This window comes from Schistocerca americana, chromosome 5 (genome assembly GCF_021461395.2).
Source record: "Schistocerca americana isolate TAMUIC-IGC-003095 chromosome 5, iqSchAmer2.1, whole genome shotgun sequence".
Taxonomy (NCBI): Eukaryota; Metazoa; Arthropoda; class Insecta; order Orthoptera; family Acrididae; genus Schistocerca; species Schistocerca americana.
In genome coordinates, this window is record NC_060123.1 from 65,711,832 (window position 1) to 66,000,189 (window position 288,358).

General features: G+C 44.9%; 1 protein-coding gene across 1 annotated transcript; it reads right to left on the minus strand.

Moving 5' to 3' along the window:
• Positions 1-1,820: 1,820 nt before the first annotated feature.
• On the minus strand, positions 1,821-157,017 carry LOC124616206 (mucin-19-like). Its single transcript, XM_047144510.1, has 7 exons — positions 156,955-157,017; positions 149,241-149,471; positions 69,739-69,986; positions 39,819-40,816; positions 25,516-30,038; positions 19,752-20,528; positions 1,821-3,213 (listed from the first exon to the last, which is right to left on the minus strand). The coding sequence occupies exons 1-7, from the start codon at positions 157,015-157,017 to the stop codon at positions 2,233-2,235; spliced, it is 7,821 nt and encodes a 2,606-aa protein (XP_047000466.1). The 3' UTR covers positions 1,821-2,232.
• Between the last annotated feature and the right edge of the window lie 131,341 nt (positions 157,018-288,358).

Consider the following 288,358-nt stretch of genomic DNA (forward strand, 5'->3'; position numbering starts at 1 on the left):
AGTTTCCACCATCATCACCCGATTTAACGCCGTTACATTTCTTTCTGTGGAAGGCGTGCACGCTGGTTGCCATGAGAGAGGCAATCGTGACTGCCTGTGTATCCATTTCAATGGCAGCCGTAACAAACGTGTGTCGGTCTGTTCCGCAGCGTTGCAGACGCTGTATTGCTGTCGATAGAGAACATTCTGAATATCCTCAACAGTAAAACATCATCAGTAATAATGTGACCATCTGTGTAACTTAAAAAATCATGGTTTTTGTTATTTTTTGGAGTTATTTAAGTTCAAGCAGTGTAAATCTCTCTGGGGGGGGGGGCACCTTATATTACAGAAATAGTGAAAGAGAAACCGTACTGCTTATACCCGCCGTGAATAGTAACGCACGATAACATAGTGAGTCTCTTCGAGTTTTCTATACAGCAGCATAAGGATCGGAATGGTTATTGTCAAAAACACGTCTTTAGTGACAAGCAACCATATTTTTTGATTGGTACAGTGGATAGACACTATATATGAATCTGCTGCGCAGAAAATTGTAGCACTGTTGTGCAGCAGGTGCACGACTTATCAAATGTTAATTTGTTCTGTGCAATCTCAATTTACATTGAATGACTCCTGTTTTCGTCTTGGAGTAGACACGTAAATTTGGGTATATAGTGAAACTGGCTCATCCCACCGCTAAAGCTCTTCATTTGCATCTCGGTATTTATGAACAACATGACACTTAGAAACGACTGATTGGTCGTGGTGTGGACAATGATCAGCAGTTCGTGACGTGGTCTCGACTCTCATCTGACGTAACTCGTGCACTTTTTTCGTTGGCTATGTGAAATGTACAATTTTTTTTAATCTTTGTTGGACTCTAGACGTTATTCAATTAAGGACTGTTAATGAAGAACGCAACCAGACAAAAACAGGTGTTAAGAAGCTTTGTTTTACCGCCGTGATGGGTTTCGGGGCGTTATGCCTATCTTCAGATGCCTACACTTGTTTTATTGCTGAATCAGAAGGAGCACACTGTCTGCTCCTGTACTGCATTTGAAGTTATTACTCCACTTCATTAGCCGTGTGGGATGAGAAATATCCGAATGTACTCGTACATGTAATTGGAAACATATAAAGTGCCTCAGGTATGGACTGAGTAGAAATTTTAACCAGAAACAACCCCATTATGATTTGAAAAATACGCTTATACCCGTTTTCAAATGTTTTAGACAATAGATGATTTGACATTTAATGACATGTGTATTATAATTAGTGCATGCTCTTTGCATTCGAATACAAATTGAATGTTTTAATAATTGCTTTGAGTACACTTTGCGTCAAGGGTGAACCGAAGCTCCAAGCTGGTGTCCCCCCCACCCCCTCACCGACCGCCAGAAACCAAAACTTCGCCAACAGAACTCGCATCGTGGCCAGCTAAACAGACTGATGTATCAGTTCAGATCAGCTTGAAGAAAGCCAGAATGTGTAATGCATACTGGCCAGTAGCAAGTGTACCCAGAGCCATCTGTCATACAGTCTGAAAACTATTTCGTCATTCACCACGAGACTAACGTGAGTAACCCCCACGTCCCCCTTAGCTCAACACCTCGCCGTTCTATCTCAGGGCCTAAGGACGGCCATGTTTTACGCGTTTAAAGCAGCTTTGGTACATGGTTGGTCACAGATAACCTCGCTGTCGTGTGCTCAAAGCTGAAACTACGTCTGTAGTCGTATTGCTTACCATCCAGGCGCGTACGTATCAAAAATTAGTGTGTGCTATATTGTAACTGCGTTTTAGGGACTGCTGAGGAACTGTGAGTATGCTGACGCCACAATAAAATTTCTTCACCTCGTGTATTTCATTTACTTTTTACAACATTACAATTTGTTACAGGTGACTGCAATGATGATAATAAAAAGCAGCATGAGCATATTAGTTACTCTGCCAAGCAATTTACTTGTAAAAGATGACTGGTGGCGCGTCTTTGTACAAATGTACTTGTGGAATGTGCTTTGTACGAATAACGGTCGAGTACAGTAAATGTTGATAATTATTCATTCTGAAAATCAGAATTAAATATTTTTTTTTACAAATTAAATATTCAGTCAGTTGAAAAAAAGGCAGTATATAAATAACGTGTGGACACAGTCAGCACTGGAGGCACAACACGACACTCGTTCGGTCACACACACACACACACACACAGTCTCGAGACAAGGAGCGCCGCACAGCGGCGTGGTGGCGGCTCACCGCCTGACGAGCCGCTCTTGCGGCTCCGCCGTCCTCGTCTTGATGCACCTCCCCCGGTAGCAGATCTCGGTCTCGTGCGAGACCTTGGTGGAGGTCCGGAGGACCTTGGCGGGCTGCGGCGCGGCCGCCTCCTGCACTTCGTTCTCCCGATCCCCCTCCTCCGCCGGGAAGTCCTCCAGGGAGACTCCGCGCAGGTTGTGGTCGGTGAGCGCCAGGCTGGACAGCGGCACGCCGCGGTTCCAGACGCCCTCCGTGGTGTTCGCGCCCTTCGCCTCCGACTCTATTGTCGTGTACTGCTCGGTCGTTGCACCCTCTGACGGCAGAGTCTCTCTGGTCCAGTCGCTCGCGTCAGTCGACTCACTCGGTACTCGTGTCTCCGCAACAGCTCTGTCGTCTGCCTTGTGACTCTCCTCGCCCGAGGCTCCGCCTATCGAAACTGTCGGTACCGGCGTGTCTGTGCTGACAGCCTCTTCTGTGGCGTCCGTCGGCGGTGGTTGCGTCGAAGACTGCGGCGGCAGTACGGAAGCGGGCCTCTCTGTCACCTCTTCGCCGCTCGCGACCTCCGCTCCCGATGTCTCTGCGCTGTCGTCCAAACGCTCCGACGAAGACGCACCTTCTCCTGTTGAAGTACGGCCGTCAGGTTGCGACGTGTCGGCGACATCCCACAGGTAGACGGGTGCCAGAGTCTCACCGCCAGCTGGAACTTCTGCCGGCTCTTCTGCGAGTGGCCTTTCTTCGTCGTACCACGACGGTTCGGTCACAATAACCGCAGGACTGTGTCTCGTGTTCGCATCTGGAGCGTCCGCGATGGTCACGATCTCGCCAGAGCTCAGAATTACGTTAAGATTCGGCGACTTCTCGTTGACTGTCGCAATCATATTGGCAACTGTAGCCACATTCTGCGACTCGGCCGTCTCGAAAATGTCTTGAGGTCGTTTCTTCGCTCGCACTCGCACCCAAGCTCCTCGCCGGTTGCCCTGTGAAAAGAAACATTCCTCTTAGATAGTGCAGTGGCATAATGTAGAGTAGTGCGTGAAAAATAGTCACGCATGTGCCCAGACGGAGCAGCAGTGGAAGGCACACCGGTATCGGCGGGGGCTCCGGCCTCAGCCACCACTGTGCAGCAGACGACACCTGCTGTTCAACAACTGACGCCTAGCACAAACACACATCTCGTGTCACTTCGAAACTACAGCTAGCGACTCTGCAAATGGTTGTATTAAGGGGACCACACCGTGGTTCAGGTCGAAAAAAAAAATCGATTTTCGGTTTTCATCGTATTTAGATAGATTAAGGTTTTATTTAAGCACTCTGAAAAGGATTTTGCTGGTAAACTTTTTTTCGAGCATTTAAAAAGCACTTTCCTTCCACGTGTGTTTATATGCTACGCCCACTTTTCTGCATATATTTTAGATCTTTATATCTTTTACATTGCACGTTAGGGATATTTTTTTTTTTTTACTCCAGAGTGTGTTGGCTATCCTTGGAATGCAACGGTCGGTATTCTTTTCTTTCTGCTGTTTGTAAGCAACACGCTTTCAGACAGGCGGTTAGTTTTGTACAAGTGTGACTGCGAGTAGTTGTTATAGAAAACTTGCAGGTATACTATGCGCAGACAATTAGGAGAAATAAAGAAAATCTGGAGGCAATGGAGAGAGATGCTCGGGCCATATTCTTCCATAGGTCCTCTACTGATGATAAGCCGTGTCATGGATTGTGTCCATCAGGAGAAAATTCGTGGTGCAAATAGAATAGGGCTCAGGCAACTGGAGAATCTTATTCTCACCAGCATTCTCTTCCTGCTGCTGTTATAAACCTATTTTCAGAGACTTGACTAGTCCTGACCTCCTAAGGAAATGTCCACATGGACAGACACAAAACTCAAATGAATGTTTCAACAGCATAATATGGAACCGCCTTCCTAAAACTGTATTTGCATGCATGCATACAATGAAACTAGGAGTTCATCATGCTGTTATTACATTCAATTGTGGTAATACTGGAAAGTGATGGATACTGAAAAAGCTGGGAATTAATCCTGGTGAAAATATGATCACTGGGCTGCAACATTGCGACAAAATGAGGATAGCCGATGCAGACAGGTCTGCATCTAATATGGCCAAGAAAGCAAGACAAACATCCAGGAAGGTGAAAAAGAAGCTGGAAGACCTGCTAGAGGCCAAAGAAGAGCCATCATATGCAGCAGGACAGTTTCAATTAACTGTAAGTAACAAATTTCAAAAGTTTCTTCTTTAAAGTCAATTTCCCGCAAACCAAAATTTTCAGTACATATGCCCCATTATATCGGAGACTATCATAGATAAATGAAATTTTCAGAGTGTCTGCAGAACATAAAAAGCCACCTCTGGTACCACATTCATTAATATTCCCCCATTAGGAAATTCACAAAAAAACATATTCTGCAGAAAAAACTTAATGTTTTGTTGATAAATTTAAAAAAGTATTTCTTAAAAACTATAAAATGGATAAAGTAGATTTTAGTACAGTTGACTATTAGCATCATGTAACACACAGTAAAAATATTAAGGTCCTGCATCAAACAGTTGTTTCATAAATGGGTCAAACACTTGCATAATTAACATGGGTTAGATAGGCAGGGTGTGGTCCCCTTAACAGGTTATGTCAGTATGACAAATAATTGGTTAAATACAGATGTGTAAAGTCTATAGTTTTTCACTAGGGTACCGAAAAAGAAATAGTCGCATAAACAAAGGATTAACTGGAGGTAAACAAGGTCAACCCTAGGCTGCCAGGAGGAAACCTCATGTCAGAAAAATGTAGAAAAAATTTAGCATAGGAGACAATGTCACTTACAACAACAGTGAAAATGTAAAATTAAATACAGTGATCACATGGAAATTATGTGTCAGTCTCCTGACAACTTGTTAGGCAATACCCTGTAAGGTTGCATGTATTTAGGCGAGCTAGTCGGGCACGCATCACTGTTACGAGATAAGACGAACTTCTTGTTCGGCTGAACCTAGCGGGAACAGGTCTCAGGTCATGCCGCAGCTATTCCGGCTTCCACATTGGTGACGATACGACCGACCCCAGGTACAAAGACTAGCAGCAAAGCAACAGATGTCGGTAAGTCACACTACAGGGAATTTCGGCGATGGACAGTCGCTTAAGAGGACAGACAACGCTCCAAGAAACGGTGCAGTGTGAGACAGTCTTAAATTTGGCCAAGTTACCACTTTCTGAACTTCGACAATAAGTCACAGTTACATATTAAAGCGAATCTGAATGCATATGCAATCTCACAAAAATTAAGCACATCCAATGACACAACATGTCAGTAGCTTTAAAACAACCGAAGTTAACATTTCACAGTAAGTAAACATTTAAGCAATGAATTCTGAATTAACAACTTTTAAGTGCCTCATGCGATTTCAACAAACGATATATCGGATGATAGGATTGCACTATAGCTATCATCCCTGAAAGCTATGTATCTGTCTCTATTTCATTTATTGATTTACACCGTCTTTTATCTCTCTTTCATTATGCAGATGTTTGTCAGAACATTGTTTCCGCCACAGTTACACAGTAAAGAACACAGCGTCCACACTTTATGTTGTCATACTGCAGTAGTTATTTAATAAACAGTTTACTACTTTGCAGTAGCATTATTTATATGTTGATTGCAAGTGCTATTAAGAAACTGAGCTAAATTATTTTTCTTCTCCTCCTTTTACGTGTCCCAGAAGTATGTGTGACACTGCAGCACAATTTCACTGTGCAGCTGGCAAGGACAGTAAACAGGGGACATGTCTATACCAGGGCATTAAGTCTATGCGAATTTCATTCCGTTTACTCAGTTGGTGACTACGTCTCACAAAGGGCGTATGAACAACATACGCAGATGTCAGAATTTAGGAGCGGACGTGTAGTTGGACTCATAGAAGCCATTTGGGGTAATGAACGAATCTGTCGACATTTGAATAAGGGCGATGCTACTATTCGACGAACACGGCGTCAAGAACCGAAGTGGTCGACCTAGAACGACGACATACGCGAGGATCGGACAATAGTCAGAGAGGCATTTCGAAATCCTCATTATATCGATCTGACGTCCAACTGGTGCTTCGGTGACCGAAAGAACCATTAATAGGCGGCTCACAGAAAGGGGGCAGAGCTTACGGCGCCCCTTGCACCAGCTACTATTGACCTCTGTATGCCAACAAACAACGTTTTCAGTGGTGTTGGCCGCATTCGACCTGGAATCTGACTGAAGTAGAATTGTCGTCAGTGGCGAGTATCGCTTTGGACTGAATCCGATGATCAGTGAAGACGTGTCTGGAGACGCCTCGAACAGCGATGGAGTACAAACCTGACTGTCGCCTGCCATACCGCCAGCCACCCAGTAATTGTCTGGCGCGCCATTTATTTTCATAGCAGGACCCCTTTGGTTATTATCCGCAGCACACTCATAGCACAGCGGTACGTCGATGATATTCTACGTCCCATTTTGTTGCCTTTCGTGGCAAACCGTCTTGGTCTTACATTTCAACAAAATGATGCCTGCCGGCATACGGTGAGAGTTTCTACTGCTTATCTTCGTGCTTGGCAAACCATATCTTGGCCAGCAAAGTCGCCGGATTTCTCCACAATTGAGAAGATTTGGAGCATTATGGGTAGGGCCCTCCAACCATCTCGGGATTTTGACGATCTGATGCGCCAATTGGACAGAATCATCCACAGTATCCCTCACGAGGACATCCAACAAATCTGTCAGTCAATACCAAGCCAAATAACTTCTTGCAAAAGGGTCAGAGGCGGACCAACGCATGACTTGCTCAATTAATAAAGCTATTCCTCTTGAATAAATCGTCCAGTTTTTCTGAAATTGTACATCACATCTACTGATTCCTGTACCATTCAGATATTTCCTTTGTGGTGCTCTTTTTTTTTTACTTTAGAATGTACTTGCAACAGTGTCCCCTCCTTCATCCTCTTTATTGTGCGCCTTGAATAGTTAGCAGTTCCCAAAACCCTTTAAAGCTCAGTTTTTAATGCAATTACCTCTTCCTTGTTTGCCTCTTCCGACATAAATGTAATGATGTTCCATATAATCACCCGTGTCTGATTAAGAGAACTGTCCCTGCACTTGTTAGATGCCAAGACTGTGAAGCCTTGCTGCTCAGCGAAGAGAAGGCAATGAGAATGGCAGTGAGCGACAGGCAACGAGCCTGGCGCTCATTCAGAACAAGGTGGACTCGGCCCGTGGTCAGAACGAAAATGAGTTTCTGCACCGCAACTGCCACCTTATTTTGTGTAAGCTCTGTTGATTGACACAATGGATTGGAACAAACCGACTTTGTCCAGTTGTCAGTACAGTACTGCAAAAAAAAAAAAAAACTCTTGTGTGCTCACAGTCTCATCATTTAGTGATAGTGAGTAGTAGAACAATGTTCATACTACCCCACTCACCATTGTTGCCAAATTTATTCAAGATGGCGGTGATAGATGTCATGGCGGGAATTCAAATTTTGGTGGGAAAAAGGTCAGTTGGGCTACCTCCACTAATTTAAGTCATCAGACCAGCACCTCTTCCTAGGAATTGGCTGGGAAAGGACTCAGCCTGTACTGGGTAGGATGGACATAAGTCTTTTCAGTCTTTAAACAATTCGAGGCAGTACCACCATCTAGTGTGTCCACCCTGAGGTCCAGAGTCCAACTGGCCTAATACACAGACCACCACCAGAGGGTGCCATCGCCCCTCCCATGATGTAATCCAAGATGGCGGTCTGGAGGAGAAAAATGGCAGGAAAATAACTCAAATGTTCTGGGCTGCTGGAACTACACTCCTGGAAATGGAAAAAAGAACACATTGACACCGGTGTGTCAGACCCACCATACTAGCTTCGGACACTGCGAGAGGGCTGTACAAGCAATGATCACACGCACGGCACAGCGGACACACCAGGAACCGCGGTGTTGGCCGTCGAATGGCGCTAGCTGCGCAGCATTTGTGCACCGCCGCCGTCAGTGTCAGCCAGTTTGCCGTGGCATACGGAGCTCCATCGCAGTCTTTAACACTGGTAGCATGCCGCGACAGCGTGGACGTGAACCATATGTGCAGGCGACGGACTTTGAGCGAGGGCGTATAGTGGGCATGCGGGAGGCCGGGTGGACGTACTGGCGAATTGCTCAACATGTGGGGCGTGAGGTCTCCACAGTACATCGATGTTGTCGCCAGTGGTCGGCGGAAGGTGCACGTGCCCGTCGACCTGGGACCGGACCGCAGCGACGCACGGATGCATGCCAAGACCGTAGGATCCTACGCAGTGCCGTAGGGGACCGCACCGCCACTTCCCAGCAAATTAGGGACACTGTTGCTCCTGGGGTATCGGCGAGGACCATTCGCAACCGCCTCCATGAAGCTGGGCTACGGTCCCGCACACCGTTAGGCCGTCTTCCGCTCACGCCCCAACATCGTGCAGCCCGCCTCCAGTGGTGTCGCGACAGGCGTGAATGGAGGGACGAATGGAGACGTGTCGTCTTCAGCGATGAGAGTCGCTTCTGCCTTGGTGCCAATGATGGTCGTATGCGTGTTTGGCGCCGTGCAGGTGAGCGCCACAATCAGGACTGCATACGACCGAGGCACACAGGGCCAACACCCGGCATCATGGTGTGGGGAGCGATCTCCTACACTGGCCGTACACCACTGGTGATCGTCGAGGGGACACTGAATAGTGCACGGTACATCCAAACAGTCATCGAACCCATCGTTCTACCATTCCTAGACCGGCAAGGGAACTTGCTGTTCCAACAGGACAATGCACGTCCGCATGTATCCCGTGCCACCCAACGTGCTCTAGAAGGTGTAAGTCAACTACCCTGGCCAGCAAGATCTCCGGATCTGTCTCCCATTGAGCATGTTTGGGACTGGATGAAGCGTCGTCTCACGCGGTCTGCACGTCCAGCACGAACGCTGGTCCAACTGAGGCGCCAGGTGGAAATGGCATGGCAAGCCGTTCCACAGGACTACATCCAGCATCTCTACGATCGTCTCCATGGGAGAATAGCAGCCTGCATTGCTGCGAAAGGTGGATATACACTGTATTAGTGCCGACATTGTGCATGCTCTGTTGCCTGTGTCTATGTGCCTGTGGTTCTGTCAGTGTGATCATGTGATGTATCTGACCCCAGGAATGTGTCAATAAAGTTTCCCCTTCCTGGGACAATGAATTCACGGTGTTCTTATTTCAATTTCCAGGAGTGTATTTAGGAATGGATTTGACATAGTATATTTATTGCACTGATACAAAATACTCACCCTGCCATGCTTGAGGTCACAGTAAATAGTCTACAGACCTGCAAAATACTCATAAATAATGCAGTACACTGATGTGCAGAGACGCTAACAACTCGTAAATTACCGGAATAATGCAGTACACAGCGTACAGTCGTGCAAACTACTCGTAGATCACCGGAATAATTCAGTACACTGATGTACAGACACGTAAACAACTCATAAATTGTCAAATTGCGGACGCCAAATTTCAATGTTGGCATCAATTAAAATGGAGTCAGGCTGCAAATCCAGAATGAATCTTTCACTCTGCAGTGGACTGTATGCTGTTTGGGAAGCTTCCTGGCAGATTAAAACAGTGTACTGGACAGCGACACGAATTCGGAAGTTTACTATCACAAGCAGTGCTATTACCGACCGATCTACTCAGGGACTGAACCTGAATGGACCGATTGCTAAGAATATTGTCTGCAAAAGGAAAGGTCCATTAGAATTTGGACATAAATTAATGTAATTTTTGCTTGATTACTTCATCTCTGTTATAAAGAATACAATCTTTGTCAATCAAGTTATTAAATCGCTGGTGCGAATCTGTATCCTAACGCTCCAATCTCTCAGGGCTTTATTAATTGTGTTGATACACATTCTCTTGTCTGAACATGCTAGCTAGAGGTACGGAATTTAGACTGCCCTCGTAACTGCACATATTTTCTATATTATTGGTTGTACTATCGACTCAGGGCTTGTTAAATAACAACTGCACGACGATGAATAATTATTAATAAATGATGTAAATTAACAAGTCCTCAATTATTTACATATTATCAGTTTGAAGCTATTGCTGCTAATCCCTTAATTAAGATTTTGTAACAGATTATTCATTGTAATGTCCAGTAACATGATCGACATACACTGCAGCGGGAAAGGTATTGTATATCCTAGAATGCCAGCAGTAATTCTGTAAGAGCGGATCTGCGACTTAACTCCGGAACAGCAAGTAGTGGTTGTCCAACTAACAAGATTTTTAAACAGTTAGTGTGGCTATAAAATACCGTTTTTATTCATTAAAAAATAATAGAACAGTCGACAGGACACCACAAACGTTCCAGAGCAGAATCGGGGTCAGACATACATTTTTATTTTTACAGGAAATTTGAAGCTGAAAATCGTTCTGGAACTGAAGGAGGAGACCAAGGAAATGAGCGATTAAGACTGACTATGCTTTAACAAGTGCTTTAGATTAACGACGGATACAGAGCAAACCACTACACAAACTCGCTAAAGTCAATACAGCGGTCTAAGAGCCGCCACTAGACTGAGCACTCTGTGAATCAGCTTTGTATCTGGTACTTGGGCACACACACTTATCTAGTGACCAGCAAGACTACAGCCAGGGGTGGGCAGAGGAATGTTCTTTTACGACTATCAGGGACATTTAGTTTCACATTAGTGCAAGAACTCTGTGTGCTGTTAGGAACGTACCCGATAAATATAATATATGGGACTTCTGAGCGCTGGGTGTACACCAAAAAGTACCAGATTTGGCACAACTTTAAAATATAGAAATGTCTTGATCGAACAGTTCTTTATTAGGCGTCACACGTTTCAAAATTTCAAAATCAGACTGAAGCAATAGAATAAACGGTACAAGGAAATTAACGACAGAAAATATATACGTAGCAACATAAGTATGCTTCTTAGGAATTTCAATTAATATCGTACTTTCATTTAAATCAAACTGTAGCAAAAACTCACAAAAGCGAGCTTATAGACTGCTTACAATACAGATCTCATCTCATATAGGCATATTTGACAGTGCCATTGTCTATTCGAACTAGTGCCAAAGTGATATCATTAATTTCCTTGTACACTTTATTCCACAGCTTCAGTCTGATAGTGAAATTTTGAAGCGCGTAACGTTCAATAAAGAATTGTGCGGTCAAGACCTTTCTGTATTTCAAAGTTGTGCCAAATCTGAATCGTCGACCGCCGGATGTTTTTCACCATTAAGAAATTTAACAGTGTTTACTGGAGAACGCACTGAAAAAACTGCCATCATAAGAGCTGGCTGATGATTACGTGTGACTGGGAGCAACAGGGAAGTGATATGGGAGACCGGGTCTACTCGTTTTTTTTAGCCACCATCAGGGAAGGCCAACCGACAACAGCAAGGCACCATACAGGCAAAGAAGTCCATACAAGGCACCGTGTAGAAATGTGGGGCGTACGCATCCTGTCTACAGGATTGACGAATCATAAGCCCCACCCATTGCTTCTGGGAATGAATGTAATTAAAACGTATCTCTAAATAAGAACGTGGCGCTAACTGTGACTCTATCAGGTCAAGCACGTTAATGTAAACTAGTCTAGAAAGCAATATACTGAAATACTAAAACGTGACTTTTTGTCACGACAGAATAGAAAATGATTTTGAAAAGGGCGAGACACTTTTCTCAGCACGTGGGGTGAAAGGGGAGGGGGGGATGCAGTCGGCCACGTTCCCGGCGCGTTACCATTTGTTAGCAGTGGAGTGGTGGGCACCTCGTGATCGCGAGTACACTGTCAACGTGTAGTTCTTAACGTGCACGTACGTCGTGATTTTCGCACCCATTTTCACATTAATTGGAAACGTCCGGTGCCGTCTGCTTGTGCGATTAAAAAGTGTTTTATGAACTGTGAAGAGACTTAGCGACGGTAAAGAGGCCTGGGCAGGCAAAGGCAGTGCGTACTCCTGAAAACATCAATTGTGTGAGAGTTGCAATCGAAAGAAGCTCACGTGACTCAGTTCGCCAGCACTTGCTATTTCCAGTAGGACGCTTAGACAGATTTTGCACAGCGATCTACACTATCATCCTTACTACATCCAAACTGTTCGGGTTCTTACAGAAATAGATTACGTGAATGGAAGCCGGCTCTGTGAAGAAGTGTTGAATTTAATTGATGGAGACGAAGACTTTGTAACTAATTTATGGATGAGTGACAGGGTCCACTTCTATTTGTCCAGTTTTTTCAACAAGTAGACTTTTTGTTTAGGAGATACGTGGATCCCAAACTACAGCATCAGCAACCTCTCATGTCACAAAAGTCACTACGTGGCGTGCTATGTCTTCATCAGGGATAATAAGGCTCACTTTTTTGAAGATGATCTGGGCAACATCGTGACAGTGACCTCAAAGTAATACGCATACACGTTGGAAAACTCTTTTACTCCATAACCTCTTCAACATGAAATCTAACAGGAGACATTTTTCAACGAGGTGATGCGTCATCCTACACGGGAAGAGTAAGCATGAATGTTGTTAATAATTAATTTCCGAATCACGTGAACTCTCGAAATGGGGATATGTCATTGCCTCACCTTTTAACAAGTGTGATTTTTTCTTTCAACAACGTGCGACTTTTTGTTGCGTGGTTATCTCAAGAGTAAAGTGTCTCAGGATAACCCGCCACAAACAGATGAAGCACTGAAAGAACGCATCCGTCAGGGGGTGGTTCAAATCCCGCTGTAAATGCTACGGAATATGGTGAATAAATTTAAGGCTCGCCTGGAAGACTGTCTGCACCTAAATGGACGCAATCATGCTCGAGTTACTTTTAAACCTTAGTTAGATTTGCTTAAGTTCTTAAATTTTTTAATGTAATTGGCAAAAATAAAATTTGGAAAAACTGATTGAATTATTTTTACAACCTCTCAAAATCGCTTTTTATCTGCCACACCGAGTATTTAAGCAATTTCCTCATTATTTTCTTGTCGAATATGAGTTTTTTTCTGTCATTACAGTCTTTGGATTGGTTTGATGCGCCCCGCCACGAATTCCTCTCCTATACCAACCTCTCCGAGTAGCACTTGCAACCTACGTCCTCAACTATTTGCTGGAGGTATTCCAATCTCTGACTTTCTCTACAATTCTTTCCCTCTACAGCTCCCTCTAGTACCATGAAATAATTCCCAGATATCTTAATAGATGTCCTATCATCTTCTCCTTTCTCTTTGCCAGTGCCTCCCACATAATCCTTTCCTCTCCAATTCTGCGCAGAACCTCCTCATTCCTTACTCCATCAATCTACCTAATTTTCAACATTCGCCTGTACCACCACATCACAAATGGTTCGATTCTCTTCTGTTCCGGATTTCCAACAGTCCATGTTTCACTACCGTACAATACCGTATGTGAGTAGTGACATCCAAAAGAAACGTGGCTGCAGTACAGGGGAATCAATGAGGATATGGAGAAGAAATTGATTGGTCAGAGGAAGAGCGAGAAATAATGGGGTAAGATTGTCGATTGAGACGGAATGAAGACTATGGGAATAGAAAGGAATGAGAAAAGCATAGATAGTCCATAGTGTGATAGAGATACTAATACACTGTTGAACCTAAAAGAGACATCTGGGATATAGCAAGAGGGAAGCTACGCCGATGATAACAGATGAAGCTTTAATATCCTCTTCAATTCAGAGTGGTGTTGGATAAAGCGAAGGCTACAGGATACACTGTTCCACATTCACTGTTCCCCTAAGTCCCGTAATTGCAAACTTCTTTATGGAGAAATTCGAAGAACAGGCCTTAGGTACTGCCAGCAAAAAAACCAAATGTTTGGTTCCGATGCGTGGATGACACGTTTGTGCTGTGCAGACATGGTAGGGAGGAACTAAGGCGGTTCCACGAACGTCTGAACAGTATAAACACGAGAATTCAGTTTACAATGGAGGAGGAGGTAGACGGCATATTACATTTCCTCGATGTGCTTGTTTTTAGAAACGAAAATGGTACTTTGGGCCACTCAGTATACCGCGAACCCACGCACACGGACCGTTATTTGCACCGGGATTCGAACCAACACCCACAACAGAAGCGGGGTGTTATCAAGACGTTAGCGGACAGAGCTAGAAACATTTGTGAACCTGGGTTGCTCGACGCTGAGATGGAACATCTGCACAATGCACTAATGAAGAACGGATATTCGTCCGCCGAAATAAAACGTGCGTTGAGGCAGCCACGCAGAAATCATACTGACGTACAGGCTACTGCAAAATCTAAGGTTTTCCTGCCGTTTGTTAAAAATGTAACGGAAAGAACAGGGAGGATCTTGACGAAGCGGAATATTACCGTAATTTACAAGCCCACCAGGAAGATACAGGAATACCGTAAGCCTGCCAAGGACGCTCGCAAACCATTGGAAAAAGCTGGAGTGTATAGGATCCCATGCAGCTGTGGTGATGTTTATGTGGGTACCACCAAAAGAACGGTTTCTAAACGTTTGGAAGAGCACAAGGGAAATTGTAGAAGAGGAGAAATGGAACGATCAGCTGTTGCGGAGCATGCTTTCCAGCCAGGAAACCACAACATTCGTTTCGAGGAGACGCAAGTACTAGCGGCCACAAGCGGATATTACGAAAGGCTCTACAGGGAGGCAATCGAAATCGCTTAACACCCAAATAATTTCAACCGAAAGGAGGAGGGCGTGAAATTAAACGGTATATTGACGCCGGTGTTAAAGAAGGTGTGTACCACCCGTCTACTACCGGGTGATGGCAACGGCGATCGACAGCGACGGACAGCGGCCAATTGCACTGACGTTTTCAAAACACGTGACGTCACGCCGCGGCGTGGGAGCGCGCGGACACGGAATTTAGCGGCAGTCAGTAGCGAGCCAGTGGGTGTGTTGGACCTTCCATCGAGCTACGGACCCCCTTGAAGATGTCTCCTGCAGTCGGAGACGAAACGTTGGGGATCGACACAGAATTCATCAACCGACCACGGCATAACAGCCCGGATAATTATAATGGACATAGTTCAGTGTGCCACCCCCGTCCCCCCTTTCCTGCCTACATTCTATCGACTCACTGTTGCTGTACAGTCTTGCGTAGATGGGAATAAAAGTGGCTGAACATGACAGGCAACAAGCCGCGCCTCGTGAAGTCCCAGCTAGGCCACGGTGTATCTCCTTCCAGTCACGCGCTTGGGATGAGGCCCCTGTGACTCGTCTTCGCATACGATACAGCCCCATGACGCGTGGCTTCTCGCTAAGGCTGGAGGACCCTCCAGTGTCTGGCGCTTGTGGCCTACAGATCACAGTGCGCCACGTTTAAGTTGACTGTGTTTTATATTCAGACAAGAGGGCAGCAGCCAACTTACTTACAGATTTGCCCTCTATTTTAACTGACAATGGCACCACTATGGTACAGTTTTTAAAGTTGTCTCCAGTGTCCAACTTGTTCCCTAAAATTTTAGGGACGAATTTTTGATGTGTTATCAGTGTGGCTGGTTAATCCACATTTTCTGTAAGTGACCAGCCAGATACATATTTCCGTGTCATTATTTCAGCTTTCCTCTTGTATTGCTTGTGTGTTAATTGAAATTTTCAAAACATCTGACGCTACTTATGCTATCTTAAGGGATGTGAGGTCGTGGTGCACTCTGAGGGGCGACAGTGTTTGTGAGGTTGGGAGAGTAATTATGTAAGACTTACTCTAACTTGTTTCACACAGAGGTGGCAAAAGTCATGAACTATCTCACAATATTGTGTTGGGCCTCATTTTGCCGGGAATGGAAATGGAAATGAGCATATGGCATCGTTGGCCGGGAGGCCTCATTCGGGGAAGTTCGGCTGCCAAGTGCATGTCTTATTTCATTCGACGCCACATTGGACGACTTGCGCGCTGGTGATGAGGATGAAGTGATGATGAGGACAACAAAACACCCAGTCCACGAGCGGAGAAAATCTCCAACCCAGCCGGGAATCGAACCCAGGCCTGATTGCGTGGGAGGCGAGCACGTTACCATCCAGCGAAGCAGGAGGACATTTTGCCCATTGCAGTGCAGCAACTCAACGCGGCATGGACTAAAAAAGTCGTTGGAAGTCCGCTGCAGAAATATTGAGCCATGCTGCCTCTTTAGACGTCCACGACTGCGAAAGTGTTGCTAGTCCAGGATTTTGTGGATGAACTGACCTCTCGATTGTACCAGATGAATGTTCGATGGGATTCACGTCGGGCGATCTGGGTGGCCAAATCATTTGCTCGAATTGTCCAAAATGTTCTGATATGGTGCATTGTCATGCATACAAAGTCCATTGTTGTTTGGAAACATACAGTCCACGAATGGCTGCAAATGGTCTCCAAGTAGCCGAACATAACTATTTCCAGTCAATGACCGGTTCAAGAAGACTCTGTCCATTCCATGCAAACACAGACCACACCATTATGGAGGCGCCACTAGCCTGCACAGTGCCTTGTTGGCAACTTGGGTCCATGGCGTCGTGGGGTCTGAGTCACAGTCGAACCCTATCATCAGCTCTTACTACCTTAAATGGGGAGTCATCGGAGCACACCACGGTTTACCAGACATCTAGGGTCTAACCGATATAGTCACGAGACCAGGAGAGGCGATGTCGTACTGTTAGCAAAGGTATTCGCGTCGATCGTCTGCTGCCACAGTCCCCAACGCCAGTTTTCGCTGCGCCGTCCTAACTCATACGTTCATCGTACGTTCCACATTGATTTCTGCGATTATTTCAAGCAGTGTCGCATTTCTGTTTGGACTGAAATTCTATGGAAACGCCGCTGCTTTCAGTCGTGAAGCGAAGGCCGTCAGTCACAGCGTTGCCCATGGTGAGGGATAATGCCCAAAATTTGGTATTCTCGGCATCCTTTGTAAGGTGGCAACGGCCTTGCACCTTACATGAGTCCATTTAACATGACACTTCAGGTTTTATTGGAGTAATACTCTAAATTACGGAGTAGGAAATCTATGTGGAAACGCATCGGCACGCGAGAATTCCGCGATTTTGTAATTATAAGATTTTGCGGAAAGGCAGTACGCGAGACAGAGCTCGGCTACGTCCCCGCCTAGCCGCCGAAGGCCACAACCTGACGGTATGAATGGTGAACTGGGGGATTTCTGTAATCCGTTTAGAGAGGCCACAGTGGCCGCCGGCCTCTGAGGGGCGCGCGGCTGCAGGTGTTCAAGTGTTTACCAAAAATAGAGCAGTGGATAGCTGGACGGACTTTCCTGTGCGTGCTCTCGCCTGTGTCCCACTAATTTTACACCTTCGAGTAACTCAAGCGGGACAGGCCAGGCGTTCCGAATAACAAAACTTTCGATACAAGAGTCTGTGTTTGCTACAACGGGGAATCTTGCTGGGAATATCTCGAGTGGTCTCTTGGGAGAAAACTTCCAGTAAACATAATATTGCCCACAGCTGTGGTTCTTCCCAGCCGGCGTGGGCGGAGTCTACTTGTGAAATTTTGTAGAAATAAAAGAATTGTGGAAAAGAGTTCTATTCGCAGTCCTTACATTGGTCGGCACTGACAAACTGGGTATTTTGAGAGCTTCTGGTGATTCGCTCGGTAAAAGTTAAGGTGGGAAAACAGAGGTCAAGAGCAACCTTGCTTGACTCTCGGTAGCGGTCTTCTGTTCTGGGCTCTCGTACTGAAAGGAGGTTAGCCAAGTCGTCTCCCCTCTTGGTCTTTCGTTCTGAGAGGACGTTAGCCACGCCAGCTGATTGCTGACGGAAACATTGTTGCAATTAGAGAAGATTACGGACAGCAGTCTGTTGTTCGTAACTGTAGGAGTGTACTTTCCGAGACGCCACACGCCGACCGCACGCCCGCGCCGTCGTTGTCGGACACCGCCGCTACAACAGGAATATTACGGTGAGATCGCTCCCACTTCGGCCTGTGTTAGGTGTAACGTTAAATAGTTGGACCATGTGCAATTGCTGTTTCCACAGAGGTTTCACGGTATTTTCTGGTGTAGTGGTTCTTCGTATATAAGTTATAAGAGATTGTGTTTTGGAGCGATGTTAACACAGTTTACTGCCAATGCCAGTTAAGAGGATAATTTGTAAATTGTTCATTGTGTTTTATTCAGCATTGATGTGAAGGTTATAATGAAATGATTGTGATTCAGTAGAGCCTTTACTTTCAGTAGTTGATCCTGAATTCACCCTTTTGCTTTATTTTATTTTTGTGTATGTTTTTGATGTCATTGAACACCCTAAGTGTTCGTGATCGTTCTTGTTTGGAAGTAAAAATAGGTATGATTTATCGCCGACACGACCACCGCAGATTAATTAGGGGTGACAGGGCCACATTTCAATCTAGCGTTATCCATTTTTGCATACAGTTCCACTCCCAATTTCTCTGTCAGTTGTTTGTCAGGGGCGAACACACGGAAAAATCGGACAAGCAACGGGTGGGGTGTTACAACTTTTGGCACTGTGGATCTCAGAATATTGAATTCCCTAACTGTTTCCGAAATGGAATGACCCGTGCGTCTAGCTCCAACTACCATTCCGCGTTCAAAGACTGTTAATTGCCGTCGAGCGGCAATGATCACGTCGGAAACCTTTTCATATGAATCACGTGAGTACAAATGACAGCTCCTCCAATGAACTGTCCTTTTAGACTGCAGCGCCTGTGTACGTGCATATCGCTATCCCATGACCGTGCTACTTCAGTGTATGTCTTTCAAGCGTTTTAGCCACAGTCGTTTCTGCTAATTTTGGGAAGAGCACTGATAACCTCGATCTTGAGTGCCCATAAGGTGTCGCTGCCTCCCCCCCCCCCCCTGCGCTACCGGCACACACACACACACACACACACACACACACACACACAAACACACTCACACTCACTCTCTAAGGTACCTATGAGAGGTGGAGGAGACGTACCCGACTTTCCTGAGTACAAATGACAGCTCCTCCAATGAACTGCCCTTTTAGACTGCAGCGCCTGTATACGTGCATATCACTATCCCATGACTGCGCCACATCAGTGTATGTCTTTTAACCGTTTTAACCACAGTCGTTTCTGCTAATTTTGGGAAGGACACTGATAACCTCGACCTTGAGTGCCCATAAGGTGTCGCTGCCCCCCCCCCCCTTTCCCCTACCGGCACACACACCCACCCACACACACACACACACACACACACACACTCTCTCTCTCTCTCTCTCTCTCTCTCTCTCTCTCTCTCTCTCTCTCTCTCTCTGTAAGGTTGGGGTTGTTTTGGGGGAAGAGACCAAACAGCGAGGTCATCGGTCTCATCGGATTAGGGAAGGATGGGGAAGGAAGTCGGCCGTGCCCTTTGAAAGGAACCATCCCAGCATTTGCCTGGAGCGATTTAGGGAAATCACGGAAAACCTAAATCAGGAAGGCCGGACGCGGGATTGAACCGTCGTCCTCCCGAATGTGTCTCTAAGGTACCTACAAGAGGTGGAAGAGACGTACCCGCCTGTGCGTGGAGGCGGCGCTCGCTGCCGGGCTCTGCGATGTGGGTGTCGTTGTGGGGGTGGACGTGGAGGCGGACGTGTGTGTGACGTCAGAATCCGCCGCTGTCGCCTGGGTGGCCGTCGTGCCATTCTGCTGCACCGGCACCTCCTCTGTGCTGGCAGCGTGACCCTGGGGCTCCGCACTAGAGCCGGCCGCGTGCAAGCCCGCGGTGGTGCCGTTTGCCGGCGGGTCCGCGCTAGGGGTCCGCGTGCTACCCTCGCCGGCGTGAGGCTCCGTGGTGGGGCCGGGTGAAGGCTGCGCGCCTGCCTCGTCCTCGGCGTGCGGTGGGCGGCGGGTGCGCTGCCGGAGGCGCTGCTGCGGGCGGTGCACCGCGTTGACGGGGAAGCTGGGCGCCCACTGGCTCTCGGCGCCGCCGTCCTCCAGCTCCTGGGCGAAGGTGGCGCGGCCGCGGCCCACGGCCGCCAGCGGCTGGCTGTAGTCGGGCGCGGACGGCCGGAAGGCGGCCGCCTCCAGCAGCTGCTGCTGGTGCTCCTGGTAGTCCAGAGGCGCGTCCACCGCGTCCGACAGCGGCGGCAGCTGCTGCTGCGGTTGCTGCTGCGGCTGCTGCTTGTCCTGCGACTCCTCCTGCAGGTACTGCTGCGGCTGTTGCGGCTGGCGGCCGCGCTGCGCCAGCGCGTCTCCCGCCGAGGACGCGGCGGCAAAGCTGGGAGCCGGAGACGCCGCCGACGCCGCCGAGCCCACGGGGCGCCGGCGCGACGCCGACCACGAGGGCGCCTGCCGGACAAACAGCACGCGTAGCGCATCTTCTGTTTTCCGACGACACTTACCAGCTAAAGCTACACTACTGGCCATTAAAATTGCTACACCACGAACATGACGTGCTACAGACGCGAAATTTAACCGACAGGAAGAAGATGCTCTGATATGCAAATGATTAGCTTTCCACAGCATTCACACAAGGCTGGCGCCGGTGGCGACACCTACAACGTGCTCACATACGGAAAGTTTCCAACCGATTTTTCATACACAAACAGCAATTGACCGGCATTGCCTGGTGAAACGTTGTTTTCATGCCTCGTGTAAGGAGGAGAAATACGTACCATCACGTTTCCGACTTTGAAGGAGGTCAGATTCTAGCCTATCGCGATTGCGGTTTACCGTACCGCGACATTGCTGCTCGCGTTGGTCGAGATCGAATGACTGTTAGCAGAATATGGAATCGGTGGGTTCAGGAGGGTAACACGGAACACTGTGCTCGATCCCAACGGCCTCGTATCACCATCAGTCGAGATGACAGGCATCTTATCCGCATGGCTGTAACGGATCGTGCAGCCACGTCTCGATCCCTGAGTCAACAGATGGGGACATTTGCAAGACAACAACCGTCTGCACGAACAGTTCGACGACGTTTCCAGCAGCTTGGCCTATCAGCTTGGAGACCCTGGCTGTGGCTACCCTTGACGCTGCAACAGAGACAGGAGCGCCTGCGATGGTGTACTCAACGACGATCCTGGGTGCACGAATGGCAAAACGTTTTTTTCTTTTTTTTTGGAATAATCAAGGTTCTGTTCACAGTATCATGATGGTCGCATCCGTGTTTGGCAAAATCGTGGTGAACGCACATTGGAAGCGTGTTTTCGTCATCGCCATACTGGCGTATCACCCGGCGTGATGGTATGGGGTGCCATTGGTTACACGTCTCGGTCACCTCTTGTTCGCATTGACGGCACTTTGAACAGTGGACGTTACATCTCACTGTTACGACCTGTGGCTCTACTCTTCATTCGATCCATGTGAAACCCCACATTTGAGCAGGATAATGCACGACCGCATGTTGCAGGTCCTGTACGGGCCTTTCTGGATACAGAAAATGTTCGACTGCTGCCCTGGCCAGCACATTCTCCAATCTCTCACCAACTGAAAACGTCTGGTCGATGGTGGCCGAGCAACTGGCTCGTCACAATACGCCAGTCACTACTCTTGATGTACTGTGGTATCGTATTGAAGCTGCATGGGCGGCTGTACCTGTACACGCCATCCAAGCTCTGTTTGACTCAATGCCCAGGCGTATCAAGGCCGTTATTATGGCCAGAGATGGTTGTTCTGGGTACTGATTTCTCAGGATCTATGCATCCAAATTGCGTGAAAACGTAATCACATGTCAGTTCTAGTATAATATATTTGTTCAATGAATACCCGTTTATCATCTGCATTTATTCTTGGTGTAGTAATTTTAATGGCCAGTAGGTTACAAGAGTCGAACACAAATAAAGAGAAACAGCGAATAATGCACGCTCCGACATACCATGTGTAGAAGTATGAAACCGGAATTTGGTTGCAGTAATTACACGTCTGTTGTTTGAAATTGATAAAGAATATTTTATTCGAAATAACCTACATTGCTATTTACACACTTCTCCCACCTCTCCGGCAGACTATGAATGCCACGCCAAAACAACAGTTCTTCTTTTGAAACCAACCACTCAACGAGCCATTTTCATACGAACTGAAGCGTTGTTCAGCGGGGTTGTGTTCCAGTGTCGCAAATAAATGATAATCGGACGGAGCCAAATCTGGAGAATAAATCGCATGCCCTAGTATTTCCCAACTGAACGCCTCGATCGTTTCCCTGACCCATTTGCTATGTATGATGGGGTGTTATCATGGAGCAATATGACTTTGTCTTGCCTTTTTCCGTATTCCGGCCGTAATACTCGCATTACATGGATAATTTTCTGTTGGTAGCGATCAGTGTTAACGGTTTCACCAGGTTTTAGCAGCTCATAATAGATGACACACTTCTGATCCCACCAAACACAGAGCATTGTCTTCTTTCCAAAGCGATTTGGTCTTGCAGTGGATGTCGATGGTTTGTCTGGATTCACCTGTGTTTTACGACGCTTAGGATCAATTTTCATCACCTGTCACTATTCGATGGAGAAACGACTTTCCTTTGCATGTGGCATGCAGCATTTTACATGTAGCCTTTCGATTTGCTTGCTGTCTCTCTTTCAGTTCATGCGGAACCCGTTTTCCCACTTTCTGCGCCTATCCCGTAGCTTCCAACCGAAGAGAATCCGCTTTCTGCGTCACATTCAGTTGTTCTTCGAGTTCCTGTTGACTCTGAGTATCATGTTAATCCAATAAGGCCTTCAGTGTGTTTTTTTCGAACTTTTTCGGTGATTTCCCGCACTCGTCGTTTCTCTCGTAGAAATCACTAGTTTTGAATGTTTTGAACAACTCGTAATATTGTGTTTTCCCAAGAGCATGTTCGCCGAAAGCGTCGACAAGCATTCGATGCCATTCCGCAGCAGTTATCTTGAAATGATAACAGAAAATCAGTGCAGTCCGTAGGGCACAAAACTCGACATGTTTACGGGTTTGAAACAGACACCGATGTATGGAACTTGGGTTACTGTGTGTTGACATTCGTCGTCAGCCGTCACAGGAAGCAGATGGCGCTGCAGACGCGGTCTCACGGGCTCTACACTGACGGCTAGCACCATGTACATGGAAATTCAGGTTCCATACTACTACAACTGGTAAATGCAGATTCTACCCAACCCTGCAGGTTACGCTGTTATATTTGACCTGGAACAGCGCTGTTGCAAGTGTTAGTTGTGGCCGGAACACTGTTGTGTGTAGTTGTGAGTACATTGTGTCGGAGCTAAGTGAACCCGAACACGAGAAAAGTGTTGGAGGTTGTATGGTGGGTTCTCCCTTAGCCGAAGCGTTTGGTGTTTCAAGAGGCACCATATCGAAGATTTATACCTCATGCAGGATGAGACAAAAAACGTCATCTACTAACGGGGAGAAGACGGCAAGTGCCAGAACCATGGCGGGTAGTTTTAATAATTAGTGCGGGGTTCGTGGCAGGAGAAAGCTTTTGATAGGCGATCTGTAAAAACTCGGGGATAATGTGAATAACTACGACTCACATAACAGATAACGATCCTGAATATTGCCCTGAATGCATATGCGCTTCAGCAGTTACTTCTAATCAGGCAAATATGAAGCAAGTAGACAATTTTAAGGCGTGTCCCTCACCATAGTTTACGTCAGTTTACATGGCAGTGTGAGGGCAACCTTTATATTATGCTGAATCGTAGATTAATTTTTTAGTTTGTTACACTTTTTTATTTCAAATTTTGGTAATGAAAATCTTAGTATCGTGCACTGAAACAATTCGGATTTTTAAAATTTCTATTATTGAAAGCTTTCGCAAAAATGTATGGTGAACTCCCCCAGGACATAAACACTGGCAATTCAGCGGTAACTCGTATTAAGTGCACCAAGTTTGCAGCAAACAGTGTTAAGTACCAGTGACTTATTTTAAGAAGAAAATTTGATATGAAATTTACGATTTTAAAAATATGTCGTTGTTCTAGAAATATTAAAAACAATGACATACGCAGTCAAAAGAATCATAAAGGATGCGATGGGTAAAATATTGTGAGTACCGCTCAAAAAGTATTCTACATTTACATCTACATGATTACTCTGCAATTCACATTTAAGTGCTTGGCACCGGGTTCATCGAACCACAATCATACTATCTCCCTACCAATCCACTCCCGAACAGCGCGCGCGAAAAACGAACACCTAAACCTTTCTGTTCGAGCTCTGATTTCTCTTATTTTATTTTGATGATCATTCCTACTTATGTAGGTTGGGCTCAACAAATTATTTTCGCATTCGGAAGAGAAAGTTGGTCACTGAAATTTCGTAAATAGATCTCGCCGCGACGAAAAACGTCTTTGCTGTAATGACTTCCATCCCAATTCGCGTATCATATCTGCCACAATCTAACCCTATTACTTGATAATACAAAACGAGCTGGCCTTTTCAGCACCCTTTCGATGTCCTCCGTCAATCCCACCTGGTAAGGATCCCACACCGCGCAGCAATATTCTAACAGAGGTCGGACGAGTGTAGTGTAAGCTGTCTCTTTAGTGGACTTGTTGCATCTTCTAAGTGTCCTGCCAATGAAACGCAACCTTTGGCTCGCCTTCCCCACAATATTATCTATGTGGTCTTTCCAACTGAAGTTGTTCGTAATTTTTACACCCAGGTACGTAGTTGAATTGACAGCCTTGAGAATTGTACTATTTATCGAGTAATCGAATTCCAACGGATTTCTTTTGGAACTTATGTGGATCACCTCACACTTTTCGTTATTTAGCGTCAACTGCCACCTGCCACACCACACAGCAATCTTTTCTAAATCGCTTTGCAACTGATACTGGTCTTCGGATGACCTTACTAGACGGTAAATTACAGCATCATCTGCGAACAACCTAAGAGAACTGCTCAGATTGTCACCCAGGTCATTTATATAGATCAGGACGCTTCCGTGGGGAACACCTGATATCACTTCAGTTTTACTCGATGATTTGCCGTCTATTACTACGAACTGCGACCTTCCTGACAGGGAATCTCGAATCCAGTCGCACAACTGAGACGATACCCCATCGGCCCGCAGCTCGGTTAGAAGTCGCTTGTAAGGAACGGAGTCAAAAGCTTTCCGGAAATCTAGAAGTACGGAATCAACTTGAGATCCCTTGTCGATAGCGGCCATTACTTCGTGCGAATAAAGAGCTAGCTGCGTTGTACAAGAACGATGTTTTCTGAAACCATGCTGATTACGTATCAATAGATCGTTCCCTTCGAGGTGATTCGTAATGTTTGAATACAGTATATGCTCCAAAACCCTACTGCAAACCGACGTCAATGATACAGGTCTGTAGTTCGATGGACTGACCTCGTAGGCGTCGGTGGCCTCCTCGGTGGTGGTGAGGTGGTGGACGGAGTGTGGCGTGGTGGGGCGGCGGATGCGGCCTCTCACGCTGGTGATCTTGACGGGCTGCACGGGCCGCCTGGTGGGGCGCACGGTGTAGACGCGGTCCGGCTGCGGCGCAGCCGTCGTGGTGGTCTGGCGCCGCGACGCCGCCCCCCGGCCGGGCTGCCTAGAGCGCGGCCGCTGCCTCGGCACGTCGTCGCCGTCCCGGTAGAGCGCCGCCCTGCCGGCCGACACCAGGGGCTGGTGCGCCGCGCCCCCGCGGTACGGCTGCCCGATCGTTTCGATGGGCCGGATGAAGCCGTAGTCCTCGTCCTCGTCGTCCTCCGGGAGGGGCGGCGGGGGCGGGGGCGGGGGTGTGGTAGTGGTGGTCGGTGGCCTGGTGGCCACCGGCGGCTGGTACGTGGTCCTGGGGCTCGCCTCCGGCTGGTACGTCGGCTGTGTGGCTCTCGCCGGGAACGCGGAGGGGTAGTTTTCGGGCTCCGAAGGTGTCTGCGTGCGCGCCCTGGCACGCGTACGACCGCGCGTTCGACTCCTCACGCGCGTCGGTCGGAAATCGTCTTCCGACAGCGGTGCCGGAGGCGTCGTCGTGGTCGTCGTAGTGGTCGTGGTCGTGGTCGTGCTGGTCGAGCTGGCTTCTGGCGCGCTCGTCGCGTCGTACTGCAGTGGGCCGTCTTGGCCGAACTGCGCTCGGCTGTACGGGTCGTACTGACCGTCTGCCGCGTCACTGTACAGTGGTGACTGATGCGGTTGCGCGCCGGCTGAGTTGTCGTCGTAGGAAATCAACGGGAATGAGTCCAGCTGCTGCTGCTGTGGCTGCTGCTGCTGTCTGCCCCTGCCCCGCTGCACCGCTGAGTATTTGGGAAACTGGTCCTGCCCCGCTGGTGGCTCCTCAATAGACGGAAGTACTACGCCTTGTTGGCTGCTCACATTGTCATATTGCACTTGGCCTTGCCCTGCCACCTGCTGCTGCTGCAGCGTAGCAGACTCTGTGGTGCTGTATCCCGACGGAGAGTACAGAGGGCTGGACGGCGTCTGCTCTTGGGGCTGGTAAGCCGAGCTCTGGCCATCCTGTTGTGAGTACGTCTGTTTCTCAGTACCCTGGTACGTGTCGGCTGGCTGGTACTCTGACAGCCTGCTACCTACTGACGGACTGATGGAGGTTTCGGAGCTGGGTTCGTACGCAAATGAAGGAGAGGTTGCTACAGGACGCTCTGTGGGGATGATGATGCTCTCGGTTGAAGTTTGGTACTGAACAGGGGCTCCCGAGTATCGGTCTTCCCCAGCAGATGCAGAGGCGACAGCTCTGCTCGGCACATTTTCCGGTTCCACTGACCTGGACGTTGTCGTACGCCGCTGAGTATCTGAAGTTCTAGAAAATTCCTGATAGTCTCCTTGCTGCACCTGGAACCTGCTGTTGCCTCGCCCTCGAAAGCGCTGGTTTCGATTCGAACCCCCTCTTCTGGAAGAGCTGTCAGATGTAGATGGTCTCTGCTGCTGGAAATTACCTGTTTCTTCTCCTCTGTCCCCATTCCTGCCGGAAGATGCAGAGCGCGGCGTAGAGTACTGCTGCCGCTCTGGCTGATAGCTGATGGTATTAGCAGGTGCGCCAACCACTGGTGCATCGGGCTGAGGTGATGGGCTCGCCCCTATCCCACCTGTACTGTAGAAGGCGTCACTGCCTTGGGATGCCTGAACTCCACCCTGTGGCTGGGGAGGCGCAAAGTCCAGGGGGTTCAGGATACCTCCCTGTGGTTGCTTCTGTGGCAGCTCTTGTGCCGAACTGGAGCCTTGTGGCTGATACGCATCCACCAGAGAAGGCTGCTGTGGCAGCGAAAGAGATGAGTACGGATCGAGCTGTGGCTGCTGACTGCCAGACACGTATGTGGGGTACTCTGTCGTGGTAGTCGTAGTCGACGTTGTGGTTGTGGTGGATTGGTAACCGTTGCGTCCCCTGTGGTTTGGGCGGCGTCCACGTGATGACTGTGTCCTTCGTGGGGCGAACGTAGTGGTGGTCGTCGTCGCTGACTCCCGCTGCTGGGTGCTGCCGAAGCCGTTGTTGTAAGTGGCCGTGTTCTGCCTCTGGCGAGTGCGGAACTGTCCTCTCCTGGATGGGGCCGCTGTTGGGGCAGGTGTCGTAGTCGTCGTCGTAGTCGTCGTTGTCGAAGTGGTAGTCGTGGATGTTGGCTCTTCTGCTACGAACGGTAGCTGTGGCTGTGTCAGCAGCGGCTGTTGGAGTCCTTGTCCGCCGATGTCGTAGGTCTGCTGAGGCTGCAGACTGCCTCCATTGACTGAGAAGTATGACTGCTGCTGCTGCACACCACTTTGCTGTTGCTGACGATTATAGTCATCTTTGTAGAGCTGCTGCTCTTGCAGAAGTCCAGAGTTGGCAGAGTGTTCGCCCACTGACTGTGCTACCGATTGGGGCTGAGGTGACGAAGATTCTACTGGGAAGCGGCCACCAGAGACTTGTTGGCCTCTCTGCCTGTCGAACTGGTCATTTTGAACAAAGTACTGTGAATCGACGTTAGCGTCGGCTGTGTTGGGTGCGTTCGATCTGACGCCACCTGTCTGAGTGAAAGTCTGTGCAACTGGGAAGCGAGCAGTTTCAGGAGGTGCCTCGTCTCGAGGGAAATAGCGTTGCCCGTCTTCTGGAGGAAGTGACTGCAATTGTGGCTGAGCATTTATTGTTGTAGACTCCTGTTGTGCCTGCCCCCTAACAGAGAATTGTTCGTTTTCTGGGGCAACAAACTGGGGAAAGTCATTCGTCTGGAAGCGACCCCTCTGACCAGAAGACCGGCCTGTCGAGCTAACGGGGCGGCTCGTACTGGAGATCTGACCGGAGTGGCGATCGGACTGTGGCACGAGGTACAGTGGCGCCTCTTCTGCCTGCGACTGGCCTCTAGCGGCAGCAGACCTCGGACTAGATGCGACGGCAGGGCGTGCCGTTGATGGTGCCGCAGGTCCCAGTCCCGCACTGGGCTGGTACGCCTCTACTGGCTGGTACTGCTGTCCGTCCTGGGTGAACTGTTGCTGCTGGACACCAGACTGCGTGAGGGGCTGTTGCGTGCTGATCGCAAACTCGTCGTTAGTACTATCTCGATACGCGTTCTGTGACGGTCTCTGGCCTTGTCGGCCTCTCTGCACGACGTATTGGTCTCTCGGTGTCTGGTACTGTTGTCTGAGGTCGGCAACAGGTGCCGCAGTTACGGTCGTCGACGGCTGCTGTTGTACGGGCTGGCTCGTCACGGCCGAAGCCGGGAAATGTCCTTGCGCAGTGAGCTGTCTGAGCTGCGCGTCGTTAACGCCGCGGTCCGCATCCGACTGGCTGTCACGCGACTGCGTCCTCTGCTGCTGTCGGTACGGTACCCTGGTAGAAACTGCGGCCGGTTCCGGGGTCGACACGAACGTCGGCGGTCGGGTGACGGGCTGCTGCGGTGCGGGCGAAGGGCTGGTCTGCACGACCGAGAACTGGTTTTGCCCCCGGACCTGACCGGCCTGCTGCTGCGGCTGCTGGTAGGGGCTCCCCTTCTCGGCTTCGTCCTCCTCGTCCTCGTACTCGAGCTCGTCCGAGTATTCCACTTCTTCGCCGGACAGCTGGGAGGACTGCGCCGAGCCGGGTTGTTGCTGTTGCGGTGGCGGTCGGTACTGTTGCGGCGAGGCGGTCGTGGATTTCTGGACGAATCTACCTCCCGACTGGTCGGCAGCCGGCAGCCTGCCCCGCTGGAACACCGGCTGGACGTCGAGGAGAGGCGCGACAGTGGTGGAGACGAACTGTCTGCCCCCCGCAGAGGAGCCCGGGCCGCTGCCGCGCAGGGGGATGGAGGGCACCAGCAGCACGTTGCTCTGCTGCTGAGGCTGCTGCTGCTGCTGCTGCTGGGGTCGCTGCTGCGGCTGCGCCAGCGAGTTGACGAGCGCCGGCAGCTGCGGGCTGATGGGCGGCAGCTCGGCGGGCAGGCTGTAGCCCTGCGACAGCTGGCGCTTCGCCTCGCCGGCCGCGGCGTCCGGCCGGCCCGGGCTCAGCTCGTTGGCGACCACGACGGAGCCGACGTGCGGCGCGGGGAACGGGATCTTGGAGTAGCCCTGCGGCGGCTTGAAGCTCAGCGGCGCCACGAAGAAGGGCGGCCGCTCGTCCACCACTTTGCGCTCCACGCGGTTCGACTCGAGCGCCGACAGGTAGGGCAGCTCGAACTTGGCGTAGCCGTCGGGCGGGCTGAGCGTCGACGGCCCCACGAAGACCCGCGGCGCGTGCGGGCCCGCCTCCTCCAGCACGGCGATGGTCTGCGCGTGCCGCAGCGCCGCCACCACGTCCGCCAGCCGCACGTCGTGCCGCCCCGAGGACGCCGACGCCGCGCCGTCCATGAAGACCGACAGCGGCGGCTGGTGCGGCGCCGGCTTCGCCGTGCTCGTTGTCGTCGTCGTCGTCGTCGTCGTCGAACTGCTCGCCTGCTGCCGGAAGCGGGCCTCCTCTCGCTGCTGCGCCGCACCTGCAAGACGACAAAGGGTTCTCATTTATTTACCAGCTAATTACTCAGCATTACAAACATTGACATATGCCTTTTTTGGACAAAATCCACAATCAATGACTCTACAACAAATCTGACATGATTATGCTTTTCTAGATTGCATATCTTTGTAAAATTGTGACTGGTTTCGGATTCACAGAGCGTCTTCAGGTCTCGGTATGACACCGAGCGAGGTGGCGCAGTGGTTAGCACACTGGACTCGCATTCGGGAGAACGACGGTTCAATCCCGCGTCCGGCCATCCTGATTTAGGTTTTCCGTGATTTCCCTAAATCACTCCAGGCAAATGCCGGGATGGTTCCTTTGAAAGGGCACGGCCGACTTCCTTCCCTAATCCGATGAGACCGATGACCTTGCTGTTGGGTCTCTTCCCCCAAACAATCCAATCCAATCCAATCTCAGTGTGACGGTTGCAAAAGTAACCTGTCGGTACCGTATCTATATGCAAATATACATTTTGCGTCGTAGAACAATATATTGTTGTACGATGTAGTACGTAATGTTCCCCGACAGCGATGGCATCTTTGAGCAGGGTAAATGTCCGAGCAACAAGGCCAGGATCGTGCTACAGTGGTTTGAGAGCCGTGATAGTGAACCCAGGTTGATGTCTTGGCTACTAACTTCGCCTCATCTCAACCGAGTGAAACACATCTGGGACGCTACAGGACCCGAGCTCCGCACTCACGGACCACCAGCCCGTAATGTACGGGAATTACGTGGCATCTGGTGCACTATACGTTCCAAGTGTACCAAGGACTTACCGAATCGCTGCTGTATTTCGTTCCATAGGTGGAGGAACACGTTATAATTTAATTTCAGGAGAAATTAAATTTTGAAATTTCTATGATGTCCAAGACTCTTACGTTGTAAGCAGAATGATTATGTGATGCGCAAGTATTTTTCTGCTTCCTTTTGCTGCTTTAAACAAATTACGGGATTCTGTAGGTCATATCAGTAATGATGAATAATTCTATAAATCATATCGGTAAACACAAAGATTACTGCTTCGAAGCCTGTGCTCGCAGAAAAAACATATCGACTCATGAGTGAATCGAAACACACATACACTGCCAGAAAAAATGTGGTACACCCTTCTAGAGATTTCCAATTCACTTACGATTTATTAATGCAACAATTCATCTGTGCTACATGAAATGATTGCATGTACAGATGAACACTACAAACGGTTCTCAAGTACCAGGTATCGACCACGCTGAAACACCCATATTACAACGTGGTGTAGCCTCTACGGGCGGCATTCCAGGCGCTGACTCTGGTTGGTTGGTTTTTGAGGAAGGAGACCAGACAGCGAGGTCATCGGTCTCATCGGATTGGATTAGGGAGGGACGGGGAAGGAAGTCGGCCGTGCCCTTTCAGAGGAACCATCCCGGCATTTGCTTGGAGCGATTTAGGGAAATCACGGAAAACCCAAATCAGGATGGCCAGACGCGGGACTGAACCGTCGTCCTCCCGAATGCGAGTCCAGTGGCTGACTCTGGCATCCAGTCGATCGTACAGATGGCGACTACTGTCTTGAGATACGTTATACCGCGTCTGCTCGACCTGTTCACGTAGTTCTGTAAGAGATGTTGGTTGCCGAGTCGCACGAGTCACTTCTCGTCCCACCACATCCCTCATGTGATCGACTGGAGACAAGTCTGGAGGTCGTGCTGGCCAGGTAATTTACTGCACGTCTCACAAAGCACGTTGAGTTTCATGGGCAGTATGCGGGCGAGCATTATCCTGTTGGAACAACACATCACCTTCCTGTTGCAAGAACGGCAAGAGAACGGAACTACCAAATTGTGCCCGTACCGAGCGATGGTTAGCGTCCTCTTTACAAACACAAAGGTGAACTAGAGCTATAGCTTATCGCACCCCAGAGCATAAGGCCTGGGGTGGGGTTAGTGTGCCATGGACAAATGAGACAGCATTCAGCAAGTCTGCATTGTACGTGCAAACGACCATCACTTGAGTGCAGACAGGATCTGCATTCATCGCGAAGACCACGGCGCGCCATTCCACCTTCAAAGTGATCCTCTGACGCCACCTGTCGAGGCGTGCACATCGATACTGTGGCGTGAGTGGTACATGGGCTAGAGGTGTGCGTGCCCGTACTCCCACTGCTCATAACCGGTTCGCAGCAGTTCGTGTTGACACATGTGGGCTCACAAGCCCTCTTGTCTGTGCTGTGGTAGCTGTACAATCTGCCACTGCTGGCCTTACATTACGACGAAACTGGCGGGCTCTTTGCTCTGTGGACGTCCAGAACCTCGGCTATGTGTGTGACGATGTTCACGAGGCCACTGATACCAGCATCGTTGCACAACTGACGCAGTACGTCCAATTTGTGTGGCTATTGTCAGAAAGGACCATTCCGCCACTCGGAAGATTAGAATTTGATCCCTTTCAAACCCCCTCAGTTGGCTGTAGGAAGCACGAATGCGTCTCTGTGACACAGTTGTCTACTTGCTTCACACGTTTGCACCACGCTGAGCCTTCTGTTTTTTTTTTTCTTTTTTTCTTTATTGTCATTTTGCACTTCATACAAGGTGGGCTGGCAGCGGAAAATTTTACTCCGCTCTTCAGCCACAAGCAGTACAATAAAAGAGAAAACCAATGAAGACAGAAAAGTAACATAATGGCGGTTAAAAAACAGTAGATACAATAATTAAAAAACATGAAGCCGTTCACACTCGACGAAAAACAAGAAAACTGTCGGCACTGTGCACAAACACTGATGATTTGGATGACACACGCGGAAGAGGGAGCGTGGGCGGCGAAAAACACTGAATCACAAACACGACGGCATGCACATGAAAAACTGATGGCGATGAACTCCAACGCGCGAATGTCCACTTAACATGTGCGAGTCCGGGGACCTGCCAAGAGGGGAAGAAGGTGGTGGGGGAGGGAGAGGGGAGAGCAGAGATGCCAATGGCAGAGTAGATGGGGGGAGGAGTGAAGGTATGGGGGATAGGGGGAGCCTGGGGGAGGAGGGGGGAGGAAGGGAGGAGGGAGGTAAAGGAGAGAGGGTGCCCTGAGGAAAAAACACAGGAAATGGGAGAGGAGGATCAAAGTTGATAGGAGGGGTAGATGGAGGGGAGGAAGGCATCATCAGGGAGGGGGAGCTGGTGGAAGCCACCTTGGGAGAGGGTAAGGAGAGTGGAGAGATGGAGAGCAGGTGAGCAGGTGGGATGTGGAAATACAGGCGTGGCAGCGGACGGAGGTGGGAGAGGATGGGAGAGACCAGCGGGTGAGGGCGATCTAGTTTACGGGAGGTGTAGAGGATCCATATCTGTTCGAGGAAAAGGAGGAGGTAGGGGAACGGGATAAGGTCGTGCAGAATCCCCGTGGGGGAGGGGAGACGGATGCGATAAGCGAGGTGAAGAGCATGGCGTTTGAGGATTTGAAGGGATTTGTAAAAGGTAGGAGGGGCGGAGATCCAGGCAGGGTAGGCGTAGCAGAGGATAGGGTGGATGAGGGATTTGTAGGTGTGGAAGATGGTGGAGGGGTCCAGACCCCATGTACAGCCTGAAAGGAGCTTGAGGAGATGGAGTCAGGAGTGTGCCTTGGCTTGGATCGTCCAGAGATGGGGGGTCCAGGAGAGGCGACGGTCAGGGGTGAGAGCCTTCTGGCTGCCAGCATTCCCTTTTAAAGGGTAGACAAGTGTGCTGTTCTGGTAGCTATGCCACCCCTCTAACTGTTGGCTAACGTTGTTGAAACCATTATCAGTACATCTACTGTCCCCTAGGTGGCATATGCCGTCATCGGATCAAAATCGATGTCGTTCAGGAGTACTAATTTATTTATTTATTTTTTTGCGGCGACGTATTTTTTACAATACAGAATTGTTAAGTAGCGTGTTACTGATCTTGAGTTCAAACGGTGGCTCATAAGACAACCAGTAACGTACACAACTTAACATTTCTATCAGATGCGGCATCGCTATCTTGACTACAGCGGCGATACCCCGTGGTACCGACTTGACAAGCCACTAGATGAGTTACGATCCACGAACGCTTTTTTCAACCTCGATACCTTATACTGAATTTTTGTGTAAATGGTGTTGGACAGCTCTGACATATTTCGAGAACTTCGTGATATGTAATTACACAGCTGTGCTTGATTCTTTATTAAAACAACCGGTTCGAGTAAGTACATAGAACCATCTTCGTGTTATAAAAGAAAACAAGTTAACTGAGAGACCTTTCTAATAACGTCCAGCAATATCAGAGTAAGTGCAAACCAAGAAACCTGATGAAGCTGCTGATAATTCATAATCTACAGTATCCAACTACAGTACCAATATTCCTCTAACACTGCTTATTAATCATGAAAATATAATACTGACAGGAAATAGCTCTTAATGAAGATTCTAGTGCAGTGTTGCATTCATATATCGTGATGTGTTTGAAGTACACTGAATTTTTGGAAAGGGGTTTAAGCTGTACCATCCCCACTTAATATCCAGACCTCCTCAGTGGTACTGCAACCAGATATGCCCAGCTCCTTCGAAAGCACCCCTGAGTTACCTGAACCACTCTGGAATAGTTCTGACCGCGTGAGATGATGCAGTGATAACACTCTGGATTTGCATTTGAGAGTACAACGGCTCAAATCCCAGTATGGACGTCCATATTTACCTGTTTCCTTGGGGTCGTTTAAAGTTAATGTTAGGATGCTTCCTTTGAAAAGCTTGTACTCCGTCCCTAAAGACGTAACAATTAATGCAGAGTAATGAAATTTCGGGAATACGTTTGTTTAGGTAATACATGGAAGTGATTGACATTGCAAGATCACAGGTTAATGTAAGCGCGAAATAAGCCATTGCAAATGCGAAATGTTGGTACGTTAATAACCGCTATTTCCGTCAGAATGTCGAATGCAAGCATGCAAATGTGCAAGCATTGTGTTGTACAGGTGGCGAACGTCAATTTGTGGAACGGAGTTCCATGTCTGTTACACATGGTCGGTCAATAGAGGGACGGTTAATGCGACCTACCAGTTTAATAAATCATGGTTGCAAAATACTAACACAAATTTTTTACATAAGTATTGAAAAACTGGTAGAAGCTGATCTCGGGCAACACCAGATTGGATTCCTGAGAAATGTAGGAACACTCGAGGCAATACTGAGTCTGCAACATCTCTTAGAAGCCAGGTTAAGGGAAGTTAAACCTACGTTTATAGCATTTTTAGACTTAGAGAAAGCTTTTGACGATGTTGGCTGGAATAACTTCTTTGAAATTCTGAAAACAGCAGGGGTAAAATACAGGGAGCGAAAGGCTTTTTGCAAATTATATAGGAACGTGGCGTCACTTATAAGAGTTGAGGGCCATGAAAGGGAAACGATGGTTGAGAAGGAAGTGGACAGAGTTGTAGATTGTCTCCAATGTTATTCAATCTGAACACTGAGCAGGCAGTAAAGGAAGCCAAAGAAAAATATTGAAAAGGAATTGAAGTTCAGGTAGAAGAAATAAAAAATTTGAGTTTTGTCGATGGCATTGTAAGTCTGTCAGATACAGGAAGGGACTTGGGAGAGCAGCTGAACGGAATGGACAATGTCTTGAAGGGAGGATATAAGATTAACATCAACAAAGGCAACACAAGGATAATGGAATGTAGTCGAATTAAATCAAGTGATGATAAGGAAATTAGATTAAGAAACGAAACACTTAAAGCACTAGATGAGTTTTGCTATTTGGGCAGCAAAATAACTGCTGATGACCAAAGCAGAGAAGATATAAAAAATGTAAACTGGCGATGGTAAAAAAAGAATTTTTGAAAAACAGAAATTTTTTAACATCGAATATACATTTTATTGTTAGGAAATCGTTTCTGAAGGTATTTGGCTAGAGTGTAGCCTTGTATAGTAATGAAACGTGTGCAGTAAACAGTTCAGACAAGGAGAGACTAGAAGCTTTAGGAACGTGGTGCTACAGAAGAATGATGAAAATTACATGGGTAGGTCGCCTAGCTAATGAGGTGGTACTGAACAGAACTGAAAAGGAAAGAAATGTATGCCACAACTTGGCTAAAAGGAGGGATTTGTTATTGGGAAACGATCTGAGACATCAATGGATCACCAGTTAGCATTGGAGGGATGTCTGAGAAATAAAAATTATAGCGGGAAACCAACAGATAAATACAGTAAGCAGCTACAGAAGGATGTAAGCTGCAGCAGTTATTCGGAGATGAAGAGGCTTGCACAGTATAGAGTAGCTTGGAGCATCAAGGCGCAGTTTTCGGACTGAAGACCACAAGAACAACATGTTGCGTATTACGCGCCTAAAGCATTTCCGAAATACTATTCAGGACTATTATTGCTAATGCCTACGGCCTTCCCGTCAGATCACCGAAGTTAAGCGCTGTCGGGCTGGGCTAGCACTTGGATGGGTGACCATCCGGTCTGCCGAGCGCTGTTGGCAAGCGGGGTGCTCTCAGCTCTTGTGAGGCGAACTGTGGAGCTACTTGATTGAGAAGTAGCGGCTCTGGTCTCTGAAACTTACATACGGCCGGGAGAGCGGTGTGCTGACCACATGCCCCTCCATATCCGCATCCAGTGACGCCTGTGGGCTGAGGATGACACGGCGGCCTGTCGGTACCGTTGGGCCTTCATGGCCTGTTCGGGAGGAGTTTTTTATAATTGCTGATTGTGTCGAACAAAACGGCTGCTCTACAACTCTAAGTATTACGAAGGCACTTCGAACGATTTACTGAAATTAATGCAACATACAGAAACCAGATGGCAGTTGTAAGAGTCGAGGGCCATGAAAGGGAAGCAGTAGTTGGAAATGGGGTGAGACAGGGTTATAGCCTGACTCCAATGTTATTCAATCTGTATATTGAGCGAGCAGTACAGGAAGCAAAAGAAAAATTCGGAGTAGGAATTAAAATCCATGGAGAAGAAATAAAAACTTTGAGGTTTGTCGATGACATTGTAATTCTGTCAGAGACAGCAATGGACCTGGAAGAGCAGTTGAACGGAATGGATAGTGTCTTGAAAGGAGGATATAAGATGAACATGAACAAAAGCAAAACGAGTTTAATGGAATGTAGTCGAATTAAATCAGGTGATGCTGAGAGAATTGGATTAGGAAATGAGACACTTACGGTAGTAGATGAGTTTTGCTATTTGGGGAGCAAAATGACTGATGATGGTCAAAGTAGAGAGGTTATAAAATGTAGACTGGCTATGCAAAGGAAAGCGTTTCTGAAGAAGTGAAATTTGTTAATATCGAGTATCGATTTAAGTGTGAGAAAGCCTTTAAGAGAATAGAAGCTTTCGAAATATGGTGCTACAGAAGAATGCTGAAGATAAGATGGGTAGATCGCGTAACTAATGAGGTGGTACTTCATAGAATTGGGGAGAAGAGGAATTTTGTGGCACAACTTGCCTAGAAGAAGGGATCGGTTGGTAGGATATATTCTGAGGCATCAAGGGATCACCAATTTCGTATTGGAGGGCGGTGTGGAGGGTAAAAATCGCAGAGGGAGACCGAGAGATGAATACACTAAGTAGATTCAGAAGGATGTAAGTTGCAGTAGTACTTGAAGAAGCTTGCGCAGGATAGAGTAGCATGGAGGGCTGCATCAAACCAGTCTCAGGACTGAACACCACAACAACAACGAAGACAATATCTCAAGAAAGAGTCCTTAACCCCAGTTCTTCCAGCAGAAGGACTGGAGAGATCATTTTAACATGTCATACAGATTACTCCATGTGGAGAAGCAAATAATACGTGTCTAATTCAATTGTTCAGTGGAGTTTCTGGTTCATAGCACTATGACTCAAAAGAAGAGACAAACACACAGTGGTAAGCCAAAACATTATGACCGCTGCCACTGCGACGTTGGATGGTAACAAAAGTATGTAGGCGGAGCAGACACGAACGGGGGATTACCCTAGCAAAGATATGGGCTGCAAATGGGGAAATCCATTGAGATAAGCGACTTTGACAAACGGCAGATTATTTTTACGAAGAGCCTGTGAACGAATATCTCGAAAACGGCGAAGTTGGTCGAAAGTTCACTTGCTAACACCGAGGAAGAGGTAGAAGGACAGTGAAACTACCACTAGTAGCTAAATGGTTGGACGTACACGACTGTGCACAGAACTTGGGCTTCTGAGGCTTGTCTGGTTTGTAAATTAGGATAGATGATGATCTGCGACACCACCGCTCAAAGAGCGCAATGCTGGTGCACGCACAAGTGCTTCGGAGCACACCGTTCCTCGCACATTGTTGAACGAGGAGCTCCGCAACAAATCACAACTATGTGCTCACATGAAACTTCCTGGCAGATTAGAACTGTGTGCCGGACCGTGACCCGAACTGCCTTTCGCGGGAAGCAGAAGTGAAGCTGTGAGGACGGGGCTTAAGTTGTGCTTGGGTAGCTCAGTTGGTAGAGCACTTGCCCGCGAAAGGCAAAGGTCCCGAGTTTGAGTCTCGGTCCGGCACACAGTTTTAATCTGCCAGAAGTTTGATATCAGCGCACATTCCGCTGCAGAGTGAAAGTCTCATTATGTGTTCACATGTTGACCCAACGACAAAATCAGTTACGATTGCAGTTGGCACAGGACCATCGGGGTTCGACCGTCGATTATTGGAAACGTGTCGGCTGTTCGGGTGAACCACATTTTTGTGACACCAGGTCGCCGGTTGTGTCCACAAACGCCGTCAATGAGGTGAGAGGCGGCTCGAAACGTGCAGCGCGCCACGGCTGGAGGCTGGTAGGAGCAGAATTACGCTACGGGAGACATTCTCCTGCGCTTGCAAGAGACCTGTGGTAGTAATCGAAGACACGCTGACACCTGCAAATCACCTGCATCTCTTCATGCTTATGTCTTCCTCGACAGCCACGTCATCTTTCAGCAGTATAACTGTCCGCGTCTCTGAGCTAGAACTGTACTACAGTAGTTTGAGAAGCATTATAGTGAACTCACGTTGATGTCTCGGCGACCAAATTCGCCTGATGTAAATCCTGTGGAACCCATATGGGTCGTTATAGGGCACCATCACCGCGTACGCAAATCAACGGCCCGTTATTTACGCGAACTACATGACTTTTGCGTAAACATCTAATGCCACATGCCTCCACAAACCTACCAACAAACTCTCGGATCCCTGATACGCAGAATCATTGATGTATTTCGTTCCACACACAGGCAAAATGTTCAAATGTGTGTGAAATCTTATGGGACTTAACTGCTAATGTCATCAGTCCCTAAGCCTACACAATACTTAACCTAAATTATCCTAAGGACAAACACACACGCCCATGCCCGAGTGAGGACTCGAACCTCCACCGGGATCAGCCTCACAGTCCATGACTGCAGCGCCCCAGACCGCTCGGGTAATCCCGCGCCGCCCACACACAGGCAAAGAGGTGGTTATAATGTTTTGGCTCATCCGTGTAGCCGGCCTGAGTGGGTGAGCGGTTCTAGGCGCTTCAGTCTGGAACCGCGCTACCACTACAGTCGCAGGTTCGAATCCTGCCTTGGGCATGGATGTGTGTGATGTCCTTAGGTTAATTAGGTTTAAGTAGTTCTAAGTTCTAGGGGACATGACCTCAGATGTTAAGCCCCATAGTGCTCAGAGCCATTTGAACCATTTGAACCACCCATGTAAGAATTTGGTGAAGACTGTGGAGGGGCATCTGAATGGATTCTGAGGTTAAAACATTTTGAAGTTTTGCAATAGACTGACAATATTACTTCATGTGTCGAGGGCAGGCTCACCTTCTTGGCGCGTGCGTGGGGCTTGCTCGAACCTGTGCGCCTGCTGTCGCTGCTCTGTCTGCAAGAACTGCTGCTGGTTGTTGAGCTGCTGCTGCTGATGCTGCTGCTGCTGCTGGTGCTGCTGCTGCCTAGATACCGCCTGCTGAGGCTTCACGTACTGCTGCTGGAAGTCAGACTGCTGGTGTTTGGAGCCCGCCAGTTGGGACTTGAGATACTGCTGCTGGAGATCGGTTTGCTGCTGCCTCGGTCCCAGCTGCTGCGACCTCACGTATTGTTGCTGGGTGTCTGCCTGCTGTCGTCCAGATCCGGGCTGCTGGGACCTCGAGTACTGCTGTTGGGTGTCAGTCTGCTGACGCGCAGATCCCGCCTGTTGGGATCTGACGTACTGTTGTTGGGGCTCGGCGGTCTGCTGTCCGCCGTTCCCTTGCTGGAACCTCACGTACTGCTGTTGGACGTCGGTCGGCTGCCGCCCGGATCCGGTCTGCTGCGGCCTCACGTACTGCTGCTGAGCCTCCGCTTGCAGCTGTGGGGCAGCTGCCTGTTGGGCTCTCGAGTACTGCTGTCTCTGCGGGGTCTCGAGTGGTCGCTGCTGGGGGGCCGGCTGCTGGGGCTTGACGTACTGCTGCTGTGGGGCGGGGGTCGGCTGCTGAGGCCTCAGGTACTGCTGCTGTTGTTGCTGTTGCTGCTGCTGCTGCAATTCTGGCTGTCTGAGCCTGGGCCCCGGCTGCTGCTGGCCCCTGGAGAACAGCTGTTGCTGCTGAGGGTCCGGCAGCCTCTGCTGCTGCTGCGGCTGCGGCTGGGGGGGCTGGGGGGGCTGGGGCAGGCGGCCATGTTCCTGCAGCGTCTGCACGGGCACGTACAGCAGCTGCACCTCTTCCTCCTCGTGCAGCTGCTGCTGCTGTTGCTGCCGTGGGGGCGGAGGCGGCGGTGGCGGCAGGAACTGCAGTGGCGCCGTCCTCAGGAGCGCCTCCTCCTGGCTGCTCACCGCCGGGACGAACCTGCAACACGACGCCCAACACCTGTTGTCGCATCACAGCGATACTGCACTGCGGATTTCTTACTGCCTGGTCGAAGCTTGACATTAATCGGCAGCTTTTATGTTATTATACCAGCACTGGAAAATTCGTTACCTTCCTTTGCAAAATGTTTAAATGTGTATGAAATCTTATGGGACTGAACTGCTAAGGTCATCAGTCCCTAAGCTTACACACTACTTAACGTAAATTATCCTAAGGAAAAACACACACACCCACGCCCGAGAGAGGACTCAAACCTCCGCCGGGACCAGCCGCACAGTCTATGACTGCAGCGCCTCAGACCGCACGGCTAATCCAGCGCGGCCTTCCTTTGCACTAATGCATCAACAATTGTACTGCATAAGAGACTGTACAGGGATAAGTATAGAGTTGTCACCTTGAAAAAATAAACTTTTTAACGTGATGTTTAAAGCTTTCCTGGCGTACTGATTGTTCCATAAAAACACGGTAGAACTGCCGGATATAAGTAACGTCCTGCCACGGTATTTCGGCGCAGAGTCTTCCAGCCATCTTCAGGTGAGTACTACTACAGTGGCACTCACCTGAAGATGGCCAGAAGACTCTGCGCCGAAATATCGTGGCAGGACGTTACTGATATCCGGCAGTTATCCCGTGTTTTTATGGAACAAACTTTTTTATGGTCGGAACTCTGTTGCAGAAACAACAACGAAAATGCGTGCCAAATTTAAACGAAAGCAAAATCCCCAGTATTAGCGATCTCTTACAGAAACTCGAAATTTAGCGCGAGCTTCAATACGGGATGTTTATAAAAGTTTCCACAATGAAACTTTTACTCGAAACCTGACAGAAAATCCTAAGAGACTCTGGGCGTGTGCAAAGTATGCTAGCGGCAATACATAATCCGTGCTTTCTATGCGCGATAGCAATGGAAATACTACACATGATAGTGGTGCTAAAGCAGAACTACTAAACACAGCCTTCCGAAATTCCTTCACCAAAGAAGAAGTAAATATTCCAGAATTCGAATCAAGAACAGCTGCCTACATGGGTAACTTAGAAGCAGATATCCTCGGAGTAGTGAAGCAACTAAATCACTTAATTTAAGCAGGTTTTCTAGTCCAGACTGCATACCAGTCCTTTCAGAGAATGCTAATGCATTAGCTCCATACTTAACAATCATATACAGCCGCTCGCTCGACGACAGATCCGCACCGAAAGACTGGAAAGTTGCACAGGTCACACCAGTATTCAAGAAAGGTAACATGAGTAATCCACGAAATTACGTCCATTTGCAGCAAGATTTTGGAACATACATTGTGTTCGAACATTATAAATTACCTCGAAGGGAACGGTTTATTGACACACACAGTCAGCACGGATTTAGAAAACATCGTTCTTGTGAAACACAACTAGCTCTTTACTCACATGAATTGTCCAGTGCTATTGCAAGCGATTTCAAATTGATTCCGTATTTCTAGATTTCCAGAAGGCTTTTGACACGGTACCTCACAAGCAGCTTGTAATAAAATTGCTTGTTATTGAATATCATCGCAGTTGTGCAACTGGGTTCGTTATTTCCTGTCAGAGAGCTAACAGTTCGTAGTAAGTGACAGAAAGTCATCGACTAAAACAAAAGTGATTTCTAGCGCTTCTCAGGGTAGCGTTGTAGGTCCTCTTCTGTTCCTAATCTAGATGAACGATTAAGGAGACAATCTGAGCAGCCGTCTTGAGTTGTTTGCAGATGATGCTTTAGTTTCTCGTCTAGTAAAGGCACCAGAAGATCAAAACAAATTGCATGACGATTTAGAAGAGATATCTGTAAGATGCGGAATTGGCAGTGGACCTAAAATAACGAAAAGTATGAGGTCATCCACATGAGTGCTTAAAGGAATCTGTTAAATTTCGGTTACACGATAAATCAATCAAACCTAAAAACGTAAATTCAACTACATATCTAAGAATTACAATTACGAACAACTCACATTTGAAAGAACACACAGAAAATGTTGTGGGGAAGACTAATCACAGACTGCGTTTTATTAGCAGAACATTTACGAAATGTAACAGATACACAGAAGAGATGCCTTCACTACTCTTTTTCGTCCTCTTTCGGAGTATTGCTGCGCGGTGTGGGTTCCTAACCAGATAGGATTAACGGAGTACATCGAGAAAGTTCAAAGAAGAGCAGCGCGTTTTGTGTTATCGAGAAACAGGAGAGAGAGAGACATGATAGAGGACTTGGAGTGGACATCATTAACACAAAGGCGTTTCTTGTTGCGACGGGTTCTTCTCACGAAATTTCAATCACCAACTTTCTCAACCGAATGCGGAAATATTTTGTTGACACCAGCCTGCATTGGGGGGAAAAGATCATCATAACAAAATAAGGGAAATCAGAGCTCGCACGGAAAGATATAGATGTTCGTTTTTCCGCGCGCTGTTCGAGAGTGGAATAATAGAGGACTACTGTGAAGGTGGTTTGATGAACCCTCTACCAGGCAATTTTGCGTGATTTGTGGGGTATCCATGAAGATGTAGATGTAGACGTAGATGTAGATGCAAGGTAGTGTCTGTAGTTCTGGTACACACAGAAATCTCCGCACCGTAGTACCGTAGGACACAACTACACTCCTGGAAATGGAAAAAAGAACACATTGACACCGGTGTGTCAGACCCACCATACTTGCTCCGGACACTGCGAGAGGGCTGTACAAGCAATGATCACACGCACGGCACAGCGGACACACCAGGAACCGCGGTGTTGGCCGTCGAATGGCGCTAGCTGCGCAGCATTTGTGCACCGCCGCCGTCAGTGTCAGCCAGTTTGCCGTGGCATACGGAGCTCCATCGCAGTCTTTAACACTGGTAGCATGCCGCGACACCGTGGACGTGAACCGTATGTGCAGTTGACGGACTTTGAGCGAGGGCGTATAGTGGGCATGCGGGAGGCCGGGTGGACGTACCGCCGAATTGCTCAACACGTGGGGCGTGAGGTCTCCACAGTACATCGATGTTGTCGCCAGTGGTCGGCGGAAGGTGCACGTGCCCGTCGACCTGGGACCGGACCGCAGCGACGCACGGATGCACGCCAAGACCGTAGGATCCTACGCAGTGCCGTAGGGGACCGCACCGCCACTTCCCAGCAAATTAGGGACACTGTTGCTCCTGGGGTATCGGCGAGGACCATTCGCAACCGTCTCCATGAAGCTGGGCTACGGTCCCGCACACCGTTAGGCCGTCTTCCGCTCACGCCCCAACATCGTGCAGCCCGCCTCCAGTTGTGTCGCGACAGGCGTGAATGGAGGGACGAATGGAGACGCGTCGTCTTCAGCGATGAGAGTCGCTTCTGCCTTGGTGCCAATGATGGTCGTATGCGTGATTGGCGCCGTGCAGGTGAGCGCCACAATCAGGACTGCATACGACCGAGGCACACAGGGCCAACACCCGGCATCATGGTGTGGGGAGCGATCTCCTACACTGGCCGTACACCACTGGTGATCGTCGAGGGGACACTGAATAGTGCACGGTACATCCAAACCGTCATCGAACCCATCGTTCTACCAATCCTAGACCGGCAAGGGAACTTGCTGTTCCAACAGGACAATGCACGTCCGCGTGTATCCCGTGACACCCAACGTGCTCTAGAAGGTGGAAGTCAACTACCCTGGCCAGCAAGATCTCCGGATCTGTCCCCCATTGAGCATGTTTGGGACTGGATGAAGCGTCGTCTCACGCGGTCTGCACGTCCAGCACGAACGCTGGTCCAACTGAGGCGCCAGGTGGAAATGGCATGGCAAGCCGTTCCAGAGGACTACATCCAGCATCTCTACGATCGTCTCCATGGGAGAATAGCAGCCTGCATTGCTGCGAAAGGTGGATGTACACTGTACTAGTGCCGACATTGTGCATGCTCTGTTGCCTGTGTCTATGTGCCTGTGGTTCTGTCAGTGTGATCATGTGATGTATCTGACCCCAGGAATGTGTCAATAAAGTTTCCCCTTCCTGGGACACTGAATTCACGGTGTTCTTATTTCAATTTCCAGGAGTGTAGATGAGTCGAAAGAAAAGGAGGCAGCCCATTGATAAACTGGATAGTTCTGCGCTTGAGCACTTTAAGGGAAACAACGCTGCGACAATCCGTGCTGTGTTGGCGGTAGTGTGCCGCAACAATGGGCCACAACGTGACACGGCGCAGACGCTTTCAGTGTGATCAAAGAAACTCCGAAGGACCGTCTCTCCGTGCAGAAACGGAAACCGCAAGAGCAGTGGAGGCCTTGGGGCTCCAAGACCCGTGTATCACAACAGTAAAAGCAGCGAAAATCAGGTGTGGATCATCTATCAACGTCTTCCACATTCTGAACGTGACACAGACCGCCGCCTGCTGGATTCTGCTATTGCTCACACCTAGTGAAAACGCCCAAGACAGCAGCGGGAATGTTGCAGCTGCGGTCAGGCCAATCCGGATGATGTCTTTAGCTGCCTATTCTCTGTGATATACGAGAGGCTACCTGTAGCGCCACGACCTCGGGACAAAGGACCGAAGCGAGCAGTGGAAAGTTTATGGTTTAATACCACCGAGAAGGAGACTCTACATCTACATCTACATTTATACTCCGCAAGCCACCCAACGGTGTGTGGCGGTAGTGTGCCGCAACAATGGGCCACAACGTGAGACGGCGCAGACGCTTTCAGTGTGATCAAAGAAACTCCGAATGACGAAGGACGAAGTGGCGGACCTTCTCTCCGTGCAGAAACGGAAACCGCAAGAGCAGTGGAGGCCTTGGGGCTCCAAGACCCGTGTATCACAATCGAGGCAACAGTAAAAGCAGCGAAAATCAGGTGTGGATCAATTCCCAACCACCATCGGGCAAAGTGATGCTGTTTATCTGGGGTTGCCATGGTGTGGTGCTAACAGTTTCGCCAGGAGCAAACCATCACAGGAGAACACAACCGAATTCTCCTGACGAGTTATGAGGGACTGCCAAGACGAAGCGTCATGGAAAGCTATTCAACATGGTGTTACTGCTCCACCACAACGTTCCGCGTCCATTTGCACAGGTACTGGTTACACGTTCTGCTTTTTAGACTGTCAAATTTTGTCTATCCCCCTACTCCCCCCCCCCGCCCCCCTGTGTTATCCTGACCTGACACGTAGTGACCACTTCCTATTTCGTCAGATTGCGTGGCAGGGATTTCCAAAACGACCAGCAGGTGATTTTCGAGATGGAACGTTTTCTTAATAGCCAAATGCAGACTTATACAACAGAGATCTTCACCAAGTCATCGATCGCTGGTAAAATTGTACTGAATTGAAGAACGGATATGTAGAGGACGATTGGCACCGTCACCAAGTTTCTGGGTCGGATCTCAATTTTTTTAATGTGATAATTACAACTTTATGACTATCCCTCGTACAGTGGACAAAAGATGGTGTCTGTGAGTAGTATTATGTTCTCGTTGTCCTACTGTGTTCGCGTATGGAATGGTGGTATAGTTACTGACCGAATACCCTCATACACATCTAATCATTCCATCTTTTCTCGGTGGAAACACTAGAAATACTGCGCAGCTACTGGGGTGGGGAAAAATACTGAAACACGAAAACCCCAACACACTATCATGCCTAACACAGTGTGGGAAAACCGTTGGGATTCAAAACAGCGTCTAGTGGTCTCGGAAAGGATAAATACGGCTCCTGCATGGTTTTCAAGGGAATCTTATACGATTTTTCCTGCAAATAGTGATGGAGATGGATAGCAATCGCGCACCCTTCTCTCCAAAGCACAACACAAAGGCTCAATAATGTTGAGATCTGGTGACTTGGGACCAGAGGAGATGCGACAATTCATCCTGGTGCTGACGAAACCAGTCCTGCTGTGTGAACAGGGGCCTTGTCGTCTTGGAACACAGCATCACTAATTGGGAACAAATACTGTACCGTGGAACGCACCTGATCAGTGAGAGTAGCCACACAACCATCATTGCCGGATGCAGCCAGGTTGTGGTGCATAGCAAAAGCTAAGAAGAGGCCCTAGGTTTGCTTTACGCCTCAAAGTTTAGGATATAAAATAAAAAAAGATTTACGATTTTATAAGGGCAAATTTAGAGACAACACTAGTCAAATCAATATATCTCAGCCAAATCACACACTCTAAATTCATTAATGTGAGGTCGTTTGACATACTTGCCTCACGATGTTTCTTAACTTATTTTTAATGCACTTTAATGTTGAAAAATAAAGTTCCCCATTGCGGCTGGTGCTCATCAAAGACTATTAAAAGCGTAAAAATACACTACTGGCCATTAAAATTCCTACACCAATAAGAAATGCAGATGATAAACGGGTATTCATTGGACAAATATATTATACTAGAACTGATATGCGATTACATTTTGACGCAATTTGGGTGCATAGATTCTGAGAAATCAGTACCCAGAACAACCACCTGTGGCCGTAATAACGGCCTTGATACGCCTGGGCATTGAGTCAAACAAAGCTTGGATGGCGTGTACAGGTACAGCTGCCCATGCAGCTTCAACACGATACCACAGTTCACCAAGAGTAGTGACTGGCGAATTGTGACGAGCCAGTTGCTCGGCCACCATTCACCAGACGTTTTCAATTGATAAGAGATCTGGAGAATGTGCTGGCCAGGGCAGTAGTCGAACATTTTCTGTATCCAGAAAGGCCCGTGCAAGACCTGCAACATGCGGTCGTGCACTATCCTGCTGAAATGTAGGGTTTCACAGGCATCGAATGAAGGTTAGAGCCACGGGTCGTAACACATCTGAAATGTAACGTCCACTGTTCAAAGTGCTGTCAATGCGAACAAGAGGTGACCGAGACGTGTAACCAATGGCACCCCATACCATCACGCCGGGTGATACGCCAGTATGGCGATGACGAATACACGCTTCCAATGTGCGTTCACCACGATGTCGCCAAACACGGATGCGACCATCATGATGCCGTAAACAGAACCTGGATTCATCCGAAAAAATGTCGGTTTGCCATTCGTGCACCCAGGTTCGTCATTGAGTATACCATTGCAGGCGCTCCTGTCTGTGATGCAACGTCAAGGGTAACAGGAGCCACGGTCTCCGAGCTGATAGTCCGTGCTCTTGCACACGTCGTCGAACTGTTCGTGCAGATGGTTGTTGTCTTGCGAACGTCCCCATCTGTTGACTCAGGGATCGAGACGCGGCTGCAGGATCCTTACAGCCATGAGAATAAGATGCCTGTCATCTCGACTGCTAGTGATACGACGCCGTTGGGATCTAGCACGGAGTTCCGTATTACCCTCCTGAACCCACCTATTCCATATTCTGCTAACAGTCATTGGATCTCGACCAACGCGAGCAGCAATGTCGCGATACGATAAACCGCAATCGCGGCAGGCTACAATCCGACCTTTATCAAAGTCGGAAACGTGATGGTACGCATTTCTCCTCCTTACACGAGGCATCACAACAACGTTTCACCAGGCAACGCCGGTCAACTGCTGTTTGTGTATGAGAAATCGGTTGGAAACTTTCCTCATGTCAGCACGTCGTAGGTGTCACCACCGGCGCCAACCTTGTCTGAATGCTCTGAAAAGGTAATCATTTGCATATCACAGCATCTTCTTCCTGTCGGTTTAATTTCGCGTCTGTAGCACGTCATATTCGTGATGTAGCAATTTTAATGGCCAGTAGTGTACTTCTACACTTGGGAAACACGATTCTAATGATTTTTTCATTAAAACTTTGTAAAACTGCAGTTCCAGGGGCTTGTGCTTTTTGCTGTGAATAGCAGCATTCATACCTGTTTTGAGCAGCTCAACTGCACGTGTTCGTCACCTAGGCTTTCTTCCAAATCAAGTTAGGCTCTGGCGATAATAATTGGAGTTGCTTTCAACAGCTCTTCTGCTGTTAAAATTGCCGAAGTATTTCAAATACGCTTGTCACTTCATGGTGTTCTTCCATACGTTCAGCTAATGCAGACAGCACATTACCAGTTATGACAATAAGCATCTGAATTTCGAAATGTAGTCAAGATGTTTGATTTTATCCATCTTCATCGAGTGCAGTAAAGGCGCTTAAATGATCTTACTTCGTATTTCGCTGGCGTCGTCTCGAAATCTGTGGCTTTATTCTGCTCAGCCGGTCAGCACTTTGACTTTTGCCTCAGTATTTGAAAATGTGAACCACATTGGTGGACGTACTCGTGTAACGATTTATAATGGGTGGATTTCGTTACAACTGGTTGTCATTATTCCCGTTTCGAACTAAACCATCTTCAAAAGTAGTCAGCCTTTGACAGTGTTACTAGATATGTCATTCAAAACATGTTTGACAGCGGTAAGCTACATACAATTGCCTTCGAAACATCTTCTCGGGCCGACCACCCATTGTCCGACAATCTTTTCAAATTCGGTGTTTCTGAACTAGTTTCTTTCAAAGCCTTCAAAAAACGACCCCTTCGATAGGTAGAAGCGGAAAAAAATACAGAGGCTTTCAATAAGACCGAAGAAAAGGGATGTTTCTGCACAGCATTCTGCAGCGCATTTGCAACCAAATTTAATGAATGCTCAAAACAAGAGATGTATTCTGGGTATTTATTTATCTCCTTGTTCGTGCTTCTAAGCCGCTGTACTTCCCACTCACGTTGGTAGCATTGTCATAGTTTGGCCCACTACGGTATTTAATGTCAATGACATTCCTGTTTAAAGAAATTTAGTGAGCTTTGGTCAAGTTGTACACATTATACAACAGTCCACCAACTAGACAGCAAACCCTCATTCCAGACGGCTCGTATCAAAAGGGCTGTAATAAAAGTAAATACTCTGTAGAAGGAATGAAAGCCTATAATAGTAGTCTTACTAAAATTAATATAGATTCCATTAATTGCTTTGTATTGGTAATATATAGAACCCTGTTCTAATTGGACAGGTTGTTACTACTAGCTCGGAAAACATTAAGGAATTCCCCCATAAGATTCTCGCTGGTGTCAACTAATCAACAAATGTACGGTGTGGCCAACGCTCACTTTTAGAAATGAGCTAAAATGTTACTACTCATTGTAGATTTGGACACCTCCGTCCTTCCATTGGACTTCAGTTTCACAATTCATTGACAGGGAACAGAAACTTTAAATTCCTTAAAGCGTTTATCAATGATTCTGCCACCAGTTGTAGTATTTACTAGGCGACTAGTTTCTAACCTTACAGGTTCATTTTCAAGCCTGGTCTACTGAGGTGTACTGACTTGATGGATCCTTTTTCTTTTACACCCATGCGTGAGGCCCGTAGCATTTGCTAACTCTTGCTACGCAGCTAATCCGGCACTGATAGTCCTTGGTAGTAATGCGGCCTTACAGAATACAGAATCTACATCTACATCTACATCCATACCCAGCAAGCCACCTGACGGTGTGTGGCGGAGGGTACTTTGAGTACCTCTATCGGTTCTCCCTTCTATTCCAGTCTCGTATTGTTCGTGGAAAGAAGGATTGTCGGTATGCCTCTGTGTGGGCTCTATTCTCTCTGATTTTATCCTCATGGTCTCTTCGTGAGATATACGCAGGAGGGAGCAATATACTGCTTGACTCCTCGTTGATGGTATGTTCTCGAAACTTCAACAAAAGCCTGTACCGAGCTACTGAGCGTTTCTCCTGCAAAATCTTCCACTGGAGTTTATCTATCATCTCCGTAACGCTTTCGCGATTACTAAATGATCCTGTAACGAAGCGCGCTGCTCTCCGTTGTATCTTCTCTACCTCTTCTATCAACCCTATCTGGTACGGATCCCACACTGCTGAGCAATATTCAAGCAGTGGGCAAACAAGTGCACTGTAACCTACTTCCTCTGTTTTCTATTTGGTACGGATCCCACCCTGCTGAGCAATATTCAAGCAGTGGGCGAACAAGTGTACTGTAACCTACTTCGTTTGTTTTCGGATTCCATTTCCTTAGGATTTTTCCAATGAATCTCAGTCTGGCATCTGCTTTACCGGCGATCAACTTTTTATGATCATTCCATTTTAAATCACTCCTAATGCCTACTCCCAGATAATTTATGCAATTAACTGCTTCCAGTTGCTGACCTGCTATATTGTAGCTAAATGATAAAGGATCTTTCTTTCTATGTATTCGCAGCACATTAGACTTGTCTACATTGAGATTCAATTGCCATTCCCTGCACCATGCGTCAATTCGTTGCAGATCCTCCTGCATGCCAGTCTAGAAACATATTATAAGCCTCGAAAATAAACTTGGAGGCAATGGAACAGCTCAAGCAGTAATCTTAAATGGACCTATATTCTTCCGAGGCTGCAAGGTTAATTTTACTCTGGATGTCGCTACTGGAAATTCTGGTAGTGGTTGGTTTATCCTAGCCATTGTTCGTTGTGAAAACGCCTCCCTTCGTGGACTGGAATCCTTCGCCGATCGAGATGTTATCGCCTACAAGCCGCTGGACCTGATGGGATACCAGTTCGATTTTATACAGAGTACGCGAAGGAACTTGTCCCCCTTCTTGTAGCGGTGTACCGTAGGTCTCTAGAAGAGCGTAGCGTTCCAAAGGATTGGAAAAGGGCACAGGTCATCCCAGTTTACAAGAAGGGACGTCGAACAGATGTGCAGAACTACAGACCTATATCCCAAACGTCGATCAGTTGTAGAATTTTGAAATACGTATTATGTTCGAGTACAGTGATTTTTCTGGAGACTAGAAATCTACTCTTTAGGAATCAGCATGGGTTTCGAAAAAGACGACCGTGTGAAACCCAGTTCTCGCTATTCATCCACGAGACTCAGAGGGCCATAGACACGGATTCCCAAGTAGATGCCGTGTTTCTTGACTTCCGCAAGGCGTTCGATACAGTTCCCCACCGTCGTTTAATGAACAAAGTAAGAGCATATGGACTATCAGACCTATTGTGTGATTGGATTGAAGAGTTCCTAGACAACAGAACGCAGCATGTCACTCTCAATGGAGAGAAGTCTTCCGAAGTAAGAGTGATTTCAGGTGTGCCCCGGGGGAGTGTCTTAGGACCGTTGCTATTCACAATATACATAAATGACCTTGTGGATAACATCGGAAGTTCACTTAGGCTTTTTGTGGATGATGCTGTAGTATATCGAGAGGTTGTAACAATGGAAAATTGTACTGAAATGCAGGAAGATCTGCAACGAATTGACGCATGGTGCAGGGAATAACCGTGAGACTCATGTAGTATGACTATATGGCTGCCCAAATCATTACTGACACGCCCCCCCCCCCCCCCTCATGTTTCACTCTTCGGACATAAACTCGGCCAGAAGTTGAAACCAGCGTGAAACAAGGGTCATCAGACCAAATGACTTTCTTCCACTGTTTGACAGTCCAGGTTTTATAGCTTCGTGACGTGTGTTTTGGAATTCCAACCCGTGCCGCAATTCCCTGCTTGTGGAGCTGGTGTTGGTAGGGTTCGTGAGTGCGACATTCAGTTCTGCAGTGACTTACTGCATCTGCCGTCCTCTTGGTTTTGGTCACAATCCTCTTCAGTGGCCGTGTCCCGACCACTCAACACACTCTTTCGTCCGCGTTTGATCTAGCGAATGACGTTTCTCCGCTTACCCTGTGTGTGCTATAGATATTCAATATGGTGCCTCCTGAAATACCAAACACTTCGACCACCTTGGTTACGGAAGCACCGACCATACGACCCAGATTCGAAGACATTTAGCTCCGACATAATGCACTCACAACTACACAGAACGCTGTTCTGGCCACGACTGAAATTTGCAGAGCATTGAGGGCATTGTGTACAGGTACCGTTCGTGGCCAAATACAACAGCGCAACCAGCAGGCTTGGCATTTATGTTCAAGCATGCATCTCTCGCGCTGTTTCAGTATCTTTGTCCAACCTCTGTACTTTGAACAGTCTTCTACAAATTCAACAAAACTTGAATTCGTGGAACAACGTCGCGATTCTTTCGACAGTTTTCATTTAATCTTGCTAAACATCTCTACAATACTTTCACGTAACCTTTAACGATGTTGGCAACTATATCTTCCTATACCGGGCCCCCGAATGCTGGAGTAGTAAAATGGTTGAAATCACTCTGAGCACTATGCGACTTAACTTCTGAGGTCATCAGTCGCCTAGAACTTAGAACTAATTAAACCTAACTAACCTAAGGACATCACACACATCCATGCCCGAGGCAGGATTCGAACCTGCGACCGTAGCGGTCGCTCGGCTCCAGACTGTAGCTGGAGCAGTACTCTAGCGCTGGTGGAATTAGAATAGCGTTCACAGTTACCCTAACACACGCACTGCACTTAACCAGAAATCACTCAACAAGGTTTCCATTCGTCTTTCCTACACATCTTGTTAAAACAAAACACTTATAATACAAAGCATAGGATGTCTACATCTACATACCGTACTTCCCCCTCCCCCCCCCCCTCCCTACCTATTCTCTGTTACATTCTCGAATGGTCTGTGGGGAGAATAACTGCCAGTAAACTTCGGTATGACCTCTAATGTCTCTGAATTTCTCGTCGTTTTTGTTTCAGGAGACGTGTGTGGAAGGAAGTAATATGTTTTCCGACTCTTTTCGGACCCATTTTTTTGTACTGACGACAGTAAACCTCTTTGTGACGCACAATGTCTCTCAGAAAAATATAGCACGTCAGTTCCAAAAACTTTTTGCGATAAAGTAATAAACTTAAAATGTCTAGATATTTATTTTCGAAATTACTACGACAGTGTCTGTGTTGTGAAGAAGAACGATGTAATGTTCTTTCGAACACGCGTGCATTTCCGAAGGCGACAGTAGTCGTTATTAAACACACGAAATTTCACGCAGTTGCGAACACGAACAACCAGCAGCTGTATAAGGGAATGACTGCAATGAAGATTTGTGCCGGAGCAGAACTCGAACCCGTTCCCGCTTTACTCGAGCAGTCGCCTCAACCCCTTTGGCTATCCGGGCACGACTCACGGCCACCCCCGAACCTCAGTATGTCGCCGTTCCTGCGTCACAGCCTGTACTCGTTCACACGTTACGTAATTCCCGTGCGGTGACGGGCATGCATGCGTGTCCGAAGGAACACTCCATCGTTCTTCGTAACAACACAGGCACTGCAATGTCGTATTTACCTACCGATACCAGGTAGCAACTTTCAGCTAAAATGTCCTTCCCTATACGGGAATTACATAATGTGTGTACGATTACAAGTTGTGACGCAGGAGTGACGTCATATGTAAGAGTAGATTGGAAAGAGAGACGACTGACACAGAATATATATTTACAACAGAAAGTAAGGATAAGGATACGAAACGAAATGTCAGAAGGAAGCACAATTGAACGAGGTGTCAGACGAGGTTGTTGCCTTTCCCCACTGTTGTTTAACGTATACCTTGAAGAGATTATTACGAAAGGCTTAGCTGAGAAAAGAGGAATATGTACTGCTGGAAAGAGAATAGAATGTATAAGATTTGCTGATGACATGGTATTACTGGCAGAAAGTGAGCGGACAGTGAATAACATGTTGAAAGATCTGAATGAAGCTTGTGTGGAATATTGGATGCAAATAAACACAGCAAAAACAAAGAGTATGGTCATCAGTACAAGACGCAGACTGTCCAATATTAAAATAGGACACTCTACCATTAGCCAAGTAAGTGCATTGAAATATCTTGGAAGCACGATGACTGAAGACTTGAGATGTCACCAGAAGGTGAAAACTCGAATTGCCGTAGCGAAGGAGACATTCAACAGAAAGAGGAGACTCTTATGTGGCAAATTAGATAAAGGACTAAGGAAAAGGCTTGCAAAATGTTTTGTCTGGAGTGTGGCACTATATGGGGCAGAAACATGGACGCTGAGACGAGAGGATGAAAAAAGATTAGAAGCATTTGAGATGTGGATGTGGAGGAGAATGGAGAGAATAAGCTGGATGGAAAGAGCGAGTAATGAAAGAATATTTATTGGAAAGGGTTGGTGAGAGAAGATGTGTGCTGAAGGTTGTAAGAGAAAGGAAAAAGAACTGGTTGGGACATTCATTGAGAAGGGAGCGCTTGCTAACAGATGCTTTGGATGGATTGGTTTGTGAGAGAAGACTGAGAGGAAGAAGGAGATACAAGATGATAGACGACATAAAGAGAAGCGGAAATTATGCAGACCTGAAGAGGATGGCAGAAGACCGGACAGCCTGGAGAACTACCATGTGAAAACCTGCCTCTTGGCAGAATACTGATGATGATTATGTACGATTACAAGTTGTGACGCACGAGTGATGTCATATGTAAGTTTGGGTCTGGCCGTGAGTTGTGCACGGGTAACGAAAGCGGTTAAAGAGAGCGCTCGTATAAAGCGGGAAATTCGGGCTCGAATCCAGGTACGGCATAAATTTTCATTGCAGTCATTCCCTTATACAGCTGCTGGTTGTTCGTATTCGCAACTGCGAATACATTTCATATATTCGAAACTACTGTTTCTGTTACTCATTTCAAGCTTGAGTACGTATTGTAAATGTTGAGCGTTTGTATTGCCAGAAAATGGTGTGTGTTGAAGCAGTTTCCACAGAATTTAACAATACTGACACAGTGCATGTGCAGAAATGCCTTAGCTTTAAAACGTACAACGCAAGTGACGCTGAGTCGCAACCCCTGACACATAGACTATCCTTCAACTACGGAAGGTGACCGGTACTGCATATACGCTAGGCGAAGCTCGTATGTATTCCAGCGGCCCTCTCCAATCGACTACCTTGCATGTCACTCGTCACATGGAGCCAATAGTACGGAGCTGTAGCATAATTCCGTGCTAGCAGCCAACAGTACGAAACTGTAATATCCCACTACGCAAGCAGCCAGTAGCACGTAGCTGTAGCATTACTCCATACCAGCGGGCAGTATCACTCCGCACTAGTACCCAATAGCATGGAGCTAATGTCGTATCACTCTGCGCTATTATATGAGTCACGGACTGCGCTCTAGCCACGGGTGTGTCGTCCGGCGGAGAGTTATCCAGCAGCGAGAGTCTTCGAGTGTGTCCACAGTAGCCGCTACAGCTCCGGCCTCACAGTGCATCGAACTGAAGAGGAACTGACACTCTTCGACAATATTTACGGCAGAACAGAGACTGCACTGTGTAATTGTAGTTAGCACTGTTACGGACTTCAACGCTATTGAAGTTCAGTGTTTGTGTTCTTTAATAAAAAAGTGTCTTTGGAACTTGCACTGTATCATTTCAGTTGTTACGTTTTTAGAATGTGTTCCTGATATGAATTTGGGTATAGCGCACCAATTACACTGACATCGGTGCCATCTAAGAGTCTGTTGTCGATATCCTATGTGGCAGCAGGAACATTATCATTAACACTCCGTCTTTCTTAGTTGAAATTTGGTGACCGATCACACAATCCTCTTAACAATCTGTCTCTATTTTCCCGGTCTTCTGCATCTCGGAGTACCTGGTCCCTTGTCTGATGCCTCTTCTCCTTTATCTTTTCCCTTAGACTTTTCCTTGGATGATCATCTTTTCCAAGTTACCCTCCTGCCGTCGATTTACGTGTTCAGTCAACTGCAGGATTCGCTGGAAACGAATACTGGACGACCTCTTCTCCGCCATGAGTTCTTGAAGGGTTGATCTGTTGGTCCATTTGTCCATCCATGATAGTCGCAGCAACCTCCTACACGGTCAAATCTCAAAAGCATCATTCCTTTTACGGTCCGCTTCAGATATTCTCCATGTTTCAACGCCATAAAGGTGAAACTGGGAAAACCAGAGATTTGAGCACTCTCAGTTTAGCATGTCTGGTTATGGCTCGATATTTCCTAATCACTGTCATCTTCAATGCAACATCACAACCCTGTGTAGAACCGATAAGGTGTTGCTTACGAAGGAAAGCTTGTTGAATTGCAGCTTCGAGCAGGATCAGGTTATCGAGAGTGGAGCGACACCTCCTGAACCCACCCACAATGGGAGCGACTGAGTAGGTACTTGGTTTACAGAACCCACACCAGGCGCCGATTGGTCATACGCTCCAGTGTCTTTCCTACGCAGCTTGTCAGGCTAATACTACGATAACCACCGCGGTCCGTCCGATCGTTCCCTGGTTTTAAAATTGGGATTAAAATAGGTTCTTTCCACGAGTTGGGAAAGTCGCCCGTAATCGAAATTTTATTGAAGAGCTGAAGGAGGACTTCCTTCGACCGTCGATCCAACTGTTGCAACATGCTGTAAGTTATCAGTTCGTTTTCAGGATTCGTATCACAAGCACATGACAATGCAGAATCGAGCTCCCACAACGAGAAAGGCTGGTTGTATTCTTCCATGTTGGTGGAACAGAAATCAAGATCAGCCTTCTCCTGTGCCTCCCGTTAGCGACGGAACGAGGGATCCTGGCTAGAATCTCCTGTGATGGATTTATATGATTCAGCCATTGTCTGAGCTATACCCCTAACCGATGTTACAAGAGACCCCTGTATTCGTACAGCTGCTATTGGCGGTCGAGAGTTGTGCCTTGAGATCCTCCTGATGGTTTCCCATACTTTTCTTGCGGATGTGGACTTCTTGATGGAGTTCAGGAGCTCTTGCCGACTCCTCTGCTTACTCTCCCGAATTATTCTCCTCTCCTTTGCACGCGCCATTCGAAAGTTAGCGAGATTCTCATCTGTAGGGCATCGATTGAATCTGCCCTCCTGTGCCTGATTGCAAAATGACACTCATCTTTTCACCAGTTGACAGGTCGCCTCCTGGGCACATCCACAGTCTTTGGGATGGATTCATCACCGGCATGGTGAATCACAGCTGTAATGTGATCCACTCAGTCCTGGACACCTTCACATTGCTCAAAAACAGCTAACTGCTTGTAAAGCATCCAGTTAGTCTTCTTGAATGACCATCTCGGTGGCTTTCTTTTAGGATCTGCTCCATCATGCGGATGGATCCAGATACGGAAATGGTCGCTACCATGAAGGTCATCGTCCACTGGCCACTGAGCAGTGTCCCCAAGAGCAGGCGAGCAGAAGGAGGGGTCTATGGCTGTAGACGAACCCGTAGCGGTACTAGAATGTGTGGATTGACCCATGTTCAGCAGTGTAAGATCTGTTGTTTGTGGCATATCCTCAAGTACCCGACACTTGGGGCATGTGGTGTTAGAATCCCATAGTGCACTGTGTACGTTGAACTCCCCCCAAAAAGAAGGGTCGAGGTAGTTCATCAAGAAGATGAGTGAGCACCCCACTATCAAGAGGCTCGTGGGATGGTAAATACACAGCACACACTGTGATATCAACATTGACCACTGTCCGAACAGCAACCAGTTGTAGTGTTGTTGTTAAGGGAATAGGTGAGGAGTGAATAGTGTCCTTTACGAACACTGCAACACCACCTTTTGCCCTGTCACCAGCAAGGACGTCGTTTCTATAAAGGTGATAGCCTCCAAGTATGCATGTGACAGTCTCTTTAAAATGAGTCTCTTGAAGGCAGAGGCAGAACGGTCTGTCCTGTACAAGGAGTCTCAGTTCCACCAGACGAGTCCTGTATCAATTGGTATTCCATTGAAGTATGGGAGCCATTGCATCAATGTGGTCTTGATTTACCCCTGTCTTTGCGCCAAGGTGGTGAGGCGCTTGTAGAGCGAGGTGGGGTTTTACGGCTGACTGAGTCTGGTGATGAGACATCAAAATCCATGATGACATGCCAGAATGACGTCTGGTGGCGCCCGGGTCAGCTTTCGACCCGAATGTTGGGATCCTTTCCCTGCTCCCATTCTCAGCAAGGATGAGGGGGAAAGGGGGCGGTGATAACCACTTTTCTTTGAAGAAACTTGGCGTTGAGGGGCACCCTGCTTTTGGGGTGCCTTCGGGCTGTGCACTGAGGAAGCATTGCTGGACTCTTTTGTCGTAGCTGTCTGGATCACTATGTCTTTCACTTTACTTTGCCACATACAGGTGCAAGTTCAGATGCTAAAGGTGGATAGTGGAACACTGGACGTCGTCTGAATCGAAGCGCCCACCTTAGTAACAGGTTTCTGCACCAACGAAACAAGAAAAGGCAAATACAGGGGTTTCATCGCCTGGTAGTCCTTTTTGGCTTCCGCGTAGGGGATCTGCGTGGTCGCTTTGATTTCCTGACTTTTGCGTTCCTCTACAAAAACAGGGCAGTCTCGGCTCCAGGCTGGGTGGCTTCTAGAGCAGTTAATACAGATTGCTGGAGATGGACAGTCTGTCCCAGCTTCAGGGGCTGCCTTTCCACACTTCGCCTCTTCAACTCAGCGTTGTATGGGTAAAACGCTGACATTCGAAGCACTGCGTAGGGTTAGGTACATAGGGCTGAACCCTATGTCAGAGGAAACCTGCCATGATGTGTTCAGGTAGCGTTGGAGAATTGAAGGTCACAATAAAAGTGGCAGTCTTCTCAGTCTCTCCATTGTTCTCGCATGTCCTTTGTTCCACATCTATGATCCCCTGTGGTGCCCATTCTTGTCTGAGTTCGGCAACGTCTATAGCCATAATATCATGGCAGGTTACCACACCTTTGCTGGAGTTATGCAACTCAACGATGAAGTCGTACTCACCCAATTTCTGTGACTTCTTCAATAGTTCCACCTGCTTTGTAGAGTTAGTCTCAACAAGCAAGGAACCATTGCGCAACCGCTTAATAGACTTTAGGGTAAAAGCCAGCACTTCTAAGCCTTTGTGGATATAGAAGGGGGACACTTTTTCAAACGTCCCTTCCTTCCTCTTGATCACTACAAAGACATTGTTGTTCATGACTCCTTGAGCCCCGTTACTGACAACAAGTTGATTATTATTCTTTTTGATGAGTGGGTGTGAGAACTCCCAGGTGGTACACCCTTCCCGCTGGGAGGAGGAGAAGAAGATTTTGAGGGTTCCATTTCGGTCCCACGAGCAGCTATGGAGATAAGGGTCCACTCAGACAGAGCTCCGCAAGTCTGGGTAAGCCTTATACAACTGAGGTGCAGCAGGTTCCCAAGAGGTTGCCCGCCAACGAATATTCCACCTCAAGAGCCATGCATCTTACCAGGGAGCAGAACACCTTGAGATTGAGGGTTTTTTGTAGAGGTTGTTTATTCCATCCTCGCGATCTGGGCAGTCAAGCCAAGATCCTCATTACTCTGACACACAGCGTTCCACCGCCGCGCCGCATGGTGGTCGCTGAAGCATGCCCAGAGCTTACAGTGACAGGGGACTGGCGGCGCTTACCAGTCCCCAGCTCAGGAACCCCAGCGTCACCAAGCCCGTACTCAGCAAACGAACGCTGAGACCCTGAGGGCACGAGGCGGGTTCAATAAGTATTGGAACACAATTTTTTTCTGAAAGCAGTTTGGTTTTAATCAGGATTCCAATACAACATATTATTCCCAACACTTTTGGCTACAAATCCGAAGTTTTCAGCACAAACTACGTTCAATGCGACGGCTTTACGCCACCTTGCTGAGAGGGCTACTATGCCTGCATGGTACAACTCTACCGGCCGCCGTCGGAGTCAAGGTCTTGCTGCATCAATGACCTCCTCATCATTCACGTGCTGCTTCCCGCAGAATGAATCCTTCATTGGGGCAGACGGATGGAAGTCGGAAGGTGCGAGATCCGGGCTCTAGGGTGGATGAGGAAGAACAGTCCAATGAAGTTTCGTGAACTCCTCTTGGCTGCGCAGACTTGTGCGAGACCTTGCGTTGTCTTGGAATAGAAGTTGGTTTGCATTTTTGTGGCGATGAACACGCTGAAGTCGTTTCTTCAATTACTATGTGGTAGCACAGTACACTTAAGAGATGACATTTCCATAATGAGTGAGGACATCAAACAGAATAGCCCCTTCAGAGTCCCAGGAGATCGTCGCCATGGCTTTAAAGGCTGAGAAGAGACTTTGAACGTTTTCTTTAGAGGAGAGGCGGTGTGGCGCCGCTCCATGGACTGCCGTTTTGTTTCCCGCTCGGAGTGATGAACCCATGTTTCATCGCCTGTGACGATGTTCGACAGAAATTGTCAAGATCAGCGTCGTACCGCGCAAGTAATTCCATTGCTTTTTGCGGCGAGGAATCCAATAGGGACACACTTTCGAGCATCCCAACTGGTGGACGAGTGTGTCAGTACTACCAAAAGATACATCCAGTTAGGCAGCGAGGTGTTTGATTGTGATTTGTCGAACACCTAGAATGAGAGTGTCCGCACGTTCCAACATTCCAAGAGTGACAGCTGCGTGTGGTCGGTTGGCACGCGGGAGATCGTACAGGTTTGCACTACGTTGTTCCGATGATGACAGACGCCTTGCCCAACGACTCACCGTCTTTTTTTTCACTTTCAGGGTGACATTCTTCAAGAGTCCGTGAATATATGCGAAGCTCTGGTTTTCCACCAAGAGAAACTCGATGACAGCTCTCTGATTGGAAAGCACCTCCGATACAGACGCCATTTTGAAGGCTACGTATAGTTCCGCCACGTATTGTAACTTCATGAAACTATAGAGACTGAAGCGGGAATATTCCAAGTTGTCCCACAACAAATTCCGCAATTTTTTTCAACCGGAATTACATTAATTATTGAACACCTCTCGTATGCAGTAATGGAAATAGGTATTCATAAACTAGAGCGCGGAAAAGTAAACTGCCTTTATTGACAATACGAAACGAAAAACACTAATTGCATACGCACTATAGACATTGGCCAGTCGCCAATGCAGCTATGCTGGTATATAGAACGAGAATGAACAAGCCTTTACAAAACAAAATACAAAAACGTCTGCCAAGTTCTCTACTGCGCTGGGAATTAAGTATTCTTACACCAACAGAAAATGACACTTCTAACAAAGGCAGAACATGTTTAACACTTCGTATGCATTCCCTTCCGATGTATTACTTCTCGCAACCTCCGTGGCATGGACTGGACCAATTTTCTTGTAGTTTCCAACGTGATACCTTCCCAGTCTTGAAGGAGAGCCTCTTTCAAAGAGGCCTTACTACGGATGTCGTGTTTTCTGACTCGTGTTTCCAGCTCACTCCACAAGTGTTCGATGGGAATCAGGTCCGGACTCTGAGCTGGTGTTTTAAGAGTGTGTGGAGTGTTGTAGAGCAACCACAGCCGGACAATCTGCGCCGTATGTTTTAGGATCATTGTCCTGTTGGAAGTAATAATTTCTAGGAAGACCGAAGGCGTCAACACTCTGTTGTAAGTTCTGTTTGAGAATGTTTATATACACAAATCTGTCCACGGTACCTTCCACAAACACTAATTTTTCGACACCGGAGGCTGACATACAGCCCCATACCATCACTCCACCACCTCCGTGCTTCACCGTGGGTCGAATGTTGTTTCGAAGTCTGTATTCAGTCTTCTCCAGACCAAGATCCTACCATCATTGTGCACGATATTAAGTTTGCTTTCATCACTAAACAATACAGTATCCCAGAAATCTGCTATCTCGGATACATACTCTTCCTCAAATTCCATCCGCCACTTCCTGTTTTTTTTTTTTTTTTTTTTTTTTTTTTTTTTTTTTTTTTTTTTTTTTTGGCTCTGTAGCCCGAACGATTGAGAATGGTACGAACTGCCCTTGGAGTGATGTCCTTTCGGAAGTGGTCATGTACATATGCGGATAGTGCCGACGCTGTCGTTTTCAGGTTTTTCTTGATGATTCTTAGTAGCATTCTGGTCTCTCTTGCTGCAAGCTTCTGTGGACGACCGTGTCGTTCACTGTTTATTACTACATGTCTGTCATTATATCGCTTAATGGTAGATTGCACAGTTGCTCGGCTTCGTCCTATGATGTTCGCAATTTCGGTATAGGACAGGTGTCGAAGATATTGGGCGACAACGATGTTTCGTTCCTCAATGGTAGTTTCCTTCCCCCTGCGGCCCATTCTGCTGTTCCACGGTACCCACGTCCGACGTGCTGTTTCTTCACTGCCGCCACACGACTACACAAGTGTGGCATGCACTCCGGGGCTGCGTCAGCCGTTTGTTCGGTTGAAAGTAATATTTGAATGGCCCTGAGCACTATGGGACTTAACTTCTAAGGTCACCAGTCCCCTAGAACTTAGAACTAATTAAACCTAACTAACCTAAGGACATCACACACACCCATGTCCGAGGCAGGATTCGAACCTGCGACCGTAGCGGTCGCACGGTTCCGGACTGTAGCGCCTAGAACCGCTCGGGCACCCCGGCCGGCTTGGTTGAAAGTAGTCCGCTGTACGAATACATCTAGCCCTTTCGTAGACCGTGCGGAGTGTAACATATTTCATTTTCCCAGAATAGATTCATGGCATACGGGAAACTTCATTACCAAGAACATGATTATCCGACGCTACATCATCGTACTTATTCGTATCGGCGCTGTGGGTGATTTACTATCCCAACACACTATCGTAGTTTATCACCACCTACAGTATGAATATGATTACGAAGGCTTTCCCGGCGTAATAATTGATAATATTCTTCTCGGGTGTGCAGCCGGGTCATAACGTAATCTTCACACAATAGTCAGTTCCGGTGAGATCGTGTACCAGCACTCTCACCTGAAGATGGCGGACAGTTGGACCGCGGAAATGTTGTGTCAAGATCACGTTATGATCCGGCTGCACACCCGAGAAAAATATTACTCTATTAATCTTTGGTGTGACGTCATAAGCGAGTGACTGTGTGAGATCGCTCTCTAAGTTTTTATATATTTTTAGGTTTCAGATACATATTTTAACGGTTTTTGTGATAATATTTACTATATAAGTGACTTATTAGTGGTTTCTTCATTCACCTCTGCCTTTCTTGTGTTGTGACCTGATATTTGTGAGTGCTTCGTATCGAGCAACGTAACCTCTTACCTGTGTTTACACTCCGCGCTGACCAGTTGCAGCTGTAGCGGCGCATCGAAAGCTAAGTACTAATTAATTGTTGTATAGTGGTTTATTTAGGAACTTTAGTAGTCTTCAACCGGTGTTTTTTTGTGTTTTCTGGTGAAATAATTTCAGAAGAACCTTTTTGGGAACTGTTTTCAGCTTCGTTACTGTGTCATTAGACGTTTGATTCTCTTTCTGTGTTAGTCTTTTGTTATATTCACATTTGTTGTTTATTAATACTGTTAATAATAGTAGTTACTTCCCTTGTAGAGTAAGTTTGTGATTATTGTAGTCAGGTTTTTAACATCTCCTTATTGTAGTAGCGGAACTTAGAAAAAGTAAAATTTTACCATGAGTGAGAAGTGTGGGCTTTGCCGTAGGTTCGTGAGTATGGATTGCGGTGTGAGACTTGTTCGAAGTATTTTTCACTGGGGGGAATGCAGTGGGGAAGCCAGTGGGCATTCTGGTGAGATCCTCTCCTGGAACTGCAGGTTATGTAGCAAGAGTAAGTTGATAGAGGAGCAGGAGCATAAGATCTGTGCCCTTCAGGTGCAGTTGAAAAATGCACAGAAGGAGCTAGATAGGATGAGGAGGGAGAAGGGGGTTGGGGAATGGGAGCTGGCTGTTGGCAAGAGATCTGCTAGGAGAAGAAGATTTTCAGACAGTTTTACTATTGGTGTTTACAATAGATATGACCAACTGTCAGAGTCTAGTGGAATCTCTAGTAGCTGTAGATGTAGGAAGTATGCAGCAGACCTCAGTAGTTACGGTGGCTAGGACAGTTGCAAAGTCGAAGAGGAAGAAGAAGGTTCTGGTGTTAGGTAGTTCTCATGGCAAAGGTGTAGGCCAGCAGTTGCAGGAAGTGTTGGGGAGTGAGTGCCAGGTCACCAGCATTGTGAAGCCTAATGCAGGATTGGCTCAGGTGACTGTCAACATAGGGGGGTTATGTAGGGATTTTACTAAAGAGGATCAGGAAGTGATTGTGGGTGGGGCTGGTAATAGTATTGATAAGGATGGGGAGTATGACATAGATGGTGACCTGGAAAAGATAGCCACTCAGACTGGCAACACGAATGTGCATTTCGTGGAAGTGTTTCAGCGTCACGATCGGCCTCATCTTAATACAGCCGTCAGGCGTAATAACATGAGACTTGGGGGTGCGCTGATGACAGAAAGCATGGGTCACATTTCAGTGGTGTCGGTGGAGTCTATCAGCAGGACGGGTTTCACTAGACATGGCCTGCACCTCAACAGGTATGGGAAGGGGAGGTTGGCAAAGCTTATAGGTGACAGCATAGGTGGGGTTGGTGCGATCACTCATGGGAAAATTCCTGCAGTAGTGGGTGTTAGAGCTGCACCTTTTCTAGATTGAAGTCAGCTGATAGGTATTCCTGCTTAAGGGAAGTATCTCTAACAAAGGAACCACTTTTGACAAAGCTTAGGTATCCGAGTAATCAGGGAATTAGTATATTTCATCAAAATATACAAGGTATTAGAGATAAAGTTAGTGAACTGCTTATAGATGTTGACTCTGAAATTATTGGTATATCTGAACACTTCTTAAATAAGGAGATAATTCAGAGGCTTTCTTTACCAGGATACAGGTTGGCTGGCAGCTTTTCGAGGAGCTATTTGCGGTGTGGGGGAGTAGCCATGTATGTGAAAAACGGCATCCCATTTGAGTCAATTGATGTTTCAAAGTACTGCACTGAAAAGTTGTTTGAATGTTGTGCAGGTGTGGTTAAATTTAATGGAGCTAAACTTCTAGCTGTTGTTATTTATAGATCCCCAGACTCCGATTTCACAACATTTTTGCTAAAGCTAGAGGAGGTTCTTGGTTCACTTTATAGGAAATACAAAAAGTTAGTTATATGTGGTGACTTCAATATTAATTGTATAAGTGATTGTGCAAGGAAGAGGATGCTGGTAGACCTCCTTAATTCATATAATGTTATGCAAACCGTATTCATTCCAACGCGAGTGCAAGGGAATAGTAGAACAACCATAGACAACATTTTTGTTCATTCCTCATTACTAGAAGGGCATCCTGTTAGCAAAAAGGTGAATAGCCTTTCAGATCATGATGCACAAATTTTAACTCTAAAAGATTTTTGTGCTGCAACACGTGTTAAATATAGTCATCAGCTGTTTAGGAACGCTGATCCAGTTGCTGTAGAGACCTTTGTAAACCTTATCAAGGAACAAGAGTGGCAAGATGTTTATAGCGCTGATACAGTAAACGATAAATATAATGCTTTTCTCAAGACTTTTCTCGTGCTCTTTGAAAGTTGCTTTCCGTTAGAACGTTTAAAACAGGGTACTAGCACAAACAGGCAGCCTGGGTGGCTGACTAGAGGGATAAGAATATCTTGTAGAACAAAGTGGCAATTATATCAAAACGTTAGAAACAGTCAAAATCTAAATGCAGCTGCCCATTACAAACAGTATTGTAAGATGCTTAAAAATATTATTAGGAAGGCAAAAAGTATGTGGTATGCGGATAGAATAGCTAAGTCTCAGGATAAAATTAAAACCATATGGTCAGTCGTAAAGGAAGTGGCTAGTCTGCAAAGACAGGTTGAGGATATAGAATCAGTGCGTAGTGGGAATGTCCGTGTTACTGATAAGTCGCACATATGTACAGTATTTAATAATCACTTTCTGAATATAGCAGGTGAACTAAATAGAAACCTAGTCCCAACAAGGAATCATATAGCGCTCTTAGAAAAAGGTGTTCCGAGACTGTTACCTGAAATGCTCCTCCATGATGCTGACAAGAGGGAGATTGAGTTAATAATCAAATCACTAAAGACCAAGAACTCTCATGGATATGACGGGGTATCTAGCAGAATACTGAAGTATTGTTCTATGTATGTTAGCCCAGTTCTTAGCCATATCTGTAACTTTTCCTTTAGGAGTGGTCGGTTTCCTGACCGGTTAAAGTACTCGGTAGTGAAGCCCCTTTATACACTCCTGGAAATGGAAAAAAGAACACATTGACACCGGTGTGTCAGACCCACCATACTTGCTCCGGACATTGCGAGAGGGCTGTACAAGTAATGATCACACGCACGGCACAGCGGACACACCAGGAACCGCGGTGTTGGCCGTCGAATGGCGCTAGCTGCGCAGCGTTTGTGCACCGCCGCCGTCAATGTCAGCCAGTTTGCCGTGACATACGGAGCTCCATCGCAGTCTTTAACACTGGTAGCATGCCGCGACAGCGTGGACGTGAACCGTATGTGCAGTTGACGGACTTTGAGCGAGGGCGTATAGTGGGCATGCGGGAGGCCGGGTGGACGTACCGCCGAATTGCTCAACACGTGGGGCGTGAGGTCTCCACAGTACATCGATGTTGTCGCCAGTGGTCGGCGGAAGGTGCACGTGCCCGTCGACCTGGGACCGGACCGCAGCGACGCACGGATGCACGCCAAGACCGTAGGATCCTACGCAGTGCCGTAGGGGACCGCACCGCCACTTCCCAGCAAATTAGGGACACTGTTGCTCCTGGGGTATCGGCGAGGACCATTCGCAACCGTCTCCATGAAGCTGGGCTACGGTCCCGCACACCGTTAGGCCGTCTTCCGCTCACGCCCCAACATCGTGTAGCCCGCCTCCAGTGGTGTTGCGACAGGCGTGAATGGAGGGACGAATGGAGACGTGTCGTCTTCAGCGATGAGAGTCGCTTCTGCCTTGGTACCAATGATGGTCGTATGCGTGTTTGGCGCCGTGCAGGTGAGCGCCACAATCAGGACTGCATACGACCTAGGCACACAGGGCCAACACCCGGCATCATGGTGTGGGGAGCGATCTCCTACACTGGCCGTACACCACTGGTGATCGTCGAGGGGACACTGAATAGTGCACGGTACATCCAAACCGTCATCGAACCCATCGTTCTACAATTCCTAGACCGGCAAGGGAACTTGCTGTTCCAACAGGACAATGCACGTCCGCATGTATCCCGTGCCACCCAACGTGCTCTAGAAGGTGTAAGTCAACTACCCTGGCCAGCAAGATCTCCGGATCTGTCCCCCATTGAGCATGTTTGGGACTGGATGAAGCGTCGTCTCACGCGGTCTGCACGTCCAGCACGAACGCAGGTCCAACTGAGGCGCCAGGTGGAAATGGCATGGCAAGCCATTCCACAGGACTACATCCAGCATCTCTACGATCGTCTCCATGGGAGAATAGCAGCCTGCATTGCTGCGAAAGGTGGATATACACTGTACTAGTGCCGACATTGTGCATGCTCTGTTGCCTGTGTCTATGTGCCTGTGGTTCTGTCAGTTTGATCATGTGATGTATCTGACCCCAGGAATGTGTCAATAAAGTTTCCCCTTCTTGGGACAATGAATTCATGGTGTTCTTATTTCAATTTCCAGGAGTGTAAAAAGGGAGACAGGGATAATGTTGACAATTTTAGACCTATTTCTATGCCATCGGTGTTTGCTAAAGTTGTCGAGAAGGTTGTATATACAAGGTTACTGGAGCATTTAATTTCACATAATTTGCTGTCAAATGTTCAGTTTGGTTTTAGAAATGGTTTAACAACTGAAAATGCTATATTCTCTTTTCTCTGTGAGGTTTTGGACGGATTAAATAAGAGGTTGCGAACGCTAGGTGTTTTCTTTGATTTAACGAAGGCTTTTGACTGTGTTGACCACAAAACATTACTGCAAATGTTGGACCATTATGGAGTAAGGGGAGTAGCTTACAATTGGTTCGCCTCTTACTTTAAGAACAGAAAGCAGAAGGTAATTTTCCGCAATATTGAGAGTGGTAGTGATGTTCAGTCCCAATGGGGCACTGTTAAGTGGGGCGTTCCCCGAGGGTCGGTACTGGGGCCACTGTTGTTTCTTATTTATAAAAATGATATGCCTTCTAGTATTACAGGTGACTCAAAAATATTTCTGTTTGCTGATGACACCAGCTTGATAGTGAAGGATCTTGTGTGTAATATTGAAACCGTATCAAATAATGTAGTTCATGAAATAAGAACGTGGCTTGTGGAAAATAATTTGATGCTAAATCACAATAAGACTCAGTTTTTGCAGTTTCTAGCTCACAATTCAACAAGAACCGATATTTTGATCAGACAGATTGGGCATATTATAAGCGAGACGGAACAGTTCAAGTTCCTAGGCGTTCGGATAGATAGTAAGCTGTTGTGTAAAGCCCATGTCCAGGATCTTGTTCAGAAACTAAATGCTGCTTTATTTACCATTAGAACAGTATCTGAAATAAGTGACACTTCAACACGAAAGGTAGTCTACTTCGCATATTTTCATACGCTTATGTCGTATGGTATTATTTTTTGGGGTAATTCTTCTGATTCAAAAAGGGTATTTTTGGCTCAAAAAGGGGCTGTTCGAGCTATATGTGGTGTAAGTTCGAGAACCTCTTGTCGACCCCTATTCAATAGTCTGGGAATTCTGACATTGCCCTCAGAGTATATATTTTCTTTAATGTCGTTTGTTGTTAGCAATATTAGCCTATTCCCAAGAGTTAGCAGCTTTCACTCAGTTAATACTAGGCAGAAATCAAATCTGCGTGTGGAATGCACTTCCTTGATTCTTGTGCAGAAAGGAGTGCAGTGTTCTGCTGCATCCATTTTCAATAAGCTACCACAAGAACTCAAAAACCTTGGCAGTAGCCCAAACTCTTTTAAGTCTAAACTGAAGAGTTTCCTCATGGCTCACTCCTTCTATTCTGTCGAGGAGCTCCTGGAAGAGCTAAAAAATTAAGCAAATTCCAGTGTTACATTGTTGATTTTCTTTATTTAAACTTACGACTTTCACCTGAATATGTTTTTTTTATATTTCATTTTATCTGTTTCTAATATGGTGTTATAATTTCATGTATTGGCTCGTTCCATGACCATGGAGACTTCTCCTTAATTTGGTCCCACGGAACAATAAATAAATAAATAAACTCTATTAATACTTATTTCCATGGCTGCATGTGTATAGGATAGGCAGGAAGAAGTTTTTATTTTTACTTCCTGTACAATTTAGTTGTTGGGGCACGCCACATTACAGACGTGGCAGTCTTTGGAAGGTTGCCTTTCTGCGGCGCTGAGTCACCTGTGCTGCGGCGGGAGCCCGGCCCCCGGCTGGTAGGCCGCCCCCAGCGGCACCCAGCCGCGGCTCTGCGCCTCCTGCTCCGGCGCGCTCCACCGCTCCTCCGCGTCCGCGCTGCCTCCGCCGCCGCCTCCGCCGCCGCCGCCTCCATCGCCCCCTCTGTCTTCCGCCGCCCCCGCAGCTGCCGCCAGCAGCGCCAACGCCACCAGCAACCGCAGCAGCACCGCGTGCGCTGCCGCCATGCGCCCGACCTGCAACGGCAAACAAACACTCTCGTAAGCGTGTGGCTCATCCCCTGCCCGTCCAGCAGTCGCATACATCGCAAGGCGTAGCAATAAACCGTCTAGAAACAGAGCGACGATACACAAACGACCGGATAACCTATGGAACCATTTTGTTCCACACAGTTATCCTCCTGTTTGTTATTTAATAATAAAGAGTATTTATAACAGTGTTGAAACTATCAATGTTTAAAGCTCAGGTTTTATTCGAAAACTGTTGACTAGTAACTAGAAACTGCAAAAAGGTGGGAATTTGAGGAGATGGGACCTGGATAAACTGAAAGAATCAGAGGTTGTACAGAGCTTCAGGGAGAGAATAAGGGAACAATTGACAGGAATGGGAGGAAGAAATACAGTAGAAGAAGAATGGGTAGCTTTGAGGGATGAAATAGTGAAGGCAGCAGAGGATCAAATAGGTAAAAAGACGAGGGCTAGTAGAAATCCTTGGGTAACAGAAGAAATATTGAATTTAATTTATGAAAGGAGAAAATATAAAAATGCAGTAAATGAAGCGGGCAAAAAGGAATACAAAAGTCTCAAAAGTGAGATCGACAGGAAGTGCAAAATGGCTAAGCAGGGATGGCTAGAGGACAAATGTAAGAATGTAGAGGCTTGTCTCACCAGGGGTAAGATAGATACTGCCTACAGGAAAATTAAAGAGACCTTTGGAGAAAAGAGAACCACTTGTTTGAATATCAAGAGCTCAGATGGAAACCCAGTTCTAAGCAAAGAAGGGAAGGCAGAAAGGTGGAAGGAGTAAGAAATGGAAGAGGATGTAGATGAGATGAAATGGGAGATATGATACTGCGTGAAGAGTTTGACAGAGCACTGAAAGACCTGAGTCGAAACAAGGCCCCCGGACTAGACAACATTCCATTAAAATTACTGTCAGTCTTGGGAGAGCCAGTCCTGACAAAACTCTACCATCTGGTGAGCAAGATGTATGAGACAGGCGAAATACCCTCAGACTTCAAGAAGAATATAATAATTCCAATCCCAAAGAAAGCAGGTGTTGACAGATGTGAAAATTACCGAACTATCAGTTTAATAAGTCACAGCTGCAAAATACTAACGCGAATTGTTTACAGACGAATGGAAAAACTGATAGAAGCCGACCTCGGGGAAGATCAGCTTGGATTCCGTAGAAATGTTGGAATACTCACCCTTCGACTTATCTTAGAAGAAAGATCAAGGAAAGGCAAACATACGTTTCTAGCATTTGTAGACTTAGAGAAAGATTTTGACAATGTTGATTGGAATACTCTCTTTCAAATTCTGAAGGTCACAGGAGTAAAATACAGGGAGCGAGAGGCTATTTACAATTTGTACAGAAAGCAGATGGCAGATATAAGAGTCGAGGGGTATGAAAAGGAAGCAGTGGTTGCGAAGGGAGTGAGACAGGGTTGTAGCCTATCCCCGATGTTATTCAATCTGTGTATTGAGCAAGAAATCAAGGAAACAAAAGAAAAGTTCGGAGTAGGTATTAAAATCCATGGAGAAGAAATAAAAACTTTGAGGTTCGCCGATGACATTGTAATTCTGTCAGAGACAGCAAAGGAATTGGAAGAGCAGCTGAACGGAATGGACAGTGTCTTGAAAGGAGGATATAAGATGAACATCAACAAAAGCAAAACGAGGATAATGGAATGTAGTCGAATTAAGTCGGGTGATGCTGAGGTAATTAGATTAGGAAATGAGACACTTAAAGTAGTAAAGGAGTTTTGCTATTTGGGGAGCAAAATAACTGATGATGGTCGATGTATAGAGGATGTAAAATATACACTGACAGTGGCAAGGAAAGCGTTTCTGAAGAAGAAAAATTTGTTAATATCGAGTATAGATTTAAGTGTCAGGAAGTCATTTCTGAAAGTGTTTGTATGGAGTGTAGCCATGTGTGGAAGTAAAACGTGGACGATAAATAGTTTAGACAAGAAGAGAATAGAAGCTTTCGAAATGTGGTGCTACAGAAGAATGCTGAAGATTTGATGGGTAGATCACATAACTAATGAGAAGGTACTGAGTAGAATTGGGGAGAAGAAGAGCTTGTGGCACAACTTGACTAGAAGAAGGGATCGGTTGGTAGGACATGTTCTGAGACATCGAGTGATCACCAATTTAGTATTGGAGGGCAGCGTGGAGGGTAAAAATCGTAGAGGGAGACCAAGAGATGAATACACTAAGCAGATTCAGAAGGATGTAGGCTGCAGTAGGTACTGAGAGATGAAGAAACTTGCACAGGATAGAGTAGCATGGAGAGCTGTATCAAACCAGTCTCAGGACTGAAGACCACAACAACAACAGCAAGTAACATGAAAAAGAGGGACGTTGTAATAAAAATAAAGACAACAGTACAGGTTTATCATACTGCGCTAGAAAACACAATTTTCTCAACAAAAGGGCAAAAATAAAAAAATACGCAAAACAAAAATATATCAAATTTTGCTCCTATACTTCGTCGAACTTATATAAAGCATGTTCTGTGTTTCATGAACAACTTTCGCATTTATCAGTAACACCTGAAAACTCTTGGTGTCGATCATGATGAAGGACGTTCTGTTCAGTACAAAATAACAGCAACAATTATATGCTTATGCAGGTAAGCTGTACTTGAATCAGAAGAAATTGCTTTGGATACATAAAAGTGCAGGCGTTATGCAATTAACTAATATTTAGTACTTAAAAAATGCAATTTATGCTCTGTAAGAACATAAAATACACTATAGACTAACACTGAATGATGTGCGGTTCTCATTATGCGAAAACAAACAACCAAAAAAACAAAGAGAAACCGTCGGCTCGCAGTTTCTCCCTTACACATTCATTTATGTTTCTTTCCCTACCACTGCTACCAATACTACCGGTAATTCTACCATATACCACATCATTTAGCTGTACCAAAAGTACCACAACGCAGTTTTCTGTACGTCCGAACAGAGTAAACCGTAAGACTGGAAATTCCACTCTCACAGTTGTTTGTGAGCGTTTACTATCTCAGGATAATAATTCTGAAAAGAAACTACAATGGTACTTACAGATATTAGGGTGTGATTAAAAGAACGCTCCTCACAAAACCAGGAAAGAGACAGTGCTTAAATAATATGTACTATTTTCCAAGTCAACATCCCTTTTTCTTAGCATACGCTAATTGTACAGGGAAGAATGATGTATCGTTCGAAAGGTTTTTTTAACCGGTTTCTCACATTGCTTTCCGATTTTACGCAAAACGTCATAATTTGTGGAAAATTTTAACATAAAAGAGACCTTTAACTTCACAGCTAAAAGGCCATCATAGATGACCAGCTTCATTCTTATGTTTTACAAAAGTAACTTATTAAACACGAATAAGAGACTGTTCTCATATTATTTTATTACAAATACCATTTTATTTTATGTAAATTACTTATTAACTGGATAATTTGTATGCAGCATCGTCGCAGATAATAAACGTAATCACTCTGGCAATGCATTTCTTCTGTCCGTCGTACAACCTGACTTTCCTAACGATTATACTTTCCGAAACGACGAACATATTTTTCATTCTCACCTTGAATTGTGGCTTATCTATGGCATAACGTGCTTACGAAAAGTACCAAGTGCTGTTAAAATATTAGAATACAGATAGGCGTTATTGTGGCATTACTGAGATACCAGATAAAGACGCGAACACTACGTTGTAACCTATGCAGTTAGCGTTTATTTAATTTTTTGTATTTTACAATCGTATTTCTCATTAAACTTCTCCTTAACAACAGGTAAATGTAAATATTATGGTTGAAAGCTAGAAATTACAAACAATAATGCATCAAAACGTACAGGTTGTTTCAAAAAAAAAAAAAAAAATACGTTTTTTAAAGTTTTGTAGCATTTATTAAATTCAACTTACAATTATAAATAATACGTCACATGAAAGAGCAACTTTTACAGTTTTTCCACAGGTGCTATGGACTTGCTTGTGCTTAATACCATCGTTTCGCCCGCGTGTAACAACGTAGTGTGCTTCATTACGAGTTTAGCGCATCAGCGCCGTTCCGTGTCATTATGGTAACTGGTTTGTTTCGTGGGTTCTTGGAACATCAAAACGCTCGTCCATGTCTCTGTTAGGTAAATTTGAACAGTGTCCACGCACAGAAGTACTTTTCACTCAATTGTTCTTGTGTGTATATGTATCAGTCGAAAATACCCTCTAAGGCCAAACATGGCCTGTCGTCAGCTGTCGATAAATTTCAAACTTCGTAAAAAAGTTTTAATTCCTTTTACAAAGTCCACATTAAACCAAAATCTTATTTATCGTTTTTGAGTGTGACTCAACTGGATTGTTTTCATAACAATAGCAGAACGTAGTATATGGAAAATCAGAATAATGAAACATGAACTATGAAATGGCACAATTATAGTGATGGTAATAGTAATCATTTGATAACGATAGCAAGACACACAACATGAGAACATATTTCATTCAACAAATCTTATTTATAATCAGGCAAGTGTAATAGCGTCTATGATGGCCTGTTAACAGTAAACATTCTCTCATTCTCCTGGAATAGTTTGGGAAAACCTCTAATCATGCTGAGTGGATCGGTACACATCCCCGTATCATCTCTGGATGAACAATTTGTCAAACCTTTCAGTGTGCTTTGGTAACTTCCACTTACAACAATACGGTCAACAAGATCCGAATGCCACCACTCATAGGGTTTGTATGTCCTAATGCGATATATTACGTCTCTGGAGAGATACAAATATTGTCTTGGACGTGAAGTTTGTCGATAAGAAGCCATATACCACCGAAAGGACGTGGTTTTGTTGTTCAAGATCATCCCTCAATACAGACCAGCAGTTGCCACGAGTTATTGGAACCCACATATACATCTGCGCTCCACAAACCAGCGTAAGATGTGTAGAAGAGAGCACAAAGTGTACTACCGTTTGTTTCCGAATTTATGATTCCGTTGCAGGACAATGGATAAGAGCAACGAGTGTCAGTAAGCTCCTACGTTGTATAAAGACGATTTTTTAAAGTACTGCTGTCAAAGTCGTTAATAGAAGTCTTTGAGAGAAGAAATGATATTAATGTTAAAAAATATATCGGCTCAACCACTTGTTTATAGTGTAAAACACTAAGATTGACGCGTTTCGGAAGTCAAGCTTCCATCATCAGAACAATAAAAAGTAAAAGAACCTGTTAAAAACCGCTAAAATGGAACATGCAACGAAGACGCACGGGCGGTTTACGACGATAGAGGAGAGAGCCATGTGGTTAGATGTTGAACACCATAGGCGACACCATTTTAGAGTTTTTTATATTTTGACAACTATGTGCAGACGCACCTTGGAAGACAAGGCTGCAACAAGGGAAGTAGCCACGATGTTTTAATTTTATATCAATTTTATTGTGCCTGGTGCATGTTCCATTTTAGCGAGTTTTAACAGGTTCTTTCACAGGTTATTCTGATGATGGAAGCTTGACTTCCGAAACGCGTCAATCTTAGTGTTTTACCCTATAAACAAGTGGTTGAGCCGATATATTTTTTAACATTGACATTCACAACCACGACCTCTCATTCAGGATGGATAAAATCAAAGAAATGATGTTTTTTTTCATTCTAAGCATTGACTCAGAATTTTAAGAGTAAGCCTTTTCATTACATATATGGTGAAAAAAAGCTACGAATACAAAGTTTATGGTATTTAGAGGAGATACAGAGAAACAGAAACGTCACAGGTGCACCGTTTCTCCGCTGGGGTTCCATGAACCGCTTGTTATGTTCACAGATGGTGTTTAAACTGCTGTGTAATGAATACTGTTTTGGGGATGTTAGTCAAACTGTCGTCTGTTATGTTAACGCACAACTTGGCATCAGTGTTCTAATGACTGTCTGACACTCTCAAAACAACAGGGTTTTTCACGAATAGTGTCTGCGGCTTCAGACAGACGGGCAACCAACTCTCCTGAGGCGCCCTTCGGCATCTCCTGCACCAAACGGTATACCTCGCCACACAAAAAGAAATCTAAAGGTCAACAACATCTCTAAAACAATGTTTATCACGCGGTAATTTGAACACAGGTTCTGAACATCACCAGCGTCACCATCTTGATGGACGCCTGGCGGGGGAAAGGTGCACGTGTTTCTTCTTTTATCTCCTCTATGCCCTCTAAAATTTTGTATGCATAGATTTTTTATGCCCCGCGTATCATTTCTCCTGCAGAAGCACCTACTGGAGAACCTTGAGCGATTCTATTGTGCTCTCACTTCCAGCAAACAAATCTAAAATGAACTACCGGCTCCTGCCTGAATATATTTTCTCTCTTCCATTAATCTGTCTTGGTAAGAGTCCCAGACGAATGTACAATATTCGCGAACCTGTCACGCGACACTTTTATATTAGTGGCAGAATTAAATTTCCTTAAGTTTCTTTCAATGACTCTTTATCATATGCCTTCCTTGATACTAGGAACGCGTCGACGTCCTATCTATAATGCCTCCCGACCATATATATTTAACGTAGTGGCTAAGTACAATGCCTAACCGGCAATTGTATAATTAAACAATACAAAACCTTGGTAATTTTGTTTGCATATAGGACCCCAGACTCGATAATTTATTCAAAATAAAACATTGTTCATTATGGACTGTACACTTTTCAGTTTATTTGCTATTGGCCAGCTTCGATTTTATACTCATTATCAAGCGACATTGAAATAACCTCAAAGTGACTTGCATAAATGTTAACTGAATGCTGATTGATAATGTGTATAAAGTCGAAACTGGCCAATGGCAATTACAATGAAAATTGCACAGCTCATAATGAACAACGTTTGCCTTTCAGAAATATGTCTGCTCACCTACTTAGGTCCAGTAAGTTACGTTTGCTTATGTTGTGCATCAATTGCTAGTAGTTACTACAGACACTGATCTGCATTTTCCAGTATGATCAAATAACCCTTTAGAATTTACAGGAGACATTGAAAAATATTCATTTGACTCATACTTTACATTCAAGGATTCAATTAAATTTTTTTAATGACGTAATTATTAAAAAATACGTTATGTTTAATTAATCCTTATGCAATTTTATGATCAATTAGAAACAAGCTAAGAGGAGTTATTGCTTTATTGTTATCGTTAAAAGTTATTAATAATTTTATCATTTTATAATTATGCACTATTTTGAGGTAGTCAATTTCATCCTATTAACGAAGATTTATTTCGATTTATGTTAGTTGCAGATTTATTAACATTAAATGGAAAACCACGAGCGACTCTCAGCATGGAGAAATTAAGAATTATGTAATAGTATACACAAAAGCGTCGTGTACGAAAGAACTAAGAGAGTTATCTACAAGGTCGACGTTAATGTATCTTACGTAGTAACGGTCCGATCGCACACCCCTGAGGCACACTCGATGCTAATTTAGCTTCTGTAACCCTCCAGTGATAGTGAGCTACTGTGTTCCGTTTACCACGAGTTTTTTAGTTCATCGTATATCTGGTGGAAACAGCCCGTAAGCAAATATTTAATTTAGTACGTAGCCGTACCGAAGTGTAAGGAAGGCTTTCACTTGTTGAACGGCGTTACTGCATTTCAATAAGCGGGAGAAGAGCGCACACGATGTTGTGTATTTACTGTATGTTTCCAATCGATGACAGTATAACATCGCAGAATCGGTAAACGTTAGGCAAAGGTTTTTGTCCTGCTTCGTGGACGACAGAAACCAGAGCATAGGCTTTAGAGAAATTTTTGAGGAATTGTCTGTGAATCGGCAAGGAAGTAAACCAATTTTGGATTCTAGTATAATGCTCTGTGTTCGACTAAAAATAGAATGGCGGTAAAACGGTTTTATAGCGAAGACCTGGATAACTTTAAGTAGCCATGAAAAGTGTCGAGAGAATGACGTAGATGACAGACTGAATTAATACCCGATTGAAATGGTTGGTTCAAATGGTTCTGAGCACTATGGGACTCAACTGCTGAGGTCATTAGTCCCCTAGAACTTAGAACTAGTTAAACCTAACTAACCTAAGGACATCACAAACATCCATGCCCGAGGCAGGATTCGAACCTGCGACCGTAGCGGTCTTCGGTTCCAGACTGCAGCGCCTTTAACCGCACGGCCACCCGATTCAAGTAAGGGGTCGATTCCAGAGCGTGCTGGGCGGAACATAAAACCCAGGGAAAAGAAGGAGTCTTTTCTGAAGGTTTCTGTATGTAGTGTAGCCTTGTATTAAATAAAACGCGGACGAAGAAGCAGTTCAGACAACAAGAAAATAGAAACTATTGAAATTTGGTGCTACAGAGGAATAACGAAAACTAGATGGGTCGAGAACCTGATTTAAAGCTGCTGAACTGAATTGAGGGAAGAAAGAAATTTATAGTACAACTTGACTAAAAGCGGGGATCAGTTAGTAGGTCATAGCCTGAATCATAAAAAAATCGTCAATTTGGTAATGGAGGAAAGTGTGGGTGGTAATATTTGTTGTGGGAGTATATAACTAAGATACAATAAGCAGGTCCAAATGCATGTACGTTGCAGTAGTTATGCAGATATGAAGGGACTTGCACAGGATAGACAAGCACGGAGAACTAAAACAGACTAGTTTTGGGACTGAAGGCGGCAACAACAACAACAAAAACAACAACAACTACTACTACTACTACTACTACATCCAGTGTAAAAGCAAATGTACGCCAAAATTCACTCCTTGTTCAAGACTGCACTCATTTCAGAGCGCGGAAGGACTTCCGGCATCTTTCAAGATGGACCGAAACATTACACTCTTTCAGTGGTCCGCTACAATACTTCACCAACAAGAATAAAACTGAAATAGATTATGGTGAGTAATCCGAGATGCTTTTACGTCATCGTTTAGCAGACAGGACCTGTCGTTCGGGCCACGCCTGAGTCAGCCTCAGAAGCGTGCGAAACTGAGCGAGTCAGCGCTTCCAACGAAACGAAATGTCCTCCTTGCGGCGCACACAAAGCCCCATATGATTAGCATGCAAGTTGACGAAACGTGCCTCTGATACGCACTTAACTCACTCGTGCTTTCTTTATAGCGCGCCATTTTCGTTGCTCCGTCGTTTACAAAATTAAAATAGGCCTATTATTAGGCATAGTTACCATCTCGTTAAACCCGTGCGCGGATTTCGCTTCTCGACGCACTTTGCACATTGATGCCCTGGTTTCGTTACGTTGCATAAGTTATTTCTTCCATCAGACAAATTAAATTGCTAATGAAATATATGATGTCAAAGTTACGTGTACGGATCCGAGAATTTTGCGGCATCAGTAACAAACAGCAGAATGCGTCTTCTAATAATTCTCGGGTGTGCAACCGGATCCCGCGACATTCTGCCACGATATTTCGGCACAGAGACGTCCGGCCATCTTCAGGTGAGTAGACAACTACTGAACAGCCGAGGTGCAGTCCTGGTATTTATGCTGCAAGAAAAGTGTCGAGAGAATGACGTAGATGACAGACTGAATTAATACCCGATTCAAATAATGGGTCGATTCCAGAGCGTTCTGGGAGGAACATAAAACGCAGGGAAAAGAAGGAGTCTTTGCTGGCGTTTTTCAGTGCATGAGTCAGGTGACGATATGCGGGTGACATTCGAGGTGTGTGTGTGCTGCCCTTGGTGCTGGAATTGAGATTTAATCGCTGAGTATCGAATGACGCCGTCGATTCAGCTGTCAATAGATAACTTTAATTATAGGATTCCAATTTTTACCCAGTTGAAAGCCGTCGTCACGATTTATAAGATTATCGCCAAGACGTATTTTCACCGATTCGATAATTGTCTACTCGTCCGAAGATGCCCGGACGTAACTGGGCCGAAATATCGCTGCAGAATGTCGACGAGATCCGACTGCGCACCCGAAAATTATCAGAAGAAGAAATACCAGGAAAATTTAAGAAGTTATAGCAGAATGCACGTCCAGCGAGAGAACGCTAGCTCTATGATACCGACGATGTCAGTAGTGAAAAGTGAAGGACATCTTGAGAACTAAGAAAGTTTGTGGATTGTGACAGATTGGCATGAATATAACCGACACTCACAGTGCTAGAAACTGTTTTGTATAATTCGTTTCTATCCTTCCACTGTTCCCCTAGCGAATAACAATGGTGATTACGTGTTCACCCTGCTAAGTTTGCAAAGTTACTCATGTGACACGCTACTATTCTAGGTTTTCCAAACTTGGTGTTGAACTTGCGGCCAGTCGGAGCGATGGAACTGCTGGACTGGGAAGTTCCACTGCCGTTGTCAGCCGATCAAAGCCAAGGAGGTGAAAGTATAACAGTCGACAAGGTGTATTAACAGCTTGCTGGCTTAAAGTTTCGTTATCCGGTGTTGAAATAATGATAAAGGAAACTTTCTACAAGGCGCAGCAGTGTTTCCGAAAGGAAGAATCGAAATTCAGAAAGGTTCTTGAGAACTGAACTGTTGTGAACAAAACACTGCAAATGTAAAGATTTTCCTGTCAATACTGGTGAAAATTAATAATATAATTTTCATTCTACAGCGGAGTGCGCACTGTAACGAAACTTTCTGACACATTAAAACTGTGCGTGGTGGATGGCACAGAGGCGCTAGCAGAATGAAGCTTCCAGTCGGCCAGTGAGTCGTGCTCAAGTTGCTGGTAAAGAGCTACCCTGAGGATACAAAAGTCCAGGGCCGAGACTGATACGGTTTTAATATCCAGGAAATTTTTATATCTCTTTACAGAAAAATTGTTGTGCGAGTGTAGGCTTTCGCACCGGCTGTCATCTTCAATAAAACGTTTCTGGGTTTGGGATAGGATCATCATGTCGTTTATAAAATCAACGTTTCGGCCACTGTTGCAAGTGGTCTTCATCAGGGTATCGTATTTATTGTTGAGCCAGTGACATGTTCTGATATTATATTCGGTAGTGTACTTTTATCACGTTCGTAGAGTCAGTTTGATAGGAAATTCAATGAACTCTGATTTAATCGGATGACAGTAGTGGGAAGGCTGAGACTAAGAACCAAAATATTGTTTTGCATCCATCGCTTTCGAATAGATCCCTACAATGCGCAAAATATAACTGGCACAGAAGACGCTCCATACAGCACATAGTCACCCTTATCAATTGAAGACAAAGTCTGAAAATGAGTCAGTGATCATATTTTTGACACTTTATTTTACAGGTCCGTCTGGATCATACAAACTTTTACGCTTCACTATTACCGGCTTCGGCTACTACCATCTTCAGATCATAAAATATTCTGATGTGGTAGCAACGTCAAACTAAACATGTAGGTACATAGTAAGTGCTCTTGCTACTACATCAGAATATTTTATGATCTTAAGCTGGCAGTTGACGAAACCGGTAATAGTGACGTGTAAAAGTTCTTGTGATCAAGACGGACCTGTAAAATAAAGTACATAGCTATCCTTCGATCGCAGCTGGAGACTTCAACGCTCGGTAGGGAACGTAACTGCGGTTGCGTCTCCAGGAAGAGACCCATCGCCGCTTCTGGTGTGCTGCCGGAGATGTTTTCTTTCTGGCGTTTTACTTCCTCTTGATTCTGAGCGGTCCGCTTTCTCCGCGAGCAAATCTCCTGGTGGGTCGCAATAGGACACCGCGATTCCCCACGGTTAAGTGCAGACATTAGCATATACGTCTTAAGTGTAGTTGCTCATGAAATGTAACTTAGAAGCTCATGTAACATACTCCCTCTTTTTAAATAGACAACAGCGATGATGCAGCTAAGTCATAACACCCCTTGTATCTCCCCAACCGTAATAGACACAAAGATGTCGTTTGGACAGTGAATTGCAGGGACAGGTGCTACTTGAATACATCACATTTCATGTTTGTTCTATTTTTTATTACTAAGATATGAGGCCATCTTTGGTTTTCTTTACATGGAACCCTATTTAAATTTTAGCGTAACATGATGGGCTTAAATATACGGTTTCAAATATGTGTATATCATAATATTTAGGTGAATGTCTTTTGATACACAGATATGTTTCCGTATCGTATTCGTCCTTTGAAGCGGCGTTGTCCATTGCGACCCTCCCTTTAAGGGGAAAAAACACACCTGCAAGATATCAGCACCAAGAAATCGATATCGCGTGAAAATATGGGCCATAATTTTGATAGTACGCAGTTGGGAAATACGGAAGCGTCCGATCCCGCCCGTCTGCTTTGACCCATGACGTCACAAATATGGCGGAAACAAAAACAAACACACACACTTTCCACAAGAAGCCTAATGACACTAACGGGACAAGCGCGGGAAATGGGGTGTTTTGGGTGGGGGGGCAAACTAAATATAAACAAATTTAGACGCCTTGCATAGCTACAACGTGTAAGTGAAGACAGCCATGCATGAATACCCACCTACCTCCCCAGGGGTCGTAACCCCTGCAACCCATAGAAGATAAAGATGCTTCAGTAGCTGATTAATGTTTTTTGTCTTTTTTAAAAAAATCTCACGGGATAGAACGAACAGATCAGAAAGATAAATATAATAAACTAAAACAGAAATTGGAGGAAACAGATAATTAAAATAAGTAATAAGTGTTTTTAAATTTAAAAAAAAATCTCACGAGATAGAACGAACAGATCAGAAAAGTAAATAAAATAAGATAAAACAGAACTGGAGACAGCCACACTCAAACCAAACTCCGCGCCGTCATGACGTCACACACGACAACACCCTTACGTCACGGGTCAAAGCCGACGCGTGGGATCGGACGCTTCTGTTGACCCCGCAGTTGTGACCTTCTCAAAGTACAGATATGAAATTTTTGCGCGCACCTGTTGTTTATCACTCACTCCGCTCCACTGTAGCCGCCTAATGCCGGAGCGCCAAATATTGCACAGTGGAGTGAGTATGAGGTTTGTGAAATAATGTTTGACATTGGTAAGTTGCTTGTTCATTGTGTCAAAGCGCGCGGTTTGTAGCCTGTATCTGAAGCACATTATGTTGCGTTTCATCGCTGTTGTGCGTTATTTTCTTTGATTATTAAAGCTGCACTTGTAAAGAGAAGTACATTTGCAGGAGATTCGCTATTCTTCAACGTGATCGGCATGATTCAATTGTAAACTGATAATCATCAAATTCATTTCATAATAATTTTTCGATTACGTTACTTATGTTTATTAATTTTAATTTTGAGGTATTACGAGAAAATTGTTAAAATAATATTGAATGTGTATGTGTGTGAGGTTGACTTATTACGTACTAATATTAATTACTATTTTCGCGCAGAACAACATGTTTCTCGAACAAGATTTCAGAAAACGTGGGACAGATGTGTCCAGCCCCCTCTTCTTCCCTCGCCTTCAACGGGCTCTGCTTGCCGTTCCGCTGTACAATTATTTGCGTTCAGGCTTTAGGCAGTTGCAGTGAGATGGAGCGAGCGACAAACAACCTGTCTGCACGAAAATTTAAAAGCTATACCTTCAGAAGATCTTAAGTACATACTATCAGACTTTTCGCGCGGGATGGATTGCGGGGGCTCATATCTTATAACTGTGCTTTTTTCTCTTTAAAATATGAGGTCAAATTGGTGATGTTTGATTGTAAGTCGATAGAGCACGGGCAAACGTGAGTACGGAAGATAGAGCCGTAAATGTGGATGAGTGTGCCAAAGAAAAGCGAAAAACATACGAACTGAGAGGATAATGCGTTGTGCCATGCACATATGATCTAGCTTCATATTCAAATCGTGAATGGTGCATGGGAAGAACAGTCGTCAGTACGACTACGTATGAATCCGAGTTTTTGTAATTTTAATGATGAACAGCCCCTCCAGTTGCTAAGAAATTCTTAGTTTTGTTCCACGACCGGTTTTGGATTTTACACTGAAATAAATTTCTAGTGGAATCTCAAACTAATATAGTAAATGCAACGAACGTTGTTCTTAATGATGTAATGTACATTTAAATAATTTACATAATTGGGATGTAGGAATTTCGACATGAAAAAACTTTACCCGGATATAGTATACGTGCGCCATGCGCGTGTTAGAATCGATTAATGAGGCTCATGTAACTTGCTTCGTGTTTCCAAGAGACGGATTGGTTGGCGTTTAATATTGGAGGTAAGTGTGTGTGGGGGGGGGGGGGGGGGGGGGGGAGGGCGGAGGAGAGCGGGAGGTAGTAAAAACCATAGAGGGAGACCAAGAGATGAATATAGCAAGCACATTCGGAAGGATGTAGGTTGCAATAGTTACTCAGAGGTGAAGAGGCTTACACAGGACAGAGCAGCATGGAGAGCTGTACCAAACTAGTCTTCGGACTGAAGACCACAACAACAACAATTATTAACGATTTTATAGCGGCTGTTATAAGGCCAGTTTGGGCTGGTTTATTTCCTCAATGTAAAAATGCCTTTGGCTAAATATTACCTAGTGTATCCACTGATGGATGCACTGGGTGCAGCCATGTTGAATAAAGGTGTTTTGGAATGGTGGCAGTGATATGAAATAGACAAGTTTGAACTTGGCGTCATTTTTTGTTAGGTTAGTGGAGGTAGGCCAATTGCCTCACCTTCCCGCCAAAATTCAAAGTTACCGCCAAAATCAGCCATTTTGATTGACGTCACAGCGGTGTGTGTCTCTGACGTCACAGGGGTGTGTGTGTCTGACGTCATGGCCGCCATCTTGGATAAACGGAACTTTATATTCTAATGTTGGTTGTTTTCTGTAAGTCATATTTCTGTATTTATCCATTTACAAGAACATAATTTTTTTGAATTATGTGATATCGTTTAATAGCCCAGGTATTAAAACTATCAACGGTTTTGTACTGTTTGTTTTCCTTTAAATTGTTACAGAATTTCTGTAATTTAAGATTACTGTGGCGAGGCATTGTTAAGGAAAGCTGTAAGGGCCTTGTAAGGTCTTCTGTCTCCGATTTGTGATTATCTGGTTTTAGACATCTCTTTTAGATTTGAAGGGACCGGGCGATGTCTGAGCTAACTGGAGCTGGTAGCCTTATGTTAACGCACCATTTCTTTTCAGCTCTTTTGTGAACTGTTGTTTGCAAACTTGTGAACTTGTTAACATTCATTTTCTCACTCTTTCACTTATATGAAAGTCACGCGTACAAACTTTTAAGGTTTTTGTTAAATGTTGTCATTTTCACTGCCGCAACTATTAACGGTTTTTTAGAGGCTGCCATAGCCGGCTGCCGTGGGCGAGCGGTTCTAGGCGCTTCCGTCCGGAACCGCGCTGCTGCTACGGTCACAGGTTCGAATCCTGCCTCGGGCATGGATGTGTGTGATGTCCTTAGGTTAGTTAGGTTTAAGTAGTTCTAGGGGACTGATAACCTCAGATGTTAAGTCCCATAATGCTCAGAGCCATTTGAACCAGTTGATTTAGAGGCTGTCATAAGACCTCGTTTGAGTTGTTCACTTTGTCAATGTTAAAATGCCGTTGAGGCAAATCAGTATTATTATATTCCATTTTTTAATTTTTGTTCGGCATATTACTACTCGCAGGTACAAGGTCCCTGCCATTTCAACAAGTACAGTGAAAAGAAAGCAACAAGAGAAATGTAGCGTACATTATGCTGCGGGAAAGCCATTGAAATACATTATACAATTTTTGTAAGGCATGGTGAGGTTGAGGGAGCCGTGACGACGGGAGACTGCCGGAGTCGCCCCGCCGATGCCACGGCGCTCCTCTTGCGCAACCGGCCGCCGGACCGCGGGCTGCCCCGCTTGGTATTTGCAGAGGGCGGGCTGCCGGGCTGCCCTCGCAGTATGTGGGGCACCCGACAAGACCAGACTAGACCAGCCGCTGGCCGCTCACTTCTCGCTCACGGCCGAGAACTTCGCTCCAGCCGTCCGGTCTCTCCGGACACCCGGCCACTGTCACTGATGTCGGAGTAAGGGCCCTTGACAGCCAGCATCGCGGTTCACGATTAACGAGATAGCTGCTTACAAATAGACGCTCACGTAGTTCTCTAAATTTTTGAGACGGGATTCAGGATGTAAATCGAAACTGGACGGTTTGGTATCGCTTATCAGTTCGTCTTTCTAATAAGATAAAGTTAGTTACATCCTCTGGGCTAACTAGGCAACCTCCTATGGCGCTATTTTTGAGTTTTCTGTCCGGTTTCGTAGAAAATGGGGTGCCTCCTGAGCAGCTTTATACACTACTGGCCATTAAAATTGCTACACCACGAAGATGACGTGCTACAGACACAAAATTTAACCGACAGGAAGAAGATTCTGTGATACGCAAATGATTAGCATTTCAGAGCATTCACACTAGGTTGGCGCCGGCGGCGACACCTGCAACGTGCTCACATACGGAAAGTTTCCAACCGATTTCTCATACACAAATAGTAGTTGACCGGCGTTGCCTGGTGAAACGTTGTTTTCATGCCTCGTGCAAGGAGGAGAAATACGTACCATCACGTTTCCGACCTTGATAAAGGTCAGATTGTAGCCTATCGCGATTGCGGTTTATCGTATCGCGACATTGCTGCTCGCGTTGGTCGAGATCCAATGACTGTTAGCAGAATATGGAATCGGTGGGTTCAGCAGGGTAATACGGAGCGCCGTGCTGGATCCCACCGGCCTCGTATCACTAGCAGTCGAGATGACAGGCATCTTATCCGCATGGCTGTAGCGCATCACAGACAGAAGCGCCTGCAATGGTGAACTCAACGACGAACCTGGGTGCACAATTGGCAAAACGTCACTTTTTCGGATTAATCCATGTTCTGTTTACAGCATCATGATGGTCGCATCCGTTTTTGGCGACATCGCGGTGAACGCACATTGGAAGCGTGTATTCGGAATCGCCATACTGGCGTATCAGCCGGCGTGATGGTATGGGGTGCCCTTGGTTACACGTCTCGGTCACCTCTTGTTCGCATTGACGGCACTTTGAACAGTGGACGTTACATTTCAGATGTGTTACGACCCGTGGCTCTACCCTTCATTCGATCCCTGCGAAATCTTACATTTCAGCAGGATAATGCACGACCGCATGTTGCAGGTCCTGTACAAGCCTTTCTGGATACAGAAAATGTTCGACTGCTGCCCTGGCCAGCACATTCTCCAGATCTCTCACCAGCTGAAAACGTTTGGTCAATGGTGGGCGAGCAACTGGCTCGTCACAATACGCCAGTCACTACTCTTGATGAACTATGGTATCGTGTTGAAGCTGCATGGGCAGCTGTAGCTGTACACGCCATCCAAGCTCTGTTTGACTCAATGCCCAGGCGTATCAAGGCCGCTATTACGGCCAGAGGTGGTTGTTCTGGGTACTGATTTCTCAGGATCTATGCACCCAAATTGCGTGAAAATGTAATCACATGTCAGTTCTAGTATAATATATTTGTCCAATGAATACACGCTTATCATCTGTATTTCTTCTTGGTGCAACAATTTTAATGGCCAGTAGTGTATAAAGAAATAGTTTGTGTAGCTTCACTAGTATTACCAACTTGCGACCCTATTCGACGAAGACGCACACGGGTCGACAGTGTCCTAATGCCTGCCGCTGCACCTTTTCTGTTCCGTCACGCTACAGTGCATAAACTTCCGGACGTCTGCACTAAGTATGAGGGACAACCGAATGAAAACCGAACATCTGCCACGGCAGGACCATGGGATGGTTCAGTTCAAAAGTAGTCACCGCACGCCTTAAGGCGTGTACCGCACTGGGGGCCGAGACGATCAATTCCTGTTTTGTAGAAAGCGATCGGCCGTTGTCTGGCCCACAATCGCGACAATTCTTATACTTCCTCGTCAGACTAGAACCGCCTTTCTTCATGTCACCAAAAATGCGAAAATCACACGGGCTGTGCGGAGGATGTTGCAGTGTTTCCCAACCAAATCGCGAAGCGTAGCTTTCGTCCGATGGCAGTGTGGGGGCGGCATTATCGTGCAAGAGTATGATTCCGTCCGACAGCATTCCGCCAGTCCGAGAGCAAACACCAAAGCCAACAGTGGAAACATTCCACTTTTACAGCTCCCAAGAAATACAAAGCTGTTCACATAAGTTCGGTAAGGTCAATATGAGTTTCTTCTTCGACTGTGGGGGCTTCTCCGCGTCGAGTTCCTCCAGCGTGGAAACACGATAAATGCGCAGCGCTGAGAGGACACTTTGCAGAAACTGCGACGCGCCATAACGTCAAAACGCCAGGTAATGCTGTCGGACGGAATCATCCTCTTGCACGATAACTCCTGCCCCCACGGGGCTAATCGGACGGAGGCTACGCTTCACCGGTTTGGTTGGCGAACACTGCAACATCCTCCGTACAGCCAGGATATTTCATCTTGTGATTTTCACGTCTTTTGCGACTTGTAGAAAAACATGCGTGGACGTCGGTTTCCGTCAGAGCAGGAAATGGAAGAGTGGGTCCGGTTATGGATTTGTCAGCACCGATCGCGTTCTAAAAAACGGAATTGATCGTCTCATGTTCCTGTAGCATAAATGTCTTAAAATGTGTGGTGATTACTTTTGAATGGAACTATTCCATAGTGCCGTTGTGGAGGGTATTCGGTTTTCATTTGAGTGCCCCTTATTTGACTGCTCCTTGTAAGAATGTACAATTTAAAGAACAGGAAGAAGAAAAAGTTAGTAACTAACCTTCGTGTGAGAAGAAACAGTGAACTTTTATTTATTTCAGACACAATAAAATTCTGTGATACAGCTATAAAACGGTTTCGACGTATGTATGCCATCTTCTGGTGCTATTGGTCATGGAAGGCATTTAGTGAACAAAACGTCTGTTTCACAATGCGCGTAATTAACGTTTGTTCGCAAATGCTGCCCACGACAAACAGTGAATAGAGGCAAATTAGGTTAAAACGGGCTATGAGTGACTGTGTCTAAAACAAACACAAGTCAATCACTGATCTCCTTCAACAGAGGTAATTTTTCCAAGAGTAAATGGTACTTCGACAATGCCTTCTGTACCCTCCCATCATTCCACACATTTTGCTTATGATGGGAAACCTGAAACGTGAGTGCGTATCTTGGTGGATCTCTTGGAAAGGAAAGTACTCATGTGGATAACTTCACACTTTTAATTACTTACAGTCAATTCGTAGTTAATTTGTCATGCGTTCTATTAAAATATAATATTTTTTGTTGACATTCATTACTTGCAGCCCGAACGTTATCACCTATTTTCCTAGATGTTGGACAAATATAGGGTTCTCCTTCGCTTACAGCAGCGAAACTAAGAACGCATCCGAATCACGCGGATTGTTATTATGAGTGCTTGTGCAGTGCAGTAATACTTTGGAAAATGGCTCATTCTAGAAGTGAAGGGAACGGAGATGATGAAGTCTGCTGCGAGTACATAGCGCACTCCCTTCGAAAATCTGCTGCCAAACTTAACGTCTCCGTTAAATTGACGGCTCACCAGCAAATGTCGAGTGTCCTTCATGAGGTACTGGTCTACGGGGTCACCCAGAACAAAGGGACACCTTCGACTGTTGCAGTCGCAGTCGAACTGTTCTCGCCCAGCTATTTAGATTTCATGCGTGACATAGCACGCAGACCATAAATTTGTAAATCCATTTTAATTTTCCTGCATTCACGGTATACTTTTCAGTGTTATTGTAATTTTCGTTTTATGTGATCGAAATGTCTCTAGCACTATGGGACAATAGATCTGAGGTCATCAGTCTGCTAGAACTTATAACTACGCAAACCAAATATCACCCACATCCATGCTCGAGGGAGGACTGGAACCTGCGACCGTAGGAGTCGTGCGGTTCAGGACTGAAGCACCTAGAACCTCTCGGCCACAGCGGCCGGCTCGCTTCGTGTGGATCAATTTAATTTCAATTCAGATGAATTAAGTCAAAATAGGGAAAACGTAAGGTTAATGCACAGAATAGGTTATTCCATGTTTATGAAAGATATATCTATGACTGATTTGCCTATCGCCATCAGATTCTACGTATCACGATCTTCACCCTTCTCACTGTGAGTAGATCGATTGACGACCGTAAGCACGTCTGCGATCACTATTCGCAGCACCAGACGAAGACTGAAAGTCATCTGTCCAGAAGTTATCCACTAAGCTGGCAGTGTCAGTCGGGAGGAGACGGGAAAGTACGCAGACTGACAGAAAAAGTGAAACACCCACAAGAGCAGCAAAGCAAAGAGTAGCTTGATAGTTTCAGGAGATGTGTGATGTTATTGTACGAGTGTTTACAGTACCGAGTCAAATTTATAAAGGACTTGCTGCATGAGCTAACTTGTCAGTATAGTATCGCACGCCCTCTAACCTGGTTGTACGCACTGATTCTGTTGGGAAATGTGTCCTAAAGCCGTTGTATTCTGTCGTGACCCAAGCTGGCGCACAACCTTGTAACTGGTCCTTAATATCCCGGTTACTGGTTACGGGATGGAGTTGGCGGACGAACCGTTTCCACGTATGTTCTATCGGGGACAAATATGGAGATCTTGTTGGCCGCAGAAGTGCCCCAGCATCACGCAGACATTTCACAGAGACACGTGCTGAGTGTGAGCGAGCGTTGCCCTGTTGAAATATACAGGGTAGAGCACGATAAGTCATCTGATTGTTTCATGAATGACACATTTGTTGTTGACAAGATTTGTAATTTATTCATGTAGACGTAAAGACTCCGTCTTCAGGCCACGAGTGGCCTACCGGGACCATCCGACCGCCGTGTCATCCTCGGTGAAGGATGCGGATAGGAGGGGCGTGGGGTCAGCACACCGCTCTCCCGGTCGTAAGATGATATTCTTGACCGAAGCCGCTACTATTCGGTCGAGTAGCTCCTCAATTGGCATCACGAGGCTGAGTGCACCCCGAAAAATGGCAACAGTGCATGGCGGCCGCATGGTCACCCATCGAAGTGCCGACCACGCCCGACAGCGCTTAACTTCGGTGATCTCACAGGAACCGGTGTATCCACTGCGACAAGGCCGTTGCCAGAAGTAAAGACTACAGCTTGGAAATACAACCTAATGAATCACATGTTCAATATGACTGCCGTTTTGGTTTACAACTTCTTCAAGATTTGTAATTTATTGATTAGGAGTAAAGACTACAGCTTGGAAATACGAGGCGCGACAATGAAGTTATGAGACTGATTTTCTTTTCAAGATGTGGTAACCCTGCAGGCTTATGTAAGCACAATATCTTTGACCTTGGTCTATAAGCTGCTTCTAGTCCAAGCAGCACATCGATGCAACTGCTCACTCGTGAGTTGTGCTGTTATAAGTTAACATGTGTTTGTGTCTCTCGTCACGGAAATAGAACCGCTTAATATTGCGCAACGGTATGCCATTTCTTTTTGCATTAAATTGGGTGAAAACGCGACGACAACTTACGGTAAGCTTCAGAAGGCTTTTTGGGTGGAGGTTATGTCAAGACCTCAAGTTTTTCGTTGGCACAAAATGTTTAGTGAAGGCAGAACGAATGTTAAAGATGAAGACTGCAGTGACGACCATCATGTTTGTGTGCTTCTTTGATTCCAAGGGAATTGTTCATCAAGAAATTTTAGAAAGACTTTGTAAAAGAGTTCTTTGTGTCTGTGCCAACATTGCTGATAATTGGATTCTGCATGACGATAATACGCCATCCCATACTGCTCAGTCAGTACAGCAATTTTTAACCTCAAAACGAATTTCATCACTACCACAGCCACCTTATTCACGAGATATCGCTCCGTGCGACTTTTTTCTATTTCCAAGAGTCAAAACGGCGGTCAAGGGTCACCATTTTCCAACAACACAAGATGTGCAAAAAGCTGTGATGAGGGTCTTGGAGAATATTACAGAAGATGAGTTCCAGAAATCTTACCATCAACGGCAGAAGCGCTGGAAAAAGTGTGTGCAATCAGAAGGGAACTACTTTGAAGGAGACAACACTAAACTTGACTAAAACGGTAAGCAACATTTTTTTTTCACATCAGTCTCATTACTTTACTGTCGCACCTCATACAACCTAATGAATCATCATGGTTTACAACTTCAAGTCGCACACATGCATTTGTGACGACTGTCCGACACAAATCTTCTGGAATGGCGCGGCATAACTCCACAACGATGGCCCTAAGTTGCACTCCATTTTCGGGTTTTCTTCTCTTTAAGGAACTCCCAAGGGAATGTCCGGGCTGTGGGGCGGCCACATTCCTCCTCCTGCATAACGTTCTGGAAATCTGTTTGACGATACCTTAAGGCCAAGCCTTTCGTGCAGGAAATCAAGCACAACGTTGGCAGAATTGGGGAGTGCTCCATCCTGCATGAACCACTGTGTCTTCAATCGAAGACTTGAGGCCAAGAGTTGAGGGAAGAACTGGTTTCGCAGTGTTTGTCAATAGCGTTCACCGGTTACTGTAGCATCGAAGAAGAACGGGCAGACGATTCCATGGCTTGACATCGCGACCCACACGCACACTTCCTCCCCGTCGGCATCTTTCGTGTGGATTATTCGCGGAGGTTCACGTGCCCAGAATCGAACGTTCTGTTTGTTCACAACAACGTACACGTAAAAATAAGCTTCGTCAGAAAACGATGTGTTGTGTAACACTGCCTCTTGGTCTTGCTTGATTGCCCACTTTGCGAACTGCAGTCTGCGCTCCTTATCTCTCGCAGTAAGCGTATGGGCCAGTCATCTTGTATGTGTTCCTTGTAGTGCAATTACATCAACTTGGTGTTCCTTAGCCATTCTACCTAGGTGCTCACATTTACTGCGACTGATGCCTTCTATGTTTAACTGCATAATATGGAATGATGGTCCGATATTAATTGTCTTAGCGCTCAGACGGTTTCTTCGCTGAGGATGCACTTGCTGCTGTTGACCGTGAGGGACTCTCCGTCCAGTTCGGTCGGCGTCTGTGTAAACTTTCTGCCGTGCTGCTGACGCAGCCCGTTGCCCGGGAGACGCCATCTTGGAGGTTGTTTTTGGAGTAGGAGTGCCCATGTAAAGAAGATTGACGCCCAGATCAATGAAGCCATGAGGAAAATAACAGGGACACTGAAGTCAACACCTCTAGAATGGCTTCATGTCCTCTCAAACATCACTGCGCCTGAAATCCGTAGACAGCAGGCAACAATTCAGGAATGGCAAAAAATAAATTATGCAGATAAGGCGAGAGTACTACGGATACACCAAGTACTAGATGACCGCTGTCGATATCGCCTTACATCAAGAGCGCCAATATGGGAAGACAGAACACTTGCCCAAGGAAATACCCATGACTGCCACAAATCCTGGAGAACCAAGTGGAACAATAGTGACATTAACCGACACAATATAGAGGACCCCAGTCAACAACTCCCAGGAATGCAGCTTCCTCGTAAAATCTGGTGCCAGCTTAACCGTGTGAGAACTGGACACGCGAGAACTAAATCCATGCTGTACAAATGGGGCGCCAATGATAGCCCAATGTGTCACTGTGAAACTGATAAACATTACAACATCTAGTGCAAGATTGTCCACTGCGAAGATTCTGTGGTGACTGGAGAGACTTCGTGGAGGCCAGCCCTGTTGCCATTAAATGGCTGTCACACTTGGACATAACTTTTTGACGAATTGTAGCTGTGATTATATTTCAACTTTGCTCAGATTTAATAATGACTGGCGTTTGTTCTGTTTATATTATTATCTATGTGTGTATATGTATATTTGTATTTATATGTTATGTTATGTAAATTTACGATGTCAATACAGCACTTGCACTGGTAAAGCCATACGATAAATAAATAAATCTTGTATGGATACAAGCGAAGGTCGGATTGAATAATTCTTTGTACAGCTCGGCGTGAAATTTCCAACGTAGCACTGGCTCTTCTTGTTGATTTACTCGGACTACGAGTCAAAGCCACTCTAACTGCTTCAATATTTTGTGGCGAACGTACGGTACATGCAAGTGGCCGCTGACACTCCAACACTGATCCAGTACCTTCAAATTTTAGATGTAATCTAGGAAATGCAATCCGAAAACAAAGGAAGTAGGTTACAAAAAAATGGCTCTGAGCACTATGGGACTCAAGTGCTGTGGTCATCAGTCCCCTAGAACTTAGAACTAATTAAACCTAACTAACCTAAGGACATCACACACATCCATGCCCGAGGCAGGATTCGAACCTGCGACCGTAGCAGCAGTGCGGCTCCGGACTGGAGCGCCTAGAACCGCACGACCACCGCGGCCGGCGAAGTAGGTTACAGTACGCTTGTTCGCCTACTGCTTGAATACTGCTCAGCAGTGTGGGACCCGTACCAGATAGGGTTGATAGAAGAGATAGAGAAGATCCAACGGAGAGTAGCGCGCTTCATTACAGGATCATTTAGCAATCGCGAAAGCGTTACGGAGATGATAGATAAACTCTAGTGGAAGACTCTACAGGAGAGACGCTCAGTAACTCGGTACGGGCTTTTGTTGAAGTTTTGAGAACATACCTTCACCGAAGAGTCAAGCAGTATATTGCTCCCTCCTACGTATATCTCGCGAAGAGACCATGAGGATAAAATCAGAGAGATTAGAGCCCACACAGAAGCATACCGACAATCCTTCTTTCCACGAACAATACGAGACTGGAATAGAAGGGAGAACCGATAGAGGTACTCAGGGTACCCTCCGCCACACACCGTCAGGTGGTTTGCGGAGTATGGATGTAGATGTAGATGTATTGTCTGTGGGCTGGGAGGCCACCGTGTGCCGAAATGAGCACGAAACCCTCTATGTGTCAATGTAACGCTGTTCGTCGCCGCGAATAGTAACACAGTCTTCGTCTTTTGTACGACGCTTAACCGTCCTTCGTCCGCCATCGCGGAAACTGAAATGCCGGACTCACAACGGAAGCGATGAACTCGCAACGGCATCTGGAGTAATTTCATGAACTGCACGAAGATGAGCGCACAATTTGAAAGGTATTGCCCCAATAGTACACTTGTAGGATCAAAAACACAGTAGAAGAGTGGGACGTCTCTTTACGTCTTCGGCATACTCTCCACGCTGGTCCGCCACGGTGGTAGAGAACCATCATTCGTCACTGAACAGAATGTGATGCCATCCATCAGAAGCCCATGCTTCCCGGTCAGGGCAACACTCCAAACGCAGCCGTTTGCGTTGAGATATAAAGTCAGCTTACGGTTGCCTGGCTGGTTGATTCGGGTTAGCGGATCAAACAGCTAGGCCGTCGGTCCCATCGGATTAGCGAAGGGTGGGGAAGCAATTCTCCCGTATCCTTTTAAAGGAACCATCCTGAAATTTGCTTGAAGGAATTTAGGGAATCACGGAAAATCTAAATCAGGACGGCCGAACGCCAGCTTACGCATGGAACGATGATTCCCCAGCCCGACTGCTGGTAGTCTCCGACCAATGGAGCGGGACGACGCAGAATATCAACTTGTTGCGTGTCCTTCACACGCAACATCTGATTGTGTTCACGCTCCTTATATACAGTAAGACGCCTGGTGACAACAGTAAACACGAACAACACTCACCCATGCACTCTGATGGTCGATCTACCTATCAGCATTGCAACGTGCCAATGGTGAGCGGGTGTACGGAGTTACCTAGACGTCGACCAGTATCTTCTGGCTGCTTCACTATTTTTGTCAGGCAATATGCCTCTTCTGTCAGTCATGCTGGGGAGGCCTGAGAGATCACGAGTCCCTGTCGGCTGTTTTCACAGCCCTTTTGCACCTAACGTACACTTTTGTCGTGGCCTTTTGGTTTTTTTTTTTTTTTCTTCGTGACAATACGCGAGCTGCCACGCTAGAACGTCTCTGGCAGATACTGCAAAGCTAACCGCTGCGCTGTCGTTCGGCGAACAAAACACGAGGTTACCGGAAATCAGACTACATTTTCGGCACTTTCTTTTATATAGAATTGAACAGGACGAAATCGGCAGACATAAAATAATGTAGGGAGCGTCCCTAGGGAGTGCTACACTCATACTCATAAATTAAGGATAATGCTGATACATTGTGAAACAACGGTCTGGTGGGCGGTTTGCGGGTTTAAATCACCTCGGAGTATGACCACGCGGTGCATTTGACCAGCGGTCGTCGCACGGTGGCGCTGTCAGCAGTCCACATACGCACAGGTGTGTTGGTGCATGTCAAAGTACGGTGCAGCCAGTAAATGTGCAGACGTTTTCAGACGTGCTAATGGTGGCTGTGTGTTGAAAGTGGCTCAAAGAACACATATTGGCGACGTTATGAGGGGTAAAATACTAGGGCAACTGGAGGCTGGTCAAACACAGAAGGTCGTGGCAGGGGCCCTCCCTGTGCCACAAAGTGTGATCTCATGATTATGGCAACGATTCCAGCAGACAGGAAACGTGTCCAGACGCTACAGTACGGGACGTTTACAGTGTACAACACCACAAGAAGACCGATATCTCACCATCAGTGCCTGCAGACGGCCACGGAGTACTGCAGGTAGCTTTGCTCGGGACCTTACCGCAGCCACTGGAACAGTTGTCTCTAGGCACACAGTTTTCAGACGACTGAACAGACATGGCCTATTCGCCTGGAGACCTGCAAGGTGCATCCACTGACCCCTGGTCACAAGAGAGCCCGTAAAGCCTGGTGTCAAGAACACAGTACGTGGTCATTGGAACAGTGGTCCCAGGTTATGTTCACGGATGAGTCCAGTTATGGTCTGAACAGTGATTCTCGCCGGGTTTTCATCTGGCGTGAACCAGAAATCAGATACCAAGCCTTTAATGTTCTTGAAAGGGACCTGTATGGGGGTCGTGGTTTGATGGGGTGGGGTGGGATTGTGATTGGTGCACGTCTTTGACAGAGGAACTATAACAGGTCAGGTGTATCGGGACGTCATTTTGCACTAGTATGTCCGCCTTTTCAGGAGTGCAGTGGGTCCCACCTTCCTCCTGATGGATGATAACGCACGGCCCCACCAAGCTGCCATCGTGGAGGAGTACCTTGAAACAGAAGATATTAGGCGAATGGAGTAACCTGCCTGTTCTCCAGGCCTAAACCCCATCGAACACGTTTGGGATGCTCTCGGTTGACGTATCGCTGCACGTCTTCAAACCCCTACGACACTTCAGGAGCTCCGACAGGCACTGGTGCAAGAATGAGAGGCTACACCCCAGCAGCTGGTCGACCACCTGATCCAGAGTACGCCAACCCGTTGTGCGGCCTGTGTGCGTGTGCATGATGATCATATCCCATATGATGTCGGGGTACATGCGCAGGAAACAGTGGCGTTTTGTAGCACATGTGTTTCGGGACGGTTTTCTCAACTTACCACCAATACCGTGGACTTACCGATCTGTGTCGTGTGTGTTCCCTATGTGCCTATGCTATTAGCGCCAGTTTTGTATAGTGCCACGTTGTGTGGCACCACATTCTGCAATTATCCTTAATTTATGAGCGTGAGTGTATATTGCCGTTGCTATTTGTACTATATACAAACGATTAAGTTAGATAACGCCAGAGGCTCCACGAGGCTTCTGGCAGACGATGAAGTTCGCTATAGCAAGGCAGCAATGGCAGCAGATTGTAGTGAATTCCGGTAAACCTGCAGAGGGTGGAGGATTGCTGTATGGAATGGCAGTTGACCCTGACCGTAAATAAATGTGGTGTATTGCGCAATAATATGAGAAGTGAACTATAGAACTAACATATCAGGAAAAACGTTCATCGCTTGATACATTTTCGCTGTTTATAGAGTAAAACTTTAGCATCAGGCATTAACAGTAACTCTGTTCGCAATACACTTTGCAGACAGTGCTCTCATGTACCACTGAGTGTACCAGCAAAATTATATCGTTGTACTACACGTAGTTCGGGAGAGAAGATGTCATAAAAACTGAGATGCATGAAAAAGTAGGATTTCCTTGAAACGGTACACAAATTACTCGCCCTACACTCATCCAGTGTTTGAAAATGACAGCACTGTGCGACTTCCAAAAAACTACAAACATAATTTGGAACCTTTTCTACACTTGTTCTCGCTTACATGGTTAACGTCAAATATTTAGTACATTACAGAATGAGATTTTCACTCTGCAGGAGAGCTTCTGTAAAGTTTGGAAGGTAGGAGACGAGATACTGGCAGAAGTAAAGCTGTGAGTACCGGGCGTGAGTCGTGCTTCGGTAGCTCAGATGGTAGAGCACTTGCCCGCGAAAGGCAAAGGTCCCGAGTTCGAGTCTAGGTCGGGCACACAGTTTTAATCTGCCGCGGAAGTTTCATTTAGTACATTAACTCATCTGTAGAGGTTGAAGCTGTTTTATAAATGGGAGTTCGATTTTTTAAATAATCAGTATCAACCTTCAGGTACCTTAGAACAATCATCCGCAGGGAGATAGGTAGGATGACCACACAAAACAAATTTTAGGAAAGGCAGATGCCAGGTTGAGGTTCACTGGAAGAATAAAAAGGAAGTATAATCCCCACGAAAGACGTGTCTCACAGGACATTTCTTCGGGCGATCCTTATGTACTGTCCGTCAGAATGGGACCTCTTTCACGTTGGAAGAGGTAAAGAAATTTGGAACTTTGTGGTAAGGTCTTGTGGGACCAAACTACTGAGGTCATCGGTCCCTAAGCTTACACACAACTTAATCTAACTTAAACTAACTTTCGCTAAGGACGACACACACACACACACACACACACACACACACACACACACACACACACGCCCCAGGGAGGACTCGAACTTCCGACGGGGGGAACCGCGCGGACCGTCACAAGATGCCTTAGACGGCGCGGCTACCCCGTGCGGCCGTTCCAAGAGGGGTCGGACAATATTTCACCTCCTTCTACGAGGGGCGTTGAATAAGTAATGCAATACATTTTTTTCTGAAAGTAGTTTGGTTTTATTCAAGCTTGCAATACACCATATTGTTCCTCATTTTTTCGGCTACAAAACCTTATTTGCCAACATAATCTCCGTTCAATGCGACTGCCCTACAGCACATTACTGGGACGGCCTTTATGATCACATAGTACCACTCTACTGGTCGACGTGGTAGCCAATGTCTTGCTGCATCAATAACCTGCACATCATCCAAGTACTGCTTCCCTCGCAGTGCATCCTTCATTGGCTCCAACAAATGTAGGTCCTTCTGTCAGGTGATGAGGAATGTGGCGGGCACACACCTTTTGAGTTCACCAATTGGTGGACGAGGGTGTCAGCACTTCCAATGGAGGCGTCTAGTTGAGGTGTTTGATCGTCGTCCGTCGATCACCTCGAACAAGAGTGTCCGCACGCTCCAACATCGCAGGAGTCACAGCTGTGAGCGGTCGGCTGGAGATGTTTGCGCGACCTTGTTGCGATGATGACAGACTCCTTGCCCAGTGGCTCACCGTGCTTTTGTTCACTGTCAGACCTCCACTTTCTCCACGCGCCGATGAATATATGCGATGCTGTGGCTTTCCGCCAAGAGAAACTTAGTGACAGTTGCTCCGTTACATACGCAAATTTGAAAATTGTGTATAGCGCCGCCACCTGTATGAACTTCTTGGAGTACAGGTGCAGAATTGGGAATATTCCACCTTCTCCCACAAGAAATTCTGCGTTTTTCAACTGAAATTGGCCGGGATAAAATGAGTTGCCTTGCTTATTGAACGCCCGTCGTACATTGGTCTCGCGGTACGACCGCGGCGAGAAATCAGATAAATACGGTACTCGTTCTCCTCGTTCGCAGTTGCCGGAAGGAACAGGGAAGGGGAGAAACGACAGAGGAACCACATCGCGCAGTTTAGATGCAGATGTAGACTGCAGAGGCCGTGATCCGTGGCTGGCGTGTGAGGGGGGCTACGCCGGGCTGGGACAGGCCCGACAGGCTGCTCCTCCGCCGACCGCCGTCCTTGGTGGCGCAGGTATGCGTTACGAAACGGGGCAGCCGAGGGAAGGGAAAGGAAGGCGCCGCTTTGCAGGTCGCCGCACATTATAAGACTGCCACGCAGCGAAATTCGAAGCACCGGCCCGCTCCGCGGCTAATGTGTGTCCAACTAAAACCAAGAGAACCTCAGATCCAGAGCAAAAAAGGAACAGGCTAATTCAGCGGCGTTGCTTTTCACTGCAGCTAATTCCAAGGCGTTACGCAGAGGAAATTCGAGTCGCAACTGGGTTTAAACAAGGCTGGATGCTCAGACTATACTTACTGAACGAAAGTATCCGGACACCTACTAGAGGACATTAATAAGGAGCGTGTGTCCCATTCTTTGTCTTTATGACGGCTTGAACTCGGCTGCTGACATTTTCAATGAAGTGTCTGAATGTCTCTTGGAGGAATGACAGCCCATTCAGCCTCAAGGCCCGAAAACAGAGTAGGTAATGAAGTTGGGCGCTGGGATCTGGGGAGAAGTCGACGTCATAACTCAACTCAAGCGTGTTCCACTGGGCTCAGGTCCGGCCTCTGGGCAGATCAGGCCACTTGAGCAGTGTATCAACCACAGACCATCGCCTCACGGATGCTCTTTCATGACAGGGTGTATTGTAACGCTGATACAAACTACGAGCGTCTCCGAATTGTTCATCTACTGTATGCAGCAGACAATGCAGTAAAATGTGTTCGTAGCCTTCCTCATTTAGCGTTTTCCTATCCGTAACAAGGTGACCACACCCTAACCTGCAAAAATATCCTCATACCCTAACACCACCTCCTTCGTGCTCCACTGTTGGCCATACGCACGATATTCTCCAGGTATTCGCCATACCCAAATCCCTCTGTCGGACTGCCACAGGGTACATCGTGGTTCATCACGACACATCACTCGTTTCCAGTCATCCACCGTCCAGCGGCTTCTCCCTTTACACTACATCAGATGTCGCTCAGTACTGGCTACAGAGGTGTGGTGTGTGGAGCTGTTCGGCCACTGCACCCCACTGTCTTTAACTCCCTACATACAGTCATCGTGCCACCTTCACTGCTGCCGGCACTTCGGAACTGACAAGTGATCCGCCGATTTTATGCGATTTTTACAACCACGCTCCTCAATGCTAGACCGTCCGTGTCCGCCAATACATGACGGTCTCGGTTTAGCTGTAGTTGTTCTTTGGCCCCTTTCCACTTCGTAGTCACATCGCCAACAGACGACTTGGCCAGCTGTAGAAGTGTCGGTAAGTCCATTATGGGTTTGTTAGGTGACATCCATTGACTAGTCCACGTTCGAAGTCACATCTACGAGGGTAATCCCAAAAGTAAGGTCTCCTATTTTTTTTATAAGTACATATTTCCCAAATGGTTTACATCAGTTTACAGCTTGAAAAAAAAAAATTGTGTGAATGGCTCTGAGCACTATGGATGAGACTTAACATCTGAGGTCATCGGTCCCTTACAATTTAGAACTAGTTAAACCTAACTAACCTAAGGCCATCACACACATCCATGCCCGAGGCAGGATTCGAACCTGCGACCGTAGCGGTCGAGCGGTTGCAGACTGAGGCGCCTAGAACAGCTCGGTCACAACGACCGGCTTACAGCTTGAACATTTAGCTATTTTTCGACATAATAGAGCGGTTCAGCTCCGACGGCGAGGTGAAAGAAGAGGTTCATAACTTTATGAACAGCATGGCGGCGAGCTTGTATGACATGGGCATACAAAAACTGCCACAGCGTCTACAAAAATGCATCGACAGAAATGGTGATTGTGTCGAAAAATAGGTAAATGTTTCAAGCTGTAAACTGATGTAAACCATTGTAGAAATAAACAGGTCTACGTACCTATAAAAAAATAGGAGCCCTCATTTGACTACCTGAGCCCCCATTTTATTCTGTTACTCGCTCCTGTGAACGCGAACGCGTTATGGAGATCTTGGTGTCTCTCGCGTCCATCTAGAAAAGATAACCTGAAGATGCCTAAATAAAGCGAAACGTGTCGTTGAAAAATAAGAAACTAAAATTGCAACCAAGACTGGTTTTAACCAATACATAGGTGGAGTCCTTATCGTATCCGGACTTGCGCTCCGTCTCTAATGCTCCGAATTGGGGAGGCGTTAAACCCGAATTTCCTTTCCTGACATCGCACTCCTACAATGCTATTATCATCTCTGACACACAAACGAATTAGGTACCTCGGAAGCACTCTCTCCGAAAGTTGCAGCTCCGAAAAGTGCTGCTTACGCAGCCTTCTGACGCTTATTTCTGCTAGTATTTCACAACAAAAGTATACGGATACCCACCAGACTGATGGTGTGGCAGGGAGGTGACTCAATCCTGCTGCAAGGACGTGAAAGCTGCTCTCCACCTCTGTGAAAATAATGAAAGTGGAGCGTTTGCAGCTGCAGAAGATCAAATGCGAGGACTACGTAATCATTTTTCCAGTTTCCAGAATGAGTCTTTCACTCTGCAGCAGAATGTGCATTGTTTTGAAGCTTCCTTGCACTTTAAAACACTGTGCCGAGGAGGATTCGAACCCGGGACCTTGCCTTTCGTGGGCAATGCTTTTACCGACATTTTTATATATTTTTTTCGTTTCAGGACTCCCATGTAACTACCCATTGTGATATCCAGCCATGACTTACGATCTGCAATATCGGGACAACCTTATGTTATGTTATGTTAACCGGGGACCTAGAAACGACGGAGAGGCTCCGTCCCAGCCGCAGCCGCAGTGGTCCGCAACCCCACGACGACTACTGCAGTCCACTTCACCCCTCCGCCAATACCGAACCCAGGGTTATTGTGCGGTTCGGCCCCCGGTGGACCCCCCAGGGAATGTCTCACACCAGACGAGTGTAACCCCTATGTTTGCGTGGTAGAGTAATGGTGGTGTACGCGTACGTGGAGAACTTGTTTGCGCAGCATTCGCCGACATAGTGTAGCTGAGGCGGAATAAGGGGAACCAGCCCGCATTCGCCGAGGCAGATGGAAAACCGCCTAAAAACCATCCACAGACTGGCCGGCTCACCGGACGTCTACACATATCCGCCGGGCGGATTCGTGCCGGGGACCAGGCGCTCCTTCCCGCCCGGATAGCAGTGCGTTAGACCGCACAGCCAACCGGGCGGGCTGGGCAACCTTAAGCCGTCGGCACACGGACCGTGCATCCGAACGTTGAGCGTGCCGAGTTTCTGACGTCACAGCGTGGAATAGCACGGTCGGGAGTCTTTCCGAACGTGCAGAGCAATATCGAGCATGTCAGATATTCTGAGCGTAGACGAATGAGATGGCCATACGCCACCTACGTCACACGCACGCCGTCTCCCTTCAGCACAGAGATGTGAGGCGCCATATTGGCATTCATTTCAAGTATATATATATATATATATATATATATATATATATATATATATATATATATATGCCGTTTCTGAGCACCAGCAAATTGAGAATCACTGGAAAACTCGTTGTTACTTGTGTGATTCGTTCCAATAAAATGAGAAATATCATATTCTTGGCAAAAGAATTATCCTAAATTGCGTATTATGAGAGTAAGCTATTTGAAGGCAGCGACACACTGAAGATCAACGCAAAACGCATTGTTCTTGGTACAATTTGTTATAATTAAATTTCAATTAGTAACATAATTATCTACGATTGACGTTTTTAGCAAAGGCTAACACAATATGTTTACGTCGGAGGAGCCTAATGTTTGTTTAGCGTAATGAGTAGCGTCCCTGTATGGTAAAGTGTTCTCATTAGGGCGGTGGTTCGCGTCTAAATACTTCCAATGATGTTTTTTCCTAACATTTGCGTATTTATTAGGTTCTGATACTTAATTATTAATTTAATATAAGTATATGCTGTAATATTTGATGTTATGGAAATATAAGTTCACCTTTTTTGACTTTGTTCGATTGGCTTACCTAATTCACATGTTACAATGATTCTGCTACTGGGTAGGAACAGTGATCAAGTAAGACTGACCTTGGGGTTTTACTAAAATGTGGGAGTGATGAAATAATGTTTATCTTATGCGGAGAAGTACTTTTGGGATTACTGTTTGTAATGGAACTTTTATAAGCCTGTGTCTTTATTGATTGGACATGGTACTTCCCTTTTCGTGGGCGATGGAGGAAATGTGCGTTTTAACAGAGCTAACGTGGGAATTTTACGCGCGCCCCTTGAGTAAACAGTGTGATTTCCGAACTAGAAACATCCCTCAACTGCCGCTGGAGTGCGTTGCGATCGCGTATACCACGTTGGGGCCCAACGTACCGTATGCGCAAGTCGCATCGTTCCGGAGCGTTCAGCAGCACGTTGAACTTGGCACGCTCAACGTTAACGTTCGACAGCACGGTCCGTGTGCCGACGGCTTTAGACCGCACGGACAACCGGGCGGGTCGGTCTACCTTACTTAACTCCTCGCTTAGCGCATTGCTACGCTGCTGACCATTGCAATTGCAACTCCATGAAGGCGGCGTGCGACAAACGTCGAATTGACATGAGGAGTACCGCCTGCTTAGATACCTTTTTAGAGCAACCGCATAAAGTAAGCCTGTTTATATGCTGTATATAGAGTTAAATTACGCATTGGGATCCTCGTCAAGAACTGACGTTTGTTTGTGACAGAATCGTGTCGCGGCTCGTATAAGGAGCAGAAACGTCTACTTTGACGTACCGGTATTTGACAGCGGCAGGATACTGGTCTATCGAGACTGCTTTTATCGTTATACCGTCGCGGCATTACTGCTCTCGTTGATCGGGATCGCAGGACTGTCACGCGAATACGGAATCGATGGGTTCAGAAGGAGCACACTACAGGATCTCAGCGGCCCTCTGCGAATGGCACACGAGAGGACAGACACACAATCTTTCTATCTGTCGTGCAGGCTCGTTCAGCCACGTGACGAACGTTGAGTAAGGAAACGGGCCTGTTTCCAGCGAGACGCGTAGCCACACGGGCAGTGGGGCGAGGTCTGGAGCGCCCTTCGACCATAGATACTAGTAGACTGGCCTTGCTGTGCAGAAGCTGTAGGGCTGGCGTGGCTCCAACATAAACCACGTGACTGTTGGCAAAACGTGGCGGGTTTTCAAATCAGCGGTCTGCCATCCTATGTTTGTATCGTATTTTCCCCACATTTCTCAATTGACTGCCAAACGCTTCCAACAAAAATTACTTTTTTTATTTGCGAAAAATTATGTCAGAACTACATTTGACCTGGATTTTTCACAGTGCCATTTATAAAATCTAACAAATACATCTAACGCCCCTCTGGTGGGCAGCGGGACGAAATTACTATAAACTATCAATTAAAGTAAAATGTCATTAAAATTCTTTTAAACAGTAAGAGGGGGCTCGTGTCAAAACTTTAAACATTGGATTCGGCGCGTTTTGAGCTCTAGTCACTTATAAAAGAAAATGGGACATGGGAATTATGTCAACTATAGGTGCCAAAATTGTCGACTTTAGGAGCAGGTCCATTTTAGAGTATCAATTTTAGGTGCACTTCAAATGTTCAGTTCCTACTATTTTTGCAAAAGTTTGAACTAACAGTTTTAAAAAAAATGATATTTTAGATGAAAGGTGAGACTTCGAAGTTTCAGAAAATAATTTAGGAGCCTACATTTATTTAATAGTATTAGAAGTTAGAAAAAAAATTCTCTTCATGTGTAGACTATAGGTGCTCTTATCTTGTTATAATCTCACTTGTATATACAAAAAGGCGCGTATGTGCAGATGGCTTAAAGTTTTTCCGTTTCAGGGCCTGTATCCAAAGCTGCCTTCGGTTTCCATCCTTAGGGAACCTATGTGTAGGAACGAGAAACAGTTATACTTGCTTCTGTAACCGAATTATCGCAGATACTTTCCAAAATGTGATATGAGTCTGACTTTACAGGCATCACTTTCAACACTTTAAATTACGTGATACTCTATTTCAAGTGTAAAAAACAAATAAGTCACTTCAGCAGATTTCAATAAACGCATCTGCACTATCATAGAAACACGTGAAATGTTAATACCATTGCCCCCGACAAAACGGAGTACAGCCATAAGCGCAACACGAAACAACCATGTTTTGCCAACATTCACGTGACTTTAGCCCAGAGATGTTGGAGCCACGAAAATGACGTCAGGGCCAGTCTATTATATTTATGGACGAAGGGAGCGCCACGGACTGACCGTGCTTTTGCTGCCGGTATTTGCATTTTTCGTGATTTTTGCAATATGAGCTATAGGCTATGGTCTAAAGTTTAATGCTCATAAAACCAAAAATCTTCAAGGATGCACGACGGACTATCAGTGCGGCGATCACGGTCGTGTTTTCCCTTGACGAGGCAACAGAGGGGTGCTCGACCGGGAGCGGCAACACGCCATCTTGACAGGCGAGTCCTCGATAAGAGTGCGCAGCATCACGGCGGGCGTATCCGCATGTGGCGGTTCCGAGGAGAACGAACACTGCCAGGCTGCATTCGTCACCGTCATACGTCCCCAGAGTGATGTTAAGCGCTGCCATTGAGTACACAAACACGATCTGGTTTGTGAGGCACGCATACGTCTTCACGACCGTCGTTGTCTCCTATCCTCGAGACGTTGCCTTTCAATAAGATAACGCAAGCCCGCATGTTGGTCGCGCTGCCCCGACCTACCTCGGTAAGGAAGGTGTTCGACTATTGCCTTGGCCAGCCTGTTCCCTGGCCAACGGCATTTCCCCAATGGTATCACCGGTTCCCGTCAAATCACCGAAGTTAAGCGCTGTCGGACTGGGCTCGCACTTGGATGGGTGACCATTCGGTCCCATTTTAATTGCTTAGTTGTCTGCCCTTCGGCAGATTTACACTCCACAGCCCTCTATGCTTCTCTCTCCTCTGGCCGGCCGGTGTGGCAGAGCGGTCCTAGGCGCTTCAGTCTGGAACCGCGCGACCGCAACTGTCGCAGGTTCGAATCCTGCCTCGGGCATGGATGTGTGTGATGTCCTTAGGTTAGTTAGGTTTAAGTAGTTCTAAGTTCTAGGGGACTGATGACCTCAGAAGTTAAGTCCCATAGTACCCAGAGCCATTTGTATTATCTCTCCTCTGTTTTCCTCTTCAGACTTTGGTACCCTCCTTGTGGTCTGCTGATCTCGTCTAGCATCTGGTATCTTCTTTGCGCTTCCCTCTCTTCCCTGGAATAACACCTACTAGAATGCAGTCTCGCCTCAAATTACGTCCTGTCCACTTTAGTTTCCTATTCTTTACCTATCTCATGCTCTTCTCCAACTGTTCGCAGTACTTCCTAATTGCTGATTTAATCAGTCTACATATACATCTACATCTATTCTCCGCAAGCCACCTGACGGCGTGTGGTGGAGGGTACTTTAATTACCTCTATTCCAGTCTCGTATTGTTCGTGGAAAGAAAGATTGTCGGTATGCCTCTGTGTGGGCTCTAATCTATCTGATTTTATCCTCATGGTCTCTTTGCGAGATATACGTAGGAGGGAGCAATATACTGCTTGACTCCTCGGTGAAGGCATGTTCTCGAAACTCCAACAAAAGGCCGCACCGAGCTACTATGCGTCTCTCTTGGAGAGTCTTCCACTGGAGTTTATCTGTCATCTCCGTAACGCTTTCGCGATTACTAAATGATCCTGTAACGAAGCGCGCTGCTCTCCGTTGGATCTTCTCTATCTTTTCTATCAACCCTATCTGGTACGGGTCCCACACCGGTGAACAGGATTCAAGCAGCGGGCGAACAAGTGTACTGTAACCTACTTCCTTTGTTTTTCAGTCCAACTGATCTTCTCCATTCTGCGCCCTATCACTGTTTAACAAGCCTCAATCCTAGTATCTTTCTCTTTCATGAATGTCTGTGTTTCTGCTCCACACATGGCCACGCTCCATATCTGGCATTTCAGCAGTCTTTTCTTAAGTCATATTGAAACCACTAGCTAAGAATCTTTCCTGCTTTTGAAATACCTCTCTCGCCTGTGACATTCTGATTTTGATGTCCTGCGCGCGATGGATATTTTCCCTAATCCAGCTTCCAAAATCCTTCAATTCTCTCATCTGTTCGTAACGTACACTTCACTCTTCTTTTCATTAAGCCTACAACCATGCCCTTAGTTATCTTTTTTCTACTTTCATAGAGTTTGCTACATAGACTTTATTCAGAACGTTTAGCATTTGGATTAGTGTCTCTTCATTTTCTGCAAGAATCACAGTGTCATCTGCGAATCTTTTTTCGACCAGCTATTCTGGCCCAGCTTTTCGATCCAAACACCTTTTCACTATTACCTTCTAATTAATGTTGAACGGGACCGGCAACTGACAACAGCCCTGTCCTCTTCCGACCTTGCTGTCTTCCGAGCTCTATCTTCCTACTCGTTCCCTTGACTTCTGGTTCAAGTACAGATTTGCAATCAGTCTTCTCTCCTTCCACTTGTATTCCCTTCCTCTTCAAGATATCCATCAGCGTATCCCACTGCACGCTGTCAAAGACAATTTCGAGGTCTGTGAAGGCCGCAAATACTTCTTTGACCCTTTTATATATCTCTTTCACCAATAGTCCTCAGAAGGCGATTGCCATCTCGTTTCTCTTTTCCCCTTCTGAATCCATATTCGTCCTCTCCTTCTCCAGCATTCCTTATAGCCTTCTATTCAGAACTCTAAGGAGAACTTTTGGTGCCTGCAACATTAGGCTGACATTCCTAAGAGCAATATATCGATATTAAATGAAACAAAAACGTCGACCCGAGCTCTAGGATTACGCGGAAGTACACACAGTCGCCTGTTGCTCTCGCTGTCGGTAGGCAACCAAACCTTGCGGGCATCTTTTCCAAGTCGCACAGTGGCCATTTGTGGACGCAAATGTAGCTGTAACGTGACTCCCAGCTCCGGCGAGGCAGAAGCGGCAAGTTTTCGACGTTCCCGGAGTGATCTGACCGTGTCGTAAACACGGGCGCGCAAACCGGTTGACTTTCTCTTGCAGCAACCGCGGCCTACGGCCTACTCGCCCGGTAACTGCATTACCGCAATCCAGTTGCACAGTTGTTGGCGCACTCGAGCCAGACCTCCTTGGTTGTGTAAGTTCCTCAAAACGTTTTCGTATTGTAAATGGAATAACTTCTGTACACGTCTCCCAACAAAGGAAGAGGACAGCATCTGCTTTGGAGAGTGGGACTGCGTTACTCGATCAAATGACACTTTCGTACGATAGTAATATCTAATCGTAATCGCATCAATAGCCATGGTACCTCAGTTTAAAAGAGCCAAATAGTGGACTCGTATTCAGAAGTGCTTGAAAGAAACTCCTTCAGAATTTACGATCTTCGAGCGATTACAGCAATGCTGTTCTAACTCATCATCAGCGTTCAAGATATACTAACGGTAATTTCATAAAATCTGTAGAGCATCAAAGTTTTCGGAGCTTCCCCAAATCACACCACGTGAAAGCTAAGTAGAAACTTACTACTTCGCTATTACGTTCCTATGAATGTATCACGAGCAGGGATAAGTGCTGCCTGCCGTACGCCACGATATCCACGGTATCGATTCAGAGACGCTGCAGAAAGAACCAAACAGGATACTGGAGAACAGCTTGATGACACGGAACAATATGCCATCACTGCCTCTTCCACTGGTAACCAGAGGGATCCCTCTTAGCTTACCGCCCTTTACGCTTCTTGATCTTCAAATGCAGACATATTGTGTTTGAATTTACTATGATTGTTGTATCGATTGAAGCTACAAGTACACTGTTCCCAGTCACAATGTTCTTTATTTCCGCTGCACCTTACAGAGGTTTCATCCTCCATCATCAGGTGGATTTACGTCAATTAATAAGAGAGGTATTGCGTGTGGGACTTTTAGGTAACGTGTACCACTGTCTCGTAGCAGACACGATGGGGAAAGGAGTCTGGGACCACTGAAGGTGCTTAAATTTATCCTTCTGTTCATTTTCGCAATCAAACACCTCCACAAAACTTTTATTCTTGTATTACAATAAAGTTTTTTATTTGTCTTCTGCTACCAGACAATCCCCCGGTTAGCCGGCCGGAGTGGCCGTGCGGTTCTAGGCGCTACAGTCTGGAGCCGAGCGACCGCTACGATCGCAGGTTCGAATCCTGCCTCGGGCATGGATGTGGGTGATGTCCTTAGGTTAGTTCGGTTAAATTAGTTCTAAGTTCTAGGCGACAGATGACCTCAGAAGTTAAGTCGCATAGCGCTCAGAACCATTTGAACCAATCCCCCGGTTACCCACAAAGTCGTACACGTGACTGGGTAATTTCTATAAAGTCACCAGATAACGGAGGCTGAAACCTCGAATAGCGGAAATAAAACTGTGACTGGTAAATAAATGTAAATGTCGTATGACTAAAGCCTCCCATCGGGTAGGCCGTTCGCCGGGTGCAAGTCTTTCGATTTGACGCCACTTCGGCGAAGCCGGCCGCAGTGGCCGTGCGGTTCTAGGCGCTTCAGTCCGGAACCGCGTGACTGCTACGGTCGCAGGTTCGAATCCTGCCTCGGGCATTGATGTGTGTGATGTGCTTAGGTTAGTTAGGTTTAAGTAGTTCTAAGTTCTAGGGGACTGATGACCTCAGATGTTAAGTCCCATAGTGCTCAGAGCCATTTGAACCACTTCGGCGACTTGCGCGACGATGCGGATGAAATGATGATGATTAGGACAACACAGCACCCAGTCCCTGAGCGGAAAAAATCTCCGACCCAGCCGTGAATCGAAGCCGGGCCCTTAGGATTGACATTCTCTCTCGCTGACCACTCAGCTACGGAGTCGGATACGGTGACTGGTTACAGTCAACTTACAGTTTCACTTGACCTCACTGCACCTGCTCGTATTGATTAACACGCAGCGCCATAGCTTGCGAGATAGAGAGGTGAGTCATACCCGAATCAAATTATCGCGGCGGATTAAAGACCGTTGATCTAGCACACGGACCAGCAATATCACCGTATTTACTGAGTCCGGTGTGTCGGAGTGATTTTTCTCGTACACGTCTGCGACGACAGAAGGCCTCCAGCCACAAAAAAATAAAAAATAAACATTCAAACACTAGGACGGCAGAAGACGGTCCTGTGACTAGTACAATCTAACACTGTCTTCTCCTCTCTGTGTTCTAAATACGAGAAACGCGAACTCCCAGCCACAAGGATAGAGTTCAGATAACATCTCAACGTGAGTAGGCAGAAGAAGTGCTCTCAATCATTGAACGCTGCGTACTCAACGACGACTTCCTACCTCAGAGGCGAAGTCCAGAATCGTATAAGTCCACAACAGTACAGTGCCTAACCGTTCTAACTACGATATCTTCTGAGAGCAAAGACAGCAAGTCCGTCTGTAGCATCAAAGCTGATACTGAGCAACCGTCAGACACGGGCGCTCAGAACGGAAGACCTCTTTTTCTCCACTGCTGGATTCCCAGCAAAGCTGGGCTCCCCTCCCTCGTAACTGCAGAAGGCGAATCATATTCTCGAAACCACGGAATATTCTCCCTCTCTACAGATTCTTCCGAACGCCGACCAACCATATTTTAGTCTTTTGTCGTCCAGCACGGAAAGTTTGCGAGGAAATACCTATCCTCGTTCATTAGGAATTCATACAATGGTACGCTTCCCAGAGTAATAATCCTCAGAAATGACCCAGTCCGCGTGATTTCCGAGGTAACGCTTCCTCGTTCCTCTATGCTGCGTCCAAGATTTTCAGAGTTTTAGAAGTATTATCCTGCTATCCTTCTGGCTCCGCTACAACACCGGCTGGCCACCGCTGTACTGTGCTTCAGCGGTCAGGTGCCCAGACCGTCCGTCTTGGGTTACTTCCTGTGTGAAGCAGGACCAACACACCCTGGCCTGAGTTACGCCTGCCGTTTCATTTCCACTGGCGTTCCAACTTCTACTAGTGTAGGCAATCATTCATTACGCCGTTATGATAATAAACACAAGCACAATCTTAAATATCTTCAACATTTCGCGGCCCTGTCAGCAACTGTATAAATATTAATTTTAATTTCAATAATGAACAGCCTCAGTTGCACCGTTTACCTAGAATTTACCTAGGTTTCAGTCAGGATAACCCAACCTTCTTCAGAATAACAGTATCTATCGTTTGTCCATAGTGGACATCGTCCAGCTAAAACTACAAATCCATAAATTATCGTCAGACAGTTAAATTTATCTGGCACTGCCTCGGCCCCACTTCGCGACCGCGATGTGGCAACCACGAGTGCCATACTGGAACTCTAAAGTTAATGGCAGTGGTTAGCACACTGGACTCGCATTCGGGGACGATGGTTCAATCCTGGGTCCAGCCAGTCTGATTTAGGTTTCCTGTGATTTCCCTAAATCGCTCAAGGCAAATGCCGGGATGGTTCCTTTGAAAGGGCACAGCCGACTTCCTTCCCCATTGTTCTCTAATCCGATGAGACCGGTGACCTCACTGTTTGGTCTCTTCCCCCAAACAACTCAACCCAACCTAATTAGCTAAGCTAATATATTGTCGGTGCAGTGGTAAATACGTACGTCCACCTTATCTGCCTTATTTATGTATCTGATACTAATATCGGCTGGAAACTTAAAAGCCGTAGGTTTTTGAACAATACTGAGTGGATTATGCATTGGCACCGAAGAAAAATGTGAGCAGCTAAAAGCTCTCCTTAGTCCGAAAGCTGGTTTGATCACCATAGTACTATACTGGGCACGGTTCTATAGGAATTGGTATGTCCTTGCATTCTTCGACTTTTGAACTGAGTATGCTGCCACTTATGGGGAGAACTATACCCGAACATATATTCGAAACCACATTACAGCTCGGCATTTCTCACGCGAACAAGTCCTTGTCAGATATGAAGTGGGTGACAAGTGTAAAATAAATAAATAAATAAAATGTAAATAAATAAAATGTAAATAAGTAAATAAAATAAAAATAAATAAATAAAATAAAAATAAATAAATAAATAATAATCCCAGGACCAAATGAGGATTGAACCTGAACCTTTACATTTGTACCTACTTAGCCACCAAGTCACACGCAAGGAGCGCAGAAACATTTAGTAAACTTCATCTGTTAACATCACAGCGCTGCAAATGTAATACAGTTCTTCTTCACTTCAAGGAGTAGGCGTATAGCCTGTTTCGTCTTCACAAAAGCCACATTTTCCTTAGTCTTTCTGTATCTCTTTTTCCTTTAAATCTGTAGTCTGCTACAAGTCTTACTATTTGTAATCACATATAGTGTTTAGGTAATTCCAAATTGTCCGTGTATGGGTGGACTATTTTCCCGGAGACATTGGTCTCTTTCGCTTAGTTATTGGGTCAATATGATATTTTATGCTCATAGATACTCTTCTGATTTATTTAAGTACGCCTTTTTGCAGCAAACTCTTTTTGGTGGTGTTTTTATTGAGTGTATTGAATTATTATAAACAGATTTTTTGATTCTGTTAAAAATCTTCATTAGTAATTGTACTGTGATTATTAGATATGTGCGGAAGAGATATTCACGGTTCAGCAGCGAACTTCTCTCAGTTACTGTGTATGTGGCTACTTTTATTGATTTCACTCTGCAGTTGGAGTCCGCTGTAAACACGGGAACGTTTACAAGCGGGACAATGTGAAAGAGGCTGAGATGCATTCAAACCAAAGAACGCCCCACACTAAATCCATAGACACCTGCCGCGCTTGAACGGAACGTCCACAAACGAACGTATTTCCCACGCTGCAGCCGTACCTTCAACACCCAAGCGTCACTGTCTCAACTCCCGTCTTGGGCACAGGCGTCGGTGTGGATAGCGGTTTTAATTATGTCGTTATAATCGTACGAAGGTGAGTCAAATAAACCTTAAATATTTTTCAAATATTATTTATTGTGCAGAAGTGGTACAAAGCTGTATCACTTTTCAACATAATCTCCCCCACGCTCAATGCAAGTCCTCCAGCGCTTACAAAGTGTATAAATTCCTTTAGAAAAAAATTCTTTGGTAGTCCGAGCAACCACTCATGCACCGCGTGGCGTACCTCTTCATGAGAACGGAACTTCTTTCCTCCCATTGCGTCTTTGAGTGGTCCAAACATATGGAAATTACTTGGGGCAAGGTTTGGTGAGTATGGTGGATGAAGAAGATACTCAAAATGCAGGAGGTGTGATTGTTGCATCTGTTGACGGGCAGTGGGGGGGGGGGGGGGGGGGGGGGGCTTGCATTAAGTTGCAAAAGGACACCTGCTGACAGCACTCCACGTCGCTTTGGTTGATTGCAGGCCTCAGATGATTTTTTAGGAGATCTGTGTATGATGCACTGGTGGCAGTGGTCCCTCTAGGCATGTAATGCTCCAAAATGACCCCTTTTTCGTCCCAAAAGAGAGTCAGCATAACCTTCCCTGCTGATGGTTCTGTTAGAAACTTCTTTGGTTTTGGTGATGAGGAATGGCGCCATTCCTTGATCGTTCTCTTCGTTTCCGGTTGGTGGAAGTGAACCCAGGTTTCGTCCCCAGTAACGATTCTTGCAAGGAAGCCATCACCTTCTCGTTCAAAGAGCCGAAGAAGTTCTTCACAAGCATCAACACGTCGTTCTCTCACTTCAGGAGTCAGCTACCGTGACACCTATCTTGCAGACTCTTTGTGAAACTGGAGCATATTATGCACAGTGTGGTGTGCTGACCCATGACTAATCTGTAAACTTGCTGCAATGTCATTCAGTGTCACTCGGCGGTTTCCCTTCACTATGACTTCAACTGCTGCAATGTTCTGTGGAGTCACAACTCGTTGTGCCTGACCTGGACGAGGAGCATCTTCCACTGAAGTCACACCATTTGCGAACTTCCTACTCGATTCGTAGACTTGCTGCTGTGACAAACATGCATCACCGTACTGAACCTTCATTTGTCGATGAATTTCAATAGGTTTCACACCTTCACTACGCAAAAACCGAATAACAGAACGCTGTTCTTCCCTGGTGCAAGTCGTAAGTGGGGCGGCCATCTTTATACTGATACTGCGACGGTATGTGTACATCTGCACTATGCTGCCACCTACAGGCCATTCAGCGCGCTGTTTAAAGCTCGCTTAGCAACTTACAAGATAACGGCGCGAAATTTCGATTTGTTATTGCAAATTTAAGGTTTTCATTTGACTCACCATCGTATAGTCAGAAATTTCGGGGTGTGTTGGATACAAAGAAATTAGAACTGAGGAAATACGTTTTAATAAGCAAAGTTAACATTAATATTTTAGAGTAAATACGAAAAAATAGCTGAGTTCAATGTCTGCTCTTATAACGAGCCGTAAATGTGTAATAATTTTTGCTGTTTTGCACGGAGGACCTTACGAATAGTTTCTGCTGTTTCACTCGAGCGTTTTAGCTGATAATGTTTGCTTACAGTTTTAACAGTTAACTTGACAGTTAACGCAATGTGTCTTTATTCGTCCTGAAGAAGATACCTTTAGTGGTATTGAAACCTGGTCAAGCTTGTTACAATAACTTTTATGCAACAGGTTGATAGCGTACATCATTTATTGAAAGTTTATTAATGGTTGTTCCTGTAAGCGATGTTTAATACTGTGAGATGGTTGAGACTTCAAAATCTGATGGGATGATTTTTTTTTTGTTTTTTTTTTTTTTTTTTTAGGCCACTAAACGGCTAAGGTCACAAGCGCCCGACATTGGGATGGAGGCTATTTGGCTTAACGAAATGATACATTAAATAAGAAAAACAAAGTCGAAAAGCCTTGAACGAATACGCGCGGGAATCGTAGAGCCTATATCGATTACAGGTTTTACTCACCGTGAAGGCTGTTCGCGAAACCACACTAGCGCCGGCTGTCGTATCTAACGGTAAGGGCGCAGGACACGGCGACAGCAAAATTCTAGGAGCGGGAGCACATTCGTACACCTGCTTGCGCCGTCCTCGTGGAAACTCATCGCGTGCCACCGCTGGCGGCTGCGACTGCATCTGGGCCGGCAGAGCTGCACGCGCTCGCCTTGGGCGCGGAAAGTGTCGGCCAGCTAGCCACACCAGGAGCCGCTGCCGGTGAAAGTCTGCAGACTGGCCGCTCAGGGCCACTGGGACATCCACTTAACGACTGATCTGTGACGTCTGCAGGTTACAGGAACTTTTAGTTCTGTGGTGGGCTGCGTCATAAGTAGTCAATTAGGTGCAAGAAAAGCGCAAAGCAACCCGATGGTTGAACATCCATTCAAACAGGCTTTCCCAGCTAATTATAGTACGCATTAAAGCTTAATGTGCAGTCTGAGTTCAGTGGCTCAATGGGTGAGTGCGAGAATGTAAAATAAGACGTATGGGATCCGATCCACGGTCACTCTTAGTTTTTTTATTTGTCACTGTTCACACCTGTCACTTCTGGAAATGTTTATTAGTATGAAAAATTCCGAGTTGCACCGTGTTCCGGAAAACACGCTTAACTGGTCAGTCAGTTCAAAAGTCGGAGGAAGCCATGGGCACACCATCTCCAGTAGGAGCACGCCAAGTACGACGGTGAGCCAAATGAAAACCTTAAATTTCTAATAACAAATCGAAATTTCGCGCCGTTATCCTGTAAGTTGGTAACCGTGCTACAAATAGGGTGCAGAATGGCCTGTAGGTGGTAGCATAGTGCAGATGCACACATACCGTCGCAGTATCAGTATAAAAATGGCCGCCCCACTTGCGACTTGCACCAGGGAGAACAGCGTTCTGTTATTCGGTTTTTGCGTAGTGAAGGTGTGAAACGTATTGAAATTCATCGACGAATGAAGGTTCAGTACGGTGATGCATGTTTGTCACAGCAGCAAGTCTACGAATGAAGTAGGAAGTTCGCAAATGGTGTGACTTCAGTGGAAGATGCTCCTCGTCCAGGTCAGGCACAACGAGTAGTGACTCCACAGAACATTGCAGCAGTTGAAGCCATAGTGAAGGAAAACCGCCGAGTGACACTGAATGACATTGCAGCATCTTTACATATTAGTCATGGGTCAGCACATCAGACTGTGAATGATATGCTCCAGTTTCACAAAGTGTCTGCAAGATGGGTGCCACGGCAGCTGACTCCTGAAGTAAGAGAACGACGTGTTGATGCTTGTGAAGAAGTACTTCGGAACTTCGAACGAGAAGGTGATGGCATCCTTGCAAGAATCGTTACTGGGGACGAAACCTGGGTTCACTTCCACCAACCGGAAAGGAAGAGAGTGAGCAAGGAATGGCGCCATTCCTCATCACCGAAACCAAAGAAGTTTCGAACAGAACTATCAGCAGCGAAGGTTATGCTGACTCTCTTTTGAACGAAAATGTCGTAAATTTGGAGAATTACATACGTAGAAGGACCACTGTCACCAGTGCATCATACAAAGAACTAAAAAATCATCTGCGGCCTTCAATCAAATCAAAGCGACGTGGATTGCTGTCAGCAGATGTCCTTTTGCAACATGACAATGCAAGGCCCCACACTGCCTGTACAACAGTAGCAACAATCACATACCTGCATATTGAATGTCTTCCTCATCCACCATACTCACCAGACCTTGCCCCAAGTGATTTCCATATGTTTGGACCACTCAAAGACGCAATGGGAGGAAAGAAGTCCCGTTCTGATGAAGGGGTACGCCACGCGGTGCATGAGTGAGTTGTTGCGCGGACTACCAAAAGAATTTTTTCTAAAGGAATTTATACACTTTGTAAGCGCTGGAGAACTTTCATTGAGCGTGGGGGAGATTATGTAGAAAAGTCATACAGCTTTGTACTACTTCTGCACAATAAATAATATTTAAAAAAATATTTAAGGTTTTCATTTGACTCACCCTCGTATATGAGCACCGCGACGTTTATACCAACCTTCCAGCTGACGACAGCTATTTTTTACAGGGCTGCTCAACTCACAATATCTCATCAAAAGTTTCCGGACACCTAGAGGACATTAACATGGGATGTGTCACCCTTCGTCTTTATGACGGCTCGACGTCTGCTGAGTGTCCGTGGAGGAATGGTAGTCCAATCTTTCTCAAGAGGCAAAACCAGAGAAGGTAGTGATGTAGGACGCTGGTGCCTGGAACGAAGTCGACCTAACTCATTCCAAATGTGCTAAATTGGGTTCAGGTCGGGACTGTGGGCAGGAATATTATTGTCCACAAACCACTGTCTCACAGATGCTGCTTTATATATGGTGCATTGCCATGCTGACGCACACAGTCTACTGTACGCAGTACACAGTGCTGCAAAAAGCAGTCCTGTTCTTCCGCACTTAGCGCTTTGTTAAGTGGAATAAGGGGACCACACCCTAAAAACGAAAAAAGTGCTTCCGTAACACCATCTCCTTTCTACTCCACTGTTGGCACTACACATGATGGTAAGTAACGTTCTCCGGGTATTCGTCAAACCCAAACCCTGCCATCGGACTGCCACACGGTACAGCGTCATTCGTCACTCCAAATCATTCGTTTAAAATGGTCTGCTGAAAAGTTGAGTCGCTTTTTACATCGCCTCAAGCCTCGCTTAGCGCTGACTATAGAAATGTGTCCCTCGGGAGGAACTGCTCCACCATTTTACCCCACTCTCTTTAACTCAAGACGCATAGTTATTGATCTAACTGAACTGCTGGAAGGACTTTGGAACTCGCAAGAGATTTCATCCTTTTATTCCAAGCGATTTTTTACAGTCATCTCCCACAGCGCTGGACGGTTCTTGTCCATCAATACACGAGGTCTCTCTTGTCTTGGTTTAGCACTCGCTTTTCGTTTCCTTTCCACTTCACGTCACATCAACAACAGTCGTCTTGGACAGCTTTGAATGGCTTGGAATGTCGCTGCTGGATACCTCACTGACGCGACATCCAATGAGTGGTCCACGTTGCAAGTCAGTGAGCTGTCCTGGCCGACCCGTTCTGTTGTTTCTGCGTCTCTGCTGACAACACTCCACTCCCCGCTTCCTTTTGTATTGGCAGGTCCCCCTGTTGTGACATCTAGTAGCCAGCTCAGCATTACATACAGGCATCCGAACATTTTTCATTAGATAGGGTATTTTGAAATACGCGTGGTTTGCCTCCAAAGATTTGTGTGAGCGGCCATTCTTTCTAAACGCTAATAACGTTATATTTCGCTATAATTATTAAAAATAAAAATAAATTTTAATTTTAATACTCGGCAGCTTGAGTTGCATCGTTTACCTAGAATTTACCTATGTTTCAGTCGGGATAACCCAACCTTCTTCAGAATAACAGTGACTACCGTTTGTCCATACCGGATATCGTCAAGCTAAAGCTACAAATCCATAGATTATCGTCAGACTGTAAAAACTTATCTGGAACTGCCTCGGCTCCACTTCGCGACCGCGATGCGGCAGCCACGAGTGCTGTACTGGAACTGACCGTAGCGTCATGAGGCCCGCCTAGGCGGACACAATACCTTGCGCCTGCGCATAAACTGTGTGATAGTTGCTTGTTGGGACAAGACGCAACCTAACTCCTGACATTGAATTTACTAGTAAAGCTATACCTTTTATTTCACTTTACATGGACTTCAACGTGTCTAACAGAAGCATAAACAAAATTTCGACAAAAAGTAACATTCATCGTTTTCCCCCCAATGTCTTCATATAGAGGGTTCAAAATGGTTCAAATGGCTCTGAGCACTATGGGACTTAACTGCTGAGTTCATCAGTCCCCTAGAACTTAGAACTACTTAAACCTAACTAACCTAAAGACATCACACACATCCATGCCCGAGGCAGGACACTAACCTGCGACCGTAGCGGTCGCGCGGCTGCAGACTGTAGCGCCTAGAACCGCTCGGCCACTTCGGCCGGCCTCATATAGCGGGCGTTTTAAAACGAACATAGCGGCTTTAAGGCGTTGTATCATTTAAATAATACGCCAAATGAAAGAGCAACTCAAGCAGTTTTGTCTGTATACCTGTGCGCAATGGGAAGAGTATGGAACGACAAAGAGTGACTGAAAAACGTGTTGAACTAGTGCGAGTCGCTCACGCTTAGACCCAAGAAATATCCCCGAGGAAAATTTATGGCCCGTGCCTCAATGGGAAGAAGCTGAACAACAGATCTTTACTTGGGAGCAAGATGGTGCGCCGCCTCACTGGCATAACTCAGTATGCTACTGGTTAAACGACGTTGTATCCGACCGGTGGATTGGGCGCAAGGATCCGGTTGACTCAGCTCTTTATGCATGACCTCCACGTTCACACACGATCTGACACGATCATGTGTATGTGCCTCCGATACCAGCTGATCTATCCGACTTTAGAAACAGTGTTACTGGGTTCAAATGGTTCAAATGGCTCTGAGCACTATGGGACTTAACTGCTGAGTTCATCAGTCCCCTAGAACTTAGAACTACTTAAACCTAACTAACCTAAAGACATCACACACATCCATGCCCGAGGCAGGACACTAACCTGCGACCGTAGCGGTCGCGCGGCTGCAGACTGTAGCGCCTAGAACCGCTCGGCCACTTCGGCCGGCCTCATATAGCGGGTGTTTTAAAACGAACATAGCGGCTTTAAGGCGTTGTATCACTTAAATAATACGCCAAATGAAAGAGCCACTCAAGCAGTTTTGTCTGTATACCTGTGCGCAATGGGAAGAGTATGGAACGACAAAGAGTGACTGAAAAACGTGTTGAACTAGTGCGAGTCGCTCACGCTTAGACCCAAGAAATATCCCCGAGGAAAATTTATGGCCCGTGCCTCAATGGGAAGAAGCTGAACAACACATCTTTACTTGGGAGCAAGATGGTGCGCCGCCTCACTGGCATAACTCAGTATGCTACTGGTTAAACGACGTTGTATCCGACCGGTGGATTGGGCGCAAGGATCCGGTTGACTCAGCTCTTTATGCATGACCTCCACGTTCACACACGATCTGACACGATCATGTGTATGTGCCTCCGATACCAGCTGATCTATCCGACTTTAGAAACAGTGTTACTGGGTTCAAATGGTTCAAATGGCTCTGAGCACTATGGGACTTAACTGCTGAGTTCATCAGTCCCCTAGAACTTAGAACTACTTAAACCTAACTAACCTAAAGACATCACACACATCCATGCCCAAGGCAGGACACTAACCTGCGACCGTAGCGGTCGCGCGGCTGCAGACTGTAGTGCCTAGAACCGCTCGGCCACTTCGGCCGGCCTCATATAGCGGGTGTTTTAAAACGAACATAGCGGCTTTAAGGCGTTGTATCATTTAAATAATACGCCAAATGAAAGAGCAACTCAAGCAGTTTTGTCTGTATACCTGTGCGCAATGGGAAGAGTATGGAACGACAAAGAGTGACTGAAAAACGTGTTGAACTAGTGCGAGTCGTTCACGCTTAGACCCAAGAAATATCCCCGAGGAAAATTTATGGCCCGTGCCTCAATGGGAAGAAGCTGAACAACACATCTTTACTTGGGAGCAAGATGGTGCGCCGCCTCACTGGCATAACTCAGTATGCTACTGGTTAAACGATGTTGTATCCGACCGGTGGATTGGGCGCAAGGATCCGGTTGACTCAGCTCTTTATGCATGACCTCCACGTTCACACACGATCTGACACGATCATGTGTATGTGCCTCCGATACCAGCTGATCTATCCGACTTTAGAAACAGTGTTACTGGGTTCAAATGGTTCAAATGGCTCTGAGCACTATGGGACTCAACTGCTGTGGTCATCAGTCCCCTAGAACTTAGAACTACTTAAACCTAACTAACCTAAAGACATCACACACATCCATGCCCGAGGCAGGATTCGAACCTGCGACCGTAGCGGTCACGCGGTTCCAGACTGAAGCGCCTAGAACCGCGAGACCACCGCGGCCGGCGAAACAGTGTTATTGTAACAGTTACTCCTGACACGTGGATCAAGGTTTCAGAACAACTGGCCTATCGACTCGATGTGTGATCGGTGTTCACACTGAATAATTGTAAGAAAAACTGTTTGTGTTTCTCTTTCATTTGGTGGCTCTGAGCACTATGGGACTTAACATCTATGGTCATCAGTCCCCTAGAACTTAGAACTACTTAAACCTAACTAACCTAAGGACATCACACAACACCCAGTCATCACGAGGCAGAGAAAATCCCTGACCCCGCCGGGAATCGAACCCGGGAACCCGGGCGTGGGAAGCGAGAACGCTATCGCACGACCACGAGCTGCGGATTCTTTCATTTTGTGTATCATTTACACTTGTAAGGGGAATGTAATATGTGCTACAAAGCCTTAAAACCCGTATATTCATTTTGAAACACATTATATTTATCATTGCGGCTAGAAACCTAAATATGGTCATACCCACTCAAAAAGCAAAATGTATAATCACATCTGTGAAACCAATTAGGTGCAATCTGCAAGTGGATAGCAAACAATTCAACAGGTAAAAACATTTAAATAACTTGGTTTTAGACTGTCTAGCAATGGAAATGTCGAAAGGCAAAATCAAAGAAAGCGGCAATGTTTTTAAATGCTACTAATTAGAAAAACAAATATGTAGGAAGAGGTCCAAAGACAGGAATATACAAAACAATAGTGAGACCAATTACAACATACAAATATGAGATAAGACCTGACACATCAAAAACAAAGACACTTTTGGAAAGCAAGGAAATGAAAATTCTGCGAAGGATTACGGGGAAAAAACTGAGAGATGGAGAAGTGAAAGCACTAGAAAAGGAAGTGAAGTGGACTCCATTACTAAGTGGCTACGTAAGAGAAAGCATTAATGGAACGAACACATAGCCAGGATGGATGAACGGAACATTATGAAAATCGTAAGAAATAAATCACCACGTGGTTAGATAAATACTGGGGGCCGAAGGACAATATGGAGTGGCAACCTCAGGGTAGACGGAGGGGTACTGAAGGACAGAGGTTTATTCCAGAAGAAACGAAGAAGAAGAAGAAGAAGAAGAAGAAGAAGAAAATATTGCCTAACTTAATACAGTATTTATCCTCCTTTCATCCTTCTTATTAAGTCATACTCCGTTTGATTTTCTGGTGCTTCCTATATTATAAAACATTTAAAACATTCCAGTACTGTGAGTTACTAGCATTCATAATGGCAATATGCACACTAAATATGTTTTGGGAAGGATTCTGCCGTCAGCAAACACAATTTTCTCCCGCGGATACTTCACTGAAGTTTCAACATCAACGGCGTTCTTAATTTTTTCTATTTAGCTATCGAATAACGCGTAAAGGTTACTTGATAATATCTGTAGTTTTGGGACAGGTCGTTATATCCCCAACATTTAAAAAAAGTATACACCTTGTTAGGACATGTAGCTGTTTGCCTGTTGCAGTGTAGCTGATATTTCGATATGGTTTGGCATCTGCGACAAATAAAGATTTCAGTCTACTACGTTGCTTGTATTGGGCGAAAAATTTGGCCTCAATTAAGATATTGGACGTTGGGTTGTTTTGCGCTTTTTTAACGTTATTTATCTTATTTTTACTATTTATTTATTACTTTTTGCTATCAGCACAGCTATGATTATCGTTTTATACTAGGGCATTGAAATTGTTATCGAAGATGTTTCTGCTTGTTGGTTGTAAAGACATGTTAATCGTGCTAGGCTTTGTAAATTCGTCAGTGTGGGCGTGTATGTAAATAAAAATAATTACATACACGTCTCCACGTTCACGAAATGGCTACGGTCAAAGATTCATTTCCGCTTGATACTTTCAGATACCAAGGAATCTCCTTATCTTACGTTGTAGTAGTGTGAAGGCGAAGTGGTCGAGGTGACGTTTGGCTGTGTCCGTACACGGCGTCCCATCTTCTGTCCAGGCACACCTTTTTTTTCCCTTTGCATTCCAAGAATCCGGTAACTCTAACGCTACAAGCGAAAATCAAAAAGTATATATACTGAGTTCTTAAAATTTCTTATAATTACAGTACAAAACTTATAATGACATCATTTTCGACTTGTTTTGTAGTCTTCCTTTGAAAACCAATTTATTTGCCAAGATCGCTGTGTTATCACAATTACTGGACTACTGGTTTCGTCAATATGTATTGCCATCGTCAGTGTTATAAAACGAGGCAGCAGTAGCTACAACATATGATGGTTACACCACTCTGTTAGCTTAGGACTATACAATATGCATGAAAGAGGCGACGCATTAGAATGGCATGCCAGGTTTTCAATCACAAAGTGTGTACAACTTTGAACACGAAGATCTTGGTACTTCGAGGTATAAAGCCGTGGTGGCTGCGACTGAGTTATTTTTTATGACTCTGAGGTTGTTGTTGTTGTGGTCTTCAGTCCAGAGACTGGTTTGATGCAGCTCTCCATGCTACTCTATCCTGTGCAAGCTTCTTCATCTCCCAGTACCTACTGCAACCTGCATCCTTCTGAATCTGTTTAGTGTATTCATCTCTTGGTCTCCCCCTATGATTTTTACCCTCCACGCTGCCCTCCAATACTAAATTGGTGATCCCTTGATGCCTCAGAACATGTCCTACCAACCGATCCCTTCTTCTGGTCAAGTTGTGCCACAAACTTCTCTTCTCCCCAATCCTATTCAATACTTCCTCATTAGTTATGTGATCTACCCATCTAATCTTCAGCATTCTTCTGTAGCACCACATTTCAAAAGCTTCTATTCTCTTCTTGTCCAAACTATTTACCGTCCATGTTTCACTTCCATACATGGCTACACTCCATACGAATACTTTCAGAAATAACTTCCTGACACTTAAATCTATACTCGATGTTAACAAATTTCTCTTCTTCAGAAACGCTTTCCTTGCCATTGCCAGTCTACATTTTATATCCTCTCTACTTCGACCATCATCAGTTATTTTGCTCCCCAAATAGCAAAACTCCTTTACTACTTTAAGTGTCTCATTTCCTAATCTAATACCCTCAGCATCACCCGACTTAATTCGACTACATTCCATTATCCTCGTTTTGCTTTTGTTGATGTTCATCTTATATCCTCCCTTCAAGACACCATCCATTCCGTTCAACTGCTCTTCCAAGTCCTTTGCTGTCTCTGACAGAATTACAATGTCATCGACGAACCTCAAAGTTTTTTTTTCTTCTCCATGGATTTTAATACCTACTCCAAATTTTTCTTTTGTTTCCTTTACTGCTTGCTCAATATAGAGATTGAATAACATCGGGGAGAGGCTACAACCCTGTCTTACTCCCTTCCCAACCACTGCTTCCCTTTCATGTCCCTCAACTCTTATAACTGCCATCTGGTTTCTGTACAAGTTGTAAATAGCCTTTCGCTCCTTGTATTTTACCCCTGCCACCTTTAGAATTTGAAAGAGAGTATTCCAGTCAACATTGTCAAAAGCTTTCTCTAAGTCTACAAATGCTAGAAACGTAGGTTTGCCTTTCCTTAATCTTTCTTCTAAGATAAGTCGTAAGGTCAGTATTGCCTCACGTGTTCCAGTATTTCTACGGAATCCAAACTGATCTTCCCCGAGGTCGGCTTCTACTAGTTTTTCCATTCGTCTGTAAAGAATTCGTGTTAGTACTTTGCAGCTGTGGCTTATTAAACTGATTGTTCGGTAATTTTCACATCTGTCAACACCTGCTTTCTTTGGGATTGGAATTATTATATTCTTCTTGAAGTCTGAGGGTATTTCGCCTGTTTCATACATCTTGCTCACCAGATGGTAGAGTTTTGTCAGGACTGGCTCTCCCAAGGCCGTCAGTAGTTCCAATGGAATGTTGTCTACTCCGGGGGCCTTGTTTCGACTCAGGTCCTTCAGTGCTCTGTCAAACTCTTCACGCAGTATCGTATCTCCCATTTCATCTTCATCTACATCCTCTTCCATTTCCATAATATTGTCCTCAAGTGCATCGCCCTTGTATAGACCCTCTATATACTCCTTCCACCTTTCTGCTTTCCCTTCTTTGCTTAGAACTGGGTTTCCATCTGAGCTCTTGATGTTCATACATGTGGTTCTCTTATCTCCAAAGGTCTCTTTAATTTTCCTGTAGGCAGTATCTATCTTACCCCTAGTGAGATAAGCCTCTACATCCTTACATTTGTACTCTAGCCATCCCTGCTTAGCCATTTTGCACTTCCTGTCGATCTCATTTTTGAGACGTTTGTATTCCTTTTTGCCTGCTTCATTTACTGCATTTTTATATTTTCTCCTTTCATCAATTAAATTCAATATTTCTTCTGTTACCCAAGGATTTCTACTAACCCTCTTCTTTGTACCTACTTGATCGTCTGCTGCCTTCACTACTTCATCCCTCAGAGCTACCCATTCTTCTTCTACTGTATTTCTTTCCCCCATTCCTTTCAATTGTTCCCTTAGGCTCTCCCTGAAACTCTGTACAACCTCTGGTTCTTTCAGTTTATCCAGGTCCCATCTCCTTAAATTCCCACCTTTTTGCAGTTTCTTCAGTTTTAACCTATAGGTCATAACCAATAGATTGTGGTCAGAGTCCACATCTGCCCCTGGAAATGTCTTACAATTTAAAACCTGGTTCCTAAATCTCTGTCTTACCATTATATAATCTATCTGATACCTTTTAGTATCTCCAGGGTTCTTCCATGTATACAACCTTCTTTCATGATTCTTAAACCAAGTGTTAGCTATGATTAAGTTATGCTCTGTGCAAAATTCTATCAGGCGGCTCCCTCTTTCATTTCTTAGCCCCAATCCATTTTCACCTACTACGTTTCCTTCTCTCCCTTTTCCTACACTCGAATTCCAGTCACCCATAACTATTAAATTTTCGTCTCCCTTCACTATCTGAATAATTTCTTTAATTTCATCATACATTTCTTCAATTTCTTCGTCATCTGCAGAGCTAGTTGGCATATAAACTTGTACTACTGTAGTAGGTGTGGGCTTCGTATCTATCTTGGCCACAATAATGCGTTCCCTATGCTGTTTGTAGTAGCTTACCCGCATTCCTATTTTCCTATTCATTATTAAACCTACTCCTGCATTACCCCTATTTGATTTTGTGTTTATAACCCTGTAGTCACCTGACCAGAAGTCTTGTTTCTCCTGCCACCGAACTTCACTAATTCCCACTATATCTAACTTTAACCTATCCATTTCCCTTTTTAAATTTTCTAACCTACCTGCCCGATTAAGGGATCTGACATTCCACGCTCCGATCCGTAGAACGCCAGTGTTCCTTCTCCTGATAACGACATCCTCTTGAGTAGTCCCCGCCCGGAGATCCGAATGGGGGACTCTGAGGTTGGCAATACATATTGACGAAAGTCAAAGTGTTGGCATAGCGATCTTGGCAAATAAATTAGTTTTCAAAAGAAGATTGCAGTACAAAATTATAGATCGGATTCTGCAATGACTGACCATGTCAGGTAGCCCTTTTTCGACTTGTTCACCCAGGTTTTCAGTGCACTTGTTCCAGATCTGCACCAGCATTTCGATACTTTGAGAAAGAGAAAGGTTTCCAGTTGAGCAACAAGTCATATAGTCGCTGCTTCATTCAGCGTTGTCATGCAGGGAAAAAGGAACCCGTTCCGACATCGATCTTAAATTCCATGCTTCAGTTCTTGCAAAACGTATCACTATAACGTACACTTGTTATCGTTTACTCGTTTTCAAAAATGATTCAAATGGCTCTGAGCACTATGGGACTCAACTGCTGTGGTCATCAGTCCCCTAGAACTTAGAACTACTTAAACCTAACTAACCTAAGGACATCACAAACATCCATGCCCGAGGCAGGATTCGAACCTGCGACCGTAGCAGTCGCACGGTTCTGGACTGCGCGCCTAGAACCGCGAGACCACCGCGGCCGGCTACTCGTTTTCCAGGTACCATTCCGTAACTGATGTTTGCGAATCTCAGACAACTGTGAGCATCACTTTTCCTGCAGAGGTTTGGCTCTTGAATTTCTTTTTGGGTGAAGATTCCATTTCAGACTCTGGCGTTTCAAAGTGAGGAATCCTTGTTTCATCTCCGGTCATAATTTCTTTCAAAAAAGGCTCAGCTTCGTTAGCACAATGGTGCAGTAGTTGCTGACGGACTGCCAGTCGACCGTTCCTCTCCAATTAATTGATATGTTTTGAAACTCATGTAACTCAGACGTTATCGAAATGGAGCTTGTTAAGTGTGATTTCATAAGCGGAACCGCGACTAATGCACATGACGGTTTGCCACTTCGTTAATAGTCACTCGTCTGTTATTCAGAATCAGGCCATGTCAGCATCAGTAGTGGATGTTGGTAGATGTTATGCTCTTGCTTCACATTTTGTGTTCGTTCGACAAGTTTTGAAACAAAACTTCCTCGGGACCGAGTTCCAGTCTCGGTCCGGCACACAGTTTTAATCTGCCAGGAAGTTTCATATCAGCGCACACTCTGCTATAGAGTGAAAATTTCATTCTAGAAACATGCCCCAGGCTGTGGCTAAGCCATGTCTCCGCAATATCCTTTCTTCCAGGAGTGCTAGCGCTGCAAGGTTAGCAGGAGAGCTTCTGTGAAGTTTGGAAGATAGGAGACTAGGCACTGGCAGAAGTAAAGCTGTGAGGAGGGGCGTGAGTCGTGCTTGGATAGCTCAGTTGGTAGAGCACTTGCCCGCGAAAGGCAAAGGTCCCGAGTTCGAGTCTCGGTGCGGCACAAAGTTTTAATCTGACAGGAAGTTTCATATCAGCGCACACTCCGCTGTACAGTGAAAATTTCATTCTAGCTTTAGAAATGTTACTTCGCAATAACGCTACGCAGACTGAAGTGGTAATAGTGAAAGGTGCAGTAAGCGAAGAGGACATTGTAATCTAGCGCTGTCGAATGCGCTGAGGCGTTCAGCCAACCCACAGACGAGTACGCCAAAAGAGCAGATAACTTAGTGAATAAAACCGGTTTGTTACAACGGACACGTAAATCGCTGCGGAAAACCTGTGTCAGGCAGAGAACCCGGCCTCAGATGGGTGTGCTGGAGAAGGGCGGAAAGGTTGTGGAGGTCACGAGGGAACGCGGCTGGTGAGCTGCCAGCAGAGTGGGATACCGTAAAGGCGGCGCGGCGCGGCGCGGCTTCCGCGTCTCAGATCTGCCGATACGGGCGTCCGCAGGTGGCACGCAGTTTCTCCCGCCGCTGACGGAATCTCGCCTTAGAGCGGAGTGGACGGCGCGCTCGCATGCGGATAGCGAAGTCCCTCAGCGGCAGAGGCCGGCAAATGTACGTGTGTCCGCTGTAGGGAGGCCGGCGCAGTACGGCGCCTGGCTCGCTCTACTTGGCAAGCGTCCCTGCGCAGGCGCCAAGGGCCGCCGACGGACGGTCTGTCCAGCTCCTTCCTGCTGCCGCGTCCACATCGAGAGTACGCAGGTAGCGCACGCCCGAAGGAGTACACATTTTTCTTATCTTTCACACAATTACACGCAGCCTGAAAGAAATAATGAAGCACCTAGGACGGGAGGAAGAGACGAAATGAAACTGTAGGGGCTGAGAGGGTACTTCATGGTATTGTGGTGATTATAATATCGAGTCAAATCATCATCATCATTTGAGACTGATTATGCCTTTCAGCGTTCAGTCTGGAGCATAGTCCCCCTTATAAAATTCCTCCATGATGCCCTATTCAGTGCTAACATTGGTGCCTCTTCTGATGTTAAGCCTATTACTTCAAAACCATTCTTAACCGAATCCAGGTACCTTCTCTTTGGTCTGCCTCGACTCCTCCTACCCCATACTGCTGAACCCATGAGTCTCTTGGGTAACCTTGCTTCTCCCATGCTCGTAACATGACCCCACCATCTAAGGCCCGTTCGTCCTGACTGCTACATCTATAGCGTTCATTCCCAGTTTTTCTTTGATTTCCTCATTGTGGACACCCTCCTGCCATTGTTCCCATCTACTAGTACCTGCAATCATCCTAGCTACTTTCATATCCGTAACCTCAACCTTATTGATAAGGTAACCTGAATCCACCCAGCTTTCGCTCCCATACAACAAAGTTGGCCGAAAGATTGAACGGTGCACAAATAACTTAGTCTTGGTACTGACTTCCATCTTGCAGAAGAGGGTAGATCGTAGCTGAGTACTCACTGCATTAGCTTTGCTACTCCTCGCTTCCAGTTCTTTCACTATGTTGCCATCCTGTGAGAATATGCATCCTAAGTACTTGAAACCGTCCACCTATTCTAACTTTGTTCGTCCTATTTGGCACTCCATCCGTTTACATCTCTTTCCCACTGACACTACTTTCGTTTTCGAGATGCTAATCTTCATACCATAGTCCTTACATTTCTGATCTAGCTCTGAAATATTACTTTGCAAACTTTCAATCGAATCTGCCATCACAACTAAATCATCCGCATATGCGAGACTGCTTATTTTGTGTTCACATATCTTAATCCCACCAAGCCAGTCTATTGTTTTCAACATATGATCCATAAATAATATGAACAACAGTGGAGACAGGTTGCAGCCTTGTCTTACCCCTGAAACTACTCTGAACCAAGAACTCAATTTACAGTCAACTCTAACTGCTGCCTGACTATCAGTGTAAAGACCTTTAACTGCTTGCAAAAGTTTGCCTCCTATTCCATAACCTCGTAGAACAGACAATAACTTCCTCCTAGGAACCCGGTCATATGCCTTTTCTAGCTCTATAAAGCATAGACACAATTCCCTGTTCCACTCATAACACTTCTCCATTATTTGCCGTAAGCTAAAGATCTGGTCCTGACAACCTCTAAGAGGCCTAAACCCACACTGATTTTCATCCAGTTGGTCCTCAACTAATACTCGCACTTTCCTTTCAACAATACCTGAGAAGATTTTACCCACAACACTGATTAAAGAGATATCTCTGTAGTTGTTACAATCTTTTCTGTTTCCATGTTTAAAGATTGGTGTGATTACTGCTTTTGTCCAGTCTGATGGAACCTGTCCCGACTCCCAGGCCATTTCAATTATCCTGTGTAGCCATCGAGTCAAATACACAAATAAATTGGCACCCCTCTGTCCGCAACCATGCACTGATTAGATTGGAAAGAGTGTCGTCAACTCGTTGTCCTTTCCCGTGGCAACCTGTTGCAACTGGCCCTTGTTGCCCTGGATACGGGCACTAGGATGGAGCTGACATCCCGGTTGATCCCAGACATGTTCTATCGGGGACAGGTCTAGAGATCTTGCTGGACGCGCGAGTACCTCAGCATCACGCACGAAGTTCATAGAGACATGGGCCAGCATTGTCCTCTTGAAAAATGGCACAGTGATACTGTCGCACCAGAAGTAACACATGAGGACGCAGGATTTTGATCGTGTACCGCTGTGCTGTCAAACTAAGACCGTTACCGCTGTACCGCTCCAAAACATTGGAAGAATGGAATCACCCCCAGCTCGCCACCGTGCATGATGGTCGTCTGGGCTCGTGCAGAACCACGATTCATCGTTGAACTCACAAGGGAACCTACCCATCGCACCACCCTCAGATTTAGTTATAAATTGGCACAGTGGATAGGCCTTGAAAAACTGAACACAGATCAATCGAGAAAACAGGAAGAAGTTGTGTGGAACTATGAAAAAAAATAAGCAAAATATTCAAACTGAGTAGTCCATGCGCAAGATAGGCAACATCAAGATCAATGTGAGTTCAGAAGCGGCGTGGTCCCGTGGTTAGCGTGAGCAGCTGCGGAACGAGAGGTCCTTGGTTCAAGTCTTTCCTAGAGTGTTAAGTTTACTTTCATTATTTTCGCAAAGTAATGATCTGTCTGTTCGTTCACTGACGTCTCTGTTCACTGTAGTAGTTTTAGTGTGTGTTTTGCGACCGCACCGCAAAACCGTGCAATTAGGAGACGAAAGGACGTGCCTCTCCAATGGGAACCGAAAACATTTGGTCGCAAGGTCTTAGGTCAAGCGATTCCTCCACAGGAAAACACGTCTGATATATTCTATACGACACTGGTGACGGCATGTGCGTCACATGACAAGAATATGTTGTCGACTCACCTAACTTATACACTTGGCAAATGGGTAAAAAGATTCTTGCACCTTGCCCGATGTAGGTTTCCTTGTGGATGTGATAATCACTCCCAAAAAGTGATCGCATCGGTTGGACGGACGGACAGATAATAACTGTCTGAAAATAAAAAATTAAACTTTTCACTCGAGGGAAGACTTTAACCAAGGACCTCTCGTTCCGTAGTTGCTCACGCTAACCAGGGACCACAGCTCTCCTGAGTCCTCACTATCCTTGTTGTTGCCTATCTTGCGCATGGACTACTCAGTTTGCATATTTTGCTTATTTTTTCACAGTTCCACACAACTTCTTCCTGTTTTCTCGATTGATCTGTGTTCAGTTTTTCAAGGCCTATCCACTGTGCCAACTTATAACTAAATCTGAGGGGGGGGGGGTGCAGGGGGGTGCAATGAGGAGGTTCCCTCGTCAGTGCGACGCCATTCGTCCGCAGTCCTTGCTTTCTGGCCACAGTACCACTCCAGCCGCAGCCGCTTGTGTTTTGTTGTCACGCGTGGGACAGTAACTCCCTAGTCCGACTACTGGCAGTCCCCGTCTAATGGTGTGGGATGACACAGAAGTCCAGTACTTGTTCTCGCATGGCAGGCGCAGATGTGGAGGGGTGCGAAGCACTTGGTGCACAATGCGGCGCTCCTCCCTCGTCGCTGTCAGACGCGGACAATCAAAACGTTGACCACGCGTACGCCTGCCCTCGCGGTCTGAAGCAGTCCAACATCGTATCCCTTTCACATCCGAGTGTCCCTCAGATTAGAATATTTCACTGTTCGACCTGGTGGCCTACGCACAATGAGACCTCTTTCCAACTCTGTCAAGTGCTGATATCGCTGTGCCACAAGAGCAACTCCGTGTCTTTCACAGAGACCACTTTAGATCTGACGGCGTCCGTGCCCTTTCTGTACCCCACAAGTCCTGGTAACACCACTGAACAGGAACAACACTAACGCAGTCTGGTGACGGTTCTGCCAGGCAGACATAATTGCGACTGTGATCATTTACGTGCACGGCGCGGGTGTGTACGTGTACGAAAAAGTTACAGTTACATCTGACAATGTCTTATGGGTGCTCCCCTCTTCTTTTCAGGCAGAGTAGTACATACTCAGATTAACAAATAATGTTGTAGTACCGCCACTTTCCAAGCATTTTCGAAAAATCGAGGATACCATAAGAGAGCAGCAGCTGTCGCCAGGGGCGCTAGTGCAAGCGGCAAAGGCGTACCGCGTTCGAGTTACGTCACTTTCTTTCTTCTTTTCGATTCTTCCGTCAAACATTTTTATCCCTGCAACTAATCATCTTTCTTCGGAAGGAAACAATAATAATAAGCAGAATAATTATCGCACATTGATGCCATGGGATAATCGACGTGTAATAAGGAACTATGACGAAATGAACGTTTGTTGTCGATACATTCACGTTACATTCAAGTTATCACAGTGGTGTAGTTACATTTGTAAATCGTCGTCATTGTTAGTCAGACAGCATGTAGCGTGGAACCCATCGTGAAAGCACATTTTATGACTGGCACTTTCTGAAACTCATATTTTATTTTTAAATATCTTCAACATTTCGCGGCCCTGTCAGTAACTGTCTGCTAGTATATTTGTTTTCTCGAAAAGTAATGAGTAGCTGCAGCTATAAACAAATTTAGCATCATACGACGCTGGAAAAATGAGATTGTCACGGTGTTTCGCAAAATAATGATGAATATTTTGCATTTTAATATTATTAAAATGAGGTTGATGTTCGTATTTCAATGTTAGTAGTGCTTGATATCAGTTTAGGGTATTTTCAGCGCTGTTTAGATGAATTATTACTTTAACTGTTTAAAATGACAATAGGTTCGAGAGCCACACGGGTTAAGTTTAATGTTGTCGGAAGGCTCATAGTACCAAGACGTGCTATTTTGTTGGTGCAATAGTGTTATTATTTCGATTTCTACAATGGATCCAAATGAAAATGCTGCTCCAAAGTGGAAAGTTAACCCAAAGAAAAGGCAGAAGTACGGACGAGTATCGGATGCTACTAAGAAGATGGGAAACCACACGCATGAAACTGGGAAAAACTGTCAGTAGATTAAAGTGTTTTGAGAAAATTAGTGAAAGTGAAAGGCAGGCTATTATAAAACATTTTAACAGAATACCCGATAGGAATGCTCAGAATTTACATTTATCTGGGCTAATAAAAGCCCATTTCATCAAACAAAGACGGAGTCATCAGAATCGAGCTGTGTCTGATCTTCGTAATCATTCGTACACACACAAAGTTCGGGTAAAAAGAGATGAATTATTACATGAACAACGTGTTTGCTACAAAGCCTTCATAGCACTTCATGGTATAACCCCACGACGTCTGCCAGCTATTCAACAACAGCTGACGATGTATGAGGTGGTGCGCCCTGATGGAAGAGGTAAACATGATAACAGACCCCACTCTATAAGTAATGAAACACGATTAAAGGCCAATGAACATATTCAGTCCCTCAAAGGTCGCCGTTCTCATCACTCCTTGAAAAAAAAAAAAAAAAAAAAAAACACACACAATATATTTATCTGAGGAACACAGTACAAGGAGATTACACAAAACGTATATGGAAAGTAATCCAAACAATCCCATTTCGTATGATAGCTACTTACGCATTTTTAACAATGAGTATAAAATTTAATTTGGTTATCCTAGGTCAGACGCGATTCAATAAAGGCACAAGAGCAACAACTGCATGAAGAGCTAACGATCCCAGTGTGGTTAGCCAGAAAGCAAACCTTTTAAGAAACCTGGCAGTAAGAAAGAAGCTCCACTTAAGAAGAGCACAAACTTTCTACGACAGAAAACGAAAATGTCGACAAAGGTGATGAAAATGTGACACATAAGAAGCTATTGCTATGGCGTTCCAAAAGAACTTGTCTGTTCCAAATATATGAAGCAATATTGTGTACTACAAAAACATCAGTTGACAATACATCTGTTTAATATCCATGTTCTGACATCTGGTGATTCAGTGTTTTATTGTTATGATTAAACCATTGCAAAGAAAGGATCAGATGAAGTAGTATCCATGTTTCACCACTATATCTCCAATATTCTTCCACCTAAAGTTAAACAGCTACACATTTTCTATGACTCTTGTGGTGGACAGAATAAAAATTACACCTTTTTTCCGCTAGATTCATTACGTTGTAACAACATGTAGCCGTTTAGATAAAATCACAATGACATTCCCTGAAAGAGGGCACTCCTATTTGGAGCGCGACAAGATTGGTATGCCGTTATTAAATGTGAGTGTGTGAATTCCTAAGAGACCAAGCTGCTGAGGTCATCGGTCCCTAGGCTTACACGCTACTTAAACTAAACTATGCTAAGAACAACCCATGCCCGAGGGAACACTTGAGCCTCCGGAGGGAGGGGCCGCGCAATCCGTGACATGGCGCCTCAAACCGCTCGGGTACACCGCGCGGCTGCCGTTATTAGAGACTGCAGAGTAAAGCTTAACCCATTCAAAATAACTGAATGTGACCAAACTCGTTTCAAAGAATGGGCAAAATTCTTTTCTCTTCGTAATTTGTACAAACCAAAATTATCTATACCTTCTAAACCGTTGAAGGAAGTTAAAGCACTCCGTCTTCAGGCCACGACGGGACCATCCGACTGCCGTGTCATCCTCAATGGAGGATGCGGATAGGAGGGGCGTGGGGTCAGCACACCGCTCCCAGGCCGTTATGATGGTATTCTTGACCGAAGCCGCTACTATTCGGTCGAGTAGCTCCTCAATTGGCATCACGAGGCTGAGTGCACCCCGAAAAATGGCAACAGCGCATGGCGGCCCGGATGGTCACCCATCCAAGTGCCGACCACGCCCGACAGGGCTTAACTTCGGTGATCTCACGGGAACCGGTGTATCCACTGCGGCAAGCCAAGAAGTTAAAACTGAAGTTCATCTGCTGCGCCGTCTTTCTGTGAGGTCAGGAAGCTACAATGGGCGTTGGGAAACTACAGTAATTACCAAGAATAGGAAGATAACATAAGATGAACTAGCTAATGGGGAATTCTTATTACGTGGCCCAGCCTACTCGGACTTCTTACCAGTTCCACTTTTCTCAAATATGTACGGCATATTTCTATAAGCTTAGTTCTTCTATTCTAAACATAACTTGTACATATTTTTTTCAGGAAATTGCGAAACTTTTCTCCAGTGAAACATCGAAAAACTATTATAAGAATCTACCTCACTGAAGAAAGAGTTTTAAAAGTGTGAACAGGTTTCATTGTTTTACATTCTTAGAAACTGAGTATTCTAATACTTCCTTAAGATAGAAACCTCATTAACATAAAATAATTAGCGTAATGAATATGAAATGTGTCAACAAAATTGAACATCCATCGTTTTTTCCGCTTCTAAATGTTCATCAGTTTAAAAAAGGTGTTCATTATTATTATTACATAGTACTAGTTACAAACGAGTCAATACTATGCATAATATGCATACCTCATGTTAACCGCAACTGAATTTGAATTAATAAATAAATGTTCAGAAAAATGGTTTCAAAGCTTAAAAATTGTTTTTCTCTGTAACGTTAAAAAGTGACATTCATCGTCCTCCTCCCCCCCCCCCCCCCCCTCCCATGTCTTCATATGTAAAAATTTCTGCAGAGTATCTTCACTGTTTGTCAGCAGAACTGCAACATCAGTATAACAAATGACACCTGTTTCTCAGTCCCCATTCTAAAACCATTAACAGCCAAAACCTCTATTACCTCGTCCATGAGCATACTAAAAAGTTGCGAAATCAGAGAGTCACTTTGTCTAATATCTCTATTCAGCGCTATGCAGCTAGTTAACCTGGAACCAATTTTCGCCTTGGTGTAGTTGTTGGAATAAATGTCTTCAATCGTTTTTATTAAGTTGGAAATTGCCTAGTTAACATGGGCTCTAAAAATGCACGTCTTAAGAGTTATGAGCACTTATTCGGTAGGACAGTTTTCTTTCACAGTAGGGAAGGTAAACAAGGGTTCACGCTTCGAATAGTCGTTCTTGTCTTATCACTGAATGTTGAATGTTCCTCCTGGGACTTCCCGTACACTTTGGTTTGGACGAGCTCTTGTTAAAAAACGCTAATACGCGCAAGCGCTCACGACCAGAATGATATCTCTTAGTATCATATTGTGGCCACATTTTAGCTTGAAATCACACAAATATTACGTTAAAAGATACCAATCGTTTTGGGATATTATAGATAGAGCATAAGCTCGAATAGGATAAAGATGGGCAGTAAATAAGCTGGGGCCTTTAAAAGGAAACCGTCACATTGTTAACGTAAAGTGATTTAGTAAAACAGAGTTAATCAGGACGTGGGTTTCTCGCAACGATATCCTGGTATGAAATATTCTCGGTCTTCTCGGCTCGTCAAAATATGCTACAAATTCGATCTTCCAACAGTTAGCCCTATCTCCATTGTTTCCGTCGAGAGTAACTGACTGTCCCGACAACTCGTGTGACGGCCTTACGTAGCGAATAATCGGCCACCTGTTGGCGACCTACGTCATCGTGACTCCACGCTGCCACAGATCCTATCGACGTTTGCGATGTAGGGCCGCTAGTGACGTCACCGCACCCGTTGGAACGCGAACAACTCGGCCAATTTCTCTGTTCTTTCTCAACGTAGACAGCCCGCTTCCGATCACTACTGAGGGCCTGTCCTGGTTACCGTTTTTGTTGCGCATTCTGATCGGTTCGGCCTCTTTGATGACAGAATCACTTTACATTAAAGCGCAAGACATGGGTTTTGTTGCATCAAACAGACTGATCGACCGATATACAGGAGAACCTCGCTGATCAGACATCGGATGGTCCGACTCTCTGCTTTGTCCGCCGACCCACTCCCGGTGTTGGTCGATGTCACATCGCATGCGATATCGATCAGTAGGCCGTTGAGCATTGACAGGTGGGTAAGTTAGAAACAAAGTATTTCATACTAAGGTTGCTCTAACTCGATCAGTAAGTTTATTGTGCACGCATTTGTTTTATAAATCAGTAACAGTGTCCTTCTCACATATTAAAGTGAGTAAAACTAAATTATGGCATAAACTAAACGTAAGCATGTAACGATGTCTTTAGCGGAGAAACTGAAAGTGCCTGAAAGTTTAGGTAAGGCAGGTCTCTTCAAAACATTGCAAGTGAGGTACTGGTTTGTATAATAACTATTCATGACTAAAGAAAAATCAGTGACGATCGATGATGTGAAAGGACTGAAAATTTGCAAGACTCTGAAGAAAGCTGCCAACGAATTTGTTCCAAATATTGAAAACTCAGTTAAAAATGTTAATCAGACTCCTGATCATCTGGCTTGAACTATAAAATGCTCCCTACAAGAACTCCTGCTACGCGAAATCAGTCTGTAACAGGAACAAAACTTGCCAAATATAGAATTACAATTGCTCTGTGTGGTACCGCTGATGGCAGTAACAAGATGCCACTATTTGTGATCGGAAAGGTAACAAAATCAAAGACATTCAAAACTATTAATTTCGCATCACTACCTGTATAATCGTAACCAAAAGTTAACTTGGATGGAATCCAGCATCTTTAAAGGATTATTTTATGACCAGTTAGTTCTCGCCGTTACAAAACACCTAATACTCAACAACGCAACATCTCATCCATCTGAAGGTGAACTTTAAAATGTAAAATAAAAGCTTTATTCTTTGCTGCAAACGTAACATGTCTAACCCACCCCAGGGACCAGGGGGTCAATTAGTGGATCAGTGGTTACTGATATTGTCGAAAATACATTTAATCAGTTTTAGAGATGACACAAGAAGGTAGGAGCTTGTTTCAAGCAATGACATCAATAAATGTAAAAATGTAATCTATACAACTGTCGAAGCTTGGGAAGAAACGCTTGAAAAATCTTGGTTCAAACTGTGGCAAAAAATGAATGAAATTAAAGATGAAACACCAAAAGGAAACGAATTAAGAGAATCAGAATGAAACAGACCATCCAACAAGTGATGAAAGTCAAGACAAAGACACTCCAGTGATTTTGCGGCATTTTCAAACTGTATAACTGGACGTTGAGCCCAGTGACGTAAGTGAGTGGATTAGAAGAGCTAACGCTGACTGCAGGAGAGAAGAATTAACTGACGATCAAATTACTGGCGCTGTAAGATGAAGAACCGATGACAATGAGAAAGATTATGACGGGGCAAGGAGGACAGTAAAACTATGGCTTTGGTATCACATACAGATCGTAAAAATGCATTTGATATTCTTTCAATACATCGAAACAAAGCTCTACGTCTGCTCCAAAAGACACTTTGTGGATACGTAAAGGCGGAACACCGCGGCAAAATCAACGTTGTTGGTTGCTAAGCAAAAGCTCATTACTGATTATTTTCGTCCTCCTTAAGCGGACACCACATTACACTTTCGTATAAGATTTTGTAGTGTGTGGACGTTTTTTTTCCCTTTTATTACTGTTTTATGGTTCAAATGGCTCTGAGCACTATGGGACAACTTCGGAGGTCATCAGTCCCCTAGAACTTAGAACTACTTAAACCTAACTAACCTAAGGACATCACACACATCCATGCCCGAGTCAGGATTCGAACCTGCGACCGTAGCGGTCGCGCGGTTGCAGACTGTAGCGCCTAGAACGGCTCGGCCACTCTGGCTGGCTGTTACTGTTTTAATATGGAATAATATTTCAGACAGCGTTTCCAGTTCAAATTTGAAATTTTACTGTACTCTAGTGTGACGTTACCGGTAAATAAAAGTGGTACGGTCGCAGGTTCGAATCCTGCCTCGGGCATGGATGTGTGTGATGTCCTTAGGTTAGTTAGGCTTAAGTAGTTCTAAGTTCTAGGGAACTGATGACCTCAGAAGTTAAGTCCCATAGTGCTCAGAGCCATTTGAACCATTTTGGAAAGAAAAGTGGTCCTCTGATAATACGGTCTTTTTTGCTTTCCGATCACGCTCTCGGTCCCGTAGGGGACAGATTAGCGAGAGTCTACTGTAGTTACTTCCGCACTGAAAGGCGGTGTTATAAATTCCAGGGACACTAAGGTCTAGATTATGCTCAACCAGGCTCAGGGCATCTTCTATCATCTTAGCCAGTCGGGATAATAAGCCTTATCCTTAGTCTGCCCAAGACTCTACACAGCGCTGCAGAAAGGAAGAAGCGCAATAGGCAGGTCGTCTCGGAATTATTGAGCTCTCTGTGTTTCCTATACTATGTGAGCACTGCAGTGACATAATTTTCATAGCCATTCTTTGGAAACACGCGCTTTAAATGCTTAATCTTGGAATCCGAGTGGCCCTTGTCAGAAACAGTTGTAGCTCGGTGTACACAATTATTCAAAACTTTTCTCTTCTAGACCGAGGCAGAAGCATCTCAGCACGTTAGGCTGTAATAGGCAGGTGTGCGTTGTGCTGCTGTATACTGTGAAGCCGAGCCTCCGTCAGTTTTGCGTGTTTAGTCAGATCAGGATGATCAGGTGGTGATCTGAACGCCACTCTTGCTAAATATTCAACTCAACGTATTGCGCAACGGGCCACCTCTCTCAATATTTCGAGCAGTGATGAATAGGACGGTGCAGCGTGAGCAGAATGAAACGGAACGAGACAGAATTCGTATTACCCGTTTATGCAGAGCAGGTGACGGGCCACACTGACGTGGGGAATGTGTGACAGCCACGAACTCTTCAGATCCTCTCACGAAGCGGAAGCCCGGAACCTGAGTCACTGGGGTCGGATGCCAAGGAAGGGCGTAGGTACGTAACTCCCCGGCCTACAGCGATGTTACGTAACGTTAAAGAGCCAGCAGTTCCGTGGTCTCCGTGACTCACCGCGGGCAGAGTTCCGCTACTGATCCGGTTGCAGAGCCTTCCGACAGCAGGTAAGCGGCCCTGTCTTTCACGGCACTGTTACTCTCTTGCAGATTTGCCCTTAGAGCATCTGACCATTTCTGGAAAGACTCTTCCACTCTGCAACGGAGTGTGCTCTGCTTCGAAACTTCCTGGAAGATTTAATCTGTGTGCCGGACAGGGAGTAAAACCCGGAACCTCGCCTTTCACAGGCTGTGCTGTTGCCGCCCGAGCAGTCCAGGCGCGACTCATCCTCATAGCCTCACATATGCCAGTACCTCATCTCCTACCTTCCAGACATCACAGAAGTTGTCCTGCATACCTTGCGGGACTAGCACTGCTGGAAGAAAAGCTATTACCCATTGGGTTGGCACGTCCCTGGCTTTAACCAAATATGTCTGGCTTTTTCCGGTCGTGTCCGACTATATATATAAGAAGTCCGACTTCTGTTAGGCTTTTTAGTGATGAGGTAGACAAACCACAATTAACGAACGTTCCAAAGTTGCGATGAAAGAGAGAGGAATATGTATAAGGAGGGATAAGGAGATATATACGAGGTGCATTCAAGTTCTAAGGCCTCCGATTTTTTTTCTCCAGACCGGAAAGAAATAGAAACATGCGCATTGTTTTAAAACAAGGCCGCATTCATTGTCAATACGTCCCAGAGATGGCAGATGGAATTTTACCGCCAGCGGCGAGAATGAGAACTGTTTTAAATACTTAAAATGGCGACGTTTTCTTTACTTGAACAGTGTGCAAACATTCGTTTTCTGAATTTGCGTGGTGTGAAACCAATTTAAATTCATCGACAGTTGAAGGAGACATGTGGTGATGGAGTTATGGATGTGTCGAAAGTGCGTTTGTGGGTGCGACAGTTTAATGAAGGCAAAACATCATGTGATAACAAACCGAAACAACCTCGGGCTCGCACAAGCCGGTCTGACGACATGATCGAGAAAGTGGAGAGAATTGTTTTGGGGGATCGCCGAATGACTGTTGAACAGATTGCCTCCAGAGTTAGCATTTCTGTGGGTTCTGTGCACACAATCCTGCATGACGACCTGAAAATGCGAAAAGTGTCGTCCGGGTGGGTGCCACGAATGCTGACGGACGACCACATGGCTGCACGTGTGGCATGTTGCCAAGCAATGTTGACGCGCAACAACAGCATGAATGGGACTTTCTTTTCGTCGGTTGTGACAATGGATGAGACGTGGATGCCATTTTACAATCCAGAAACAAAGCGCCAGTCAGCTCAATGGAAGCACACAGATTCACCCCCACCAAAAAAATTTCGGGTAACCGCCAGTGCTGAAAAAATGATGGTGTCCATGTTCTGGGACAGCGAGGGCGTAATCCTTACCCATTGCGTTCCAAAGGGCACTACGGTAACAGGTGCATCCTACGAAAATGTTTTGAAGAACAAATTCCTTCCTGCACTGCAACAAAAGCGACTGGGAAGGGCTGCACCCGCACATCAAGCTAACGTTACGCAACAGTTTCTTCGTGATAACAACTTTGAAGTGATTCCTCATGCTCTCTACTCACCTGACCTGGCTCCTAGTGACTTTTGGCTTTTTCCAACAATGAAAGACACTCTCCGTGGCCGCACGTTCACCAGCCGTGCTGCTATTGCCTCAGCGATTTTCCAGTGGTCAAAACAGACTCCTAAAGAAGCCTTCGCCGCTGCCATGGAATCATGGCGTCAGCGTTGTGAAAAATGTGTACGTCTGCAGGGCGATTACGTCGAGAAGTAACGCCAGTTTCATCGATTTCGGGTGAGTAGTTAATTAGAAAAAATATCGGTGGCCTTAGAACTTGAATGCACCTCATAGATACATCATCTAATGCTGTTGAAGAAAAAACGTAAAATTGGATGACAGTAAATTCCACGAAATTCGTGGAAACGTAAGAGCGAATAATATGTATAAGGAGAGCTAAGGAGATATAGAGATATACAAAGGGGTCCAAAAAAATGTATCCACTATTAAAAAGTCCATAACTGGCAAACTAATTGACGGAATTGTCTCATCTTTGTTAGTGCAATAGTTTGTAGTTCCGGCAATCGCCACACAAGCGTTGTATTGCGTTGTTTTGTTTTGTCAGATGTCAGTCGCCAGATAGTCAGTGTTTTGTTCTTAGTTGCACCTAGTTACTCGAGTAAACATGGCTGGCGCAAGGCTCACATTCGATGAAAGGAAGTCAGTTTTGAAGTGGTGTTTTAAGTACGAAAACATTAATGAGGTTCAACGGCAATAGCGAAATGAGTATCAAACAGAGCCACCGACACGTTTAACGATTCGTCGCATTCGAGACAAATTTGAAGCCGAAGGCTGTGTTAAAGATGTACACACACAACGATCTGGACGACCTGTAGCAGTAACAAGTCCAGCTAACTCCCGTCGTGTGTTACAACAATTCACTCGCTCACCACAGAAGTCTGTGCGACAGTGTGCCCGTGAAACTGGAATTTGCCAGGAGTAAATGTGTGGTGAGGGTTGTCTTACCGGGGCTTGATTGAGCCATTCTTCTTTGACGGCACAGTTACCTGTGAGGTGTACCTTCAGAAGCTTCATGCATCCATTTTACCTGGATGGAGACTGAAGATTTTACTTTCAACATGATGGTGATCCAGCCCACTACCAAAATCGTGTTAGGGCTTATCTCGACGAAAATCTAACAGGAAAATGGATAGGCCGTAGAGGTGCTGTGGAGTATCCACCACGTTTCCCAGACCTAACTCCTCCGGACTTTTACCTGTGGGGAACACTAAAGGACGTCGTTTATCGACAAAAGCCACGCACATTGGATGAACTTCGAGAATCCATCGTACATTCATCTGCAAATATCCAACTGAACACGTTGCAGTCAGTAGTTCGTGCTGCAGTTCGGCGGCATCGTTTGTGTTTGGATGTTAATGGTGACCATTTCGAACACCTAAGTGATATCTTTAAGTTGGACTTCAAGCTACACTTTCACCAAAAATGAGACAACTCCGTCAATTAGTTTGCAAGTTATGGACTTTTAAACAGTGGATACATTTTTTGGACCCCTCTGTATTATCTAATACTGTTGTAGAAAAATCGTAAAATTGGATGACAGCAAATTTCAGGGTATCCACGGAAATAAAAAAAAAAGACGGCTCATGAAAAGTGGACAACTTATTTGAACTCACATCGTAAGGAAGAATTTTATTCGGAATGACTGAAATTGGCAGAATATTACTTCGCAGTGCCTGGTCATAACACCATCGTCGAAGGGTCTTATCTTTCATAAAGGTCCATTCCTCAAAGGATCACAATAAACTGCAAACCGACACAGTCACAAAGATGATGATGTATTTGTGTGATTCAAAATTGTCCTGCCAAGAGTTCCACGAAATGATTTCCAAGGAAAAAAAATAAGACGTAACTAATTTGGTCGGATGTGTCTTCTCGCACACTGCTTCAAACTTCTAGACGAGTTTACGTTCAAAATGGTTCAAATGGCTCTGAGCACTATGGGACTTAACATCTATGGTCATCAGTCCCCTAGAACTTAGAACTACTTAAACCTAACTAACCTAAGGACATCACACAACACCCAGCCATCACTAGGCAGAGAAAATCCCTGACCCCGCCGGGAATCGAACCCGGGAACCCGGGCGTGGGAACGCTACCGCACGACCACGAGATGCGGGCCGAGTTTACGTCCCGATAGTGAAATACGACGGTGATTCGGTGATAATCTTGGTATCCATGGGACACATGGGAAGTCTGCAAGGTCGAATTACTGCCAAGCGTTATTTGACCATTTGGCTCATCAGGCCTATCCTATGGCACAGTGTTCGTTCCTCAATGACGACGCAGTGTTCCAAGACGACAGTGCTCCCGTTCACTCAGCATTCACCTTCCAGCACTGGTTTTGTGAGCACGAGGATGAACTGTCGTATCTCCCCTGGCCACCACAGTCAATAATATTGAGCCTTTGTGGTCTGTTTTGGACAGAAGGGTACGTGATCGTTACCCACCTCCAACATCATTCCCTGAACTTACCGCCGTTTTGCAGCACGAATGGTATAAGATTGCCATATAGCTCAATATATTTTGACCGAAGCGAATGGATACTGTTTCGAATCCTAACGGGTTTTCTATACAGTATTAGGCAAGGTGATGTGTCGTGTTTCTGGTGTTTCGATATTTTTGTCCAACCCCTGTACCTTGAGTCAGGAAATGGGCTTGTTTACAGTACTAAAATCATCGACGAGTACGGTGGGACCACTGCTGCGCTTCTTTTCATGTAGCAGCAGTTAGACGCGCGCCTCTCCAATTGACGACCTCTGGCATACGGACATCGGCAGTGGGGCACCCAACGACTACATAGAACACAGAAGAGGGACCAAAACCTTGTCTGTGTTGTGGATTGACAGGAGGGCCAACCCACGAAGTTTAGAGGAAGCCGAAAGGCACGCGTTTTAGCTCACGCAGGCTGGCGTAAGGTCTGGAACAGGACAAGGAATTTAGACTAGAAAAAAAAGGATGTAGCTAGTGGAATACTTAACGTTAATCCATTAATGTTGAACGTAGCTCTTGTCTGTACATTATTTACAATATCAATAGTAACTGAACATGGCGCCTTGCTAAGTCGTAGCAAATGACGTAGCTGAAGGCTATGCTAACTATCGTCTCGGCAAATAAGAGCGTATTTTGTCAGTGAACCATCGCTAGCAAAGTAGGTTGTACAACTGGGGCGAGTGCTAGGAAGTCTCTAGACCCGCCGTGTGGCGGCGCTCGGTCTGCAATCACTGATAGTGGCGACACGCGGGTCCGACGTATACTAACGGACCGCGGCCGATTTAAAGGCTACCACCTAGCAAGTGTGGTGTCTGGCGGTGACACCACAGTCTGAGTACAGAATCACGACGGATGTATCCGTGTGTAGAGGAGATTGAGGAGAACGAACATTTCCAGATCGCACTCGGCAACGACGTAAATGCTCCGCACATGGCGTGGATTGCTAGGGGTGCGAGCATGTCACCTCTACATCTACATCTACATTTATATTCCGCAAGCCACCGAATGGTGTGTGGCGGAGGGCACCTTACGTGCCACTGTCATTACCTCCCTTTCCTGTTCCAGTCGCGTTTGGTTCGCGGGAAAAACGACTGCCGGAAAGCCTCCGTGTGCGCTCGAATCTCTCTAATTTTACATTCGTGATATCCTCGGGAGGTATAAGTAGGGGGAAGCAATATATTCGATACCTCATCCAGAAACGCACCCTCTCGAAACCTGGACAGCAAGCTAAACCGCGATGCAGAGCGCCTCTCTTGCAGAGTCTGCCACTTGAGTTTGCTAAACATCTCCGTAACGCTATCACGCTTAACAAATAACCCTGTGACGAAACGCGCCGCTCTTCTTTGGATCTTCTCTATCTCCTCTGTCAACCCGACCTGGTACGGATCCCACACTGATGAGCAATAATCAGGTATAGGTCGAACGAGTGTTTTTTAAGCCACCTCCTTTGTTGATGGACTAAATTTTCTAAGGACTCTCCCAATGAATCTCAACCTGGTACCCGCCTTACCAACAATTAATTTTATATGAACATTCCACTTCAAATCGTTCCGTACGCATACTGCCAGATATTTTTCAGAAGTAACTGCTGCCAGTGTTTTTTCCGCTATCATATAATCATACAATGAAGGATCCTTCTTTCTATGTATTCGGAATATATTACGTTTGTCTGTGTTAAGGGTCAGTTGCCACTCCCTGCACCAAGCGCCTATCCGCTGCAGATCTTGCTGCATTGCGCTGCAATTTTCTAATGCTGCAACTTCTCTGTAAACTACAGCATCATCCGCGAAAAGCATCCAGTTTTCATAGCCGGTAATTCGGACGGACGTTACAGTTCTGCTGAGTTGAAGCCGGTTACTGCTCCCTATCTTCGAGATGTCCGTGACATCGTCTTTCAACAAAATAACGCAATAACGCGTGTTAGCAGTGCTGTTCTGACCTACCTCCAAACAGAGGTTACTCTACTGTTGTCCTAGCCAGCACGTTCTCAAGCTTCATTGCCAACTGAATGCATTACTGAGGGACCGGCGTGCCGCTACTTCCCAGCCATTACAGTTAACAACCTCTACCACTGAACTGAAGCTGCACGGAATGACGTACCCGCGCCTGTCATCCGAGCACAGTTAAAAGCGATGCGCAGCCGGGTTAGAGGCTTCATTGCTGGCAGTGGTGCCGGCTGTGTGTACAGCTCGCCAGCGAAAATCTGACTATTTGTGCGGCGGCTGTCGGGAACGGCAGGAACCGTACCTGTAGAGAGCAACGCAGCGTCGGCTGCCAGCCGCAGTGTAGCCACCATTACCCCTAGCAACGTGTACGGTAATCTTTGATGTCCACAGTCAACTCACAAGGGGAGGTCACGACGTTTGGAATGCGGATTTACTGCAAACTTACTACACTCGTAGTACTCCGTCAGCGCAACAAAATGTGTAAGCGGTGGGGCGTACTTCTCAAGCGTTATTGAGAAAATGGCAAGATAATTTCGTTCGTCAAATATGTATTTGTGCGTGGGCGTTATTATCACAAAGCGGCGGCCGTTATTGACACGAAGAGCCGGCAGCTGAGTAACCTCAGGCTGCAGAAGAAGAAAATGTGCATGCTGAACTGCCACCAGTTGAAGGTGACAAAGGAGGTGCTACTGCTGAAGACTGCATATCATTCCTCATTCTTTGAATGCTGTAATTTATGATTGCAATTATCTGTCACCTTATTTACGTCATTTAATTGTAAGCTAGCCATTTTTGTTACTGTTTTTATGGAAAAAAAGTGGTTAGCGTCCAAGCCCCGTAATCGTAGGTACTTGGTCGCATATACTGTCTGTGGCAGTCAAAACTCGCAGGCAACAATTAGTTTCGGGCTCCTTCCAGGTATAAGGACTTTCTCAAATCACGGACATTCAAACATTTTCAGTATCACTTTATGTGTTTATATGGTTTATATGATGCGGAGACCTGGACATTGAGGAAGGAAGATGAAAGAAGACTGGTGGCACTAGAGATGTGGATACGGAGAAGACTGGAAAAAGTGAAATGGGAAGAGCGTGTAAGGAATGAAGAAGTATTAAAAAGGGTTGGATAAGAAAGAAACATGCTGAAAGTTATCAGAAAGAGAAAACAGAACTGGGTTGGACATTGTTTGAGGAGGCACTGTTTATTGAAGGAAGGTTCAAAATGGCTCTGAGCACTATGCGACTTAACTTCTGAGGTCATCAGTCGCCTAGAACTTAGAACTAATTAAACCTAACTAACCTAAGGACATCACACACATCCATGTCCGAGGCAGGATTCGAACCTGCGACCGTAGCGGTCGTTCGGTTCCAGACTGTAGCACCTAGAACCGCTCGGCCACTCTGGCCGGGATTGAAGGAAGGAGTAGAAGGAATAGTGGAGGGAAAAAGGGGAAGAGGAAGAAGGAGGTATCGAATGCTGGACGATATCAAAGGAGACAAATATTCAGAAATGAAAAGACTGGCTATGGACAGACAAAAGTGGAACAGGCTTAACCCATGACAATACCTACAGTAAGGCAGAATACCATACTATTACAACTTATGCGTTTGGCCGTTTACAATGCGGTAGTTATGAATATTATATTATTTGTGATAATAAAACTTTTTAGACTGCCAAATAACATTGTAAATGTAATAGAAGTTCGTCTGATTACACGTATTTTTCCCGTTATATCAACAGTAGTATAAATAGTAAAGAATATGACTCTGTTGAAGGAAAAAAAAGTGACTAACAGGACTCGATCCAACGACCGACGACCTACGATTACGGGGACTGGACACTAACCACTTTTTTTTTTTTTTTAAGTTGATTTCATTTTGTTCCAAATTGTTCGTTGAATTTGTTCGGGGCAGACGTCCGATGACACCCGTTTAGGTTCTTTGTTTATCCGTTCACTTAGTTTCTTTATTACAGAGGGTAGCTGACCCTCTGACCGAACACGCTTTTTTTTTTTTTAATCTTATTTTGTGTGTATTCGTTCGTTGCAGCTGCTCGGGGCGGACGTCGCGAGACACCCGTTTCAGTTCGTCGATGATCCATTAACTCAGTTTTTTATTACAGAGAGCAGCTAAGCCTCTGGCCGAACACGCTGAGCTATCGTGCCGGCTGCCACTCAGCCGCCGACGCTTCCTCTTAATAACGGCCGCCGCTTTATGATAATAACGGCCACGCACAGGTACATATTTGACGACCGAAATTATCTTGAGATTTTCTCAATAACGCTTGAGAAGTGCGCGTTACTGCTTACACATTTAGTTGTCCTCAAGGAGTACTACGAGTGTACGAAGTTTGCAGTAAATCTGCGTTCCAAACGTCGTGGCCTCCCCTTGTCAGCGTTGGCAGCGCTCGGAGACAAAAGAATGTCTTTCAACTAGTACCGATTTTCTCCGCTTCTGGCAGCACCAGTGACATCGTTAACTTTTCGTGGTCGAGCTTTACTGAATTTCGCACCCCGTGAAGCCCCATATCAGCCACAACGTTCTTCCTACTATACTGCGCACACACTACAAGTAAACCTTCATCGTTTGCTGTCTTTCGTGACAGTTATGTTATTCTCAAGCGGTGCAGGTGGCCCTCCAGTCGGCCCCCGTGCCCACGCCCGGTACCGGCGCGTCCAGCTGCTGCGGCGCACGGTGGACGCCGGGCCCCGTGCCGCCTTGCGCAACGCTGGCAGCCCGCTGCGCCGCTCTCTTCCAGTAAAAAGGACAGGCCCGGCCAGCGCCGGCCGCAGACCCGGGCAACTGGAGCGCGCCCGCCTCCACTGTGCCTCTCTTTCCCTTTCTTGTCTGTGCCGCTATAGTGGTGAGCGACGGACGGAACACAGCCCGCTCCTCAGTCTGTTCGAGACAGTCGAACACGCACGCTCCTGGAATCGCTCAGTACTGAATAGCTACCTTACGTCACAAATTAGGGTGCTTACCTATCATTGGGCGAAATCGTGAGTATACAGGGTGGTCCAGCATCAAACGAAGAAACTACCATGAACGAAACGCATCTAGCTTCAAGGGGGAAACCACGTGCCGCTACGGTTGGTCCGCTAGATGGCGCTGCCATAGGTCAAACGGATATCAACTACCTTTTTTAAAATAGGAACCCCAATTTTTATTACATATTCGTGTAGTACGTAAAGATGTTTTAGTTGGACCACTTTTTTCGCTTTGTGATTGATGGCGCTGTAATATTCACAAACGTATAAGTGCGTGGTATCACGTAACATGCCGCCAGTGCGGGCGGTATTTGCTTCGTGATACATTACCCGTGTTAAAATGGACCGTTTACCAATTGCGGAAAAGGTCGATATCGCGTTGATGTATGGCTATTATGATCAAAATGCCCAACGGGCGTGTGCTATGTATGCTGCTCGGTATCCTGGACGACATCATCCAAACCGTTCGCCCGATAGTTACGTTCTTTAAGGAAACAGGAAGTGTTCGGCCACGTCTGAAACGTCAACCACGACCTGCAACAAATAATGATGCCCAAGGAGGTGTTTAGGCTGCTGTTGCGGCTAATCCGCACATCAGTAGCAGACAAATTGCGCGACAATCGGGAATCTCAAAAACGTCGGTGTTGAGAATGCTACACCAACATCGATTGCACCCGTACCATATTTCTATGCACCTGGAATTGCATGGCGACGAATTTGAACGTCGTGTACAGTTCTGCCATTGGGCACAAGAGGAATTACGGGACGATGACAGATTTTCCGCACGCGTTCTATTTAGCGGCGAAGCGGCATTCACCAACAGCCGTAACGTAAACCGGCATAATATGCACTATTGGGCAACGGAAAATCCACGATGGCTGCGACAAGTGGAACATCAGCGACCTTGGCGGGTTAATGTCTGGTGCGGCATTATGGGAGGAAGGATAATTGGCCCCCATTTTATCGATGGCAATCAAAATGGTGCAATGTATGCTGATTTCCTACGTAATGTTCTACTGATGTTACTACAAGATGTTTCACTGCATGTCAGAATGACGATGTACTTCCAACATGATGGATGTCCGGCATATATCTCGCGTGCGGTTGAAGCGATATTGAATAGCATATTTCATGACAGGTGGATTGGTTGTCGAAGCACCATACCATGGCAATAGTATCGTTCGGTAGTCAGCTTCTAATGCCGGTTCTCTAAATATTCTAAATGATGTTTCCCGAAAAAAAAAAGGCACCCTCCCTCCAAGGATTCCCATTTGAGTTCCCGAAGCATCTCCGCACCACTTACCTGTTGTTCGTACTAACCGGTAACAAATTTAGGACCCCGCGTTTGAATTACTTCGATGTCTTCCTTCAATCCCACCTGATACGGATCCCAAACACTCGAGCAGTACTCAAAAACAGATCGCACCAACTTCCTGCATGAAGTCTCCTTTACAGGTGAACCGCTCTTTTCTAGAATTCTCGCAATAAACCGAAGTCGACCATTCGCCTTCCCTACCACAGTTCTCACCTCATATCGCTTTGCAACGTTACCCCCAGATATTTAAACGACTTGATTGTGTCAAGCAGGACACTAGTAATATTGTATCCGAACGCTACAGGTTTGATCTTCCTACTCATCCTCCATTAACTAACATTGTTCCATATTTAGGGCTAGCTGCCATTCATCACACCAAGTGAAAATTTTGTCTAAGTCGTCGTGTATCCTCCTACAGTCACTCAACTTCGACACCTTACCGTACACCACGGCATCATCAGCAAACAACCGCAGATTGCTGCCCACCCTGTCCGCCAAATCATTTATAAAGAACAGCGGTCCTATCTCACTTCCCTGGAGCAATGCTGACGAAAGCCTAGTCTCCGGTGTGACGGAAATCGACGCCTTGGCAAAGCAAGGAGGGGACAAGCCTGTACAAATACTACTCACTTATAGACAGCAGACTGTAGACTGACGGCCACCAGCTCCGAGGAGGGTCCTTTAAAAGTCTGCACGGATCAAGTAGCCGCCATCACCGGCCTCTGTCGCTACTAACCGTGGCCCACTGACCGCACTAATACTGCTGGCTTAGTGCCCTTCAACCCGTGGGCCACATGAGGGCCTCCTTCAGTTGCTGCCGGACTCGTACCTTGGTGGTTTACACTTGGAACCCGGGGAGGTGCATCCACTGAGCCGCCATCACCTGCGTGGGCAGACTTCTAGCTGTCCGCCTCCGCTGGCTTCGGCGCCTAGGCACTGTTGCTGAGAGCCGCCACCTCCAGGGCGTGGTTCTGCGCGCCCTGGCGCGTTGGGCTGCCTCCAGTTTGTGTGGGGCCGCCCGTTCCTGGAGTCAGGACCGTTGGCGAGTCTCTGGCGTCATCGTTTGGCCGTCCGAGCGACGCCACAGCAGGACCAGTGGCAAGCCGCAGCACCTGCCCGCCGACGGTCTGCAGCTCGCGCCTTGCGGGTGTTGGCTTCTCCGAGCATCGTCACGACTATTACAGTTTGCTGTTCTCATGCTGAAACTACGGACAACAACCAGGCAGCGACTCGCCGTTCCACCGTTACTCTGCACAGCATAGCGAAGTTCTGAGTTCCTGAACACTGACAGCCCAGCTCCAGTACCCACTGTAGAGGTCAACCATCCCTGGCCTCTACTCTGGCAGTACCCTGACGTAATTTAAGAATCCGATGGAAAACATAAATCAGGATGGGTGGATGGGGATAAGAGTTTCAATCTTTTCAAATACAAGGACAGTATTTATAAAACAGCTTAACATTATCTAGTTTATCGGGCATGTACAATACTGCCTTGTTTAAATTCTTGCAAAGAAGTTGTTTAATAATTTATAAAGCCAATGTTTCAGTGTTCATTCGTTTCTCAGCTGCAGACACTTGTGGGCTTTCAAATACATAATGAAATGAAATGATGTTGGTGGCCCTCAACTACGTACCATCTGACTCAAAGTTGCAGTATTAAAAGTTTTGGCTGGTTTCGTTGTCTAGGGGCTGGGATACGTAGTTGCCACATTACAGGCCAAATACTGCTGAGTCTACAATACACGATAAGAATACACATATGAATCGAATGGCTGAAGTTTCCTATCACTCGGCAATTGCGAATTATGAATGTAACACGCGCCCGGGTTCCCGGGTTCGATTCCCGGCGGGGTCAGGGATTTTCTCTGCCTCGTGATGACTGGGTGTTGTGTGATGTCCTTAGGTTAGTTAGGTTTAAGTAGTTCTAAGTTCTAGGGGACTGATGACCATAGATGTTAAGTTCCATAGTGCTCAGAGCCATTTGAATCATTTTTTTATGAATGTAACATAAATTTATAAATGAAAGATTGCAATTAAATAAAATCTGCAGGTACTATCTAAACAATTTTAAATGATGAGCACGATAGTAGAAGTACTTTTCAGAATTCGATATATTCCAGCAAAACACTTATTGGCAACTATATAAATTATAAGTTGAATAACAGGAAACAATAGATTCCTACAGCACGTGCTTAGTTATGAACAAGAACATAGCTCGCGAGATATTCACTTCTGAGCGCATACTACGACTTTACTGCAGAAGCCACGAAAAATCACACAAGGGCACAGGTCGGCACTCCGGAATATTCCTATCCTCGGCGACCACGCGCAAACCGCTCCACTGTCCAAGTCTTTCCGCCGACTCCGCGTCCGTCGAGCCGTCGCTTCCAGCACCTCCTGTGTCCAGTGCCGCACCCTCCTGTCCAGAAGTCCCGAACTCGCTACCATCCAGTCTCCCCATTCACGAGCGCTGTTCAAATGGCTCTGAACACTATGGGATTTAACTGCTGAGGTCATCAGTCCCCTAGAACTTAGAACTACTTAAACCTAACTAACCTAAGGACATCACACACATCCATGCCCGAGGCAGGATTCGAACCTGCGACCGTAGCGGTCGCGCGGCTCCAGACTGCAGCGCCTAAAACCGCTCGGCCACATCGGCCGGCCACGAGCGCTGTGATTGGCTAGAGCGCTCACGCCATGTCTTCAAGCCAATGCAGCCACACAAACATAGTGAAACATATTCGAAATACTGGATTTACATTTAAATACCTTGAAATTAAATAAATATTCCAATGACTGGATCATAAACATGCTCTAATACACATTATTAGATACATATACAAATTAAATAAACATATATCAAAAGAATAGAACAAAAGGTAGGCCAGTAGCGTAATATCTCTGTGCTTTGTAAAACACAGTAAATATTTAACCAATTTCTTCATGAAGAGTATGTATCGGATATAAACAAAGATATAGATGAATAAATATATATATAAGTATGCTGCTACCGTTTCTTCGTGTAACTGTGGAGTGCTTGTGGCCTGACGCGATTGATAGTAATCGGCGACTTTGAACTCCAATAACTCGTGTACTATTCAAGTTACGTGCCTGTAATTCATACCAATTTAGGTTTACACTAATAGCTTTCTAAAGACATGGCGCTCGACAAAATCGGATGAAGCGTTTATATTTTGGAAATTCGTTACTAGGTGTTACTTGCATAATTTACTGTCAGATACTAAACTTTAAACTAATAAAGATGTTGAAAATCTGATTACACCATCAGAATCGTTGTGCAAATAATAGTAATGTACACGCTTATTTTTGAGGTATCACGAGTCATCTGGTTACTATTAATTTCCATACGAACTGTGAAATGTCGGCCATTAAGGTTTCACAAAGTGCGCCATCTTTGGCACACATGGCATGTCTCCTTCATCAACACAGCGTCAGCATGGAATTCCCAGCTACGCGGCTGGACTCCTCTTGCTTCGGCCAGCGTCCAGCACCAAGTGGTCAACATGCCAAGAGGCCCCTGCCCGCCAAGCGGCCTGTGCGACCACTGTTTCCTCCGAACTTAGAATATTTTCAGGGCGCGACGACTCGCCCTCTGCCCGCATCTCATGGTCGTGCGGTAACGTTCTCGCTTCCCACGCCCGGGTTCCCGGGTTCGATTCCCGGCGGGGTCAGGGATTTTCTCTGCCTCGTGATGGCTGGGTGTTCTGTGCTGTCCTTGGGTTAGTTAGGTTTAAGTAGTTCTAAGTTCTAGGGGACTGATGACCATAGATGTTAAGTCCCATAGTGCTCAGAGCCATTTTTTGAACTGGCCCTTTACCTCACACACTATACAGGGTGCCGAAGGGGAAATGGTCAGTATTCAGGGACATGACAGTAACGATCAGTCGAAGCAAAAAGTCTGGTAAACATCGACTCTAAAATACATGCCTTAAAAGCTATGAGCACTTCTTTGATACTGTGAAACAAGTTCTTAAACTAGAAGCTCTCTCCTAGGAGGCAGTAAGAGCGAAAACGAGACAAAATTGTCTCGTAAACACGGGATCTGAAGTGCATACCTTAATAGCTATAAACACTTGTTCGGCAGATGAGATGTGTTTCACAGCAGTGAGAATCAAAAATGCTCATAGGTCTTAAGGTAGGCCCTATAGAGCTTATGTTTACTAGACAACTTTTTCTTGTTTGGTACCAACTACCTCCTCTAAAAATATGGAAATCAAAGAGCTAGCAGCTGGACAAATTTATTTCACAGTAACGAAAATAAAGAAGTACACATAGCTCTTAAGGTATGTATTTTAGAGCCCATGATTACGAAACCTTTTTGCTGTGAAAGACCGTTCCTTTTACATCCCTAACTATCGATCAATCTTTCTGGTTCCTGTCATATCCCAGAATATTGACCATTCATTCCGGGACACCCTGTATACGCATTATTTCATAATGTTAAAAAAAAGTTAATGCTACGTTGTTAGTCAACACTATTGGATTCAGCTGTTTTTGTGTCGATGAATTTATTTACTTACATGATCAAATGGTTCAAATGGCTCTGAGCACTATGGGACTAACATCTCTGGTCATAAGTCCCCTAGAACTTAGAACTACTTAAACCTAACTAACCTAAGGACATCACACACATCCATGCCCGAGGCAGGATTCGAACCTGCGACCGTAACAGTCGCGCGGTTCCGGACTGAAGCGCCTGAACCGCTAGACCACCGCGGCCGGCACTTACATGATCATTTGCCGTCTGTGGTGGTAGTTTCATGGTCCATTCCTGGTGACTTACTTCGTCCAGAAGTTGAAGAATAAACACGAGAGGTACGGCACGATTTTCCTTCGACTTATCAGGTTTTATCTGTTTGAGAGTGGAAATGCATCGGACCGATCCCAGTCACTTATAACGGCTATAGTTGGAGTCACGAACGATAGCGGACAAGTTTAGGCTTCTTCTGCACACCTACGTAACACGTTCTCCAACAGCCGATGAGCGTTCAGTAGTCTTCTGAGCGCACTTCTGTGCATGCCGCACATAATGCGAGCATTAAACGACATCGTAGCGAGTTGTTTAGACAATTTCTATTCCGTTTGTTGCGAGTTGTCACCGCTGTCTCCTGCTTCCATACGTAGAGAGAAAGCAACCCAGGACATAGTAGAAAAAATTGAAGCAAACCCAAGGCTACCCATACATGCCGACATGGAAGGACCCACTAGACTCAAGTCCAGGAAACCTATCGTCAGTAGCAGAACATTGGGCACTGAGGGTCTCGATGCTGAATGGAAGAATGCATGGCAGGGTCTGAGAAGAGGCGTCATGGAAAACCACACCTAATCCACGACCCAACCAAAAGGGTTGAAGGCTTCAATCTCAATAGGAAACACGGGTCGGCTCTAAACAGGTTTTGCACGGGAGTTGGACGATGCAAACAGCAAACAACCAAATGGGGCTATACAGACGATTCGTGTTGTGACTGTGGCGAGGTACAAACAATGGACCATCTTCCGGTTTGTAACATTCATGGTTTCAGAGACGGCTCTCTGATGTCGCTCCACAAGTTAACGGACAATGCCATAATCTTAATGTTACTGTGTAATTAATTATCTTCAATTTATGTGATTTTTGTCCCATTTCATGAAATAATGTAGTTTCCCTGACATAAGTGTAATGTAATAACTGATATAATTTGTTTCCACATTGTAAGTTCCAAATGTTTATTGTGATTTATATTAATCTTATCTGTTCTTTGTAAAATGTATCTGGCAGATCGAACGAGAAATAAAATAACCGCAGACAGTGGTGGCAAGCGACACATTCTGCATAAGGAAGCAAGAGACATCATTTGCAGGATATACGCTTTCTTTAAGTGCAAAACAAGCGTGTGCGCGTACCGCAACTGTAACTTGGAATCGGCAACAATGCAATGCACGTCCGTGCTCTGACATGCGCCAACTGCCGTCATTCGTGGATTGGACTATGGTGCGGAACAAGAGCAGTCGCGGTCCATTACGAGAAAGCTGCGCAGTTGTACAATGATCCTCGAACCACCGGAAAACAACTAACTCGGTCGACAACCTGGAAGGCATCTCCAGAGACGCGGAGTGCCCGCCGTGGAGTCTCAGACATTTCGCCACAGCTCGTCCCGTCGTGGCTGAGGAATGTATGGGACGGAACGGAACGCAGCAGAAAGTGGAAACCCGGCCCCAGGCGCTAACGAGTCGCATTGTATGCAAATCCCATTGTCGGCGCGCCTCTAACTACCGCCCAACGACCTTCCCCCGGATTCGGCTTTATGTGTCAATTGGCCCGTCGTAAAAACAGACGGCCAGTTTCGCCACAGGCAGCACTAAGCTCGCAATGGTGCTTAACCCGGAGATCTAGCGAGGACGTCGTGCGAGAGGGAAAAAGGCCACTCGTACTGCATAATTCTTGTTCATTTAAGAGTTGTAGGAGGGAATGAGACGCGCTTCACTGTGTGTGTGTGTGTGTGTGTGTGTGTGTGTGTGTGTGTGTGTGTGTGTGAACAGGTCCTCGAACGTGTGCCTAGAATTTAATCATAAGTTATTTGTCGTTATGGTCTTCACTCCCTGTTTGCTGTAGTTCTCTACGGTATTCTATCCTGTCCGAGTCTCTCCATTTCTGCATAACTTCTGCAGCCCGTATCCATTTACTGCTGCTTAGTGCAGTCAAGCTTTGCTCTCCCTCCGCAGTTTTTAATCTCTACTCCTTCAGACCACCACCAAACTGACGATTCCTCAATGTGTCCTATCAACTGACCACTTCTTTTAGTCACATTATCGAAAAATTTCTTTTCTCCCCTGTTCCATTAACTACCTCGTCATTGTTATTCCACCTACTCACGTAATCTTTACCATTCTTCCGTAGCACCACATTTCAAAATTTCTGTTCTCTTCTTGTCTCAGCTGTTATCGTCCACGTTTCGCTTTCTTACAAAGCTACGCTTCAGACAAATATTTCAGAAAAAAACATACTAATTTTTTAAAAATCTATGTTCGATGTTAATAAATTTCTCGTTTCCAGAAACGCTTTTGTTGTTATTGCCATATATTTCATATCTTCTCCACTTGGGCTATCGTCATTTTGATGTCAGATTACCAACACTAATCCACTTGTTTCCTATTCTAATTCCCTCACGGTCGCACCTAATTTAGCTCGACATCATCTACTACACTTTTCTTTATTGATATCCGTATCATCTCTTTTCAAGACACTATCTATTCAGTTCAATTGAACTTCTAGGTCCTTTGCGGTATCTGGCAAAGTCATTCACAAACCTGAAAGTTGTCCGCCCCGGTAGCTTGGTGGATAGCCGGCACGGTAGCTCAGCGTGTTCAGTCAGGGAGCTGATTGGCCTCTGTAATAAAAAAAAAGATTGAGTGAAAAGATCAACAACGAACGTGCAAAGAAGGGTATAATGTTAAACAGACTACAGCCTTGTATTCATTTACTTAAAGATTGCAAACGACGAGTGATATACGAAGGAAGTGCAAAATTCAAGAAGATATTCAATTAAAATCTAACTTGTATCTTCTAAAATAATGGTGCAGCTCTGAAAAGCGTTGCACATCACGAAGAAAAAAAAAGTACGTTTGTTGGTTGTGTACTTTGAGTGTTGGTTGTATATATACTTTGATCATTTTTGTTCCGTAAATCTTGAGCTGAAAGATGTAATTTATTGGGGAAATTTATTTTACTTGCGGTTTTGGATACTGCGATAAATTGAGATATAAATGGTAAAGATATAAATACATATTTCTGTGACACATACAAAGGAGGAAATACTTCTTTTTAAAATCTAGCTATTGTTACGTCTGACTTTCCTGCATATTTGGAAAGTACAGGAACCTCACGTTTATCCATTCATCTGTCGTGCGACAAACTAATAGCTGCAATGGAAAAAGAATTGCAGACCGCAAATTTTACAAAGATAAAATACGAATCATAGATAGAATAAAATAGTTAGAAGAGATCACAAATTGTAAGAAGTAGTTACTGTTGGGGGGGGGGGGGGGGCGAAAACTACAACATCAACGATTGCACTGCCCTTTTAACGGATTTCGAGAGCAGACCGACGACAAATGTGCTCATACGGCGACAGCACTGGACGTAAGACCTTCTACGGGTATAAACAACTACAAGACCACGAACAGGAAAGAAACGGAATGCTCAGAGCGTCTAAAGTGATTTTTTATTGTATTTATTTATTTAGATTTTGGGCAGCAAAGACCATACAACCAACAATAGTTGCAAAAATGTCATATTAACGTAACTGGAATGTTCACAGTAGAACAATAAAGAAGTTCTATGTACAAACTTATAAGTTCTTCATGTAAATTAAAAACACTAAAAGACCAACACCCGACAGCCAGCAGTAGTTATGACGGCGCCAAGTTAACATTAGTGCATTTTTCACAATAGAATAATGATAAAAATATGAAATACTAACATTACTTCGTTATACAAATAAAAAAAGAAAACACGCAAAATTGCGACCCAGGTTTCGAACCAGACCGGTCCGACAGGAGAATGGCACGTCTCAGTTTTTAGAACCGGGCTGGTTCCAAGGGAGGACAAGATCTACACAACTTATAGGTCAAAGCAGGATCCCGACGTCTTTCAAATATTTCGCGAGCAAATAATACCTATATAACTCTTCACGCTTTCCCGGCGATCTAATGACATCTTGGGTTGTCGGGTGTTCTGCCGGATATCAGCGTCGTACTTGCACGATATTTCGGTCACGTAGCTCGTAACCTTCATCAGGTGCGACCTGAGAGTGCTCCTCGAGTGGACCTGGTCCAGTATTTATGCCTCATTTGGAATAAATACTGGACCAGGTCCACTCGAGGAGCAGTCTCAGGTCGCACCTGATGAAGGTTACGAGCTACGTGACCGAAATATCGTGCAAGTACGACGCTGATATCCGGCAGAACACCCGACAACCCAAGATGTCAATACCTATATATGTCGAACCGGCGAAGTAAAGCAGCTGCACTTGTAGGGAAGGAGGCAGCCACTCGCCACTAGTTTCTTGTACAAGACAGCTAGTGGGGCAGAGTACTTGGTACACTCCAATATGACGTGGTTCAGACCTGCCATCGCAATTGTGTCCTGATCACAGTGTCCAGAAGCGATGATTTTCAATCGGTCTAGATGAGCGGGACAACACCCGTGTCCCAGTCTTATGCGGATGAGAGAGGTCACGTGACGCCTTCTGAACTTCACCGAGGTGAACCACTGCCGAGAAGAGATGTTTGGTTGTTTGGCCGCCAGGTGGCCGCGCTTGTAATGCTGGGATACTTGCTGTTCACAGTTCCAGTCGTGATAAGCAGCTTTCTTGACCGTGGTCTTGAAATCCGGATAACGAGTTGGTGTTGGACGGGACTCTCCTTCCGTGATACTCCACTCAGCGAGGCGGTCAACAGTTTCATTATGGAGAATGCCTTGATGGCTTTTTATCCAAAGTAAGCTGACGCCAATGCCCAATGTTTGCTAGTTACTATGGCCTCCAAGACATATTTTTTAGTCTGTTTATTGAACGGTGGATGTAGTTTCTGCAACACACTTTGGAAGTCCGTGACCATCAATAGGAGCAGCAAAATCTGCGTGCCATAATAAACAGCCTCCCTCGCCTTACGTCAAAACCGCGACGCAGCCAGTAGAGGAAGGGAAGCCAACCACTAGAGTTGCTAAGGGCATTGTACTCGCTACGGGTATAATAAGCACCACATTGTATGTGGGGCCGCGCCTTTTGTAACACGGCGTCACATGTGCAGAGGAGGCTTTCACCGCGTCCTGTGGGCGGCGGCGAAAGCGTCAGAGGGCGTCGGCAGCAACTATTGTTGACAAAACCACACTCGTCCATCCTCTAACATCCTTAGGAACTCTCGCCGGTTTATAGCATAATTGCTGCCACTGATTTACAGTGGCTGCGTCATCAGTGAATTTGGGTGTGGCTGTGCATTCTGGGCTTCTGGGCCCTGACTTATAATAATCGGCAAAAAGGAAAGCCCCATCGGCTCTTCCTGTGTTACTGGGATTGTTAATTAGTTTCAAACAAGGCGATAGAAGAATGGTGTGGAAATAGACTGTTAAACTTTTGCGGATGGTATAGCCAGAAATGCAAAAGACAGCACGAATTAATGTACTGAAAGAAGTAGCATAATAAACTGTCTTGCAAATATCTTTTAAAAAAAAATCGTATCAAATAACAATACAACACAGTTAAATTACAGATGCGAAAGAATAACATGTGTGGATAGCTTAAAATATCTGGGCCAGTGGAGTACAACCAGTGGACTGGATATATAAGAAAGCAAGAGCCAGAATTATGGAAATAGCCTTCCAAACAATAAGAATTGACAAAAAGTGCTTTTCCATAAATAGAAAATTTTATCATCACAACTCCGTCATAAAGCCAGTGTGTCTGTATACATCTGATTGTCTTATTCTGTCCGAGAGAGAGGGGACTAGAAAGACCCGAGCGGTCTAAGGCGCTGCAGTCATGGACTGTGCGGCTGATCCCGGAGGAGGTTCGAGTCCTCCCTCGGGCATGGGTGTGTGTGTTTGTCCTTAGGATAATTTAGGTTAAGTAGTGTGTAAGCGTAGGGACTGATGACCTTAGCAGTTAAGTCACATAAGATTTCAGACACATTTTAACATTTTTGGGACTAGAAAGAGAATAGAGCAACATTATACGCTGTACAATTGGCTGAGACTATAAAAACAGTATCCACACAAACGAACAGAAACAAGAAAAGTATTTCAAAACAGAAAAACAATTACGAACATAATGCGCAAACGCAGAGTTCGGCTTTATGACAACGTAAGAAGAATGAAAGTTTCCAGATACACGAAACAGATTTTCAACCTCTTTGACTTGAAAAAGAAAACAAGAATACCGTGGTGCACGAATGTCAAAAAAGATCCAGAAGAGAAAGGTGTACCACAGGAAGATACGGAAAACCGATGAGAAACGAACAAATGGAGGTACAAGGTTAAACGAATGCCGTGCTAGACATAGCGAATAGATGAAAGACGTCTGACTTGTAAGGGAAGAGAAAAACTGAGAACAACAGCGTTGTAATGGTTGTCGTGGTATTTAGATGACCGATTAACGAAATGAAAATAGTAAGTTCTTCTGGTGTAAGCGGATGCACATTATAACCTTCCAGACAGTAATGGTTTGACGGAAGAGGCACATCATAATGGTACGCACTCGAACCTGAAATTACCTTGAAGTTCAGCGATCCGAGAAAATTGTATACTGGTACTGGACACGACAAGAATACCAAGAAGATCTTACACAGAGAGCGCAATGTCTTTATTGGGACAGCTGTCCGTAATTCTGTTTGTCGTTGATGTAGTCACCAAATAATCTTGCAGCAACTGAGAAACTTCGCATTTAGACTGGGTCTTCGACTTGGATACAGACTGTTGATCATATGCGATAGAGGGCGCAAGATCCTCAGCACCGCCTTTGTTCTCCGTTTCCTCTAGTAACGGTGCCCGACATGGAAGCCACAGCGAGGAGCAAAAACGAGCGCGGCCTTGCCCAAGGAACGCAGGCAGTTCCTCTGCCTCCGCTGTTTAGCTCATCGCACCAGAAATGCCACAAACAATCCTTCTCGTACTGCTGTTCACGTTATGTTATGCAATAAATTCCTTAAGCGTAGGAAATTGCACTGATGTTACCTTCGCGCGGAACTTACCATCTGCAGTTGATTTATTTTCTCTCTGTAATTATCCTTCCATTTTCGCCTCTTTAGTGACGTTAAAGCTTGATATTTTCCTTTCTTGTCTACAGCAAACGAAGTACGCTCCTATAGACCTGCATTGAAATCCGTCGAAGTGGCCCGAAGCGGATAATACGAGGGTCACTCCAAAAGAAATGCAGACTATTTTTTTTAAATCCATCTTTTATTCTACATGTTTGAAAGTTTAACTGTGTGTAGATACATCCTTTAGGAACAATATTTTCATTTCTCCACATAATTTCCATCCCTCTCGACTGCCTTACGCCACTTGGAACCAGCGCCTGTATACCCGCACGACAAAATTCTGGACCAACCTGTTGGAGACACTACATGGCAGCGTGCACAAGGGAGTCATCATTTTCAAACCTTGTTCCACGAAGAGGGTGTATCAGTTTCCCAAAGAGATGATAGTCAAATGGAGCCAGGTCAGGACTGTAAGGCGGGTGTTTCAGTGTCGTCCGAGTTTTGTGATCGCTTCCACGGTTTTTTGACTGACATGTGGCCGTGCATTGTCGTGCAACAGCAAAACATCCTGCTTTTGCCGATGTGGTCGAACACGACTCAGTCGAGCTTGAAGTTTCTACAGTGTCGTCAATATGCATCAGAATTTATGGTGGTTCCATTTGGCATGATGTCCACAAGCAAGAGTCCTTCGGAATCGAAAAACACCATAGCCGTAACTTTTCCTGTGGAAGGTGTGGTTTTGAATTTTTTTTCTTGGGTGAATTTCCATGATGCCACTCCATTGATTCGTCTCTGGTGAAGAAAGATGGACCCATGTTTCATCACCTGTTACAATTCTTCCAAGAAATTCATCTCCACCATTCTCGTACTGTTCCAAAAGTTTGCTGCATGCCGTTTTTCTTGTTTCTTTGTGAGCCCACGTGGTATAAACCTTTTTTGACGCCAACACTTTCAGTATTCTGCAAACACTTCCTTCCCTTATCCAAGCGTAGCGTGACAATTCGTTCACTGTGATACGTCTGTTAGCAGTCACCATTTCGTTAACTCTCTGCACATTGTCTGGAGTGTGTGCAGTAAGAGGCCTGCCGCTGCGAGGACAATCCTCAATATTGCCGTGCCCACTTTCATCACGTAACCTGCTTGCCCACCGATTAACTCCACTGCGATCGACAGCAGCATCTCCATACACCTTTTTCAACCTCTTGTCGATGTTTCCCACTGTCTCGTTTTCACAGCACATGAATTCTATGACAGCACGTTGCTTCTGACGAACGTCAAGTGTGGCAGCCATCTTGAAGACATGCTGTGACGGCGCCACTCACGGGAACAGGTTGAACTAAGTTTGAAAACAAGCCGGAAGGATGTATTTACAAACTGTAAAACTTTCACACATGCAGAATGAAAACGGTATTTTTACAAAAATAGTGTGCATTTCTTTTGGAGTGACCCTCGTACGTACGCGGAAACCTCTCGCACGTCAAGAGTACCACGAGTCTGAACACTCACAAGGGAACCTCCCCATCGCACCCCCCTCAGATTTAGTTATAAGCTGGCACAGTGGATAGGCCTTGAAAAACTGAACACAGATCAATCGAGAAAACAGGATGAAGTTGTGTGGAACTATGAAAAAAATAAGCAAAATATACAAACTAAGTGGTCCATGCGTAAGATAGGCAACATCAGGGATAGTGTGTGCTTAGGAGCGCCATGGTCCCGTGGTTAGCATGAGCAGCTGCTGCGGAAGGAGAGGTCCTTGGTTCAAGTCTTCTCTCGAGTGAAAAGTTTAACTTTTTATTTTCAGACAATTATCAAAGCTCAAGCACTCACACATAATCAACTTCGCTCTCTAAAATTCCAGGACACGTTCGGATTTGCTTGGACATATGCAGGATTTGACGGTCTACACACGGAAAAATTTGAAAACGTTAAAAACATATGTTTTGACAGAGCACAGGGAAAACTGTGCGACTGTGAAAATGTTGCATTCATTTGTTGCAGTTTATGTAACAAAATCTTATGTTTTCATAACTTTTTTGGGAGTGATTATCACATCCACAAGAAAACCTAAATCGGGCAAGGTAGAAGAATCTTTTTACCCATTCGCCAAGTGTACTAGTTAGGTGGGTCGACAACATATTCCTGTCATGTGACGCACATGCCGTCACCAGTGACGTATAGAATTTATCGGACGTGTTTTGCTGTGGAGAAATCGGTTGACCTATGACCTTGCGATCAAATGTTTTCGGTTCCCACTGGAGAGGCACGTCCTTTCGTCTACTAATCGCACGGTTTTGCGGTGCGGTCGCAAAACAGAGACACTAAACTTATTACAGTGAACAGAGACGTCAATGAACGAACGGACGGATCACAACTTTGCAAAAATAAAGAAAGTAAACTTTTCACTCGAGAGAAGACTTGAACCAAGGACGTCTCGTTCCGCAGCTGCTCACGCTAACCACGGGACCACGGCGCTCCTAAACTCACACTATCCTTTGTGTTGCTTATCTTACACATGGACTACTTAGTTTGTATATTTTACTTATTTTTTTCATAGTTCCACACAACTTCTTCCTGTTTTCTCGATTGATCTGTGTTCAGTTTTTCAAGGCCTATCCACTGTGCCAACTTACAAATAAATCTGAGTGGGGTGCAATGGGGAGGTTCCCTTGTCAGAACCGCCTTCTTCAGTGGATCGGAACCGTAATTATGAACCTTGTTGGAAGATTCTGTTAAGTAATGTTGTTGTTGTTGTGGTCTTCAGTCCTGAGACTGGTTTGATGCAGCTCTCCATGCTACTCTATCCTGTGCAAGCTTCTTCATCTCCCAGTACCTACTGCAACCTACATCCTTCTGAATCTGCTTAGTGTATTGATCTCTTGGTCTCCCTCTACGATTTTTACCCTCCACGCTGCCCTCCAATGCTAAATTTGTGATCCCTTGATGCCTCAAAACATGTCCTACCAACCGATCCCTTATTCTAGTCAAGTTGTGCCACAAACTTCTCTTCTTCCCAATCCTATTCAATACCTCCTCATTAGTTATGTGATCTACCCACCTTATCTTCAGCATTCTTCTGTAGCACCACATTTCAAAAGCTTATATTCTCTTCTTGTCCAAACTGGTTATCGTCCATGTTTCACTTCCATACATGGCTACACTCCATACAAATACTTTCAGAAACGACTTCCTGACACTTAAATCTATACTCGATGTTAACAAATTTCTCTTCTTCAGAAACGCTTTCCTTGCCATTGCCAGTCTACATTTTATATCCTCTCTACTTCGACCATCATCAGTTATTTTACTCCCTAAATAGCAAAACTCCTTTACTACTTTAAGTGTCTCATTTCCTAATCTAATCCCCTCAGCATCACCCGATTTAATTTGACTACATTCCATTATCCTCGTTTTGCTTTTGTTGATGTTCATCTTATATCCTCCTTTCAAGACAGTGTCCATTCAGCTGTTTCCTTTTATGTTTCAAAACTTCATTCAAATCGGCACTGCCACCTTACGTAAGTGGAGAGGAGGAATTCCGGTGCGGCACACGTTTTCACTCGGCGCCGCTGATTCCATACAAAATACCGATCCAGCTCACATCACGTGTTCCTTCCTCCCCCTTCCAACTTCAATTTACATAATATGTATCATACCTGCTCATTCCACGCGATGTCTGTTCTTTTGGACATGTCCGAAAGAACAAACATCACGCATTCGTGTAACTGAGTCGCCTCGATGGGCAATGGATGCACCACCTCCAGTGCGAATGCACGGTCACGTTCGACCTTCTGCGGGGATCTCAAAGCACCGGCCATGCAGGACATGGATGCGACAGTCGATAAGTGGCGCTAGTTGGGAGTGTGGGACGGATGGGGACCGTGCCCAGACAGTCCGCGATAAACACTGTGTCTCGAGGCCGCAGTGGATAACGCAACTGCCCAGTAAGCAGGAGATCCCACGTTCGAATCCCGGTCCGACACACATTACCACTCGGCGCCGCAGATTTCGCACAAAGTTCCAATGCAAGTGACATCATGTTCCTTCCCTTTCCTTTCCTTTCTCTCTCCTGCACCATCAATTTACATAATACAGCGTCACAACGGTGTGGTGACTGTTCTTTTGGCATTCCATTAGCCATCTCAGATTTCAGTGATGGATCAAACGCAAATTTCTTTACTGTGTGCTGCCTTCGGCAAGACCCTTTGTTCAACTGTTTATTTATCAAGCATTATTAATCATTTTTGATATTCAACTTTAACGTTTCAACTTGGCAATGGATATCCAGGAATCATAGCCGAGTCGATATGTCGTTTCTGGGTTTCAGATCGCATACCGAAAAATTGCGCATTGAAGGTATTTTAAATCCGTTTTTGCAACTACAAGAAAATGCCTCTTTTTCACCACCATCGGGTTCCGATTTATTGAAATAACATATCATCAGTGGTCTGTAATGAAAGATATGTGATTTCTGGCGTTCCCCAAGGTAGTGTTATAGGCCCTTTGCTGTTCCTTATCTATATAAACGATTTGGGAGACAGTCTGAGCAGCCGTCTTCGGTTGTCTGCAGATAACGCTGTCATGTATCGACTAATAATGTCATCAGAAGATCAAAACAAACTGCAAAACGATTTAGAGAAAATATCTGAATGGTGCGAAAAGTGGCAGTTGACCCTAAATAACGAAAAGTGTGAGGTCGTCCACATGAGTGCTAAAAGGAACTCGATAAACTTCGGTTACACGATAAATCAGTCTAATCTAACAGCTGTAAATTCAACTAAATACCTAGGCATTACAATTACGAACAACTTAAAGTGGAAAGAACATTCAGAAAATGTTTTGGGGAAGGCTAACCAAAGGCTGTGTTTTATTGGAAGGACACTTAGAAAATGTAACAGACCTACTAAGGAGACTGCCTACACTACGCTTGTCCGTCCTCTTTTAGAATACTGTTGCGCGGTGTGGGATCCTTACCAGACAGGACTGACGGAGTGCAAAGAAAAAGTTCAAAGAAAGGCAGCACGTTTTGTATTATCGGAAATATGGGAGAGAGTGTCACAGAAATGATACAGGATTTGGGCTGGACATCATTAAAAGAAAGGCGTTTTTCGTTCCGACGGAATCTTCTCACGAAATTCCAATCACCGACTTTCTCCTCCGAATGCGAAAATATTTTGTTGACACCGACCTACATAGGGAGGAACCATCACTACGATAAAATAAAGGTAATTAGAGCTCGTACGGAAAGATATAGGAGTTCATTCTTTCCGCGCTCTATACGAGATTGGAATAATAGAGAATTGTGAAGGTGGTTCCATGAACAGGCACTTAAATGTGATTTGCACAGTATCCATGTAGATGTAGATGTAGATATTTACAATTTGGTTTGCTTTCTAGATCGAAAAATAGTTACTTACAAAACATGTTTCGGTAGTTTGTATCCGATTTTCAGTCACATCAGGAAACACCGCCCGCTTGTACTCTTTTGTGGCATTCCTTCCTTTGGTGCTGTTTTGTTTTTCGCTTAATCCCAGACTGTTTTTCAGAACTATGCGTTTCTTGATGTCAAATACAACACAAAATAGCACCACTACTGTATGTTTGCTTCTTTCTGGCTAAAAATATCTCTGTGTTTTGAGTAAGTGGCGATACCAGCTTAAACGCTAGTTTTTCTTTGAGCTACAGGTGTTCCCGTCTGAGATTCGTCGTATGTATTTCATGCAGTTTAGCTGTGTTATGATATATTTATTTGGTGCGTAAGAGTAATGATGCATTAGTGACAGAGTTCAAGAACAATATAGTAAGTAGGCCATGAGGGTGGAAGAGGGGGAGGGGCCGGGTGACAAAAATGAGTGAACAGTAAATGGAAAGTAGGGGAAGGGAGAAAGAGTTGATTATGAAATAGAGAAAAAGGGGGAAGGAAAGGAGGAAGAAGTTAAATCGAGGGGGAAGGTGGGAAGAGAGAGAGAGAGAGAGAGAGAGAGAGAGAGAGAGAGAGAGAGAGAGAGAGGGGTGCAAAAGGCTTTTTTTTTTTTTTTTTTTAACGTACGATCTAGAAAGCAAGTCAAATTGTAAATATGTTTCATTGCAGACAACTGATGATGTTTTATTTCTATAAAACGAAACGCGTTTGGTGACAAAAATACGCATTTTATTTTGTTGCAAAGCCGGATTTTAAATACCTCCCATTACTAAAAAAAAGGCTACAGACCGTAAGGCCAAGGAAATGGGGGACGGAAGTATACGCGTTTCGCGCTTTAAGAAGCTGCTCTTACCGCGTCTTCGCCGCTGTGTTCTGATAATCCCAGAACGACTACTTCTTCTCCCACCTGTCACTGTCTCTACGAAAATGAAGTTTGTGTTGCACTTAATAGTTACTGGAGAACGTGGCCGTTAACTTCATAACGAAATTTTTATGACATCAACACGAAGGTATGGACTTAACAGGACACCCGTCACATCGTTCGGAAAAAAAAGTAGTAATTGGAAATTTGTGGTACGTTCTTATGGAATCAAACTGCTGAGGTCATCGGTCCCTAAGCTTACGCACTACTTAATCTAACTTTAACTAACTTACGCTAAGGACAACACACACACCCATGCCCGAGTGAGGACTCGAACCTCTGACTGGAATAACGGTTCTAGGCGCTTCAGCCCGGAACCGCGCGACTACTACGGTCGCAGGTTCGAATCCTGCCTCGGGCATGAATGTCTGTGATGTCCTTAGGTTAGTTAGGTTTAAGTAGTTCTAAGTTCTAGGGGACTAATGACCTCAGAAGTTGAGTCCCATAGTGCTCAGAGCCATTTGAACCTCTGACGGGGGGAGCCGCGCACCATAACAAGGCGCCCAAGACCGCGCGGCTACCCCGCGTGGCAGTAGTAGTAGTAGTAGTAGTAGTAGTAATTGCATTCGTATCATGATGAAGTGACAAACTGTGAGTAGGCGGGAATATACTCCTCTGTTTGGGAATTGTTATTAATTTTGGTACCCGAATCGTTTGTTTGCGGCGTCTGCGCTACTCTGGGAAAAGCTGACAATTTACTAGGCATGCGACCGCAAACCGGTAGGTGAGTGGTCAGCGCGACAGAATGCCAATCCCAAGGGCCCGGGCTCGATTCCCGGCTGGGTCGGAGATTTTCTCCGCTCAGGGACTGGGTGTTGTGTTGTCCTAACCATCATCATTTCATCCCCATTGACGCCCAAGTCGCCGCAGTGGCGTCAAATAGAAAGGCTTGCACCCGGCGAACGGTCTAGCCGAGGGAAGGCCCTAGTCACACGACATTTACATTTTACTACGCATGCAACGAGGATAATGGAATGTAGTCGAATTAACTCGGGTGATGCTGAGGGAATTAGATTAGGAAAGGAGACACTTAAAGTAGTAAAGGAGTTTTGCTGTTTGGGGAGCAAAATAACTGATGATGGTCGAAGTAGAGAGGATATAAAATGTAGACTAGCAATGGCAAGGAAAGCGTTTCTGAAGAAGACAAATTTGTTAACGTCGAGTATAGATTTAAATGTCAGGAAGTCGCGTCTGAAAGTATTTGTATGGAGCGTAGCCATGTATGGAAGTGAAACATGGACGATAACTAGTTTGGACAAGAAGAGAATAGAAGCTTTCGAAATGTGGTGCTACAGAAGAATGCTGAAGATTAGATGGGTAGATCACATAACTAATGAGGAGGTATTGAATAGAATTGGGGAGAAGAGGAGCTTGTGGCACAACTTGACTAGAAGAAGGGATCGGTTGGTAGGACATGTTCTGAGGCAACAAGGGATCACCAATTTAGTACTGGAGGCCAGCGTGGAGGGTAAAAATCGTAGAGGGAGACCAAGAGATGAATACACTAAGCAGATTCAGAAGGATGTAGGCTGCAGTAGGTACTGGGAGATGAAGAAGCTTGCACAGGATAGAATAGCATGGAGAGCTGCATCAAACCAGTCTCAGAAATGAAGACCACAACAACAACAACGCATGCAGTCTAAAAGTACGTGCAAATGGATCATGGTGTTACAGAATTATTCATTATTTATTTGTCTCACGAACACCGATCATTTAACCTCTCCAGTCGCAAATGACGACTTGTTTTAGAATAACCAAGTCCTTCGTAGTGATAGCCTTCTCTAGGACGCTATGGAGTTCGGCGAAAAGAGAGAAACGGTGAGCGTGAGAAGCTGCAAGTAGTTCCATAACGCGGACCACCCACTCCGCTTAGCACTACGTGAAAGGCAAACGTCCGGGTTGAAGCCGCGAGCGGGCCGAGTTGGTTAGTCTCGGCGGACACTTCGTGACAGATTGATGGTCTGATGACGCACAGCACAACGGCTTCACGATGTGCACAGATTATAACCAGAAATGGTCAGCGCAGAGGAATGCAGACAACGCCGGCTGTTGGGTGGCTGAGTCAGCCGCTCTCCTAGGCCGGTCACCTTCGAATCCTGCCCCGATTTCCACGGTCTGCCGCGTGACTACCAGTGCTATCTGCAGAATCGGAGCCTGATGCACCAGTCTCCCTGTTGCCGACAGCTAAACAAGAAAACGCTGCAATTTCTATATAGTTTGCTTTACTGGAACGCAGCATTTACGTGGTCGTAACCTATCAGAGACCCTTCGACACTGTAGGAATCAGCAATCGAGTAAATCTTAGAGGTTGCAAAGTGAGATCATTCCGGAGTAAGGATACAGAAGAGAGGAAAAGATCTGGTGAAATTTCACTAAGGGGCCAAAAGCCATGGGAAGGCACTGGATGTGATGTCGGTCAGTGGGCTTTGTTACGCATCATAACCACGTCCGATTCGCAACCCACTCTGAAACTGCAATGAGCTGAAACATTATAAACAGCGTGCTGGTCCACCTATGGAGCGCAATACAGCAGCAAGTCTATATGGTACAGATTCGACATTCCTTGGTGGATTTACGGAGATGCGTGACATCAGATGTCTACGCACGGGTCATCCAGTTCATGTAAATTACTTACGGTGGCATCCAACAACATGCTTGAAGTGTTGCATCGGATTCAGATCAAGTCAATTTGTTGGTCAATACATCAGCGTGAGTACACATACGCTCCCCAAAGCACACCCCCCATAGCAACTTTCTGCCGTTGCAAACTTATCCAGCTGGAAGATCCCATTGCTGTGGTGCACGGTGCATGTTTTGAGAAGTCGTTTGCCTGGGTGATGACGTATCTGGACGCGATAATCGACATGGTGCGACCAGCAACGTGATTTATCCGATCAGGCGGTGCGTTTCCATTGATCCGCGGTACAGTCTAGACGACCCCATACTTACTGCAATCGCAATTGACGGTGTCATTGGGTCAACGTGGGAAAATGTAGGAATTATTTGCTGCAGAGTCCGATGTCCATCAAAGGGCACTGAACGGTGTGCTCAAAACACTTGCTCGTGCACCAGAATTGCACTCAGATGTGTCACAGATCGGCGCTTATGCCGCTTGACAGAGCGAGCAAGCGTCTGGCCTACATGTTCTCTGGTGGAACGTGGACATAAGAAGACGTCATCGGCTTCTCGTCGTTTCACCGTCCTTCAATCACTTTCCGTAGATGCTCACGATAGCAGCACCCACACAGCAGAGCAGTTTCGACGTTTCCGAGATGTCCGTTCCCAGGCGACGGGCCATAACAATCTGCCGTTTTCCAACGTCTATTACGTCAGTAGGATACGCGGCCCCTATCGTTGCTAGAACTACTCCCCATTTGTGTCTACTCCGCTTACATAGGCTGTCGGTGGAGAAATGGTCAATATTCAGGGACATGATACAACGATCATTAGAAGCAAGAAAGTGCAGTAAACTTGGGGTCTAAAATGCTCATCTTAAGATCTGTGAGCACTTCTTCGTCTTCCGTACCATGAAACATATCTATTCTACTGAACAAGTGCTCATAGCTGTTATGTTCAAATGTGTGTGAAATCTTATGGGATTTAACTGATAAGGTCACCAGTCCCTAAGCTTACACACTACTTAAACTAAATTATCCTAAGGACAAACACGCACACCCATGCCCGAGGGAGGACTCGAACCTCCGCCGGGACCAGCCGCACAGTCCGTGGCTGCAGCGCCTTAGACCGCTCGGCATAGCTCTTAAGGTATGCCTTTTAGAGCCCGTATTTACTACACAATTTTTTCATTTTTTGGTCCATACTACCTCCTCCCAAAAGATGGAAAGCAAAGAACTTGCAGTAGAAGAGATTTCTTTCTCAATATCGATGATGAAGATTGTTTATAGCTTTTTGAGGTATGCCCTTTAGAATGCATGCTTGCTGGACTTTCCTCCTTCGAATGATCATTCCTTTCATATCTCTGAATAATGAACATTCCTCTTGGGACACCCTGTATTCTTCCCTTACTGCTTCCCGTGCCCACAGAGCCACTTGGCAGCAATATGCCGGGTGATGAAAAAGTCAATATAAATTTGAAAACTTGATAAACCACGGAATAATGTAAATAGAGAGGTAAAAATTGACACACGTGCTTGGAATGACATGGGGTGTTATTAGAACCTAAAAAAACGCCCCATATTGCTAGACTCGTGAAAGATCTCTTGCGTGCGTCGTTTGGTGATGATCGTGTGCTCAGCTGGCACTTCCGTCATGCTTGGCCTCTCAGGTCCCCAGACCTCAGTCCGTGCGATTATTGTCTTTGGGGTTACCTGAAGTCGCAAGCGTATTGTGATCGACCGACATCTCTAGGGATGCTAAAAGGCAACATCCGACGCCAATGCCTCACCATAACTCCAGACATGCTTTACAGTACTGTTCACAACATTATTCCCCGACTACAGCTATTGTTGAGGAATGATGGTGGACATATTGAGCATTTCCTGTAAAGAACATCATCTTTGCTTTGTCTTACTTTGTTATGCTAATTATTGCTATTCTGATCAGATGAAGCGCCATCTGTCGGACATGTTTTGAACTTTTTTATTTTTTTGGTTCTAATAAAACCCCATGTCATTCCAAGCATGTGTGTCAATTTGTACCTCTCTATCTACATTATTCCGTGATTTATTCAGTTTTCAAATTTATACTGACTTTTTGATCACCCTGTACATCGCGGCGGGCAGTAGTCCAAATGTTTTGGTTCGTCGGCTACTTGAGTGAATAAATATAACAGCAAGTTTACTGTTACCAGTCACCGTTTTATTTATTTCCACGACGCGTTTCGAAGGTTTAAACGTCCATCATCGGATGGATTTACATTAGTGAGTATTACATTTGTGTGTGTGTGTGTTGTGTTACGATTTTTGGAGGAACTTGTAGCACTGCCTCCAGTGGTCACTGGTGAGGTGTTACGACAGCAAAAGGAACCTGTGACCACCGGAGGCAGTGCCACAATTTCCTCCAAAAATCGTAACACAACACACACACACACACACACACAAATGTAATACTCACTAATGTAAATCCACCCGATGATGGACGTTTAAACCTTCGAAACGCGTCGTGGAAATAAATAAAACGGTGACTGGTAACAGTAAACTTGTTGTTTCATTTAATGTCAGTAACAGTCACGGTAAAGCCTAACCTAAAAATGTTCGCATTTAAAATATAACAGCGTTTTGCATCAAGGAGGACCTGCCTGATATGCTGAACGCGTGCAACAACCGTGACAGAGATTAAAAGTGTGCGACTGTGTTTGTCGTTTACCGACTTCAGTCACTTCGTCCAGTGCCGGAGTGTGTCTGGGGAGCAGCGCTACCGTAGTCAGGGTGAGACGGTGCCGCGACCTTGAGGTGGAGGCGCAGCCTAGCTTCAGAGAGCGGCCACCCGGAGCAGCAGCGGCGCGCACGGCCTGCTGCCGTGGGCGTGGCCGCCGGGGACTTTCTACTCCGCTCCGCCTTTCCACCTCTCGCCTCGCCTTCGCTTCCCGCGTCCTTACTCTGCCGTACCCGGCGCCCCGCGGCCGTCTTGCGTTAACTCGTGCCATTTGCTCGGCTCGCTGGCCACAGCCTATTTGCGGACGGTGAAGTTCGTGCGCGGATTGGCTACGGGCTGGTCCGTTAGCACGCCGTGCTGACCAACACCACAGGCATTGTCGGAGGCGCGGTAAGGTCTCTGCTGGCACTTGGGCGACTGCTTTCCATAACTGGAACTTTTACGGACGTGACCCTCGAATAACGTGCATTCTTCTGACGTCGGTACAAACTTGCAGGGGTGATAGATAAAAGCATGGCATTGAGAATTTTAAAATGAAGGATGACTTTGACGCAGTCATCCCCGTTGCCACTACGCCATCTCTGTCTCCACCACCTCTTCTCAAGAACTTCAACCTCACTTTTGTAATTGTGTCTTGAAGATTGTTGCTTGCTGAAGTCTTCATCGAAAGACTGGTTTGACGGAGCTCTATCGTGTACAAGCCGGTCGGTGTGGCCGTGCGGTTCTAGGCGCTTCAGTCTGGAACTGCGTGACCGCTACTGTCGCAGGTTCGAATCCTGCCTCGGGCATGGATGTGTTGTGTGATGTCCTTAGGTTAGTTAGGTTTAAGTAGTTCTAAGTTCTAGGGGACTGATGACAACAGATGTTAAGTCCCATAGTGCTCAGAGCCTATCGTGTACAAGCCTCTTCATGTCTGAATAAGTACTGGGACCTGAAACTGCTCATATTCAATTTTTCCCTTCATATTCTCTCTCTCCCCGCCCCCCCCCCCCCCCCGGGATATGGAAAACGTACAAGCATTAGCAATTGCACGAATATGCCCAACTCCATAGAGGCATCATCTAAGACATCAGCCAATTATCAACACCACTACATGACAGTGCTGCGATGACTGTCCTCGCTGTAGGGAGCTCTCTAATTGACCTGTTCCCAAGCAGGAGATACGGCTTAGGGACAAGTTCAGAAATGTGACTGGATGAGATGATCTGGCAGTCAAATACTGGACTATGACTGGCTTGTCTGTGTTTACTGCGGCACAGTTAACTTAGAAGCTGTCTGACTGGCATATTTCCGAGAATTATACGGGAAGGTAGGCAGGGAAGGGAAAGGAGGAGTACCTGCTTGCTGTATTTACGCCTTACTCGCCTTCTATAATGTTTACCCCTACACTTCCCTCTGCTACCGGGTGACTATTCCTCGGTGACTTAGGGCGTGTCCTATCAATTCTTCCCTCCTTTAATCAAATTCTGCCATAAATTTCTTTTTTCCCCAAATTGATTCAAATGCCTCTTCATTAGTTATTCGATCTAGCCATACAATTTTCAGCATTCTTCCTGCATAACATACATACATCAATAAATGTTTTGCATCGCCTCGGTTCCGAGAGTTCCGGAACCTGTACAGAAAATTGGAATAGAGATCAACATAAATATCATTTCCGCTCTTTTAGTTTCTTATGAAAACCACACATTGTTTATTGTACCACCATACAGCGAGACCTTCAGAGGTGATGGTCCAGATTGCTGTACACACCGGTACGTCTAATACCTAGTAGCACGTCCTCTTACAATGATGCATGCCTGTATTCGTCGTGGCATAGTGTCCACAAGTTCATCAAGGCACTGTTGGTCCAGATGATCCCTCTACTCAACGGCGATTCGGCGTAGATCCCTCAGAGTGGTTGGTGAGTCACGCAGTCCACAAACAGCTCTTTTCAATCTATCCAAGGCACGTTCGATAGGTTTCTTGTCTGGAGAACATGCTAGAACACTGCCGGCTGGAATAGCCGAGCAGTTCTAGGCGCTGAAGTCTGGAACCTCGCGATCGGTACAGTCGCAGGTTCGAATCCTGCTTCGGCCATGGATGTGTGTGATGTCCTTAGGTTAGTTAGGTTTAAGTAGTTCTAGGGGACTGATGACCTCCGCTGTTAAGTCCCATAGTGCTCAGAGCCATTTGAACCATTTTTTTTGCTAGCCACTCTAGTCGAGCGATGTCGTTATCCTAAAGGAAGTTATTCACAAGATGTGCACGATGGGGGCGCGAATTGTCGTCCATGAAGACAAATGCCTCGCCAATATGCTGCCGCTATGGTTGCACTATCGGTCGGAGGGTAGCGTTCACGTATCGTACAGCTGCTACGGCGCCTTCCATGACGTCGGCCCCACATAATGCCACCTCAAAAAAGCAGGGAACCTCCACATTGCTGCATTGTGTCTGAGGCGTTCAGCCTGACCGTGTTGCCTCCAAACACGTCTTCGACGGTTGTCTAGTTGAAGGCATATGCGACACTTATGCGACACTGAGCGGTCCATTCGGCACGTTGTTCGGCCCATCTGTACTGCACTGCATGGCGTCATGGTTGCAAAGACGGACCTCGCCATGGACGTCGGGAGTGAAGTTGCGCATCATGCAGCCTACTGCGCACAGTTTGAATCATAACACGACGTCATGTGGCTGCACGAAAAGCATTATTCAACATGGCGGCGTTGCTGACAGGGTTCCTCCGAGCCATAATCCGTAGGTAGCGATCATCCATTGCAGTAGTAGCCCTTGGGCGGCCTGAGCGAGGCATGTCATCGACAGTTCCTGTCTCTCTGTGTCTCCTCAATGTCCGAACAACATCGCTTTGCTTCACTCCGAGACGCCTGGACATTTCCCTTGTTGAGAGCCCCTCCTGGCACAAAGTAACAATTCGGACGCGATCGAACAGCGGTAGTGAACGTCTAGGCATGGATGAATAACAGACAACACGAGCCGTGTACCTCCTTTCTGGTAGAATGACTGGAACTGATCGGCTGCCGGACCCCCTCCGTCTAATAGGCGCTGCGATGCATGGTTGTTTACATCTTTGGGCGGGTTTAGTAACATCTCTGAACAGTCAAAGGGACTGTGTTTTTGATACAATATCCACAGTCAACATCTATCTTCAGGAGTTCTGCGAACCAGGGTGATGTAAAACCATTTTTGACGTGTGTGTTTCAAATACGTGCCTTCTCTTCTTGTCTCAACTGTTTATTGTCCACGTTCACAAAGCTTCTCTTCGGACAAATAACCTAAGGCGTAAATCCGTATTCAATGTTAATAAGTTCCCCTTTTTCATGAATGTTTTTCTTGCCAGTTCGCATTTTAAATCCTCTCTACTTATGGCCATCATTTAATCTTATTCTATGAGCATCGGCTGATTCAGTTCGACATCATTCCATTGCCTTTGTTTTACTTTCGTTGATGTTCTTCTGTTAACACATTTTCAAGACACCATCCCTTCCATTCAACTGTTCTTCCATCTGCCCTGGTGGTATCAGGTTCAAATCCTGCAGAGTCCTATTTTCGTAAAGTTTAATTACCTTGAACTCATTCTTTTCTTTGTCGACACGGTGGTGAGGGTAACTCAAATGTCCGCACATTACTCATTTTGCCCCGAAGTTCCTGAGCTCAATCCCTGAAAGAATAATTTTTATGACTTTTCACTGATATGAACTGATTTTTTTTTTTGCGAAACGGCAGGACAGCTTCAGCACTCTGAGGCCTCTGGGCTGAAAGCAATATCATATCCCCTCGCCATGTGAACTGCTGTAGTGCCATTTCTATTTCCAATAAGTAAGCATAATGAAGGTGATGCAGAATGGGATATAAAGACAGAAGAAGAAGGCAATATGGTATCGAGAAACTTATAATTTCATTTAGCAAACGCTTCAGTTTCCATATTTCAACAGTCGGTGTTAATACGTATCTATTTACAGAACAGCAGTCGTAATATATATTCTGGAAACTATATGTCGAAAGTTACGAAATAAAACGGATTGTGGTGTAACTGTGCCGGTGGAGTTTAAGAATCTAAGAATCGTTGTTTGTCAGATGTAAAAAAACCGTTTTATGATGTACTTAATTGTGAATATTGTAGAAGGAGTAACACGGCCAACTTGTAGGCGTTCATTATGAGCATCGCGGACAGGAAACTGCACCAATGCACTGCAGACAGCATTATATGCACACCGACACAGCCAATCGGGACACAAAACTCTTAAGGGCTGCAGTTTGGATTTACAGTTTGAAGTACATGGTGAAATGGCATCGTAAGCGGTTACGAAAATAACAAACATGATGATCTTGTGCGGACCAGTTCTAATACAAAAGGTCTCTAAAACTGCAGTCTCTGATACGTTGAAGAGTAAAATCCTCACCTAGGATAAAAAGCGATACGGAATCAGCAGATTTCATTTTCGCGCATGGGCAAATGCCTCTGAGCACTATGGGACTTAACATCTGTGGTCATCAGTCCCGTAGAACGTAGAACTACTTAATTGTAACTAACCTAAGGACATCACACACATCCATGCCCGAGGAAGGATTCGAACCTGCGACCGTTGCAGCAGCGCGGCTCCAGACTGAAGCGCCTACAACCGCTCGGCCACAGTGCCCGGCAATTCGGTTTGACCTCCGGTCACAACAGCAGATGGTGATGCCGCGCAGACTCCGGTTCCCAGGGAAGGCAGCTCTGATGAAGATGTCGTCATCCGCCTGGAAGCATCACAACTTCCGGACGTGGCCTTCGTAAGAAGAGCGCCGCAGTGCGCTCACCGACAGTGGCTGTTTGCCAGCAGTAGGCAGCTGCCAACACGGGGAGAAGCACTGGCAGGCTGCGCTAGCCGTACTTGCTGCAAAGCCCGACGTCCACACTCCCACGTGACCTTGGAGTTCTTCCGTACGAGACCTACTGCGCCCAGTTTCAGAGTATGCAGCTGACAGTCTGGGGAAATGTGACCGATACATAAGCTGCGTAAAAGAATGTGTCACTTTTTCGAAACCCCATAATTGTCTCCCATTGGGACTCATAAGTTTGAAATTTGTCTCAAAGGTGCCTATAACATTCCTCTACATCAGTGCAAAACAGTGGTGTCCTTCGACATCACCCTCGGACGCGGTGACGCTTCAAACACTGAGGTGCCAACACGTGCAACAAGGCCCGCAGCTCAGGAGTTGGGAGTGAGGTGAAAGGTGGGTTAATAATGTCACACACAATGGCAATGACACAGGTGAAATACCCACAGACTTCAATAAGAATATAATAATTTCAATCCCTACGAAAGAAGGTGTTGACAGATGTGAAAATTACCTAACTATCAGTTTAATAAGTCACAGCTGCAAAATACTAACGCTAATTCTTTACAGAGAAATGGAAAAACTAGTAGAAGCCGACCTCGGGGAAGATCAGTTTGGATCCGTAGAAATGTTGGAACACGTGAGGCAATAGTGACCCTACGACTTATCTTAGAAGCTAGATTAAGGAAGGGCAAACCTACGTTTCTAGAATTTGTAGACTTACAGAAAGCTTTTGACAATGTTGACTGGAATGCTCTCTTTGAAATTCTGAAGGTGGCAGGGTAAAATACAGGGAGCGAAAGGCTATTTACAGTTTGTACAGAAACCAGATGGCAGTTATAAGAGTCGAGGGACATGAAAGGGAAGCAGTTGTTGGGAAGAGAGTGAGACAGGGTTGTAGCCTCTCCCCGATGTTATTCAATCTGTATATTGAGCAAGCAGTGAAGGAAACAAAAGAAATATTCGGAGTAGGTATTAAAATCAATGGAGAAGAAATAAAAACTTTGAGGTTCGCCGATGACATTATAATTCTGTCAGAGACAGCAAAGGACTTGGAAGAGCAGTTGAACGGAATGGATAGTGTCTTAAAGGAGGATATAAGATGCACATCAACAAAAGCAAAACGAGGATCATGGAATGCAGTCGAATTAAGTCGGGTGATGGTGAGGGAATTAGATTAGGAAATGAGACACTTAAAGTAGTAAAGGAGTTTTCCTATTTAGGGAGCAAAATAACTGATGATGGTAGAAGTAGAGAGGATATCAAATGTAGACTGGCAATGGCAAGGAAAGTGTTTCTGAAGAAGAGAAATTTGTTAACATCGAGTATAGATTTACGTGTCAGGAAGTCGTTTCTGAAAGTATTTGTATGGAGTGTAGCCATGTATGGAAGTGAAACGTGGACGACAAGTAGTTTAGACAAGAAGAGAATAGAAGCTTTCAAAATGTGGTGCTGCAGAAGAATGCTGAAGATTAGATGGTTAGATCACATAACTAATGAGTAGGTATTGAACAGAATTGGGGAGGAGTTTGTGGCACAACTTGACTAGAAGAAGGGATCGGTTGGTAGGCCATGTTCTGAGGCATCAAGGGATCACCAATTTAGTACTGGAGGGCAGCGTGGAGGGTAAAAATCGTAGAGGGAGACCAAGAGATGAATACACTAAGCAGATTCAGAAGGATGTAGGTTGCAGTAGGTACTGGGAGATGAAAAAGCTTGCACAGGATAGAGTAGCATGGAGAGCTGCATGAAACCAGTCTCAGGACTGAAGACCACAACAACGACAACAACAACAACGACAACAATTAAGCAACAATTTCGTCCAACGCCCTCGTGGACGTGTCACACGACGGGAAGGTCGTCGTCCACCCCCCCCCCCCCCCCCATACCCCACATTTCGTCGCTTCAACCCCAAGTTGAAATCACGCGGTTTTCATGTGGATTCCCAAGGAAAACATTTCAGACACGCCACGAAGATGACGTGCTACAGACGCTAAATTTAAATGATTAGCTTTTCAGAGCATTCACACAAGGTTGGCGCCGGTGGCGACACCTACAACGTGCTGACATGAGGAAAGTTTCCAACCGATTTGTCATACACAAACAGCAGTTGACCGGCGTTGTTGCCTGGTGAAACGTTGTTGTGATGCCACGTGCAAAGAGGAGAAATGCGTACCATCAGGTTTCCGACTTTGATAAAGGTCGGATTGTAGCCTATCGCGATTGCGGTTTATCGTATCGCGACATTTGCTGCTCGCGATGGTCGAGATCCAGTGACTGTTAGCAGAATATGGAATCGGTGGGTTCAGGAGGGTAATACGGAACGCCGTGCTGGAACGGATCGTGCAGCCACGTCTCCATTCCTGAGTCAACAGATGGGTACGTTTGCAAGACAACAACCATCCGCACGAAGAGTTCGACGACGTTTGCAGCAGCATGGACTATCAGCTCGGAGACCATGGCTGCGGTTAGCCTTGACGCTGCATCACAGAGAGGAGCTCCTGCGATGGTGTAATCAACGACGAACTTGGGTGTACGAATATCTAAACGTCATTTTTTCGGATGAACCCAGGTTCTGTTTACAGCATCATGATGGTAGCATCCGTCTTTGGCGACTTCGCGGTGAATGCACATTGGAAGCTTGTATTCGTCATCGCCATACGGGCGTATCACCCCGTGTGATGGTAGAGGGTGCCATTGGTTTCACCTCTCGGTCACCTCTTGTTCGCATTGACAGCACTTTGGACAGTGGACGTTACATTTCAGATGTGTTACGACCCGTGGCTCCACCGTTCATTCGATCCCTGCGAAACCCTACATTTGAGCAGGATAATGCACGACCGCATGTTGCAGGTCCTGTACGGGCCATTCTGAATACAGAAAATGTTCGACTGCTGCCCTGGCCAGCACATTCTCCAGATCTCTCACCAGTTTAAAACGTCTGGTCAATGGTGGCTGAGCAACTGGCTCGTCACAATACGCCAGTCACTACTCTCGATGAACTGTAGTATCGTGTTGAAGCTGCATGTACACGCCATCCAAGCTCTGTTGTACTCAATGCCCAGGCGTATCTAGGCCGTTATTACAGTCAGAGGTGGTTGTTCTGGGTACTGATTTCTCAGGATCTATGCACCCAAATTGCGTGAAAATGTAATCACGTGTCAGTTCTAGTATAATATATTTGTCCAATGAATACCCGCTTATCATCTGCATTCTTGGTGTAGCAATTTTAATGGCCTTTACATCAGACGATACTGTTCTGCAGAGAGCAACACTGACAGAACCTGGCAAGTCACAACAGGTGTCTACAAGGTCTGAGAGACCACGGTGCACGCCAGGGTGTCGACGAGTCCGACAGCAGGCCCTCCCCACGGACAGATAAGGCCGGACCGCCGCTCGCACGCGGCCGGCGCCCAGCGCACAGCGCAGCCCCGGCCGCGCTTTCGCCTGCCGCCTGCCGCCGGCCGCTCGCTTGCTTTCTCCAGCGGCTGCTGATCCATTTTCTCGCGGCAGCTACAGGCGCGGTCCAGCACCCGCGGCTGGATTTCACGCCTCGGCGGCGGAGGTGGCACAGGCCTGCGTCCTTCTTCCACGCGCGAGCAAACCTTTCCGTGAAGGCCACGTGGGGACTGAGAAAGCGAGACGCACACTTTTGTGACGCAGCTGCAGGCCGTAGAAAAGAAAGCACGCTCCGCTTATTAGCGCTTCGGCAAACTGGAATCCGTGTAACACTGAGTACGTCGAGAACGGCAGGGTGAACGTGTAGTATACAGCAACTGTACTGAGTGGATAGGGAGTGTACCGTGTCCTGGAGTAGATTGTTGAGTCGGCAACGCGTTCAGTTTTCTTTCTTTTGACGTGTATATTGTGGTGTCACCGCCAGACACCACACTTGCTAGGTGGTAGCCTTTAAATCGGCCGCGGTCCGTTAGTATACGTCGGACCCGCGTGTCGCCACTATCAGTGATTGCAGACCGAGCGCCGCCACACGGCAGGTCTAGTCTAGAGAGACTTCCTAGCACTCGCGCCAGTTGTACAGCCGACTTTACTAGCGATGGTTCACTGTCTACATACGCTCTCATTCGCAGAGACGACAGTTTACCATAGCCTTGAGCTGCGTCATTTGCTACGATCTAGCAAGGCGCCGTATTCAGTTACTATGTATGTATTCTGAACAGATAATATTGTAAATCATGTACCGTCAAGAGCGACGTTCATCATAAATGGATTAAAGTTAAGTATCAAACTAATTATGTCCGCTTTCTGGATTCTCATTCCTTGTCATGTTCCAGACCTAACGTCAGTAGAGTCCTTCCCTCCTCACGCCAGCCTGCGTGAGCTAAAACGCGTGCATTTCGGCCTCCACTAGTAACACGGTGTTGGCTCTTCTGCCAACACAACATATATGGCGACAGCTATTTAAAGCACTTGTCACTACAAATCTTCACCTGCTCTAACAACCTTACCACAACAAAGCTAAAATTTGATTATGACTGTAGTGTTGCTCACGCCGCTAAATATTGCATTTTCTGGCAACAACAAAGTTACATTATGTGGCAGGTGTCATTAGAGCACAGTTAATAAAGTCATTTCATGAAATAATGAATAAACTAGGCACTCATCTTTTCGTGTTTCCCACGCTGGTCTCGTTGTGAACTCACGGCTCAATCGTCGAAAATCTAGGTAATGATGATTCCAAGCTCGGATGTTAAGAGGCCTAGGCGTTATTCTGCTATATTCAAAAGTTTTATAGATGCGCTTCACAAACCATTCTTGAAGATTAAACTTTTGCAAGTTAGGACAATGGTGATGGAAAATGGTAATCAGAACTTCAAATTTAAGTTACATTACTTTTGTTGCAATATCACGTAACTCACAAAACGTCACTTCACAAGATAAAACATACTTGAAAATATCTTCCTCACTGTTAAAGTTCACATTTCATAAACTGACTACAATTTGCGTCTTTTCAACATGACGACCAAGACTTGACTCTCTCTAATAACCGCTTACACGCCCAAAAATCAGAGTTACAAGTACGTCAAAGATCATAATGACAAAAGAAAGAATACACATAAGAATAATCTCATTGCAATATAAACATATCGATGTATCAAAGTACCTCTACATTAATGAAATCAGATCTGAATGTTGCCTCAGAAATATGTTAACTACTTTACGGAAACACAGTAGAATATTGCTGGTATCGAGAGGTTGAGGAGAGGTGCTGCAATGGTTACGTAATTCAAATACCATTACACTGCGAAACGACGAGGAGGAGAAAACACAATTTTCTTCAGGTATAGCATATCCAGATTAAGCCACTGATTCGTGATCGGATCCCGTAGAGTTACCAAATGCTGAGTTTTACCCACTGATCGAAATAGTGCAACACGTATGGCATGGAATAAGATCGAAAAATTTAGAGGCCCATTTGAGGTACTGTAATGGCTCTTTATTTGCGAAACCATTACCACCCGCCTACCCTATTTTTCGATACCACAGATTAATGAACATTTATCTACGTAATGTCTCATATTTTTCACTCTATTCAAATTTGGTTTCATTTTTATATGTATGTACGTCGATATTTTGAGATGTTGAAATCGATATAATATCTAGTGTGAATATCTTTGTACTTATTGATATTTTTGATGCTGGCTTGTGACTTTTGGCGCGGAAGCGTACAGGGTAGCCAAATTTTTGTGTTGAATATGAACAGTATTGACTTTGAAACTGAACGTATTGACTTTGTATTGGAAATGAAAAGATGAGTCTGAGGTGTGGACAATGAAAAATGTTGTGAGTTTTATTAAGAGCAGTAACGGCTGCGAAATTGTATGATGAAGTAATGTTTCGAACATGCGAAAGTATAAAAAGTTTAATAAATGAGAATTTTTATGAAAAGTGAGTGTCAAGAATTACTTTCAGGTGAACATTGTTTAAAAAAGTATGAAGCACATTGCAACGAAAAACATAAATCATCAAGTTAACCCTGAAAGATTGTCTTCGTAAGTTCTTCGATATAATATCTAGTGTGAATATCTTTGTACTTATTGATATCTTTGACGCTGGCTTGTGACTTTTGGCGCGGAAGCGTACAGGGTACCCAAATTTTTGTGTTGAATATGAACAGTATTGACTTTGAAACTGGAGTATTGACTTTGTATTGGAAATGAAAAGATGAGTCTGAGTTGTGGACAATGAAAAATGTTGTGAGTTTTCTTAAGAGCAGTAACGGCCGCGAAACTGTATGATGAAGTAATGTTTCGAACATGCGAAAGTATAAAAAGTGTAATAAATGTGAATTTTTGCGAAAAGTGAGTGTCAAGAATTATTTTCAAGTGACCATTGTTTAAAAAAGTATGAAGCACATTGCAATGAAAAACATAAATCATCAAATTAATCCTGGAAGATTGTCTTCCTAAGTTCTTCAAGTCGGCGTAATTAACATTCGAGTGGCTTTCGCACCAACAGCGGTAGTCATGCTACCTAGACAACATTTTTAATTACGAGCCAAAGCAAGAGCGAGATCGTCGTTGGATTACAAATACAAGATAAGTGATATTATTGTTGATTTTGTTCGTGACTGTAATCAATTGATGTAGCAATACCTGCCACATTAAAGATCTTTTAGTTCCGCAGGATCATACTCTGAGTGCGCGACGTGATAATTTTTGAACTGGTTAACTGTTAGTGAAAGTATTGTTACAGTACGATAGCGTCGCAGACTGAAGACCAGCAGTGTACGTACACATGCAGCGCTATGAACACGGCTCTTGTCATCTTGGAAGATGCGGAGGAGAGGACAACATTTGGCCTTCGAGAATGATGAAAAAAAAAAAAAAAATCATCCCGATTCATGTTCACGGCGACCTGAATGAATGAGTCCAAGGTCACGGAACGAAAAACACCTTCACAACACCACATAGTCACTTCCTATCGGGTCTACTGCGTCCGCACACAGAGGATTTGACGCATCATCGGCCCTTCGTGCTTTCGACGCCTCACGTAATTTCTAAAGAGAAAAAATAGTGACTCGTTGGAACACTCTCCACCTCTCCAGTCTGCTACTTCCTGTTCTGTGTTGTTTGGCTCACTGATGGCTTGTAGCTTTATCTGGCACTGTGAGCTAGCACATGGCCACCAGTTCTCTTCGCTTTGTCCTCTTCAAAACTGTTTGAGATGAACCTATAACCAATGACACCAGCAGTTCCTGTCGAGACTAAAGTCGATTGTCATTGACAAGGCACCCACTCGTCTCGGTTCACTGTTGTTTAGTCTCTTTTTACGACCACTCTTCTAGGCCATGTGCTACGAGTGGTTCACCATTCTTTGTAGACAAATTGGAAGGCCCGCACCGATAACACCAACAAATCGCGCAACGTCATGTATGGTCTGTCGTGGGCATGTCGAAACACGACAGCTCTTTTCTGCCATTTTGTCGCGTCTACGGGTCGACCCATCTTGCACTACCGAAGGCCCACAACTGACTGGCTTTGAATTGCCCTGAATTAGTTCTGCTGTGGGAGGTCGCATGACCACCTGATGCCTTTGAAACGGCATCTTCAATGTTTCAAACCAACAACTGAGCTCTTCTAACGAAAGTGGCTTAACATTTTGTCCGGTTAGCTTACAACTAACAATTTCCCAGTATTTTGATCTGTGGTTGTTGTTGTTGTTATGGGATTCCCAGTAGGCTACTCACCTTCAAACGAAGTACGGTCACTTTTCAATTTAGTTTTTTTTGTAATAGTTGGGAACTGAATTTATTCAACCTTATTTACATTTTCCCTTTGGTGCCCACCTGCTGGCATCGACCAAGTTGTCACTTTTCAGGCTTTTCCTAATAGAAGTTAAAGTAACAAAAATATTATTATTGATGGGATAAAACAGCAATAAATTCATGACGTGGTATTGATGGTGTGGTATCTTTCTTTTCAATGAAGATTATGATGGTGTCCCTTTTGGTAATACTAACTGCGACCTTTGTGTAACATTGTCTTATTGGAGAGGATATTGTAGGAAAGATGTTGACTGTATATGGAAATGAACTAATGGTGGCTATATGTATTGTGAGTCGCGTTGTAGACTTCATTTAGTTTGGAAGAAGTAGAGCGGGCTAAGCTAATAGGAGGCGTAGATCTCTGTGATGATTTCATGGTCTGTGAGCGGGTGACGATTCAAGTTACCCTGGGGAAGAATAATGTGTTTTGCTATAGGGACGGCAGCAGTTGAGGGAAATGTAGTACCAACTTACTCATAAACCTTCAGCACTTTTGCATTAATTTATAGCGGTGAAAAACAACTGAAAACAAATAATTTCATGATGGCATTGTATTCCAATTTTTCCATTCGAAAGGAACACGTAAAATGGGACAATTTTTGAAAAGCTTACAATCAAAGTAATTCTGGAGATGAAGCTATTTGATATTGCTACTGCGCAATATGTAACAACATAAAAATTAAAATTTCGTTACAACACTACCATCTGTCTATTATGTGGAGAACTTCCCGGATCAGCAGGCGGCACACACGTGTGTGTGACTGGCCTACTGCCTCGTTTCACAGCAGCACCAGCAGCTGTCGTAGGTTTGTGGGGCCGGAGCCATTAGGCTTATGCAACGACCATGACAAGTGCACTAACGGCGAACTGAAAACTGTCTTTAGGTCAGCTCTTACTCCATCTGGATGAGTGTGTGGGTGTTTGGCGTCAACCACACGAGATCATGGAGTGATACTACAGCACCAGCCACGGTCGCCGTCTTAAGGAGTCTTCAGCTGCCTGTATAGCAATCATCACTTCATGGTACATGGTCTACCAGTACCACGTCCACCCCACCTCCTCCATTCGTGCTGTGTGAGCGGGAAAAATACCTGAGTTTACGCTTCCAGATCAGCGCAAGTTCACATGATTTGACTGTAGTGATCATATGCTAAATCCATGTGGAACGTGGAAAACGAAGAAAGAAAGCTTTAAGTTTAATCTACCACCGCTGTCAAAGTCGTGTAGTAATTGTTGACGTCTTCAGTCCGAAGACGATTGATGCAGTTCTCCACCTTAAACTATCCTGTGCAGGTTGTAGTATCCATTTCATTTCTGATTAGGTGTACTGAATTTTTATTCAGAAATCATTATTTATTAAGGTATTTTTATACCTTTATACACGATTACTGGTCATTCTTATTATTTATAGTTCATTATCGTGACCCATTGTCAGATGGTTCAAATGGCTCTGAGCACTATGGGATTTAACTTGTGAGGTCTTCAGTCCCCTAGAACTTAGAACTACTTAAACCTAACTAACCTAAGGACATCACACACATCCATGCCCGAGGCAGGATTCGAACCTGCTACCTTAGCGGTCGCGCGGTTCGAGACTGTAGCGCCTAGAACCTCTCGGCCACTCCCGCCGACTGACCCATTGTCGAACTAATCTATGGTTGTTATAATTTCTCTTGTGTGTCGAGATAACAATTTAACGACGATCACTGTTACAGCGAGAGAGGTACTGCATAATAATCCTCGTATCCCAACACAATTAAATCGAACAAACCAGCTGCATCATATTTGGAAATGAAGTTACGACAATACCACTGATCGTAGGTCTTCCTGCAAGACTGAGAAAAGAGGCTTCTTCAAAATATTAGTTTCAGTTAATATTGTATTGCCTAACACATATTTATTACGAACCTTTTGTCTCTGCTTAACTACATCTACTCCATACAACTGAGCGCACTGTAGTCAATCTTTGGTCTCCGTCAACAGTTATTACCTTCCAGGCTTCCCTCCGTTACCAAATTAACCATTACTTGATGTCTTAGCTTACACCCTATGAACGTATTCCTTCTTTTAGTCAAATTGTGCCATGACTATTTCCTTCCCGATTAGATGCAGTTCCTGTTTATTAGTTATTATATTCACTCATCTAATCTTCTGCATTCTCCTTTAGCACCAAATTTAAAAAAAACTTCTATCTCTTCCTGTCTGAACTGTTGGTAAACTCTTTCAGAAAAGATTTCTTAACCATTAAATTTATGTTAGATGACAGTATATTACTCTTCTTCAGAAAACTTTCCTTGCTGTTGCCTTTTGCATTTTACATAAATCTACTTCGGCTATTATTTATTTTACTATCCACATCACTATTTTCCTGTGTCATTTCCTAATCAATTCCCTTGGAATCACCTGACTTAACTACACTTCATTAGCCTTATTTTAATTTTATTATTGCTCGTCTTATAGTTTCTTTTTACTATCAATTCCGTTCAACTGATGTTCTTCGCCGTCTCTAATAGAATTATACTCATGAGAGACGAAACACAAATTCATTGCTATGAACAAGGAAGGTGATTATGTTCTTTGAGTCATTTGCGGAAGCATGAGAGAAAAGCATTCTCTCCATTTTAAAGAAGTGACATTTAAATTATATTTCTCGAAGTCCCAACAGCAGTCACTGACCTTGTCTTCAAGAGTTAACGCTACAGCCTGTCGGAACTTTTAACTCCTGAAGATGTTATCGGCGACTGCTTTAGGAAGTAAAAGAATTGTAATTCAAATTGTCGGACTTGGAAAACGAGACTGTTTAATTCAGGAGGAGATGGAAATACCCTGTGATCTTGTTCAATGAGTCGCCCTACCACTGACATCTGGTGATTTAGGGAAACCGCGAGGAACCTAAACTAGGAAAGCAGATGGAAATTTGAGCCTCGCTTTTCCTGAATGCCACTCGACCGCCTTAACCACTGCACCATCTCATCCAGCAGTAAATGGTCACTCTGTGTGTTTCTGCCAAGAAGATGTTTTTGCAATAGAGGTCCGTAGAAAGAACAGGCTGCACGAAAGGATGACTTTTTGGTGCAATTGGATGGCAAAGCTTTCCTGCGTAATGGAAGAGTTCCGTGTTCGTGAGTCTATTGAATTTAATTTTTGGCATCTCGAAAATATAGCTTCCAGCGAAATTTTGTCATATGATGACATAACTGGAGTCCGTGGCTGTTATTTGACGATAAATAAATGTTGGTGTTGGGACAGCAGCCAGCCACAAATTTACTTACAGTTCCTTTATTCAAAGGGAACCGTTACCGGTTTCGAATCGCAATGATTCATCTTCAGACGGTTTACACACTTTCCTTATAACATGTGGTACGTTTTTACAGATTAATTGTCGTGTAATGTCGGTTTGTTTTCATAACATTCGTCCAACTGATGTGGATACATTCCCACTGCATTCTTATTGTTGCACACGTAAATTTTACTCACTGAACACTTTAGATTTGTCACTGATAAAATTGCTAATACGCACAACATGTTTTGATATATACTGATACTTACAAAGAACTTACAAACACGTTTAATTTTTAGCATCTCAAAAATATAACTTCCAGTGCAATTTTGTCATACTATGACGTGTTTGTATGCTCTTTGTGTGTATCAGTATGTACCAAAATATATGGTGCATAGTAGCAATCGTACCAGTGACAAATCTAAAGTGTTCAGTGAGTAAAATTTACGTGTGCAACAATAAGAATGCAGTGGGAATGTAACCACATCAGTTGGACGAATGTTATGAAAACAAACACTCCAAACGGACATTTCACGACAATTAATCTGTAAAAAACGTACCACATGTTATAAGGAAAATGTGTAAACCGTCTGAAGATGAATCATAACGGTTAGAAACCTGTAACGGTACCCTTTGAATAAAGGAACTGAAAGTAAATTTGTGGCTGATCGCTGTCCCAACACCAACATTTGTCTTACAACTTACAATGTTGTGATATTGCATTAGTAGCTAACAAAGGAAAGCACAGTTTAGCACTGACTATGAAACGAGGGCCATATTACACCAAAACGCGAGAGCGACGTGTGGAACACCTCCCTTAAAAGGGAATTGGCGTGTACAATAAACTGTAGCTTGCAGCGTGCGGAAGCAGTATTGTATGTCTTGTTAAGGTTGGTCATGGATGAAATACGAACACGCCTGCCGGGCTGGCCGAGCGGTTCTAGGCGCTACAGTCTGGAACCGCGAGACCGCTACGATCGCAGGTTCGAATCCTGCCTCGGGCATGGATGTGCGTGATGTCCGTAGGTTATTTGGGTTTAAGTAGTTCTAAGTTCTAGGGGACTGATGACCTCAGAAGTTAAGTCCCACAGTGCTCAGAGCCATTTGAACCATTTTTTTTAAAAAATACGAACACAATTAGATAGGGACTTAATCGGAAAGTATACATTTCAAATACTTTTGTACTAACTGGGATAATAATTGATACAGAACTCAGTGATGACTAATTGGGATATATTTGTTTATTTTAGCGTTCACTTTCACCCGTTTCGCGTTTCGCTGTTAATTAAGGTACAACCTGTAAATTAAAAAAAAAAAATTGTGCGCGTGCGCGTGCGCGTGTCGAGCGTAGCACTGGATCGCCTGGAACAATTTTAGCCAAACTTGCTAGATGCATGACTTGCTAGACACATGACTTGCACTGATGACTCAAAACTGTAAAACATTGTGACCACAGCCCACAGCGAGACTGAATGGCGCTACCGGTACGTGAAGCTGTTAGGAAAGTATGTAAGCGGAGCAGAGATGAACGGGATTCATTATAGCAGCGATGCTGCTGCTGTGGTCTTCAGTCCTGAGACTGGTTTGATGCAGCTCTCCATGCTACTCTATCCTGTGCAAGCTTTTTCATCTCCCAGTACCTACTGCAACCTACATCCTTCTGAATCTGCCTAGTGTATTCATCTCTTGGTCTCTCTCTACGATTTTTACCCTCCACGCTGCCCTCCAATACTAAATTGGTGATCCCTTGATGCCTCAGAACATGTCCTACCAACCGATCCCTTCTTCTGGTCAAGTTGTGCCACAAACTTCTCTTCTCCCCAATCCTATTCAATACTTCCTCATTAGTTATGTGATCTACCCATCTAATCTTCAGCATTCTTCTGTAGCACCACATTTCGAAAGCTTCTATTCTCTTCTTGTCCAAACTATTTATCGTCCATGTTTCACTTCCATACATGGCTACACTCCATACAAATACTTTCAGAAATGACTTCCTGACACTTAAATCTATACTGGATGTTGACTAATTTCTCTTCTTCAGAAACGCTTTCCTTGCCATTGCCAGCCTACATTTTATATCCTCTCTACTTTGAACATCATCAGTTATTTTGCTACCCAAATAGCAAAACTCCTTTACTACTTTAAGTGCCTCATTTCCTAATCTAATTCCCTCAGCATCACCCGACTTAATTAGACTACATTCCATTATCCTTGTTTTGCTTTTGTTGATGTTCATCTTATATCCTCCTTTCAAGACACTGTCCATTCCATTCAACTGCTCTTCCAAGTCCTTTGCTGTCTCTGACAGAATTACAATGTCATCGGCGAACCTCAAAGTTTTTATTTCTTCTCCATGAATTTTAATACCTACTCCGAATTTTTCTTTTGTTTCCTTTACTGCTTGCGATAAGGCTGGCAATATTGAAAAAGTACACTGATACAAAAGACTTTCACAAAGGGCGGACTGTTATGACTCGACGCCTCGCAACAACAATTGCCGAAACGGCTGAGATGGCCGGCAGTTCGCGTGCTACTGTCGTGAGCATCAACGGAAAGTGGCTCAGGAACTGTCATGCCACACGTAGGTCGCCAGGTGTCGGAAGCCCACAACTCATCACAAAGCGTCGAGGTCAGACGAGTGCCGGCTCTGTAAAGCAATGCAGGCGCCCGCCTGTCGCAGGACTTAACGACAATGTAGGATGTCGGTGCAGGCGCAAGTTCGTCGTACGGAGCACATTGTTGAACACGTCTTTCACATGAGACGACTCTTAGGCTAGGCGCGCACTGGCGATTTTCCGTCGCGCGATTTATTTGTCGCAAGAATGAAACACAGTGGCTCGAATAGGAGCGCGCGCACGTGCGACAAAAAAGTAGCGGCGATTTAAAAGACGCAACCGGCGCTATTTCACGCGCGACGCGATTGTCGCATGTATGGAATGATTCACAGGCACTGGTATGGGCCCGCGCGCACTAGCGACGCGAATTCTCAGTCAGTCGCTCTCGCTCTGTGTTGCATACAGACAAGTTCAGTGCGCCAGCAGCATGTCTGATAACGGGAGTTGCGCTACGGATGACATTGTAAGTTGTGTTGTCGATTAAGAAAGACTAATTGCAGAAGTAGAAAAGCGACCAGCTCTCTACAACAGGAAATTAAAAGAATACAGTGATCGCAATTTGAAAGAGAAACTATGGGGAGAAGTACGCTGAGCCTAATTCGGAACTGGACTGAACTGCCTGGACCAGAAAAGACTAACAAAGGTATTTCATAGTTCACTTATATTACTGATTCATGTAGACATCACAGTTACAACAATTTAAATTCTTTCATATTGCCAAGATACTGATCCTTGTGGAGTCACAAAGTAGTTTGCAAAATAATCCCTTATCTGCATACCACACGCATCAGCTCTTATTCCTACAGGCTCACAGCCTTGCAGAAGGCATTCGTACGACTCGTCCTCAGTTCGTACACCGTCATTTCGTCTTACGAAATTATGCAGAATACAACATGCTTTTGTGATTATGTCTGAAAAACCAACATCCACATCCATAGGTCGATGAAATAGTCGATGAAATATTCTCCATTTGTTAGCCAAAATCCCCAAAGTACATTCCACCATTCTACGAGCACGACAATGTCTATAATCAAAAACACGCTGTTTCGCCAATTTCGACTTGCAGTAGTGATTTTCTTGATGTATCTAATCAATAATGTAAAAGGGCAATAAAAACTGTTGAATAAAATACTGTGTGCTCACCTCAAAGTCACTGATAAGCGCTCCTCAGGTGGTATACACTTCCTTCATGTCGTATCTTGTTTTGTTATATTCGGCCCTACTGTCTGAAGCAGTGTATCAAAATTATTCTTACTCATTCGATAGTACTGAAAGAATTTATTTGGGTGATTTTGTAACTCTTCGTGTAATTTGTAAAACTGCCCTTTCACTAGTCTTCGACTTACAATCGGATGCACCCAGTAACGACATTTGCGCTGTTTTCTCGCTCTTCTTCGTAGTAAAAGCGCCACCAAACAAGCTGTTTCGATGAAATCCATACTGGTACTGCGAGTAGTTGCGATTTTCTTGCCGCTGTGTGCGCGCCACAATGTACTTCCGCGACAGCGATTGATAAGTCGCGCCGACTGAAAAATCGCCTGTGCGCACCTAGCCTTACCTGTTCCCACGTAGACCCTACAAACTCGTCAACTGCAACTGGAGTAGGCACGGGTTCAACGGAATCTTATCGCCTGGTCGGATGCAGCACGTTCCTTGTTACACCAGGTCGAAGATCGTGTCGGGACACGCTGTGTGATCCAGGCGAACGACGAATCTAAGCACGCATTGCTTCGTGGTCTAACACTACAGTGGTAATTCACTTGGTCTTGCGTGGGACCTCTGGAAGTAATCGAAGGTGCCCCGACAGTTGTGGGCTACGTGAACATCACTGCGGACGACCTGCAGTCCTTCACGGTCGATGTCTTTCCCTATGGCGACGGCACCTTGCAGCTGTACCTGTTACTGCCTGTGACACAAGGCCTCAATCTTGCTGCAGGCCAGATTTGGCTGATCGGAATTCAATTGAAATAATATCAATTCATTGCAGTCAATCATTAGCGCAGTGTCTGTATAAAAAGGGACACAATATAACGCCATTGATTTACAACATTTAACAGTTGCGACTAGTACTTGGACTGAACTGTGTTTATCGCTGTGCAGTTTGCTTTGAAGTTATTATTGATCAGGTACATTCTTCGTTATGTGAGAAAACATTTAAGTGTCAGTGACAGTTTTTTTATTCTTAGAAAGAGACTCTGTGGGAGTTACGAATTTAGTAGTCGTGATAGGGCTGGTCTCTTCCCACGCTGACAATGAATAGAACATCCAGGGATATTTAACTGAAGTAGTTGGCGAATTACTGGATGATGTATATTTTTAGGCCCCTTTGTGTGCCGTCTACTTGCTCTATGACTTTTACTAGGTACATCTGAGTTTGTATGGGCTCTTGGTGAACTAAGACATAACCACCCGAGATAAATCAGAGCCCCTCTATAAGAGGTACGCCAAATATGCTGTGAAAATTCAATAGATTCTTAGGTAAAATTTACGCACGTTAATTTCACAACTCTTAAGTGCAAGGACAAGCTGCATTTAATCTTCTAGAACGACTGCGGCGAAGAATGAGGCTAAATTTCGAACTGGGCGGGAGGCGTAAAAGGGCAAGAGGATCTTCAGAATCAAGCAGGGCACGCATTCGCAGTAGCTTACTTGGATCTAAACAGTTGACTTGCAGGCATCTGGTCCTGCATTAGTGCATATACGTTTTGAACATGTAGTGCGAGAGGACTCGCTTTCGTCCCCTTGTTTCCACTCGCAATAATTAGGCCGAAGACAGCCTTTTTATATACAAACGCTTTATGCCGTGTTACTTCACAGCTACTATTCAGCAACATCCAACAAGTGCACAAGGCGACCGCGAGCTGCGGCCATTGGCTGGACGAGGCACACGTCTGCTCGCTGCAGATTCTCTGGGCTACTTGCTGGCCGCTTACAACAGCCGACCAGCTTACCTGCATGCACGAAGGACCTGGAACGTCCGCTTCCGCACACACAGTTACAATGTTTCCCGAAAGGGAAAGTTTCCAAACTGCCGCTAGATGGCTCTTACAGTGGAAACTGAGTTATGGAAATCAACAGTGGATTTGGAGGCCAATCTGAGGCTCGAGATTAATTACAGAACGGTCTAGATCGCAAGGAAAGTTTATTAAAAGGTGACCGGCTTCGAACATCAGACGATCACCTTCAGACCTTTAGCCATATTTAGGGACGATGGCTGTGCATGGAGCAGCAGCCGCTGAATGACAATACTCAGCTGCAGTTCATCGATACCGGTCACCTGTCAATAAACGTGCCTCGCGATCTATACTCTTTAATAATTAATTTTAGATATTACATCGCTGACTTTCTTCAACAACGTTTCCAAAAATAATTATTGTGAGGTTATATCCCACTTTGTAGACAACAAGTGTCCTTATTAAGTTGTTCGCCTCGACTTCACCTACACCACTGTGGTACAGTTATCGCTTACAACTTGCATATGCAGATATACAGGGTGGTCCATTGATCGTGACCGGGTCAAATATCTCACGAAACAAGCGTCAAACGAAAAAACTACAAAGAACGAAACTTATCTTGAAGGGGGAAACCAGATGGCGCTGTGGTTAGTCCACTAGATGGCACTGCCATAGGTCAAACGGATATCAACTGCGTTTTTTTAAATAGGAACCCCAATTTTTATTACATATTCTTGTAGTACGTAAAGAAATATGAATGTTTTAGTTGTACCCCTGTTTTCGCTTTGTGATAGATGGCGCTATAATAGTCACAAAAATGTTCGCACATGCATTGAAATGCGCTGACGCATGTTGTGAGGCGTTGTCCGTGGATGACGATACCAAATATTCTTCAACTTTCCCCACAGAAAGAAATCTGGGGACGTCAGATCCAGTGAACGTGCGGGCCATGGTATGGTACTTCGACGACCACCTGTCATGAAATATGCTATTCAATACCGCTTCAACCGCACGCGAGCTATGTACCGGACATCCGTCATGTTGGAAGTACATCGCCATTCTGTCATGCAGTGAAACATCTTGTAGTAACATTGGTAGAACATTACGTAGGAAATCAGCATACATTGCACCATTTATATTGCCATCGATAAAAAGGGGGCCAATTATTCTTCCTCCCATAATGCCGCACCATACATTAACCCGCCATGGTCGCTGATGTTCCATTTGTCGCAGCCATCGTGGATTTTCCGTTGCCTAATAGTGCATATTATGCCGGTTTACGTTACCGCTGTTGGTGAATGACGCATCGTCGCTAAATAGAACGCATGCAAAAAAACTGTCATCGTCCCGTTATTTCTCTTGTGCGCAGTTGCAGAACTGTACACGACGTTCAAAGTCGTCGCCATGCAATTCCTGGTGCATAGAAATATGGTACGGGTGCAATCGATGTTGGTGTAGCATTCTCAACACCGACAATTTTGAGAGTCCCGATTCTCGCGCAGTTTGTCTGCTACTGATGCGCGGATTAGCCGCGACAGCAGCTAAAACACCTACTTGGGCATCATCATTTGTTGCAGGTCGTGGTTGACGTTTCACATGTGGCTCAACACTTCCTCTTTCCTTAAATAACGTAACTATCAGGCGAACAGTCCGGACACTTGGATGATGTCGTCCAGGATACCGAGCAGCATACATAGCACACGCCCGTTGGGCATTTTGACCACAATAGCCATACATCAACACGATATCGACCTTTTCGGCAATTGGTAAACGGTCCATTTTAACACGGGTAATGTATCACGAAGCAAATACCGTCCGCACTGGCGGAATGTTACGTGATACCACGTACTTATCCGTTTGTGGCTATTACAGCGCCATCTATCACAAAGCGAAAAAAGTGGTCCAGCTAAAACATTCACGCATATGTAACAAAAAATGGGGGTTCCTATTTAAAAGAACGCAGTTGATATCCGTTTGACCTATGGTAGCGCCATCTAGCGGGCCAACCATAGCGCCATCTGGTTTCCCCCCTTCAAGCTAGAGAAGTTTCGTTCTTTGTAATTTTGTCGTTTGACGCTTATTTCGTGAGATATTTGGCCCGGTCACGATCAATGCACCACTCTGTATATCTGAACATGGAAGGTGTAAGCGATAACTGTACCACAGTGGTGTAGGTGAAGTCGAGGCGAACAATTTAATGTAGGACACTTGTCTACAAGGTGGGATATAACCTCAGAATAATTATTTTTGAAAACGTTGTTGAAGAAAGTCAGCGATGTAATATCTGAAATTAATTATAAAAGAGTATAGATCGCGAGGCACGTTTATTGACAGGTGACCGGTATCGATGATCACTTGATGAACTGCAGCTGAGTATTGTCATTCAGCGGCTGCTGCTCCATGCACAGCCATCGTCCCTAAATATGTCTAAAGGTCTGAAGGTGATCACTGTCAATGGACCACCCTGTAGAACGGTGCTGAAGCAGCCTACACTGGACAATGGGCCCGACGGCGGGTCTCGGCGACTGCAGCGGCGGCAGGGGAGGTCACGGGGCTCTGTGTCGGTGACGGGCCGCGCCGCTGAGGCGGCGAACCTTCGGCCTGAGGACACGGCCGGCGCGGCGCAAGGTCAGCCGGCGCCGCTCTCCTCTCCAGCGGGGCGCGTAGCGGTCCGGCCGCCCGCGGCGACTGCCGGCGAGTGTCTGCTCGCCGCTGCACTCCGCTTCCTGCTGCTTCACCTCGACGGTACATGAGGAGCAGGACATGGGGTCCCCCGGCGGTCGTTCCACTGAATACTTACGGCCACGCAGCCTTCCGTTCCGCTCGAACAGACAGGCGCTCTAGTGCATTTGTGACTGACCGGTGCAGTCAGTGAAAGGGGTGGCCCAAATCGAAGGTATTCATTACCGACTAACAGATGCTGCATGCGAACGTTGTACAACGCAACAAACGGTTAAAAATTTTCAAAATTTCAGCTATCTAGCTTACATTACGGTGTTGTCCACACGGGGCGGGGCACGATGAATAACATTTCACCACGGAGAGTGGGTCAGGGGCACAACACAACATCGGCGCTTCCGGCGAGGCAGACAGCGAAGCTCAGCACACATGTACTGAGGCGGAGCAGCTAGGCAGGATCATCTCGCCTTTGTCATGCGATGAAAGAAACGCTATTGCTAAGACGTCAACGCATACCGAGAGCATTCACAGTCCAGTCCTATAGTACGATAAACTCGTTAAGCGAGCACATCCCAACATATTAGTTCGTAAAGCAGATGTCAGTCAGATCGAAAGCATACATAACGTCCGCACTCGATTCCCTGATTACAGTAAAGTGACGCCCGGTGCAAGTCTGTTGTAGATATCCCGCGCGCTACTGAGCAACGGCGGGCACTATGACTTTCTCGCTTTGATCTCCAGCCGCAGAGTTCAACACGACAGCCTGCCACTGTTACAGATGCGTGCACCCAGGTGTCTTCCCTATTGCCGTGGCACCGAGACACCGACGTTCCCGATGCTTCGGCCGACTAAACAGGGCCTACCTGAACGGCAGGCCAGATTACACGGCAACCGTCATCGCGGTTCAACAGATGAAGAAAACTGACGGTGAGTGGGAGGAGACAGAGCTGCTCCCGTATCGGCGTGTGTTAAGTCCAAGACGCTCGCTGCCTTCCCTCAGTGCCGCGGCACGACCAGTGCTGGAGCCACCGCAGCGGCTACAGCCGTAACAGCAGCCGGCCAGGAACGGAGAATGTGGTGTCAGCTACGTCGAGCGGACTGAATGCTCCTTACTATGCAAATCCCCGATGTACACTGACTGCCAAAGTCGAGTCAAGATACTGATTGTTAACATGTGGAAATAAATAACTATTTCTTAATCCTCTTTCACGGAACCTCCTTCCGAGGAGAACTGGCAAGAAGCAGATTGCGAGAACTACCTCCACTCCTCCACTCTCAAAAGTCGCCTCTTGCACAGGTATTCCACGAGACCCGAAATCTCATTCACAAGTTTTCTTTCCTGAACGCTGTTATCGTACTGCAAATTGTTATTCTCAGTCACTAAACGTTTAGCATAAGGAAACGAGAGGTAGTCATAAAGTCCTGATTAACACCTCGAAAAAATAAAGTGACAAAACTATTTTTTATTTTTGCAGGTACTAGTCTGTAATCCTGGTATATAATGTGTAAGGTGGAAGAATAAATGGTCAGCTTCGCACCTTATATGAGACCTTTACAAATCGCAATGAGAAGGTGAAGATGACACCTAACGTAAATCGACAGTTATGAGAACATTTGCCTATGAATATGTAATGCAAAAAGGGATGGCAGTCAATTCATATACAATGCATGTCTTTGAGTGGAACTTAGAACAGGGAACGCGAGTCGAATCGTTTTTAGTTTTGAAAAGCCGGCTCCACAATGGCGTAGCAAAACCGAGCTGCGGGAGTTACGCCGGCGACCACTTAAAAGAGTGGCAGGAAAGAGGACTGCGATCCTGGGCCAGGTGATTCAAGCTGGAGGGCCGCCTGTAGTGAGGGCATCGGTACAAGGGCAGAGAAGAAGCATTAGAAAACTGCGTTACGAAATTCCAACGAGAGACGAACAAAAGCAAGTGACACATTTTCATCCAGCGAGTGTGACACATGGAAAGGTCAATGTACTTTAGGCATCTAGAATGGGCACAAAACGTCCGATAGCGGAAACTCACTACGGAGGAGAAAACTACTGCCGTCTCGACGCAGTGTGATAGAAGGGACGTTGCGATTGGTAGAGGGTGTTTCTAAAAAGTAAGAGGAACACTCCTTTTGGTCGAAAAAAAGCCGTGACGTGAAAAAGGAAGCCAAGTGGAGGGAGGCAGTTCTGCCACAAGTAGGACAAGAGAGAAATTTTGTGTGGGGACTCTTCTCTGAACTGGCGTCAAGTGCAGAACGGAGCACTTAACGCTCCGTACGATGCAGAGAAGAAATTTGTGTGGACACTGCATTCACAGCGGCTGCACTCCAGCTAAAATTAGCTGTAGCAACGTTTAGCTCCAACTGTGGAGAAACGAACCAGCCAAATTAGTTAACTGTTCTTGCGAGAACTGAGAGGGCACTATAATATGCACGCTGCTCCAACCATGCGCATGTATATCGCCACATAATAAGACTGGGGCTGAGTACATGTTTTCTCGCATAACGAGAAACATATGGAAAGTTTCTGCTGGAAAGTTCAGCAAAGGCCACATTAGTTTTGTAGGAATTTCAGTGGAGAGAGCGGCCTTGCAGACAGCAGCACGTCGCAGCTTAAGGTAAATATCGCGTAAAGAGGCGTAAACTTTATTGGCTCACCAGCTTGCGTCCACTGTAAAGCCGAGCGGCCTTGGGTAACCTTGTGCTCAAATTTGTCACTTGACTAACCATCCACCGTAGACTTGATTGTCATCCTAAATAGTACAGAACTTCGAACCGCAATCTGACGATTTTCGTAGTGCTGACCAACATCATAAGGTATGTGTAGGAGCAATTTTGTAAAGAAACGTCCAATCAATCTTTCGTATTATTGAGCTTAGGATTAATGAAAAGAAACTTCCAATTAAACTTTCATAATATTGTGCATAAGATTAATGTTCTTTCAGAGAGTTAATACTTAACATTGTTGTTTATGAACTTATTTCACTTTTTGATGTTGGCAACATGCGTTATCCATTGCGCTGTTTTTATGTAGGCGAGTAGAAAAACTGTGTGAAAAGATGTAATGTGGTGAGAAGTATTGCGACATTAAACTTGTCATTTCATCTCACACAATGTTCTTAATTCAAGAATAAGTAAAAACTAAACCCCCGCACCTTATAAATGAAATGCCCGGACCACTGCGCCGTAGCACGCCGATACTGGAACCAAAACAAAATGACATAACGCTTTCATAAAGCGAAGTACGACGCGGCAGTACATTTGTTCACTTGGTACTGTGACGTCTTCCTGTAGTGCGACGTGTTAAATGGTACTGCGACATGTTAAGGTACTGTGACGTGTTACGGTACTGTGACGCGGGGATTGCATTGGGTACCAGGACTGCAGACGTGTGCCTTCGAACAAACAAAAAATTAACCATGCAGCTTTACAGTTTCGAGGCGATGATTAAAGCAATGACTACCATCTGTACCATACTCCGCCGCCCCACTGCGCCCCCTCTCCCCTCTCCCCTCCCCCCCTCTCCCCTCCCCCCCCTCTCCTAATGCATCCCCCAGTAGCGATGTGTGAGCGAGCCTCCGTCATCCAGAGGTAGCAATGCTAGCCACTAGACCACGAGTTGCGGACGTAAAGTTGCAGAGAAAACGGTTCATATCGAAATAAATAACCCCGAAACACGGCGAAAAGGAAAAAAAAGGACAAATAAAATCCACCAAAAGTGAGTACATATTTCTTGAGTTTCGTCTTGTGATACTCGGGTAAAAAGATTTTTCATCAACTACTCGTAGCATTACAATAAAAGCGTACAGAAATACCCGCTGCGTAGCTTAGCACAGCGGTAAGACGGGCAAGCAAACAGGACTCCTTTAGTTCGCTCGGTTTGGGTATGGCTTGGCTTGGATGGGAGCAAAGCAGCTTACCCGTTCTGCTGATAACGTGCGGCAGCTTGCCTGCCTGGCTAACAGTCAACCATTTGCAGGTTAAAAGCGGAATGTGTACACCTCTGGTTTATTTTTACGTTGCAGCTTTCTCTGTGACGTTTTTATGTGAGGGACTTAAATGTACGTCGTCACTATAGAGCCATCGATCACTAACGCCTTGTACTTTGCTAGTAAACCAAGATTTGCTCAGCGCGCCACGCCACGGACAGGCCCAGCGATCAGGAAGCAGTGCAGCTGGCCGCAGGTAACCCGAGAGCCGGTCCCTGCCCACAAGGTCACACGCCGGCGCTGGCCAGCCATCGACACATCCGGATACAGTAGCGCCACCTCCAATTCTGTGATTCTTCCACAGTTAGCTGTCCAGCTGTAAGCTTTCACCGAGATACGTAAACTGACCTACCTCGTCTATCCTACTGATCTTTGTGGATATGTATCCCTGGCTTTCCACGTGGCTTTCGATGCACACGGTCGCCACAAACGATACGTGCAAGTCAATTTAATAAGCTACCTCCTCCAGGCTGTGATAGCCGATACAGCGTCGTCTGCAGTTACCAGGGATCGTTGATTTTTTTTTTCTTGATATAGGATGAACACAACAAGTTTCAGATTTTTATCACACTGAAACCTTTATTGTTTTTTATTTATTGTTTACCATTCAAGTTGTCATCAGTCTTATAATATTTACAGAGTGATGAGTGATGACGTGTTTCCAAAAGCCGCATAGATGTATGAAGGTGTTTTATTCGCAGCTGCCGGTTTCACGTCAATAAAGACGCATCTTCAGGTTTTACGAGGGTAATCCCAAAAGTAAGGTCTCCTATTTTTTTATAAGTGCATAGACCTATTTATTTCTACAATGGTTTACATCAGTTTATAGCTTGCACATTTAGCTATTTTTCGACATAATCACCGTTTCTGTCGATGCGTTTTTGTAGACGCTGTGGCAGTTATTGTATGCCCATGTCATACCAGCTCGCCGCCATGCTGTTCAGAAAGTTATGAACCTCTTCTTTCACCTCGTCGTAGGAGATGAATCACTGGGACCACAGTTAACGCTGACAGGTACTGTGAGACTCTGGAAAAACTCAAACGGGCAACTCAGAACGGAGAAGAGCAATGTTGAGCAAGGCGTCACACATTCTCCATGACAACGCTCGCCCACACATCGCTCGATCGCTAGGTAAACCGTGCTCTCCTGCAACAGTTTCAGTGGAACATAATCACCCACCCACCCTATAGTCCTGACTTGGCGCCCAGTGACTAACACCTGTTCCCTAGGTTAAAAGAACATTTGGCCGGAAAGCGAGTCAGCTCTGACGACGAGGTGAAAGAAGAGGTTCATAGCTTTCTGAACAGCATGGCGGCGAGCTTGTATGACACGGGCGTACAAAAATTGCCACGGCGTCTACAAAAATGCATCGACAGAAACGGTGATTATGTCTAAAAATAGCTAAATATTCAAGCTGTAAACTGATGTAAACCATTGTAGAAATAAACAGGTCTATGTACTTATAAAAATAGGATACCTTACTTTCGGTATTACCCTCGTATAACAGTTACAATGTAGAATGACAATTACGGAGTCCGAGCACTCTGGAAGTTAGCCATCTTAAGAATCAAATCACGTTGGTGGGTTGTCGTTATAAAATTGAGTACACCCAAAAGATGTTTGCCAAAAATGTGTAAAGCATGACAGCTGAATCAGCCAAGTCGGATAACATCACGTGGGATATATTAGGGAATTCGTTAGGCACCAGTTGTAAAAAACCAATGCAGGTAGAACTGAAGTGTATTGTTAGTCTCCAAGGGCTTCTTTCACCACATCGGCCTGTTAGCAATACGGCAGATGTATGCACATCATACAGGATTTTAAGTTATATTTACATCAGTTTTATGAAGCTGGTGTCTACCGAACCCTGCAATATATATTATGGGGTGCTATCCTGCCTGACTGAGTCAGCAGTCATACTTTGTACATTTTTCACAACCGTCATTTGGGTGTACTCAATTTTGTTATAACAAGTCATCATTGTGGTTTGACTCATAACGTGGATAATGCCCAGAATGCTGGGACTCCCAAATTATGAAAATATAATCACTATAAAACCTGAAGCTGCGTCTATACTGACATATGACACAGACACAGACAAATGTAATGTATTGCGAATACATGGAAAGAAGGATCCTTTATTGTATGATTATATGATAGCGGAACAAACACTGGTAGCAGTTACTTCTGTAAAATATCTGGGAGTGTGCGTATGGAACGATTTCAAGTGGAATGATCATATAAAATTAATTGTTGGTAAGGCGGGTGCCAGGCTGAGATTCATTGGGAGAGTCCTTAGAAAATGTAGTCCATCAACAAAGGAGGTGGCTTACAAAACACTCGTTCGACCTATACCTGATTATTGCTCATCAGTGTGGGATCCGTACCAGGTCGGGTTGACAGAGGAGATAGAGAAGATCCAAAGAAGAGCGGCGCGTTTCGTCACAGGGTTATTTGGTAAGCGTGATAGCGTTACGGAGATGTTTAGCAAACTCAAGTGGCAGACTCTGCAAGAGAGGCGCTCTGCATCGCGGTGTAGCTTGCTGTCCAGGTTTCGAGAGGGTGCGTTTCTGGATGAGGTATCGAATATATTGCTTCCCCCTACTTATACCTCCCGAGGAGATGAATGTAAAATTAGAGAGATTCGACCGCACACGGAGGCTTTCCGGCAGTCGTTCTTCCCGCGAACCCTACGCGACTGTAACAGGAAAGGGAGGTAATGACAGTGGCACGTAAAGTGCCCTCCGCCACACACCGTTGGGTGGCTTGCGGAGTATAAATGAAGATGTAGATGTAGATGTGAAACAGGTAGTTGTGAGTAAAGTACCTTCATACAGATACGTGGCTTTTTGAACACCTCATAATTTTTGGGTTTTAAATTGTTTTTTTTTATGGCAGTTCGAATGGTTATTGAGTGATGAGTGTCTTTTATTGTTATCCCTAAGTCAGACGCCATCAAATCGTGCAATTATTCAGAAAGTTAATGTCTCGTTTCCGCTTTAACCTCATGAAAGAAGCGCTGACACAACATCAACGATCCGACTTTTCGCTTCGCGACTACAACATTAGCGCGTACAGCAGGGAAAGAGCTCTTTCTCCGAGAGGCAAGTTAACTGCGGAAGTGACTGTTAGGCAGAACGTGACTTCGCTGGATCCGCGTTAGGAGCCGAGCTCTGCCCTGTGTTGCACCGCTTCAGGTCAAAATCCAAATCCGACAGAGAGTGTACATCAATATTATGACCTATTTCGATATGTCACGAAGTATTTCGAGTAGCTTCAGGCAAAAAAAGGAAAGTGTTCATCTATGTGCGTTTGACGACTTAAGCAGTACTTGAAGTTGGCATTGAAGAGACACAAATATAATGCAACGTGTACGGTCTGAGAACAGTCCCAGGGGAATCAGCGCGGACGTATGACTCGTTGCGTGGAATGGCTTTTCCAAGCGATAGAAAGTCGAATTAGCATGTGACTGAGGTACTGATGAAGGCACACGCAGACCGGTACTCATTGGGAGAAACTTGAAAAGCGTGCTCTGCACACGGAGGAGGTCGCTTTCAAAACTCTCTTCCAGCGAAATGATTGAGCAGAGTTGGGTTTGTGGGTTGCGTGTTCCGTTTTACAACCAAAGATTTGTGAGGATCGAAAACGAAATGCACACGTCGTGAAGCATTTGCTATGTTGGTACGACTGTAGAATACATGTGCGACGCAATTCGGTGATTTCGCTAATGGCAATACTTTATACGTTACTTGAAGAACGCGCTTACATAATTTCATATAAGAATCTCATCCCGTCATTTATCACGCAGCGCAACTGCAAAATAGCAGTATTTATGCCATAAACAGAGCGACTGGCATATACATTTTCGCAGTTCCAATAGCGAGTGCAGCACAAGGGAAACTGAAAATCACCGGTACGCGGTACCGTCTACTTTACACAGGAGGGAAGGGACGGGTTGTCTCTAAATACCCATTAGAAACATTGTAAAGCTCTATTGAAAATCAAATAAGTACCATTCTGTAAACAAACAAATGTCTACAAACGTACCTATTGTGAGATACGGGAACATTAGTGTTGTATAATTTATTTCATTGTATCGTCACTTTTGCGTGAAAGACCAATGTACACTTGTAACCAATTAGCTAATGGGCAACGATGTCGAACGCTAAGTTACAGATCAGTCGTGCAGTATTCGGCTGTCAGGCACTCTTTGTCTCCGCCTTCACTGCATCGTTTCTCGCAACCGCTACAGCGTTTAGTGTTAGACACTACTACCAAACTAGTTACAGATATAATGATTAGCATAGTGGTGAGAGAGCGGAATGCACTATTTCACATGTCTGTTTTAGACTAAGTTCTGGTGAAGATGACATCTACTTGGTTCCTCCAATAGAATCTCGAAGTATTTAATGGGAATTTAGAAGCACCTTATTAGTTAAGAAGTAGCAACTGCAGAAGATGGACAAGACATGTGACAAAATACTCATGAGAAACAAAGGCGAAACATCTTCTTTCACTAGATAAGCGTAGAAGTACAACTCAGTTCCGGAGAAATCAGGATCCGTAACTCAGAAGAAGAAGTTACCATAAAACGCGGTTCCTTGACCGACTTCATCAAGTAGGCATTCGTTACTCCACTCTGGAATCATTATGGTGATCTTAGCCTACGAGATTCTCATCGGTACTTCTATCGACTTGATTGTTAGAAATGTTAAAGTCGCTGAAGAAGTCAGTTGCAAGAACAATTCGTGCGCACCACTGCCGAATTTTATTTTCGTTCAGTTGTTTTAAGGAATAGTATGTATTGGCCTACAGTCCCTTACTGCGCTTTATTAAATCAAATGAGATCTGCAGGCCAGCGTTTGGTTTGATTACCAGAGTACGGCTCATGTTTCTGCTCCAGGTTGTTTGCCCTTATCCTCTTCCGACTTGAGGACCGTGTCACGAAACAGCTGTAGGGTTACACACAGGCGTATTACAATAGCGAAAACTGACACGGGTGAAAATATATGACAAGCAACAACGTTCCCATGAACTTGTGTCCACGTGATCCGTTAACGAGATAACTGCGAATAAATGCCCACGAGCTCCAGTGACTTCAAGGTGCTGTACTGTTCTAATCAGTACAAACTTATTAGAAATGTAAAATTGTCGCTTGAGTCTCCATCTAATTGTGCCCAACTTTCACCCATGGCCTATCTTAACAAGAAATACAACGGTGCTTCAGCGCATTATATGCGAAACAATTGACTGTACGCTTGGTCCTACTGAAGGCCGTGTTCCACGGATGCAACACTGGGCTCGTCCTGCAGTCAGTTTCAGACACACACGGATTATCTCGTATCAGCAGCGAGGCTATACTCTTCACCATGGAGATGACGAAAAACAGAAAAAAAACCTGAAAAATGAGATCAGGTGAGGGTGGTGGCGAAAGAAGTGGCCTTGCTCGACCTATTCACCTTGTTCCATACTGTCGCGTTAGATTTCGCGTGGTCTCATATCATCAGCAAAGTGTGCCGGTGCCCCACTCTTCATGTACGTAGCACATTCCTCAGCAACGAGCAGTGGGTGAAATTTGAGCCTATTTAGATAGGGACTCAATCCAAAAATGTTGCTAACGGCTCGTCTTCGCATCCATGTTACTGGAATATTACCGTATACTTTCAACCCTGAGAGATCAAATTCACGAAACATGACAGGGAACCGAGCTTTGGCCAGCTAGGGTTGAAACCTAGACTTTTGAATTAGTAGAGAGACACTTTGCTAACAAGCCATCGAACCAGACTCACATCTCTTTATTCACACTTTTTTATTTTGCTTCTTGTTATGCGTGTTCTATTGTTTTATCGGTGATAACATCCCAGTGTGTCTGGCATTAAATCACGAATAACTAATCTCGTAGAAACTATAAATACCCGTAGCAGCAGGAATACGTCTCCCGTACGACCTTCGTCATTTAACTTTTACATACTGGTTTCCCTTACTTCTGCCTCGCGAATGCTGAGATACTGCCTTCAACAAAGGGTGTGGCTCAGTTACTTTTACGTCGCTATCCAGCAAAGCTAGCGCTAAGCTTCTGACGATGCCGATGTCATAGAGACGTTACAGAAGTTAATGCGTCCTGAACGACACAAAAACTATAAATCAAAGCGTAATAGAGTGTCAGACGTCTTGTATTGTATCAAGAAGAGTCGATAAAATAGAAAAATGTAAACCCGGCTATGTCTTCTACAAAGCGGAAAAGTCGACCCAGCTAAAAAATATAAACCGAGATATATCCATTTAAAAAATATAAACCTATCTATGTCTGCGCAAGGCGTGTGGAAAAGATAAGAAACTGCAGTACCATCATTTTGGCTTCTTCCCATTCTATTCCGGGAATCTTATGCCCGAGAAACCCGAATATATCTAATGTTACCTCCATGACAATTACGAGAGATATCTGTACCAACATGAAATATGTTCTTTCCCCATCAACTGGTCGCTCTCAGGGTTCTAAGACCAACCCTTTAGGTAACGCACAAGTTTGAAATATATATTCCCACCGGAATTTGTCGAGCATTTCTGATAGTCTTCGGTCAGAATAAGCAAATCCGTAACGGATGATGCAACTCTTTTCTGAACGATTTCCTATCTTTTCCTTATATACGAGTATCGGCCCCTAGCTGACGAACGATAATAATGGGTCGGGCAAGACTTCTGCACACGATGTCCTACGTATATGAACGACCCTTCCTTAGGAGTAAGCTAGTTAATATTAGTTTAAACATATGGCTTCCACGCAACCAAATTTATGTGATCGTTCCACCAGAAATCAGTATGAATGCATGCACCAGATATTTGATAACTTTGATTGATTGCAGCTATAGTTCGGCTGTGATACGCGTACTTTTGTCGCGAGTCAGCTACCGGTCTTTACACAAAGCGTTGATAAGTTCCAGTCTTCCTGCATTTCGTAAGACTTTTTCTAACAGCCTTCCTGTGTAGAATTACACGGCCTGCAAGCGGCCGTAGAAACCTGCAGATGGTATCTACCAGAGAATTTATGTATATTGCGAACAGCAACGCCCTATCACACTTTCTTTGCGGACGCCCGATACTACTTTCGCTTATTGCGATGTCTCTCCGTCGGGAACGGCGTGCTGTATTCTGTTTGCTAAGAAGCCTTCACTCGACTCGCACACGTGGACTGACATTCCGTCAGCACGTATTACACGCCAAAGTAAATTGAAGAACTGGTCATAGTGGCAAAACCGTCGTGTTTACAACAGAAACACAAGTAGCTGAGGTAGTTCAAATGGTTCAAATGGCTCTGAGCACTATGGGACTTAACTACTGTGGTCATCAGTCCCCTAGAACTTAGAACTACTTAAACCTAACTAACCTAAGGACATCACACACATCCATGCCCGAGGCAGGATTCGAACCTGCGACCGTAGCGGTCACGCGGTTCCAGACTGTAGCGCCTATAACCGCACGGCCACTCCGGCCGGCAGCTGAGGTAGTACTTGCGTACACAGCGTTGTTACAAGTTGAGTGCGTACACCCTACACGTCTTTAACGCGTGCATAGGACATCAACTGAACACTGATATCAGCACTTTTTGTTTGTCAACATTCTTCGCAGATTATCGCTGTGACAACGTTTATTCGCGTTGTAATGAGTCTGAATCCATGTTTTTCCTGAATAAACTAATCAAATGATGTTCATTTTTTCGTAAAAATGTAATCTAGTATGCCTGCTTTGAAAGTATGTAGTCTAGTTTATTCTGGCTACTTTCTATTCAAATCGCATGAACAGAACAATGTTTCTCACTGCTTCCTGGCTACCCTTGAAGCTCCGTTCTCGGACATAAAAGTAACGAACAAGTTTCTTGTGGTAGCCATTTTTTGCAGCAGCTAAATATAAATTGTAGTAGTAAGTAAGGGACGCCTTTTTACGAAGTAAGTTCCTGTTATGGCAACGTCTACGGCCCGCTTTGTCGTGTAATACAATTTCTACTAGGCGGTGGTTATAAAAATTCCTGAGCACAAATACGAATTTTTGTTCGTGCATCCCGACTCGTTTCGCCTTTTAACAAGGCGTCCTCTGTGGCTGTCCTGGAGTATTAGAAGATTTTTAGTTTTCACATATTGGTTTTTGTATTTGAACCAGTTCACGTAAGTATTCTAGAATATCTCGTTATAAGCCCCCAAGAGAGTCTGTGTGTAAAAACCAGTTTCACTAGCAATTGCTACAATTTAAAAGCCTCAACGGCCTTGCTGCAGTGGTAACACCGGCTCCCCTCATCTCACTGAAGCTAAGCGCCGTCTGTCCTGGCTAGCAGCTGGATGGGTCACCGTCCTGGTCTGCTGAGTACTGTTGGGAAAGCGGGGTACACTCAACCCTTGTCAGGTAAATTGAGGAGCTACTTAACTGAGAAGCAGCGGCTCCGGTCACGAACACCGACAACAGTCGGGAGAGTGATGTGCTGACCACATGCCCCTGTGTATCCGCGTTCGGTGATGCCTACGCGCTGAGGAGGACAAGGTGGCCGATCGGTGCCATTGGGCCTTCGTGGCCTGTTCGAACGGTATAAGCAATTTAAAAGCTGTGAATTTTTCCCAAAGTTGGTATTTCAATTCTTGTCCGTAATGTCGCAGGAATTGCTACACCCCCCCCCCCCCCCCCCAAAAAAAAAATTTATCCACATTGAAACTTCCTGGCAGATCAAAACTGTGTCCCACGCCGAGACTCGAACTCGGGACCTTTGCCTTTCGCGGGCAAGTGCTCTACCAACTGAGCCAGCCAAGCAACACTCACGCCCCCTCCTCACAGCTTTACTTCTGCCAGTACCTCGCCTCCTACCTTCCAAACTTCCAATCTCATTCTATTTATCCACATTGTCAACAGGATATTTAAGTAACTGACACCCCGTCGACTTACTGAACTATTGCATTTTGCTTGCACTTTTCGCGTTCTTTACTGTCACAACTGCCACTGAGAACGCGCACCACTTTGAACTGGAGCGTGATCATACGCAATAATGTGACGAAGCTAGTTCCTGCTATGGCGACGTCTACGGCTCGTTTTGTCGTGTAATACATTGTCTGCTAGACGGCAGTTGTTAAAATTCCTGAGCACAAACGGCGTCCTCCTTCGTAGAAACGACGAGCGCACGTTACCCGGAGATTCGAACGCTACACGGCCTCAGACGAGCACACAGCGTCCGCAGTGTTGTTAATCCACCATCGAGTGTTCCAACGAGAGCGAGGCGAGCCGCCCTTAACTCGCTCGGGAGTCCAGGCGCGGCGGCACACTTTGTGTCGCGTTCCACTAGCGCCGGCTTGCGAGTCGAGAATCTGCGGCGTGGAGTCGCGGGCGGGCGTGGAGATTGTGCGGCGCCGCGTACTCACCGAGTGGAGATCGTTAGCAGACGTTGGATATCCCGACAGGTGCGGCCAGGTCCGGGTGCAGGTTAACACGCGCACAGTGCCAGAGGGAGAGAACGAACACGCGCACAGCAGACTGTCGGAGTGCGGCGGCGGCCGGCGCGCCCCTCTTATAGCCTCTGTGCGCGGCTCTCCCCGCGCCCCCCACCCACCTCTGCTCGGCTAGCAACACCGAGGTGGGGGCGCCCCTGCTGCCGGCTGCACCGTCTCCTGCAACTCAAACCCAAAACTACGTTCATAAAAACCATCCCTGTCTTCAACTTTTGTAGTCCTGTTTTCCGCAGTTGCGTGTGATATTATAGTATATTATTAATTTTTACACTACTCGCCATTAAAATTGCTACACCAAGAAGAAATGCAGATTGGACAAATACATTATACTAGAACTGACATGTGATTACATTTTCACGCAATTTGGGTGCATAGATCGTGAGAAATCAGTACCCAGAACAACCATCTCTGGCCTTAATAACGGCCTTGATACGCCTGGGCATTGAGTCAAACACAGCTTGGATGGCGTGTACAGGTACAGCTGCCCATGGAGCTTCAACACAATACCACAGTTCATCGAGAGTAGTGACTGGCGCATTGTGACGAGCTAGTTGCTCGGCCACCGTTGACCAGACGTTTTCAGTTGGTGAGAGATCTGCGGAATGTGCTGGCCAGGGCATCAATCGAACATTTTCTGTATGCAGAAAGGCCCGTACAGGACCTGCAACATGCCGTCGTACATTATCCTGCTGAAATGTAGCATTTCGCAGGGATCGCATGAAGGGTGGAGCTACGGGTCGTAACACATCTGAAATGTAACGTCCACTGTTCAAAGTGCCGTGAGTGCGAACAAGAGGTTACCGATACGTGTAACCAATGGCACCCCCTACCATCATGCCGGGTGATACGCCAGTATGGCGATGACGAATACACGCTTCCAACGTGCGTTCACCGCGATGTCGCCAAACACGGATCCAACCATCGTGATGCTGTAAACAGAACCTGGATTCATCCGAAAAAATGACGTTTTGCCATTAGTCCACCCAGGTTCGTCGTTGAGCACACCATCGCAGGCGCTCCTGTCTGTGATGCAGCGTCAAGGGTAACCGCATCCACGGTCTCCGAGCTGATAGTCCATGCTGCTGCAAACGTCGTCCAACTGTTCGTGCAGATGGTTGTTGTCTTGCAAGCGTCCCCATCTGTTGAGTCAGGGATCGAGATGTGGCGGCACGATCCGTTACAGCCATGCGGATAAGATGCCTGTCATCTCGACTGCTAGTGATACGAGGCCGTTGGGATCCAGCATGGCGTTCCGTATTACCCTCCTGAACCCACCGATTCCATATTCTGCTAACAGTCGTTGGATCTCGACCAACGCGAGCAGCAATGTCGCGATACGATAAACCGCAATCGCGATAGGCTACAATCCGATCTTTATCATAGTCGGAAACGTGATGGTACGCATTTCTCCTCCTTGCACGTGGCATCACAACAACGTTTTACCAGGCAACGCCGGTCAACTGCTGTTTGTGTATGAGAAATCGGTTGGAAACTTTCCTCATGTCAGCATGTTGTAGGTGTCGCCAACCTTGCGTGAATGCTCTGAAAAGCTAATCATTTGCATATCACAGCATCTTCTTCCTGTCGGTTAAATTTCGCGTCTGTAGCACGTCATCGTCGTGGTGTAGCAGTTCTAATGGCCAGTATTGTACTTTTGGACCGTCTAACTACAACTGACTGAAAGACAATTTCCGTGCCATATGCGTTTCGCCTTTATTCTTTGCAAGGCATCTTCGGTGGTACGTTGTGTGGACAATTTTCAATATGCTATGTTTTCGTTCCATTTTTGGTGCTGTTATTGAAAAAAAAAACAAGTGTTCAGTTACTAGTGCTGTAAAATGTGAAAAACAAAAAACGGAAGTGGCAATTGTAAGAAGAGGAACAGTACCAGAAATGGAACAAAAATATAACATGTGGGAAATCGCCCACGCAACATGCCACTGAAGATGCCTTGCAGAGAGTAAAGGCGAAACGCTTATGGCACGCAAATTGTGTTTCATTCAGATGTACTTAGACGGTCCAAGAGCAAAAATTGTGGATATACTGTAATAAAAACCATTCCATTACATGCAGGGTATTAAAAAATATTCGTACGATTTCACAATACTATATCTTCTGTATTAGTGAAGATAGAAACTTGGCGTACATTTAACTGACGTATAAGACTACAAAGTTTTTCTTTTCAAATGAAACACCCGATATTACAATGATAACGGAAATGCCGTGTAGCTAGGGCCTCCCGTCGGGTAGACCGTTCGCCTGCTGCAAATCTTTCGAGCTGACGCCACTTCGGCGACTTGCGTGTCGATGGGGATGAAATAATGATGATAAGGACAACACAACACCCAGTCCCTGAGCGGAGAAAATTTCCCACCCAGCCGGGAATCGAACCCGGGCCGTTAGGTATGACATTCCGTCGCGTGACCACTCTGCTACCATGGGCGGACATTACAATGCTATAACTATTGTAAAATAAAGATTTATTTTGAATATACGTGTTTAAATTGACTATTATGCGATATTATTGCCCACCAACTCGTACAAGTATTTCCTGCAAGGATAAGATTTTAAGATGTACACGACCTGATTCACTTTTCCTTTGAAATTTGTGAGAACGTATTTGACATAAGATATTCGTTTTATATCATAAAATACACACATTTCTTTCTTAGATTTCCCGACAAAAAAACGAAGTATCGATAAGACTTTTTCGTTTGTCAGTGTACCCACATACACGAACACCCCATCGGCGAGTATGTAAATTGCTGATGCACGACGTAACTATGTCCATCACTCATAGATATACACCACTACCAGTGTTACAGCGTGATTATTGGATTAAAGTGCTAAAATAGGATATATTCACAGCACGACACGATTGTATGAGTCAGTGTTGTAGCCTAATCCTACTACTAAAGCCCATCAATTCAACCTCTCACAAATCCACACTACATACGTGTCGCCGAGAGCCCAAGCGTACACATGGACCCTGATGGAATAAACATGGCCCTGGAGAACTGTCCGAAGATCGTCGAGTGACACAAACAGAGTAATACGTAGCCATATTGGTCCGCTAGTCCCTCCTGGAGGCTGGATAACTTTTCAAACTAATTTTGTATTTTCAGTGTATTGTGTAGTGAACTGGGGACCTAGAAATGACGGAGAGGCTTCGTCCCGACGTAGCCCTCAGTGGTTCACAACACCACAACAGGCCACAGCAGTCCACTCACCCCACCACCGCCCCACACCGAACCCAGGGTTATTGTGCGGTTCGGCCCCTAGTGAACCTCCTCCCCCGGGAACGTCTCATAACAGACGAGTGTAGCCGCAAATGTTTGCGTGGTAGAGCAATTAGGGTGTACGCGTAGGTGGAGACAGTGTATGCGTAGCAATCGCTGACATAGTGTAACTGAGGCGCAATGAGGGGAACCAGCCCGCATTCGCCGAGGCAGATGGAAAACCGCTTCAAAAACTATCCACAGGCTGGCCAGCACACCGGACCTCGACACTAATCCGTCGGGAGGATTCGTGCCGGGGACCAGCACACGCCTTCCGCTAGGAATGCAGCGCGTTAGACCGCGCGGCTAGCCGGGCGGGTTTTTCTATCTACAATGCTATTAAGAGGGTGAATCAAATAAAAACTTTAAATTTGTAATAACAAATGGAAATTTTGCTCCGTTATCCTGTAAGTTGGCAAGCGTGCTGCAAACAGCGTGCAGAATGGCCTGTAGGTGGCAGCATAGTGCAGATGCACACATGCCGTTGCAGTATCAGTATAAAGATGGCCGCTCCACTTGCGACTTGCACCAGAGAAGAACAGCATTCTGTTATTCGGTTTTTGCGTAGTGAAGGTGTGAAACCTATATAAATTCATCGACGAATGAAGGTTCAGTATGGTGACGCATGTTTGTCACAGAAGCAAGTCTACGAATGGAGTAGGAAGTCCGGAAATGGTGTGACTTCAGTGGAAGATGCTCCTCGTCCAGGTCAGGCACAGCGAGTTGTGACTCCACAGAACATTGCAGCCGTTGAAGCCATAGTGAAAGAAAACCGCCGAGTGCCACTGAATGACTTTGCAGCATGTTTACAGATTAGTCATGGGTCAGCACACCACATTGTGCATGATGTGCTCAAGTTTCACAAAGTGTCTGCAAGATGGCTGCCACGGCAGCTGACTCCTGAAATGAGAGAACTACGTGTTGATGCTTGTGAAGAACTTCTTCGGCGCTTTGAACGAGAAGAATCGTTACTGGGGACGAAATCTTGGTTCACTTCCACCAACCGGAAACGAAGAGAGCGAGCAAGGAATGGCACCATTCCTCATCACCAAAACCAAAGAAGTTTCGAACAGAACCATCAGCAGGGAAGATTATGCTGACTCTCTTTTGGGACAAAAAAGGCGTCATTTTGGAGCATTACAAGCCTAGAGGGACCACTGTCACCAGTGCATCATACACAGATCTCCTAAAAAATCATCTGCGGCCTGCAAACAAATCAAAGCAACGTGGATTGCTGTCAGCAGGTGTCCTTTTGCAAGATGACAATGCAAGGCCCCACACTGTCCGTACAACAGACCTGCATTTTGAGTGTCTTCCTCATCCACCATACTCACCAGACCTTGCCCCAAGTGATTTCCACATGTTTGGACCACTCAGAGACGCAATGGGAGGAAAGAAGTTCCGTTCTGATGAAGAGGTACGCCACGCGCTGCATGAGTGGTTGCGCGGACTACCAAAAGAATTTTTTTCTAGAAGAGTTCATGCACTTTGTAACGCTGGAGGACTTGCATTGAGCGTGGGGAAGATTATGTTGAAAAGTGATACAGCTTTGTACCACTTCTGCACAAAAAATAAAATTTTAAAAAATATTTAAGGTTTTCATTTGACTCACTCTTGATTAAATTTTTGGTACTCATATCGATGTCGTTTAATGACATAAATCCACACAAGCGGTGAATATAAACATGGCTACCTGAACTTGCAATTTTTTAATTTATGTTATTACAGTGGGGACTGTTTTATAGTCTTATTTTTTGTTTTATTATGTAGTTTCGTAAATTTCAAGCTTTTTTTTCTTTAGATTTTTTTTATCATGTGAGTCTTTCTCAAGAATAAAGGAGTCTCTGTACATAGGGGGCGCTCTTATCACTGCTGGCTCCAATTTGCTCCTGTCTACAGCTTAGCACTGACGTTTACTTTCAGTATTTGACACACCTGTCTGGGTTAGTGTGTGTGACGACTGTGTGCCAGGGGTAAGGGGCTACACATATATTTCAAAGCTACGCCCTATGCCATACGTTTGCTATTATAGACAGAAAATATTTTGTAATTATTTCTTTATCTATATACTGTGACTTTTTGAGCATAAGACGGCCTGAAGACGGTACTCTGTACCGAAACCGTTAGCAAATAGACAAAAATAAAAAGAACTGCTACTATAGACTGAAACGAATACTTTTTCTGATTGCTTTCGTCGCTGCTCCAACCGATAATATATCAGTAATATACAGTGAGTTACCGTTTATTCGCTGTGTCGGGATGACGAAGACGGAGGTCGTTAAGAATTTGTTTAACATAATTAATATTTAAATATGTCTGCATGCTGATTATATACATATAGGAGCATTTATTTATTCACTTTCTTTTATCTATCACTCGTTCTGATATTGAAATCATCAAAGTGCCCTATTCTCGGTTATCTTCCTGGATTTTTGCCCTCTACCTCACCCTCAGATAAATTTATGAGAAACGTTTGGTGACTATGGGTATGCCATACACATTTCATTTTTCTTCTTTATATTTTCGTATTGGATTCAATCTGTATATTGAGCAAGCAGTAAAGGAAACAAAAGAAAAATTCGGAGTAGGTATTAAAATTCATGGAGAAGAAGTAAAAACTTTGAGGTTCGCCGATGACATTGTAATTCTGTCAGAGACAGCAAAGGACTTGGAAGAGCAGTTGAACGGAATCGACAGTGTCTTGAAAGGAGGATATAAGATAACATCAACATAAGCAAAACGAGGATAATGGAATGTACTCAAATTAAATCGGGTGATGCTGAGGGGATTAGATTAGGAAATGAGACACTTAAAGTAGTAAAGGAGTTTTGCTATTTAGGGAGTAAAATAACTGATGATGGTCGAAGTACAGAGGATATAAAATGTAGACTGGCAATGGCAAGGAAATCGTTTCTGAAGAAGAGAAATTTGATAACATCGAGTATAGATTTAAGTGTCAGGAAGTCGTTTCTGAAAGTATTTGTATGGAGTGTAGCCATGTATGGAAGTGAAACATGGACGATAACCAGTTTGGACATGAAGAGAATAGAAGCTTTCGAAATGTGGTGCTACAGAAGAATGCTGAAGATAAGGTGGGTAGATCACGTAACTAATGAGGAAGTATTGAATAGGATTAGGGAGAAGAGAAGTTTGTGGCACAACTTGACTAGAAGAAGGGATCGGTTGGTAGGACATGTTTTGAGGCATCAAGGGATCACAAATTTAGCATTGGAGGGCAGCGTGGAGGGTAAAAATCGTAGAGGGAGACCAAGAGATCAATACACTAAGCAGATTCAGAAGGATGTAGGTTGCAGTAGGTACTGGGAGATGAAGAAGCTTGCACAGGATAGAGTAGCATGGAGAGCTGCATCAAACCAGTCTCAGGACTGAAGACCACAACAACAAACAACAACAACAATTGGATTTCCATCCTCCTTTACCTCCTGCAGTAACTACAGATATGTTCTTCTTGCCTTGCAGCTTTTCCTGGTAATTTTCCGTCACGTCCTCATTATTTTTGCCTTCAGTCTGATCTTTTCTGTCCACAATGTCTGACTTTCACTTCCGTAGAGACGTGCGCTCTACACAAATGGCTTCGTGACGATTTTTTTATTTGTACGCTTATGTGTTTATGAGGGCGTTTTTATTACTCATATCTTTCCGTAATGCTGTTCTTCACTTCTCCTGAACATCTGTTATCTTCTTTAATTCTGCTTACATTATGGCAGGACAATTTTAATTGATTAATTTTAGTGCCATCAATCTTTCGTCTCTATATTGTTCTTTAATATTTTTTCCTAATTCTCATTACTACAGTTTCGTTATTACTTACATTGCTGGAATATTCCTTTCATTCTCTGAATCTGCAAGTAGCACTTATTGAGTTCTTTGCAAGTCCGATTAGATGAATTTTTCGCTACTGAATGTAATTCCTTTTGATTTTCTCATTGTACATATTAAACAGTCACTGACGTAAACGATATTCTTGCCTTTCTCCACGACTCATTTGAAGTCTCCGTTCTATACCATTCATAATCTGAGCTCTACTTTCTGCACCATTTCTAAATTATTTTTCTCACCCATTGATGCTGAGTCTATATGATAGTGAGAAGCATTTATTTCAGTAACAGAAGTGTGTAATTTATTGCACTAGATAAGTTACAAGTGGAATACTCTCTTTCCAATTATGAGGGTGGCAGGGGTAAAATACAGGGAGCGCAAAGCTATTTACAATTTGTACAGAAACCAGATGGCAGTTATAAGAGTCGAGGGACATGAAAGGGAAGCAGTGGTTGGGAAGGGAGTGAGACAGGGTTGTAGCCTCTCCCTGATGTTATTCAATCTGTATATTGAGCAAGCAGTAAAGGAAACAAAAGAAAAATTCGGAGTAGGTATTAAAATCCATGGAGAAGGTTCGTCGATGACATTGTAATTCTGTCAGAGAAAGCAAAGGACTTGGAAGAGCAGTTGAACGGAATGGACAGTGTCTTGAAAGGAAGATATAAGATGAGCATCAACAGAACCAAAAGGAGGATAATGGAATGTAGTCGAATTAAGTCGGGTGATGCTGAGGGAATTAGATTAGGTTCAAATGGCTCTGAGCACTATGGGACTTAACATCTATGGTCAGCAATCCCCTAGAACTTAGAACTACTTAAACCTAACTAACCTAAGGACATCACACAACACCCAGTCATCACGAGGCAGAGAAAATCCCTAACCCCGCCGGGAATCGAACCCTGGAACCCGGGCGCGGGAAGCGAGAAAGCTACCGCACGACCACGAGCTGCGGACAATTAGATCAGGAAATGAGACACTTAAAGTAGTAAAGGAGTTTTGCTATTTGGGGAGCAAAATAACTGATGATGGTCGAAGTAGAGAGGATATAAAATGTAGACTGGCAATGGCAAGGAAAGCTTTTCTGAAGAAGAGAAGTTTGATAACATCGAGTATAGATTTAAGTGTCAGCAAATCGTTTCTGAAAATATTTGTATGGAGTGTAGCCATGAATGGAAGTGAAACATGGACGGTAAATAGTTTGGACAAGAAGAGAATAGAAGCTTTTGAAATGTAGTGCTACAGAAGAATGCTGAAGATTAGATCACATAACTAATGAGGAGGTATTGAATAGAATTGGGTAGAAGAGGAGTTTGTGGCACAACTTGACTAGAAGAAGGGATCGGTTGGTAGGACATGTTCGGAGGCATCAGGGGATCACCAATTTAATATTGGAGGGCAACGTGGAGGGTAAAAATCTTAGAGGGAGAACAAGCGATGAATACACTAAGCAGATTCAGAAGGATGTAGGCTGCAGTAGGTACTGGGAGATGAAGAAGATTGCACAGGATAGAGTAGCATGGAGAGCTGCATCAAACAAGTCTCAGGACTGAAGACCACAACAACAAGTAGCAAGTTGTTAAACAGGGATTAGTCTATAGATTGAGGAATTGCACATCAATAGCTTTCTTTCAAATCTAGTTCTGCTTTTTGTCAGGCGTTTTACATTATGAAGTAAGTAATCTATAATTTTTCATCTCTTTGCGAACTAAAGTCAATTTTCATGGAGATTAATGTTCATTTTTCCTTCTACAATTGTTATTATTGACAACATTTTTCTTTCTAAGGCATATTGTTAAGCAGTAGTTAAAATAGCTAACTTCTGAAGCATGTGTCTCCGTAGTGGATCTGCCAACGACCATCCTATATTACTCCCACTGCACGCTTTTGTGAAGTAGAAACTTTCCTTTTGAAATATGATTTACACAGAATTAAAGCAGCAGGTATCGTCCACTACGCATTGTTTTGCTCTTGTGAAGTATGTAGGCTCACTGACAGCAAAATTCGGCACCTTGGTCCTTACAGCGTGAAACACATCCACTAACCTCGAGAACAGCTGCAGTTGGCTGTGACATCACCTGGACAAGGTTCTGGAAGTGGTAGACATCGTTTTCCAGCCAGTTCTGACACAACTACTCAGGCAGCTTCGCCAGGTTCGGGAGTTACCGCAGCAGGTGTTTGGCGTGTTTCACGAGGCCGCACTGGTTTTCACTGGGCTTCGCTCCTGCGGTTTGGTTGTGTAAAATTCGCCAAACCCAACAGCCACAGTTCTAGTCAGCAGAATATGAAAATTGTTATGCTGTGAGACAGGGTCGACAATATTAATTTGGGCCAAACGGCAAAACGTGCATCTATAGGAGCTCGGTACAGTTCATATTCTAGATTTTGGTCACGTGGATCAAGCGTCGCTTTTAGGCGTAATTTAAACATGTATAGAACACCAGGGCGCCTCCTCCAATACACAAACTTCCTTACAGGAGTCCTCCGTGAAAGTTATTTAATGGAACCAAGGAACACAACACAGAACGTGGCTAAATTTTACTAGTTGAAGTACTTGATAGATATACAAACAGAGGAACAGTTTATGATGCGCAGCCGATGCTATGCAGCCTCTATTGCACAACAGGTGCAAAACAACGCTTAGAGCTGTACAAATAAATTGCTTCGCGCACTTAAAACAGAAAAGCGCCAGTGTCTACCAACGAAGCACAGGCCTGCATTTAAACCGCGTGTGGCTTATTTATTAAAATAAGTGTTACCTAAATTCAAGACAAATAGTTAAAGAGAGTCGGTGTCATACAAAGTCATCTTGAAAGATTTAATGGTGTTTTAAAAGGTGGATGGAAGCACCGACCCACGACAGGCTGCCACAAACATTCGTTGTTTCAGCTGGTCATGGGATGAGACTCTCGCCAAAGACTTCTTCTTTAGCTCTCGCAGCTGGAAGATGCGCACTGTTAGGACGCGCAGCGGACGCATGGAGGATAGTTTTGCTCTAGTAGTTCACAAAATGAGTGTGATGTTTGCACCGATTACCTGGCTCCATTGGCGTTGGTTTTTCCTGTTAAAAACAGTTCGTCACGTAGAAGTTTTGGAATAAATAAAAGTAGGGTACGAGAAGAACAGTGCTTCAGCAGAGTTGACACAGAAAAAATACTATATCTAGTCCAAAAAACATCCGGACACCCCTACGAAATGAGGAATTGATCATTAGATGTCTTGAGAGGCCAGCCGCTTGGACTACGACTTTAATGTCGGTGGGGAGATTAGTGTGTCACAATGACCCGTTGAGCTATGCTGGCGGGGGCTACGCTCCTGGTTGGGTCACCGAAGCCTGGCTGGTCAGTAGGTGAGAGACCAGATAGTGGTCGGCATCCACGTGGGCATCAGGCAATTCTGACATTGCTTCCGCTTACTTGTGTGACTTCCTCTGGTTTCCTTTCTGTCGGCCTCTCTTGGCCAACTATTCTTCTTCTCGACCCCGACGGTATTGGGTTGCAAGATCCGAGGGTATCCTTCATTTTCAGTCTTTAATCTTGTCTTCCATGAGGGAGGATGCCTTCCACAGGCGAGATGAAGCTAGCCTTTCTTGGGGAGCAAATCCTTAAGACAAAGCCTGGTCCTCCAAGTTGGGGGTTATGCGATAAGTCTGGTAACCTATCCATGTAAAAATATTCGTACTCACAAGCCCCAAAATTAGCTCGGATAAAAAACGTAAAACACAGACGACGACCAGGTAAGAAAAGGTTGCGAATTACGGAATAACAGACATACTAAATGTTGTTACATGGAATGTACAGGGCCTGGAGACGCATGAGGCCGAGTTTAACGAAATATAATATCAATATAGCAGTCATTACACAGAACGAAAAAAGCTGAAACGTGACAAATATATAAAAGATTACCTTACGTTATACAAGAAAGTAGCATCTGAGCATAGAACGTATGGCGTAATGGCAGTATTGGTGCACAGAAAATGGGAAGGTAACATACGACAGTGTGCACTAGTAAACGAATGGATCATCACAGTAAGACTGTAATTTGACAGAGGTCTTCTAACAGTTATACGAACCTATGCACCAGAGAAGAAACAGATCTACAGATCTGTACCACTAAGACTTACAGACACTCCTGAATAAAACAAACACCACTGACCATGTCATTTGGCGGGAGGCATATAAGCAAGAATACGTAAAGAACTCATCTACTAGTTGGTCGGCAGTAATGTAGAAGATACCACTGCTAAATATGGGAAAAAATTGAGAGAATTTGTCGCCTTTAATGAACTGAAAGTAACCAATACGTTTTTGGAGAAGACAGGCACATATATACAAAAATACATGGTCTGCACGAGGCCACAGATCTCTTATTGATTACATAATAATAAATAAAAATCTAGGTTCAAGGGTGATAGACACAAAAGTGTATAAGGAGAGATATGTGGCTACGGACCACTATCTTGTTAAACCAAAGATCCAGCTGTGAGAAAGGTGAAAAAAAAAGAACAAGAGGAAAACTGAAAGAAACTCAAACAAAACTAAAGGTGCATCTGCCCCAAGAAGAGAGTTAAAAGTATTTGTGTCAGTTCAGGCTAATTAAAGTACTCCAACAAACGCCTTCAAACGAAGATCTAACTGAAGAATGGACAAACATAAAAGTAGCATAATACAGGTCATTAAAGAAGTACTGGGATAAAAACTCGAAACGAATCTAGAAAGGGGACTTAAGATTTGGAATGAACAGACAGAAGAAGCTATAGAAAACAAAAACAATGCATGTAGGGAGTTCTTACAGAAACAGACCGAGGAAACTAGAGAAAAATATAACAAAATCAGAAATAAAACCAAAAAATGCTAAAACAGTTACGTAGATAGCCAGAACGAGATTTTCACTCTGCAGCGGAGTGTGCGCTGATATGAAACTTCCTGGCAGATTAAAACTGTGTGCCCGACCGAGGCTCGAACTCGGGACCTTTGCCTTTCGCGGGCAAGTGCTCTACCATGCTGAGCACTTGCCCGCGAAAGGCAAAGGTCCCGAGTTCGAGTCTCGGTCAGGCACACAGTTTTAATCTGCCAGCAAGTTTCAGTTACGTAGATCTTCATGGGAGACATTTATAAACAGAGTTTAACATGATGTACACGGTAGATAGGAAATAAGATATGATCTGCTCAGACAGCTAAAAAGAACAAAGATACTGCAAATATAAATATCACTAGATAAATCACTAATAATGGTATAACTGGGATGCAGAAGGGTCAACGGAATAGAAAGCAGAGGAAGGGACAGATACCGTGAGCTTGACAGAATTGAAACAGACAATCAAGAAAACAAAAAGCAGAAAAAGCACCTTGATTAGGTGGATTTAACTGAATATATATCGTGGAACATCTCTTGAATCTACATAACACGCGTTAGCCTACAGGTGAAATACCAGAAGAATGGTGATGCGCTAAAACTATTTCACCGTTTAAAAAATGAGATAGAAGAAACGCAACTAACTACACGGAAATCAGTCTTCTGAATGCTTTTTATAAAATCTAAAACAAAATAATTGATAAGAGGCTTCAAAAATCTCGGGTTCAGTTTTATTAGACCAGCAACTAGGCTTCCGCAAAGGAATATCTTGTACCAGCGATGTTTCACTATGAAACAAATTGCACAAAAAAGACAAGAATTCAATTTGAAGACAAACCTAGCATTTATCTACTTTGAGAAAGTGTTTAATCGCATCCACAGAAAGAAGTTCTTGTCAGTAAGGGAGGAAAGAGGTGTTCCCAACACCTGATAAAAGTATTCCAAGGTTTATACAAAAACACCAAAATAGGAATACTGCAAATAGCCGAAAACAGAAGCAGAGGTAAACCAGAGAGTAAGGCAAGGCTGTAGTTCGTCACCACTATCAACATCTACATCGAGGACCTGGTCAGAGAATGGATTAAGGACAGAATAACTGAAGGTATAACAACTGGGCCAGGCAAATTTCTAAGTACGATGCTTTTTGACGATGACCAGGTAATTATACAGGACAGTGAAGACAAATTACAGATATCGTTACATAGATTAAACAATGTAAACCTAAATTATAATCCAAAGACATCCATGACAAAGCAAAAACAAAGGCCTTTTTAGGACGATACTCAATAAGGACTAGGATTGTCATCAACATTATAATAACAGAACAGATCTAGGATGTGATATAACTTTTCAGCAAGTTCGCTTAACAAGTTTACATTATTAAGATTATCACTCTTACTATCTGCAATGACGATTTGCGCTTACTGACACAAAAGACAAAGTAATCCTTTTAATATAATGACATTTAATGATAAGCCAGAATTCCTACCATAATTGGAACTACAAAATAAAACAATACCAACTGATCGCAAAACATGATAATGCTTAATGTAGTCTCTGATAGACTATGACATGTAAACAACTTTTATAGTCATCAAAAGATGGAAGCAATATTTAATTTCACGTGACTCAAAATTTATGAAAATTCTTGAATCAAGAAGTAATTACTTTTGTTCAAGTTTATATCCTATTAGAAAGTTCAGGCGACGGAGGAGTCGGTAAAATTCGCACTTTCCTTCAAACTTGCGAGTTGAGGATTATAAGACGTCAGCACGAATTTTATTACTTCGTAAATAACTTACTCAAAACGCGACTGATTCACACCTTTCTTTTATTCAAAACTCTAACTATATTTTTATACTGTCAAATTAATTGGTTAACATGGAAAAACAGCACAGATCTGAGGAACATGTAACAAAATGTCAGTGTTGGCCAGATCGCTCAAAGTGCAAAGCGCTAGTCAAATTTCATGTACTACTTACAAGAGTCTGTATTTAAAATATCTGCATATTTAAGCAGCAATACTATAACAGTCGATTTATGCACAAAACACATCAATGTGTATACTAAATTTATTGTAAATTCTATTTAACAGTTGTACCCGGAACTAATATTGTAAACAAGCAAATGATTTTGGATACTAAGCATTTCTGAAATGAGACACATTTGGCTCTGTAACAAGATTGCGCAATACTAACAAATGTGTTGCAATGTCAAAGATGAATAGTGGAAAAGCTGTCACCCAATAAATTCAAGTTTCTAGCAATACAAAGGCATTTTTACTATACTGAACAACAACAGAGACCTGTTCCTCGAAGATAGTTTCGCAGCATCAACGAACCTGGAACACAAAACTTAAACAGGACGAAGCTGCTAAAGCTAAATACAGATCGCTAATATTCATCTAGGCACACAGCCTTGTTGCATCATTGGGATTTCGCCGTGCAACATCTCATGCCAATGAGGGCACACACGATTTACAAACAAGATCGCTGAGGGAACCTTACAAGTGAAAGGCTGCACAGTATAGGACAGAATTAGAAAGAAGTGGGGGTACAGCCATTAACTAGAAAAGTAATCCAACGAATAAAGACTTAGAAAGGGAATCTGTTGTGTGTCTCACCTCAGAGAATCCCTCGACAAGCGATGTAACACGATCTTATTGGAAGAAAGTGTGTGGGAAGGCCGTGGTCGGCCGGAGTGGCCGAGTGGTTCTAGGCGGTTCAGTCTGGAACTGCGCGACCGCTACGGTAGCAGGTTCGAATCCTGCCTCGGGCATGGATGTGTGTGATGTCCTTAGGTTAGTTAGGTTTAAGTAGTTCTAAGTTCTAAGGGATTGGTGACCTCAGAAGTGAAGTCCTATAGTGCTCAGAGCCATTTGAACCATTTTTTTGGAAGCCCGTGGAAGAGACGGCGAGGCTCGAACAGGCCATAAGCGTAATCCTGGATTGGACGAAGAAGAAGATGACATGAGAGGAGGACCTGCAAATATTAAAGAAGATTATTGTGTTGACAGTAGAAGAGCGGTAACGGAAGAGTGGGTCGGTCAGGCGAGCTGAGTGACTTTGAATGTGGACGTGATTCCACGTCATCTGAGTGACAAATCATTGAGGGACACTTCAACCCTCCTAAAGGTGCCCGAGCCGACCGTTGTGACTCTGAAGTGAAAACACGAAGGGACAATCACAGCTAAACCGAGACCAGGTAGGCCTCACGTAGTGACGGACATGGGTCGTCAACCGTTGCGAGGGATGGTTGTATAAGTCCCACGAAAACAGGGGAAGGAATCGCTCGTGAGCTCCAAAGTACTGCCCCCAGTCCAGTTAGCACAGTGCGCAAGGAGTTAAAACTGGTCCAGTAGCGCCTCATACGCCAAACTTAATTGTGGCCTTCAGCCATTGGTATTGCTCCTTGCATATGTTTGTTCTATCTACTTTGCCTTGAGGCTTTCCACCTAGCTGTGATAGATGTTTTTTTATTGCTATTTTAATCGGATTTTTATCTTGTTGATTTGTTAAGATTTCTTGTTCGGAGGTCTTCAGCCGTGAAAGAGTTGCATTTGGTAAAAGTTCGACTATGTGCCGCTTTGGTTGTAAATGTGTTATTAAATTACAATAAATTACAATTAGAAGGCGAAACTGACCCCAACCTTATTTGGCCCTTTCCGCAATCCGTATTACCTGTCCTGCCCAGCGGGTTTAGCGGGCGTATCACTGGGAGATGACGATTGTTTGCATCAGCATGACAATGCACGCTCTCATATAGCAGCGTCTGAGAGGCAATTCTTTGTGCATAATAAGAATCCGAAAAAGACCCGGCCTGCTCCGAGTCCCAGCCTGAATCTAGAGTCCCAACCGGAATCTAGAGTCCCAACCGGAATCTAGAGTCCCAACCGGAATCTAGAGTCCCAACCGGAATCTAGAGTCCCAGCCGGAATCTAGAGTCCCAGCCGGAATCTAGAGGAGTACCTTTGGGACTCATTAGAACGTCGAATTCGCTCCAGACCTCAACGTCCACCATCGCTACTTTCCTTGGTTTCGGCTCCTGAGAAAGAGTGGCCTGCCATTTCTCCATAAACATTGACACACGTCATTGAAAGTGTCCGTAGCAGAGTTCAAACCATCATAAAAGTGAAGGATGGACACATCCCATATTTATGTCCAGTAATAGGTATCCGGATGGCTTTGATAAGATATTGTACAGAGTCCGCCAGAAAAATCTATAGACTCTTGTCAGGCTCTATCGAGATGTCGATACTGTCGTTCGATTTGAGTTGCGAGTGTATTGTAGTATGGTCTTTGGCTCAACAGTTGTTAGTACTTTCATCTCGGTATTGAGAAAACAAGATGGCTGCAGCACGCTTGACATTCGAGCAACGAAAATGTATTGTGAAACGGTTTTTCAAGTTTGATAATGCCGTTGAAGTGCAACATCAAGGAAACAGGAGTGTGAAACAGAACGTCCAACCCGCCTAACAATTAAGCGCAGCGTTGACAATTTTGAATGGCATGGGACGATTCGCGATATTCGTAAAGGAAGGTCAGGAAAACAGCGTACAAATGGTTCAAATGGCTCTGAGCACTATGGGACTTAACCTCTGAAGTCATCGGTCCCCTAGAACTTAGAACTACTGAAACCTAACTAACCTAAGGACATCACACACATCCATGCCCGAGGCAGGATTCGAACATGCGGCCGTAGGCCGCGCGGTTCCAGACTGAAACGCCTAGAACCGCTCGGCCATTAGATCTGTTATTGAAAGAAATACCTTTAGGAACAAGAAAGAGTGTGTGGGATCAACAACATGGATGTCCGGCACATTTTTCGCTGATGGTTAGAAGTAAGTTGCAGAGACAGTTCCCAAATCGTTGGAAGGGACGCGGAGGAAATGTATCGTGGCCGGCTCTCTCGCCAGACTTGACGCCTCTGGATTTTTTCTTTTGGGGATTCGTAAAAGACATTTTTTATAAAGACGTTACAACTACACCTGAAGATGTGCGAGAGACAATTGTCAGGGCATGTGCTTCGGTAAGTCCCGATGTGATAAGGAATACCAGTCAATCCATGATAAGAAGATTGTAGCACTGCATCAGCACCAATGGTCATCACTTAGAATACTTTCTGTAAATGGACGTTCATGTCACCTTTTTGACCTTCGTTGACCTTCAAAGACCTTACTGTTACACATCATTGGATTCGTCTCGATAGCCGCTATCAGAAAATAAGTACCGAACTATAGAATCCCATAAAAAAAGTTGACCCACCTAGCAACAAAAAGACAACGTCATATTATGACCCATATTGTCCCGTCCCACAAACTTTTCACCTCCTTTCATACTTTCGGAGTTATTCTAGGTGGCAATAGTTAGTGACTTACCCTGAATATTGAAATTCCATAGTAAATTTGCTTTCCAAAAAGTTATCCAGAGGATCCATTAAAAAAAAGGAAAAGGAATAAGCCATGAACAACTAAAGGAATTAAAATCTCATGCAAGCGGAAGAGGGAAATTTTATATAAAGATCATAGTACCTCAAGATCTTACATTACCTGCATGCAGTATTTTAAGGAAATTCATTAAACGGTCCAGAAGAGTGCATGTCTTGATAGAAATAAATAATATAGATAACAAGATTTAAATTCCATGGGATATTGTCAAATGGGCGATAGGATAGTTAGTCAGCGTACAAGGTACCATGTCAGTTAGATCAAATGACAATGTTGTGACTGATAATTTACAAGTTGCGAATGCTTATAACAGTCACCTCCTAAATGTAGCACATAAAATGGCTCTGAGTACTATGGGACTTAACATCTGAGGTCATCAGTCCCCTGGAACTTAGAACTACTTAAACCTAACTAACCTAAGGACATCACACACATCCATGCCCGAGGCAGGATTCGAACCTGTGACCGTAGCAGTCACGCGGTTCCGGACTGAAGCGCCTGGAACCGCCCGGCCACACCGGCCGGCGGCACATAAAAATAGGATTAAATGGTTCACTTGAAGAAGCAATAGAGAATGTTAAAATGTCATTCCAACGTTTTTCAGCTAGAGTTGCACCAACATCCTTCACTGAGAGTAACAGGATGGTAAAAATTCTTAAAAAACCAAAAGCTCATGGCTTATTGTTGGAATTTCAGACAGAATTATGAAATGTTCTCCCAACTTAAGTAATGCCCTTAGTGATATCTGTAACATATCACTGGCACAGGGAATTTTTCCAGACAGATTAAAATATAAAATTGTTAAACCTAGTCATAAGAAAGGTGATATGACATACTTAAACAGTTACCATCCCGTTTGATTTTGACATCTTTTTTCCAAAATATTCGGAAAAGAAATGTAGTCAAGTAGAAACGTTTTATTTAGCACAGTTTGGATTCCAGAAGGGTTGCTCGAATGATAGAGCTACTCATACATTCAGTCATTGAACAGTACAAACCTTAAATAGTAGAATATCGACAGTTGGTATTTCTTGTTATCTTTCCATAGTTTGGTTTTATAGATCATGTTACTCTCTTAGAAAAACTCAAGTTCTATGATTTTACAAACAGGTGTTTAACAAACAAAATACAAAAGTTGTTCTGAATAATTCAGATGATGTTGGAAGGGTAGAAAATTTTAGTGACGGGGTTGAAATCACGAAGGGAGTCACACAGGGATCAATTTTGGGCCCACTTCCATTCCTTATATATATGTGAATGAACTTCCATTTATCATTCAACAGGCAGAATTAGTACTTTTTGGATACAATACTAGTCTTATAATAAACCCCATTAGAGAGGAATCAACGTAAAAGATTGTAAATGATATTTTCCAAACAATTATAAAATGATTCTCAGAAAATTGACTCTCCCTAAATCTTGAAAGAACACACTGCATTCAGTTCTTTACAAAAATTGTACCTTACCAACATTGGACGTAGCATATGAACAAAAGTCAGTAAATAGAGTAGAATGCTCCAAACATTTGGACGTCCACATTGATGAAAACCTGAGCTGGCAGCAGAATATTACTGAGTTTCTTAAACAATTCAGTTACTTTTGCTCTTCGTATAATTGCTAACCTTTGAACCAAACGAATTAACCTCCTGACATATTTTGCATGTTTGTATTCAATAATGTCTTTTGGAAAAATTTTCTGGGGTAACTCAGCACTTATGACAAAAGTACTGACTGCATAAAAGCGAACAGTAAGAACAACAAATGATGTTGACGCATGGATAACACGTAGATAACTCTTTAAGGAGCTATATTATAACTATCCACCATAATTTGAGCAGAACAGTGATATCCATACCTACAACACTAGAGAGAAAAATGACCTTTGTTACCAAATGGTTCAAATGACTCTGAGCACTATGGGACTTAACATCTGAGGTCATCAGTCCCCTAGAAATTAGACCTACTTAAACTTAACTAACCGAAGGACATCACACACATCCATGCCCGAGGCAGGATTCGAACATGCGACCGTAGCGGTCACGCTGTTCCAGACTGAAGCGCCTAGAACCGCGCGGCCACACCGGGCGGCCCTTTGTTACCCATCATTATTTGCTATCACTGGATCAGAAAGGACTTCACTACGCGACGACAAAAATTTTTGATGATTTGCCCAACAGCCTAAAATGTCTGACAGATAGCAAAGCAAGTTTTAAATATAACTTAAATTCACTTTCCTGGACAATTCCTTCTGCTCCATTGACGAATTAAGGGAAAAAATCTTGTTTTTAAGTGTAGTTGCATATGCAGGGCCTCAAAAACTGTGTTTATTAATATTAACACTAATTATGTATATACGCTATGTGATCAAAAGTATCCGGACACCTGGCTGAAAATGACTTACAAGTTTGTGCCGCCCTCCATCGGTAATTCTGGAATTCAATATTGTGTTGGCCCACCCTTAGCCTTGATGACAGTTTCCACTCTCGTAGGCATAAGTCCAATCAGGTGCTGGAATATTTCTTTGTGGAATGGTAGCCCATTCTTCAGTGAGTGCTGCATTGAGGAGAGGTATCGATGTCGGTCGGTGAAGCCTGGCACGAAGTCCGCATTCCAAACCGTCCCAAAGGTGTTCTGCAGGATTTAGGTCATCACTCCGTAACCGCACCGCCTCCGAATTTTACTGTTCTCGTTACACACGCTCGCAAATGATGTTGACTGGGCATTCGACATAGTCACCCCCTGCCATCGGGTGGCCACATTGTGCACCGTGATTCGTCACTCCACACAATGTTTTTCCAGTCTTCAGTCGTCCAATGTTTACGCTTCTTACACCAACCGAGGCGTCGTTTCGCATTTACCGACGTAATGTGTGGCTTATGAGCAGCCACTCGACCATGAAATCTACGTTTTCCCACCTCCCGCCTAACTGTCATAGTACTTGCAGTGGATCATGATGCATTTTTGAATTCCTGTGTGATGGTCTCGATAGATGTCTGCCTATTACACATTACGGCCCTCTTCAACTGTCGACGGTCTCTCTCAGTCAACAGACGAGGTCGGCCTACACGCTTTTCTGCTGTACGTGTCCCTTCAAGTTTACACTTCACTATCACATCGGAAACAGTGGACCTAGGGATCTTTAGGAGTGTAGAAATGTAGCGTACAGACGAATGACACCCAGTCACCTGACCACGTTCGAGGTCCGTGAGTTCTGCGGAGCGCCCCATTCTACTCTCTCAAGATGTCTAATGACTACTGAGATTGTTGATATGGAGTACCTGACAGTCGGTGACAGCACAACGCACCTAATATGAAAAAACGTATGTTTTTGGGGGTGTCCGGATACTTCCGATCACATAGTGTATTTCTTGTAAACTGACTCGTTCCACACCATTTCGACAGACGAATCGTTCAAATGATCTATCGCATATGTAACTAGCTGGCTAAGTAACTATACGGTCACGATGTGCAGACGAGATTTTGAACCACCTCCTCCGATCGAGTCTGTCGTGTAATCCTTGAAGCTGCTACTCGCGCAGTAAGTAAATTAAGGCACGGCCTCTTAAGCGAGATGTGAGCGCTGGGAGCAGACCGTGGGAGTCCCTCGTCTTACTGCTGGAAAGCGGAGCAGCGCTGCCGGCCACGCACGTCGTACCGACATTCCATGAGTACTGCTGACCAAGGGGAGGAAAGGTGTGAGCTAAGACGTAGACAGCGACGGGAGGGAGATGGTATCTGCCCCCAACGTCCCAATTACATGAATTAGGAAAGGCATTGCTACTCACCATATAGAGAAATAGAGAACAGTATAGAGGAGACGTTGGGTCGTAGACAGGCACAGCAAAAAAAAAAAAGACAAATGTATTTAGGACCATTCCAAATAGTCACTATACTCCACGCTGGAGCATACTTACCGCTATACCCAGGAACCCATAAAATTAAGGGCCTTATTCAGACGAAACGCCAGATAGGAGTTGTGCGACATAAACTAATTGTTTAGAAGAAACAGCGTACAAACCATATTTACAAGTGTACGAATCTCTAGAATTTTCCAAATCTATTAAAAACTGTGGTAAAAATTGCGATAATCAGCTATATAATTTGAGTTTATCTAAACATGAATTTTAAAATGTAACAGCTCATTCATTTTTTCATAAATTAAATAAATTCTAGAATTTCATACACCTGTAAGTATGATTTGTATGTGTGCAAAATTTATCGAAGAATCTCTCTTACTTATGAAGAAAAGAGCAACAAATGCAGCCTATAGTAAGTGAAAAAATTACGAAATTTCACATGTAAAAAAAATGTTTTGTTATATTTTTGAACTTTCACTGCTGTGAGTGTGATTCCTGAATCCTTCCTGATCATGCTGACGAAGTTTTATGAATTTATTTGTAAAAGTATAGATAGTGGAAATTAAAATGTCCTGTGGTGCCTCTCCTGCTCCAAGTTGGCCCGTTTGACGTCTTACTCCCCTTAATAAAACTTCGATACCTGTTACACTAAACAAGAACTGCAAGTGACTGACTGTATAGACGTCCTATGCATGTCTGTGTAGCAGTCATCGACAGTGATGTACAGTTACAGTTACAGAGCATGTGAAGGGTAAACAATGGACAGACAGTGACTGAGCTATGAAAAAAACTGTCTTATAGAGCTGGTCCATGGATTACTGCTGTTTAATATCTATTTTTTGGATTTCAAGAATGAGCCAGCAGTCCCAGGTTTTTTGTATATCCTCCTGACTCTTCGATGGTGTCAAACAGAGTCTTGCAAACAGCCTTCAGACGGCGCTTCACGAAATACGTTCAGCGGTTCTCAGACAGCTGGGATAAATTAGCAGGAACCGTCAGCCTACGCCAGTGTGTCGTGCTCACAGTTGCTTGCTTATCGTAGCATCGCTGCTCATTTGTGACTGGGCCTAAGAATGGTTTACGTATGGACTCTGTTTGGAGTCTGGTTCGATTTCCTGTTGCTGAACTCATGCTTTGAACTAGGTATTGAACGACTTGCCTCTATTTGTGACTTTAATAAACTTGGTATCTCGCTCGATATTAATTGTTTTATCCGTTAGATTCACCTTCCAACTCCATAACTTTATTGGGCTTTACGTGCATTACAGTACTAGAAACTATAACAGTATGTAATTCCCGTGAGTGTGTTATTCGTTTTGGTACAGCTAGTGTTTGATTTAGTGCTGAATTCTCTCTCCTTCATGATGTTGAGTATTCAGTGCTGCTTTTCACTCCAGTACATCAGGGAGGCATGCTGCTTGCGGTTTTTGTCCATTGCTTTTACATCGCCAAAATATCGATCCACATCGCAGGTGCTAATAGTTACCGATTTCCTATTATTTTAACGTATAGGAAGCCTAAAGATGGAGATTGCAGAGTTCTAAAGACATAGTTCTGACACACATAATGAAGACAATAATTGTGAATCCTAGATGAAGCTTTAAATTAAAACATATTTATTCTGTCCTTTTAGTTGATTCAGCTGTGTGTTCTTTGTGAAACACTATGTAGTGTATTAACTATACAAAACAGTTTTCTAATCTTGTTTCACGGACTTTTATTACTGTACGGTTTCGGGTTATAAGCACATTTTCTAGTACATAACTGATCCCAAAGACGAAAACTAGGCAAAGATAAACAAGCGAACTTTTTAATACGTCGATTCTTGGCTTAAACTGTAAAAGTTATCTCTATTGACAGTTTTCACAAAATTACATATGGATTTTCAATATTCATTAGGACAGCATTCACAATAACTAGGACTAAACATACATTGAAGTAGGGCTATGCACAGGAGAGGAATTTTTGTTATGTGAATTAAGGCAGCAAGGTACCTGTATGTAGGGATTGCAATGTTGTCTAAAAGTTGTGAATAATTGATAGAGTTTGTTCACTCAATAAAAAATGTAGGAATATACTAACCCGTTTCTTAATTTCTAAAACATCTCAATGAATGTGCTTTATACCATAGAATCTGTAGGACTTCTACATGTATTACGTATTTGTGATTTTCATTTACGCAAATCAAGTAAAGGATGAATCTGATTTCTTTAATCTCCAGCTTCTATGCTGTTCTGTGACCCTAGTACAGACTGACCTTCCTTCCATTCGGTCCAGTAGAGAAGACTGTTATTCACGGCAGATAAGTTTATAAAATCCACTTTTCTTTATGGCTGGTTGTTTATCTTTTGAATTGAGAGCGTACATTATCCTGAAGCAAAACATACCTTTTGCAACCTTGCCTCTCAGTTTTAATTGTGGGTTTCAGATATTGTAGTAACATACAATGACTGTCACTGTTCACTGATGACATTTAGGAGTAAATGGTTCAAATGGCTCTGAGCACTATGGGACTTAGCATCTGAGGTCACCAGTCCCCTAGAACTTAGAACTACTTAAACATAACTAACCTAAGGATATCACACACATCCATGCCCGAGGCAGGATTCGAACCTGCGACCGTAGCAGCAGCGCGGTTCCGGACTGAAGCGCGTAGAACCGCATTTAGGAGTAAGGGAGAGTGTTGTACCTGGAGGATAGTGTACATGAGCGGAAAGTGTTGTACCTGGAAGACTGTGTACGTAGGAACGCATTACGTTTCCTGGTCGGTGTGTCAGTGTAGTGACCAGTTTTAGAGTCGCGTGAAGGACCGTGCCCTAGAGACCACCGTATGGAGATTCCTGTTTTTTTCTACTGTTTTCGTTGTGGGACATGAAGATTTGCTGAGTTTGTAAATATTACGAGATTCTACATATTTAAGTGCTGTATAATATGTTAAAGCTAGTTTCGGATATTGTTGATTCTTCATTTACAGAGACTTATGAAGACTAAAATTCTGTATATTTTAGTTACATAACTTGTGGGCTGTTAAGCCGTACTTCGTCAGCCGTGCACCATCTTGTACCTTGACACAAAAGGACTTTTTACCACCAAACACGTGATATTTGCAAATGAACAGAGATTCTTTAGTGTCTCAGCAATTTTCCCCGTATTGAAGAATGAAAATTTGTATGTGATGCCAATATCTTCTATTTCAAAACGATTTTAAGTTGTAACTGGTATTTTATAATACTTCTTCTTAATTTGGATTCAGATACTGATTATTACTATGTAGTAGAGTAATAGAGGAAGAAATAGACTATTAAATACAGTAATGACAATATTTTCTCGATTGCAACACTTCTAAATTTAAGTGGAATAATTGTACCTTCGAACAGTTTTCTACATTTGGAAACACCTCTCGAACATATCCGGAGTAACTTTTGTAATTTCATAAAAATACTGCAGCACACAAAGTAGCTTGCGTCATTTCAAAACGAAATTAAAAAAAAAAAAAACATATTAAACTTCTGTTACATGGCTTGCTAGAGGCAAAAGCCTGAGAAGTGTTCCAAGTTACAACAGTTTTCATTATAATGAAACGGCAGTGAACCTTCAGTATTGCGAAACACTGTCAACGTTTCTGCAGAAACTTGGATTCTGAGCTTTTTGGTTGTAGGCTAAGATGGATGTTAAAACACCAGTCGTGCAGCTTAGCTGTGGTTCATCGTGATGGACCACTTTTCAGCAACAGTCACTGTACGACTAAGAAAGTTTTCCCATTTCCTTCAAAGTGAACTAAGTACAACGTCGCCATCCCAGAAACATGTTGATCGCTTGTCAGCTGACGTGGTGTCGTATTAACACAAACTTTGCGATAGTTCAAATACTCGTAGACGTTTACAAATGCAGAACCATAGCTACTGTTCAACTTATAAACAGTATCATCAATTATGACACAACAGTCATCACGAATCATTTGCTCAGTCTCTACGTTCCTGTTCGTTTTCGAAGCGGGTAGACTACCCGAACGCTCTAAATTTTTCGTTCACTAAGACAGCTATCACCACAGTGCAGATCCATTCTGAGCATAAACTCCGTAGCTTTATCCTTCCAGAGTTGAGGAAACCAGTCTCTCCCCTAATTTCTTCGTTGGCGCATAAAATCAACGGGGCACTCATACTAGAATGTTACGAAAGCAGTACGAATAGTGCTATTCACAGAGCCATCACAGCTAACGCACATGAAGAGCAGTGAGTTTGATGTTTGTCGCTGTTGATCCAGTGCTGTCAACGGATGGAGCAGAAGAAACATAGCCTTCAATAACTGACTGGGCCACGTAATAAAGCAGTATATCGACACTATCGGTTTCCTCACCGATATCAAGGCTACTTTTACTACTTCTACTAGTACTGCTACTAATGATGATGATATCACTACCATCCCAAAAGAGCAACGATGCACCACGAAGGAATTATATGAATGGGAATTGGTAGATATGACGTACATTGCAACCAAATGATTACAGTTATAGAGAAATCGGATGATTTATTCAAGAGACAGAGCTTCACAAATTGAGCAAATTAATAATGCGTTTGTCCACACTGGCCCTTATGTAAGTAGTTCTTCGGCTTGGCGTTGATTTCAGAGTTTCTGGATGTCCTCCAGAGGGGTATCGTGCCAAATTCTGTCCAATTGGCGTGCTAGGTTGTCAAAATCCCGAGCTGGTTGCGCGGCCCTACTCATAACGCTCCAAACGTTCTCAGTAGGACAGGAATCTAGCGACTTTTCTGGCCAAGGTAGGGTTTGGCAGGCACGAAGACAAGCAGTAGAAACTCTCACCGCATGAAGGCGGGAATTATGTTGGTGAAAAGTAGGTTCAGGATGGCTTACCACGAATGGCAACGAAGTGGGACGTAGAATATCGTCGACGTACAGCCGTGCTGTAAGCGTTCTGCAAGCAGCAACCAAAGCGGTCCTGCTGTGATGTGAAATGGAACCCCAGCCGTATGGCTGGCGACAGTCAAGTTGGTACCCCACCGCTGTCCGGGACTTCTCCAAAAACGCCCTCGCTGGCCATCGGGAGTCACTTCGAAGCGGCATTCGTTACTGAAGACAATTCTGTTCCAGTCAATGAGATTCAAGGAGAATGTGAACGACACCATTGCAAACTGGCTTATTAGTGCACAGACGTCAATGGTAGTTCAGCCCCTCTTCTTGGAAGCCGCCTAATAACGGTCCTTGTGGCCAGTGAAGCACCAGTTGCACGTCAGGTGGACGATGATGATGAACCCGGAGCTGTCGGTGCCTCTCTGGCGACTGTTCGGTCCCCCCGTTCTGTCGTCTCTCTAGGTCGGCCACTTTCTTCCTGGTGCTGTGTTCGCCACAGTTCATCCAGTCCTCTCAAGAGCGTCGAATACTGACATTGCTCCAATTCAAATGTCGAGCTGTTCGACGGTTATTCCAACCGACTTCTTTCAGCTTAGCTACACGTCCTCTCTCAAATAGTGACATCTCCTATATTGTTTACTTCCCTGTCTGCAAGGCGTAGTTACTGATCAAGTGTGTACACGGAATGAGATTCGCAAAGACTTCATGCCCTGGTATCGATAAGTCCCCTGTTTACTATCCTTGCCAACTGCACTGTGAAACTGCGCTGAGGCGTCAAACGTTCACCTACCGGCCGCCCAAGTTTACAATTTTGAATTTCCTGTCGACATCAGCAATTTTTGACCAATTTGCCTACCTTCCTCGTGGTGCGTCTTCTTTTTTTTTGTCTTAGAGTATATATTGCCATGGTTGGCCCGCTAGATGGCGCTGCCCTAAGTCAAACGGATATCAACTGCGTTTTTTTAAATAGGAACCCCCATTTTTTGTTACATATTCGTGTAGTACGTAAAGAAATATGCAAGTTCTAGCTGGACCACTTTTTTTGCTTTGTGATAGTCACAATCGTATAAGTTCGTGGTAACACGTAACATTCCGCCAGTGCGGACGGTATTTGCTTCGTGATACATTACCGGTGTTAAAATGGACCGTTTACCAATTGCGGAAAAGGTCGATATCGTGTTGATGTATGGCTATTGTGATCAAAATGCCCAACGGGTGTGTGCTATGTATGCTGCTCGTTATCCTGGACGACATCATCCAAGTGTCCGGACCGTTCGCCGGATAGTTACGTTATTTAAGGAAACAGGAAGTGTTCAGCGACATGTGAAACGTCTACCACGACCTGCAACAAATGATGATGCCCAAGTAGGTGTTTTAGCTGCTGTCGCGGCTAATCCGCACATCAGTGGCAGACAAATTGCGCGAGAATCGGGAATCTCAAAAACGTCGGTGTTGAGAATGTTGCATCAACATCGATTGCGCCCCTACCATATTTCTATGTACCAGGAATTGCATGGCAACGACTTTGAACGTCGTGTACAGTTCTGCCACTGGGCACGAGGGAATTTATGGGACGATGACAGATTTTTTGCACGCGTTCTATTTAGCGACGAAGCGTCATTCACCAACAGCGGTAACGTAAACCGACATAATATGCACTATTGGGCAACGGAAAATCCACGATGGCTGCGACAAGTGGAACATCAACGGCCTTGGCGGGCTAGTGTATGGTGCGGCATTATGGAAGGAAGAATAATTGGCCCCCATTTTATCGATGGCGATATAAATGCTGCAATGTATGCTGATTTCCTACGTAATGTTCTACCGATGTTACTACAAGATGTTTCACAGCATGACAGAATGGCGATGTACTTCCAACGTGATGGATGTCCTGCACATAGCTCGCGTGCGGTTGAAGCGGTATTGAATAGCATATTTCATGAGGGGTGGATTGGTTGTCGAAGCACCATACCATGGCCCGCACATTCACTGGATCTGACGTCCACGGATTTCTTTCTGTGGGGAAAGTTGAAGGATATTTGCTATCGTGATCCACCGACGACGCCTGACAACGTGCGTCAGCGCATTGTCAGAGCATGTGCGATCATTGCGGATGGCGAACTACTCGCTGTTGAGAGGATTGTCGTTACACGTATTGCCAAATGCATTGAGGTTGACGGACATCATTTTAAGCATTTACTGCAGTAATGTGGTATTTACAGGTAATCACATTTACAGGTAATCACGCTGTAACAGTGTGCGTTCTCAGAAATGATAAGTTCACAAAGGTACATGTATCGCATCGGAACAACCGAAATAAAATGTTCAAACGTACCTACGTTCTGTATTTTAATTGAAAAAACCTACCTGTTACCAACTGATCGTCTAAAATTGTGGACCATATGTTTGGGACTATCACAGCGCCATCCGTCACAAAGCGAAAAAAGTGGTCCAACGAAAACATTAATCTTTCTTTACATACTATACGAATATGTAATAAAAATGGGGGTTCCTATTTAAAAAAAACGCAGTTGATATCCGTTTGACCTATGGCAGCGCCGTCTACCGGGCCAACCATAGCGCCGTCTGGTTTCCCCCTTCAAGCTAGACAAGTTTCTTTCTTTGTAGTTTTTTCGTTTGACGCTTATTTCGTGAGATATTTGGCCCGGTCACGATCAGTGGACCACCCTGTATATAGGTCCTTGTTGTGCTTGCTATATATTTTTTCCTGTTAGAAAGTGGGGGAACCATGGGGAGTTTACCTCAAGGCTCGCCCAGTCCCACTCTAGGCTGGAACAATGGCAGGAACCCGGCCTAACAAGACCCCCTGCCGACTGAGGCCTTCGCCCAGCCACCTCGCTGTCCTGCGCCTCGCGTGCGGCTCCGACGTGTTTCGAGGCACAACAACATCCGTGTAGATCCCATCTCACTGTCAACGACACTGACGAACGTGAAGGCAGAACAGATGACATCAGATAACACAGTGTAGATCGCTAACGCATGCTTCTGAGTTGGAAATCTACCGACATGTAGCCCTTTAGAATCATGTCGATGGAATAAATTTTCGTCTCTACTGTGTCCTGTAAATGGACGAGAGGGTGAGAGAGGGCTTATAACACTAAGCTCGTTTGCTATGACACACACTAGTCTTGCCCTCTTGGAGGATTTTTGATTCTGACCGTATGTTTTTCTAATGGATAAGGGATATCGGACAGTAATTTCGATTATAATGCAATTTATAGAAAACTAAACAGGCTTTACTTTGGGGATAATGGAGGTATAAAAGCTCATACGAATGAAACAATAAACGGTCGCCAGCCTAATTAGGCATATTAATTTGAAACGTTAGTTGAAGGAAATGGAACATTAGTAGTTGTAGTGACTTTCATTACAATTCCCTTTGAGTAGTACACTGGGTACACACGACTGCAGGGCGATCTAAGATATGGGTACCAGTAGTTACCACTAATGCACAAACCAGTTATCATAGAAAGCAAGATTGTACTCCACTCATAATAATAACAGCTACGATCACAATCATTATGTAACTCAGTAATGAGACGTTACTGCAGGAAACAATGAACTAAAGTTGGGAATGAAAAGAGTTTTGACTTAACTGACAAATAAAAATACCACAAATAAAATTAAATAAAACTACATATACACTTTTTATACTCCCATTTATATAAAAGTATCAGATTTCTTTAGTAGCAATACATATCCCAATTATCTTTCTGATATGAGACGAATATAGTGGGGACCCATAAATTGATATTGTCTCTCAAGGCAAACTCTGTGATTATTTCATAAGCAAAGTTCAATTCAACCAAAATTAATGTTTAACCCCACTTGGAATGATTTACGTTTTCATCCTTAAAAGCCATTTACTCAACACTGAAATCAATTAATTCAAAAAATTGTTCATGATAGCAATCAAGACTAAATTACGTTTGAAATAAGTTTGATGTAAGTGCCTTTTTCGTGACCTGTGAAGCAGGTATTTTATCCAGTAACATTTACACTCTCTGGCACTGAATTTTTGCACATTTAATACACAGAAACAATTCACCAGTTAGTTAGAAACAGGATACTCGGTTCTCTGGACACTTAGGAGGGGATCCTGCGTCGGTTCATGATTAGGATAAAGTTTGGGTTCAAAACACGGGTTTGTAGCACTTGGATTATTGTTGAAAACACTCACACAAATTTACTGGTACATGCTATAACACATATCTGTGTGCCTGAAAGTTGGTAGAGCAGTGGCGAAATCGCGGTGGCAAGCGACGTGGCGGCTAACTGTACTAATGGCTCTTGATGTTGAATGCTCTTTACAGTTTCTTCTTTGCGACGGATTTTTACCGTGTTAGAGCCATTCGGTATTGCCGAAAGTACTATGCAACAGCCAAATGCACATCCGAGGCTATTTTCCATGCAAAACGGCTTCCAAATACCTGCCTTGGCCTTGGCACCCTCGATGTTTACCGTGCAAAGGCTAGTCAACGACCGTTTCCACCAAGTAGCCGCCCAATTCGATCGCCAAAACCACCTTTTAAAAAAATGGCTCTGAGCACTATAGGACTTAACTTCTGAGGTCATCAGTCCCTTAGAACTTAGAACTACTTAAACCTAACTAACCTAAGGACATCACACACAACCATGCCCGAGGCAGGATTCGAACCTCCGACCGTAGCGGTCGCGCGGTTCCAGACTGTAGCGCCTAGAACCGCTCGGCCACTATGGCCAGCAAAAACACCTTTTACATCGCGCCAAACCACTTCCGTTCGGAGGGACTTCCCTACAGCTTTTACCTTTCACAATACAAATTCCCTAAGCATGAACCAGCTTCCAAAATACAAATTTTTCTTTACGAACATCCATGTATTATAAAATTTCATTATTTTTAAACATCACTTAGCTTTTACAATATATATATTACCAACTTTAACTTTCCTGTCATAAATCAATGACCTTAACTAACAAAGAACAAACACTTCATGATCACAGATACATAGTAAAACACAGACTAAATCTAGTTCTAATCGATATTGGTGTTACAGGCTATAGATATAATTTTTTTGGTCTTTTTCGTATCTGAACTTTACACATACAGAAGAGAGATAACAGTACGCAATATTAATTATGTTTGATATTTTACAAACTTTGCGTTTTTTTATATGCTTGGGCAAGGCATCTTTGTCTGTTACATTAATTATGGGCGCGCTCTTGCAGATTCACCTTTATATATATATATCGGACTTGGTATTTGAGATCAGCACCCGAAGACGTCGATGGTTCGTTTTGGACGACTATCTTTCCAATTTTCGGATCCTTCCCTTGCCAAGTCAAGACACTCAACAATCTTACATATAACTAGTGACACAAAATAAAACATACATGGACTAGTAATAATTATATTCTGAGATAGAAACATAGTTTGAAAATACACTTATATCATGTGATTACGAGTGCCGGTGATTGCAACCCGTGAATAAAATATTGAAATAATACATTGTTAATGGCGGTGTGCCGTACACGTCCGATCTGTGCAGCACCTATCAAACAAAAAGTAACTTATACTTTCTTCATCTGACTATCGTAATTCTTCCTCTGTTTTCCAGCGGCTGCAGGCAATGCTTGCACAGCCGTGGATTTCATCTGTGGTTTTTTAACATATCTTTATTTTTCAACTTATAACTACGACTCTTCCCTAAATAACCGCTCAGCGTGCAAACGTGCCTTTAAAAGGCTACAACATACCATTCGCCAGAATATGAGCCAATAGTCTTGGATAAATTGGGCCCAGTTAAGCGTTATGGAAACAACTCCAAATTTATAATTGTGGGCTACATCATGTTTTGCAAAACATTAAAAATAAAATATTACAAGTACAATATAGATAAGGTGAGAATGTTATTACAGTCTACATTTTGATACCAAATAAAGAAAGGTATAAAATATAGATTTCCCTAGGTGGATAGGTCCTAAATGGGAGTTGGTTCCTTATTGCTTACCTCAATAAGTTAAAATGGCACTCGGATCTTTTGTATTGTATTTTGAGGGACTGGGTAGTGTGCATCAGGAACTTGAAAAACCTGGCAATAGTGATGTTTGCATGCATTAATATATTAAGCTTCAATTATTTACCAAACAATATGAACGTAATACAATGCAATGGCAAGAAAAATAATACATTTTGCATGATGAATCAGCTCCCCATCAACCCCATCTATATCATCCACAATGCCACAATCTACTGAAAGATTACTGAAGAACGTGGAAGCATCACTCGGAATGAGATGCACAATGGATGCAATGTCGTCGATGTAATATAGGCTTTTCATTAGGCCACAATGGTAACGGGAGCGATGAGAAGTTTTCTGCAGTCTTTGGGCGGCCAGCTCTTCTTTCCTTGACATCAACTTCAACAAAACTCTCATTTAATTCTGTATTCATAAATGCAGAGAAGGGTTTGTTCTTTAAGATTCTAATCTAACGGAGTTGCAGCCAGCTTACTTTGTTCTGATGTATGTCTTGTTTCCTATTCACAATACTCTTTATCAAGTTGTGCGGTTCCTTTAAAGTCATGTTTTTGCGCCCTATGGACCTGTAGGGGATTCCTTTTCCTTGCCCTCAACGTTACACGGATGACGTCTTAGGGCGTATAGAGTCTATCCTTCATCTTCAGACAGCGTTCTATTTCGTCAAAGTCACTATCGTTAGCAAAAAAGAAGGGCCTGAGATAAGATATTTCAATGTACTAGTAATTGTCTCCAAAGAACTATGCTCTTCTAGAGTTGCTTTTAACATTAAAACCATTTTTATATTACGGTTTTGCCCCACACATGAATCCGACCACAAAACCAATTCCTTCACTCCATGACACATTGTTCAGAGTGTGGCTTTGAGGACATGACCCAATTTCTTGCGCCCCATGCAGGACAGCAGTGCCTTCTATCCAGGCATAGCAGTGCGCTTCATTACATTTACCAGTATGGATTCCACAGTTGCACTTCCATAGTTGTCTTTTGTAAAAGATGATATTTGTTGGTATCCGTTGCAATGACAATGTTTTTTCTAGGCCATAAGTGGATGTTTCAATCTGATCTAGCTCCTGAGATCTAATCATATCTTCTTTCAGCATTTTCTGAGCTTGTTCTGCTCTATATACGTGTTTGTCATGCTGGTCTTCGAGTATTGTCTTATCCGTCTTATCCACTGCAGCATTTGCTGTTGCAAAAAAAAGCACTATGGGACTTAACATCTGAGGTCATCAGTCCCCTAGACTTAGAACTACTCAAACCTAACAAGCCTAAGGACATCACACACATCCACGTCCGAGGCAGGATTTTAACCTGCGACAGTAGCAGCAGCGCGGTTCCGGACTGAAGCGCCTAGAACAGCTTGGCCACAGCGGCCGGCTGCTGTCGCAACTTGTGCCTTATATTCATCGCAAACATGACATGTCGTTTTGAACTATCTTCCTTCTTAAATGAAACTCTTTCAGAAATACTTCCTTATACTTCGAAATGAGTCACAATCACTGTGGTTCTCCTTATATAATTAAAACATTTTGCCTGCGGTTAAATCAGGTGCAATGTATTCTGTATCTGACTTGTTTCTACTGAAGTGACTTGCATATATTGGGAACTTATTAAAATGGTGCATAATGTCCCGTTTTCGCTGATCTGTAATTTTATTATGACCTCCACTACATCCTCTTTTATCTAATAATGCGTTGTTGTCTTTGGATCTGTTCTTCTCCATTGCTGTATTCACTCTCTTAGTTGAAATATGCAAAGTCTGACAGAATAAATCCGTGCAAACTGTAATAGCACTAATTGTGTAAATCCTACTGAAAGTACGATCATTATTGTCTCTATTTCCTTTGTGAGGGCAGACTTCATGTTGCCTAATCATTTTACCCAACACTGTAGTTCGTATATTACAATCTCCACTTTTCCAAAAATTATCAAAGCACAATTCCTCTCTTGTATGCTTATTTTGTCTCTAAATATTCTTGAAAGGTTACAGATGTCGTCTCTAAACAGTTTTGACTCCACTGATTTCTTTGCAGCGTTAAAATATTTTTGTTACATTTGCTCTCTTGACAAACCTCCAAATTTTCTCTTCCTTCCTTTTGTGGGCCTTCCGTTACGTTTACCTGCAGCATTGCTACTGTTGTCACCACTACAGCTGTCTTCTGCATCATGTTCCCTAACTGAATTTTCTGTACCAATAGATCCATTAATATCTATGACACCTTGTCTTAACCCACATTTGATGTTTCCGTCTTCTTCCTGTAATACACAAAAAATAGGCCCTTGTTAGTATTCATGAATATATCACGCAGTTCAATGTCAAAGACGGCCATAAAAATAAGTGATTTAAAACTTTATACTAACCTCACTTTCTCTTGATTCATTTTGGGTCTGTGGAAATTGTTCTGTAACATTCCCTTCCTGCAACAATAACAAACATGAGCTTGTAAGTAATATCACCTACATTGTTTCAGATGTGCGCAAAGTATTTATTCCACTAACCTGCAAACTCACACCGTCATGTAAACACAAAGAGACCGGGTATTTTCCTCTAGATAGATTGTTCTATGTCACTGGTTTCTCCTCTCACGGCCACCCGTTGAGGGAGAAGAGGCTTCTCGATCGCGAAATGCGGATTCTCAGTCCCCCAAATGCGCCAATTTTGCTTATTGACGAACCCATCCAAATGAAAGTGAGCTTCTTCGCTAATCCAAACAATACAAAGCATACTAATTCCCATCATGCCTCGCGGCCAACCGTGCAGTTGAACGTCGTAACGCAAAACGTTTAGAAGTTGTGATTTGGTTTCATATAGTTCAATAACTGTCTCCCTGTATGTCTATCTACAATATCTCGACATGTACTGGTCAAAAGCAATAAAGCCGAAATAAGCTTATATACCAAATTAAAACATCAAGCAGCATAGTGTTTTTCAGTTCTTTACATAATGTCCTATTGTGTCATAATATACGCTGCATATTCCACAATAAAGAAAGCTAGGCCGGCCACTGTGGCCGAGCGGTTCTAGGCGCTTCAGTCCGGAACCGCGCTGCTGCTACGGTCGCAGGTTCGATGGATGTGTGTGATGTACTTAGCACTCCGTCTTCAGGCTGCAAGTGGCCCATCGGGACCATCCGACCGCCGTGTTATCCTCAGTTGAGGATGCGGATAGGAGGGGCGTGTGGTCAGCACACCACTCTCCCGGTCGTTATGATGGTTTTCTTTGACCGGAGCCGCTACTATTCGGTCGAGTAGCTCCTCAATTGACATCAGGAGGCTGAGTGCACCCCGAAAAATAGCAACAGCGCATGGCGGCTGGATGGTCACCCATCCAAGTGCCGGCCACGCCCGACAGCTCTTCGTTGATCTCACGGGGACTGGAGTATCCACTGCGGCAAGGCCGTTGCGATGTTGTTAGGTTAGTTAGGTTTAAGTAGTTGTAGGTCTTGGGGGCTGATGACCTCAGATGTTAAGTCCCATAGTGCTTAGAGCCATTTGAAAGAAAGTTTTTATGTTCCTATCACGCGCTCGCTATCTTGCATATGCGGAATAATCTTAAACCGCAGAATGTGCTGTTTTACATTGTATCTAGCATGCGCTACTTGACTGCCTAGTTGTAACGTCTTGTGAATGGCTGAGGGTGTTTTATTGCTAGAAGATGCTCGCTGGTAATGACTAGACTCATTTTACATCGGTCAGTCTATCGCGAAGATGAACTGCACAAATGTTGAAGCCAACAACTACAAATTTACGGACCAGTGGTTGGTTTTTCTCAGCACTTACTCGATAGTACAGATCGCTAGTTTGTATTGTTAAAAAAAGAAAATATGAAGTAACAAACAGGGCGGTTCTCCGAGACGTGATATCCAGAAATAATCGCATTTGCTGTAAACAAGTCTTTCATTTCCAGACGAGCCAACACATTATGACCGCCAGCTTTGGAACGCAATACAGTAACGATTTTACGCGAGATGGATTGGAGAAGTACTTGGTTGGTTTCTGGAGGTACCTGATAACAGGTATCTGAGCACATGTCGCGCGGCTCCCGTAAATTATGGACCACTGTTTTGCGGGCATGGAGCTGGCTGTCTGGCACCCTATAGCGTCCCAAATGCAGTCCATCGAATGCAGGTGGAGCGAATTTGATGGCCAAAACACTAACCTGAGTTCTCTGTCACGTTCCTCAAACCATTGTGGCACGATTCTGGCCTTGTGATACGGCAGTTATCCAGTTGGAAGATGACACCCTCGTCGAGGAAGACATCAAGCGTGGAGGTATGCAGGTTGTCCGCAGTAATGGTTACGTTGTCCAACAGCTGCCATGGTGCCTCCTACCCCTACCACAGGTTCTACGGAAGCTCAAATGGATGGCCCCTACAACTTGATACTGTCCCCACCGACTTGGATTGCGTCGCGGTGCAAGTTTTGAGCAGTCTCTCGTCCGCATGACGACACACCCTGACATGACCATCGACCTGGTGTGACAAAAGAACGTAATTTATCCGACCAGGCGACACGCTTCCATTGATCCACGGTCCTGGCTCTATATCCCGTGGCCACTGCAGTCGTAATGAACGATTTTGTTTTGTCGTTATGAGAATACGTAGCGGCCATCTTCTGAGGGAGCCCCTTCTCCAGTAACCTGCGCTGAAGGCAGTGCTCCGAAACACTTGTGCCCACACCAGCACTCTGCTCTGGCGCAAACCGCTGCTCTTTCCTGGTTTACTGAGTCGACAAGCCTCCAACGTCCGCGTTCTGTGTCGCCGACCCTTGGGTTCATCGTACTTCAATCACTTTCCATAGTTGGTGACAACAGTAGAACGCGAACAGCCGACCAGATTCGTCATCTATGAAGTACTCGCTTGGACCACAACGGACCACAACAATTCACACTTTGTAAGAGTCGCTTATGTCAGTGAATTTGTCTGTTTGCGACCCGTATCGTTGCTAGAGTGATTCCATTCCCTACAAGTCTGCTCCGCTTATACTGGAGGGCGCGCTGAATAGCTATACCTCAGAATGTTTTGTTTGGAAACTCTTGAAGCTTTTTAAATAGAACGAACGTTATTAACATTGTACATCTTCATTCTTCATATCTATATATTTTCAGTCCTCTGCCGCAAGAGGGTTCCGAATTGCAACGTGTAACATGTCGGTGTATACCGTTAACTATGAGGGTTGGAACTTTAATACTGGCATCTATTTATTTACCGCTCGTACATAATAGATACGTGTTTCAAAGTTTTACTGACCTTCAGAGTAGTCACCAGCGTTGTGTATAACCCGTTGCCAGCGATGTGAAAGTCGTAGGATACTCTTAGCAGCGCCAGTTGTGTTGACAGTTCGAGCGGCGCGGTCTATTGCCCGACGAATTTGTAGCAGTTCTGAAGCGAATGCCGTGAAGTGTTTCCTTCAGTTTAGAAATCGAATTGAACTTACGAGGGCTTAAGTGAGGCGAGTGTAGTAGGTGGTACAGCACTTAGCAGCCCCATCAGCCAAACAAATCAGTAACAGCTTGCACTGTACGTGCTTGAGCATTGTCCTTCAGAATGACGCTCAGGTCCTGCAGAAAGTGTCATCACTTCTGTCTCTATGCTGTTCATTATTGGAACACAACCTACGACCACCTTAGAGACAGAAGTGATGACACTTTCTGCAAGACCTGACCATCATTTTGCAGGACAATGCTCAAGCACGTACAGTGCAAGCTGTTACTGATATGTTTGACTGATGGGGCTCCTAAGTGCTGTACCACCTACTGCACTCCCCTGGCTTAAGTCCTCGTGAGATTTCTAAACTGAAGGAAACACTTCACAACATTCGCTTCAGAACTGCTACAAATTCGTCGGGCAATAGACCGCGCCGCTCGAACTGTCAACGCAACTGGCACTGGTAAGAGTATACGACTTCTAAATCGCTGTCAACGAGTTGCACACAATGCTGGTGACTACTTTGAAGGTCAGTAAGACTTTGAAACAAATATCTATTTTGTACGAGCTATAAATAAATTGTTGCCACTATTAAAGTTCCAATCCTCGTATGTCGGTGCGTGAGAAACACCGTCCTGTAATCGGTTTTCGAATTCGAAGTGTTCGGTGCACACATGGGGAGCTCTCTCCTGCACCATGACAGTGCCAGACCACACACGAGCGCTTCGGCATCTGCGGCAATCCGTCGCCTCGGGCTGACTGTCATCGATCGTCCTCCATACATCCCGACTTGGCCCAATCCGATTTTCATCTGTTTGCAGAACTTCAAGAAAGCCTCCGAGGACCTCACTTTCATAGAGTAAAAGCGGTGCAAGCAAGGGTGAGGCTCTGACTCCCTCAACAGGGTGAAACATTCTACAGTGACGGTATCAACAAACCGCTGTAGTTGAGAAAAATGTGTTTGTCGCCAGGGTCACTACGTTGAGGAATAAACATGTAGACATGAGGAATAAAGGTGTAGAATGTTAATAATTTTCATTTCATTTTTAAAAAATTGTGAGTTTTCACATAAAAAATTCGGAGGCATTACTTTTCAGCGCGCCTTCGTACTTTTCCCACCGCATTCAGTCTCGCAGTGATCGGTGGTCACATTGTTTTGGCTCACCAGTGTGTGTTGAACCTCTGTCTTGTTTCTTGTGGACTGTTGGTAGAGATTTTAATGACAATGATTTCAAAGCTTTCTCAAAATCTATTTATCCCTAGCAAACTCATTGCTTCGTTGTATAATTGGAAATTTGTGGTAAGAAGTATGGGACCAAATTGCTGAGGTCATTGGTCCCTAGGCTTACGCACTACTTAATCTAACTTCTAACTTAACTCAGCAGTTGAGTCCCATAGTGCTCAGAGCCATTTGAACCATTTTCTAACTTAAGCTAAGGACAACACACACACCCATGCCCGAGGGAGGACTCGAACCTCCGACAGGGGGAGCTGTGCGAACCGCGACAAGACGCTCCTAGACCGCACGACTACCCCGCGCTGCGTTGTATAATTCCTTTCAGGACTTGCACGAAGTCCGTTGTGCTGTATCCACGTCTATAGTGAGTTTGTTACTTTGCTTGGTTAAAATCCATTGGTTTTTGTATGCAATGAGTGATAATTTTACTGAAATTGTGCTACATTACAGAAAAGGGTGTAATACTGAAATTGTTTGATATTGTACGTTACACGAAGGAGACTAATAGTAATGCTGTTTGATATTCTCTTTTCGATCTACTTTCTTGTGAGGTCTAAGAATTACAACCTTGTTACGGTATTAGGGAATTATTTTCCTCCACAGACATTCTGGAAATAATATCGTAAGTAATTTTAGATGACGAAGAACAGGGAACTGCTCGTCATGTTCAGTAGGAGATGTAATCCGTCTTTGATCAAGCACGTTTAGGTAAATTCATTCAGCATTTCCTGCTGAACACGTGGTCGGTCGGTACTTTCTCCTTTGCACAAACATCCTGTTTCTTCAAACTGTTGACGCCATTTACGAATGCTGTAGGCATTTCTAAGTGCTCGGTTTCACCGCTTACGAAATCCTCTCTGGTAACTATTAAGTTCTGGCACCCGGAATCCCTTCCGTACATGATCAGTCATTTACCCTTATGACACGGAATTTTTCACTTATGCATCACCGGGCAAGCGCCGGTTTACGATTCACTGCGACTACGTAACGAGCGAATGTTTGGTATACCCTGTAAGGTGAGACAAAGCGAATAGCGACTCGGTAAATTTCTACTAATGTATCGAAATTGTGCCCAATGAAAAAAGAAACAAAAACAGAGATTTCGCGTGTATACTAAAATGTTCCTGAGTGGCATCACTTATAACATGCGCACTGCTGAGAAATTATAACTTAAAACCAATATGACTGTTTTATTTAAAGTCTCTCTACAAAATTCGCTCGAAATTATATAAGTGCAGCAAATTTTTCGTTCCATATACCTAAATAAGAAGGAATATTAGCAACAAAAATTTAGGTAAGTATTCGTTATAGAGAAGTTCCTAAAAAATACAACGCCTGAAACAATGGCGGCAGCACACTTATAACATGATAAAATGCACTTTATAATGTGAACAATTCTTAAACAAATAAAAATTGTTCTTCACTGCAGCTGTTATTAAGTTAAGAACTGAACCCTTCGTAATATTATTAACATGGTTCAAAATGGTTTAAATGGCTCTGAGCACTATGGGACTTAACTACTGAGGCCATCAGTCCCCTAGAACTTAGAACTGCTTAAACCTAACTAACCTCAGGACATCACACACATCCATGCCCGAGGCAGGATTCGAACCTGCGACCGTAGCGGTCGTGCGGTTCCAGACTGCAGCGCCTAGAACCGCTCGGCCACCTCAGCCGGCTATTACCTAAATGTTACATACTTGAAGTTAAGACCTATGTCTCACTTTTTTTTTAGCTCATTAAAAAATTAGAAAACGTACTGGCATCTCAATCAGCCATTTAAATTTAAGAGGAGTTGCGGAATAATGTCAAAGAACTTCAGTCTTCGGAAAATAAACGGTAATCAACCGTCTGATTTCCAAGTAAATGATTCTATGTAATGAGCCAAATGGTTGCCGTAAGAAACGAGGATTTGTGAAGTCGTTTAGGCCAAATAATACTGAGGGGATATAGTTACGTAATGAGAGACGAAATTAAAAATGAAGAACCAGTATAATGAATGCGAAGGAGATTGTCAGAATCATTTCAGCATTGTGAAAAACTTTCACTGGCAGATGGACGAAATGCAATTGAAGGAACGTCCTGTTTAACGATTTCTCTCGGGATTGACTTCCTTCGCAGTATGTCAGATGACTGTTTTCTACGGGACAGGTAAAGAACAGATTGTGCTCAAATAACATCAACCAATCTTTGTGGCGAATGAACCTTACCTCGTTAAATCATACAGCGGCGGCGGTGATGGCCTCGCTGTTTAGCGCCTTAAAGGGAGGTTTACTATCTTTTGGTTCAAAAAATCGATTTTTTTAAAATTACATTTTTGGATCCATAAAAGTGTTTTGAATTCACCCCTGAAACGCTTTTTCCGAATACGGAACGGATTTGTTTGTTATTCGCGATTGAACAGAAAATGCACCTGCCTGAAATCGGCCTTTTTCACCCACCAATTTTTTTCTTTCCGAGGACAAGTTACTGTACCGGTGCTTGGGAGGAAACACATAAAATTCAAATGGAAGTTTGAATGCGTTCAAATGGTTCAAATGGCTCTGAGCACTATGGGACTTAACTTCTGAGGTCATCAATCCCCTAGAACTTGGCTCTGAGCACTATGGGACTTAACATCTACGGTCATCAGTCCCCTAGAACTTAGAACTACTTAAACCTAACTAACCTAAGGACATCACACACATCCATGCCTGAGGCATGATTCGAACCTGCGGCTGTAGCGGTCGCGCGGTTTCAGAAAGCGTACTTTGAATGCGTGTGTTTGGAAGTTAGCCCCCAAGCATTTGCAGTCTGGTGCGAAGACTGTGGAAATTGCGACTTTCCTGATAGTGATCAGCTTCAACGAAGAGTATTCAGCAATTCTGAAGACCATGACAACGATGGACGTCACTCTGGGACTCTATTCGACGCAGTTCGCCAAGCATTCGGACTACCACCGGATTCAAGCGGCCGAAAACCGCTTGCCACCGGCCGTACGAGCGGCTCTGTAGCTACGCAGAATGGCCCAGATCGAGCAGAACTCCCTCTACGAGGAAGAGGAAGGACTAGTTTATGGACCCGGAATAGAAGATTGAACGTACGTTGCATAATATTGCATTTATACGTAGTCAAACTTGAAAGGCGTTTTTCTCGAGATGACTTTTTTTTTTGTCGCGCGGTATGGTAACTTCAAATTAACTGAACCGATTGTCATGATCCTTTGTTTCCGACGAAGCTAACTAAATTGTCTAGAAGTTGAACTACTTTTATTCCGAACCATCAACTATAAATATTTTTACTTGGCCGACGAAGTCGAAAAATCGATGAAAAAAGCCTTTTTTGTTTAAATGGCCGCCACTTTGTTTCCTATGGTCCAAATATCTTAAGCGAGGTACAACTCCTAAATAATCTTATACACTTCGCTAACGTGAACTCAATTTTGATTTCAGACGAGCCGGCTGACCTGTGACATACCGCGCGTGGAAGTCTACATAGAAATTTTGTTTCATTCCGACGGCACTTCTGCCTTTGCTCTTCGACATTTTCGGTCGAAAAAATTCCAGTTTCTAGAGGAAATATCAATAAGCATTTTGACCAAATTTAACATTGATATCTGTAACACATCCCGAGAAAAAAATTCTCAAAGAATATGCTTTTTTCGGGCCAAAGATAGTAAATCTCCCCTTAAACCACTACTGATCATCTTCACTGTCGTTAAATCATGACCGATTTCGACCATTTGTCCTCTGGCGGTTTACATTTAGTTTGGACGTTTTATGCGGATTGCGCAAACTAGATGAAGTACGCGATCAATTAAATCAGTAAGGCGTTCGTTTGTATGTTGCAACAAATTAATGTTTGTCGCTATGTCAGAGATCAAACTGTAATCTGTATCGTTCCAGATCATTAGCATCGCTTCTGTACTTTCGTGTTTCATATTCTCCAGAATAGATGAGGCACGTAGTCTCCTTCATATTACCTTTTGTCTCGCAACTGTCTTCATTTTGGGATGCATTCCTTGTTATCTGTAACTTTGGTTATAATAATGTTATCTAAGTTCATTTATATTTTTATGTAGAAGCAATTGGCTCACATTTCTTTACTAATGATGTAGACACAGTTAGTCATTCAGCTATTTAACTACGTTGGGAAAAGACTGCTTTGGTGACGAGTCGATGCATATTCGTGTTTTGTAAGTCTTGCAGTCTAAACTTTCGTATTACGAATCTGATTCTGTGTAATGCAAATCATTTGTTGCATTATACTTAATATTATCACGGTCCCCCGTCACGAAGCTTTTCTGCTCCCCAATGATGACTCTTCACCTGACTCTAAAACAAATCAGAAAATAGCAGGTAATGGAGCTGCCTTTGTCCTAGTAAGAGTGTTAATGCAAGTTAACATTAAAATTATGATTATCCATGTTGTTTAATGTGCTCCTCCTGTGGTCCCTGCGATGAGTCCCACCTCTGAACAATCAGCATTCGAAGGATCAAAGCTCAACCATTCTACACACATTCTTTCTTTGTGAGATATATTATAACGTGGCATATTTAGGCCGAACTGCACAACGTTGATGGCTTGTGGAATGAAGCTGAAAGATTCGTGCCGTTCGCAGCAGTATGCGTATGAGAATTATCAGTCAATGTCGTAATCATCAGTGACCGCTGGGTAAAATGCAGTAGATAACACGAAGTCACTTAGTACTAGGGAATGGCTAAAGTATTAATTATGATTAATGAGTTACAACGTTTCAGTTCCAACCAGAGAAAAGCTTCAAGAAACCTATGAATTATACGGGGTATATCATAATTAATGGCGTAAAAGTACATGATACTAGATGCAAAAAATTCTCAGTAAACATAGGACCACAAACGAACGGTTAACGAGGTAACTGTGAGTTTGTGGTTACCATCACTTCAGACGTGATTCTGTATAAACCCTGCATACAGTCCGCGGTGTGGTCTTTGCTTACATTTTCGGGACGAGTTGTTCAAAAATGTCTCTAAGCACTACGGGACTAAACAACTGAGGTCCTCAGCCCCCTAGACTTCTTATATCGGTTGTCTGCGGAGCGTCAGTTGTGTGCGAGTGTTGGGGGCAACATGGGACTTCCGCGTGGTCTCAGGAGCCTTGCCACGGTTCGCGCGGCTTCCCACGTCGGAGAATCGAGTCCTCCCTCGGGAATGGGTGTGTGTGTGTGTGTGTGTTGTCCTTAAACCTAACCTAACTTAGCCTAACAAGTTAGCTAAAGTTAGATTAAGTAGTGTATAAGCCTAGGGACCGATGACCTCAGCAGTTTGCTCCCATATGAACGTACCACGAATTTCCATGGAACTTAACAGTAACGAGAAGGGTGCATATGCATTTCAGTATGGTAGGGCTAATGGCACTACACGTGAGGCTGCACGCTTGTACCAAGAAGTATACTCTGGGCGAAAGCACCCGGAGAGTCGAACGTTTCCAATGGTGCGTCAACGACTCCGAGAAACTGGGCGCTTCGCACATGCTGCGGGAGTGGTTAGACCTGTACGAATCACACCTGTGCATGAAGATGTGCTTCCGGAAACAGTCGAACGCTGTCCAGGAATCTCGACAAGGAGAGTTGTCGCACACATTCCTGGAATGAGTCACAGCAGTGTTTGAAGAATAATGTATTGCATTGCAGTGCAATGTATCCATACCATCTCCAATGAATTCATTATCTTAGTGAGGTAGACTTCGGTCCTAGACTGACGCTCTGTAAGTGGATGCAGGAGCAAGCTATATCGAACCCTACGTTTGAGAATAACATTTCATTGCCGGGCGGGGTGGCCGAGCGGTTTTAAGCGCTACAGTCTGGAACCGCGCGACCGCTACGGTCACAAGTTCGAATCCTGTCCTTGGGTTAGTTAGGTTTAAGTAGGTCTAAGTTCTATGGGACTCATGACCTATGATGTTAAGTCCCATAGTGCTCAGAGCCATTTGAACCATTTTTGAACATTTTATTTACAGGTGACGCAGGCTACACTCGCGATGCTGTGTTTAATTACGACAGTTCTCACGTTTGGAGTCATCCAAACGCAAACGCAGATGCTGTGCATGAGACTTAACATCAGCGATGCTCAGTGAACGTATTGTAATTGGGCCATTCATGTTGTCAGACAAACTCAATGGACGGAATTATCTCCGAATTCTACGGTGGCATCTTCCAGGATGTTCCCTTAGAGCAACGCCAGAGGATGTGATGCATGCATGATGGCGCAAGCTCACGTTTTGCTGCTGTGGTGAGACGACACATAACGCGCCAATATGATCAGAGATGTACTGGGCGAGGAGGACCTGTACCGTGGTCTCCTAGGTCACCTGATCTGAACCCCACAGATTTATATGTTTGTGGTCTCATTAAAGCTGTAGCGTACGTGACTCTGGTCACCAAAGTTGAAGAGTTGGTTCAAATGGCTCTGAGCACTATGGGACTTAACAGCTATGGTCATCAGTCCCCTAGAACTACTCCCTGAATACTGACCATTTCCCCTTCGGCACCCTGTATAGTGTGTGAGGTAAAGGGCCAGTTCAAAAAATGGCTCTGAGCAGAGCACTATGGGACTTAACATCTATGGTCATCAGTCCCCTAGAACTTAGAACTACTTAAACCTAACTAACCTAAGGACAGCACACAACACCCAGTCATCACGAGGCAGAGAAAATCCCTGACCCCGCCGGGAATCGAACCCGGGAACCCGGGCGTGTGAAGCGAGAACGCTACCGCACGACCACGAGCTGCGGGCTGAAGAGTTGGAGCAGAGACTTCTCAGTGCTTATAAAGAATTTTGAAATGATCCAAATGTGTCTGAAAGGATTGACAACTGATTGCGGCGATCGGTACAGACCTGCATCCGGGCACAAGGACGACACTTTGAGCACCGCCATTAATTACGAGTACAGTTGCAACTGTTGTCGTGTTTATTCAAAACACCTGCACTTCTACCACAGTATCTTTAGTAATTTTTCTTAATGTAGGACAGTATTGTTACCGTTTCTTAACTGAGATGACTTCTACATAGAATCAAGTCACTGTTGGGCAGTGACTACAAACTCGCAGTTATCTAGCAAACTGTTCGTTTGCGAACCTATGTTTACTGAGACTTTGTTGCTTTTAGTATTCTCTACATTCAGCTGTATGCCTTTTCGCCATTAACTATGATACACACTGTGTAAAATATTCCGTGTACGCCGAGGGATATAGTAGGGCCAACAAAGTAGTTCGCACTACTGCAGCAGTCTTTTGTGATTAAGGAAATATTTTCCAATTTATATTCAAGATTCTAAACAATGTATTTATGTTTACTTCAGTAAATGACTAAACACGTCTCAGAAATATAGCCTTTTTGACACATTTCGCGCTTAAGCGAAAGCGACGATAAAAATTGTGGACTGGTCAGTTTAATTAATGCATTCCTTTCCACATGTTTTGTCAGCTTACTCACAACCGTTTCGAAACATAATGTTCGACCGCAAATATCGCAGCGTGCAGTTCTGTTACGCTTGCCTCTCAACGTATCGTCTCTAGCATGCTAAGGCCACGCATATGCCAAGATGAAATCAATTGCTTGCGAAATGACACGATTTGGAGAAGACCGAGGAGGTAGTCTTTTATGTGAAAAATACGAATTCTTCCAAAAACGAGTTGAGTATTATGTAATGTACACTCAGGGAATGAGCGACGATTTGCGGATGCAGGAATGCTGCATCGCTCAATTTTTTATTTTTTTTATTTTCTGCTTCCGAGTAGCAACTTCAGTTAGCCTTTAGCCATCAATAACACATAGTTACAACGTACACAGAATTGAGTAGAAGAGTACAGAAGTGCATATTCACAAGTAGGGAAACCGCAAACCATCACAGCTGTGCCCACTGCATTTGTGCAATTAGATTAAAAGATAGCTAACATTGTGTTGAGTTACAGTTCACACCATTCCTGAAATATCTCCAGAAGCAAGACAGAAATATGGAATATGTTCGCCATTAGGTTAGGTTAGTGTTTTTTAACGTCCCGTCGACAACGACGTCATTAGAGACGGAGCGCAAGCTCGGGTTGGGAAGGATGGGGAAGGAAATCGGCCGTGCCCTTTCAAAGGAACCATCCCGGCATTTGCCTGAAACGATTTAGGGAAATCACGGAAAACCTAAATCAGGATGGCCGGAGACGGGATTGAACCGTCGTCCTTCCGAATGCGAGTCCAGTGTGCTAACCACTGCGCCACCTCGCTCGGTGTACGCCATTAAAACCTACCGATTATGCCCAGTGCTCTTAAGAGCTTAACAGTAGTTTTACACTTAAGTGCCAAAGAAACTGGTATAGGCATGCGTATTCAAATATAGAGACATGTAAACAGGCAAAACACGGCGCTGCGGTCGGCAACGCCTATATAAGACAACAAGTGTCTGGCGCAGTTGTTGGATCGGTTACTGGTGCTTCAATGGCACGTTATCAAGATCTGAGTTTGAATGTGGTATTGTAGTTGGCGCACGAGCGATGGGACACAGTATCTCCGAGTCAGCAATGAACTGTGGATTTTCCCATACGATCACATCACGAGCGTACCGTGAATATCAGGAATCTGATAAAACATCAAATCTCCGACATCGCTGCGGCCGGGAAAAGATACTGAAAGAATGGGACCAACGACAACTGAAGAGAATCGTTCAACGTGACAGAAGTGCAGCCCTTCCGCAAATTGCTGCAGATTTCTATGCTGGGCCATCAACAAGTATCAGCGTGCGAACTACTCAAGAAAACATCATCGATATGGGCTTTCGCAGCCGAAGCCCAACTCGTATGCCCTTGATGACCGCACGGCACAAAGCCTTACGCCTCACCTGGGCCTGTCAACACCGACATTCGGCTGTTGATGACTGGAAACATGGTGCCTGGTCGGACGAGTCTCGTTTCACATTGTATCGAGCGGACGGACGTGTACGGGTATGGAGACAACCATATGAATCCATGGACTCAGCCCGGGTTCCCGGGTTCGATTCCCGGCGGGGTCAGGGATTTTCTCTGCCTCGTGATGACTGGGTGTTGTGTGATGTCCTTAGGTTAGTTAGGTTTAAGTAGTTCTAAGTTCTAGGGGACTGATGACCATAGCTGTTAAGTCCCATAGTGCTCAGAGCCATTTGAACCATGGACTCAGCATGTCAGCAGGGGACTGTTCAAGCTGGTGGAGGCTCTGTAGTGGTGTAGGGTGCAAGAAGTTGGAGTGGTATGGGACCCCTAATACGTCTAGATACTGCTCTGACAGGTGATACGTACGTAAATATCCTGTCTGATCACCTGCACGCATTCATTTCCATTGTGCATTCCGACGGACTTGTGCAATTCTAGCAGGGCAATACGACACCCCATAAGTCCAGAATGGTTACAGAGTGGCTCGAGGAATGCTCTTCTGAGTTCCGCTGGCCACCAAACTCTAGAGACATGAACATTACTCAGCGTATCTGGGGTGCCTTGCAACGCTCTGTTCAAAAGATATCTCCACTCCCTCGTACTCTTACAGATTTATTGACAGCTCTGCAGGATTCATGGTGTCAATTCCCTCCAGCACTACTTCATACATTAGTCGAGTCCATGCCACGTCGTGTTGCGCACCTCTGCACGCTCGAGGGGACCCCACACGATATTAGGCAGGTGCACCAGTTTCTTTGGCTCTTCAGTGAATAAAGGCGAATGTCTTTGGCAAATAAAACAGAAATAGCTGATTGAGGAAGCAACGTCTTCAGAAAATCAGTTCGCAGTCAGATTTGGGATACATAAACAAGATGTGGTTGAAATGGTTCAAATGGCTCTGAGCACTATGGGACTTAACATCTGTGGTCATCAGTCCCCTAGAACTTAGAAATAATTAAACCTAACTAACCTAAGGACATCACACACATCCATGCCCGAGGCAGGATTCGAACCTGCGACCGCAGCAGCAACGCGGTTCCGGACTGAAGCGCCTAGAACCGCTCGGCCACAGCGGTCGGCTAAGATGTGGTTGACATCAACTTCCGACTCAGTACCACACTCACATGTCGGCGAACCGTAAACGTTGATCCGATGTAGATGTTGAGGGAAAGAGGCGTGATTGAAGCGAAATCTTATGACAGAAATCATGGAGCGGTCGAAATGTGTCCTCATGAACCACGACAGTGAAGGAATCCGAATTTGGAGCACTGCGTAATAACCGCCTTTCGTTTGCTGGGAGCCGTTCCATATCTCTTGCTACTGTTGGTTTGTGCGACCTTTGACCTAATGTAACTAGTCTGTGTAACGTAATTGCAGATCCAGGGCAACAACTTCCTCATTATATAGGATACCTGCGTGGGAAGGCAGCCACAGACGAGCGCTCCTGTAGGTGTTGGGTTTGTGTTGTTATGGGTAAATGGGGTCAGACATGGCGAAACCCTGTGCCGGCACACAGCCTACATCTCGCGAATAGCAGCAAGGGGGCCGCCGTGGTTAATGTCCGCAGCTGACAAACGGATCGCCATCAATAGTGTCACATGCCCTCACTACACGAGGCACTGCCGAGAGGTTTGGAATTTAACACAGGTCACTGGCGCGAAGCTCGGGATCACAAACTCCACGCCATCGCTTCTCAAACCCTTGTCGGCCAAAAACTATCGGTGGAAAGTTTCCACCATCGGGATTCGAACCAGCTTACCTCCGATTCAAACACCACGGCACGAGCGTGCGTTAGCAACCTCGACTACGGAAGCGGGTTTGGCTTGGTATTAAAAAAGTACACTTTGAAAAGTTTCATTGAGTTAAGACAGTGTCTTCAAAGGAGGATATAAGATGAACATCAACAAAAGCAAAACGAGGACAATGGAATGTAGTCGAATTAAGTCGGGTGATGCTGAAGGAATTAGATTAGGAAATGAGACACTTACAGTAGTAAAGGAGTTTTGCTATTTGGGGAGCAAAATAAGTGATGATGGTCGAAGTAGAGAGGATATAAAATGTAGACTGGCAATGGCAAGGAAAGCGTTTCTGAAGAAGAGAAATTTGTTAACATCGAGGATAGATTTAAGTGTCAGGAAGTCGTTTCTGAAAGTATTTGTATGGAGTGTGGCCATGTATGGAAGTGAAACATGGTCGATAACTAGTTTGGACAAGAAGAGAATAGAAGCTTTCGAAATGTGGTGCTACAGAAGAATGCTGAAGATTAGATGGGTAGATCATATAACTAATAAGGAAGTATTGAATAGGATTGGGGAGAAGAGAAGTTTGTTGCCCAACTTGACGAGAAGAAGGGATCGGTTGGTAGGACATGTTCTGAGGCACCAAGGGATCACCAATTTGGTATTGGAGGGCAGTGTGGAAGGTAAAAATCGTAGAGGGAGACCAAGAGATGAATACACTAAACAGATAGAGAAGGATGTAGGTTGCAGTAGGTACTGGGAGATGAAGAAGCTTGTACAGGATAGAGTAGCATGGAGAGCTGCATCAAACCAGTCTCAGGACTGAAGACCACAACAACAACAAGATTTTTAAACATAAACGAAAGCAAATTTACGGATGTATAAATTGTGGGAATGTTCAGTACATTTTGTTGCGACGGTGACGAGTAACCGGTGTTGGGAAGGGGTGAGGGGTGAGTTGGGGGGTTTGAGGGTGATTTGAGGGAGGAGGTAGGGGGGCCCCATTTGAAGGTAGTAGGGTTCTGAACTCAAGAAGACTGAACGCCACTGGCTTGGCTGAAGGAACATGGCAAGTGTGGGTTGTTGCTGATAAAAACCATAGCGTGTTGATGAACGGCAGTAGGTTCTCGTACCGTTTGCTACTGAGGCAGGATGACAGACGCGTCTACCCCATGTAAACATCCCCCGCACGAACGCTCTTGCACTCAGGGGCGCCGAGCTGAGACGGGGTCAGAGGCCCCTACCTCCCACCAACCGTTGAGTCGATACACTGCCACAGTGCTCACCATAAGGCGATAAGAAGCTCCAGTTCAACGGACGCCGCCGTTGTTGGACATTGTACGGAAAGTATCTACATGATCACCCGAAGTTATAGAGAGGTGTGAGAATGGTCTATTATAACACCGAAACTTGTTACATATGAATACCTGATGCCGTTAACCTCACACGGTACAGTAATAGCTGCTGGCCCATCATCCACCAGAGGATGTATGCATGGAGAGCTAGTACAATGGCTGACGGCATCGCAGTCACGTGACACGCCAAAGTACTCCATTCAGCGCGTGGACAGAAGCGCTGCGACACAGCGGCTCTCTATGATTCAGTTGGTCGTGAGTCTAATGACGTTGATCTTCAGGCATACATTCAGATTTTATATATTAAATTCTTGCGTTCGCTGTTGAAAGTTGTTGCACTTAAAGCTGACAGTACAATGTCATAAGGAAAGCAAAAGAGGGTCGGACATGTTCCAGTAACATGAATCCGATTTTCTTGTTCCAACTTCGGCGATCTGAAAACTCCCTGTAGGATTGCTGAGAAGAGTTTTAGACCCGAGAAACTACCTTCCCTGACTCCGCTTTCAGTTCTGAATTCCCATTATGTCGTCCAGGTCTCGTGGAAGCTGCAGCATAGGTGTATATATCTTTCACAATACTAATGTAAGCTAAATCTAAGCCAAAAATATTTCTCAAAATCTATTTATCCCTAAAAAATTGTAATTCATAGTCAGTGCTTCTTTCTATAGTTTCAGTGATTATTTCCACTGGTCGACAATCCTGTATCTGCTTCTAGAGGCCATTTGCTGCTATGTTTAGTAAAATGTAGTGTATTTTGTATGCGGTTGGTGTATGTTTTGTACACTGCGGAAGAGGACGGTGGCAGGTCTGAAACTTTTTCTGTCTTGTCTCTATTCTTCCTTATAAAGCGGAACAATCACACTACTGCCGCAGTTTCGGAGAACTGTATTAGGTCACAGGCGTTCCGTAAACAATTTTAGATGTTCCTTTCGTTTTAATTTTCCTCCATGTCTAAGTAAATCGTCATCTCCACAACTTTAAAGGCTTTGTACATCTCATTCCACTTTACTTCTGGAATGTCATTATCAACACGTAATAGACTTTCGAACACACACACACACACACACACACACACACACACACACACACACCACACAATCATACAAACACTAATTTTTGATTTTCGTCTGGGACAATGGAGAACATTGAAGGAAAACTTTCTGGCAGATTAAAACTGTGTGCCGGACCGAGACACGAATTCAAGACCTTTGCCTTCCGCGGGCCAGGCAAGTGCCCGCGGAAGGCAAAGGTCCTTAATTTGTGTCCCGGTCCGGCACACAGTTTTAATCTGGAGGAAATTTCGTATCAGTGCACACTCCGCTGCAGAGTGAAAAATTCATTCTGGAAACATTGGTGGTTTTCGCGAGGTTTTTCTTCGATGTAAGGTAGGTATAGGAACTGATAAGCCCTCCCATTTATTCCCAAGTTGTAACTGTTTTCGTTTCTGGCAAACCGCTTAAACAACATAAACTTAGAAAAAGTAAACGTTGGGTTACTTTTGTAGTTTTCTCTCTGCTTTTGGTTATTGTGGTACCTGTCATCCTAACTAATGTAATGCGGTATCCACCAACATACTGCAGCCCATGCCGGCCGGGATGGCCAAGTGGTTCTAGGCGCTACAGTCTGGCGCCGCGCGACCGCTACGGTCGCAGGTTCGAATCCTGCCTCGAGCATGGATGTGTGTGATGTCCTTAGGTTAGTTAGGTTTAAGTAGTTATAAGTTCTTGGGGACTGATGACCTCAGAAGTTAAGTCCCACAGTGCTCAGAGCCATTTGAACCATTTTTGAAGTGCAGTCCGTATATAAATAATAGTAATGAATGTTAAAGAAATTTTGTACCGTTTCCATCCTACCGCAAGAACTGTCTCGCAGTGACGCTGGTTTTCGCCGCCCACTGTAAGCGAAACGCATCAGATTTCGTTGATCGGGGTCAGCCGAACAGCTGAGGTGCAGAGACCTGGTGGACGCCGACGCGCCGAGCGGTGCGTGTGGAGAGCCGGTCCGGTGGAAAGCAGAAGAAGCAGGCGGCGCCTGGGAAAGCTGGTGGACCGGACCGGCGGCTGCAGAATCCGGACCAGGGAGGCGGCGGCCGCGGCACCGACCTTGGCGACAAACACACACACACACACACACACACACACACACACACACACACACACACGAGCACGCAGTTTTACTTTCACGCCGCTGCAGTTTACAGAGAAAGTCGCCAGCAGGTCAAGAACTGGTCTAGCGATTTTACGCTCTGCACTGTCGGAGGAAATGGGAGGTCGTAAATAAGTCGATGTCTCGTCGACATCGAAGTAGTCCGAGACGGAGTAATAACGCACCCGGACAGCGGTCAGGAAGTAAAGAGCGTGAACTTCTTGAGAGAGGAAGAGGAAAAAAATGAGCAGGTGCGAGGAGGACTCGCCCACTGAGAGTTCCGAACAAAACCCAAGGGCGCTGACAGCCTCGGCATAGAGTGCCACTAACTTCCAAACGCACAAACGCCCAAACTTAATTATGTATACAGACAGCTCATCCAGTCCGGAAAATAAAGAATCTCTACCATTTTTGCCTGTTTTCGACACTGATCAAAAACTAAATTACACTACTGGCCATTAAAATTGCTGCACCACGAGGATGACGCGCTAGAGAAGCGAAATTTAACCGACAGGAAGAAGATGGTGTGATATGCAAATGATTAGCTTTTCAGAGCATTCAGACAACAAGGTTGGCGCCGGTGGCGACACCTACAACGTGCTATCACGAGGAAAGTTTCCAACCGATTTCTCACACACAAACAGCAGTTGACCGGCGTTGCCTGGTAAAACGTTGTTGTGATGCCTCGTGTAAGGAGGAGAAATGCGTACCATCAGGTTTCCGATTTTGATAAAGGTCGCATTGTAGCCTATCGCGATTGCGCTTTATCGTATTGCGACATTGCTGCTCGCGTTGGTCGAGATCCAATGACTGTTAGCAGAATATGAAATCGGTGGGTTCAAGAGGGTAATACGGAACGCCGTGCCGGATCCCAACGGCCTCGTATCACTAGCAGTCGACGTGACAGGCATCTTATCTGCATGGCTGTAACGGATCGTGCAGCCACGTCTCGATCCCTGAGTCAACAGATGGGGACGTTTGCAACACAACAACCATCTGCACGAACAGTTCGACGATGTTTGCAGCAGCATAGACTAGCAGCTCGCGGACGGTGGCTGCGGTTACCTTGACGCTGCATCACAGACAGGAGCGCCTGCGGTGTTGTACTCAACGACGAACCTGGGTGCACGAATGGCAAAATGTCATTTTTTCGGATGAATCTAGGTTCTGTTTACAGCATCACGATGGCCGCATCCGTGTTTGGTGAAATCGCGGTGAACGCACATTGGAAGCGTGTATTCGTCATCGCCATACTGACGTATCACCCGGCGTGACGGTATGGGGTGCCATTGGTTACACGACCCGGTCACCTCTTGTTCGCATTGACGGCACCTGGACGTGACATTTCAGATGTGTTACGTCCCGCGGCTCTACCCTTAATCCGATCCCTGCGAAACCCCACATTTCAGCGGGATAATGCACGACCGCATGTTGCAGGTCCTGTACGGGCCTTTCTGGATACAGAAAATGTTCGACTGCTGCCCTGGCCAGCACATTCTCCAGATCTCTCTCCAACTGAAAACGTCTGGTCAATGGTGGCCGAGCAACTGGCTCCTCACAATACGCCAGTCACTACTCTTGATGAACTGTGGTATCGTGTTGAAGCTGCACGGGCAGCTGTACCTGTACACGCCATCGAAGCTCTGTTTGACTCAATGCCCAGGCGTATCAGGGCCGTTATTAGGGCCAGAGGTGGTTGTTCTGGGTACTGATTCCTCAGGATCTATGCACCCAAATTGCGTGAAAATGTAATCTCATGTCAGTTCTAGTATAATATATTTGTCCAATGAATACCAGTTTATCATGTGCATTTCTTCTTGGTGTAGCAATTTTAATGGCCAGTAGTGTATGTATACATACAGTTCATCAGTTCCGGAAAAATCAAGAATCTCTACCATTTTTGCCTATTATCGGCACCGACCGAAACTAAACTATAAACTCCGTCGGAGTACATTCTCCAAGACCCTAACGGTACTGAGCGACCGCCGTGCCCTCCTCAGCCTATAGGCGTCAATGGATGCAGATACCGAGGGGCGCGAGGCCAACACACCGCTCTCCTGGTCGTTGTCAGTTTTCGTAACCGCAGCCGCTGCTTCTCAGTTAATAGCTTCTCAATTGCCCTCACAAGGGCTGAGTGCACCCCACTTGCCAACGGCACTCGGCAGACCAGATGGTCACCCGTCCAAGCCCTACAGCGCTTAACTTCAGTGATCTGGCGAGAACATGTGTTACCACTGCGGCAAGACCGTCGGATATCAACATTGATACTGGCAAGATATCGGTCCCAGAGCTTTAGCGTTTTCGAGAATGTTTTAATTTCAAGTTTAACGTGGGATAACAAATGACAAAAGAAACATTTCCTCGTGTGGTACAGTCACAGATTTATAGTTTTCGGATTTATTTCTTCATCATTCTAGGCCAACGGGAAGTTCCCTGTAGTTTCTGATGAGTGAGTTTGCGAGTATCAAAATACACTACTGCCCATTAAAATTGTTACACCAAGAAGAAATGCAGATGATAAACGGCTATTTGTTGGACAAATATATATACTAGAACTGACATGTGATTACATTTTCACGCAGTTTGGGTGCATAGATCCTGAGAAATCAGTACCCAGAACAACCACCTCTGGCCGTAATAACAGCCTTGATACGCCTGGGCATTGAGTCAAACAGAGCTTCGATGGCGTGTACAGGCACAGCTGCCCATGCAGCTACAACACGATAGCACAGTTCATCAAGACTAGTGACTGGCGTATTGTGACGAGCCAGTTGCTTGGCCACCATTGACCAGACGTTTTCAACTGGTGAGAGATCTGGAGAATGTGCTAGCTAGGGCAGCAGTCGAACATTTTCTGTACCCAGAAAGGCCGGTACAGGTCCTGCAACATGCGGTCGTGCATTATCCTGCTGAAATGTAGGGTTTCGCAGGGATCGAATGAGGGGTAGAGCCACGGGTCGTAACACATCTGAAATGTAACGCCCACTGTTCAAAGTGCCGTCAATGCGTACAAGAGGTGACCGAGTCGTGTAACCAACCATCACGCCGGGTGATACGCCAGTATGGCGATGACGAATACACGCTTCCAATGTGCGTTCACCGCGATGTCGCCAAACACGGATACGACCATCATGATGCTATAAACAGAACCTGGATTCATCCGAAAAAATGACGTTTTGCTAATCGTGCAGCCAGGTTCGTCGTTGAGTACACCATCACAGGCGCTCCTGTCTGTGATGGAGCGTCAGGGATAACCGCAGCCACCGTCTCCGAGCTGCTAGTCCATGCTGCTGCAAACGTCGTCGAACTGTTCGTGCAGATGCTTGTAGTCTTGCAAACGTCCCCATCTGTTGATTCATGGATCGAGACGTGGCTGCACGATCCGCCACAGCCATGCGGATAAGATGCCTGTCATCTCGACTGCTAGTGATACAATGCCGTTGCGATCCAGCACGGCGTTCCGTATTACCCTCCTGAACCCACCGATTCCATATTCTGCTAACAGTCATTACCAACGCGAGCAGCAATGTCACGATACGATAAACCGCAATCGCGTTCGGAAACGTGATGGTACGCATTTCTCCTCCTTACACGAGGCGTCAAAACAACGTTTCACCGGGTAACGCTGGTGAACTGCTGTTTCTGTGTGAGAAATCGGTTGGAAACTTTCCTCATGTTAGCACGTTGTAGGTGTCGCCACCGGCGCCAACCTTGTGTGAATGCTCTGAAAAGCTAATCATTTGCGTATCACTACATCTTCTTCCTGTCGCTTACATTTCGCGTCTGTAGCATGTCATCTACGTGGTGTAGCAATTTTAATGGCCAATAGTTTATATGACATAAGTGGCCGCATCTTTTAATTCCACTGAATTAGAAGCTTTGATTTTTTACACCCCCAAGGGAGCAAAGTACTTACACCGATTTCTAGATCATACGTCTACCCATTGCTGAGAAAGAGGAGTCAGATAACGGATGACAAATGAAATTCCTGTGTGTCATATAATTAGAAATTTAAAGTTTTCAGATTTTTTACTCTTTGCTGGTTTTGGTGAGTGGGTTTGCGAGTGTCACAATATCTGACATAAATGGTCGCATCTTTTGACTGCAGTGACTTAAGAGCTTCATTTTCTTAGACCACCAAGAGGTCATAGGCCTTAGTATGTGACGTAAATTTCAACTTGATGCGTCCACCAGTTCCTGAGGAAAATGCTTTCCAACACTGGGACACACAGACAGACACATAGACAGACAGTCGGAAGACAAAGTTGATCCCTGTGAGCGTTCCCTTTTTACCGACTGTGATACGGAACCCTGAAATCACCTGCACTCGCCTGAGCTGGTGCGGGGAAGTCACACTGCACATCTGCATCCGAGTGGTCAGAGCGTCTTCATGCTATGCGGAGAACTCTGGTTAGACCCGCGGTATTGCTAGGGATTGTTTCGTGAAGGGAAGCGTAGACAGGAGACCCTTCGGCTTCGTGTCACCAGCACGTTAAGAACCTTAACGAGAAGTAGAGTCTAGGTTCTATAAGCTGGTCACCACTAGGAGAGGGGACAGCGACGTGTTTGTTCTTCACATACCTAGGGTGTCCCTGGCAGGTGATGAGACGGCGGCGTGTAGGTATCGCGTGCTTCTTTTGGTCTGATCGAGGAAGTTGTTTAATTTACAGAACTGATGTAGGTGGCCAGATGTGAAAGTAGGACGGTCGGTTCTCTTCGCAATTATTTTAACCCGTAATGAACTTTTGCCCTGCAGTGAACTGTGCGCTGATTTGAAACTTTCTGGCAGATTAAAACCGTCTGGTGGACTGGAATTCGGATGTAAGACCTTTGCCTTTGGCGGGCAAGTGCTCTACAGACTGAGCCATCCAAGTACGACTCGCGACCTCCTACCCTATGCCCCTTCCCCCCGCCACAGCTTTACTTCCGCCAGTACCTCATCTCCTACCCTCCAGACTTCACATTCTTCATACCTCACGGGACTATCGCTCGTCCAAGAAAGTATGGTGCGCAGACATTGCTTAGTCGCAACGTGTGTTGCCCAGTTGACCGTGCGGCACGCGTGGTCGCAATACAAAGACTACAATCACTGAAATTGCGCAAGGCACAGCTCTGTAACACATACATTAATAAGAATTGTACTACCTGCTCAAAAGCAATCGGGCACTCTTATGTAATGCGGAACTGATGACGAGAGGTTAACCCGCCAGTATGAAAAGACGCGAGGAGTATCGTGTTTTGAGTAGAGAAGCTGTTAACAGCAGAATGGGTCAGGAGAACTGTGTAAGTAGGCTGTTAGGTTTTTATGTTGGTAACGCCACGTAGCGCTCTGTATGAAAATCACTGGCTGTGCTGTGTGCAGTCTGTGGCTGGTTGGACTCATTATTGGAATATTCGCTAGTGTAGTGTTGGGCAGTTTGATGAGAACAACACGTAGCGTTGGGCAGTTGGAGGTGAGCCGCCAACAGTGGTGGATGTGGAGAGAGAGATGCCAGAGTTTTGAGAGTTTACTGTAAGTGGACGATCTGGACGTGTGTCCGCCAGAAAAAGGAAATTTGTAAAGATGGATGTCATGAATTGACACATATATATATATATATATATATATATATATATATATATATATATATGATGACTTTTGAACATTATTAAGGTAAATACATTGTTTGTTCTCTATCAAAATCTTTCATTTGCTAACTATGCCTATCAGTAGATTAGTGCCTTCAGTTAGAATCTTTTATTTAGCTGGCAGTATTGGCACTCGCTTTATTTCAGTAGTTCGAGTAACGAAGATTTTTGTGAGGTAAGTGATTCATGAAAAGTATAGGTTATTGTTAGTTAGGGCCATTCTTTTGTAGGGATTATTGAAAGTCAGATTGCGTTGCACTAAAAAATATTGTGTGTCAGTTTAGTGATGATCAGAATAGGTAAAGAGATGTCTGAGTACGTTCAGTTTTGCTCAGCTGTTTGAAAATCATGTAACGTAGAAGTTTACCAACACAGTCATTCATAATTTTTCTGAGGGGACGTTTCAACTGAGTGACTTCATACCCGCACTAGCCACTGGGTGTCAAATGAGTAACAGATCCATGATGTACATTTCAACCCTTTTTGAAGTGATGCGAGTGTAAAATGAAAACTCGAAGTTACAAGCAATGCTAAGCCAAGACCAGTCAGAACTTATATACGGACAGACAGCGACTGTCAAGCATGGCGGTTGGTGGTTTTAAAAAATTGCATAAAATCTGTGCGAGAAGTCACTCGTGAGTTCCAAAGCGCTACCGGCAGTCCAGCTAGCCCAGTGGCCATACGTAGGAAGTTAACAAGAGTGGGATACAATGGCTCAGCAGCTCCTCACAAGTAACACATTTCTGTAGGCAATGCTAAGAGCCACGCTACTGGACAGTGTGAGAGGTGGCATGAGCCCCCTCTCATATTTCTATCTTACGATTTTCCTCTCTAATTGCATGCAGTGAAAAGTCACTATTCCTTCACACGCGGACTTCCCACGCAGCGTCTCTCGTCACCCGGGTGGTCCGGTGACAGGCGGGCTCTGCTGATCTGGAAAGGGTTAAGCCGACGGGTGTGAGGAACTCGAGTGAATGCTTTGCAGATGGCGACAATGTCAAAAGACACGCCCGGAGGGGTCTGAAGTAGCGGCTGGGCTAGAGGTTCCGTTATTTCGCAGAAACTTAGCGAAAACACTTTCTGGCGGGCTACCAGCGAGGCGTGGGAATGACTTGTGTACCCAGGCAGTTGTGGCGGGAAAATTCCCGCACTCTCTGCAAAATAGTAACTGTGATTGGCTTGCTCAGGGCATAGCTCCGTGACGTAGCAAAATCAGCGCAGAAATTGGCGCCAATAATCTCCATTGGTGGAATGGTAGTGCTCCGGCAATAGAGTGGAATTTTCCGCCGGTTTTCGAGTTGCTGATTGGAACGTTTAACCACGGCCACTGTCGTGGGGGCGGGAATGTTGTGTGTTCGGCCTGTACGGGTGCTCTAGGAAGTCGTCTCTCGCCTTTTGGTCGAGGACGTCGAAGCAACCAGCCATCGCCTCCGGTACGCCAAATCGTGTTCTTGCAGTTAAGAAGACAGATTGGTAATGTATGTCCGCAGCACCAGCAGACAGGGATTTTCCTAGGTGACAATCAGAGCTCAGCAGAGCGCGCCTGTTCATCTTTTTCTAACTTTGTTCTGTCTTGGGTAGCAGCAATTAATGTTAGGTTGGCTATGTGTTTTCTCTTAAGATTTGAGTTGCAAGGAATTGGCTCCACATACCACTTCGTTATAATCCTCACAATCTAGTTTAGGCATAACTTCACATTCACAGCGTTTGTTTGAGTATCCAATTTGAGCCAATTTGATGTATTGTAAATGTTTCATGTGTTTTTGTTTATTATTTTGTGTTTAGTCTTAATAAATAATATTGTTGTTTTGGACAGAACTTTCATTCTGTTAATCGGTAGAGCAACCCTATCATTCCTCACTATGTTAATGAAACCTTCGTTTATTCAACTTATTTATCAAATTAAATTATTGCAGGTGCCAAACTCTCTTCTACTCCACTGCCAGGATTGATTAGAGTCAGTTCGCGTATTTTTTTTTATCCTTGAGCAACAGCAAAATTCGGAGTTAGAATGGGGGGGGGGCTTAGAGCATCATTTACATATGTAGATTCTAGAAGAATTTAGTGTTAAATGCACTGCTAGCCCCGGCACCTCGCAAGTGGATGACTGGAACCGAATCTCTCTCTCTCTCTCTCTCTCTCTCTCTCTGTCTCTCTCTCTCTCTCTCTTTCTCTCTCTCTCTCTACCTCTACCCCGTGGCAATTCGATAGAAGGGTTTATATTTGACGAATCTTGGAGAACATTACCTGCCATCCTGCGTAGTACCAACACTGCGGTACAGAGGAGGTGGTATTACGGTATGGGTGTGTTTTTCGTGGTTAGGGCGTGGTCTCCTTACTGTGCTGGAGAAAACGCTAAATGTCGAGTGATGTGAACACATATTACAGCACTGTGTGCTGCGCACAGTGGAGGAACAGTTCGGAGACGATGACTGATTGTTTCATCTTGACAGTACATCCTGCCCTAAAGCAGCGTCTGTGAGGTGATGGTTTGTGGACACTAATATTCCTGAAATGAAGTGACCTGCCCAGAGTCCCGATGAGAACCCAACTGAACACGTTTCCAGTGAATCAGATCATCGACTTCGCTCCAGTCTCCAGCGTCCAGCATCAGTCCCATTCCTGGTTTTGGCTCTTGAAGAAGACTGGTCTCCTATTCTTCCACAGACATTCAGACATCCTATCAGAGTTCAAGCAGAAGGCAATGGGCGGATACGCTCCTTTTTAATGTCCGGATATTTTTGATCAATGTATAATTTAAAACGCCTGTCAGCTGGTCTAAGCTCAGGGCAAACCCCGAATCAGGCGACGTGTTCTTTCACTCTGCAAAATAAATCGGAACGAAAAAAAGTGGCTTTACAAAAGTAACATAAAGCATTCACACTGCTTCAGCGTGAATTAGAATATCTTTAAGTCCTGGAAGCATCGACGCACATGGATATCTCTCTCTGTTGCTTTCCGTGACCGTGATCATTCGCAAGTTAGCACACGTGTTTCTCCCCTATTACTGTATGTCGTCGTGATCATTCCCAAGATATCGTGTGCAGGATCCGCTTATATCGGACGCCCATGAAACTTTTTTATTCCCCGTAACTAACGAGGCTAGGGCGATGTGGTGAAACGTTGCTGTTCGACAGAATTAAGCTACAAGTTGGAGGCAAATAATGTATTAATCATTTTGAAAAATGTTTTAGTAACGTAACACGGCTCCAGGCAGTAATTCTATTCGCTGGGGAAATAAGTACCTGGCCATAGGAGCATTCATGGCGATGGCAGCATGATAGTTATTCTAACAACAGGGAGCATCCAGAGACGCCACACTATATAGTGAAGATTTGATCTTAACTGTGTACGAGGCAGTCTTTGCGGTGTGTAAGAGACAGACTGACGTAATGCTATTAGCTCCACCAGGTGAGTTTATTTGAATGAATGTATTGTTAAAATTGACTGAAATGTTTAAGACTTAGCCACGGATTTCAAGGCGCAGTGCTTGTAAGTTTTATTTGTCATTTTCCTCGGTATCTTCAGAAAGTACAGTTTAAGATGTTCAAATGGCTCTAAGTACTATGGGACTTAACATTCGAGGTCATCAGTCCCCTAGACTTAGAACTACGTAAACCTAACTAACCTAAGGACCACACACATCCATGCGCGAGGCAGGATACGAACCTGCGACCGTAGCAGCTGCGTAGTTCCTGACTGTAGCGCCTAGACAGTCTAAGACAAAGAGAAAGACGCACCAGGAAGGAATACTCCGAAGGGGGCGGAAATCAGATGTGATGTTAATGTACAAAGAAACAAATGATTACGATTTCAGAAAAATTCTATGATTTATTTAGCCGGCCGGGATGGCCGAGCGGTTCTAGGCGCTACAGTCTGGAACCGCACGACCGCTACGGTCGCACGTTCGAATCCTGCCTCGGGCATGGATGTGTGTGATGTCCTTAGGTTAGTTACGTTTAAGTAGTTCTAAGTTCTAGGGGCCTGATGACCTTAGAAGTTAAGTCCCATAGTGTTCAGAGCCATATGAATCACTTTTTTTATTTATTTAAGAGAAATAGAACCACGAACTGAGCCCTCATGAAAGCAGTTATTCGGCTTGACACTGGTTGACACAGTGGCTGTGTGCCCTACTGAGGGAAATCATGCCAAATTCTTTCCAACTGGGGCACTAGGTCGTCGAAATCCCGAGCTGGTTGGAGGCTCTGCTCATAATGCTCCAAACATTCTCAATTAGGTAGGGATCCGTTGACCTTACTGGCCAAGGCGCTGTTGGACAAGTACGTAGACAAGCAACAAAAACTCTTGCCATGTGCGTGCGGGCGTTATCGTGCTGACATGTAAGCCCAGTATTGCTTGCCATGAAGGGCAACAAAACGTGGGGCAGAGTGTCGTCGACGTAACCACTGTGCTGTAAGGGTTCCGCGGATGATAACCAAAAGGGTCCTGCTATGAAAGACAGGCAGCCCAGGCCACCACTCCTGGTTGCTGGGCCGTATCCAGGCGACACTCGGGATGGTATTCCACCACTGTCCAAGTCGCCTCCAGACACGTCTTCGCTAATCATCAGGGCTCAGTTTGAAACGGGACTCATCACTGTAGACAATTCTACACCAATCAACGAAATTGCTGGTTGAACTTCGCCGAACTGTTCGTCTTCGTGACTTGCCAAACTCAATCTTGTCCACTGTGGTCGCCGTATCTCTCTTCACCTGAGAATGTTTGGAGCACTATGGGCATGGCTATCCAGCCATCTCGGGGCTTTGACGATGTAACGCGCCAGTTGGACAGAATAAGGCACGATATCCCTCAGGGGAACATCTGACAACTCTTGTAAATCAATGCCAAGCCGAATAACTGCTTGCATGCATCTACTGGGAGATGAAGGAGCTTGTACAGGATAGATTAGCATGGAGAGCTGCATCAAACCAGTCTCAGGACTGAAGACCACAGCAACAACAACATCTACATCTACATCTACATGATTACTCTGCAATTCACATTTAATTGCTTGGCAGAGGGTTCATCGAACCACAATCATACTATCTCTCTACCATTCCACTCCCGAACAGCGCGCGGGAAAAACGAACACCTAAACCTTTCTGTTCGAGCTCTGATTTCTCTTATTTTATTTTGATGACCATTCCTACCTATGTAGGTTGGGCTCAACAAAATATTTTCGCATTCGGAAGAGAAAGTTGGTGACTGAAATTTCGTAAATAGATCTCGCCGCGACGAAAAACGTCTTTGATTTAATGATTCCCATCCCAACTCGCATATCATGTCTGCCACACTCTCTTCCCTATTACGTGATAGTACAAAACGAGCTGCCCTTTTTTGCACCCTTTCGATGTCCGCCGTCAATCCCACCTGGTAAGGATCCCACACCGCGCAGCAATATTCTAACAGAGGACGAACGAGTGTAGTGTAAGCTGTCTCTTTAGTGGACTTGTTGCATCTTCTAAGTGTCCTGCCAATGAAACGCAACCTTTGGCTCCCCTTCCTCACAATATTATCTATGTGGTCTTTCCAACTGAAGTTGTTCGTGATTTTAACACCCAGGTACTTAGTTGAATTGACAGCCTTGAGAATTGTACTATTTATCGAGTAATCGAATTCCAACGGATTTCTTTTGGAACTCATGTGGATCACCTAACACTTTTCGTTATTTAGCGTCACCTGCCACCTGCCACACCATACAGAAATCTTTTCTAAATCGCTTTGCAACTGATACAGGTCTTCGGATGACCTTACTAGACGGTAAATTACAGCATCATCTGCGAACAACCTAAGAGAACTGCTCAGACTGTCACCCAGGTCATTTACATAGATCAGGAACAGCAGAGGTCCCAGGACGCTCCCCTGGGGAACACCTGAGATCACTTCAGTTTTACTCGATGATTTGCCGTCTATTACTACGAACTGCGACCTTCCTGACAGGAAATCACGAATCCAGTCGCACAACCGAGACGATACGCCGTAGGCCCGCAGCTTGATTAGAAGTCGCTTGTGAGGAACGGTGTCAAAAGCTTTCCGGAAATCTAGAAATACGGAATCAACTTGAGATCCCCTGTCGATAGCGGCCATTACTTCGTGCGAATAAAGAGCTAGCTGTGTTGCACAAGTACGATGTTTTCTGAAACCATGTTGATTATGTATCAATAGTTCGTTCCCTTTGAGGTGATGGCCTAAGTGGACCAACAGCTGGTTTGAATCATACTTAATGAACAGAAAGCAAACAGTTGTGCTGAATAGCACAAATAATATTGGGAGGGTGGTAAATTCTAGTTAATGGGGAGGTATCACAAAGGGAGTCCCACAGGGTTCAATTTTAAGTCCTCTGCTGTTCCTTATTCGTGTGAATGATTTCCCACTTAACGTTCAGCAAGCGGAAGTAGTAGTTTTTGCAGATGACACAAGTGTTATAATAAATCCCATTCCAGATAAAGCAGCTGAAGATATTGTTAAGGATATCTTTCAAAGAACTATTAAGTGGTTCTTAGAAAATGGACTCTCCCTTAATTTTGAAAAAGAAAAAAAAAAACTCACTACATCGAGTTCTGTACACCGAATAGAGTCATACCGACAATTGATGTAGCATATGAACAGGGGACAGTTAACAGGGCAGACTTCTCCAAATTTTTGGGTGTTCAACTTGAACTGGAAGAAGCATATTACTGAGCTTCTCAAACAACTAAGTTCAGCTTCTTTCGCTCTTCGTATAATCACTAGTCTTGGTAACAAACAGATCAACCTCCTAACGTACTTTGCATATTTCCACTCAATAATGTCTTATGGAATAGTTTTCTGGGGTAACTCACCACTTAGACATAAAGTATTGATTGCACAAAAGAGAGCAGTGAGAATAATTAGTGGTGTTCACCCAAGGACGTCATGCAGGCACGTTTTCAAGGAGTTAGATATTTTAACTGCACCATCTGAGTACATATATTCGCTAATGAAGTACGTTACAAATAATCCATCTCAATTCGCGTAGAACGGTGATGTTCCTATGTACAACACTAGAGGGAAAAATGACCTTTCCTATCCGTTATTGAAGCTGTCGGTTGCTCAAAAAGGAGTACATTATTCAGCAACAAAAATCTTTGATCATTTGCCCAACAACATAAAGTGTCTGGCAGGTAGCAGATAAAGTTTTAAATCTAGCTTAAAATCATTTCTTTTGGACAACTCCTTCTACTCCATGGACGAGTTTCTGTTTCAGAAACTGTAAAAAAAAAAAAAAAACAAAAAAAAAAAAAAAATGATGAACCTCTAAATGTAGTTGCATGTGTAGAACTAAAAATGTGAGTAACATTAATATTAGCTCTATTCATGTGTGTGTATACCGGTATATATATCTTGTAATCTGACTTGTTCGACATCATATCGATAAAATAATCAACTACTGACTTGCTACATTTGAGAAGCTCTTTCTCTTGAATAAATTAGTCAATTTTTCTGAAGTTGTAATCACTTTCTGCCTGTAGATGTACATCTGCCACTTTCCGTCTCATTGGGGTAATTTCTTCATGGTGTGTCGCTTTTTTTTTCTTTTTTTTTTTGTCTTAGAGTGTATAAGTGATTTGTGGATTTTTTTCAATTTGTTAGATGCGGCGCACGATTATTATTGATTTGAAGACCATTACGTGAAATTAGTGAAATATAAGCCTCGTTAAAGTGCGTTGGGGGGGGGGGGGAGGGGGGGGGGTACCTGTGGTACCACTATCATTTGCACTGTTCCCCTGGTTCATTCGTGAATGGCGCGTGGAAACCAAGAGTGTCGCTAGACCGCCAATGAGCTGCGGTTTCTCTCATTTCCTCATCATTTCGCGAGGTATGCGTGGGAGGAAGTGATACGTTTATGAAGTACACTCTCGGCTTTCCAACATGAAGCCTCTGCGAAATGGGTAACTTCTCTCTCGTAGCGTCTGCCACTTGCTTTTGTTGAGCACCCCCGTAACGGACGCCAGATTCTTCCGTCTTGCATTTTCTCGCGCAGACAGTCCAGGCTGGAATCCATTACTTCTGTGACTCTATCTTCTTTTTGTGCTTGCGATCTTCCGCGGCATTAGTCTTTTACAGCGAATCAAGTCTTCTCATTATGTGCCCAAAGTAGGTCATTTTTTCAGTATCAGACCTTTCAAGGAGCAACCTGGTTTTATTTGCTGTAGTAGTGACCTGTTCTCTTTCTGTGCGGTTCGTATAACTCTAAGGAATTTCCTACGAAAGCACAATTCAAATGTGTCTGCTCTACGCTGGTCATCCTTTCTTATGGTCCAGATCTCACATCTGTACATCACAACTGGAAAGATTTAGTGTCTGCGGTCACCCTCAACATAAATCTGGAAGCCAAGGTGTTTGCAATTCTCAGAGAAATAGGTACAAGATATGCAGAAAGACGTGTAATAGAATATATGCAGAAGAGTGAAAAAAAAAGGAATCAAAACTGAAGAACAAGAGGAAAATGCTCGGATTGAAATTATACTAAGGCAGATATGCAGTATTTCTTCCCACTATTCAACCAGTACATTGAAGAAACATTGACGCAAATAAAAGGACGGTTTAAGAGTAGGATTAATATTCAAGGTGACAGAATGTGAGGATGACTTACAGCGCGTGTTGAATGGAATAAGCTGTCTTGTGAGAAAATAAAACGAAGTGAGATTGAACCAGACAAACACCTAAGTAATGAAGAGTAGAAAATTATGAGAGTGGAGATAAACTCAACACCAAAATTGGGAACCATGTAGTAGAGAAATTCTAAGCGGCGTGTTGTGTAATAAAAATGAACTACCTCCATGTGAAGTTACATAAACCCATGAAGGTATGCTGTGGTGTGTGAATAAATGCGGTGTGTTGTGTAGAAAAAAAAGAAACTACCTACATGCGAAGTTACATAAACCCATGAGCTATTAAGCCATGCTGTGGTATGTGAATAAGTGTGGCGTCTTGTGTAATAAAAATGAACAGCTCCCATGACAAGTTACATAAACCCCTGAACTTTTAAGCTGTGCTTTGCTACTTGAATATTTATTCCCCAGAAAACAAAATGGAAACGTGATTTGAACAGAATTGTATAACGAAATACACTCCTGGAAATGGAAAAAAGAACACATTGACACCGGTGTGTCAGACCCACCATACTTGCTCCGGACACTGCGAGAGGGCTGTACAAGCAATGATCACACGCACGGCACAGCGGACACACCAGGAACCGCGGTGTTGGCCGTCGAATGGCGCTAGCTGCGCAGCATTTGTGCACCGCCGCCGTCAGTGTCAGCCAGTTTGCCGTGGCATACGGAGCTCCATCGCAGTCTTTAACACTGGTAGCATGCCGCGACAGCGTGGACGTGAACCGTATGTGCAGTTGACGGACTTTGAGCGAGGGCGTATAGTGGGCATGCGGGAGGCCGGGTGGACGTACCGCCGAATTGCTCAACACGTGGGGCGTGAGGTCTCCACAGTACATCGATGTTGTCGCCAGTGGTCGGCGGAAGGTGCACGTGCCCGTCGACCTGGGACCGGACCGCAGCGACGCACGGATGCACGCCAAGACCGTAGGATCCTACGCAGTGCCGTAGGGGACCGCACCGCCACTTCCCAGCAAATTAGGGACACTGTTGCTCCTGGGGTATCGGCGAGGACCATTCGCAACCGTCTCCATGAAGCTGGGCTACGGTCCCGCACACCGTTAGGCCGTCTTCCGCTCACGCCCCAACATCGTGCAGCCCGCCTCCAGTGGTGTCGCGACAGGCGTGAATGGAGGGACGAATGGAGACGTGTCGTCTTCAGCGATGAGAGTCGCTTCTGCCTTGGTGCCAATGATGGTCGTATGCGTGTTTGGCGCCGTGCAGGTGAGCGCCACAATCAGGATTGCATACGACCGAGGCACATAGGGCCAACACCCGGCATCATGGTGTGGGGAGCGATCTCCTACACTGGCCGTACACCACTGGTGATCGTCGAGGGGACACTGAATAGTGCACGGTACATCCAAACCGTCATCGAACCCATCGTTCTACCATTCCTAGACCGGCAAGGGAACTTGCTGTTCCAACAGGACAATGCACGTCCGCATGTATCCCGTGCCACCCAACGTGCTCTAGAAGGTGTAAGTCAACTACCCTGGCCAGCAAGATCTCCGGATCTGTCCCCCATTGAGCATGTTTGGGACTGGATGAAGCGTCGTCTCACGCGGTCTGCACGTCCAGCACGAACGCTGGTCCAACTGAGGCGCCAGGTGGAAATGGCATGGCAAGCCGTTCCACAGGACTACATCCAGCATCTCTACGATCGTCTCCATGGGAGAATAGCAGCCTGCATTGCTGCGAAAGGTGGATATACACTGTACTAGTGCCGACATTGTGCATGCTCTGTTGCCTGTGTCTATGTGCCTGTGGTTCTGTCAGTGTGATCATGTGATGTACCTGACCCCAGGAATGTGTCAATAAAGTTTCCCCTTCCTGGGACAATGAATTCACGGTGTTCTTATTTCAATTTCCAGGAGTGTAGACACAGACACACACTTATGTAATGTATGCGCAATGGAAATGAATATTCCGTAGCCAGAAATTCAAACAACAAACAGTAGGTAATCATTCATCCAGAACTTCTTCAAAACTTATATAAAGTGTATGCTTTCAGATTAGACCCGAAGCCTTGCTATGAGACTGATCTCACGTATCTGCAGTCACTGAATTTAAACTTGAAGAGAACGTTTATGCAGGCACTGTAGTAATACACGTAGATCAGGATGTGATTTAAGAACAAAATCTCCAAATCCTATTCCATGAGGTTGTCTCTCGCTATTATGCGTTCCATATAACATCTCTGTAATATACCAGAACATTGTGCATTGTATTCTTCCAGAACAGCATCCATCGACTTACATTTTCCCCACATGTAATCTCAGTCCATGCGAAGAACAGGTTGTTTATTGGTAATGGTTTGCAGTGCTATCATATGATTAATTCAGTTAACTGTTTGTACCCTATCTGAGCACTGATATGACGAAACTTGCAGCAACAAGTGTGAACAAGAAAGCGGTACGGCAGCATGTAGCTATGCCCCGTGAGATAATGAATGAAATGACTTAGCGTGAACGAAATAACTCAGAGAAAATGTACGAATGTATATGTGTATGTGCATGTGTGTGTGTGTGTGTCTGTGACTATTTCACTATACATTTCTGTTCAGGTCGCACTTCCAATTTGTTTTCTTGGGAATAAAACCTTCCAAGAAGCAATGTGTTTTTATTTGCTGCAGTAGTGACCTATTCGTTCTCTTTTCGGTCCGTGGAAATCTAAGGATTTTCCTCCGACACCACAATTGAGAGGTGTCCATTCTTCGCCGTTCTGCGTTTCTTATATTCCAGGTCTCACTTCCGTACTTGACAACTGGAAAGATTTAATGGCTGTGGTCACCATCAGCAGAAATCTGGGAGCCGAGATGTTTGCAATTTTCAGAGAATATGTAATCTTCGTTTCACCATGCGGTAGGATCCTATTGCAAGTTTTGTAGGTTGAGAGATTGCAGAATAATTGCCTTCGTTGTAGCTTCGTTTTTTACAAAGATATGAACAGCGTTATGACTTTTTTAAATAGCATCCTCTATTTTTTATTCAGTAATCCATCTCCTCTCCTAAAGATCTATTCAGAAATGTATCACAGTGTACCATTCACTAAAATACAACGTTATTAATTACATAACACAACATTGACGTTGACGCTCTGTGAAATGGCTGTTACACTACTGGCCATTAAAATTGCTACACCAAGAAGAAATGCAGATGAAAAACGGGTATTCATTGGACAAATATATTGTACTAGAACTGACATGTGATTACATTTTCACACAATTTGGGTGCATAGATGCTGAGAAATCAGTACCCAGAACAACCACCTCTGGCCGTAATAACGGCTTTGATACGCGTGGGCATTGAGTAAAACAGAGCTTGGATGGCGTGTACAGGTACAGCTGCCCATGCAGCTTCAACACGATACCACAGTTCATCGAGAGTAGTGACTGGCGTATTGTCACGAGCCAGTTGCTCGGCCACCATTGATCAGACGTTTTCAATTGGTGAGAGATTTGGAGAATGTGCTGACCAGGGCAGCAGTCGAACATTTTGTGTATCCAGAAAGGACCGTACAGGACCTGCAACATGAGGTCGTGAATTATCCTGCTCAAATGTAGGGTTTCGCAGGGAGCAAATGAAGGGTAGAGCCACGGGTCGTAACACATCTGAAATGTAACGTCCACTGTTCAAAGTGTCGTCAATGCGAACAAGAGGTGACCGCGACTTGTAACCAATGGCACCCCATACCATCACGCCGGGTGATACGCCAGTATGGCTATGACGAATACATGCTTCCAATGTGCGTTCACCGCGATGTTGCCAAACACGGATGCGATCATCATGATGCTGTAAACAGAACCTAGATTCATCCGAAAAAATGACTTTTTGTCATTCGTGCACTCAGGTTCGTCGGTGAGTACACCATTGCAGGCGCTCCTATCTGTGATGCAGCGTCAAGGGTAAACGCAGACATGGTCTCCGAGCTGATAGTCCGTGCTGCTGCAAACGTCGTCGAACTGTTCGTGCAGATGGTTGTTGTCTTGGAAACGTCCACATCTATTGACTCACGAATCGAGACGTGGCTGCACGATCCGTTACAGCCATGCAGATATGATGCCTGTCATCTCGACTGCTAGTGATACGAGACCGTTGGGATCCAGCACGGCGTTCCGTATTACCCTCCTGAACCCACCGATTCCATATTCTGCTAACAATCATTGGATCTCGACCAACGTGAGCAGCAATGTCACGATACGATAAACCGCAATCACGATAGGCTACAATCCGACCTTTATCAAAGTCGGAAACGTGATGGTACTCATTTCTCCTGCTTACACGAGGCATGACAACAACGTTTCACCAGGCAACGTCGGTCAACTTCTGTTTGTGTATGAGAAATCGGGTGGAAACTTTCCTCATGTCAGCCACCGGCGGCAACCTTGTGTGAATACTCTGAAAAGCTAATCATTTGCGTCTGTAGCACGTCATCTTCGTGGTGTAGCAATTTTAATGGCCAGTAGTGTAGCACGGTGGCCTACTTTCACTGCCCTGGCAGCCCATGTACTTGTGCACCATCCAGATTCTCTGATTTATGTGAGGTATGCAAAACAGAGTCAAGAGTAAATGAAGGGTAAGGCTACATTAGTCAGTTGCTGACTATCACTCGCTTTCCGTCGGACGAGGAAGTGCAAGAGTGAGTGCGGTTTGGGTCAGTTAGCGGCCGACTTCGCTCTACGAAACAGGAATTTATCATTTCGTCTCATTCCATGGTCCCATTGGGACGGGTGCTCAGTTTTCATTTGACTGCCCCTTGGATCAAGGCTGTATGTTCCACTGATATGAGAGAACCGCCACATTAACTTTCGCCGTCGCTCATGGAATTCAGCGTTGTGTACTTTCTCAAAGTTTACACCTATCGTTGCAGCGTTGGGCCGTCCTCAATATGGGCCATTTTCAATGGAGAATTTTCTGTGGAGAATGAAGCTGCAAATTCTTTATGAATGTCCATCAACTTACGGTGAAGTTTCGTCAGTGATGATCCTCGAAAGTGCAGAATTTTGTGACGACACAGTTATCTAGTTTATCTATTTGTAGGGAAGACACACAACATGACCACATTAAGAAATGGTGTATACGTAAATGCTCTGCAGGTAACATTAACAGTCGATCATCATCATCATCTCTGTCATCATCATCTAAGATTGGTTATACCTTTCAGCGTTCAGTCTGGAGTATAGTCCCCCTTATAAAATTCCTCCACGATCCCCTATTCAGTGCTAACATTGGTGCCTCTTCTGATGTTAAACCTATTACTTCAAAATCATTCTTAACCGAATCCAGGTACCTTCTCCTTGGTCTGCCCCGACTACTCCTACCCTCTGCTGCTGAACCCATGAGTATCTTGGGTAACCTTGCTTCTCCCATGCGTGTAACATGATCCCACCATCTAAGCCTGTTCGCCCTGACTGCTACATCTATAGAGTTCATTCCCAGTTTTTCTTTGATTTCCTCATTGTGGACACCCTCCTGCCATTGTTCCCATTTACTAGTACCTGAAATCATCCTAGCTACTTTCATATCCGTAACCTCAACCTTGCTGATAAGGTAACCTGAATCCACCCAGCTTTCGCTCCCATACAACAAAGTTGGTCGAAAGATTGAACGGTGCACAGATAACTTAGTCTTGGTACTGACTTCCATCTTGCAGAAGAGAGTAGATCGTATATGAGTGCTCACTGCATTAGCTTTGCTACAACTCGCTTCCAGTTCTTTCACTATGTTGCCATCCTGTGAGAATATGCATCCTAAGTACTTGAAACCGTCCACCTGTTCTAACTTTATTCCTCCTATTTGGCACTCAATCCGTTTATATCTCTTTCCCACTGACATTACTTTCGTTTTGGAGATGCTAATCTTCATACCATAGTCCTTGCATATCTGATCTAGCTCTGAAATATTACTTTGCAAACTTTCAATCGGATCTGCCATCACAACTAAGTCACCGCATATGCGAGACTGCTTATTTTGTGTTCACATATCTTAATCTCACCCAGCCAGTCTATTGTTTTCAACATATGATCCATAAATAATATGAACAACAGTGGAGACAGGTTGCAGCCTTGTCTTACCCCTGAAACTACTCTGAACCATGAACTCAATTCACCGTCAACTCTAACTGCTGCCTGACTATCTATGTAAAGACCTTTAATTGCTTGCAGAAGTTTGCCTCCTATTCCATAATTTCGTAGAAAAGACAATAACTTCCTTCTAGGAACCCGGTCATATGCCTTTTCTAGATCTATAAAGCATAGATACAATTCCCTGTTCCACTCGCAACACTCCTCCATTATTTACCGTTAGCTAAAGATCTGGTCCTGACAATCTCTAAGAGGCCTAAACCCACACTGATTTTCATCCAATTTGTCCTCAACTAATACTCGCACTTTCCTTTCAACAATACCTGAGAATATTTTACCTACAACGCTGATTAAAGAGATACCTCTGTAGTTGTTACAATCTTTTCTGTTTCCATGTTTAAAGATTGGTGTGATTACAGCTTTCGTCCAGATTGATGGAACCTGTCCCGACTCCCAGGCCATTTCAATTATCCTGTGTAGCCATTTAAGACCTGACGTTCCACTGTATTTGATGAGTCCCGACTTCATTTCATCCACTCCAGCTGCTTTATTGCACTGCAATCTATTGACCATTTTCTTCACTTCCTCAAATTTGGTCCTATTTTCATCATCATTCCTATCCCATTGTACATCGAAATCTGAAACATTACTGATCGTATTTTCGCCTACATTGAGCAACTCTTCAAAATATTCCCTCCGTCTGACCAAGGCATCAACAGGATTCACCAGCAATTTTCCTGACCTGTCCAAAATACTTGCCATTTCCTTCTTACCTCCCTTTCGAAGTCGATGTACCAAAATAATAATAAAAATGTGTGTCGCCATTGTTATATCTGCTCCAGGCCTAGACATTTTCTCCTCGCTCTGGAATAGCAGATCGGTTTAGCGGACCCCTTCTCCAGCCGCCTGCTGTGGCACTGGCCGCTCCAGCCGAGGCTCACAATACGCGTCCACAAAAAGGCGACGCCCGCGCTCTGGAACTTCTTGTCCAGCGCAGCGGATCCGATTTCTACCGCTTTCTATGTACCTGTCCTACAAGCCACTGTACTGAGAATGTACAATATTTACTACCCGTCAGCGGAACAAATTAATGTATAGGAAAAGACCTACATGTCTGTATTAACGAAAGTGAAGTTTCAAATTTTATAAACTTCGTTTTACAAGACAAAACAAAGGTCAAACTAATAGTGATGTCCTACGATAAAAGGGCAAAGTCAGCAGCAAGAGAAGAAAAGTTATAAAACATACAAGAATGAAGCTTAACAGTGCAAAAATGTAAAATGAAATGTGTTGTAGCATATTATGTGATGCAGTAACGAACGAAACGCATATGAGAATGTTGTTGTTATGTTCTTCACTTCGAAGACTGTTTTGACACAGTTCTCCCCGCTAGTCTTTCACGTGCAGGCCTCTTCATCTCTGCTCAACTATTGCTGCCTCATTCTCTTTGCACTTGTTTAATGTAGACAAGCTTTGGATATCTCCCTACAACTTTTACTTCCCATACTTCCAAGCTTTAACAGGTCGAAGAGTGCTCGATACTTCAGAATGTGCGCCATTCGACTCAGTACCTCCTCATTAGTTACACCATCTACCCATCTAATCTTCAGGATTCTTCTGTGGCACCACGCTTGAAAACCTTCTATTCTCTTCTTGTCTGAACTGCCCATCGTCCACGTTTCACTTGCATACAAGGCTACACTCCAGACAAATACCTTCAAAAATTGTTATCATTTCAATTTATATTCGATGTTAGCGAATTTCCCTATTCAGGAAGTCTTCTCTTGCTACTGCCAGTCTGTATTTTATGTTTCATACTAGATTAAATGCTCCGAAGTAATAATGCCAGGTAGCACCAGAGGCGTCACGTATTGGTGTTTATGTACTCAGCGCCACCTCCGACTAGAAGAAGGAAGCCGGACTCGATATTACCTCTACAGGCGCTACGCGTGACGTAGTTTTCGAGGAAATCGCACACAGATGTGGCCAGACACTGCAACACGATTCTCCTGCGCGCCAGTATCCAGAGCTGGGCAGTTTCGTGTAGGTGGCAGGAGTCAGTACGGTCCAGTCCACTGCGAAAAGAGTTGTATGTGGTCAGCCTTTTAATAACTACAGCGTGTAGCGGAAATTACGATAGATGATAACGTTACACCATCAGCGTCTACAAAAAACATTAAAAATAGAACTGAGGGGCTGAGTGTAGGACTGGCAAAAGTTCTTGCTGAGGCAAATTGAGTAAATGCCTGCCAAAGTTAAGTTGCTGTTTATAAACTATGTGGATTACTATCGAAACATCAGATTTTTTTCTAATGATCATTTGGTCTGTATATAACTGTAGGTTTGATTGGAGACTGTAGTACTCCTGCACTATTTTTTATAATAAATCAAAAATACTTGTTCTCCTTGCATATTAACATGTGCAAAAACACTTCCTTTGCTGTGCTTACGCTGATGATTTTTTTGGTGTAACACACGATACTCACAGCAGAGTACACGTTCGTCAAAGGACAAGAATATGTGCGTAATTCATGCAAAACGAATATAACAAGCTGAAAAACAATAGATAAATAGCAAATAAAATAAAAATACCGAAACGAAAATATATTGGAGCGGTTCCAGCATGAACGAGAGATTCTTGGTTTTCGCTTTCTATAATCCTTTCACAGTCAGTGCCTTGATACTGAACCAGAACCATTTCATCCTGTGGTGTCTCTCGCAGAATGTCCTCCCTGGAGCAACACCCGTCACGCTGTACCATTGTGTTGCACGTGTTTCAGTCTTCATTCTTTGACCACATCCTCTTCTTTCTCCACTCCCCTGATAACTGTCGTCATATTGTCAGAGAACTTGTGATAAAGAGGAGAGATGTAGGTCCTTATTGTCCGAAGATTTTTCCATTTCTCAAATTTTATTTCATGCTCATGTTGATGCAAGGACTCCAGAAGAAGTATTGACGTGCGATCAATATTCTGCCTTCTAAAATCCGCATCAGTAAACTCAAGATAACATTTTGGTGACTACTTGAACTGCATTGTTAAGAGGATTTTCTTTACATATTTTGATCCTATTAATATTTCTCCAATGTTTTTTTTTTTTTTTTTTCCTTG

Coding starts and splice junctions, on each gene's coding strand:
- LOC124616206 (XM_047144510.1), bottom strand. CDS start 157,017: ATGTCTGAGACTCCACGGCGGGCACTCCGCGTCTCTGGAGATGCCTTC. Junction 40,817..69,738: donor GGGCTCCCGCCGCAGCACAG/GTGACTCAGCGC, acceptor GTCGTGTTGCAG/GTTCGTCCCGGCGGTGAGCA. Junction 20,529..25,515: donor AGGCCACCGACGCCTACGAG/GTCAGTCCATCG, acceptor TTTGTCCGGCAG/GCGCCCTCGTGGTCGGCGTC.